Raw genomic sequence first — 232,330 nt, 5'->3', positions numbered from 1 at the left:
CACCACAGGGGAACCCGAGGAAATGCACACAGTGAAATCCAGGTTGCAGAGGCGACGTGCTCTAGCTCTTGAAGGATGAATGCTGCGAGTTCGCTGAATTGAGTCTGGAAGACTCACTAAGGCTGGTAGCCTGTACACTAGGGGAGTTTAGGAAAAGTCTAGTAAGCTGGTGTGGCTGGAGAACAGGAGGCGGGGAGGACGGATTACAGCAGCAGTGCCAGTTGTGAAGATCACTGTATCCCGTGCTGAAGAGGGGGCATCCAAAGGGCCCTTGGGACACAAGTGTGACAAAATCGGCACCTCCATCAGAAGGACCCCCCTGGACTGGACTGCGGGTGTTAGGGCTGGATTGGAGAGTCAGGGTAGTGGTCCTGAGGCTGAGGATGAGGGAAGGGGTCCAGGAAATAGTCCAGAAGCAAAGTCAACAGAAATGGTGACTAAGTTGGCTGTGAGGTGAGAGAGGAGACAAAAATCACAGAACTTTGACAGCTGAACGATTGGTGGCACCATTAGCAAAGATAAGAACTCAAAGAAAGACAGGACTATGTTGGATTCGAGGGTCAGTCCAGCTGGGCTCAGAGGGGTGGGAGGAAGGTAGGACGGAGTCCCTTGGAGACAGGAAAGCAGCCTTCGGGCGGCCCGCTCAGCACACACTGCTGAGAGGGTATTTGGAGATCAGACCGGCTTATTCCCTCCAGACCCTAACTATCCAAGACCATAAAGGATCAGAACCTCAGCCTCCCACAGGCTTCTAGAGAGCTCTGTGCCTTTAGGTATCTCCCGTTCCCAAGCTGTTGAGGTCACTCTGGATAAAGGAAACTTCTTAGAAGTCCCGAAGGTGAAAGACAGTGATTTTACACACGTGCCTGCCCTTTCAGGGATATTTACATTTCTTAAGAGACATGACTCATTTGTTGGCCTTCAGGAATGAATCTCTTGGTGGAAATATTTCATGTCCGGATAGAGCTAGAGAGATGCACATGGCTCCCCTCAAATTACACCATAAAATCCACACCTCACCTCACCTCACTTCCTCGTGATCCCAGCCACTTTACCTGGACCCACAAATGGATCCTGGTCGAGCTTCACCAAAGTTGTGCAGAAAGAAGACGGCACGGGTGTGGTCAGAGCTGGGTTTGAAGCGTGGAAGCTATTTGTGTTGTTTATTCTCCAAAATCAAAGTCAAAAATCATATTAATTACTTTTATCATGTGTCATTTGGTATTATTTCCATTCCTTTAGTAAATTTTTTTCAACCCACATCGTCATAGTTAAATTATCCATATGATACCCTATTAAACAAATTCAGCCACATCCACGTGATAGAATTCTTTAGAGTGATTAATAAGATTTTAAAAAATAAACCAGACAAGTGTGCATGATATAATAAGTGGAAAAGCACATTTTAAAAACAGTGTAGGGCTTCCCCGGTGGCGCAGTGGTTGAGAGTCCGCCTGCCGATGCAGGGGACGCGGGTTCGTGCCCCGGTCTGGGAAGATCCCACATGCCATGGAGGGGCTGGGCCCGTGAGCCATGGCCGCTGAGCCTGCGCATCCGGAGCCTGTGCTCCACAACGGGAGAGGCCACAGCAGTGAGAGGGCCCGCGTACCGCAAAAATAAATAAATAAATAAAAATAAAGTGTATACAGGATGATCCTGTTTTATTTATTTATTTAGGCCACACCGTGCGGCATGTGGGATCTTAGTTCCCCCACCGGGGACCGAACCCATGCCCCCTGCAGTGGAAGCACGGAGTTCTAACCATGGAACCGCCAGGGAAGTCCCAATCCTGTTTTGTTTTGTTTTTTAATTTTTATTTTATATTAGAGTAGAGCTGATTTACAGTGCTGTGTCCTGCTTTTGAAAAATAAATGGAAAAGAATCTTACAGTGAGTATCTCTGACAGGTTGAAGATTAAGGGGCCTTCTTTCTCATTTTTTAAAAATTAATTTTAAAAAATTAATTAAATTTATTTTTGGCTGCGTTGGGTCTTTGTTGCTGCGCACAGGCTTTCTCTAGTTGCTGTGAGAGGGGGCTACTATTCGTTACGGTGCGTAGGCTTCTCATTGCGGTGGCTTCTCTTGTTGCGGAGCATGGGCTCTAGGCGTCCAGGCTTCAGTAGTTGTGGCACGCGGGCTCAGTAGTTGTGGCACGCGGGCTCAGTAGTTGTGGCTCGCGGGCTCAGTAGTTGTGGCTCACGGGCTCTAGAGCGCAGGCTCAGTAGCTGTGGCGCACGGGCTTAGTTGCTCCGCGGCATGTGGGATCTTCCCGGACCAGGGCTCGAAACCGTGTCCCCTGTGTTGGCAGGCAGATTCTTAACCACTGCGCCACCAGGGAAGCTCCTCTTTCTCATTTTTTTGTTCTCTATTTTCTATAACATACTTGTACTTCTTTTATAATTGGGGGGGGTGTAAGGGGTGGGATGTGACTGGAACTATATATCTAACCCTGCCCTAATTTTTCCACATCTTAAGAAAAAAAACCAACACCCACAACTGGATTTAACAGCCTAATAAGAAGTTAACAAGGGCAGAATCCAGGAAGGATTATTTCCTAGGCTTTAGGTAAAAGGAAATATATTGCTCTTGAAATATCCCCAAAGCATGCCCCCTCTTCCTGGGCTTCAGAAGTAGGATGCAGCTGACTCGGTGCTGGGGTATGGTCACTGTAACTCCAGGTCCTGTTCTTTTCAACCCACGCACGCTGTACTTCTTTCCTTCTTTCTTTCTTTTTCCGGCTGTGCCACACGGCTTGCTGACCAGGGATTGAACCCACGCCCTGGGCGGTGAAAGCGCAGTCCTAAGAACTGGACCGCCACGGAATTCCCTCTATTTGCTTTTTTTTCCTTAAGAAGACTCTTCACTCCATACCATCTGAACTGCATCTTGTGTTCTGAACGACAAAACAGACCAACCTTTATCAAAGCTGGAGTCTTTCATTTCATCTATAGAATAAAAGCAGTCTGTGATTTGAAAAGCATCATGTTAATTCTGTTGTCTCTTCATCCAAGAGAAATGTGGACAAGAAGAGACTCCAGGTCTACCCTCTAGGGGGCAGTGTGTGCTGGGGCTGACCTGTCCTCCTCACCCCACCCCCGAATACCTTATGTTGAAGCCCTAATCCCCAGTACCTCAGAATGTGACTGGATCTGCAGATGTATTGAAGAGGTGATTAAGGTAAACTGAGGTCTTCAGGATGGGCCCTAATCCAATCTGCCTAGATTAGGGGTCCACCCTAATCCTCCTTATCAGAGAGATTAGGACACAGACTTCTCACAGAGGACACAGGGAGAGGATGGCCATCTGTAGGCCACGGAGAGAGGCCTCAGGAGAAACCAAACCTGCCTACACCTTGATCTTGGACTTCTAGCCTCCAGAACTGTGAGAAATAAATTTCTGTTCAAGCCACCCAGTCTGTGGTACTTTGTTATGGCAGCCTGAGCAAACTAATTCAGTGTATTTCCAGACTGACACAAAACTTTTGGTTTCTGGAGCCCAGAGGGTGAAGGTTTCTCTGTACAGTTCTCAGAATTTCTCTGAGGGTCCCAGGGGGTCTTTAGGGTCTGGATATCCAGGAGCTTCCTGGAAAAAATCAAAACGGGGGAAAGGCTTCCTCCAGTCTAATCGCGAAAAGTTTCATTTTTCAGTGACTCTGATACAAAATTTTGAAAATGAAAGTTAACAAAAGTCACATATTATGTCCTTACTGGGGAATTAAACTAACCCAGGTTCAAACAACAGCTCGGCCAATACTAATTATGACCTTGGGGACCCTTAGAGTCTGGGCCTCAGTCTCCTATCACTCATGTTTCCATCCCACGTTGACTGAACATGTGTGATGTCCTTGGCACTGTGCCAGGTAGGTAGGCACTAGGGATGAACAGAAACGTCACAGCCCGGCCCCCAAGCTACTGACATTCTGATGGGGAAGTTGGACAAGCACAACTTCCCCAGGGAATGACACCTGGTGAGAAGAGGGTTACATTTTTGGAACCCAAAGTTGAGATTTCTGTGGACCCACGTTCTCCGACAGTACATTCTGGAATGATGAAGTGTTCTTTATCCGTGCTGTCCAGTATGGTAGGCATGAGCCACATATGGCTTCTGAGACCTTGAAATGCAGCTAGCTGACTGAATTTTAATTAATAGTTCCATGTGACTAGTGGCGATGGTGTTGGAGAGCACAGCTGTCGACCATCCAAAAGGAGATGCTTGGCAGGCAGGTAGATAACACCTGCAAAGGGGCGAACTGAGGACTGTGGAGACACTAAGCATAAAGGTGTGGGCATTCCCTGGCGGTCCAGTGGTTAAGACTCGTGCTTCCACTGCAGGGGTGGGGGCTTCATCCCTGGTCGGGGAACCAAGATCCCACGTGCCACATGGCACGGCCGAAGGAACAAAAAAAAAAGCAAGCTACTGAACCAAGTATATAGTATGCTACCTTTTGTGCACAAAGAGTGGGAAATTAGAAATACGTTTTTATTTTTGCATAAAGAAATACTGGAAAGATACATTGGAAACGAAAAGTGGTCAACTCTAAGAGTACAGGGCAAGGGAAACAAGAAGGGGACAGATACGGGAGGAGGCTTTAATTGTGTAATCTTAAGAAGTGTTTTAAATAATATGAAATTATTACTGTTTAAAATCTGTATCTCTCTCTCTCTCTGACACAGAATCACAGGAGACTGACCAAAGGCAAAATCAGGACGTATTTTTAGGGACATCCTTCTATCTTACCCCGATGGAGTCTGTCCTGAGCATGCATCAGTACCCTAAAAACTGCATTTAAACCCACTCTTAAAATCTTGATCTAACTGCCAGCCCCCCTCTGCCTGTCACCCTCCTTTCGTCTCAGACCGTCCTTCCTTCCTGACCTTCCTGCCCCCAGACTATGGAAGAGAGAGAACTACTGATTATTCTTGGAGGCCTTGAAAATCACAAGGGACGGAATCTGGGTAGGTAGTGCTTAACCAGATGTTAAAACCCTGAGGCTTGAGAAGCACTATATTATACCAAAATGTGTAATAAAAGGTTGGAACAGACCAGGAAAAGTCCCACTGCCACCCTGGCCCACCAGCTCAACCGTCTACGTGGCACACTCTTATTGCACCCGGCCTCCTGGACCTCAGCCTTGCCCTGTGCAAAGGAGCTTGGGCCTGATGGACCAAAGGACCTGGCAGAGCCGGAGAAAATCATGGAGGCCCCTTTCATATTTGGAATATTTCAGAAACTTCCATTAACATCAGGGCTACTTTTCTTGTTGTTTTGCTTTGTTTGTTTTGCCTAGGCTGTCCCTTCAAGTAGGAAAGGAGAGATGGGTACAAAGTAAGGAAGGTAAGGTAGGATCAGGCCTGAGACCAGAACGCAGGGTATGTTTAGTTACCCAGTAAAGCCATGCTGTTCTTCTTTCCTCTCACCAGAGTCCCTGGAAAACCACCTTAAATTGCTTTATGAGCATTTATAAACCATTTTGCGTAATTGCATGGCTAAAAAAGTCAACCGAAATGCATTATCCCATCTTAAAACATTAATAAAAATAATATTGATATTTGCCCTTCTCCTACACCAAATGCCTAGGCATTTGGGGCCAGAGCCCACGCGTTCTGCCTGGAATTCCTCCACTTTCTACACTCCACAAATACTACTGTTCCCAGACCTTCAAGAGAGTCATGACAACAGGGTCCACTGTGAAGTCGCCTCATCTGGGTTGCAGAACCTGCGCTCATCGTGTTAATGCACTTGTAATGTGCCCCCTGGGTCAGTAGGTGGTGCCAGGGAGCCGCCCGCGGTTTCGGGAGAGCTTGCCTGAAAACCGCACTGACCGCGGCATCCCCATGCCCGCACCCCGGTTTTTGGAGAGGGAAGAGTTGTAGGACCTGTGAAGGGTACACACTGACTACAATAGCTAGGAGACCGAAGCGGGGAGAGGGGGCAAAACTAGCCCACATGCACCTGGCCAAGAAATGTGTGAGGGGCGGGGCAGAATCTAACCAGTCCTGGGCGAGCCCCCGGCGGGGATCTACGTGGGGAAGTTTAGGAGGACCAGGGGCTGGAGGCGTGGCACACGTGGCGCGAGCACACAGGCAGGAGCCACTCTGCGGAGGGGGGGCAGCTCGCAACGCCCCCAAGTTTTCTCTGTGGAGCAAGATGCAGCCTGCGGTTGGGAGGGGCGGCTTCCTCAGCGCGGCCACGCTCTCAGCCGGGGCGCGCTCCCGCCATTCCAGTCTCCCCTCTCTAGGCCCTTGGCTCCAGCCTCCAGGGGCTCCTCCCCAGGCCTCTCCAGCTACGCACGTAGCTGTCCAGGAGAGAAGCACAGACCTCGATTCAAAACACACTCGGGGGGCTTCCCTGGTGGCGCAGTGGTTGGGAGTCCGCCTGCCGATGCAGGGGACACGGATTCGTGCCCCGGTCCGGGAAGATCCCACGTGCCGCGGAGCGGCTGGGCCCGTGAGCCATGGCCGCTGAGCCTGCGCTTCCGGAGCCTGTGCTCCGCAACGGGAGAGGCCACAACAGTGAGAGGCCCGCGTGCCGCAAAAAAAAAAAAAAAAAAAAAAAAACACACTCGGGAATTCCGGGTGGCTGCCAGCATTCTTATCACTCAGGAACAGGAGATCAGGTAACTCAAAACCTCTCCATCTACAGAGGGCGCACGTTGGCAAATCACTGGCAGGAAAAGGGCCAGAACCCAGGGACTCTGAGTTGAACCGTCACTTTATTTCTGCACCCGTGCTGCTGTCTAAAGGAAGGGATATTGGGAATTCCCTGGCGGTCCAGTGATTAGGGCCCCGCACTCCCAATGCAGGGGGCATGGGTTCGATCCCTGACTGGGGAATTAACATCCCACAAGCCAAAAAAGAGAAAGAAACAGAAAGGAAGGGAATTGATTCTCATTCATTCCTTTTTCTCACCTACTAACCTTCTAATCAAAAAGAGCTTTTTGCAGTCCCGTTTAGACGTTGAAACACCACGTGCTGGTGTCTTTCGTATCAACGACCATTGATATTCCTGGCCACTGAAAAGTGTATAAAACTGTGTTGCAAATAACCTGTTTGGCCACAAAGAATCACGTGGAAGAGAAGCCAAGCCACAGAAATGAGACCGACTCCGGCTCTCGTCCTGCCCTTTGGGCTCTTCCCGCTTCCTTCCACGCCACTCGTCCATCCCCGTGACACGGAGAGCAGGAAGGCCTCAGCAAGACTTGTGAACACACTTTTCTCGACTTGTCCGTATAGGGAAGCTTTAAATGTGGTAGAGGTAAGACGTGGGGTCTCTGTCACTATCAGGTATTTAATTTGCTCTGCGGCTGAATCAGGAAGCAACACCAATGCAGCTGACCCAGGAGGCTGACCGGTGCAGGAGGCTGCCCTCTGGCACCCCTGCTCAGCCTCAGCTCCGTCACCTGCCCAGGACACTCTCAGCGTCACACACGTGGTGAGTCTACAAGTCTCCAGGACGCAGATCCCTGAGTCTGCAGACCCTGCTTACCTGGATGAAAACTTCGGTGATACCCACTTGGCTTCAAAGAACTGACTGGTTCGCTGTTGCCAAGCGATGGAATTATTGTGACAGAACATGACGGTAGGAGGCATGCGAGGGACAGGAGTCTGAAAGAAGAACGGCAACACTCATGTTTTTATATAAATCCCTTTTTATTTCTGTAGCATACAAAAGGTATAAATATGATTCATGTGAAACCGATCACCTGCACGATCAAGCAGGAAGGACGTGAAGCCGGGGTGTGTGTCTGCACCAGAGCGGGCAGGAGGAAGCAGGGCCAGATCCAGTCCCCCCTGGGCCCCCTTCCCCAGACACTGCATATTCTCCAACAGGAGACGAGTGAACAGCCTTCCATTTTCAGTGTCAGGCCAGTGGCCCCGCGCGCCTGGCGGGCACCTGATAAGTGAGGCACTTGAGGGGAAGCAGCCGTGTCAGGGCAGAGCGGGTGGGACTTACCCGTGGGGTGAGCCGCGGGTCTGCTCATCCCCCGGGTCTCTCTCCTTCCCGCTGCTATTTGATGTGGAGCAGGGATAGGAAGCAGGGACAGAAAGGAAGTCCACAGAAGGGACGGGACGAAGCGCAAGCCGCCGATGCCTGGCCCCAGGCTGGCAGACAGCTTGGCTGGCGCACGAGGCCTGGGAGGTGACCGACGCCAATGCAGAGCTCACGGTGTTCCTGGATCCTCAGGACTCGGATGCACGCGGAGGCCGGGAACTAGCAGCAGAGCCGTGTGATTTGTGGGGAGAGGCTAACAATCTGAACGACTTAGCAAAACTCTTACAATCTGTGAGGAAAAGTGACAGGACGTGATCCGCCAAGGACGAACCAGGCCTCAGGGGCTGATGACACTTAAGCCAAGAAGAGAGGCCCAAGCTCTGCCAGCCAGGCCCGGTCCTCACCTCCCTGGGCAGCGACAATGGCAAGTTCCACACACACTGTTCTCTCTCCCCTCCCACGCGGGCTACAGGTGAGTCTGCACTAACGGCTCCACAGTAACCCAGCGGGGACGCACTCCTGGGCTGAAGGTGGTGAAGGCCTCTGTCAAATCCCTCTCAGTCGTAAGCAGACTAGGCCACCTCTAGAGGTTATGCTTGCAGCCTACCCTGCGATTAAGACAAGTACGTAAATTGCTCGCATCACTGATCACAAACTGGGCCAGAGCCACTCTGAGACTGCAGCCAGCCAGCCGGCCCTAAGGGAAGGGGGACCGTGACACGGTGCCTCCCGAGCTGAGGGACAGTGGCTGGCTCTGGGGAACGGGCACCACACTCCCCCACAGAGACGGCAGAGAGGAGCGCTTCTCCCAGGGACCCCCCCACCATGGGTGAGGAATGATCGCCAACGGTAAATGACACTCTGGAAACCACCGTGGCCAAAGCAAAGACAAGGCTACGTCACAGCGGATGAGGCCGGGTGCCGCTTCAGATCCGACCTGCAGGCCTGCACTTCCTGGAGGCACCGTCCCCACTCAGGTGCTCTCACAACACGGCCGTTCTGGAAGATGGCCAAGCCCACAGGGGGCAGGGATACCCTACAGCCGGGACCGGCCTGCCGCCCACTTCCAGAAAAACTCTGCACACCTGGAGACTAAAGGTAATTCAGGGAACGTCCCTCTCTGAAAAGTTCTGCAAAAAAAGCGACCCAAGTACTGAAGTGTGAGAAGCTGCCTCTGGCTGCAAGTCTCCAAGCACGGGATTCTGACCGCTGGGCGGCGCCTTCACAGTCACCGTGAGCTCTGGACAGGCTCTCACCCGAGTCAAGCTGTGACCCCGACCAGGGCCGTGAGACCCCGAGAAGGGTGTGTGTGTACAGATACGTGTACACACACGTATGTGCATCCGTGCACGTGTACATACATACTTTCAGGGACCATTCCAAAAGGGGGGCCTGTCACTCTCCGTGTCCTGGGCAAGCGCAAGAGTGGCGGCTACGTGCTCCAGAAGCTCTGCAGAGAGAAGGCCCAGCGCCTGCTTGGCCGTCATTCACAGGCCAGCTTGCTGTCGAAGCTGGAGAGCCCGATGGCAAAGGCCTGGAGCGCGCACAGCGGGTAGCTGTAGTCCAGGGTGAACACGTCGTCGGCCACACGTCCAAACTGCATGACTATGTAGTCAGCTAGAGGCAGAGAGAGATCGGGACGTCAGGAGGTAAGGAAGACATCCTCCAAATAGGTCTCTTTAAAATGGGAAACCCTTAGAAAGATGGAAAGAGGCCTGACGGAGAGTGCCTACCGAGCACGACCAAGGCGCTACTGCGACTCCACTCGGCTCCCTGCCCGGACCAGCAGGAAAGGGCAAGTGGGGGGGCAGCGCAAGCTCGGGGGCGGGGGGGGGGCGGAAGGGCAAGGGGGGGCAGCACAAGCTCGGGGGAGCCGGAAGGGCAAGGGGGGGCAGCGCAAACTCGGGTGGGGGGCCGGAAGGGCATGAACCTTTCCTGAGGAAGGGCCTCTGCCTCTGCCCCCCGAGCAGCACCCCCAGGACTCCTCCGGTTGCCACATGAGACCTCACACGCTCCTGCCCTCAACTCAGCGGCTCAGACGGCTGACTGCAAGACTGTAGCTCTGTCTTTCCGAGGAGGTCATTTCTTCCTTAAATCATGCTCTCCTGAGTATAACTTCCTACCAATGAAGGGCAATGCTCATTTCCGAATCCTGTCAGAACACCTCTCTTCCTGGGGCTTACGGTCATTTTCGTGGACTATCTGGAAGTTCTTCACAGAGGCCTGAGTGACCCGGCCGTGGAAGTTCAGGACGTAGGACTGGGTGTCATCGTTCCAGACGGGGGACTTGTTGTGCAGCTCGATCAAGTTCTCCATGGCTTTGTCCTGCCACTTTGAAAGCAGGCTCTCGCGGTCCTGTAGGAGAGGGGTGTGTGCTGAGGACCGTCGCAAAGCGCTCACCCTCAAGGCTGCTGAGGCGGGAAGCAGAGCAGGGGCCTATTTCCTCCGTTTCAGCAAGTAAAACAGAAACAGAGCCCAAACTAAGCCGGCTTTGTTGGACTCCTATAGAAAAACTAGCGTTTCTCTTTGCAGACCCAGTGATTGCGAATCAGCCACATTAGCAACAGCACCTACCCCGAGGTCTGGAGGGCTGGCTCTCCTGAGGAAGAGTGGCCACTCTCCAGGCTGGGCTCGGGAGGAATCAACACTGTTTTCTATTCATCTTGCCTGTATCGCAGTCTTGTTGTTAGAGTCCTTTGTTGATGAAATATGCTCTTACTTACATTTCGTGGCTGAAATGGGATTCGTTCATGATTCATATTCATCCCTGGGATGATCACAGACATTTTCCTCGGGCCTTTAAATCCGAGTACATTTGTTTCCTGGAAGAGAGGGAAATAAACAGGAACTTGAAACAGAAATGAAGACGAGGCCTCATTCTTTTTTTTTTAATACCATGCATTTCCTTTCTATCGATCTACCTATCTATCTATTTATGGCTGCGTCTATCTATCTGTCTATCTATCTATCTATTTATTTATGGCTGCACTGGGCCTTCGTTGCTGCGCGTGGCTTTCTCTAGTTGCGGCGAGTGGGGGCTACTCTTTGTCGTGGTGTGCGGGCTTCTCATGGCGGTGGCTTCTCTTGTCGTGGAGCACAGGCTGTAGGCACACGGGCTTCAGTAGTTGTGGCACAAGGGCTCAGCAGTTGCGGCTCGCAGGCTCTACAGTGCAGGCTCAGTAGTTGCAGCGCATGGGCTCAGTAGTTGTGGCGCATGGGCTTAGCTGCTCCGTGGCATGTGGGATCTTCCCGGACCAGGGATCGAACCTGTGTCCCCTGCATTGGCAGGCAGATTCTTAACCACTACGCCATCAGGGAAGCACACAAGACCTCATTCTTAACGCAAGGCCCTCCTGGGCATGTAAAACGGGGACAATATGGAGAGCGCTAAACACTATTCTATTACTTCACTGTAGTTAAACAAAGAGAGACGGAGAATCAAGCCCAGGAAAATAAGACTGTTTCCTCTTTTTAAACCTAATTTGAACATTTGAATTTAAAACACTCTATAGGCTTGAAACCCTACTCTTACTCTTTAGCTTTAAGTGAAATTTCAGACAATTATGAGCAAACTGTCCAATTCTGTCATCTTCAATAAATATATATCCCCAGTGAGGACACGGCACTATATGATATAGTGAGAATTACAGTTTAAATTAAATAGGACCCGTATCTGGAGGTAAAAAATCAAATGCCCGTCAAACCAGGCAGACTATATATGAATAAAGTACATTAAATACATGGATATATGTGTATTCATATACATACACACAAAGTCACGCATAGGTAAAATATTTAATTGATTCTGAAGCTAAGAGAAAACATCTATACATTATAAAGTGTTAAGTCAAATGATTCTCAGTCACTTAGATAAAATCTCATGGGAATCAAGTGATGAGATTAATTCCAACGATGGAAAGCTGAGACTTTGGGATCAAAGTAACAACTGAGTCGGGTTAATTCCTTCTTGCTTCTTTGACTCCACAACTTCACATGCCCACTACGCGCCAGGTCCGTGTTCACGTGGAAACAGCAGTGAATGGGACTTTACGAACTGGTAGAGAAGGATGGCGCTGAAGAAGCAGTCTGGGGCACTAGAGAAAGCGCGGGGAACCAAGGGGAGCATCAAGCACATCTACTGTCGGGAGAGACCCCTCTGCTGACGCTGGCGGACAGGCAGAGGCAAGGAGGGGCAGGGCAGGCTCTCAGGTGGGGCGCAGGGACGAGAGGAGCCGCTAGAATGACGGGAACGCACAGGAAGCGTGCCCTCGGGGAGCCGGAAGGGAAAGGTGCAGTGTCCAGGCTTGATTCTGGACTCAAGGGGCAGCCTGAGAGGATTTGGAGCAGGACAAGAGCAGCACGAGCTGGAGCTGGACCACTCAGCAGCGGCTGTACAGGATGAACCAGGTCGAGAGGGCGGAAAGCAGAGACCGGCTTCCAATTTACGGTAACCGCGAGCCAACGGGTAAGGGGTAACGAAGGCCTGCGTTAACATGGCGGCATTGGGAAAAGAGAAGAGGAGATGAGTGAGGGCCAGCTGAAACAGTAAATACAGCTAAATTTGGCAATTCGTAAATAACTCGAGTATACAGAAACAAGCTTGGGAGGGGGACTGCAAGCCCAGGGCTGGGATGCCAGGAGGCTGAGGAAACGGGAGGCGGCACTCACGTAGCAGACGGCGGCCAGCTCCTGCCGCATACAGGCCTTTTCTACCAGACCCTGGGCCTTGGCCGGGCTGACACCATGGTCATAAACTGTAAACTTGGTCCCCATGAGGTTGGACCTAGAATCAAGAGAAAAAGCCACCACAATGATCTGTATTTTTCTCCCTTACAAACACAAGCTAAGAGAGGTATGGGACAGCCTCTCGGCCCACTCTCCAAAGGTCAAGGGGTCATCATCGCTTTCTCAAAGATCTAGCCTTAAAACAAGGAAGGGCCTTAGACTTTCTATTAACTTTATTTTTTTAGATGACATCGACCGGCTCATTGTAAAACCGATATGGACTGTTCTGAAACTACAGGAGTCAAACCATCAGAGGAGCAGGACAGGATACAAGGCTGCTCTCACCTGAGTTTGCCAACATAACTTTCCCCCTCACGAGATAGATCTGTTGGGTCAGTGGAGATGAGGTAGTTGGATGTTTTGCTCTTTTTCCGCTTTCTACCTGCAAGAAGAAATATCTAGAAAAGGAAAAAAATTTTCAGTAAAAAATGCACTCAAGAGAACTGCCATGTTTGTCCTACCTATTTAGTTAGCAAATATTTAGCAGCTGCCTATCATGTACCAAGCAGTCCATCTCTGGGTCTTTTTTTTTTAAAAAAACAGGTTTAATTCACTTTGACTTTTCTTGCAGAAAAACGATGTGGTGGCCACAGCTGGAGCCTGGGTCTCCCGCATGGAGACTTGGTGTGGGTCATTACAGGATGCTCAGTGAACCCGTGACAGGGACAGTCAGTGAACATGGTCTCCCTCCAGAGCTCGGGGGTGAGGCAGCCTAGGTCTTGGAGACAGCACAGAGGTGGCCTTGGCAAAGCTGCCCAGGGCAGCAGTGCAACCCCTGGCCAAGGTGCAGCATCGTCCACGCCGGCCAGCGCCAGCTTCTCGGGCACAGCGGCTGGGATGACGCCAGTGTCCAAGGGCAGGATGAGAGGCACCGGCCCAGAGCCACAGTGGCCGGTCAGCCTGCAAGGATGGTCTGGGGCTGGCCGATCCTGTTCCCCCAGTAGCCTCACCACATGAGGACTACGGAGAGCTTGGCCAGAATGATGGCCTCACGATGGCAGTGGCGATCTCCTTGAAGCACTGAACACCCAGACGAGCATCTGTCCACTGCAACCCCCAATAGCAACAAACGTCTTGACCCTGGGCCGCAGGGCAGAACGGGTTATGCTCAGGCATCATTGTCAAAACCTCATCCTTGAAGGAGGGATGCTTCCAGGGAAGAGTCAGTCATCTCGGATTCCCGGATGGATGAGCAGAAGAGAAGGGTCTCCTCCAGAGCCCTGACCAGGCGGCGCAGATGGGTGAGGGGTAGCCAATCCTTGCCCCCAGCCCTGACCCCGCGAGCTCTGTGGCCTCGGGCCCCCGAGGGGCCTCCATGCCCTATCGTAGCACCAGTGTACCTACCATTTGGGGTTCTCTGGGAGAAGACCAATCTCTGGGTCCTCATCACTTTTTCTAATCCTCATAATGCTTCTCAGAATTCACTATCAGGGTTTCCCTACTGCACAATTTTTCTAAATTCACTAGCTTGATTCTCCATGTCATTATTTACAACTTTATACCTAAAGCCTCCGGTGACTTTTTAAAAAAGCTTCATCCAGTTTCATGAGTAAGAGTCTTTCCACCTTTGGAAGAGGCAGGACCCTGGACCCTGTGCTTCCCATTCTCCCTGCAATGGCTTTCCTGATGCTTCTTGCTGCATCTTGCATGTTGTTGTTCTAAACTCCTGTGACTTCCGTGATACGAGTACTGTCGTATTTATGCATCCTTCCCAGACACTCCTAGACTTGGACAATAATAAGGAAGCAGGAGAGGGCAGTAACTAAGGGGAGGGGGCACTTTGGAATCAAACAGATACAGGTTTCAATCTGGCTCTGCCACTTCTTAGTGTGTTCGGGGGCATTCCCTAAGCTGGGATAAGAAATCCTATCTTACAGCGTTGTCATAAGGGTTGTAGGTAATAATATACATAAAGCATTTAGCACACACCTGGGAATTGTAAACACTCAGTAGACAGTGGTTGTAACAACATTAATATCTACTATCATCATCTCATTTCTAGGCTCTTTTTTTTTTTTGCGGTACGTGGGCCTCTCACTGTTGTGGCCTCTCCCGTTGCGGAGCACAGACTCCGAATGCGCAGGCTCAGCGGCCATGGCTCACGGGTCCAGCCGCTCCGCGGCATGTGGGATCCTCCCGGACCGGGGCACGAACCCGCGTCCCCTGCATCGGCAGGCGGCCTCTCAACCACTGCGCCACCAGGGAAGCCCACATTTCTAGGCTCTTAAAATCATCCACTTAGACCTGGTATTACAAAATATACATTGTTCATTAGCGAGTATTAACTGCCTCAAATTTATGTATAAAGTAAATTAGAATTTCTAGGATGAAAAACAAGACATTCCACTTGCATGTTTTCTGTTTTTCCAATTCCTCCTATTCCCTAAACCCTTCTTTCTTCCACGCTGTCATAATCAAAATCAAAATCAAAGAGCACACTGGAAACTCCCCCACCCCAGAAAAGGGATGGAGGTAAAAATAATGGCGTTCACATAGTCTCTTCCGTCTTCTTGCCTTCTGGGTAAAACTTCCTCTCCGGGGGCGGGGCGGCAGGTTCTGACTACTAGACTAGGGCCTCTCTGAGGACAGTAGTGAGGATACAGCACTCGGGAACTAGCAAGCACAGCCTAGCTCCTGTCGAACACCGGGGCTCCCCCATCCCCACCCCCCATCGTAAGGCCATCAACGACCCAGCCCGCAGCACTCTTCCCTCCATCTCAAGATCTGTCTTAAGAACCACTTCTCAGGACCTCCCTGGTGGTCCAGTGGTTGCGAATCCACCTTCCAATGCAGGGGACACAGGTTCGATCCCTGGTCGGGGAACTAAGATCCCACGTGCCTCGGGGCAACTAAGCCCAGTGCCTCAACTACTGAGCCCACACGCCACAACTAAGACCTGACACAGCCAAAAAAAAAAAAAAAAAAGACCCACTTCTCATACCTTCCGATTTTCGTCCTTTTCCAAGTGCATATAGTAGGTAGGGAAAAGCCCCCGATCCATTCCTTTTTTATCCCGAGTTATCCGACACTTCACTGTGACACCTCGAGGGGCAGGACTGTATGCGAAGCCCTCTAAATTCTCTATTTCTCCCAGCTGATTATCAGTGTGCTGGGCTGCAGTTCCGGAAGCTCCTGTATCCTGAAAGAACAGCCACATGTGAGCAGTAGGCGGCTGGGTCAGGAAACCTCATATTCTCTTTGAGAAACACTTAAAGGACAAAATAACTTACTGATTTACCCATATGTCTCAGTCTTCTGACAAGGTAGGGAAAAACTCTGAGAAGTTAAATAGGTATACGAATATTGGGAGTAATGAAGCAGCAAAGTATGAAAATGGGATACGGCTTCACAGAAGCTGGTTCAAGACACAAGAAATTAGGGAGTCGTGTACTTTAAGTGTAAATTCCAGCTTAATTCTTTGAAGCAGCCCTCATCCAGTAATGGCATTTAAATACCGGAGATGTTTAGGAAGCAGTGAAATTAGCTCAGAGGAAGAAGTTTCAGAGCTACATACTGTGGTTGGCTTCTGGCTGGATGCAGAACTGGGTCTCTCTGCCTCTGAAGAGGATGAATGAGATCTTAGTTTTTTCCCTTCTCCTTCCTCCCCATCAGTCTCCTCCTCATCAAAGTTCAAACTCCCTGAGATCCCTGGCAGAAAGGGAGAAACTGTCAAAAAGGGCCAGAGACCTTTGAACCAAATATAATTCTAACTTCCTTGCTTAAAAATTCCAAGCTGTTCTGACTTAAAACATGGCTATTTAATCCAAATTTTGACAATTCTTTCTTCATATTCTCACCTAGATCCATCCCTTGTTTTCCCTTCCTGCTCTTCCCTTCCCTAATTTATCCTCTTTTGCAAATCATATATCTGATAAACGATTAACATCCAGAATATATAACTCAACAGCAACAAAAACAAACCCAATTCAAAAATGGGGGAAGAGGGCTTCCCTGGTGGCACAGTGGTTAAGAATCCGCCTGCCAGGGCTTCCCTGGTGGCGCAGTGGTTGGGAGTCTGCCTGCCGATGCAGGGAGCACAGGTTCGTGCCCCGGTCCGGGAAGATCCCGCGTGCCGCGGAGCGGCTGGGCCCGTGAGCCGTGGCCGCTGGGCCTGCGCGTCTGGAGCCTGTGCTCCGCAACGGGAGGGGCCACAACAGTGAGAGACCCGTGTACCGCAAAAAAAAAAAAAAAGAATCCACCTGCCAATGCACGGGACACGGGTTCGAGCCCTAGTCCGGGAAGATCCCACATGCCGCGGAGCAACTAAGCCTGAGTGCCACAACTACTGAGCCTGCGCTCTAGAGCCCGCAAACCGCAACTACTGAGCCTGCGTGCCATAACTACTGAAGCCCGCACTCCGCAACAAGAGAAGCCACCACAGTGAGAAGCCTGCGCACCACAGTGAAGAGTGGGCCCCGCTCACCACAACTAGAGAAAGCCTGCGCACAGCAACGAAGACCCAACGCAGCCAAAAATAAATAAAAATAAATAATTTTTTTTTAAAAATGGGTAAAGGACTTGAACAGACATTTCTCCAAAGAAGATACATAAATGGCCAACAAGCACGTGAAAAGATGCTCAACATCACTAGTCATTAGGGAAACGCAAATCAAAATCACAGTGAGAAACCACCTGACAATCACTGGGATGATTATTATAAAAAACAAAATCCAAAAAACAGAAAATAAGTGTTGGTGAGGATGTGGAGAAACTGCTGGTGGCAAATGCAAAATTATGCAGCCACTGTAGAAAACAACATAGTGGTTCCTAAAAATATATATACAGAATTACCATATAATCCAGGAATTCCACTTCTGGGTGTATACCCAAAAGAACTGAAAGCAGAGACTCAGACAGATACTTGAACAACCAATGTTCACAGCAGCATTATTCACAGTTTTCAAAAGGTGGAAACAACCCAAATACCCACCAACTGATGAACAAACAAACTGTTGTATATACATAAATAGAATGCTGTTCAGCCTTAAAAAGGAATGCAATTCTGACACAGGCTACAACATGAATGCATCTTAAAGACGTTATGCTAAGTGAAATAAGCTAGACACAAAAAGGACAAATACCTTATGATCCTACTTTTATGAGGCCTAGAATAGTCAAATTCATGGAGACAGAAAGTATAACAGAGGTTGCCAGGAGCTGGGGGTGGGGCGGGGGATGGGGAGTTGGTGTTTGATGGGGACAGAGTCTCAGTCTGGGAAGATGAGGAAGTTCTGGAGAGGACGGTGGTGAAGGCTGCACAGCAATGTGAAAGTACCTAACGCCACTGAGCTGTGCGCCTACAAACGGTTAAGATGGTAAACGCTACGCACATTTTCCCGCAGTAGATGTCTCTATCAGTTACTTCTTTGTTTTCCTACATTTTTTTCATGGTTAGTCTTGTGAACTAATTTGAGTTGGGAATGTTTTTTTGTTTTGTTTTGTTTTGTTTTTTGCGGTATGCGGGCCTCTCACTGCTGTGGCCTCTCCCGCTGCGGAGCACAGACTCCAGACGCACAGGCTCAGCGGCCACGGCTCACGGGCCCAGCCACTCCGCGGCACGTGGGATCCTCCCGGACCAGGGCACGAACCCGTGTCCCCTGCATCGGCAGGCGGGCGCTCAACCACTGCGCCACCAGGGAAGCCCCCGAGTTGGGAATGTTTGAAGTACTACTACCTTGGACCTTTTACAGAAAACTTCAAACTATCTGATTAAAAACCATTTTTTCATTTTATCCTCACATTTATATGAGTTTGAGGAGGAGGGACTGGCAAGTCTTATTTTTTGTTTTGTCTCTTGCTTGTTTATGGGACACAGAGTGTGCTGTGTGTTATAAAAGAAGCGCGACACTCACATCTACACGTGAGAGGATGATGCTCCAGGAGAAGCATTTCTGCCCAGGAGAAAGGGGCAGAGCTACGGGCGAGACCCACCTCGTTTTTCTCTGTGGTCTGCAAGGTAAAGTCACCCCTCATACAATAGCTGGAAGAACCCCCAAGTCACACATGACAAGGAGACTGAACAAGCAGCAGTGCTGCCCACATTCATCCACCTCAGAGGAGGGACAATGACGGTCTGTTTTACATAGTTAACAAAATAAATGGTATCAAGTTTTTCTCAAGGACACCCAAGGATAAGACTAAGGCCAGTTAAAAAATTAATCTCAAGTGAAAACATATGTCCATACAAAAACTTATGCGTAACTATTTATAGCAGCATTATTCATAATAGCCAGAGTGGGAACAACCCAAATGCCCATCAACTGATAAAGGGAGGAACAAAACGTGGCTTATCCATACAACGGAACGTGATCCAACGACAGAAAAGAACGAAGCACTGACACAGGCTACAACATGGACGAACTCTAAAAACATGATGCTAAGTGAAAGCCAGGCATAAAGGGCCACACAGTGTATGACTGATTCTGTTTATATGAAACACCAGAATAGGCAAATCTGCAGAGACAGAAAGTAGACTGGCGGCTGCCCAGAGATGGGGAGTTGGAGGGAAATGGGAAGTGACTGCTAGCAGGTATGAAGTTTCTCTGGCGTCAGGCAACATTCTAAAATTGATTGCGCTGATGGCTGCAGACCTCTGTGAATATACTAACGAACCAATCAATTGTTCACTTTACATGGGTGAATTGTATGGTATGTGAATTATATCTCAATAAAGCTATTATTTTAAAAATTCTTTGGTTTGTGAAGGATATTTCTTTCTTTCTTTTTTCTTTCCTAAAACGTTAACTTTTGGGGACGGGTAGCAAAACGCATAAAACTCTAGGGATCTCACTCTCATATGGATATCTTCACTCAGTCCTACGTTTTCTTCTTCTTTTTTTAAAATTGAAGTATAGGTGATTTACAATGTTAGTACTATGCTTTCAAATGCCATATTTGTACCAAGAACTCAGTTTATGTGAATACATGTTTTAAGATGGAGATCAAGGATTTCTCCCAAACTTTTAAGACAAGCAAACTGGATCCCCACTTGAGGAACGTTATCTTCCAAACTGACACTTCTTAAGTCTTAGTCAAGAGAGCACTTAATGGCTTCTATGGTCCAGATGCAACTTGTTCAGACTCAAAAAGGCATTAACCCATCTGGTCCTGAAAGGCCAATTCTGAGAAAGAACACAGCGGTCATTTAACAGGGCAGAGTACAAGGGACAGCTTGGTATTTGCAGTAAGGGATCAAGAGCTAGACTAAGACTCTGAAAATCTAGGTCTGCCGCTGCTCAGCTCGATGACCTGGGGTAAGTAATCTAGCTTTTGGTTAAACTGAGAGCTCTCCTTGCTCTGGTTCCTCCACATCTTTCACTGTCTCTTGTTATAATAACGATAGGAAAGTAACAGAATTACCACGGCCACATTCATATTACAGACAGGGAAACTGAGGCAGAGAAAAGTTGTGCTGCTTTCCCCTTTACCAGCCAGAGGTGGCAGAGCTGAGACTCCAAACCACACTGGCTGGCCCCAGAGCTGAGCTCTGAAGCACGCCACACCCTGCCCCAGTTTCCACAAATACATCATGCTCTATACACCTGATGCCTCTGCTAACGTCATTTCTTCTGCCCAAGTTTGCCACCTAACCAACTAGCGGTGTGATCTAGAACGAATGACTTAGCCTTTCTGAGAGCCAATTTTCTTACATGTGAAAAGGAGAGGCTGACACGTGTAACCCCTCACAGTACTGTCACAAATACTGAGATAAGGTATGTCAAGTGCCTGACGAGCAAAGACATTCACAGTGTCAGTCTCCAGCCGCTCCTGGGCTGACAGCTGTCACAGGAGCACACGCACCCTCACGCCTCAGCTTAGTCGCCACCTCCTTCCATGTGGCTCTTGTCCCTCTCACTGCCCCACAGTGCAGTTGTATTTCTCCTGCTTTCTACTCTATACACCAAAATACAGCTCGAGGTCAGGCCATCAGCCAAACTATCTCATTAGCCTTCCTGCTTCCAGACTTGCCCACTCCAATTCATTCTTCATAGTGCAGAGTAATTTTTCTACAGCCCAAATCTGCTATCACTCCACCTTAAAATCCCACATAGGTTCCTGTTACTCTTCACAGGAAGTCCACACCCTAGCTCGGCCTGTAACACCCAATGTAATCGGAGCCCGCCCACCCCTCCAGCCCACGTCTCTCCAGGCCCCTTCCCACCTGTCACCTCGCGCTCTGCACTCCAGCCCTTCTGAGCTGCCGGCTCGTCTTCCCACATCACGCTCTGGCTTAGATGTCACCTCCAGATCAACTCTGGTTGGGCACCCCTCTCCACACTCCCTTGGCTATCTAGGTCCATGAAGCCTCAATTTAGGTGCACGAAGCCTCAATCAGAATAAATGCTCCATGAGGGCAGGAACCTCGTTCACAATTGCATCCTAAGTGCCTAGAACAAGGCCTGATATATAGCATATCCTCAATACATGTTTTCTAAATGAATGAATATACGAATCCATTTGAATGTACATCTATCCTGCCAGTCTGTGGTAGAACCTCCTGACTCACATATCCCAGTACCCAGCAATGCCTATGACAAAGCAGGTACCCAGCAAACATCCAGGCATTACTGGCCGTCAGTCTTCTCATCTGAAAAGGGGATGCTTAATTCCTTCTCGCTATAAAATTAGTTCTCTAAGAAGGAGAAGACTACAGAGGACCTCTGAAACGTACAGGAATATTTATGAGAATAACTCCAACTGGCAGAAAGCAGGCTCTCAGGGAAAAAGTATTATTAGTTCAAGGATATTCTGATCCAACCTGTGTTTCCACTAAGCTGGCTATTTATCTCCCCTTATCACTAGAGGAATATGAACCGTGAAACAGAGGCAGGGCAGGGTGCTGAGGGGCAACTCAAAGGAACAGGGTGGGGATGACAAAAACAAAATGTCAAAAGGAAGGAAATGGCCGTAATAGTAGCTAATGCTGCTGCTATTACACACACGCGCGCGCGCGCACGCACACACACATATTTATATATGTATTTTGGCTGCATCGCGCAGCTTGTGGGATCTTAGCTCCCCGACCAGGGATCAATCCTGGGCCCTTGGCAGTGAAAGCGCAGAGTCCTAACCACTGCACCGCCAGAGAATTCCCTGTTTTATATTTTATGTAACTAACTCACTGCCTGAAAACTGTTAGCAATGCTCACCATGTTTCTGGAGAATCTCCTGGAGATCTGGCTTGGAAGCAGGGTCCCAGGTGCCATCTCCATCAGCCCCTCCCTCAGCATCCTCCTCCACGGCAGGAGATCCTACTGAGAGGACGTGAGGTCTGGTCTCCACGTCCTGAGCATCTGGCTTCAGGAAGGCAGCGGGACCGTCAATGCCTAGGGGCCCAACAGAAAGAAGAAAGAAGAAAGCACTGTCCACTATTAGGCCGGATGGTTTTGGTGTATGTGATCTAAGAAGCACCAAACCGTTTCACTCCTCCTTCTTTAACATCCACGAGGACATCTGTTAACAGCGGAATCCATTCTATGATCTGGTGTTCATTTTATCAACACGCCCTGACTGCCACTAAAGTAAATGTACCTGATGCTGTGCTTTAGAAGCTTAAGAATGAGACTGAAAGCCAAGTAGGTCCTCCGAAGTCCATCCAGATCTCGTCCAAACCAGGAGCCGAGGGGGCTAGCTTTAGAGTTGTTTAACCTGGTTCCTCCTTTACCCCGTCGCTGACTCAGATGTCCCTCTGAGTCCGGCTACTGGAAGAATGCGTGCTCTCTACCTGCTCCTGGCTTCATGGTTAACTCTGCCAGGAGGCAACAGTCGAGCCTGGAAGCTCCTCAAGGGGGCAGTTCCGGACACTTTCATTTTGCATCTAAAACAACAGTTCCAGGACGGCTGTGAACTTTAAGGTATCCTCCACTGATCAGACCACTGCTTTTATTCCAACTCAAAGGCCCTGAATGGGATTATAAAGATAAACGAAGGTACCTGGTAACGATGCTAATATTGTCCCTTTGGTCCACCTGAGAGTCCTCCTGCCTCCCCCAGGTTTGTGAAAACCACACAGCAGCAGGCAGAGATGCTGCCTGAGTACACACCGTGCAGGATGACGCCGCTGCGCGGGGCCTGAGGCTCCACCAGCGGAGCGCGCTCCTCACTTCCCCTCGGTTTTGACCGACGTGGCCGGGCTTCTGGGTTCGGCTGCACCATGAGTGGCTCCAGGCGCTTCTTTCTCTGCTTCTTCTCCAGCAGCGCTCTCTGGGGAAAATTGTGATAGTACAGCCAGGAGAGTGATGATGAGATCTAGCTACTTCAACATATACAGTCTTTCATGGATCCTTACAAAACCTCTTGTAAATTAAATTTTCCCACTTAAGAAATGGGAAAATTGAGACACAGAGAGAGGTAAGGATTCATTCACTTCATTTAATAAATATTTACTAAACACCTATAAAAGATCTAAAATTATACAAATGTATTTCTAGCAAAGCTGAGACCATGATCTAAGTATATTAAAAAGATATAGTAATTAACATATTATGATCAAAGCACAATCAAGTTTAAAATATATGAACACATATGAATAGGAGAAAAGATGAAGGAATGGTGATTTCTCTGGGTAGTAGAATATGGATGATTATTTTTCCTTTTCCTAGTTTTCTAAATTTTCTTACTTTTGTAACTGGAAGAAAAAGATAAAACTTGTTATCAAAAAAAAAAAAAAACTTGTTATCCACCGGGTGTGGAGAAAAGGGGACCCTCCTGCACCGTTGATGGGAATGTAAATTGGTGCAGCCACTATGGAGAACAGTATGGAGGTTCCTTAAAAAATTAAAAATAGAACTACCATATGATCCTGCAATCCCACTCCTGGGCATATATTTGGAGAAAAACGTGGCTCGAAAGAATACATGCACCCCAATGTTCATTGCAGTGCTGTTTACAATAGCTAAGACATGGAAGCAACCTAAATGTCCATCGACAGATGAATGGGTAAAGAAGATGTGGTACATGTATACAGTGGAATATTACTCAGCCATAAAAGAGAATGAAATAATGCCATTTACAGCAACATGGATGGACCTGGAGATGCTCATACTAAGTGAAGTCAGAGCAAGACAAGCATCATATGATATAGCTTGTATGTGGAATCTAAAAAACAATGATACAAATGAACTTATTTACAAAACAGAAATAGACTCACAGAGAATGAACTTGTGGTTACCAAAGGGGAAGGACTGGGGTTGGGGGGAAGGATAGAATGGGAGTTTGGGATTGACATATACACACTACTCATATTTAAAATAGACAACCAACGAGGACCTACTGTATAGCACAGGGAACTCTGCTCAATATTCTGTTATAACCTAAATGGGAAAAGAATTTGAAAAAGAATAGACACATGTATATGTATAACTTAATCATTTTGCTGTACACCTTAAACTAACACAACATTATTAATTGACTATACTCCAATATAAAATTTTAAAAAACTTATTATCCTCTAAACCCCAAACTATTTTCATGTTTTTGTTTTTGTTTTTTTTGCGGTACGCGGGCCTCTCGCTGCTGTGGCCTCTCCCGTTGCGGAGCACAGGCTCTGGACGCGCAGGCTCAGCGGCCATGGCACACGGGCCTAGCCGCTCCGCGGCATGTGGGATCTTCCTGGACCAAGGCATGAACCCATGTCCCCTGCATCGGCAGGCGGACTCTCAACCACTGCGCCACCAGGGAAGCCCTATTTTCATGTTTTAATCAGCTAAAAAGCAGTACGTTTTGCTTTCTTGCTCATTTTTACATAATTAATAATCCAAACAATTAGCGCCAAGGATAAGATGGGGAAAAAATGGCAGTTGGAAAATTCCAATTAAAAAACAATCAACTCTATGGATAAAAGCGAGAAAGAAGAGTAGGGTAGCAGGAAGTCAGGAAAAAAGCATGAGAGACTATCAGAAAAAAAATCCAATGAGATGAAAAGGAAGGTACCAGCATATATACTATTTTTAAGCCTTGGCAAATAAGAGCTTATAATACATAGAAATTAGCTATGGATCTGGGACGTCTCAGAACAGGAGAGTGTCAAGCCCCAAGCTAAAAAAATTAAGCCATGATTTAAAAGCAAAGATATATAACCTACTTTACTGTTTCTCAGGCAAAAAGCCAACTGTTTACTTTTTTCATTGATACTGCTTTTAAAAAGTGCCACTAGGAAGAAGAGTTAATCTAAGGGGTGAGACGACTATTAGTAGGAAAGGAACCATTTTTTTCCAGAACTGGCCTGATGAAAGCTTGCAGATAAATTCAGAAGACAGAAGAAATATACCTATTCTTTTTTACCCAACCTTGTGCATAAGGAAAAAGACTAGGGGTGCTAAAATAATATGCCAAAGGGACTATACTGTCAGGAATGAAAAGAGAGCTTAGAGCAAGTTGGGAAAGAATAATTGGGGTTTTTGAGGTTATTTTGAGATCCATAAATTAATACGCACAGGTGGACCTTAATGTCCCAGGAACACTAAATACACAGGAGGTTATAACAAGGTTCTCCCCTGGAACTTGCTGATAAGATTCTTCTAGCAACTAAGAAGTCTGTATAATGGATAAGAAGTAAACTAACTGCCTCAAAGAGATGGTAAACATGAAGTATAAAGACCTGAGAAACTGTCGCATATTATCCATGTGGCCACAGCTATTTAGTCTCAAATAGTCTCGTAACTGTGAAACAACTGGGACTTCCCTGGGGTCCAGTGGTTAACACTCCGCTCTCCCACTGCAGGGACACAGGTTTGATCCCTGGTCCAGAAACTAGGATCCTGTATGCCGCGTGGTACGGCCAAAAAAGTGAAATAAAATAACTGTGAAACAACTGATGAAACAAGAACACGAGCTACAGCGAATCCATTTTATTAACATATGTAAAGAAAAAATCGTTGTACAGAAAAGGAGCATTCTGCTTGTGGTCTAGAAAAAAGCAGCCAAAGAGCAAGAATCTGACAGAATATGTCCATCGTGTCCGAGAAAGAGAGATACCGACTCTGGCAGACAAGCGCACCCTACCTACTGGGAAAGCTCCCTCTCTCTGAGGACAGGAAACTATCCAAGCCTTCTTCATGGTCTTGTTGAGCGAGCCCTCAGGACCATGTCCTTCTCTCTCCTCTGACTCCTTGCTTACCAATCAGCCGTCTCGCTTTCAGTCTAACTTCTTGTTCTTCCCAAGAACAGAGCATCATAAACAGTAGCAATGAATACACACTGCACGAGTACAGAATCCTCACTGTAAATGAGTAAACTGGCACCTGGCTTCATGACTGAGTGTTGTAAGTTTGACTGGTGTGCATCTGTTCCAGAGGACAATGCTGCCTGTGGTCTAGAAAAGGGGAACCAAAGCGCTAGATGTCACGTTACATCTGGGCTTGCTGACAAAACCAAGTTCTGAGACCTGCAAAGGGTAGACTAGATCTGTGGCCACAGTGATCCTATTAAGGTGTCTGGTGAAGCCCTTCTCTATCCATGTCAACGCTAGTCACACCCATTCAGATCAACAACTTAAGAAAAAACAACTCTAGATTCAAACTGTGAACCTCAGGGACACAGCTGCTATATTACTGCACTGAATACACCCTCCTATTGTCCAAGTTTGTAAATAAGAAAAAACCCCACAAAAGGGCAAACTGCCATCTTGGTAAAAACTATCACCTCACTTAGCATTCTGACCACCCCCACATAATTCGGACGGAGGAGGAGAGATGTGGTTGAGTTTCAAGGTAATGGTGTCAACTTACTTATGCTTCACCCTCCCTGAAAAGCTAAGAGCGCTTTAGATGAGGCTATGTAAACAAAGGACTCCCTACCTCTGTAAGGGGAAGGTCAGGGCAGTCAGAAAAAGAGCCAAAGGTAACAGTTTGATGCCTAAATACAATTAAAAATGTTGACTTCAGGACTTTTAAGTATCACATAAACTAAACCTTTAAATCTCCCAGCTCCCTGGAAACTGAGCAATAACTCAAAGAATCCATCTTCTCCAGAATCTGGCGGTAGGTCCTACTATCATTCCCTGAAGCAGAATACTGAATGGTAACACCAAAATAAGTGAGGAGATAAAGGAGATTATTCATCAAAGGACTATCCAATAAAATAATCAATCCCATGCAAGCCTCAAATTAACGATAGCCTGAGACTCCACTGATTCTCAATTTTCTAAGGACTCCCAGAGATAATGGGTCGGTTACTTTATGACATTCTTGGAACAGACTGCGTAACCGCAGGTACAACCACCGAGATCACAATGGTTGCCAGAGGTCTATCGGTTTGGCTAAAAATAATCAACCTTCCTGGCACACAAAGAGAGATCATGGGAGGATGAAACTAAAAGTCTAAAATTGGACTTTTTTTTTTTTTTCCTGTTGCGGAGCACAGGCCCCGGATGCGCAGGCTCAGCAGCCATTGCCCACGGGCCCAGCCGCTCCGCGGCATGTGGGATCCTCCCGGACCGGGGCACGAACCCGCGTCCCCTGCATCGGCAGGCGGACTCCCAACCAGTGCGCCACCAGGGAAGCCCAAACACAGGACTTTTTTTTTGGCCACACCAAACGGCTCTGGGGATCCTAGTTCCCTGACCAGGGGTGGAACCCGGGCCTCTGCAGTGGAAGAGCCGAGTCCTAACCCCTGGACCGCCAGGAGTCCCTGAATCAGACTTCTTCAAGTACCGATTTGACGCACTGATGGCTGCCTCCCTTCGAAGGGTACTATCCATAGATGGGGACCCAGCCCAAAGGGACTGTGCTATACTCTAATCCATTGACCGCCAGATGGCATGAACATTCTCCACCTAATGTGTATTCCTGTCTGAGTAACATCCCTGAAACAATCTGAAAATCTTTACACTCTGGAGCTAGCTAAGGTGTCACATAGCCCGAAAATATGAGTATCTAGTGACAGTAGTAAAAATAAAAGCAAAATATACTCAGTGGGAATAAATGGTGGTGGGACAACTGGATATCCACGTGCAAAAGAGTGATTTTGGACCCTGCCTCATACCACATAAAAAGATTAACTCAAAACAGATCACGGCAAGTGTAAAACTCTTAGAAGACAACACAGGAGCACGCCTCTGTAGCCTCGTTTGGGCAGTGGTTTCTTAGATGACACTCCAAGTGCAAGTGACAAAAGAGAAACAGATAAAACTTCTGGGCTGAAGAAGACACCACCAAAAAAGTAAAAAGACAACCCTCAGAATTGGAGAAAATGTCTACAAATAATATTTCTGATAAAGAGCTTGGGTCTACACTATATAAAGAACTCCTACAACTCAAAACCAGAAAGAAAGTAACCCAGTTTAAAAACGGGCAAAGGATCTGGATGGACATTTCTCCAAAGAGAACATACAGACGGCCACTAAAAATGCTCAACATCGCTAGTCATTAGGGAAATGCAAATCAAGACCATAATGAGACTCTGCTTCAGACTCACTAAGACGGCTCTAATCAAAGACAGACAATAATAAGTACTGGCAGGAAAGTGGGGGAACCGGAAGCCTTATACACTGCTGGTGGGAGTGTAAAATGGTCAGTGACTGTGGAAAACAGTCTGGCAGTCCCTTGAAATGTTCAACACAGAGTTACCATATGACCTGCAAAGCCACTCCTGTTACCCAAGGCATATTAGGTATATCTTGGTATACCTATACTTGGGTAGATCACCCAAGAGAAATGAAAACACTTCCACACAAAAACTTGTACACAGATGCTCAGAGAAGCATAATTTGCAATGTGGAAACATCCCAAATGTCCATCAACTGATGAATGGAGAAACATGGTCTGTCCACAAAACAGAATGTATTCAATAGTAAAAAGGAATGAATTCCTGATACATGCTACAACATGGGTGAGCCCTTTGCTAAGCCAAAGAAGCCAGGCACTAAAGACTGTATATTGTATGGTTCCACTTACACAAGATTTAAAAATCATTTGTACACTGTAACTGAGCATTAATAATATGTGAATTACATTTCAATAAATCTGTTCAAAAATCTGTATAGGACAAAAACAGCCATGTGTAAACTATCTGAAAGTCTAGGGTTTTTAAACATTCCATTCTAAGATGAACTATCAGAAAAACGGCATAGATATGAAGGAAGTGAATTTAACCAAATCAATAACACTGTAGTGGATGATAAAGGAACACACTGAGAGAAGGGAAATGGTCTCTGTGGAAATAAGGTAAGTAGAACTGAAGAACAGGATTCACCTTGAGTCTCTAGTACGAATGATCCAAGGCAGGGAGTGTCCTGGCCAGATATCATGTATCTCATTCTGGGCAGGTACATCCCTTTAGTAGAGGTGAATTAATTACACCATCACACAATGATATTTACAATAAAGCTCATTTTACAAACTCCACTTGCTCTGATTTCGAACTCACCAGACTCTTCTAATGGGAAACCGATGACCTGATGATTCTGGTATATGGTTCACTAGCAATTAATAAAGTAATCCCGACTTAGATTCACTGCTTATGATACTGGTTAGTATGAACCAATCCTCACGAGACTGGTTAACTCTGGTTGCTCTCAGCAAACTACTTCTCAAACTCAGACCAGTAACTCTCAACCACAGGGACATTCCCACAGCAGAATTCCCACACCGCAGGCGGGGTGGGGAGAGGGAGGGTCCCCAGCCCCTCCCAACTCCACTGACACTCACTGTCACGGATGGGAATGCCCCGTACCCCTCAGAGGTGGGGGGGTGGGGGTGGGGACTGGCATGCCCTGGACTGTGAGCCTCCCACCAAGAGGCTGCCAGCCTGGAGGCCACAGTGAGAGCTACCGAGCCCTCCTCAAGGCACCGCCATCCATCCCAGCCCTAACTCCCACACTCTAACATCCTCCCCAACAACCTGTTATTTTACCCAGTTACCAACCTGTTATTTTACCCTCGCTCCACACACGAAATAACTGGGGTTCACAGAGTCTGAGGACCTTACTTAAAATCACACAGCTAATTAAAGGCACAGCTAGAACGGGAACCAAAGTCTGCTTCTGGGCCCAGCGTTGTATTCAGTATGTGGCGCTGCCCTTCCTGCTACAGCCCGTCTGACGGTGAAGTCCCTGACCCCCTGCTCTTCCGTCCATGGCAGCATTTCAGGGCTCGCATAGGATTCTCATACACTATTTAGCAACAAAATGTATACATCAGGTCCAAAGAGATTGCTTTGAATCTTTAAAAATTCCCATAAAATTTTATGTCTTTATATTCACTGACTATCTCTGGTAAAGAACTAGCCAAGTAGAGGGAGAAAGACTTTTCACCAAATACCTTTTTTGTATTATTTGAATTCTTATTATTTTATTATTTTTTTGGCCATGCGGCAGGCGGGATCCTAGTTCCCCGACCAGGGATAGAAACTGTGCCCCCTGCAGTGGAAGCACTGAGTCCTAACCACTGGATTGCCAGGAAAGTCCTTCATATACTTTTATTAACTATGTAAAACCATAATTTAAAAATGTTTGTACTACAAAAAGGCTTACAAAATCCCCAAATCCCAAAATACCACACCACATGTAGCATTCTCACTGAAAAGAATAAAAATTACAAAATAGTTGGGCCGTCTTTTTAAAAATCCAGAAAATATGCCTATATACAAAACTCAAAAACTACACAAAATTTAAATCTTATGTCTTATTTCATTACTTGGTAGATGACCATAGATTTCATTTCATGTTAGCAAGGGATGTACCCCTGAGCCTTATAAAAATAAATCAAAGATCTAAACAAAAATCTAAAATCTTGTGGTATGTCTCCCTAAATACAGTCTACTATGCAATGGAATGTGAAAGATAAAGGCCTCATCGCAATTATTCTGCTCTTGGGCAGGGGCGGGGGGCTGACAAATCTATATCTAATCAGGATTTCCCTCGTGATCCCAGATTCATTTCTTTCCTGTGTTTATTTGTTTTTTCAGTACTAGAAAGAATTGTTTCTTTCACAGGCTCAGCAGCAGTTTTACGGAATCAGGTGCACAACCCGAGCTGGTTCCTCTGCTTAGAGGCCACATGCCCTGCGCAGGGAGATGCAGGCAGCCTCCTGCAACTGCTGAGACGTTTGTGGCCGCTTCCTACCCTGCTGTGCAACACCAGATTTGCTTAAAATGTGCCCCAGTCTCCTTAAAGGATGCCAGTAGTGGTTGTGAGGAAGCCTGCCTGTCCGTGAAGCTGCTACTGCCGGGCTCCCTGGGCCAGGACACCTGGAGGTGGGCAGGGTGAACGGTGCGCACCACCACCGGGCCTCGTCCAGAGGCGGTGAGGCTGAGGCCATGATCCAGGCCCGGGAGGCCGAGCCCAGCCAGGGAGGAGGGCAGTGGGCAGAGAAGGATGAGTGGTGCTGACCACCAAGGCGACTGCCACCACCTTGAAGCGGAGGGTCCCTGAAGACCACTGGGCCACGCTCCGTTCCAGGCGCACATGAGAAGGCCTCCCAGGTGGTGGCCTGAGAGGCGGTGGACTTGGTGACAGGCCCCACAGAGGCACCATGGACACCAAGGGCTTGGGAGGGGCCCTGGAGGCCAGATGGTCCCAGGCGCGTCCCCGTGGAGACCTCATAACTAGTTTGTAGTGATTCCACCTTTAAAGTAATTTACTACACCCCAAGTCCTGTTGCGAGGTCCAACAGCAACATTAAAAAAGCAAGACAAAACTTTGGAGGTATTTTTAGTCACCTACCACTCTAGACACTGATTGTTAATGATCCTACATCACAGCCTGGACCTACAGAATTTCCTGAATTAGAAAACATTCATATGGAAGTAATATATGTTGGGTATAGGTTTTAAACTGACTAATCATTATGATCACATAATGTAACAATACAAAACTGTTTATTTATTCCTTCCTTCATTCAAACATTTAATGAAGGATTACTATGGGCCCAGCCCTAGGCCAGGAACTTCTGATATAATGGTCATCATTAACAGAGTCAGCTCCTGTCCTCACGGAGCTTAGGCTAATGGAGGAAATGAACATAAGTCAAATCAGTGGGAAAAAAGATAATAATAATGCGTAAGTGAAAAGTGGGACCAGTGCTGTGAAGAAAAGTATTCTGTAGACAACAGAGGCTTTTAAGCAGCACAGTACCATGTTCAGATTTGCACTTTAAGATAAGGAAAAGGTCTTGTAGCTACATGAAATTACAGTGCAGAGACGTGTTTAAGGCAGCAGGATCAAATTAACTACACAGAAATACAACGTTAACATTTTCCTAATTCTTATGACAGCTGCCAAGGGATCTTCAGTGATTGTAAATCCAAGGCCAGTTTTAATGCTGATGTCCTCAAGGCATGTGGGTCTGGCCAGAGCCCGAAGTCCAGACCATCAGCTTCATGGTCAGTATAGCTGTCCATGCCTTTCAAGAGAGGAGACTCTGCTCACCTGATTATCCAGTTTCAGCTGCCGGAGCTTCATGGTCTCATCCTCAAAGGCACTGTTAAAAAAAACATGAAAAAAAAGCATGTAAAGAGAACATCCTTATAAAACCATGTCAATCCCATCTTTTCCATGTATCTAGTCCTTTGGGCTATTTGGAACCAATTAATTCTACCTTAGGGAAAGCACAGGTTTCTAGATGCTGCCCACACTGACTGCAGGAGGACATGCCATCCTTAATGCCACACATAGTCCACAGAGGACCTGAGGAGACTGAAATACCCAAAGGATAAGAAAAAGGCAGAGCACAGACCCCCATGCATGCGGGGATTTTTTTTTTTTCTCTTTAAAACCATATACTGGGGACTTGCCACAACTACTGAGCCTGAGCTCTAGAGCCCACGAGCCACAACTACTGAGGCCCGCATGCCTAGAACCCATGCTCCACAACAAGAGAAGCCACCACAATGAGAAGCCTGTGCACTGCAAGGAAGAGTAGCCCCCGCTCGCCACAACTAGAGAAAGCCCGTGTGCAGCAATGAAGACCCAATGTGACCAAAAGAAAAATAAATGAATAATCTATAAACAACAAATGCTGGAGAGGGTGTGGAGAAAAGGGAACCCTCTTGCACTGTTGGTGGGAATGTAAATTGATACAGCCACTATGGAGAACAGTATGGAGGTTCCGTAAAAAACTAAAAATAGAATTACCATATGACCCAGCAATCCGACTACCGGGTATATACCCAGAGAAAACCATAATTCAAAAAGACACATGCACCCCAATGTTCACTGCAGCACTATCTACAACAGCCAGGTCATGGAAGCAACCTAAATGCCCATCGACAGACGAATAGATAAAGAAGTTGTGGTACATATATACAGTGGAATATTAGCCATAAAAAGGAATAAAATTGAGTCATTTGTTGAGACGTGGATGGATCTAGAGACTGTCATACAGAGTGAAGTCAGAAAGAGAAAAGCAAATATCGTATATTAACGCATGTATGTGGAACCTAGAAAAATAGTACAGATGAACCGGTTTGCAGGGCAGAAGTTGAGACACAGATGTAGAGAACAAACGTATGGACACCAAGGGGGGGAAGCGGTGGGGGGGTGGGGATGGTGGTGTGCTGAATCGGGCGATTGGGATTGACATGTATACGCTGATGTGTATAAAACTGATGACTAATAAGAACCTGCAGTATAAATAAATAAATTAAATTATTTAAAAAAGATATAAGCAACAAGGATATATTGTATAGCACGGGAATTATAGCCATTATCTTGTAATAACTAATATAATATTGTAAATCAACTATACTTCAATAAAAAAGGAATATTAAAAGTTAAAAACATTTGCTAATTTGATAGGTAAATTGGCCTCTTGATTTAATTTATGGTTTTGATGACTTTAAACAATTTCTAAGTAATTTTTCATGTTTATTAATTACTTAATATAGTGAGTTTAAACAATTTTTCATATTTATTAATTACCTAATAACGTGTAGTTAAATAGGGACTACATTAAAGTCTTGCATTTTCAGAAATAATGCTGAAGGGAATTCAGCACTATCTAGCCTCAATCTTTCATTTCATAGATAAGGACTAGTAGTTAGTCCAGGGAGGTTATATGGTTTGACCAAAGGTAAGACAGAATTATCACTGATTAAAAAAAAAAAAAACTTAGCACTGTGTCTGGAATATAATGAGTTTTCAGTAGATGGTTTTTTTTTAAAAATAAATTTATTTATTTATTTATTTTTGGCTGCATTGGGTCTTTGTTGCTGTGCACTGGCTTTCTCTAGCTGCGGCGAGCAGGGGCTACTCTTCATTGTAGTGCGCAGGCTTCTCATTGCAGTGGCTTCTCTTGTTGCAGAGCACGGGCTCTAGGCACGCGGGCTTCAGTAGTTGTGGCACACGGGCTTAGTTGCTCCGTGGCATGTGGGATCTTCCCAGACCAGGGATCGAACCCATGTCCCCTGCATTGGCAGGTGGATTCTTATCCACTGCGCCACCAGGGAAGTCCCAGTGCTAAGTATTTTTAATGTATTATTTTATTTATTCCTCAAAACAGTCCTATGAATTAGGTACTATTATCTTTCACACTTTGAAGATAAAGAAACAGACCTGGAGAGCCATGCAGAAACAGACACTAATCCTGGTCCCTTCGCAAAGTCTAAATTACACCTAAAAATCAAATATATTCTACTTCTTTTTTGAAGCTAGCTCTAGGAGACAGTTAGATAGTCTATAGCATCTTACTAAGGCCACTGACTTCCTTTAGATCTAGCAAGTCATTTAACTTCCTCTTCAATAAAAGAATTAATAAAACACTATGCCAGGGAATTCCCTGGTGGTCCAGTGGTTAGGACTCCACACTTCCACTGATGGGGGGGCGGGGGGGGGCCGTGTTCGATCCCTGGTTGGGGAACTAAGATCCCGCAAGCTGCGTGGCCCAGCCAAAAACAAAACAAAACAATACAAAACTCTATGCCAGTCATCACAGTAGACTGCAAGTACGGATGAACAGACAAGATTTAATACCATCAGGAGACAGATTTACTTGACTGACGGAAGTCCACAAAAATGGAATCAAATGACTGTCTTCAACTGATAAACCAAACCCTTCTGAATGTCTTAAAGCTCTCTCTAAAGTCTTTTCTATTTCTGACAATTTCCTCATTTAAGATTTGTGACTCTTCATTCTTAGAAACAGTAAAGTATAAAACAAGGCAGAAGTGGTTCTCAATTATTTGTACTATAAACTTTTACTAGGAGTTGACTGCCAGAAAAAAACTATAAATACAAAATCTTATTTAATAAGACAAATTCCATGGCTACAAAGGGAAGAATGGCTTTCCAGCATTTGTGGTAAACACCCCAAAGCACTTTCGTTTAATGGTTAACCACCACATTCCTACATTTTAGAGGTTTTATGCATTTTAATAATGCATTGCAACGTGGAATTTGTATACGACGTCCAAGGCTCTTCCTGACTACTAACGTGTAAGCAGATTTAATAACCCCTTAGATACAGATGTGGAGGTGCATTCTGATTCTCTGACAGTCCCCTCTATTAATTCCTTTATAACCTTTACGTTTTAGAATAACAACAACATGGGCTTCCCTGGTGGCGCAGTGGTTAAGAATCCGCCAGCCAATGCAGGGGACATGGGTTCAAGCCCTGGTCCAGGAAGATCTCACATGTCACAGAGCAACTAAGCCCATGCGCCACAACTACTGAGGCTGCGCTCTAGAGCCCATGAGCCACAACTACTGAGCCCGCGTGCCACAACTACTGAAGCGTGCGTGCCTAGAGCCCATGCTCCTCAACAAGAGAAGCCACTGCAATGAGAAGCTCATGCACCGCAATGAAGAGTAGCCCCCACTTGCCACAACTAGAGAAAAGCTCACGTGCAGCAACAAAGACCCAACGCAGCCAAAAGTAAAATAAATAATAAATTTTTTTAAAAAGAATAGCAACAACAACATTGAGTGTTAAATAAATCTTCTCGTTTTTCTCCCTAATTTAAAAGAGTGACAAATAGACAAAAATATCAGATATGTTATGTTTCGCCTCGACTTTGTGGGCCCCTATCTAGATATGCTCCGGATTTACTTACTGTTTTTAATCCTCATTCACGTATTTTTAAACCAAGCTTTATGTATACAGTGATAGATTATTAGTATCCAGTGAACATTAGTATACACTTGAAAAAGTCCTACATAAAATAACTAAGACAAAAAGTAAACTCACTGTAATGGATTAGTATTTTCAACAGCTACTGCTATGAATCTGCTTTTCCTCCAACTCACTTGGTCCTCTTCACTAAACCAGAACTGTGAGACCCTCTAGAATGGAAAAAAAAAACCATTCTATCCCCACTTAAAATGCTAAAACCTCTTCAATAACTCTAAAATCTGAAACACAACTGAAGTCCTCAAACATTTCTCTTAAGACCTCTAACAGTGAAGAAAACAGGTGTGTCTTTAATGCCTTATCCTGACACCACTAATTCCTTTCATCAAGCCTGGGCAAGATGAACAGTTTACATAAACAGGGTGGTATAATCAAAGCATCTGACCGGAACAGAAGAGGCACTAAAAAGATGCTATATAACTGTTGCACTTAGATACCTCCTCTAGATCAAAAGTTACACTTTCTCTGTGCTCTAGTTTTAAATTATAACTTAGCAGAAATAATAAGATATTTTATGTACTTATAATAAATCTGAACTAGCATTTCTAGTCAGACTGGAATATGATCTTACTAAACTTGCATTTTTTCCTCTAATAGTGTCTTTCCTTCATTTGAAACGAAGTTGTTGAATAGCAAGCCTAAACAAGCCTGGTTAGTAAATCCACACAAAACAAAAAGAAGTCCTATAGAGTAAAAGAAATGAAATTACTGTTTTTCCTCCCATTTTTCTCATGGAAAATTTCCTATTTAATTGGTACAGGAAAAACCTTAAACATATATCTTTGAGGAACACAGATCTATCACACAAGTGTGGCCCATGGGAACGCCCACAGAACACCATTCTCTTGGACTACTCTCCAGTTACTGATCAGCCACAATCTAAACTGAAGATACCCACAAGGCTCTACTGCAGAATACACACAGAGAATTTTCTGAGAATGTGCTCGACCTACCCAACTTTGTTTATGGGCACCAATCTCAAAATGGATCAAAGACCAAAATGTAAGAGCTACAACTATAAAACTTAGAAGAAAACATAAGAATAAATCTTCATGGGACTTCCCTGGTGGTGCAGTGGTTAAGGACCTGCCTGCCAATGCAGGGGACACGGGTTCGAGCCCTGGTCCAGGAAGATCCCACATGCCTCAGAGCAATTAAGCCCGTGCGCCACAACTACTGAGCCTGCGCTCTAGAGCCCGCGAGCCACAACTACTGAGCCCGTGCACCTAGAGCCCGTGCAATGCAACGAAGAGAAGCCACCGCAATGAGAAGCCCGCACACCACAACAAAGAGCAGCTCCCGCTCACCTCAACTAGAGAAAGCCCGTGCACAGCAACAAAGACCCAATGCAGCCAAAAATAAATTAGTTAATTAAAAAAAAATCTTCATGACCCTGAATCTGAAAATTGATTCTTAGATGACACCAAAAGCATGTGTAACAAAAGACAGTTAAATTGGACTTCATCAAAATTTAAAACTCTGGTCATCAAAGGACATTATCAAGAAGGTGAAAAGACAACCACAAAATGGGAGAGAATATTTGCAAATCATATATCTGATAAGGGTCTAGTATTCAGAATATACAAAGAACTCTTACAACTCAACCACCAAAAGACAACCTAATTTTTAAAATGTGCAAAGGATCTGAACAGACGTTTCTCCAAAGTAGATACACAAATGGCCAATAAGCACATGAAAAGATTCCTAACAACATTAGTCATCAAGAAATGTAAATCAAAACCACAATGAGACAGGGCTTCCCTGGTAGCACAGTGGTTAAGAATCCACCTGCCAAGGCAGGGGACACGGGTTTGAGTCCTGGTCCGGGAAGATCCCACATGCCGCGGAGCAACTAAGCCTGTGCGCCACAACTACTGAGCCTGTGCTCTAGAGCCCAAGAGACACAACTACTGAGTGCCACAACTACTGAAGCCCACACACCTAGAGCCCATGCTCTGCGACAAGAGAAGCCACCGCAATGAGAAGCCCGTGCACCGCAACGAAGAGTAGCCCCTGCTCACCACAACTAGAGAAAGCCGCGCGCAGCAACAAAGACCCAACGAAGCCAAAAATAAAAAATAAATTAAAACAAAAAAACACAATGAGATACCACTTCATACCCACCAGGATGGCTATGATAAAAGACAGATAATAACAAGTGTTGGTGAGGCTATAGAGAAATCAGAATCCTCATTTACTGCTGGTGGGAATGTAAAATGGTGCAGACACTTGGGAAAACAGTCTGGCAATTCTTAAAATGTTTCAACATAAAGTTACCATATGACTCAGAAATTCTACTCCTAGGCATATAGCCAAGAGAAATGAAAAGACATATACCCACACCCAAACTTATACACATTTTTTTCTTTACAGCATATTATCCCTTTAATAGAAAGGAATTCTGAAATAGTATATGTGTTCTACATCGATTATAAAAATAATACATACCCATTTCGTAAATCTTATTAAAATTTGTAAAGAAAAAGAAACGTTTTTTCATAATTCTATCATCTTGAGATGATCACCACTACCTGCAGCAAACACCCTTCCAAATGTTTCTATAAATTTAGTTACATTTACATATTTGAAATATTTATGACTTTTGCATCTTTTTAACGTAAGATTATACCATAAGCATCTTTTTATTATTATAAAAGTATTAAAAATATTACATTAAATGGCTATATAATATTCTATCATACAGACATTTCTTAAATTTGTTTTCTTTTTTTATTGTGGTAAAAAACACATGATAAAATTTAATATCTCAACCATTTTTAAGTGTATAGTTCAGTAGTGTTAAGTATGTTTACATTGTTCTGTGTATAACAATTTTTATGGCGGCGTTATTCACAACAGCCGAAAGGCAGACAGCCCAAATGTCCATCAGCTGATGAATGGACCTGGTACATCCATCTATACAATAGAATATCATTCAGCCATAAAAAGGAATAAGTATTGAAACATGGGAGAACCATGAAAACATTATGCTAAGTGAAAGAAACCAGTCACAAAAGACCACATATTATGATTCCGTTTTTATGAAATTGGCAAATTTAGGGACAATGTAAATTAGTGATTGTTTAGGGATGGGGGATGGGAGTTGGGGGGTAATAGCTACAGGGCATGGAGTAGCTGTTTGAGATGATGAAAATGTCCTAAAATTGATTGTGGTGATGGTTGCACATCTTTGTAAATATACTAATAACCATAAGAAGTGTGTACACTTGAAATGGGTGAACCGTATGAGTTATACCATAAAGTTATTCAAAACAGAAACCGAGGATCCATACTGACTCTAAGTAAATAAATAAAGGTCACAACAAAGATCTTCCTTCCAGACTAATATCAACTAATAAATATAGAATCAATGACAGAAGTAGAATATGACCATTTTATAACCACCATTTAATAAACGACTTTTGCAAGAAACATCGATGGATGCTATAAGCACTGAGCGAAATAGGATGTTCAACACGATCTCAAGTATCTCCCCACAGAGTACATTAATTACAAAGAGGAAAAGGTAACTTTACAATGAAGAAATCTGACAGACATCGCCTTAACCAAGTGATGGGATACAGCAACTATGATATGACAGACTGATATCAGGTATCCCCTATGTGACGTACTGAGAAGAATACAATACGATGTGTGTAATATTCCTGCCAACAATGTTTAACCTAAATCTATTCAGGAGGAATCAAACCCAATGGAGGGAAATTCTGCAAGACAACTGTCAGGACTCTTCAAAAACATCAATATCAAGAGAGATCCTCCCCCGTCACAAAAGGCTGGAGAACTGTTCTAGGTTAAAGTAGAGAAAATTTAAGAGATTTCTGGAAACCAGACATAACACATAGCCCTTGAATTCTGGACCACAACATACACACAGTAAAGACTATCACTGGTGCACTGAAGATATCAGACTATGAGCTCCACATCAGGAAAGAACAGGAATGGGAAGTGTCCTGTGTGCGATAACAGCACTGTGGTCATGCAGGAGAATGCCCTTCTGGGTGGGAACAGGGTAGAAATAATGAAAGAACGGGAATAGGGCAGTAAGTATGAGGGAGCCACATTTCTCTGAGTATCCGAGTCCATAATGATATGAATGAATAAATAAATGAATGAATAAATGGGGGAGAAGGGACAGCTTTTCCTTACAGAAAGAAAAAAAAAATCCAGAGAATAAAGATAAAAAGAATGATAGAAATCAAAAATCACCATTAGGAAATACTACAGTAATAACTGCTGCAGGCAAGGACCATCAATGGATTCTAAAGCTGGTAGGTGAAAGTACGATGAGAAAGAGGATATTTGCATAGTGTCAGAATATCTTCCCAACACCACTGTAAAAGAATTATACTCCAATAAAGATGTTAAAAAAAAAGTATCTTCCCACAAGATCATTACTAATTACAATGGGAAAATAGTACCTTTATAGTGGAGAAATCTGGGAGACAGCATCTTAACTAAGTGATTAAGATTAGCATCACCAATAGCAAGGTAACAACATGATGTTCCTCCTGATATGACGCACTGAGAAGGGCACAGCATCAGGTCTGTGGGATGCTTTTTTTTTTTTTTGACAGCCGAGTGGAAGTGCAGAGTCTTAACCACTGGACCACCAGGGAAGTTCCAAGGATTCTTGCCAAAAATGCATAGTCTTGATTTAATCATGAGGAAACACCAGACAAACTCACAGTGAGCAACAGTCTACTCTTCAAAATTATCAAAGTCAATAAAGGCAAATTATGGCAGATTAAGAAACTGCAGGGGCTTCTCTGGTGGCGCAGTGGTTAAGAATCCGCCTGCCAATGCAGGGGACACTTGTTCAAGCCCTGGCCCAGGAAGATCCCGCATGCCGCGGAGCAACTAAGCCCGTGCACCACAACTACTGAGCCCACGTGCCACAACTACTGAAGCCCGCGCGCCTAGAACCCGTGCACCGCAACAAGAGAAGCCACCACAATGAGAAGCCCGCGCACCGCAACGAAGAGTAGCCCCTGCTCGCCACAACTAGAGAAAGCCCGCGCACAGCAACGAAGACCTAATGCAGACAAAAATTAATAAATTAATTTTTTAAAAAGGCAGTGTATCTACATGAAGGGCACAGGTTATCAACTGTACTTTTCTTGCAACTTTCCAGCGTATTTAATTTTTTTCAAAATAAGAAATTAGAGGAAAAAAAGAAAACAGACATTTTGCTAAATGTCTATTTCACAGTCATGTACTGAGTACACTTAAAACCCACATGTCCTTTATTCTAGCACCTAAATTACATATGCAGTATTTCTAAGGAAGGCGGATGATATGAAACAATAAAGAAATGTGCCCAAGATCAAATATGTGAGAAACTTAGAGCCTACCTTAAAACATTACTCATTCGATTGCTGGTCCACAGCTGTGCCTAACAGACCATGCTGCCAAACAATTTGAAGCATTTAGTAATGTATCAGTGACCTGCTAGATTCCACGACTATTCTACACTTTTAACATTCCTGTCAAGTTCTCTCAGCCTGCAAAAAATAAATAAATAAATATTTCTAGCTGCCAATAACAACATTCGTTGGTGCTCTACAGTCAAGGAGTGCTTCTTGCTGCATCCTACACTGTGCCAGATAATAGGGATGCTGTAACCAGCACCTAGCTGCAATCTGGACCCGGATGCGGGGAGCTGAACAGGCTTCTTCCGCGGTTCTGCAGGAAGTCAACACTAACCCTGCCAGGAGTGCAGCAGGAAAAGACTTGCCAGATGAAGGCTGTGCACAGCCCATGGCTTTCCTAACAGCAGCTTGAGTGAACACCTCCTTCGCTGACTATAATATTGCTTCACAAATGACAAATGATACTTTTCAGTCTCAGAAACTAGTTACAAGAACTTCCCTGGTGGTCCAGTAGCTGAGACTCTGCGCTCCCAATGCAGGGGGCCTGGGTTCGATCCCTGGTCAGGGAACTAGATCCCACATGACGCAACTAAAGATCCCACGTGCTGCAACTTAGACCCGGTGCAGCCAAATAAATAAATATTAAAACACTTCTAATACTCAAAAGAAAAGCAAAATTACCAAAGAAACTTACAAACCTCAGCACTTTCTAACGTCACCAACATTACTAAAGGCGTGTGGTGCCTAGAATATGGAGGACGTAAAATAAATGTCTGATGAATGAACTTTATAATTTATTTATTATTTATTTTTGGCTGCATTGGGTCTTCGTTGCTGCACGCATGCTTTCTCAAGCTGCGGCGAGCGGGGGCTACTCTGCATTGCAGTACGCGGGCTTCTCATTGTGGTGGCTTCTCCTGTTGTGGAGCACAGGCTCTAGGTGCACAGGCTTCAGTAGTTGTGGCGCACGGGCTTAGTTGCTCCATGGCATGTGAGATCCTCCTGGACCAGGGCTCAAACCCTTGTTCCCAGCACTGGCAGGCAGATTCTTAACCACTGCATCACCAGAGAAGTCCCGTGATGAATGAATTTTAAAGGTACATGAAAAACATTCCTCTTACTTATGACTTAATGAAATACTCTAATTAATCATCCCTTGATTTGACTTTGAAGTAGGTAAAAGATATTATCATCCCCATTTTATAGCTGTATGACTATGGAAAATAATTAATAAAATTTTAAAGAATAACCTGTTACCTTGCCTAATTATGAGAAATAATTTCAACAGTGGTTACTGTAAGCCTAAAATGATTTTTTTAAAGGAAAAAACTGTTACTGTTTTTTAGTTTTAAGCCTCAAATGAAACTTTCACAGATTTAATAAAACAGAACCTACACTACTGGCTGAACACATACCGTAGTCTACTATCAGAAAGGTAAATCTCTTAGAGGCACAATCAATCCAGTTGCTGGGATGATAGAGGCTTCTGCTCTGTTCTTTTGTTTTCTCATTTATTTTCCTCTGTCAGTTATGTGTTTCATTGGGACAAAGTTTCAAACTATACTGTAGTATTGGTTATATCATATAACAGACCTTTAGTCTGTTTGCTGGCCGGAAATAGTCAGTCTGAGATCATTATTCTACATGACAAAAGCTGGCAGCAATGATTTTTAAACACATTCTCAAATTTGAACTCACTGCACTGTTCATTTTTTTATCAAAATGCATTTGAGAGCCAAATGATTAATAATTGTAGCACCTCCAAGGTGGCATATCGTCCCATTACACATTCAACTATATTTTTCTAACCAGATCTCTTGCACTTGTCAATCAAAATTTATTTTATTATATACTTCTGATAAAGTTTCTGTGGCAACTCCCTATTACAATTGCCAGAAAATCTTGGACTCAACAAACAACAAGCTTTGTTTCATCTACAAAGAATGATGCTCTGTTTGCTACATAATCTTGGCTACCACTGTTCCTACTTTGATATATCAATTTGCTGTTAGCTGTTGAATACTGCTTTGACCCTTGAAGGATGTGAGGGTTAGGGGTGTCGAACTTCCTCAAGTCAAAAATCAGTCCAACATCTGAATATAACCTTACAGCCGGCCCTCTGTATCTGAGGTTCCCCATCCTAGGATTCAACTGAACAACCAACCACAGATCGTGTAGTACTGCAGTACATATTTATTGAAAAAAAATCTGCAAGTAAGTGGGCCCACTCAGTTCAAACCCATGTTGTTCAAGGGTCAACTGTATATTCTTGCCTTACCTGATCAGCTTAAACTGACTCTGATCCAAATTGCAAATAGCCCCTCAGTTTTACACTCATCTTTATCACCTGTAAATATTTACTAGGTGCCTACTGGGCACTAATTTTGTGCATACAAGGGACTGAGCAACAAGAATGGACAATTGCTCCGCTTCAAAATGGGCATTCATAATCTGTTAAAGAAAAACTTTATAACCTTTTTGGAGGGAAATTTAGCAGCCTTAACCAAAATTTAAACTCTGCATCTCCAAACATACTAAATTTACAAAATACTCGGCCAAACATACAAAGATACATTTAACAACAAAGATACATATAACAAGCATTACTGTCTGTTTTCAAAAGGAAAAAACTGAACATAATATTCATGTCTGTCAACAGGTGAGCAATTAATAAGTTACATTTATGAAAAATGATACTTTGTGGTCATTAAAAAGAATAAGGTGAATCTAAAGTACTGAGTTGTAAAGCAATCTCTGACACTTTGGTTTAAAAAATAGGCTCAGGCAGGGCTTCCCTGGTGGCGCAGTGGTTGGGAGTCCACCTGCCGATACCGGGGACGCAGGTTCGTGCCCCGGTCCGGGAAGATCCCACATGCCGCGGAGCGGCTGGGCCCGTGGGCCCGTGAGCCATGGCCACCGCTGAGCCTGCGTGCCCGGAACCTGTGCTCTGCAACCGGAGAGGCCACAACAGTGAGAGGCCCGCGTACCGAAAAAAAAGGCTCAGGCAGAGACGCGGCGTGAGGAGCCCTCAGCGACTCCAGTCCAATCTCGGCCCGGGGTACCCTGGAGGCGGGTCGAAGGCCGGCCGAGGACTCTGCCCACCGCTGGCGCGGGGAGGAGAGCGAGAACCGCCTGAGCCGGGTGTACTTTTCGTGCCCTGCGTTCCCAGGCTGGCCCTCAGCCCGCAGCGCTGAAAAGGGGGCAGGGGATCAGAGTTGGCGGGGAGATCCAGGTGAAGTAGGTTCCTCTGCAGATCCAGCGCCGTTAAACCCTGCCAACGCACACTTTTTAAAACATGAAGAAATTAAGGCTTAGGGAACTAGACAGTCACCCGCAACAAGTGGATGGATTCGAAAAGCCCAAGCTCCTTCTAGAACAGCATCCAACCAGGCCGCACATTGCAGCATGTATGCTCTATACAATTCATAACACACATGATGACACTGAAAATAAAGTGGTTGCAGATCTAGGATGTGGCTGTGGAGTGCTTAGCATCGGAACTGCAATGCTGGGAGCAGGGCTGTGTGTTGGATTTGCCATAGATGAAGATGCACTGGAAATATTTAATAGGAATGTAGAAGAGTCTGAGTTAACAAACGTTGACGTGGTTCAGTGTGATGTGTGCTCATTATCTAACAGAATGTCCAAGTCACTTGATACAGTAATTATGAATCCTCCCTTTGGGACCAAAAATAATAAAGGGACAGATATGGCCTTTCTGAAGACTGCTTTGGAAATGGCAAGAACAGCAGTATATTCTTTACACAAATCCTCACTAGAGAACATATTCAAAAGAAAGCTGCAGAACAGAAAATCAAGATAGATATTATTGCGGAGCTAAGGTATGACCTGCTGGCATCATACAAGTTTCATAAAAGAAAATCAGTGGACATTGAAGTGGACCTAATTCGGTTTTCTTTTTAAAAGCCTCCAAAGAGAGAAGCAGCTTAAAATCTAATTAAAATGAATAAAAAATATTTACTAAAAAAAAAAAAGGCTCAACAGTTTTTCAACAAACGGTCCTAGGGCAACTGGATATCCACATGCAGAAGGATGAATCTGGACCTCTACCTCACAGCATACATAAAAATTAACTCAAAATGGATCAAAGACCTAAATATAAGAGCTACAACTTTGAAACCCTTAGAACACAGGAGTAAATCTTTGTAGGCTTGGGCTAGGCACTGACTTCTTAGACACAACATCAAAAGCAAAAGGAATAAAGAGAAAAATTAACTAATTGGACTACGTGTACATCAAAATAAAAAATATTCACATGTCAAATGACACTATGAGCAATTGAAAATACGATCTATAGGTGAGATAATATTTGCAAAGCGTTAATCTGATAGGCACTTGCATCCAGAATATACATAGAACTCTTACAATTAAGTAATGAAAAGACAAATAACCCAATTAAAACTGGGCGAAGTAAATGAATAAACATTTCTCTAAAAATACAGGAGTGACCAATAAACACATGAAAAAAATGCTTCATAGGGACTTCCCTGGTGGTGCAGTGGTTAAGAATCCGCCTGACAATGCAGGGGACACGGGTTCGAGCCCTGGTCCGGGAAGATCCCACATGCCGCGGAGCCCGTGCGCAACTACTGAGCCTGCGCTCTAGAGCCCGCGAGCCACTACTGAGCCCGCCTGCCACAACTACTGCGACCCGCACGCCTAGAGCCCAAGCCCTGCAGCAGGAGAAGCCGCCGCAATGAGAAGCCCGCGCACAGCAAGGAAGACTAGCCTCCACTCGCCGCAACGAGAAAGCCTGCGCAGCCACGAAGACCCAATGCAACAAAAATAAATAAATTAATTAAAAAAAAACAAAACTTCGTATTATTCATCGTTAGGGAAACAAATCAAAACCACAATGAGATGCTATTTCACATCCACTAGGACAACAATAATGAAAAAGACAGACAATAACAAGCATTGGCGAGGATGCAGGGAAACTTGTTGGTGGTCCCATAAACTGCCGCAGCCATTCTGGAAAGCAGTCTGACAGTTCCTCAAGCTGTAAAACAGAGTCACCACATGACCCGACAGCCCTACCTGGATGTATACGCAAGAGAAGTGAGAATACATGTTCTCACAAAGACCTGGACACGAGTGGTCATACAGCAGTATTACTCGGTATAGCCAAAAAGTGGAAACAATTCAAATGCCCATCAATTAACTGAATGGATAAACAAAACGTGGCGTAGCCATACAAGAGAATATTATTCAGCAATAAAAAGGAATGAAGTACTGATATATGCAGCACATAATAACATGAATGAACCGCAGAAACATTTTGCTAAGTCACAGTCACAGAATCCAGTCACTAAATACCACGTATCATACAATTCCACTTATATGAAATGTCCAGAGGAGGCAAATCCGTAGAGGCAGAAAGTAGATTAGTGGCTGTCTTGGGCTAGGAGTAGGGGAGGGGACAAGGGAATGACTGTAAATGGGCAGGTTTCTTTGGTGGGGGGGTGTGTATGATGGGAATGTTCTAAGATTAGATTTTGGTAATAGTTGCAAAACTCTGCAAATATGCTAAGAACTACTGAATTGCATACTTAAAATGGGTGTATTTTTCAGTATGTAAATTATACCTCAATATAGCTATTAAAAGTAAGGTACAGTATATATACTGTATTTTCAGTATATAAAGATTATATTTTTCCAAGTGGGGAAAAAAAAAAAAAAAAGATGTGTGTGATGTCCACAGGCACAGAACTCCAGGATATACACAAACTGTCAACAAGTCGCCTCAAAGGTAGGGTATCAACAAAACCTTCTTTTCCAAACCAGACATTTTTGAGAGTAAAAGGGTATGAGTAATTATACATTTATAATTATAATTAGTAATTACAACAGCAGCTGTAAATCAGAAACAAGAGTAGTGAAACAGGAAAGCTTTCCATACCCCATGTTTTACTTTTGTGATCTCACAGAACCAGTCACTAGTCATCACTTCCCTCCAACGTATGGACATATAAATAGCCTTTAAAGTCTAATTTTATATCTAATAATCTATTATTGGCACACTGATGCTTATGTCGGTTTGTTCAGGCAATATTTCCATCAAAGTGCCTCTAACAGCTGAAGAGAGTAATTTCATAGGGAAAGGAGGGGAAGTATAGCCCAAAGAAACCATCTACAACACTCTATCTTTAGAACCTCAAGTTTTACCCTGAAAATTAATTTAACTTTGCATGCTACATTACATTATTACTGGCTCTATTTTAACAAAAACCCCACTTCTGTCTTATAATAATATTCATAATATGAATAAATATGACTGTCCAGGAAGAAACATCCTTATCTTGTAACTCAGCACAGGGGTCTGCAAACTACAGCCTCTGGGCCAAATTCAGCCCACTGCGTATGTCCGTATTGCCCGTAAGCTAAGAATGTTTTTTTCATTTTTAAAAGGTTAAAAAAAAAATCAGAATAATAATATTTTATGACATGCACAAGTTATATCAAATTCAATTTTACTGTCTATAGCTAAAGCCTTACTGAAACAGCCACACTCTTTCATTTACTGCACATTCCTTTATGTATTCCCTACAGCTGCTTTTACCCTAGAACAGCAAAGCTGAGTAGCTGGGACAGAGACCGTATGGCCCACAAAGTACAAAATATTTATCATTTGGTTCCTTACAGGATAGGTTTGCTGACCCCCGGCGCAGACCAAACGAAAGGGTCAAATTCCCCATTTAGGGAAGCACGGGTCTGTGGTTAGAGTGGTTTCTAACACAACTTAACCTCATCTACAAAATGAGGATAACTGAGCACTAAATCAGAAAGTTACTGTGAAGATTAAATGAGATTTAGCCCATATAAGCACTCAATAAATGCAACGACTGCTATCATATAAGATTTTTGCTCTACAACTTTTTTTGTTTTTTTAGCCACACCGCATGGCATGCAGGATCTCAGTTCCCTGACCAGGGATCCAACCCGTGTCCCCTGCTGTGAAAGCGCACAGTCTTAACCACTGCACCGCCAGGGAAGTCCCTACATGACAACTTTTTTAAGCCTACAAACAAATGTATTACCTTAATCTTGTCTTCACTGACAGGACTTTAAATAATTTCACCATGGGCTTCCCTGGTGGCGCAGTGGTTGAGAGTCCGCCTGCCGATGCAGGGGACGCGGGTTCGTGCCCTGGTCTGGGAAGATCCCACATGCCGCGGAGCGGCTGGGCCCGTGAGCCATGGCCGCTGAGCCTGCGCATCTGGAGCCTGTGCTCCGCAACGGGAGAGGCCACAACAGTGAGAGGTCCGCGTACCACAAAAAAAAAATAATAATAATAATTTCACCATGATATTACCACCTTTTTAAAACTTCTTTATAGCCTTTCTAATGCTGGAAACCTAAACATTTCTAGATTTCTCCTTGTATTAAATAAATCTTCAAAATTTTGAATTTTTATTGATATTGAAACATTAATACATTGTCACATTGCCAGGTGCAGTACAGTTCCATTTAGTAAATAACTACTGCGTGCCAGAAACTACATTAAATACTCTACATCCCATCTCATCTAATTCTCACAATAAACCTACAATCCCATTTCACAGAGGTATCACACTCAGAGCGGAAGCCATCTGCTCAAGGTCAGACAGCAGAGGAGTGGAAGAGCTAGAATTCAACCACAAGTCCCAGTGCCACCTGCCTCAGCCTGCAGACCTGCACCTCTGGACCACAAATATTCAAATGGTCAGCAGGGAGTCTGGGATTTCATTATTATGGTATTTCAGTAAGTCTCCCAAGAATCTTTTCAGTCAAAATGCCAGTTCGCTGGTACTTTCCCCCCCACACTGGTACTTTTAGGCGGCAGAATTTCGAAGCTAGTGAATGGGTTCTGAAGAAGCCCTTGGGAGTGGCTGACTACGGTATAAATACTACCGGAAAAGAGTCATCAGATTTCACTGTGTCTGAACTGATTACAGGGTCAGGTAGGGGGGTCAACAGCTATTAAAAAAGGAATTTTCTCTCAGTCAACTGACAAATAGATTCACCTTGTCCAAATCCCAAATGTCAATATAGGAGGCCACATTTTCACGTGCACTGAGACCTAAGAGCACATCTGGCTGGAACGAAACATTGCTTCTGGGAAAAGGCACATAAAGATCAATACGAACTGCCAGAAAGACTCCTTAGAAATCTAACCCCCCTCATCAGCAGAGAACGGTTAATATTCTAGGCTCAGCTGTCTTCTACTTGAACGACTGCCACAATCTGGAGCTAACTTAATTGACGCTAGAGAATGAAGATCCATTTCCGAAGAAGCCCATTTAGTAGAGACAAGCAGAGAGAAGGGAGAATTGCTTGGGGAGAGAGAGGCAATGAGAAGGAAAACTTGGCAACCGATCAGATGATTCATTTGGCCCCAGAGAATGCAGCAAGGAAAACTGCTTTACATGAAGCCCTCTCCATTTTGCATGTCCCACAGAGCAAAAGCAAAAAGCATTCTTTTAAGCGAGCCAAACAGAAAGGTTATTTAAAATGAATGACTCGATCCAGAAGTTCAAGAACCCATTTATTCTTTTTTTTTTTTTCTTTTTGGCTGGGTTGGGTCTTCGTTGCTGCGCGTGGGCTTTCTCTAGTCACGCAGCGAGTGAGGGCTACTCTTCGTTGCAGTGCGCAGGCTTCTCACGGCGGTGGCTTCTCTTGATGCAGGCTCTAGGCGTGCGGGCTCAGTAGTTGTGGCACGTGGGCTCAGTAGTTGTGGCACACGGGCTTAGTTGCTCCGCGGCATGTGGGATCTTCCCGGACCAGGGCTCAAACCCATGTCCCCTGCATTAGCAGGTGGATTTTTAACCACCGAACCACCAGGGAAGTCCCCCCATTTATTCTTTATAGATTTAAAAAAGGACATTACTCAGAATCACAGTGCACTCCACCTTTTGCTGGATTCTCCTTTCCTCAGGGGTTATAGTTTCTCTCCAGTAATGTTACTTATTTCCCTTCTCTCTTGTGTAAAGGTGAAAGTACATTTTTTTGCCTAACAACACCAAATAAATATTTCCACTCCCATTCCATTGGATGAAATTAATACTCATTTGTACTTTGCTAAAATGTCCAATTTCTTCAACTGTTTCCCCTAAAAATAATTACTAGGATGTAATCAGTATCAGTTGTAATCATTTATGTGCACAAATGGCATCCAGAAATATCTGGAACACATATTTTGATAATAATTGAGAAAAAGAAGAGCAGAGACTAGAAGTCAAAAGCCCAGTTTTACTTCTAGATTTTAGTTTTGATTACATCATTTACTTGTCTTGTAACTTAGCTATATCACACCCTTTCCGAGCCTTAATTTCCCTATCTATAAAACAAAGATAACAGGGGCCGTGCTTTCTTCAGAGTTGTGAAGCTCAAAAGAGATCATGTACATGAAAGCTCTAAGAACACTGCAAAGGATACACAAATGTAAGCCATCATTATTGATCGTTTCATCTTGACAGAGCTCCCTTTTTAAAAGCACAGCTTGCCAACTTCACTCAGTCAAAACATCTCCTTCTACTTTGCCCCTGGCTTATATGACATATCAAATTGCCGTAACAAAATTACACTGAATTTCAATTGGAAAACAAGTCAACCCTCTATAAACTTGCTTCATTCTAAAACCTAAAATCAAAGGCAAACTATATATTTATTGACATTTCTTCCAGCAAATCTAAGAAGCAATGATTTATTTTTCAGGAAGCTTGTCTGAAAAATAATTCTTGTTTTCTTCCTACAAGCCTTATTTTCTACACATTAATTATCACGGAAAAAAAAAAACCTGAAGGAACTATAGTTCACAGTCTAAAAATATATCTTGCCCATGACGAATGCAGATATCAGAGTTTAGATTATCGTATTCTACCCTAAAACTCTAAATCATCACTTTTTTTTTTTCCCCCTGGTACGCGGGCCTCTCCCTGTTGTGGCCTCTCCCATTGCGGAGCGCAGGCTCCGCGGCCACGGCTCACGGGCCCAGCCGCTCGCGGCATGTGGGATCTTCCCGCACCGGGGCACGAACACGTGTCCCCTGCATCGGCAGGCGGACTCTCAACCACTGCGCCACCAGGGAAGCCCTCAAAATCATCACGTTTTAAGAGGAGGAAAGGAAAATGAAGAGATTACTTAATATACAGAATACCTTTGGAAGATCCCCCTAAGAAACCTGCCAATGAACGAACTAAGTGACACGAAGACAATGAGAAAAGAAGACATACTTTCCACTGAATATCATTTTGTACCTTTGGACATCTGAGCTATGTGCAGTTAAAAATATGTTATTTTCTTAATTCAGTATAAATCATGGAGGGAATCTGAAGAAGCCCTATTATTCCAGAGGAGAAAACTGAAGCCAAAGAAGTAGATGAGTGCTTCAACATCGCACTGCTGGACAGTGGAAAAGCTGGGACAAGAGCTCAGGAACCCAGTGGAAGCCTCCAGCGCTTCCCCCTCGCCACAATGCCTTGTGGTAAAACAGCAAGGGCCACCTGATAAACAACTAAAGTACTAATGCAATCCCCTTCAGAACTGTGGCCTTCCAGGGGTCCTCGTGACTTCTATGATACAACGATAATCGTTAATGTTGTCACAGAAGTTCTAAAGCAAAGGGTCAGAGATGCCAATCCTCACTATCAAGACTCATAACGAGCACTAAGAGTTAATCAAGACAGCACAGCCATCGGAATGTGGGCAGTGTGTCTCTTCCCAAGCGTCAGCAGATTCCAGCTCCAGCCGGGACAGGAGCGTGGTGCGGCCTCTACTAACAGTAAGAAAGTCTGACGAGGCAGCACGGACTTAGCACAAAGAGCTGCTTCCTAGCGAACTGACTCAGAGGAAGTAAAAGCAGACCACAGGAAATTTTAGTTGGAAAGAAGCCTTAACAATTCCACTGAGAACTACTCTTGAATAGAACTAAGGATTATCAAGGCCCCTTCTAGTCCTAAAATCCTCAAACATGGAGAAGCAAGGCAGCTTCAGCTCCTCTTCTGAGTAACTCAAGCATACTTTTCCTCTTGGTAAGAAGAAATGTTAACTTCTTCTTTCAGTGGGCACAAAGGCAGGGAAAACAGCAGCATTTCCATAGGAAAGAATAAGAGAAGCCAGAAACGAAAAGTATTCCAAAAACGTCTGAGTCTGTCTGCGTGGAAAGGAAATTTATTACAGGGATTCTTCTCTCCTTCCTAGGTCTCTATGTAGCCTTCGTATTTGAAGAAATACACGCATGTTAGACGTTATTAGGCTTTTACTGTAGCTTTTGATATCTGCCAAACATACTGTAGTCACGTATTAGTTAATCTAAGTATTTCTAAGCACTGGGTAAGTCTGTCTGCCAACAATTAGTTCATCTGATGAAGCCTTTGAAAAAGAGAGAACTTGAGAGAGGATAACAAGCCTGGCCAAGACATAACCTCCAGCCATCACTGCTGTTTGTATTTCTGCAGAAAAATCACAGCATATGGACAAACCATACACTAGGACTTTCTCAGTCAACCCTGGGTCACAAGGTCACATCACGTGGAGAAGTCTCTCTCATCACATCTTCAACCCTGTATCAGGAACAGAAGGCCAGAGAGGCTCAAGTTCCAGCAACTAGCCGACCACTGTCATCTCCAGGGGAATCTACAGTACAAGCACCTAACCTCAGCCAAGGATCTGAGAGTGCCGTTTCCAATCCCATCTCCAATTTCCACTAAATATTTCAGATACAGGAAAAATGTCTGAAGTAGTGTTTGTTCATAATTTTTCTACTTTGTTGAAAATAACTCTGCCTCATGGGAAAATGGTGTCATCATTCAAAGAAGAAAAAAAAAAAAAGTCTCGGGAAACTTGAAAGTCAGATGCTGTCCTTCACACTGAAAGGTACTAACACCAAAGACTCTGTCCATGTATTTCAGCAAAAACGTCCTAAACACACAACCGGAAGCCAAAAAAGTCCGAGACATTAATTCCACTCCCTCTCGGCAACAAGTCAGTTAACCAGTGACTGAACCTACAGCGGAAGAAACACTTGGTGACTCACGCATTCCCCTTTGAGGTCCACTTTAAAATTAAAGAGCTGGTTTCTTTGGGAAGAAAAAGAGGGACAAACTTTAAAATTATCCATTGAAACTTCAGGTCCAAAAACTTAAAAACCTCTTTGCCTCCTGGTCTCAATTTCAAAGTCAATTCCATTTCTCCTTCCAAAAATCATGAGTCACACCATACATCTGGTAGCCGGGAAATTTACTGCCTTAAATTCACTCACTTAAGACTGACCGAATGCCCCACAAGTGAGCGAGCACCATCCGAATTCAACGAGGATGCTGAATTTTAACGGGATCTCCTCCTGGCGCTTCCATATTTATACCTGGAAACGCAGATTCTTCTTCTCTTGACTTCAGGGAAAAGAAAAAAAAAAAAAGCAGTAAACCAACTTCACAGAGCGCTGCTCTCACGTAAATAAAACCCGACGAAAGAGAAAAACGGGTCTTGTCCGCGTCAAGGCCACCTGGGCGACAAGCTTTAGAGTGGTTTTCAGCTGCTGACCCGCGACCAGGCGGTACCGGGCAGCAGGCGGGCGTGGGCGGCGTGTACGGGCTCGGGTCCAGGCGAAGCCGTGATTCCACCCCACCCGCCCGCATCCACGCTTCGGGATCCCGGCCGAACCTACAGGCCCGGCCCGGCCCGCGCTCACCCCTCCGGAGCACTGGCCCTGGGGCGGGATGCCGCCACCACCACGGCCGCTCCGCTGGCCCCCGGAACCACCCTGCACCCCCGGCCCAGGCGGAGCAGCCCCTGACGGACGCGTTCTGACGAGGCCGGACCCACCCCGCGGGTGCCGGCGCGACTGGACACGAGCCGGCCCTCGGCGCGGGCGGCCCCCTGCCCGCACGCCGCCCCCACTCGTCTCCCGCCGCCCAGCCTCCCGCACTCCCCTCGGCTCCCAGCCCGGACCGCTACGGCCCCCTTCAGCCTCCGCTCGTCGCCACCGCTCCTGACCTGTCCCCGCGGGGCGCCGGCCGCCAGCGCGACGCCTCCATCCCGCTGCCCCGAGAGCAGCGACCTTGTCCACACCCGCGCGGCGGCCGCTGGGGGCGCTGGGGGCTAGCCTGGCGCAGCGGCCCAGCCCCGCAACAGCACTTCGCACTGTCGCCGCCGCCCATTGGCCATCGCGCTCCCACCGCTCCGCATCCATTGGTCCGCGCGCCCGCTGCTCCCCACCGCCCCCGCGGGTGGGTTGCTAGGGGCGGTGGCGGCGCCGCGGGAGGGTTGCTACGGACGGGTTGCTGCGCGCTGGTTGCTACGCGCAGCTGGGTTGGAGGAGCCGCCCAGCCCCCAGCAACCGCCGCGCGCCCAGGCTGCCCTCACCCAGCGGTCCATACCCGGAGGCCTCCCAGGGCGCTTCATGGGGGCCGCCCCCTCCGGACCCCGAGGACTTCCCGGAACCACGCTTGATCGCCCGGCAACCCTTCCCAACCAAGTGCGTCTGCGCCCCCTCCGCTAGTCCAGCCCAAGCTTTTAGGGCGTCCCCGGACCTGTCCTGCACACCCGCCTGACGATCTTTTCCGTCTACCGCCCTCGGCAGCCTACCGGCCGTCTTCGAGCATCAGTATCCCATAAAGAGATCCGCTGTCGGATCCAGTAAATCTTGTCCCCAACTTATATGCAGCATTGCAGTCCCTACAGAACATCCCGTCAAAACTCATCGCGTGTTGACTTTGCGGCGTTCCATTTCGAGGCCAAACTTGTCCCCACACTGGTTTTGAGCCTCTAAAAGGCAGAAAATTTGGCACAAGCTAGGAGAGCCGAGCACTGCTTTCTCTGGTCAGCCTCCACTCACTGTGTGACCCCGAACACGGTTATCTGTGTTTCAAACCCCCATCTTTAAAATAATCCCTGCTTGTCTAGCTCGGGCTGGACCTGACACAGACTAGGTTCTGAAGGCTGACGGAATGGAGTTGAATGAGATGCTACTTGTATGGGTGGAAGGAAAATTGAGACATTTTGTTGACCAGGCAGTCCTTCTACATGAATTCCAATAAAAAGTAGTATTTGAAAAGATTATACATTTATTTACATACATTTTAAACAGTTACAAGAAATCGTTTTCCCACCCTATTTAATATTTACAGATTACTACAGTTGGAAACAATAATTCAAAACATAGTAACCCTAAGTAACCTATGTCCCCTTTATCTCCCTTGGTCCCACTGACTCATTAAAACAGGCTTGCTGCCCTTTCTTCTTCCAGCCCTCTCAGCAGATAAGCCAAGATTGCAGAGACAGCAGCTCAACTACAAAAAGTCACAGTTTGCTTCGAGTTTTTCCGTGCATCTGGTCACAGAGGAAGCGGTCACTGAGTCGGTACTCAGACATGTGGAATGAATTAGTTTGAATGAGGTGTTTAAAAGGATGAATAAGCAGTGGTTAAAGGGAACAATTGAGAAAGACCATTTGTAGAGGGGGCAGTACTGCTGCATTAGTGACAGAAGCAGGGTTCTCTAAAAACTTTCTGCAGCCATTTATTTATTTAGACTTTTTAAACAGTTACAAGATATTTAAAAATTTTAAACAGCTAATACAAGGAAAATACGAAGTGAACTGTTTATGACACTAAAACTGTTTATGACACAAGATATTTTAAAAAGCAAATCTGGGAATTCAATTCCCTTTTGACTCCAGCAATCAATTTCTTGAGACCACGGATGTCCGAGAAACCCAGTCAGTTTTTCACAAGGAACTGGTTTCTGCTCAGCTTCCCCCTCTCCCTGAGGTAAGTGAACAGGTGTCGCCGCCTCCTCCATGTGACCTTTATCCCGTACTTCTCCTCAGGAGTGTCTTTAACCAGAACAGGCCCGGGGTCTGGGCTCTTGGGCGTGCTTGTGTGAAGGGAGCAGCTGGGAAGGCTGTTTTCCCTCTGCACCGAGGGAATGGGCCCTCCCTGCCCTGAGGACTCTGGGCTCTGGATATCCGGTGGAATGAACACATAAGGGAAGTTCTGAAGTGCATGTGCTGACAGCTCCCCGCAGCTTTGGGGGCTGAGCATGGGAACCAAGGGCCTTCCAGAAATGTCCTTTTCTGGTTGACCGGGACAGTCCCTGATTAGGGGGATCCCAGGTCTGGCTGAACTGGCAGAAGACTGTGGACTCTCAAATGTTAGGTGTGGAAACTTGGAGCTGGTAGACTGTCGACTTGAACGCCTTGCCTGGTCTCGGCAATGACGTTTCCTGTTGACCGGGAACCAGCTTTCTGCTGTTGTATCAAACTGAGGTGATACCTAAGGATTCCAAAAGAAAAAAAAAAAAAAGTGAAGAGCACCAACTACCAAATACAAACCTAAGGAAACTGCATCCCATGACCAGAATCCCAAATGGGGGCCCATAACAGCAATGGACACAAAACAAAAGCAGCTGTCTATTTGGATAACAGTATCCAAGGGATACGGGCTTTGGGCAAGTTACTCAATCTCCCTGGCTTTCAGTTCCCTCCTGTGCAAGAACGGGGACAATGCCTCTTTTGCTTCATCATACCATACGGCTGCAACACGCTTAACTGTCTATGTTTCAACTCTGAGAGCGGGCCCAGCAGTCTTATTCACCATCGATCCCCAGCCCTAGCAGTGCACCTGGCACCAAGAAGGCACCAGTGAAGGACGAAGGGCTGAAGGAAAGAACGGGGAGTGAGATCAGGCACGGAAAGCAAATAGCAGGGGGCGTGGCACATAGTGAGGACTCGATACATGTTCACATGTTCATTCCTCCTCATCAACAGGGCTCTAACATGTATGTTTCTTCCCCAGTCTTGAAGCCAGGGCTCTGGTTCTCCCCAGCAATCGTGGGCAAAGCACACTTATTAAGCTCTCTTAGGCTTTTGTCTGGCTCTTTTGCTACACTACTTCCCTGACATGCGGTAGCTGTGTTCTCTTCCCAGGGCTTTTAAACTGTCAAAATAGAACATATGCCATTTCTGAGGATTCTTCTTCAACGTTTGGTCATTTAAACAGTAAATAGAGTACTTAGCTAAAAACTCCACGTCTCACGGGAAGCTCAGGGAACAATCTCATTTTTTACTTGTTCTGATATTTCTCTGGCTTTCTCACCCAGCTACTGGACAGTGAAACTTTTATACTGAACTCTTACAGGGGAATGTGGGGCGCGGGAAAGACTCCAATTCCAATCAACCCACGCCTCAGTCTGAACTCAGGAAAAAAGATAAACCAGAGAACATGGCTGAGGACAGACAGGAGTACACCACCTCCTTGTCCCTGCGCCCACGAGTCTCCACATGGCAGCGTGAGAAGCCTGGCAGAGGAAAAGTCAAGGCAAGAATCCCATGGCCTACCCAGGAAGTGATGGTGCTGTCGTCAACGGGCTTGCTGGTCACCTGTCTAGTGTGGGTGATAGGAAGCTGGGGAGACCCATAGCAGTGTTTGGGGCCCTCCAGTGGTTGTTGGCAGAATAGCAGCTGGGGTTTCTGGGAAATTTGGCGGCGTTTTTTCCTGGGAGGCATCAACAGGTGAGGGTAGAGCAGTTAGTAACTGCATGATGCTGGTTGTGGTCAGGTCCAGGGAGAGTCTCCACTTCCAACCCATGCCTGTGGAGAAGAAACAAAAGCTGGGAGAAAACCATCTGCTGATTCCCCAGCTCTTCCTCACACTGTGCCAGCCGATTCTGCTAGCAGCCAGCAGCCCTACCCCAAGATTATGAGGTGGTACCTACACCAGCTTCCTACACCTGCACCACCAAGGCAATACACAGTAGTTTCACACTCAACAACATTCGTTCAATGAACACTTATCGAACACGCGTTAAGCACCATGCTGGGTGTTGGGAGTTTAAAGATGAATAACCAACCACTTATCCCATGATCATTTACTGGGTGCCAAGCACTTGTAGAGACACAGACTGCCCCTGTCTTCAAAGAGCTGAGAGTCTAACAGAGGGAGACAGACAATTACAATAATGAGAGCAGTGCTCCCTTGCACTCCCCCCGGGGGGGCCTTCTGGAGAGGGTGATACCTGATCTAGGTATAGAAGGGCTAGGAAAAGCCAAAGGGTGGGGGGGGGGCGTTCCAGGCTGAGCAGCAGCACACACCAAGGCAGAGACAGGAAGGGGCACTGCGAATCCAGGCACTCAGACTCCACAGAGCTGGACACAGGCATGAAAAGACAAAAGGCAAGACCTGAGGAGCGACGTGGTGTCAGGCTCAGGGCAGAAAACCAGGCGGACCATCTGAGTTTGGACTTTGGCCTAAGTAGTCACTGAAGATTTTCCAGCGGACGGATATGATCACACTTGGATTTTTTTTTTTAACTTTTACCCCAGATAATTTCGAACATACAAAAAAATAGTTAATAATATTATGAGCTCCCACGTGCCCATCACCCAGCTACAACCATCAACCCACGACCGATCACATCCCATCCACACCCCATCCACTTCCCCTACCCCTTTATTATTTTGAAAATACTATGTTCCCAGTCATGATATCATTCCTAGTAACACAACTAACATATATAAATATACATATTTATATAATATACATTAATATATATTTCTATGTGTAAATTCCTTAAATAGTAAATATCAAATATTCAGGGTTCAAATTTTCAGTTGTCTCCTAGATGCCATACTTGGTTTTTGTTTGCTTTTGTCTTTTAGACAGGTCATCCAGGCAACAGTGTGAAAGGCGAGATCAAGTGCCCTGGAAGCAGGGGGACCAGTTGGAAGGTAACTGTGTTGCCTGAGAACCGATGAAGCCGGAACCTGGGCAGTGTCAGCAGAGGTGGGAGGCGGGAGGCAGAGGCAGGGCCAACAGGACCCACAAAGGAATAACAAGTCTGAGAGCGCGTCCAGTGGGTCTAGCCCCCAGATCAGTTTTAATAAGGGTTCTGTCAATGGGTTGGTGGGACGGAAGTTTGAGTCGAGAGGTGAATGGGTGGTGCCACCGGGCATGCTGGAGGGAGAGGCACACAGCAGGGCAGACTGGTTCCATTATACAACATGATTCCTTCATTCAGTCAACAACAGCAAAGCAACATACTCTGATTTATGTCACTGGGCAGTGGAGATACATGTAAAGAGAAATCAGGACGAAGTCTCTACCCTCAAGGAACAAATATTTTAGGGAGAACACAGGTAATGAATACATCCATTTGTTCATTCATTCATTCAGCAAATATTTACTGAGTGCCCACTGTGTTTTGGGCACTGTTACGGGTGCTAGAAATATATAGCAGATTACAAAATTAAATCCCTGACCTCATGGCGCTTACATCTAGTTGGGAAGTGATTAGAGGTACAGAGAAAAGTGAAACAGCGTAAGGGGTTGAGCTGACCCAGTGCTACTTTAGACAGGGTCGTCAGGGAAGGCCTATCTGAAAAATGATATTTGAGCAAAGACCTGAATGAAGAAAGGAGAACAAGCAGACAAGAGAAAGATGTGAGAAAGAATGTTCCAGACTGAGAGAACAGTTAAGTGCAAAGACCACAAGATGGGAATGTGTCTGACTTGTTCAAGAAGCAGTAGGGTCAGCATGGCTGAACTGGAGAGTGGTAGGAGTGAAGCCAGTTCACGTGACACAGCGTTAACACAAGGGTAAGGACTGGGCTGAATTATGCTTAGTGCAAGAGGAAGTCACCGCAGGGCTCTGGACAGGGAAGTAACACAGTCCGATTTATACTTTTCAAAGATAGCTCTAGGTGCTTTGTAGGAAAGGTGGGTTGGGAAGAGGGGGGACAGAGAAAGGAGGCAGAGAAGCGAGGGGGAAGGCTCTTGCAGGAGCCCAGCGGGGAAATGACAGTGGTAACAACCGCTCCAGGGAGAAGTGCCGAAGTTCACGCCTTGCTCAAAGTCCCCAGCCTCTTGGGGACACCACATTGTTCAGCAGTCCTACTGTGTCCTTGATCAACTCATTTTGCACAAAGGTTATCTTAAAACTTTCCCACTGTCTTAAAACTTCGGAACTCTTCTTCTCTCCAAACCAACCGCCTTACTTCCTACTTCACAAAGAACACAGGAGCCATCAAAGGAAACACTCTCATCTTCCAGAAGGCGAGCTCACAAACCTCAGTACATCTGCATCCATCCTCTTCCTTTCTGCTGTAACTAGAGGTCAGTCCCTTTTGCTACTGTGGCCTCTCCCTCTGGCTGGGCTTTGGAGCCTTCCTCACTCCACACGCCTTTCCCAGGCAATCGTCTGCTGACATGTCAATAACCACCTGGAAGTACACGAGTCAAGCGTTTCTATATTTGGCTTAGAATTCTCCACACTCAGGACCCAAATATTCCACTGCCTATGCGATAGCAACTAGATGTCTCAAATGCACCTCAAACTCAAAGCATTTACTCCCGAATTCATGCTCGTTTCCCCTGCACCCCCCTCCGTAAAAGTGATCATCTTCCAGGGCCCTTGCTCAGGGAATGGTATCATCATTCATCCAGCTATGCCACCAAAAACCTTGACATTTACCTTTTCCCTCTACCATCCAACCCAACATCAAGCCCTGTCAATCCTACCTCTTAAACATGTCTTCAAAAATACCCCTCTCTCGGGCTTCCCTGGTGGCGCAGTGGTTGAGAGTCGCCTGCCGATGCAGGGGACACGGGTTCGTGCCCCGGTCCGGGAAGATCCCACATGCCGCGTACTGGCTGGGCCCGTGAGCCATGGCCACTGAGCCTGCGCGTCCGGAGCCTGTGCTCCACAACGGGAGAGGCCACAACAGTGAGAGGCCCGCGTACGGCAAAAAAAAAAAAAAAAAAAATACCCCTCTCTCGAGGAGGGCAGTTGTGGGGAGGGTGCAAAATGGATGAAGGGAGTCAAGAGGTACAAACTTCCAGTTATGAAATAAATACGTCATGGGATGTAATGTACAGTGTGGTCACTATAGTCAATATTGTATTTCAAATTTGAAAGTTGCCAAGAGAATCTTAAAAGTTCTCATCACAAGAAAAAAAAGTTTTTTGTCACTCTGTATGGTGACAGATGGTAACTAGACTTACTGTGATCATTTTGAGGTGTAAATAGGTAATCATTATGTTGTACATCTGATACTAACATAATGTGTTATGTCAATTATACTTTGGGGAAAAAAACAGATTTGTGGGTTTTAGTGACAGTTCAGTATTAAATGTGGGATCAGAATCAGTGGCAATTTTTGAGACTTATTCAACTCAAAATTTGATAAAAGCATTCCTCCTTTGTGAAAAATAATAATCTTACCCTAGCCCTCTTTCCCTCTCTCTCCACCACCCTTCAAGTCCCAACAGTTCTGACCCAGGGGTAATGCAATAGCCTAACTGGTCTACCCTAACCTCTGGCACCCCCTGCAGGGGGACCTTTTTAAATTGCAAATCTGATCTTGACTCACACTCCTGCTTAAAATTTTTGAGTTTTGGGTAAGGACCAAACTCCTAGTGGTGGCTGAGGTCCTGTGGCTCTGGTTCCAGCTTCATCTCACACACACTCCAATGCAGGTCTCTTAGCTCAAACCCCTCAGATATTCTTCAGCCTTTGTACCGCCCACGCTTCCTCCTGCGGCTTGGCCCTGCACACCTTATTCCCTTGGCTTGGAAGGTCTCCCTCCCGTGTTTGCATAAAGGCCTCAGATCTCAGACGAAGCTTTAGTTCATCAGAAATGCCTTTCTCTCGGGACTTCCCTGGTGGCGCAGTGGTTAAGAATCCGTCTGCCAATGCAGGCGACATAGGTTCGAGCCCTGGTCCAGGAAGAGCCCACATGCCGCGGAGCAGCTATAAGCCCGTGCGCCACAACTACTGAGCCTGGCTCTAGAGACCGCAAGCCACTACTACTGAGCCCATGCGCCTAGAGCCCGCGCTCCGCAACAAGAGTAAGCCACGGCAATGAGAAGCTCCCGCACCGAACCGGAGACTCCGTAGCCCTTGCTCGCCCCAGCTAGAGAAAATGCCCCAACGCAGCCAAAGATTAATGAAACGCCTTTCTCACCTACCATAAGGCAAAATCCCCTTATTTACATACTCAAAAGTTATCCCTGAGCTCTAAGTTATCACTTCGCAGCTGTAATTCTCCACTTGATTAAATAAGCAATTCGCTGCGAATCTGTCTGAGCCCCGCTCTGCTCCCATCAGACCGTAAGCGCAGGAGAAAGACCCCGTCTTCCACTGCATCCCACCGCGGCCTGGCACATGGTAGGTGCTCAACTAAACGTGTTGACTAAGTTAGTAGATAAAGTCCTTTACTACAAAGAAAAGACTGCGGGGGGCGGGAGGAGATCAAAACTCGAAGATTCAGGGTGGAGGCGGGGTTCACCGTGTGCGAATAATTTTTCAGGAGGGAACCTGAACGAAGTCGTAACTGCGCTCCAGGAGGCCTCAGGCCGCTCGGGGGCCCGCGACGGTCGCTGGTCGGAGGTCAACGGAGGACAGTGCCCCCAGCGAGGGGGGAAGAGCCCGGGGCGGCGGGCGCAGCGCAGCCGGACGGGGTTGGCCCGGGGTCCCCACTGTCCCTGGGGTCCCCCGCGCCCCACCGCCCTCCTGCGCTCTCCCCACGAGCCGCCCGCCTCGTCCGCCTCACCCGCCGCCGAGCCGCCCGCCCGCCCGCCAGGCCCGCACGCCGCTCTGTCTGCCTCACCCGCCGCAGACCAGCCCGGCCGGCTCGCACGCTGCTCCGCCCGCCTCACCCGCCCAACGAGGCCGCCGTTCCGCCCGCCTCACCCGCCCGGCTGGGCTGCCTCGCCAGCCGTTCCGTCCGCCTCAATCGCCCGGTCGGGCTGTCTCACCTGCCCTTCCCGCCGCCGCCCCGCCCGCCTCAACAGCCAGGCAGGGCCCACCCGCCCGCCGCCGCCGCCGCCGCCGCCGCCGCCGCCGGCGTCCCGGCTGAACGCGGAGACAGGGCCGGCGCTGATTGGCCACGCCCGTCACGTGACCTCAACGCTCCGCCGGCGCCAATTTCAAACAGCGGAACAAACTGAAAGCCTCAGAGCGGGACCCCACCCCCGGCCCCGGCCCCGGCCCGGGACGCCCCCCTCCCTCCCGGGATCCCGGGATTCCCCGCCCGCAGCCGGGGTCGCTACCCGGCCTGCCGGTGGGAGCAGCGCGGAGCCGCCCGGAGCCGGCGAGTCCGGCGGTGCAAGCGAGGTGAGTGGGCGGCGTGCGAGAGGCCGGGGCCGGGAGTACGCGGAGGGCTGGCTCCGGACGGGGCTGGCGACGGTGCGCGGCGCTGCTGCATCCAGCCTCCCGGCCCTCCTCACCTCTCCCGCTGAGCGCCCCCGGCCTTCCCCCGGGAGGAGGGGCGGCCCGCTTGCTCCGGCAGACGGCGGCTGGGGTCCCTCTGAGCTTACTGCGCTGGGAGCCGAGGCCGACCTGCTCGCACACTCCCCTGAACCCCGTTGCTCTCACCTCTAGGCCTCCACTCCGCCCTTTCCCAGGACCCTCCTCCGGGTTCCGGAGACCCTCGCAGCCTAGCCCTGGTCTGGATGTGGGTGAGTCCCGGGAGCCGCTCCGGAAGCCTCCGGGCTAGAAAGTGTTGGCAGTGGTAGCAAGAGGCTGGTCAGAGTAGAAGGGAAAATTAAGCTTTAGACCAGGAAGTTATCTTTTGCGGGTGGGGAGCGAATACTAGTATCTACTGATTGATGGGTGGAGGGAGGGAGGCCGGAAGAGATAGGAGGTGGAAGTAAAACTGAGATTTGAAGGTAGAGGAAACCTAGATATACAGGAAAAGGAGGCAGAGTGGAGAGGGTCTGTGGATTCTAAGCAGATGGCAAATGTCAGGCGAGTGTGACAGTCAGTTTTAGGGAGAAGGCAGATATCCTAAAAAAGGGACAGCCCATTCCTCTGTCGCTCAGAGTACCTCTCAGTAGAATTTCACAACTTTACACAATGGTAGAGTATTCCACAGATCTGTTAAAATCAAAAAACACAACTTTTAAAAGATAAAACAGTTTTCCTTAACACTACAAAACCACCTTAGCACACTGAAGATAGCACAGTCTGTTAGTCAGAAGACAGGGATAACAGTCTTGGTTCTGGAAGAGAAATTAAGCGATACAGTCACATGCTTAGAAAGTCAAAATATGAATAAGCACATGCAAGTACTAAAATGTCACTATATAAATAGTTTGCAAACGGTAAAAGAAAAATGTATTTTTTTTTTTAAGAAAGGCAAGGATAATAGCCTGTGAAATGATGTCACCCCTTAGCGTTACCCTGGGCCTTGAGTAGAGCAGTTTCCCCCTTATCTGAGGTCTTGTGAGCTGGAAGATGATTTCTTCAGTGGTGTGACAATAATGGTACAATCTGCCTTTTTCCTCTGATTTTGTGGGCTCAGATCCTTTAATTTATAAAGTAAGTTGGTATAAAAAATATGTGGTCTATGCTAGAATGGATTATGGGATCAGAGTCTTGTCAGAATGTCCTATTCCAGCATTCCCGTCCCAATAGTCATTGCAAGGGATCTGTGTTACAGTAGGAAATAAGAGACATTTCCACATTTTTGTAGCTTCCCTATTTATTTCTGTAGCTAAACATTCTTTTTTGGCCACACCGTGTGGCATGTGGCATCTTAGTTCCCTGACCAGGGATTGCACCCTCACCCTCGGCAGTGAAAGCACCAAGTCCTAACCACTGGGCCGCCAGGGAATTCCCAAAACATTCTTAAGCTCCTAGAGCTTTGACTATGTTGACCTACAGCCAACCTAATCCCACTTTCCTCCTTTGAATTTCTTCTGTTTGCTTCAGTTTTAACTTTCGTCAGTAGAACTCATCTCCTTATTGTCTGTGGTCTTTACAGAGCCCCAAGGAGTATTCACCTGGGCCTGTGGGCTTGTGCTCCTGGTCATGTGATGAGGAAGACCCCCTCCCTAACAGAACCCCCTTCTCAGCCTAATCAACCTCTGACCTCCTGCTGCCCCCCTTGTACTTTCCAGGATCCATGCTTGTCATTCTCAATGGAGAGTGAAAGCACAGATTCATAATGAAAACCAGCCCCCGTCGGCCACTGATTCTCAAAAGACGGAAGCTGCCCCTTCCTGTTCAGAATGCCCCAGGTGACACATCAGAAGAGGAGCCTAAGAGGCCCCCTGCCCAACAAGAGCCTGCTCAACCGCAGGCCTCCAAGGAGGTGGCCGAGTCCAACCCCTGCAAGTTTCCAGCCGGGATCAAGATGATTAACCACCCGACCATGCCCAACACGCAAGTGGTGGCCGTCCCCAAGAATGCCAATGTCCAGAGCATCATCACAGCGCTGACTGCCAAAGGAAAGGAGAGTGGCAGCAGCGGGCCCAATAAATTCATCCTCGTCAGCCGCGGCGGAGCCCCCACTCGCCCTGCAGGACCCCAGCCTCAAGCCCAAGCCAGCAGTGGTCCCAAGAGGGCAGAAGTGATCACCGAGACCCTGGGACCAAAGTCTGCATCCAAGGACGTGAATCTTCCTAGACCACCTGGAGCCCTTCCCGGGCAGAGATGGGAGAACTGTGGTATGTGGCCTGTAAGGCAAAGGGCTGAGGAGCTAGCCTTCCCCCTCTGGTGGTGAGGACTGCAGTCCGCCACATTGATGCTTAGGGCACACAGGCGTCTGCCCGAACCGGGGGAAAGTCTTGCCTTTCTTCATCCTAAAACCTTGACCCGGATCCTTTGGGCACTGTCAAAGGGGTTGCAATGTAATTTAGCATTTCTACTGCCTTCTTTACATTGGAAAAGGATTTGTTTATCGTTTCTAGTTATCCCCTGCATTGACCACATAAGGAAATAGGAATCTTTCTCCATCTTAGTGAAGGAGAAAGCATGAGGAGGAAAAGTGACTTTCTTTGTTGAGATGCTCAGTCATGCTTTTATAAGGTCGCCTTGACTGAGCTCTAAGGCTCAGTGTGGCTCAGATTGAAATGCAACTTGAACCGTGCTCCTGAATTTCTCCCGAAATCCTAATGGGGCAGAGTACCCGGGAGGCCACAGTAGAGTCAGCATGTGTTCCCTGTCCCTCAGGGCAGAGGTGATCCCTAACTGCCAGCTTCACCGGGCCTGCTGGGCTCGGGATCAGGCAGCTAAGCGGCGTCTTGGGTTGTTTCCCCTGTAGCTGGCAGCGAGGCAGCCGGCTGCACGCTAGACAACAGCTTGACAAACATCCAGTGGCTTGGAAAGATGACCTCCGATGGGCTGGGCTCCTGCAGCATCAAGCAAGAGGCGGAGGAGAAGGAGAATCGTCACCTGGAGCGGAGTCAGGCTAAGGTGAACTGTCCCGTCACTCACTAGGGCAGTCAGAGCTGGTGCAGGGAATTTCTAAGAAGGGAAATCAAGCAGCCTGTGGAGTAGAATTTCCAAGTTCTGGTATTAGCACTCACTTAGTGTGATTCTATATAATTTGGAGCTCCCTTTCTACCTGGGATCTTCCCCCCCCGCACCTCCCTCGCCCCTATCTGTGAAATTTCCTTGAGGGCAGACTCCTGTGGCTCACTCTGTACCCCGTCAGCACTGGGTTTAATACTGTGCCCTTAGTAGGTATTGAGTAAGTATTCAGGAAATAATGAAGAGGTCTCAGTTTGGAAAGCCACTTGAACTTTAAAGAGGTATCCCAACAGGATGAAAGGAATACAGCATTTTTAACAAGATTGTTTTATTAGAAGATAAATTAATAGCAAATAAAATGAGTTAGTTGTGAATTTTAAATACCTCTCCAGCAATCAAAATTGATTTGACCCATTTGTGTAGCCTGGGTTTGTCCTTCATGGTTGCCCTTTGTATATACCCTTTAATCCATCATTCAACAATTTTTATTTTTTTATCTTTTTATTTTTTCCTTAAATAATTTTTATTTTTTTAACATCTTTATTGGAGTACGATTGCTTTACAATGATGTGTTAGTTTCTGCTTTATAACAAAGTGAATCAGCTATACATATACGTATATCCCCATATCTCCTCCTTCTTGCGTCTCCCTCCCTCCCACCCTCCCTATCCCACTCCTCTAGGTGGTCACAAAGCACGGAGCTGATCTCCCTGTGCTATGCGGCTGCTTCCCACTAGCTGTCTGTTTTACGTTTGGTAGTGTATATATGTCCACGCCACTCTCTCACTTCATCCCAGCTTCCCCTTCCCCCTCCCCGTGTCCTCAAGTCCATTCTCTACGTCTGCGTCTTTATTCCTGTCCTGCCCCTAGGTTCTTCAGAACCCTTTTTTTTTTTTTTTGGATTCCATATATATTTGTTAGCATACGGTATTTATTTTTCTCTTTCTGACTTACTTCACTCAACAGTTTTTAAAAGGGAAAATTTACGTGGATGTGTACATAAGTGAAAACTGAGCTGTTCACTTAGAACTTGTGTACTTTACAAAGTTATAGCTCAATTTTCTAAAATATGGATGATCAGATCTTTGCCTGCGACTTAGCCAGATGTGTGCCCTGCTGACATTTGTCTGTCCCATACCCTTGGGAATATTTCTCTTGTACAAACATTGAAAGGAGGTGGGTTTATTCATATCACATCAGGAGTAGAAATCAGACTAAGACCTAAGTCCCTCGACGCTCAGGTCTGGAAAATGGGTGTAGTTTTAACATACAGTTGATGCTTTAAGAGTCATAACATGTACCCAGACTTTCCTGAGAGGTTTCAACTGACAAAGACTGGACTTCTAATTATTATTGGGCAATATCTTCCAAAAAATGACTGATGACAGAGAAGTGGTTCTATGTTTGGAGACTGGATTAGATCACCTCTAAGATTCTTCCTAACTCTAAAATTTTATTCCATGGAATAGTGGTCTCAGATGATTTGTTTCCAGTACAATTCTATGGGATAAAATGTTTCTCTAGGGGATGTTCTTTGGGGTGGGGTGGGGCGGGGGAGGTCTTGTGAACTCTCCGTGTCATTGCCTTTTCTCTTTCCCTTTGGCTTCTCAGAGCGCTCAGGTTGAGGGGCCCCTGGGAGCATCGGCAACCTGGCCAGACTCCATGTCTGAGCGGCCACCCTACTCTTACATGGCCATGATACAATTTGCCATCAACAGTACGGAGAGGAAGCGCATGACCCTGAAAGACATCTACACTTGGATCGAGGACCACTTCCCCTATTTCAAGCACATCGCCAAGCCAGGCTGGAAGGTACCGTGTCCTGTAACAGCCACAGTCAAGGTCAGTCCGGCCCAACAGTTTGTCTACACGGAAGGGCAGTAGTCTGTGTCAGGTGCGGAGGGAGCAGTTAAGTGCCAAGGATGCTAGAACCTTCAACAACCGTATCTTTTGGATTGGGACTCGATCCTGCCGAATCCAGACAAAAGCATCACTAACAGCCCTGTAACCACTTCATCTGTCGCTACCCTGGGTTGATGGAGACTCTTCAGTACAGCACAGAGCCCACTTCTGTGCTACACTGAACAGCAGCTGGAGTGACTAAGTAGCTTTGTGAAAAGATATTAATGAAAAAAAAAATCTGTAAGCCTCACGATCCAAAGATTCACCTTCTATAAAGTCACATTTCTTCTCCAGAAGGCGGGGATCTTTTTCTCCTGCTCACGGGAACACAGATGCCTGGGAGCCATAGCTCACACGGGACTCAGAGTCACAGCGTAGGTGCCCCAACAGATGCTCTGTCCCAGGACAACGGGCTTTTGTATTGTTTTCCCCACAGCAGGACAATTAACCTCACACTCACCTCAACTGAATTCCCCAGCATCATAATTTTTTTTTTTTTTTTTTTTTTTTTTGGCCATGCCACGTGGCTTGTGGGATCTCAGTTCCCCGACCAGGGATTGAACCCGGGCCACAGTAGTGAAAGCCCAGAATCCTAACCACTAGGCCACCAGGGAGCTCCCTGGCATCATAATTTCTTCACTCGCCTCTCTGGCTACTGGTTGTCACCCACAGCCTCACTCCTCTTTCCCAGCCCCTGACAACTGTCCAGGTCTCTGCTTTATCACCACCTCAGGAATGGCCCCAGTCTCTGTCCCTACTGGGCAGACGGGTTGATGGCTCAGGTTGCCAGCTCTGCCACGCGGAGTGTCACAGGAGCTGCCAATAGGCAAGGTTACGAGGACACAAGGCCTGGGCCTGATTTCCCTGGGGGCATCGGCAGTGGTGTTTCCAGAGCCAAAGTAGCTGATGAGTGGCATCCTCTACTTTCAGAATTCCATCCGCCACAACCTCTCTCTCCACGACATGTTTGTCCGCGAGACGTCTGCCAACGGCAAGGTCTCCTTCTGGACCATCCACCCCAGTGCCAATCGCTACTTGACGCTGGACCAGGTGTTTAAGGTAAGCATCCAAATAAGGCCGGTGTTGGAGGTCATGAGATCCATCGCAAAAGGAAAGAAGTCCTCTTGGGATGAGCTCATCTGATCAGGGTAGAGTTAAAGGCCAGCCAGCCCGTAGGGGATGGTACACTTCTCTGCTAGACCAGGCCACAGAGAGGACTCTCTGATCCAAACCGGGACCTCCTGGGGCAGTGTTGCCCTGTGGCAAGAACTGCCTGGAACACTTGTTAAAATACAGCCTCCTGGGCCCCTCTCTTGGGGCTTCTGACTCAGTAGGCCTGGGATGGGCCCAGGAATATGTGTTTTTAGCAAGAATCTCAGGTGACTCTTACAGAGGAAGTCTGGGAAACCTGGTTTTTAAAAAGCCCTTCTTTAGGCCGGAGAGCAGAAACGAAGCGCCTGAATCTCTTGTCAGAAGCGACTGCTTTGGAGTTTCAGAGCGCCCACAAGGGCACCGCTAGATGCCCTCGTCCTCCCGGGAGGGACCGTTGTTGAGCGTGGCCCTCGGCGTCCATCAGGAATAGGTTTGCCCAGTCTGGTCAGCTTGACTGCACTGGTGGTAACTTCGTCTCGTTTCTCTCCCACGATGCCTGACCACCACCAGCCACTGGACCCAGGGTCTCCACAATCGCCCGAGCACTTGGAATCAGTAAGATTCTTTCCCTCCCGCTCGGGGCTCGGCCTTGCCTCCTTTCCACGCTCAGCATGGCTTCGGTGACAGGGACAAGACATTAGCAGGAAAGGGAGCCTGTGGCTGGGTGCCTGCCAGCCCTGAACGCAGAGCACCTGAGCTGCTGGGTGTTCAGGACACGTGACCTCCACCTCCTCCTGCTCCCATGGGCTCATCGCGGTGCCCCAAGCAGCGCGGCGCGTGGCAGGAGAACCCGCCATAGTCTCCCTGCAAGATGGTGACCACGGTGCATGGCATGGGCCTGGAGGGCGGCCGTCTTTGCTCTCACTTCTCTACCTGGCTTTTCTCTGCCCCTCATAGAGCTCCGTGCTTTGCATCCCGGGGGTGAGGACACCTGGATGAGGTGGTAGGACCGCCCACTGCCGTGTGTCTGTGCCACCACCTGCCCAGGGCCAGGCGGTCGGTTCGCTCCATGCCCGGTACCGGAGCAGCTGGTGGAGTCGCCTGCCTCGTCCCCCTGCGTCTCTGACCCGGTCTCTTTCTCCCCTTCTCTGCCCCAAACAGCAGCAGAAACGACCCAACCCTGAGCTCCGCCGGAACGTGGCCATCAAAACCGAACTCCCCCTGGGCGCACGTTAGTATGGGGGAGCCTGGTCCCGGGGGGCGCACCTGTAGGGAGCAGACTCGGGGGTCCCAGCCCAGGGAAGGAGAGCCAAGATCCCGTAGCCTGGAAGGGGCCTGTCGCTGGGTCCTGCTCCTGACCCCTCCCGGTCCCCCCAGGGCGGAAGATGAAGCCTCTGTTGCCGCGGGTCAGCTCGTACCTGGTGCCCATCCAGTTCCCAGTGAACCAGTCCCTGGTGCTGCAGCCCTCGGTCAAGGTGCCGCTGCCCCTGGCAGCCTCACTCATGAGCTCAGAGCTCGCCCGCCACAGCAAGCGAGTCCGCATCGCCCCCAAGGTCAGTGCCTCGGGTTCTCTCTGAGCAGAGACTCCAGTCAATTAGAGATTCTGCCAAGTGTCCCTTGAGAAGCTTATACGTCTAGTTGGTAGACAAGGCACCGATACATAGGAAAATGCAACAGCATTATAAGAGCTAAAAAGAAACCTGCCCTATGATGTAAGGGATGTTGGAAGGCCCACCCATGCCTGATGAGTTTATAAGAGTTCAGACAAGGGTGATTATAACAGATGGACTGGGACGGTTCAGGAAGTGTTCACAAGGGAAGGAGGTTTTACAAAGTAGATTTGGGCAGCAAACAGGTGTGGAGAGGGCCTTTTTTTTTCTTTTTTAAATTTTTATTTATTTATTTTTGGCTGCACTGCGCAGCCTGAGGGATCTTAGCTCCCTGACCAGGGATCGAACCCTCACCCGCTGCACTGGAAGCTGGAAGCGCGAAGACTCAACCACTGGACCGCCAGGGAGGTCCCTGGAGAGGGCTTTGTAATGGGCATGCCCTGGAGGCCCCCAGTAACAATGGTATAGTGATGGGCCAGTCTAGCTCTGGGTTTCTCAGCCTCCATACAGCTGACATTTAGGGCTGGATAATTCTTTGTTGGGGTTGGAGGGGTGCTGCCCTGTGCACTGAAGGGTGTTAGCAGCATCCCTAGTCTCTCCCCACTAGATGTCGGGGGCACCGCCTGGTGTGACAATTAAAATGTCTCCAGGTGTTGTCAGATGTCCCCTGGGGGGAGTTGCTCCTGGTTGAGCATCAGTGGTCTAGCCTCGAGGGCTGAGGACAGTGAGTTAGGACCATGCCGTGACGCAGAGAAGGATTTGCGAGCAGGAGCTGGCCTGTAACAAGTACAGGAAGGGCCCCTGTGCCCCTTTCTCTGAGATGGAAGTAGTGGGGGCTCCAGATAAAGAGCCTTGGGTTTGCTTTTGTTTTTTGTTTTTGTTTTGTTCTGTTGTTTTTGGTTTTTTGGTTTTGGGGGTTTTTTTGGCCGTACCACACAGCATGCGGGATCTTAGTTGCCGGACCAGGGATCAGACGCATGCCCCCTGCAGTGGAAGCATGGAGCCTTAACCACTAGACCGCCAGGGAAGTCCCTGTTTTTGCTTTTGTTTTTTTAATTTAAAAAATATCATTTTAGGGCTTCCTTGGTGGCGCAGTGGTTGAGAGTCCGCCTGCCGGTGCCTGGGACACGGGTTCGTGCCCCGGTCCGGGAAGATCCCACATGCTGCGGAGCAGCTGGGCCCGTGAGCCATGGCCACTGAGCCTGCGCGTCTGGAGCCTGTGCTCTGCACCAGGAGAGGCCACAACAGTGAGAGGCCCACATAACGCAAAAAATATATATATATATCATTTTAATATACATAAAAGTATACCTACCAGCATAGATAATTTTACATAAATGCATTCCTGTGATTGTAGCATGTACACTGTTTTTGTTTCAATGGAGTCTTTTACATCTCCTTTTCTTCTTTTTGCTTCCCCTCGCCTCACCTTCACCCATGTCACCCCTGCTTCCCGTGATAAGCCATGTTGACAGTTTAGCATGCTTTCTCCCATTTGTTCATGCTCTTAGTATACTCTGCATACACCGATCGCCACAGCCATGTTATACACGCACACACCACACACAGCGTTGAAAATGGGATCGTATTACACTTTTATTTTTTTTAATTTATTTTTGGCTGTGTTGGGTCTTTGCTGCTGTGTGCAGGCTTTCTCTAGTTGCGGCGAGCGGGGGCTACTCTTCATTGTGGTGCGCGGGCTTCTCATTGCAGTGGCTTCTCTTGTTGCAGAGCACGGACTCTAGGCGCGCGGGCTTCAGTAGTTGTGGCTCGCGGGCTCTAGAGCTCAGACTCAGTAGTTGTGGCTCACGGGCTTAGTTGTTCCGCGGCATGTGGGATCTTCCCGGACCAGGGCTCGAACCTGTGTCCACTGCATTGTCAGGCGGATTCTTAAACACTCTGCCACCAGGGAGGCCCTACACACACTTTCTGCCCCAGGGAAATTCTCCCAAGTCACTTGGCATCACTTTAATTTATTGTTTTTTGTTTTTTACTTTTTTGAGGGGTTTTTTTGTTTTTTAATTTTATTTTTTGGCCGTGGCAGGCAGCATGTGGGATCTCAGTTCCCCAACCAGGGATAGAACCCGTGCCCCCTGCAGTAGAAGCGCAGAGTCTCAACCACTGGACCACCAGGGAACTCCCTAATGCATTTTTTTAAATTTATTTATTTAACTTATTTATTTTTGGCTGCATTGGGTCTTTGTTGCTGCACGCGGGCTTTCTCTAGTTGTGGCGATCAGGGGCTACTCTTCGTTGCGGTGCGTGGGCTTCTCATAGTGGTGGCTTCTCTTGTTGCGGAGCTCGGGCTCTAGGTGCGTGGGCTTCAGTAGTTGTAGTACACTGGCTCAGTAGTTGTGGCTTGCAGGCTCTAGAGCGCAGGCTCAGTAGTTGTGGCGCATGGACTTAGTTGTTCCGCGGCATGTGGGATCTTCCCGGACCAGGGCTTGAACCCGTGTCCCCTGCATTGTCAGGCGGATTCTTGACCACTGCACCACCAGGGAAGCCCTGCATTGTTTTTTAATGGCTACATAATATTCCATGGTGTGGCTCTGCCGTACGTTTTCCAACCATTCCGCTTTCACGGGCACATTATGTTTCTAGGTCTTTTTGCCCTTTGGCGAACATTGCAATAAATATCTTTGCAAGTATCTTTCTTACTAGTGTTTTTATCTCTGTGGGAGAACCAGACATGAGATTGCTGAGTGAACAGTTATTTTAAAGTTTATTAAATATTGTAAGATTGGCTTCCAGAAAAATCTGTGATAATTCGCACATCCACCAACAAGACCTATGTTTGCCAGCCATGGGTGTTATCAGTCCTTTTAATATTTGCCCCCTGTGGTGTACGAAGGACAACTCCTTGTTTCATTCTATCGTCCTTTGCTTATCGGTAAGTCAGCACCTGCTCACTGCGTTTGGTCACTGGGAATTTTTCACTGTGAGACGATTATTTATGGACATGGCCCATCTTCCTATAGGGTTTTGCTAATAATTTGTGATTTCTTTGTTATTAAAATATTAACCTGTCTTTTAAGATTTTTTTTTTTTTTTTTTCTGTACGCGGGCCTCTCACCGTTGTGGCCTCTCCCGTTGCGGAGCACAGGCTCCGGACGCGCAGGCTCAGCGGCCATGGCTCACGGGCCCAGCCGCTCCGCGGCACGTGGAATCTTCCCGGACCGGGGCACAAACCCACGTCCCCTGCATCGGCAGGCGGACTCTCAACCACTGCGCCACCGGGGAAGCCCCGATTTTACATTTTTTATGGAGTCAAGTATGTCTCTCTTCTCTTTTACAGCCTCTGGGTTTCCAGTCTTGGTTAAGAAGTTCACCCCCCGCCCCTCAGACTGTACATGTAGTTTCCTAGATTCTCTTTCAGGATTTGTATGGTTTTAATTCTTCTGTTTAAGTCTTTGTATATGGTATGAAACAGCCATTTATTTTCTCTCAGATGGATACTAATTATGCCAGCACCATAGGAAACGCTCTGTCTTTTTTTTTTTTAATTTTATTATTATTTATTTAAGTTATTTATTTTTGGCTGCGTTGGGTCTTTGCTGCTGTGGGCGGGCTTTCTCTAGTTGCGGCGAGCGGGGGCTACTCTTCACTGCTGTGCGCGGGCTTCTCATTGTGGTGGCTTCTCTTGTTGCAGAGCACGGGCTTAGTTGCTCCGCAGCATGTGGGATCTTCCCGGACCAGGGCTCAAACCCGTGTCCCCTGCATTGGCAGGCGGATTCTTAACCACTGCGCCACCAGGGAAGCCCAGGAAACGCTCTGTCTCTTACCAAACTACCACCTTCATCATCTAGTCTCATGTCTAATAGTCTTGAAGACTTTAAAAAGACAAAAGAGGATCAGTACCCGCATGTCACTTGCCTTAGTCATGAACTTGTGTCCCACCTGCTGCCTGGTTGAATCTCCAGACCTGGCTTTCACCTTAACCTGCTTCCCTTGCAGGTGCTGCTCGCGGACGAGGGCGTTGCCCCTCTGCCCACGGCAGGACCAGTGAAAGAGGAGAAGCTCCTCCTTGGAGAAGGGCTGTCTCCTCTGCTTCCAGTCCAGTCCATCAAGGAGGAAGAAGTGCAGCCTGGGGAGGAAACGCCACACTTAGGGAGACCCATCAAAGTCGAGAGCCCGCCCCTGGAAGAGTGGCCCTCGCCCTGCCCATCTGTCAAGGAGGAATCGTCCCCCTCCTGGGAGGATTCGTCCCGCTCCCCCATCCCCAGGCCCAAGAAGTCCTACAGCGGGCCCAAGTCCCCAGCCCGCTGCGTCTCTGACCTGCTTGTCATCAAACGCAGGGAGAGGAGGGAGAGGAGCCGGTCTCGAAGGAAACAGCACCTCCTGCCACCCTGTCTGGACGAGCCGGAGCTGCTCTTCTCCGAGGGCCCCGGGACTTCCCGTCGAGCCACAGCAGGGTCCTCGCAGCCTGCCTCCCAGCTTGGCTCCTCCCAGGAGGAGGGCGGGCCTTTCAAGACACCCATCAAGGAGATGCTGCCCATCTCCTCCACCCCAAGCAAATCTGCCCTCCCCGTGACCCCCGAATCCTGGAGGCTCACGCCCCCGGCCAAAGCTGGGGGGCTCGATTTCAGCCCCGTACGAACCCCCCAGGGTGCCTTTGGGCCCCTGCCGGACTCGCTGGAGCTGGCGGATCTCAGCGCCACCCCGCTGAAGAGCGTCCCCCTCTTTGACTCCCCCCGAGAGCTCCTCAATTCCGAGCCCTTTGACATCACTGCTGACCCCTTCAGCGGCTGTCCCTCCTCAGATATGGAGGTCCCCAAGCCAGGCTCCTCCGAGCCGCAGGTTGCCGGCCTCTCGGCCAACCGTTCTCTAACAGAAGGCTTGGTCCTGGACACGATGAATGACAGCCTCAGCAAGATACTGCTGGACATCAGCTTCCCCGGCCTGGAGGAGGACCTGCTGGGCTCCGACGACGTCGGCTGGGCTCAGTTCATCCCCGAGCTGCGGTAGAGACAGGACCGCACCGCTCAAGCTGGCGGCTCTCCGGGCGCCCTGCGCCAGGACGGCAGGCGGGGGCCGTCTGCTCCTCCAGCCCACCTGGCCTGGTGACGCCAAGGCAGGTGTCACGCCAGAGCCGCCACTGGGCCTTCTGCAAGCCGCGAGGTGCTGGTGACCAGTCTCTGTGCCACCCACTCCCCAAGAGAATCTGATTCCTCCCTCCCTACTAGGAGCTGCGGGTAGGAACAGCAAAAACAAGGGTGAAAAGAGATGAGGAGCCCCCCCGCCCCCGACTGTTTGTGCCTGTGCCCAGCCACCCCCCACCTTCCCTGCTGCGGGCAGGGTGGCCCTTGTAAATGGTGTATATGTTCCTAATTATCCTCTAATTATAAATGTAAACCTATCTATCTCCTTAGATCATTATCTAGAGGCTGCCAGAAGGGGGTCACGATAACCACCAGGAGGTTCAGTTCGCTTCTGTTACTTGCTTTTGGTTCCTGCAGTAGGAAGGGCTGCAGTGCACAGTTCCTCCCAGGTCCCTCCCTCGAGGGTTCCTCACTGTAGGTGCCCCGATACGCGAGTCAGCCTGCCAGGATCCCTCCTACTGCCACTGCCTCCCACCTGCCCACGTTTCCAAGTCAGCTTTCCTGCAAGAAGAAATCCTGGTGAAAGGGTCTCTTATTATGGGTCAAGAGTGGGGCGGGGGCATGGAGGCACCTGGAGCAGAGTGGGTGCCCAGATGTGCCCGAGAGACGTTTCTCTGATAAGGTCCCTAATCATGCCAGAGAGACGAGTTAGGAGGCGGAGGCCGGCTGGCCTGTCTGCCTGCCTGTCTGAGCTGGCGCCGCAGCTTTACAGAGAACCCAGCTTTGCAGAGAGCCGCCCTGGGCCCCAGCTGACCGCGTGCACAGCCCCCAGCTCCAAAACACTACTGTAACTACCTACTCAATAAAGCCCAGGGGCACATGCCGGTCTGTGGCGCGCTGGTATCTGGTCCCTACGGTGTGAGGGGGGTTGGGAAGGAAAGTGGGTGACGATGAAAATGGCTGTGACAGGGAAGATGCAAGGCTTGAGGCCAACACGGAGGCCTGGAAGGAGAGTGCAAAGGGCTGTGGCCCGGTCACCTCCCTGCTCCGCCCTGGCACGTCCTCCCAACTCAGCAGTCAATTGGCAGTTTTCCCAGTGTGAGGCCTGCACAGCCAGCCTCTTTTGGGGACCTCTGAGCCTGCTGGGTCACTTAGGCCTTCCAGGGCTCCCTGAAGAAAGGCCCACTCAGGGGCACGCGCCCACCAACATTAGGGAAGGATGGGCCCAGTTACAGGCGCCTCATGACCACCTCCACCCCCAACCGGAGGCCTGGGAGCCAGCCCGCCCTGCTTTTCTGCCCCCCACCTCGAAGCAGCTCCTGTTACGAGCCCTATTCCCCACCTGCCTCACCTGAAAGGCAGCCAGGGCCCGAGGGACTGGTGAGCCCTCCCAGGGAGAGGTAAGGGTCTCCTCCCTGCGTCTCCACCCAGGAAGCATCACCATAGCAACCCCAGCAGCAAACAATGCTGGCAAGAAGGTCTTCCCTACAAAGCTGCCCCTCCTGCAGGGAAGCCCAGGAAAATGGCCAGCAACATGCAGAGATCGCCCAGGGGGCAGCGTGACCCGGCCCGCATCAGAGAACCTTTCCTGAAGGCGGTGGGCGGGGCCGCATCTCTGCAGCTGCCTTTCTGTACCACACTGGGTGAGGGGCTGTCCCCAGCCCCACCCCCCGCCTGCCCCCTGCCCGCCCTGGGGTGGGCCATGCTTTCTCCCGGGCAGCAGAGCTCCGGGCCCTCCTATGACCCTGTGAACACGAAGCTCAGGGCAGAGGAGAGGAAATGTCTGGTTATGACATCCAGACCCACCCCCGGGGTGTGCATGTAGACATGACTTAGGGGACTGGGCCCAAGCAACAGGTGAGTTTTGGGGATCAGAAAAGTCCTAGCGGCTTCCCTGGTGGCGCAGTGGTTGGGAATCCGCCTGCCGATGCAGGGGACACGGGTTCGTGCCCCAGTCCGGGAAGATCCCACATGCCGTGGAGCGGCTGGGCCCGTGAGCCATGGCCGCTGAGCCTGCGCGTCCGGAACCTGTGCTCCGCAACGGGAGAGGCCACAACAGTGAGAGGCCGGCGTACCGCAAAAAAAAAAAAAAAAGAAAAAAGAAAAGAAAAGTCCTAGTGGGAAGCAGAGGCATTTGGAGGAGCCTGGTGTCCTGAGTGGCACAGACTCGGTGCCAGCTCTGCTGCCCTCACTGTGTCGTGGGCAAGTTATTCACCCTCACGTGCCTTGCTTCTTGCATCTTTGAGATGCAACAAGAACACTTACTTGCAAGGTGTGAGGGTTAAATGAGATGAGGATAAGTATTTCGCAAAGTGTCAAGTATATATCTGCCACTGTCTATTTCACGGGGGGTGGAGGGGCGCCAGAAAGGAAAGGAACCCACAGCTGGATGCTTCCTACACGAGGGGGACGCACCAATGACAGAGCAGCGGGGGACGGGAGGGGCCGGGGCAGAAAAGCTCCAGCCCCATTCCCTGGAGAATGGTTTCCCTTCTGCACTCTGCTTGGAAGGGGCGTTTTCCCCCACACTACCTCAGGTCCAGTGTGCCTGGAGAGAAGCGCCAGACCCCAGGCAGGAACGGGGGCCCCAGGATGGGGGGATGGTGAAGGCAGGGTGAGGAGAGGGAAAATGTCAGCTGAGGAAAGAGCCTGGGAAAACACAACCTGACAGATGGACAGAGGACAGTCTATGAGGATGCGTGCAAATCATACCAAGTGGCCACGCACTCTGGGCAAGAACCGAGAAAACGTCCCGTCCCACCGCCCCCCCACTGCCCCCCGGCCACCTGGTCCTGATGAGAATCTGGGTCTGGAGGCCGCGGGCAGCTTGTCCGCTCCAGCCGAGGAGAGGCAGAGGGCTCCCAGGCTCCCTTGTCTCTCCCTAGATGGTCCACGCCCACGAGACCCTCCCGACGCCCCGCACGTGGGCTCAACGCGAGTTCGTCCTCCCCAGGGAGTCCTCGAAGCTGCCCGGCCTCACCCGGCAAGCCAACCACCAGCTGGCCCTGAAGCTGCCACCCTGCATGGAAATGAAGGCCAAGGTGCGTCATCGACTGGCCTGCCCCTGGAAGGATGCGGCCCAGCACACCTGGGGCTTCCACACGTGGCTGCATGTGGGACGTCTGCCGGCCACCTTCCCCGCCAGACCTGACAGGCCCTATGACAGCAACGTCTGGCACTGGTTGACGGATTCCAGGGCCCACCGCCACCCCCAGCAGAGCCCCCGGTGCCCCCTCCGTCCTGGATGAGTCAAAACAGCTTTCTGACCTTCATCTCCTGTACTCCTCTCTTTCTGGATGCACAGAGGAGGTACCAGGTGATTCTCAGGACAATGAAGGAGCTGAGAGAGGTGGGGAAGCTCACGCTGAGGAGTGAGGTCAGGGCATCCCTGCTCGATGCCAACGTCAATGTCCTGCCCCCGAAGAACTTCAAGAAGTAAGAGGAGCTCCCTCCTTGGGGAGCCCACCCAACCCACCCGTGCCCAGGGGACCCCTCCCTCTTTCCGATTCCTCTTTCTGACGTCTTACCGTCCCTCCTCTGGTCACCTGAAAACTCAACTCTGTCCAAATGCAGCTGGAGGGACCGGGTGGAGGCCAGGGAATGACAGGGGAGGGACTTGATTACTTAACGAAAATGTAGGGGAGACAACTGTGTATTGATACTTGATGCCTGCCAGGCCCCAGGGATACAGAGAAATGTCATTCAGTCCCTGCCCTCAAGGAGCTTCTGAAAGGCAGGTACCGACACACGTGCACAGAAAGACAGCTCTCAACACCAGCCCACGTGTGCCAAGTGCCCAAAGCGTGAGACAGACAACGGGTGTTGTGAGGACATCAATTATTAATAGAAAGAGCCGAGAGCCAGAGGCAGAAGCTTGGATTAAACTCCAGACTGTGTCACTTTGGCAAATTGCTTAGTTCTTCCAGACTCAGTTCCACGGTTGCTGAAAGATGGGTGGGGAAGGGGAAAGTGGTAAGTGCCGTGCCCACCTCACTGCGTGAAGATAAAGTGGGTGAATGGATACATAAAATCACCATACCAAACACAGACGTTATTACAGGAATTCAGAAGAGGGAGGGGTGGGTGTCATCTGGAGCACCGCCCCAGGAAGGCTTCGTGAGGCGGGCTAGAGGGGTAGAGGCTGGGAGGGGAGGAAGGCTTTGGAAGCGTCGAGAGGAGGGGTGGCTGGTGTGAGCAGAGGCAGGAGTGTGGAGGGACTCTCCCTCACTGCCCATCGTGGGCATGCACGGGTCGTCTCCACTCCGCTGCCCTCTAGGCTCTGGGCGTGGGTGGCAGGAAACAGGGAGAGGAATGCAAAGCGTGTCTCAAACTCCAATCCCATTGACAGAAGCCCCAAGGGACTGGAGTGGGAGGCTGCGGAGGTGTTTAATCTTTAAAAGAAAAAGCCAACAGTTGGTGATTTTGAGAGACGATTACTAGGACCTCGACTTCTCTCTGCTGTCTTGCAACGCTGACCACTGACAGCTACTCCGTACTAACTCTGGACACACGGACGTGGGGAAGACTCAGATCGCTGCTCAAACACCTCACAGCCAAATGGTTCTAATCACTTTACTATATTACTTAATCCTCCCACTACTCCCTGAATAGAAACTACTATTATCAACCCCCTTTTACAGATGGGGCATCTGAAACACAGAGAGGTCGAGTATCTTGCCCAAGTTTGCTCAGCCAGTAAGAGCAGAGCTGGGATTTGAACCCAGGGAGCACAGCTCCAGGGCTTCATTTTTTTTTTTTTTTTTTTTTTTTGCGGTACGCGGGCCTCTCACTGCTGTGACCTCTCCCATTGCGGAGCACAGGCTCCGGACACGCAGGCTCAGCGGCCATGGCTCACGGGCCTAGCTGCTCCACGGCATGTGGGATCTTCCCGCACCGGGGCACGAACCCATGTCCCCTGCATCGGCAGGCGGACTCCCAACCACTGCGCCACCAGGGATCCAGGGCTTCATTCTTAACCACCACACTCCACCTCCCCTCCTGTCGGACCCAGGAATCAGACAAGTTCACAGCCAACATAATGCTCTATAAAGGTAGCAGGAGAGAAATACAGTATCATCCACAGAGAGCTCAGCCCAGTGCTCGGTGCACAGGGAATATGTGTGTATGCTGGCAGAAGCAGCCAGGCCCTGGGAGTCGAACAGAACTAGGCTGGAATCTACCATCGCAAACTTGCGACACAACTTCAACATTCTTAAATTCCTTGAGCTTCACTTTCCCCAGGTGTGTATTGGAGATGTACCTGGTACCTTTCGGGGTATGGTGTCTGGCAGGGAGAAGGGGCTCAATAAATCATCTCTGTGCGAGAAGGTCCTGGTTTCGCTGGCTTGCTGCTGTAGCCCGCCCCTGGAGCAGGAATAAAGGAGGAGGTGGCATTGGAGCTGGACCTTGAAGGGCACGTGAAGTCCACCAGGTGGCAGCAAGAGAGAGAGGGGAGGCCCGCCCAGTCTTGTGGCCCCTGCGGAGCAGCTCTGGAGGGGCTTCAGATGAACCCCGTCTAGGAGATGAGACAGCACATTCTGAGCAAGAGGACCACACAAGGCTTCCAGACGCTCATGATCATGGGGAAGCAGGACATTTACCTGCAAACCCCGCCTCCCTCCAGTCCGACAGTACGTTAGAATCACCGGGCCCACTTCAGAAAAATGTTGAGGTTTGAGCCCCACCTGGGAGAGTCTCACTTGCTTGGCCTGGGGGAGACCCCAGGCACCAGTGTTTCTAAAAAGCTCCCCAGGGTGATTCTAACATGCAGCCAAGCCTGCGAACCTCTGATCAGCAAACGGGAGGATACCTGCTGGGCCAGGGCAAAGCACGTTGAACGATTTGCCAGTATTCAACCCTGTTGTACGAAAAGTGGACTTCCCAGTGTTGAACCAAATACCGCAGGTCTGCAGAAGATCGAGCCGTGAGACCGGTGTCGCAGGGCAGCAGGGCAGAGTAGGAAGGGCTCCTGGACTGCGTTTGTGGAGAAGGTGGGGCTTGGAGGACAGCTAGAATCTGGACGACCCCCTTACAGGCTGCGTGTCCGAAGGATGGAAGATTGACCCACCAGATAACATGATTTCACCAAGCCTAATGCCAAAACGCACACACAGGGTGCAGGCCGTTGGGCACAGGTCAGTATCCAGGTGGGGAGAAAGCTGGAAGGGGCCTCCACAGCCTGATGGCTGACAGCTGGTGGAAGGCAGCATCTCCTCCCCTTCCGCCCCCTCCATCATGCCTAGGTCTGTCCTTTGACCTCTGTCCTCTCCACACCCCTTCCCCCCCACCCCCCCGACAGGTACCGGCACATCTCAGCTGGTGGAAGGTGTGAGCCTGGAGGCCTCCAGCTCATGCCCAACCCACTTCCCAGTGATTTCGCCAGGAGCTGGCCCTGCCCAAACCCGCTGCCTCATTACCGGGAGAAGACGGTCAAGTTGGCCTTGCTGCCCAGGGCGCCTCTGAGTCAGGACCTGGTGAGGAGTCACCAGACCCTGCTAGTGGACCGGGTGGTCTTGCCCCTCCATTATCTCTCCAGGGCCCATCCTGGCAAAACCTTAGCGAGAAGGAGAAGACCTGGACACATCTAGAAGAGCCTCCAGATGGGTGGAGACCGCAGTGGGCATACAGACCCCCAAGCCCTTGTGTTCTCAACCAAGGTACCTTCAGCAAGAAGGCTTGGGTGGCTGAAGGGTGCGGGCTTCTGCAGAACCGAGCCTCTGCACCATCCTCCCAACTTCATCTGTACCCCAGGCTCCTGAAGATTCTACTGAAAGTCTAATTTGTTCTGTCACCCTTGGAGGACCCCTCGCGGCAGGTAGGAGCACGGGTGTGGTGGGGAGAGCAGAGGGGGATCCAGTTCCTGCAGACCTGCTGAGGAGTGGGGAGGGAGAAGGGGTGTGTGTGTGTGTGTGTGTGTGTGTGCGCGCGTGCGTGCATGAGTAGGTGTGGAGGGGGAGAGGCGCTGTAAGACATGTGGCTCTCGTAACCCATTTGGAATAAGACTGGGATTGGTCAGGATACAGGAAGCTTCTCCCTGGACAATTTGACGTCTGGACAAATCTCAGAAGCAAGTCTGCTGGGCTGCAGGTCCCACACAGGGTTTGGGGGAGCAGAGGTCAGGCCAAGGCTGTGCTGGAGGATGGAGAGTCAGGTCTGAGGAAGGCTGCCCAGGCCTCGGTGGAGGGACAGCAGCAAAGTGGAGACTCAAGGTAACGGTGGGAGCAGTCACCCCAGAGCATCATCTTGGACCTGGGCCTGTGCTGCTGCTGACCCCTCGTGCCGCAGCTTTGCACTGGGGGGTAGCGGCAGAGACACGTGGCCTCAAGTGGAGGCAGGTAAAGCGCGTGGGTCCGCAGGGTGCTGGCCGGCTGGGGCGGAGAGTGGAGGGGGAGGGGCAGCGGGGAGTGGCCAGAGAGGGAGAAGCTGCAGGTGGGGCCCACCTCACCTCCCCTGGCCCCTGGCCCACGCCATGTCGGTGACCTTCCCCATCGGGGCTTCTCTTGGCCTCTGCCCACTGCCCTCTTTGCCCACTTTCCTCAAGCTGTCAGCACCTGGGAGTCAAACACCACTGGGGCTCCAGCCCTGGCGTAACCACTAACCAGCTGTGTGCCCTTTGGGAGGGTCCTTTTTCCCCTCAAGCTCTCAGCTTCCTCCTCTGCACAGCGGGAGCCACTAGGGCAAAAATAAATGGAATAAATAAAAGAAACAAGTGACGCGCCTGCAAAGTGCCTGGCACAGCGTCGGCCCTCCGTACCTGCAGCTGTCAATCATTACCTGTAGAATAAAAGTAATAAGTGGGTGGGACACGATTCAGCCTTATGGAGGAGTGAAGCACTGACACACGCAAAAATGTGGAAGAACCTCGAAAACATGAGTGGACGACTCCAGACACAAAAGGGTGCATATCGTAGGATTGCATTTCTAGGAAAATTCCAGAGGAGGTGAATCCCTAGAGACAGAAGGTGAATCGGTGGTGGCCAGGCGCTGGGGAGGGGGATGGGGGCTGAGTGCTTCATGGGTACAGGGTTTTCTCTTGGGGCGGATGAAAATATTTTGGAGCTAGATAGAAGTGCTGCTTGCACAACATCATGAGTGAACAAGATGCCACTGGATTGTACAATTTAACATGGTAAATGCTGGACTTCCCTGGCGGTCCAGCGGTTAAGACGCCATGCTTCCAATGCAGAGGACGCGGGTTCGATCCCTGGTCGGGCAACTAAGATCCCACGTGCCACAGGGCAACTAAGCCCATGGGCCACAACTAGAGAGAAGCCTGTGCACTGCAACAAAGGACCCCACGTTGCCACAACTAAGACCCAATGTAGCCAAACATAAATAAATAAATATTTTTAAAAGGTAAAAAGATGGTAAATGTTATGTGAATTTCACCTCGATTAAAAATAATTATATAGGGCTTCCCTGGTGGCGCAGTGGTTGAGAGTCCGCCTGCCGATGCAGGGGACAAGGGTTCGTGTCCCTGTCCGGGAAGATCCCACATGCCATGGAGCGGCTGGGCCTGTGAGCCATGGCCGCTGAGCCTGCGCGTCCAGAGCCTGTGCTCCGCAACGGGAGAGGCCACAGCAGTGAGAGGCCTGCGTACCGCAAAAAAAAAAAAAAAAAAAAATTATATAAATAGGGTATGTATAGAGAATTTCCAAAATTCCTTCTAGTTCCAAATCTACAATTCCACCATGGTCCTTCTCCTGGCCGCCTCTTCCTGTGGTGGGGTGGCCCACAGCCAAGGGAGGAAGGAGAGTTTCCCAAGCTCTCCAGGGGAGGGTGGGGCTCGGGGAACGGGCGTTCTCCCTGCTCTGGATCAGGAGTGACGGTGGAAAGGAGGAGGTCCCTTGACTCTGATCCTGGCATGTCAGAGTGGGGAAGGCCTCTGGGAAACAAGCGTTTGGATGGTAAACCGAGGCCCAAGGCCGAGGCAATTTGCTCCGGGCCACAAAGCCAGGTTGTCCTTGCCCTCCTGGTACAGCCAGGGCTCCGGGGCCTGTGCTGTCATCCTGCTTCTCAGACTACTTGCCCATCATGCCTGGGTTTTGTCACCTCCAGCAAGAGAAGCCCAGGGCACACTTAGAGGGTTAATAGGAAGTTCTGGGGAGTGAGACAGAGGAGAAAGCCTCCCACTCTCTAGCCCGGAGCTGGGAGGGAGGGTAGGGGGGTGAGCTGCGCTTCCACAGACGCCTGCCATGCAGACCCAGACCTCCTCCCCCCGGCTGCTGGCCTCACGAGGGACTTCCGCCCCCGCCTCCACCCTCGGCTCTGCTCTCTGGGTGGCGGCCTCCTTCCTGCTGGCAGCACTGCCAGGGGCTCCCTTGTCCATCGCCAGCCAGAGATGCAGAAGCAGGATTCCTGGAATTCCTGAACTCCACCAGGCCATGGAGCTCTGGGGATAACAGCCTCCGTAGGTCCTCCTGGGCCTGGGGTCTTCAAGGCAACCCTCAGCCCAGCCTGCCCGCAGCCATGGGTATCACCCCTCCCCCATCTGCTCAGATATGGAGTCCTCGGAAGCCTCTGCGGGGGGCTGGGGGACCCCTGCAGCCTGGGCCCGCCTTCAGGACCTACTCTCTCACCGCAGCTTTCTCAAGCAGATCTGAGAGGGAAGCAGGGCTGGAGCCCGCTTGCCCCATGCCTCGCACCCCTCCCCAGGGCACCCCCGTGCTCTGCTGAATGACACCAGCTTCAGGACACGAATTGATCCCAGCACAGAGGTTTCAGAGCTGCTTCTGGGTCCTCCCCTCCCCTCTGCAGCCTCCCTCTCCCTTAGCCAGGCTCCGGCTGAGTGGGCAACTGAGACCAAGTCAGGTTGCTGAACCACTAGGGCCTCAGGAAGGGCTGGGGCCCATAAGGCTGGAAGCTGGGGGGCTGGGGGCCCCTGGGGGAGACGCAGAGACAGCCAATCATGACCTTCAGTCTCCATCTCACCCGCCCGACTGCAAAGCTGTCCCATCTAATTGCCATGCCTCAGAAAGCCCTGCCACTGGGGACTTCCCTGGTGGTCCAGCAGTTAAGACTCTGTGCTCCCAATGCAGGGGAGCCGGGTCTGATCCCTGGTGGGAGAACTAGATCCTGCGTGCTGCAACTAAAGGCCCGCATGCCGCAACTAAAGATCCTGCATGTCACAACCAAAGACCTGGCACAGCCAAATAAATAATATGAAAGAAAGGAAGGAAGGAAGGAAGGGGAGAAAGGAAGGAAGGAAGTCCCGCCGCTGCTCCGCGACGACAAGTCAGAGCACGATTCCCTGCCCAGGCCGCCCAGACCCACCTCTGGCCTCCCCGGGACGCACTGGCCTTTTGTTTCACCCCGCACTGACCCACCTGCTCAAGCCCTTTGCCTTGTTGCGTCTCTTCCACCGCTGAGCTTCTGCTGGTCGTGCTGTCCCCTGAGCCACATCACTTACTCTTTTCATTACACAGTATACATAATCGCTGTTGCCGGTTTATCGTTATATTTAGTGGTTCCTGTGGCTCTTCACGGAGTTGCCCATCTCATGTTAGTCTCAAGCCAACACACTGTCTGTGGGTCCCAGGGCAGAACCTCCCAAAGGCCCACCTGGAAGACACAGCTGCTGTATCCTGGCATTGTTCAAATTCCAAGGCAGGGTTTGGATGTGTGGCTTCCCCTAGGCCACCATGGTTTCCACTGGATGGTCACTGAGCACTGACATGAGACAGCATGACAGGCTTCCCGGACAACAGTCAGTAGCTTCTTTAGCAGGAGCATCACTAGAGAGTGGTGTCAGGGGTGCCCAGGGCAGGCCTGGGGCTTAGGCCAGGAGGAAAGGGAAACGGAGGTAGATGGAAGCAGGAAAGGAAGTCGCTAAACACAAGACGGGGGGAGAGAAATGCTGAGGCCAGAGGGAGGGCGAAGCAGGATCCCCGCTGGCACTCGACGTTCAGGATGTCTGGAAGCAGGTGGGCAGCTTTGCCAGAGTCCCGAGGGCACTTGCAGGATCAAGATTTGGGTGCAGGGCCCAGGGGTGGGGGTGAAGGGGGCTGGCAAATGAGTCCCATGGGTACCAGGGAAAGGGGAGGAGTAGAAAGGGGTCTGGAGTGACCACCTATGCCGTCAGCCGGATCCTGGAAAAATCAGGTGGGCGCTCACCAAGCTGGTCTAGTGTCTCAACACCTGAGTCGTTGGTGGTAATAGCGCGTTTCCTCTTGTGTGCTGGAATCCTGCTGGACAATTCAGCCAACGAACTTTGTGTATAAGAAGAGAGAGAAGGGAGCAAAAACAAGCAAACAAACAAGACCCTGCCCTTATAAAGCCTAAGACCCGGTGGGAAGATGGACAAGTCAACAATTTTAAATAGTGTGAGAAGTAAGGTAGGAGATGCCTGACCCAGGTGTACTATGAGAGCAGAGGGGAGAGGCAGCTAGGTCAGAGCCTGTGTGTGTGTATGTGTGTGTGCGCGCGTGTGCACACGCTCACGCAAGAACACTCCTGTATACGTGAATGTCAGCTCCCAGATAACAGCAGGCAGGCACCCGGGACACGCTGTGTGCTGGGCAAGGGGTTGCAAGCTCTTAATGAACCAGCCCGCCTAATCCCCCCAACACGATGAGGCCCCACGTGCTCTCCATTCTACAGACGAGTCAACTGAGGCCCCTAGAGCTCTTAACCAGCTTGCTGTTGGGCTTCTCATTCATACTTCACAGAGATTCTGCAGATGACACGTTATTTCAGTTTTACAGGTGAGAAAGTGGATTCCAAACGATTAAGCACTCCGCCCAAAGTCACCCAGCTAGTAAGTGAGCTGGGAAACGTGACCAAGCTTGTCCGAATCCAACGTCCTGCGTCTGGTCTGCTTTCATCAATAGACACAAGTGCTCCGCCGCCTTTCTGTGTCTTGGTGTTTTGTTCTGTTCTGTTTTTCGGTCACGCCACGCGGCTTACGGGATCTCCTTTCCCTGACCAGGGATTGAACCTGGGTTATGGCAGTGAAAGCCCGGAATCCTAACCACTAAGCCACTAGAGAACTCCCTGTGCCTTGGTTTTGCCACCCATGAAATAGGAGCAAAGCATCCTAGTCTCAAATGTAAAAAGTGGTCCTGGCGCAGGGCTTCCCTGGTGGCGCAGTGGTTGAGAGTCCGCCTGCCGATGCAGGGGACACGGGTTCGTGCCTCGGTCTGGGAAGATCCCACGTGCCGCGGAGCGGCTGGGCCCGTGAGCCATGGCCGCTGAGCCTGCGCATCCGGAGCCTGTGCTCCGCAACGGGAGAGGCCACAGCAGTGAGAGGCCCGCGTACCGCAAAAAAAAAAAAAAAAAAAAAAAAAGTGGTCCTAGCCTGGCAGTCTTTGGAAGGTCTACCTCTTTGGGGTGGAGGTAGGGTGAAAAATTTCAAAACTGGCCCTGGCCTTCTAGGACCCTTGCTGGAGAATTGTGGAAAACAGCTTCATTCCTGTCTTAAGCAGATCTGATAAGGCCAGAGGAGAAAGCCTGAAATAGAGCTGGCTGGCCTCACCCTCTGTGGGATCAAGGGTGCTGTTTGTCTAGCTGTGAATAACCCATTCTATGGGGAATATCCTGGGAATTTCCTTATGTGGCAGGGCTGGATGATTTCACTACATCAGATGAACTCTCCTCTCCGTCCCTAATATCAGTGACAAGAAATGGCACAATTTCACTTTCTTCTTAAAAAGAAAATGTGAAAGATATTTAAAGGCATGGAAGGTTATTACAAGGAAGGTGGGAACCAGTTCATCTCCATCTGTACTGAGGTTTGGACAAGAGGGCAGGGATTTTGAATACAGCGACAGGGGTTTAGATTAGACATAAAGAAGAACTTCCTGATGAGGTGGAGGGATGCTGGAATAGATTATGCCAGGTTCCAGGGAACAAGCTGTGAATCTATCTAGACCAGTGCTGTCCAAGAGAAGTATAATGGAGCCACACATGCAACTTTAAATTTTTTAGTTGCCATATTAAAAAAGTAAAATTAAACAGGTGATGTTAATTTTTATAATACATTTTCCCCCCAAAAAAGAAAAAGGGACTTCCCTGGTGGTCCGGTGGTTAAGAAAGACTCTGCGCCACCAATGTGGGGGGCACGGGTTCGATCCCTGGTCAGGGAGCTAAGATCCTGCATGTCACTGCCACACTGCATGGCCAAAACAAAAACAAAACAAGCAAAGAACCAAACAAAACAAAAAGCACGTTTTACTGAACCCAACAGATCCAAAATATTATCAATATAAATAATGTAATCAACATAAAAATAATTAATGAGATATTTCACGTTGCTTTTGGTATTGTTTTCAAAATCCAGTACGTATTTTACACCTATAGGACATCTCAGTTCAGACCGGCCACATTTCCACTGCTCAATAACCATGTGTGGCCAGTAGCCATGGCATCAGTCAGCACAAGCCTGGAATCACTAATGACTGACACCCCATGGCAGATATGAGATGTAGTCTGGTTTTACCTCAAGGCAGAAGGTTCTCCAGAAGACCTGAGGGCCTATGAGGGTGAAGGCCAAGAAAGCGGTATCTCCTGGAGCCCTCTCAGCCTTCCTTGTTGCTGGAAACACAAAGACCCGTCACCCTCTGACAGTTCCAAGAACCCACTAGGCAGGGCTCTGGGTTCCCTTTCAGTAGAGGAAACCCTGACCCCTCAGGTCTGTCAGATGCAGGGCTTGGTGACTTGTTAACCCCAGTGAGTTAACGCTGTCCGGGGGAGCAAGGAAAAGGGTTCCGTCCTGGGTGGATGAGTAGCTCTGTTCTCTCCACGTCTTGCTGGTGTGAATGACTGGTCATGGGGTGCGGGGGAGCCGGGCCGGACAGGGGGGATGGAGATCTACCCCGTCTGGGGTGCAGTGTGGGAACGTCAGCCCAGGCCCAGGCTAGCCCATCTTGCCCCCGTCCGCGGCATCTCCTCCAGGTACCAGCATGGCCCTCCACCTCACCTTGTTCTCATCCTGCACGATGTCATCTGTCCCCTCCCCCCACACTGCTCTCCCCTGCTCTGTCCCCCGGCACTCAGCACTACCCAACATCATAAATGGTCTAGAGTCTGCCTTTCTCTTTTGGATGTGAACTCCATGGGGGCAGAGGTTCCGTCCGACTCCCCACTGTACCCCCAGGGCCTCGCTCAGTGCCTGACACACACAGTAGGGGCTCCAAAAATATCTTTTGACTGACTGAAAGGAAAACTTGTTATAATTCAGAGGAGGACCAAAGCAGTGAGGGAGCCGTATCTCACACTTCCATTTTTTTCTCACAAAATTTCTCACTTTGGATCCATTCGCTTCAACATCGACGTGAACCGCAAGATGAAATAAACGAGAAAAGTTACAGATATTTCCCAAGTGTCTCGGAAAGGAAGACCTCCAGTCCTTCTCTTCCTAAGAATGCAGGTGGTTTAACCTTCCTGAATACCGTCCTGGGGAGTTTTCTCCCTACGTCTCACGATTAGAGCTCAGTGTAGTTATTCCTTGTGAACGAATCGGTTTGTTGAACTACACAACGGTTACGTTAGAAAACGATGAGGGGAAGGAAGAGAGGTGAGTTATTGGCAAAGACACAGACAATCCAGCCGAGGATATAAATGGGCCACAAAACATTCCCCGGCATTCTGACAAAGAAGAGGTCAGAGCTCTGTATTGCCAGAACGTTCCCCTCGCAAGAGCTCCCTGCAACTTGGGGGAAAGCACAGATTAACAAAGGAAGCAGCCAAGGAACACAAAAAGCAAGAGTCTCCTTACCCCTGAGCGTGTGGGATGATGAGACAGCAAGCGAGACAATATTAGTCTGAGTCACAGACACGGGGACCAGCTGGGCCTCTTCTGCAGTGCATTCCAGAGGATGGCATTTCCTGAGCACAGCTGGTTCCCAGGCCTTCTCAAACCCACTGGAAAAGAGGTGATGCTGTCCCCAAGCTCACCCCATCCAAACCGCAAACACCCAGGTCTCCCTTCTACACCATAGGAGCACCTGCTCTCCCCTTGGGCGCAGTCCACGTGCTGGGACACCCATCCGGGTGGTCAGCCCGGCCCGAGGCAACGTGGCTAAGTGGCCAAGAGTTGCTTCATTCTTGTTCACCGACAGCGGCACTCCTCCAGAGAGTGCATTAATAAAGGACTCTTGGAGATCTTGAAGACTTTTCAAACCTAAGGAATGGCTGGCTGAGAATAAGGTTGGAGGAGATGCCTTTTGGCATGGGGCCTGCCTGGCATCCTGGTACACAGGGCACTGGCTGATCGGGCAGCACACGTGGTTAATCCTACTGAAACAACCAGGGAACCCAGGACATGGCAGTGGGTCCTCTTCGACCTCTATCCCAGGCAAATACGCAGGTAATAGGTGTCAAGGCACAGGGGTGGAAGGGAGCTGGAATATTCCACTGAAACTGACTCTAAAGGAAGCCAGGATCAGGGGGTGCTGAGCTCGGTAAGTGGAATCACACTAGTGTTTGGTTTTCAGTCCACGTTTACCTTCTACATCGTGCTCTCGCTTCGGCATAACGGAGACCGAGCAGGACTCGGGAGACAGAACCGGAGGCTTTGATTCCTAGCTCTGCCACCCGATACCTGAATCTGGGGCGAGTTTTCTAAGTCTTGGTGTTTTCCCTTCCTGGGGCTGCTGTAAGAAAGCACCGCAACCTCGGCGGCTTAAACAAGACAAATGTGTTGTCTCACAGTTCCAGAAGCTGGAAGCCCAAGATCACGGTGAGGGCCGTGAGGCTGGATCTGTTCCAGACCTCTCTCCCGCCTGCTGGTGGTTTGCTGGTGACCTCTGACCCTCCTTGTCTTGAGAGGCACGGCCCCATCTTCAGCTTTCATGCTCACATGCTACTCTTCCTGCGTGCATCTCTCTCTGGGTCCAGATTTCCCCCTTTGATAGGGACACAGTCATGCTGGAGTAGGGCTACCCTGATGACCTCATCTTAACTTGATTATCTCTGTAAAGACCCCATCTCCAGATAAGGTCACGTTCTGAGGTCCTGGTGGTTGGGACGTTAACATATGAATTTGGGGGGAACACAACTGAACCCCTACCACTTAGCTAGTTTCCTCTTCTGTAAATGGGGATCATAATACAATTGCAGTGGTTGTAAAATGCCTCAAGAAGGCATGTGGTCCGCAGGAGGCCAGTGGATGTCTGCCTTGTCTGAATGTGCCGGCGCCTCCGAGCCTCCTGGATCAGACCGCGCCCCGGGGAGCAGGGCCCAGGTCAGGACTCACCCTGTGAGTGTCCAGCACATGTCAGCAGAACCGTGGCCAGTGCTTGCTGATGACGGTGAAGACGAAAGGCCGGAGTGAAAAATCTGATGGCAGACATGCCAGGGCTATGAAAATCTGATACCGAGTGTTGGCGAGGACATGGGGCTGAGGACCCCTGGACGCTGCTGGTGGAGTGCACGTTAGTACAAACACTTCGCAGGGCAAGTTGTGTTGAAAGGAAGAAGGTGCATACCTGATGCCCCAGCAATCCCACTCCGAGGTATACACTCTAGAGGAATGCTTACACGTGCGCCCCAGGAGATGGGTGCCAAAATGTGTACAGCAGCATTGTCTGTAAGAACAAAGCATGAAAAACAACCCGAATTTCCTAAATGTGTTGTATTCACTGGAGAAATACTACATTGCATCAAAGTGAACTAACCAGAGCTATGCGTAGCTCACGGGTGAATCTCACTAACAAAATATTGAGCAAAAAAGAGCAAATTGCAGAAGAATCTCTACAATGGGGCATGCAAGACGAAACGACACACTGCATAGAATACACACGTATGTATGTGCATAAAGAGAGGTATGAGGGAATTCTCTGGCGGTCCAGTGGTTAGGACTCTGAACTCTCACTGCTGAGGGCGCGGGGTCCATCCCTGGCTGGGGAACTGAAATCCCACAAGCCAAGCGGTGAGGCCAAAAAGAAAAAAAAAAAAAGAAAAAGATGTGAGAAATACCAGATTCAGGAGGGGATGTTAGCTGGCGGGGAGGGGCCCACAAGGAGCTTCAGTTATATTTGTAGCAGTTTTTTTTTTCTTTTCTAATGAAAAGAGAAAAAAAAAGTTATAACTTTCTGCATGCTTGAATTATAACTTTTTAAAAAGGAGCCAGGACTCAATGAGCCTTACATAAAGGAGAGGAGGAAGCTGGGGCCCCTAATTGCGGGGAGATTCAGAGCTGTTCTTAGCCAGCCCTGGAACCCAGAACCCAGTGTAAACAAGCAAAGGATGCTGAAAGGTTGAGGCCCAGGAAGGGGGGAGGCTCCTGCTGAGAGGGAGGAGAGGAGCGGGGACACTGTGATGCTGCCCCTCTCTGTTCTGAACCTAGTGTTGGCCTGTGTCCCAGCCCCGGGGCTGCGGAGAACCCCAGGTGGAGAGCACGGCGGGGCAGCCCAGGAGACACGCGCACAGAGATGCGCACCCTGCATCCCACACACGCCCCGAGCACGCGGGCTGCCACCTCTGCACACTGACACACACTCCCTCTCTAACAACCTGGCACAGACACCTTGACAGTTTACAGCACAGATACACCCACCCTCTCAGCCACACACACACACACACACACACACACACACACACACACACGCACTCCGCGGCCGCCCACTCCGGCCAGGACCCAGGAGCCTACCAGCTGCAGCCCTGCCAGCGCCCCCTCTCCTCCAGGGCTGGGTTTTTCCAGCCGGAGCCCCGCTCCCTCTACTGCAAGCTCTGGAAATTGGTGTCTGACGTCGCCGCTCCTGCACGTTATTTATTTACTTCCTCTTTTCTTCCCTCCGCTGAGGCCCTCCGGTTGGGAGAGCTGCAGACAGAAAGCTGCCGGGTGGAGGAAGCAGAGAGGACGGTGGGCAAGACCGCTCAGGAGCCCCCGGCCTGCCCGCGGGGGTCATGAGCGTCCAGCCGGACGCCCCGAGGGAGGAGGGAGATGCCGGGGACAGGGGACAGGAGGCAGAGCTGCGGGGCCGAGCCAGCAGCCGGCAGCGCCAGCACAGACAGGCCACCCGGTTCCTGCACAAGGACTCGGCCGACCTGCTCCCCCTGGACGGCCTCAAGAGGCTCGGCACCTCCAAAGACTGGGTGAGGCTGCCCTCCCCCTCCCCACCCCCGGGGGGGCCGGGGTCCCTTCTCTCCTCTGCTGGAGGGTGCAGACCCCAGCCTCCACCTGCCCCTCTCTGCCCACGGGGAGGGGAGAGGCAGCCCTGACTTGTGGGTTCACCTTGACCGTTCCTTGCTCTTCACTGGGGTGTTCCCACGGCTTGGTGGCTCTGGGGGACCCTATCTATTGCTCAGCTTCCCCAAAGAGCCCCAGGCTTGTCTTAGGGGGGCAGAGAGGAGCACTTTTTAGAGCAGAGGTTTGTGGGGCCCGGGAGCCCCCGGAGCAGTCGTTTACCACTGGGCCCGGCGGGTTCAAGGTCGCAATTCCCTCCTCTGCCTAAGCCACAGGTCCCCTCACACTGGGACTGGACCTTCGGTGCCCCCCGCCCCATCCTCGCCAGAACATCAGGGCTTCCCACGGCTTTTGCCTGGGCGTCGGGCCCCTGAGGGCCCCCTTGCTCCCTGCAGGTGCAGTGGCCCTTCCAGCCTCCTTTCCTTCCATCCCCCTGCAGCAGCGTTGCCTCCCGAGGGAACAGGGTCAGGGAGCGACACCGAGGGGTGGGTGAGTCAGGGGACAGCTGCATATACTCACTCCCCTCTGACAGAGGGAGGGGCTGAGAGAGTGGCCTTCCTCGGAGCCGGGATGCTTGGGTTCAGATCCTGGTTCTGGCACTTAGCGACTCAGCCAAGTCTCTTTATGTCTCTGAGCCTCAGTTTCTTCATGTGTTACATGAGGATAAAATTAACAGGATGTACATCACAGGGATGTAAGAGTTACATGAGCTAATACCTGTAAAGGACTTAGAAGAGTGCCTGGATAATTGGGAGCTCTGTCTAAAGGCTGTTGTCCCTCCAGCTACTCTTACTATTCCATTTAGCCTGAGAAAGTAAGATCCACAAGGTCCGGAGGAGATGCGATGGCTCTGGCCTCCGGCTCATAGAGGACGAGAGGGTTTCTGTAGAAAGGTTGCGGTGCTCTGTCCTCTCTCATCTCTTGGGCAGGGAGTCTGAGAGGAGGGACTCCTGCAACCTGAGGTGTATGGGGCCATTTCCAGGTTACTCTGGCAGCCCCCTCTCCCCGGAAACCTGGAGCCAGATGCAGCCCCTCACTGCATTTCCTGAAAGAGCCCTACCTTTCCACATTCCTCCCAGCCAAATGTTCACCCTCCAGGAGCCCGGCCCAGCAGCGCCGCAAGGGGAGAGGCGACAAGACTGAGACTTCAATTCAGAGAACCTCCTTGCAAACAGCCAGCAGAGCTGAGAAACAGATGGAGCAGGGAAGCAGGTTCTTTGGCTCTCAGTGGCTAGGAAATCACAGCCTCTGCCCTTTGCGGCCCATCCCTCATCTGTTCGGCCCTGGCGAAGAGGCTCTATTGACACTGCCGCCCCAGCCTGGCAGGTCCAGCCTTCTGCCCTCAGGACCTCCCGGACCGACATGGAGCAGTTACCTTGCATGGCTTTGGGAGTGAAGACACAGCATTCGGGGGCCTGAGCCTGCATCCCTCGTGGGACAGGTGGGAGGAGAGCTGGAAGCTACAGAGCTGCCCTTCCCAGCCGCTCCCAGAGCTCGCTGCTGCCCTTTTCCCAGAGCTAGGTCTCCTGCTGGCAGCCTGTTGGCGGGAGCGGCCTCAAGGGCCTCATTAAGCCAAGGGTAGAAAAACAATCCCAGGCTCCCAAGGAGAGAGGTCAGGTGGGGAAGCATGTGCGGAGCCTGGAGGCACACAGTCATTCTTCGGTGAGCATTTATGGAGTGCCTACTGTATGCTGAGCTGAGCCCTGTGATGCAAAGAGGAATGAGATACAGACCTGACCTCAAGGGCAGATAACAGCTTTGAGACGCGTGACAAAGGGCGCCATGGGACAGGATGCTGCCCCCGCCTGGTGTGTGGAGGGAAGAGTGGGAAGAAGTCAGACAGGGCTTCTTGGAGGAGGTGGACCCTGCGTGAATTACAGCATGCACTTGGAACCCCAGACTTAAAATAAAAGCCTCTGTCCAAATAAAGAGTAGTTCCTGAGCCAGTGGCCCAGTCTGGCCTAGAGAAGGGTGAGAAGAGGAGTTTCAGAAGGAGGGGTGTGCAGGAGCAGAGGCATGGAGGTGAAGGGCAGCCTGGTCCAGGTGGCCAGAGGGGGCGCTGGGGTCGATGAGCACAGCGGGGGTGGGGGGTGGGGGGAGATGAGGCAGTGGCCGGGTCACCTGGGCTGTTACCTCCACGTAAGCACGGTGGGGAGGGGAGGGCTCTGATGGATTTTAGGCAGGGGAGTGACAGGCTTAGTTTGACATGTCGCTTTGTGCTTCTCAAACTTTACTGTGCACACAGGTCATCTGGGCATCTTGTTAAAACAAGGTTCCAGTTCAATAGGTCACGATTCTGCACTTCTAAGGAGCTTTCTAGTGATGGTAAAGCTGCTGATCTGAGGACGGCACTTGGAGTAGCAAGAGTTTCAGAGACTCCCAGGCTTTGAGCAGGTGGATTTGAGAGACACGTCCTTATGGACTTAGGGAGGCGTCCCAGGGACTCAGGAGAGCTGTGCTGAGGTGTGAACGAAGCAGTAACAGAAAGAGAGGTGGACCGTAAATACAGGAGGCAAAGCTGGCAGAATTTAGAAGTGACTGGACGTGGCGGGGTGGCTTCAGGTGAAGGACAGTGAGGATGATGCCCAGCTTCCTAGGTTGTTTGTTTGGCCATGCCTCACAGCTTGCAGGATCTTAGATCACTGACCAGGGATGCAACCTGGGCCCCGGCAGTGACAGCACCAAGTCTTAACCACTGGACCACCAGGGAACTCCCCCAGCTTCCTAGTTTAGATTTGGACTTTTTTTTCTTTTTTGTTTGTTCTTGTTACTTTGACTTCTTTTCATCGCACCATCAACTCTGGGATCTGCATCCCACAGAAGGATGAGGTCAGAGGAAGAAAAAAAGAAAAAATGTCTCCAAGAATGTGTGTTGTAGACTTGAGACAGAATTCCCCCCCAGCATCACGCGAGTGCCTGAAATGTCCCGTCTGTCTAACCGAGGAGAGACCCTTCCCCCCTCCCCATCTCTCCATTACTGAGCAATACATTGGGGTCCTGGAAAACGGCATGATTTGATACTGGGACTAGCTCTGCTATAATGATCTGACTGCTGGGATCCTTGGGGAAGCTCTCACCCCTTCTTACTCCCAGGAGACTCAGGAGCGGGGCGGGGCTGGGGAGAACGGGCTGCGATTCGTAAAGTGAGGGAACTGAGCATCTGTACGTTTTGTGATGGAAGCAGCAACCGCACAACGTGGTCCAGAGGCGTCTGGTGGAGGGGAGCCCGAGCCGGCCTCAGGGGCAGCATCCCTTGGTGCCGGCCGCGATCCACGGCCAGGAGACCAGGAGGAAGACCAGCAAGACAGAGAGGCCAGCTCTTCTGGTCAACTGCAAGGTGAGACCCCCCCTCCCGGGCCTGCTCCCCTCACCCACTCTCCCTTCTGCCCCAGTGGTGAGGGAGGGATGGGGGAGCCCTCTCCCCAGGCTGGGCTACAGACTGGGATCCTCCATGTCCTTTGCTTCCCGCCCCTCGCCACCCCGTCTTTCCGAGGTGTACACGACTCCCTTTCCTTGAGCAAAGTATCATCTTTAAACGTGAGTGTGCTCCACAAACAAACGGTGCGCACGTGTGGATAACGCAGCCCTCCGGCGAAAGCTCACATGCTCCAGATCACAGCCTTGTCATCCCCAGAGCCAACGCCGAGCCGTTCCCTCCCTTCCGCCCATCTTTGCTCCATGCTTCCTCTGCCTGTCATCCTAGGTCCACGTTCTCCAATCCTTCCAGCCTCAGCTGTCACTGCCTCCGGGAAAGCTCCCCTGACTTTCCCGATGGAAGAGCCTTTCCTCCGGCTCAACATCTAAGGCTCTAGACTCACAACCCACAGCCTTAACACTCTCTCCCTGCACTGGTGACCCTCCAGTCCCCTGCATCCTGGGGAGCAGCCTCCCCTGCTGCCCCTTCCACGTGCCCACGCACAGCAGACCTCAGCAAACAGTGTGGAAGGAGAAAACAATGTGTTTTGCGGTATCCAAGTGCAAACCCAAACGTCTGTTTTTATCTAAAAGGAAGCGACCTTGTCTTCCTTCGCCTGCGGTGGCGAATCTGTTCCCCACATCTAATTTCCTAACGAGGTATCCCTCCTCATTCCCACCCCCGATTCCTCTAACGGGAGGCCCTCGGCACTACTGTTAACAAGCACAGGCGCAGGCCTACACTTCGGGGCGAATCCTCCCCAAAGTACGCTCTCACCGCCTGCGGCTTTACTTCCTTTCTTGATTCCGTATCTGACCCATTTCTGCTCAACTGTATGAGTCCCATAAAAAAACACCCTTAACGCACTTTTTGTGGCCGGGGGCCGCACTCAGCGGCTTGTGGGCTCTCAGTTCCCCAACCAGGGATTGAACCCATGCCCTTGGCAGTGAAAGCGTGGAGTCCTAACCACTGGACCACCAGGGAATTCCCAGCCCTTCACTCATTTCTGAAAGGGACCCATCAGGGGCTGGGAAAGGTGACAGAGCCAGTCCCAACCCTTTCTCCCCCCTACCCCCTAGGGACTCACAGCGTCCCCTCCCCTCCCCCTTTTCTCAGTGCCAGGACCAGGTTCTTCAGGTGGCCGTGGACACGGGCACCCACTACAATCAGATCTCCGCTGGATGCCTCAGCCGCCTGGGGTAAGACGGGGCCCAAAAGAATGGGTAGGGAGGGGCTTCTTTTTGGGGTGATGAGAATATTCTGAAATTACTGATGGTTGCAGAACTCTGTTGTCTACTTTATTTTTGGCTGCGTTGGGTCTTCGTTGCTGCATGCGGGCTGTCTCTAGTTGCGGCGAGCGGGGGCTTCTCTTCGTTGCGGTGCGCGGGCTTCTCATTGCGGTGGCTTCTCTTGTTGCGGAGCACGGGCTGTAGGCGTGCGGGCTTCAGTAGTTGTGGCACGTGGGCTCAGTAGCTGTGGCTTGTGGGCTCTAGAGCACAGGCTCAGTAGTTGTGGCACACGGGCTTAGTTGCTCCGCGGCGTGTGGGATCTTCCCGGTCCAGGGCTCGAACCCGTGTCCCCTGCATTGGCACGTGGATTCTTAATCACTGCACCACCAGGGAAGTCCCAGGCTGTTACTTTTTTGAAAAGAGGTGACAGGGGCTCTGGCAGAGAAGACAGGATTTAGACCCCACGTGGGTCCAGGGTGGGCTGCGAACCCAAAGCATGGCAGGGAGGGACATTAGCGGACTACCGGCATGGGGGGCTGTGGTGGCCATAAGCCTTGCTTCCCAACCACAGGTTAGGGAAGAGGGTCCTAAAAGCCCCAGCTGGGGACCTGGCGCCTGGGCCCCCAGCCCAGGTGGAGCAGCTGGAACTACAGCTGGGCCAGGCAACCGTGGCGTGCTCGGCCCAGGTGGTAGGTAAGTCCCCTCTCCGTCAGCATCCCCGCGTCTCTGCTCTTGCAGCTCTCCCTCCTGGGCGGGGCGAAGGCAGAGCCTCTCAGCTCCTGCCAGCACAGACAAGGTACCCCCAAAGATGCTCTGATTATCCCCAAGGTTCTCTGGCCTGGGGTGGTGGGGGGAGCAGAGAAGGGGCGAGTGCTGACAGGAGGACAGCAGCATTCTCAAATGGTTCCCGCAGATGTGGAGAGTCCTGAACTCTGCCTTGGGCTGCAGACTCTGCTCTCTCTCAAGGTAAGGAGGATGCTCGTGCTGACACCCACACCCAGGGCCTGACCCCGAGGGCTGGGAAAAAGAGGTAGGGGTCACGGGTGTGGAAGCATGGGCCAGGCTCCGATGAGAAGGACTTGGAGATGTGGAATTTCACCCTCGATCCTTAGAGGTTCCTTATTTTTGAAAAATATGGAGAACTGGGTCCCTCTGTGATAGTGGAGGAAACAGGGAGGAGAAAAGAGCAGGGTGCTCTGGGAAGGCGGAGGGGAACAAAGCAGCGTGGCTGGGAGAGGGGTTACCTGCCCAGGTGAGCTCATCGTCCCCCAACCCCACAGTGCTGCATTGACCTGGAGCACCGCGTGCTGCGGCTGAAAGCCCCCTTCCCTGAGCTGCCCTTCCTGCCTTTGCACCAAGAGCTGGACCAGTGACCGCTGCCCCGGATGGTCCCCAGGGGAAAGCTCCTTGCCGGAAGGGAAGAGCCATGGGGGGGATGGGGCATGACTAGAGACAGGTAGCTGGGACAGCTGGGTCTGTCCCTCTTGTCACCACCCTGGCCCCTTTCCCACTTCCCAGTCGGCCACACGGCTCTGCTCCTCAGCACCTGCCCCATCCCCCGGGAGGAGTGTTCCCTGGAGAGGGCCCGCGATCTCAGGGTTCTGGTTTCCCCGTTCTCTCTCATCAACCCCCGTCCCAAGAGCGGAGCTAAATCAGGACTGCAGAAAAGGACATCAGCAGAGCGGGGTCCTGGTTGGGCCCCTGGCACAGCACGGGGTGGCCCGAGTCCAAGGCTGCAGCCTGCTGCAGGCCCCTGCCTGCCCCGTCCACCCCGCACACCGTCGAGGCCTTGACTCCGCGTGGCTCGCCTCACAGCTAGCCCGCCCCCTCCCCGGCCCGGGCCCCTGGCCCTGCTGTGTCCACTTCTCTGATCTGCGCACAGCTGAGCGGGAGAGAAACGGTCGCCACAACAGTAGAGGAATGCCTGGCCCGCGAGGGCCGGGGGCTCCTTCATCGGCTGCCTCTTCTGGGGCTGCAAACGTCTGAAGCCAGTTATTATTTGATGCCCTGCGCAAACCTTGGGTAAACCTCTCCTATTTACTCCAAATACGTACCCTCCACCTGCTTCCTCACCCACTGGGCATGTGTGGAGAGCCCTGTGGGGAACTGCCCCCCAAGGCAGACAGGATGGTGGCGTTGCCAGGACCCAGACTTAACCTGACCAATATTCCTACTTATTTCTAGAACTATCCACTTCATTAGACCTTCTTCCCACCCCTCATCTCTGGCCTCCTGAGCTTGAGCTGGTTTTTTCTGGCATCAGTGGCTACCCAATCCCCCCGACCCGGCCCCGAGTCCAGCAAAGACACAAGGAGGCTTTGCTACCTTCCCTGTGAAGAGCCCAAACCTCAAAGGGCCAGGCCCCCGGGTGCCTTTCTGGCTGGTTTGTCTCTCATATGTTGGATTTAGGGGAGGGGAAGACAGTGGTGTAACTAACCCGACCAGGGGACTAGGACACTCGGGTCGGAGTCAAAACCCTGAGCCTGGAGTAGATTAGATCTGAGCAGAGCCAGGATCTGCCGTGAGCCCTGGCCATACCTTTCTCAGCTGAGTCCTCTGCACGCAGAGAGGAGAGGGGCTCACTGGCACAGGTGTGAGAGTGCGCTGGCCCCTCTGGCCGTGCTCCTCGACCCCTGCTCTCCCGGGCCTCTCCCTGTCCCCCTCCCTTCTGCCTCCTTTGCTTCTGCAATTGCAGACCCAGGCCCAAGGAGGCCCTCGGCTCAGTGGCTTCTCCATTTGAATAAACACCTGTTTGTCCTAGCTAGCGTCCTTCTCTGCTTCTCAGACACTGAATGATCACTCTGCCCTTGTTCCCTTACAGAAGGAAATGTGCAGGGGGACATTCCCTCGGGCTGACGCCTCTGGCTGGGGTCACTATAACTGACAGCAGGGGCTTTCCAACTCCTCTGAACACAGCTCGGCAGGAAGTGTATTCTACGTCGCACTCAGTACACACACGTGCACGGACACATACAAGTATAACAAGACAATCCTTCCCTACACGTGAGCAACATACTCCCATATTTTTTGTCCTACTTAGTCTATTCTATCTCATTTATTTAAAAAAATTGCCGACCACAACCCAACAAAGGATCGCAACCTACAATTCGAAAACCACCGATTCAGAGCACAGGAATCAAGAGAAGAAGGGATATAAACGGCCCAGGGTATCGTTCTGATCGTGGCCTGGACTGTAAACCCGCATCAGATTTTAAAATCATGAGGGTGAACAACCAATACACTGACAACCACCCTGTTTCTCACTTCCAGTGCAGTGTTCAGTTTATTACGTGAGATGTCCCTCGCTCTACTATAAAGTAGGCTTCGCGTTAGGTGACCTTGCCCAGCTAGAGGCTGATGTAAGTGTTCTGAGCACGTTTAACACAGGGTAGGCTAAGCTGTGACGTTCGGTAGGTGAGGTGTGGGAAATGCATTTTCAGTTTACAATATTTTCAACTTACGATGGATTTATGAGGGTGAAACCCATCATAAGTCAAAGATCTGCGGTTCGCCATTCGTGTAACAATCACTGACGTCAGTGACCTGGAGCCGAGCCACAGAAGATGGAACTTGGGGGTGGGTCCTCACTGCCATCGCGCCACTGGCCCCAAAGTCTGGCTGGGGAGCAGCGAGAGGTCTGTAGTCCCTCCTCACAAACAAGTCTGTTTCCCACACAACAAGAGTGGGGAGCTCTGGGGAGGGGGCAGTGCCTACCGGTGTGATGGGCGAGGCACACAAGGAAAGGGGCAGAGGAGCAACTCGTCTCCTCCTTCACCAGAAAGACCATGAGGTCTACAGTTCCCAGTCCCCCTAGGGTTGCCGCCATCCTTCCTCTATAATGTGCGCTCCCTGTCTTGCAAATACCATGGACAGCTTGCGGGGTGGGGAGGTTCAGAAGGGTCCCGTTCAGCCAAGACAGCCGGTCCAGCTAGGAGGGATCGCGGAGGCCTGGGGAGGCACACTGTGGCGGCCCATCCGGATGGTAGAGGGTTTGGTGAAGCAGGGCCCGGGCGGCGGGGAGGTCGTCAGGGTCTGCGGGCAAGAAGGGCTGGTGGGTCTGCTGGGACCTGGCCTCCCGCAGCAGCCCCGCCCCCAGGACTCCCCCACCCCCAGCTCCCGCAGCAGCCCCGCCCCCAGGACTCCCCCACCCCAGCTCCCGCAGCAGCCCCGCCCCCAGGACTCCCCCACCCCCAGCTCCCGCAGCAGCCCCGCCCCCAGGACTCCCCCACCCCCAGCTCCCGCAGCAGCCCCGCCCCCAGGACTCACCCACCCCCAGCTCCCGCAGCAGGCCGCAGAACTCCGGCTCAGCCTCTAGCACTTTGAGCAGGTTGGTGGACTCCATCCGCTCCAGCTGCACCTCCCAGTACACGTAGATCTTCTGATTGAAGGTGACGTACACGAGGCAGGGGCTGTTGCAGCCCCCTTTGCAGGCGTAGAGGCCTGGGGGAGGGGTGGCGGGGGTAGGAAAAAAAGGTCCGGGAGGTTCATGCCCGGCGCGGGCGGCATCCGTGTCAGCAGTTTCTACTCGCCCGTGGACGCCAAGCAGAAAACTAAAGGACCTCTTTCTATTTCTTCCTTGCTGGGAACTCAGTAAAGCAGGTAAAACGTAAAATATCTGGCCCATTCCAGATACGGAGAACCACAGTAACAAAGCCCAGGCAGGACAGTGTCCTAGGAGGTGACACGTGCTGGTTTCCCATCTCAGTGACAGCCCCAGGGTAACGCGGGGCGGCTTCTCCTGGGTGGTGATCCCTCTTCCCGGGTCACTGCAATGTGGCACCAGCGCGTCGTTCAAGTGTTACCATTTCAGTGACCAGAGACACCCCCAAAGGAGTTAACGCTGCTTCCCAAGGTCCCCGATTTGGAACTAAGAGAATGGAACTTGGAGAATAGTCTTCAGAGTCCTGACATGTTCAGATGGGGAGGAACTTTCCCATATCTCCACACAGCAGGCAGACAAGAACTCATCTGACTCTTTCTTTTTCTGACAACCCGCCCCCCATATCTGATCCTTTAAAATATCCAAAGATAGACACCTCACTGTCTTTTATCTCCTCTTAGTTAAGACTGTAAAGATGGCAATCTGGTGCCCACTCACACCCTCTAACGGAAGAGCTGAAGGACTCGTTTGTTTACGAAGACTTGTGTCAGGGGCTGCAGTGAGAGTGGAAGCAAGGGGGACAGGTGTGCTTAGCAAGGGGCGCAGGGCAGGGTCCCACCTGCACAGAAGGCGCGGACGTTCTCGTCCACCTGGAAGCGCACGACGGTGCGGTTGTGATCAATGATGTACGTCTGTCCATCCCAGGCACAGGCGACCACCTCCTCGTGCCCGTTGCCCTGAAAAAGGCCAGAGACAGGGATGCAGGGGTGGCCAGGAGCCGTTTTATTTTATTTTTATTTTTTCAATTTATTTATTTTTCACTGCGTTGTGTTTTTGTTGCTGCGCGCGTGCTTTTTCTCTAATTGCGGCGAGCGGGGGCTCCTCTTCATTGCGGTGCGCGGGCTTCTCATTGCGGTGGCTTCTCTTGTTGTGGAGCACAGGCTCTAGGCGCGCGGGCTTCAGTAGCTGTGGCTCGCGGGCTCTAGAGCGCAGGCTCAGTAGCTGTGGCGCATGGGCTTAGCTGCTCCACGGCACATGGGATCTTCCCAGACCAGGGCTCGAACCTGTGTCCCCGGCTTTGGCAGGCGGATTTCTAACCACTGCGCCACCAGGGAAGTCCCCAGGAGCTGTTTGAGAAAGGCTTCCTGACCGAGTGGATGAAATTACGGGAGCTGTGGACTCGGCTCCGGGTGACAAACAACTGGGAAGGCAAACCCCCTGCGTTTCTCACCGAACATGTCCCGGCACCTGGCACCAGAGGGGGCTGCTGAATGAGCCACCCCCCGAGAGTGCTCGCGACAACCCTAAGTAGTAGGCAACGTCACTCCCATTTTATATTGAGGCAGTGCCAGCTTACAGAAACAAACTCACTCACCCAAGGCCGCCCGGCCGGGAGGTGGCAGAACTGGGACTCAAAGCCGGGCCTGTCCTGACCTGACCTCAGAGCCTCACGCCTCTTCTCCTAGACCCTCAAGCAGGCACAAGGGCCGCATCAGCGCAGCCCCACCTGCCGACCCAGGGGCCACAGCTCTGGTGAACACACACTTGTGGGCGGACATCTGCAGATGGGCGAGCAACTCAGTTCTGGACCCTAAGAACAAGTTGCTTCTCTTTGGAGCCATCGGCTCTGCTGAAATGGGAGCTTCCCCAGCGGCACAGAGAACAGCGCTGAGCCCGTGGAGTGAGGGGAGCTCGGGGGCCAGGCCTGTCTAGGGAGCCTTGAGGTAAAGGCGGAGTCGGCTGAGAAGGGAGAATGGCCCCCATGGGCCTCCACTCACCGTGACGTCCAGTTTCTCGAGGGCGAAGAGCTGGTGGTCCACCTGCACCGACCACAGCAGCTTGTCCGCCTCCTCCGTGAGCTTCAGCGTCCCTGTGGGGAGAGGCGGCCGGGCTGGGGGCAGAACCCTGCGCAGACCCCGGGCACACCACTGCCCACCCTGCACGGCCCACGGCTGACCCGAGGGACTCACCATCCAGGGTGCAGAGGGCAAAGAGGCCCGAGGCGCCGCTCTTGGGGCTGCGGCCTGCGGGCACAGAGGGAGGGGCGGTAGAAGGACCGGAAGAAGGAAACGCGAAAGGCTAGGCTGTACCTCCCCTCCCCCCTGCACCCCCCGCCCCGCCCCACCTCGCTTGATGTTGCCGATGAGGTGAGTGGAGACGTTCTTGTTGTGGATGCGGCCGGACGTCTGGTGCAGCACAACGTCTCGGGCAGCGGGGGTCTCCCTGTGGTGGGGGACGGCGGCTAAGTGGGAGCCCAACAGAGCTTGGCTCTCCGGACCCGCATGGGCCCCATCTCTGTGCGAGCTTCCAGGACGTGAATCAGCTGGGAGACCTATCGCCCACCCCACCTGGGCCAGTGGGCAAGTCGAGAGAGAGGGACGGAGCTGCCAGGCTGGAATCTCAGAACCTCTTCCAGTTGCTGCGTCAGGGTCAGGATTCCCTGGGTCCCGAAATAATCTTCCTTAATGGGGCAGAGGTGCTTGTGCCGGGACCCAGCTGAAGCTGCTCCAGCCACAGACCCATCCATGGCTGTGGGCGCCCACCTCGCTGCCAGGCACCCCACCATCCACAGGCCCGCCCCCCTTACCTAGTACCCTCCTCGGGCCCCTCAGAGGCGGGAGGCGGCCCAGGGTCTGTGTTCCAGGTACACAGCAGAATCGCGTAAGCACAGCCTGGCTGAGATACCATTAGTTCAGGAAGACCCATGGGCCCTGGAGTCACCGAGAGACTGTCCACCTGCACCAGAGAATAGGGGCTTAAGGGAACTGCTGGCGAGAGAAAGGGGAAAGCCTGCAGAGGACGGGGGTGGGCAGGGGCCCTGGGACATGTCCTCAGCCTTCCAGGGCAGCAGCAGGGGTAAGTGCAGCATCCACGGGGGCTCCTGCTGGTGCCACCCTCTCCACAGGGAGCACCTGCGCTCCCGCGGCGCGGATCCCGACGCGACACACCCACCATCACATCCCTAATTCTTAGCGCAATGTTCCTTCCTGTCGGCCTGTTACTGGCCATCTCCCCTAAGACCCTGATTCGAAGTGATCTCCTCTGGGTCTCTGTCAACAAGGTGGTTTTCCCTCCTTCCCACCCTAAGCCCCAGCCCCCGCCTGTTCTCCCACAAGCCCCCCTCCAGGAGGGAGGCTCGTCCTTCTCCTGGGCTGTGGCCCCCATGCTCAGCCTCTCACCTGACCCTCCAGCATCCACTTCTTGAGTGACACCAGCTGCCCTGTCAGATGCTCGGTGCCATCACCCAGGTCCTCCCAGCGGAAAGCTCGGACTACACGGTCTGTGTAACCCACCACCAGCTCACAACAGCCATCGCCATCTGTGGATCCAGAAAATGAGACGAGTTTGGAGCCAAACCTGTCTTCGCCAGCTGCAGTCCTACAAGCACGCCCTCCTCCCCGCCCCTCTAGCACCACCGCCACTGGCACTTGTTATCAGGTTTGACCTCAGGCCCCCCTGCCGAGCTGCCACGTCACCCCTTGAGCCAGGCACCCGCTCCCCTGCCTGCTCTTGCACCCAGAGCCACACAGCTGCCTCGCAGGGCCTGTCGCTTCTTCCCCCGGGTACACGACTCGAGTGCCCTGGTGCACCCATATCCCTACCAGCACCTTTGAGACAGCCTCTGGCCCAAGTACCAGTCCCATATCCAAGCGGCTCACTCTCTTGCAACCTTGAGTTGTTGATCAGCTGTCCCCTTCTTGGCAGGGACTCCCCTGACTACTCCACTTAGAACAGCCAACTCTACCTCAACACCCTCCAGCCCCTTTCCGTGGGTGATCTCCCCCATGGCACTTACTACTTTCGAATATACTATTTAATTTTCTTACCACATTGCTAGTGTTTATTTTCTGTCCCTTCCTAGTAAAGGTCCAAGAGGGCAGTCACTTTTGTCTGTTTTATTCACTATTGCAATCCCAGTGCCTGGAACGATGCCTGGTTTATAACAGGAGCTCAGCAGCCTGGCGTTAAATGCATGACAACTGCCCAAACACTGATGAGACCCCTGGCTCCCTCGAGATCTGCTCTGTTGCCCCTTGACTCCTATTCCCTGGCTGCCTGCAAGACAGCCATGCCCACCGATGTCGCTGATCAGCATGACCTTGGTGTTGGCGGGGATGTGCTGCTTGAAGACTGGGCGCTGCTCCTCCCCGCCGAGGGTCTCGTGGTGCCCAGAAGCATCCAGGGCCTTAGTGGGCGTAAGGTCACACAAGTGAAACCAGCCCTCGGCACTCACGGCCACCACCAGGTTCTGGGAGAGACAGAGGTAGACGAGGGGGCTGGTCGTCAGAGCACAGGAGTCGGGGATGGGCCAAGGGAAACCCGCAGCACCCTGGGCTTCCTACCTTTCCTTTATTACACACATCTCCAACCCCGACGCACGTGAGCTGCAAAAGAAGAAAGAGGGGCTCAGGGGGACACGCTAAGGGTCCCCAGTGCTCCCTAACCTCTGTGAAGCACGGAGTGGGCTTCTCATCACCGTCATTCACTGAAAACTCCTGCGCACGCCCCACATCGAGAGGCCGGGCTAATCCCGTTACTGTGCTCTGGGTCCAGTTCACCAGACAGCAGTGTAAGGACCTGGGGTAGTGAAGACAACTTGGGCTTAAACAAAACAAAAACTACATCAATAGAGCCGGACTATCATACTTCTAGACGTATTCAAACGACTGCCCCCATTTTCTACTACACTTCGTACGATCAGGCCACCTCAGCAGATCCACGAAGAACTAAGGGAGTCACTGCACCACATAAGATGAAAACCAGCCCGGCTGTGTGTACGCATGACATCTGGGAAGCCTGGGGGCTTCCCTCCGATTCAAATGAACCCTTAACCAGTAGCTGGCGACCTCGGACACGCTGGGGAGCTCATGCGTGGGGCCCAGCCTCGACAGTCCCTGGGCAGGAGGGGTCCCTTCCCCCTGGAGACCCAGGGAGCTGAATACTGACCATTCCCTGGCAGGAGCAGGTGAGCCACGGCCGGCTGTCGTCGTTCTTATACACGGACAGCTTTCCACTGGTGTCTCCCACCACCAGTTCATTTAACTTCAAATGGAGAGAGAAGAGAGGGTTAGGCTGGGGTCCTGCTGAGCCACTCAAGCCCTTCTCGACTGGGCCCACTCTGCGGAAGTCACAAGACCTCAACCTGCACCTTCATCAACTTTATTAGCAAGACTTCGAGACCAACACAGTCACCGTCTCCCAGGTTCCTTATCTCCAGTTAGGGGTATGTGTGTGTTGAGGGCAGGGCAGGTTAGAGACGGGCCAATACAGAATCTGTGCTCCGTCTCAGAAAAGTCTGACATCTGAACAGCTCAATGCCCCACACGCCTGCTTTCGGCGCTTCTAATTTGTCCTTACGCATGGGACACGTTAGGAAAATGACCCCAAATACGTAACCTTTGGAGAATTTAACTTCAGAGCTCATATTTAATCAGGGGCCAAATAAAGACAACGTCAGCTCTGGGGTCCTCCCTCCCCTGGCAAGGCCTTTCGACGTTGGTGCGTCTGAGTGAACACAGTTGGCGGAGGTGCCGGAGGGGCAGCATCCCAGCTCTGGGCCTCCGGTGCCCCCTAGTGGTGGCTAAGCTCCCAGGAGGGTCTGGAGCCTCTTCGCCGTTTACATGTGGGCTCCCCATTTCCCAGTGGTTCCTCAAAGGCTGGCCGCCCTTTCAAGGGGATAACGATGATAGCCAGCTGGCTCCAAATGCCATTTCCAGAAATACTTTCATGATTCCTTCTTGGGGGGACATCTAACACCCTTTCCTGTCCTCAGAGTGAATATCAGATTCTCAAGAGATTTAATTTTAAAGGCAACAAAGACATAACAGATCAACAGTAAGAAAAAATGAGAAACAAATTGGGGTTTATTAATAATGATTTGAAGCTTACATTTATTATATTTTAATAGTTACGGCAGTTTCTGGTGGGGACACTAGATAATAGAAGCATAAAACAAGTTTATCTATTTACATCAAACCCTCTGCACCCTGGAGGACTTCTGCAGACACACAGGAGAAAGGCTGAATAGCGCAGAGCCTCCGAGCGCAGCTGCCTGAATTTGAATCCAGCCCTCTATGCCTGAATCTTTTCATCTATAAAACGAGGATCACAAGACTATCCACCTCATAAGGTTGCCGTGAGAACCGAGCTAACGGAGGGGATCATCTAGAAAGGTGACTGACAAATAGCAAGAATAACAGGGGGTTTTCAGCTTCCAGTTAAATGCCTCCAAGGCTTGGGGATCTCAGCATCTTTCACACAATTCACTCTTTTTCTATACATTCATTCAATAAATGCCACAGTCCATAGTAGGCCCTCGATAAATGTTTACTTAATGACAAATTAAAGTTTTTTTTTTAACAAAGAAAAATCAGAATGAAAGAGAATGCCCAGTCAACCCTCGAGTTTTCAGGGAAAGCTGAACAACCCGTTAGGGGCCCAAAGACAAATGCCACAGATCCACAGCTGTACAACTGCTGAGAAGGACGTCAGTTTAACAAGGGCACAGACGAAGGAATAAAACTGTAAAACAGTGTGGTGAGTGCGATGAGTGAGTAGATACAACTCAGTAGGGGACCTGGACGAGCACAGTTCCGGGGCCGCCCATCTGCTCCCCAGCACTTCCGCTCCTCTGTGGTCCCTCCTGGCTCTGGCCTCTGGAGGTTCCTCAGTGACACTAAAGAGCCCCGGCTTCAGAGTACACCTTCGGTCGGAAACGCTGCCGGAGAGAGGAAGTGCGCTCTTTCCGTGACCTGCGTCCCCCTTCTAGACACCGTCTCCCCACCGGTTCTGTGGGGTTCTCGAGGGTGGGTATTCTATCCCTGGCTTCTCCCTCTGACTCAGCAGGAAATAAATTACTCACAACTAACTTTAGGTTACTGGTTTAATGGGATGAAGTAAGTATTTTTCCTGCCCCAAATCTCCAAAGGCTGGCCTGGAGAATCAGTAACGAAATTTCTATCCACACTCCTGCAGGCTGAGTGTACCACACCCGATTAGTAGCCAACTACCTCACCTACTTGCCCTTCTTTCAATCATATTTATTAATAACAGGCAAAACCCTTCAAATTGCTTTTGAGATACATAATGACATTTGCCTTTAATAACAACCCTCATTTATTCAACAAACATTTACTGAGTGCCTACTATGTCCCAGGCACTATTCTAAGTATTGGGAATACAGCAGTGAAAAAAAGTTTTAAAAATTCCTATCCTTACAGAACTTACAGTGCTTACAACTAAGGTTTAAAAAAAGAAAGAGGTAGGGAATTCCCTGGCGGTCCAGTGGTTAGGACTCCACGCTCTCACTGCCGAGGCCCAGGTTCAATCCCTGGTCGGGGAGCTAAGATCCCACAAGCTGCACGGCACACCCACGCCTCCCCTCCCCCCCCCAAAAAAGTAGTGTGATATACCTAATATTGCAGAACTGAGTGTGCAATTCACTTAGAAAAGTACAATTCCAAAAAAAGCTGACACTGTGAAGCTAGGAAAAAGAGGCACGTGTGCCCTTTTAAACAATCAGGTAAAATAGAAAATAATGCACATCTAACGTCACTTTGTTAATGTACTATTTTAAAATGCCTCCCTTGATTGTCTCATAAAATTATACTGCTGAGCATATGAAGAAACGAGAGAGCCCAGAAAACATAACACAAATTTATGGGAATAACTTTTTCCTCCCTAGACAGGATAGAGCCAAGAGGCCTCATAAAATACTTTTTCCGTCACAGCGCAAAGGAGGCTGGGGGCGGGGTTGGGGGTGAGTGATGGGGACGTTTTAGCCCGAATTTTTTTCCCCTGGGAAGAGAGCACAGACAAGTTAGGGAGGTGAGGATGAGACGTGAGGGAGGCAGAGAAGCGACGGGGGCAGAGGGTAGGAGAGGAGAGCAACCATGTGCTTTGCATACACACCCTCGAGGACCCCACGGAAGCCTGGCGACACCAGTGGGGAGACAGTCTCTAGAAGGCGGACGCAGGTCACAGAAAGAGCGCACTTCCTTTCTCTGTCAGCTTTTCATATGAAACTGAGATTATGGAAAAAAGTGTCCCACACCATCAACGGCCACCGTTCCCTTGGATGCTTCACCCCAGAACCCTTTACATCTTGTAATCAATGGGCCTCACTACATCTCCCTATTCTTCTATCACCCTTCCCCCGCCCCACGATGAGCTACCTGCGGGCTGGGGCTTTTGAATTCCCAGGACGCAGCAGAGCCCTCGGCCCATAATCAAACGCTACCGACGACGCTAACGCGTCCTGAGCGTTAACCGAATGCCAGACACGGTTCTACCTGCTCTACCTGTATTAAGTCACTTAACCGACGGGAAAAGGAAGGGCCGCTGGGGGAGGAAAGGGACATGGACACTGAGCCAGTAAGTCAACCGAGGTGGGCCCGCCGGGCGGAGACGCCCCGGCCAAGCGCCGAGAGCAGTCCGGTGGGCCGGGCCGAGCCGGGCGGTGCGGAAGGTGCTCCCGCAGGAGCCGCACGCGCGCTCTTAGCCTACTTCCGACGCTCTGAAAGGGAAGGCGGCCCCGGAGGAGCTGGGAACTCGGCCACCACAGTTCACAGACTCCTCTTGGGAACAAGTGACTGACCAGGCAGTGCACCCGGCACGCGAGTCCCTAGAAGGACACTGGAGCAGGGTTCCGGACCAGTCCAGCCAGGATGCCGGGTACCCGAGACGCCCACACAGCCCTTCCCGATCCAGCTCTCAGCGCCATGCGTACGCGCGCAGCCCGCGAAGCCCGCACCGCCCGCCGTGCAACGCACGCCGTCCACGCCCACACCGTACGCACTCGCAGCACGCACACGCCGCCGCGGGCGGCCTCCTCCGCTCCGCCCCACCCCGCCCCAGCCCGCGGTCGCAGACTGGCTGCGTCTCTCCAGTGCGCATGCACTGACCGTGTCGTTATCGACGTCTCCGAGGCAGATGGCGTGTGGGAAGAGGCTTCCGCTGAACTCCAGGGCCACGCGCTGTACGTAGCTAACCGACCTCATCGCAGTTCCCAAGGCTCAGGGACCGGGGAGCCCCGCTAAGTGTTCCCCGAGCCCCTCCCGACGGCCGCCCGAGCGGAAACTCACCCACAGCGGGAGCTTACGTCACCCCCTGCGCCTCCAATCGCTGCCTTCCTCGCTTAACCTCAGAGAGGAGGCGGGCCTTCCGGGCGCGCCTGGCGTGGGGGCGGGGCTGAGTGACAGGGGCTCGGGCCATTCCTTTTCTCCGCAGGCTCTGCGCGCCCAGGTCCGCCGACGCTGGCCTGGCCGAGCCGTTTCCTTGGCAACAGGGCTTTCGCGGCCTTGACCTAATAACCTTGACCTTGTCCTTTGTTGCCCTGGCAGTGAAGATTCCCAGCCGTCAGACCATCCCTGAGAATCATAATAATCGTAATAACCGATGACTGTGTGGTTTCCAACAGTGTTTAAAAAAAAACTGCGTAGCTCCCCATTATGAGTCTTGAAATGAGGGTAGTGAATCGGACCAGCTTTTTAAAAACCGAAATAGAATAGAGAGTGCCGGGCTTCCCTGGTGGCGCAGTGGTTGAGAGTCCGCCTGCCGATGCAGGAGACACGGGTTCGTGCCCTGGTCCGGGAAGATCCCACATGCCGCGGGGTGGCTGGGCCCGTGAGCCATGGCCGCTGAGCCTGCGCGTCCGGAGCCTGTGCTCCGCAACGGGAGAGGCCACAGCAGTGAGAGGCCCACGTACCGCAAAAAAAAAAAAAAAAAAGAGAGAGAGAAAATGCCAAGTAATCTCGAGTAGTTAAGGTAAGTATTATTTTTGTGAAACCTTTGTTTCAATTGTATATATTTATACGTGTATATACCGGCTTATCAAAAAAATTTTTTTTTGTCCCACGGTGGGTGTGCTCTGTGGGTAAAAGTTTGAAACTCACTTGTAAAGCACATTGCACAATTATTGTTTCATGTAAATAGTGCAACCACCCTGTGACCTTGTCTCCTTATTCCAGTTTTTTGGATGAATAAACGGGTTCAGCAAGATAAAGCAACAAGGCAGAAAGTGATAGAGGTGGGGCTCAGACCATAATTGTTCGAGCCAAAACCCCACGTCCTTTCTGTCATTGACTGCCAGAGTTCCTAGCAAAGTCCTCAGGCTAGAAATCGGGGTCGCTGGGATTCTAGGTCTGCTCTGCCCCCCCACCCCCGGCACAAAGCTCTTGCTTCCCTCCCTCGGGGTCACCCCTCCGTAGCGTAAATGGGACATCACCATCAAGGCTGGCCTCGGGGAAACCTTCCATGTTGAATCCAGTGCAGCCTTTCCTTGAGCCTCATCAATCAGGATATCAAAAGTATTATTTGTGAGATTCTACAGGTGTTCGGTATATTTTTAGGTTTAGGTTTGCAGGCCCAGACTGATCTACACGTTGGTCTTTCAGGAGTCAACATTGTAAAAATAAGGACATCTACCTCACCTGGGGATGTTGGATCAGGGCTGGCCTCCTTTCTACATCTGAACATAGTGGGAGAAGGCCCTGGAGGGCAGGACCTTTTTGTCTGGGGCCGGGGAGGGGACCGTGATTTCTAGCCTGAGGACTTTGCTAGGAACTCTGGCAGTCAATGACAGAAAGGATGTGGGGTTTTGGCTCGAACAATTCCGGTCTGAGTCCCACCTCCATCATTTTCTGCCTTGTTGCTTTATCTTGCTGAACCCGTTTATTCATCCAAAAAACTGGAATAAGGAGACAAGGTCACAGGGTGGTTGCACTAATTACATGAAATAATATACGTGCAACATGCTTTACAAGTGATAGCTGGGGAGGGGATGGCCACGAGAGCCACAGCACCCCTACCCCTAGAGATCCTGTGGCTCTCATGGCCAGATAAGATGAGAACAGGAAGCAGTAGGTCAGAACGGCAAAGAGGAGATAGTCTGGACAGACGCTGGGGACTGTAGGTACCCTTAGGTTTCTGTTTCTTGTGGTGTATTGTGGGGCTGGCCAGGTCCATTCTGAGGCTCTGGGTCACATGTGTGTACCTGGTGCTTTAAATCCATCTGCTTACGGAGGAGTTGCATGCTGCTTTGTACCGCACTACCACATCTCTGTTCTCTCATCCTGGCTCAAACCCTAAGCTTCATACTAGGGTTAAGGGGTGGAAAAACAATCAATTTAAAAACGTTTCCCTCTAATAAGTGTAAACTTACTTAGTTCTGAATTGTTTCTTTTCACTGTATGTATGACTCCATTGTTTTCTCTTTTCCCAGCCCTGTGAATGAAATAGTAAAATAAAATAATTAATAATCCAGGACAAAATAGATGAGGATCACCTTGCTCCTGTCTCCCAGGGCCCTGGCCTGCCCCAGCTCTCTGAAATGGGACCCTGACCCGGCGCCCACCGTGCCTTGGTTTATCCTCCTCGTAACTTGGGCTTCTTGTTCTTGGCCTTCCTGTGCCAGGGTGCCTGTTTTTGTTTGCTCTGTGTTTGTCATTTCATGAAGGTCATGTCATTATGATTGCAACTTGGATACAGTGCCTTTTGGCCTTTGTCAAGAGGGCCAAACAAAGGTAGAAAGGAAGGAAAGCTAGGTCTCCGAGAAACATGGCGAGAATCAAGCCTCCTTGCCCCATGCCTCTCCCCGCTGCGCCAGTTACTTTAACTGCAGTGAGTGTTACGGTCCCAGTGAGTGGAACACAGGCCCAGGCATGGCAGTGCCACGCAGACAGAGCCCTGGCTCCGCAAGGAGACCCCTGTTGTTGGCCCTTTTTAGTGAGATGGTTGGCGGGTCTCCAGCGGCACTACTTAGAGCTCGTCTCATTTAGGCCGAGCGCTCTCTCAGCGTGGATTTTGGCTTCCTCCCCAGCACTGCCTAACCAGGCCGGCTTCCTGGTTAGGTGACTTGGATGCGGTGTCTGTGTGGGCGTAGCCGAACAATAGCTTCAGTGGAAACGTGCGAATGGCAGGGGAAGGGGAGGTGTCTTAAGCAGAGAGCGTTTCTAGGGAGGTTCTTCGTCCCCCTCTTTCTGCACGAGTAGACAGGGTGGGCCTGTGCAGGGTGTCGGCCTAGGGTGCCCGGGGGGGGAGGAGACAGGACCTTGAAATGAATCTCTTTCTGCATGTGAGGCCCAGAGCCGCTCACCATCCTGAGGGTGGGGCCAGAGCTTCCAGTGGGTTCAGAGTAAGACTCCCACGAGTGTGGTTCACAGTGCACCTTACCGTGCTGAAGGTTCTAGAGGTCGCGAGGCGCAGAAAGCTGTCCTCACACTTGCCTGACCCAGCCGTTAGGCAGAACAGCAGTGTGGGCCCTGCCCTGAGCGAGATGGTCATTCAGAGCCCACTGCACTTGCGTGGCGTTTCCCCCGCCCGCCCCCATCAGAACCCGTCAGAGCTGTTGCCTGTTCAGGACTCTACTGGCCATTAACTGAAGCATGGACAGTCGTTCTTGTCACCGAAGCCCAAACATCAGGACATGGGCTTGAAACGTGAAGGGCAGGTGAAAATGTTTCAGGAGCGGCTAGAGGTGGTGCTTGTGCAACATTGTAACCGGACTAAAGGCCACGGAATTGTTCGCTTTAAGTGGTTAAAACCATGTGAATTTCACCTCAATAAAAAAATAATACAAACGTAACCATTTTATGTGTGAGGCACTTCTAACGGTGGAACCGGAGACTGGAGATCTGAAGGGAACGTGCTTGTCTTCGGTTGGGGGACAGGGTATGGCTGGTCCTCTCTTCTAGTCAAGGAACTCTCAGTTCACTAAGGCACTGCTTTTTCTTGATCATTCGTCCCTAGAACCACTTTGTGAATCTTTCACGTTCTCACTTTGCCCCCCAAAGTGGTATACTGAGCGTTCATTACGTGCTAAATAAGGTTTCGTTGTGTTTTACAATTAAGGATAGCGGGTGCATCCGAGTTATCCGAGGTTGGCAAGCAGCTGGGGAACTGCAGCCGTAAAGTCAGCAATAACGATTTCCAGAAAGAGGACAAGAATGACTTCTCACACTTGCATTGGCTTTTTTTCAGCACTGCCCTAAGCCCACTGTCCTTTCAACCTAAGGGTTACAAAGCTTTGAGGAGTGCTGGTTTGGGACCGGGAAGGTTGGTCTTTAAGACAATAGGAATAAGGCATCGAAGGTTCCACTGTTTCTCTATTTCCAAGCAATAGTTTCCTAAAAAGGGACTACCTGTTACTAGTCCTGGCTAAAATATCTTCCACGTGTTATTTCTCCAACTGAAATGAGATTCACAGTTCACCCTGTCACTCAGACTGGTGTGGCTGGTGGAGTCCAGTGCACCGATGCTGGGACGGCAGGCTGGCCCAGGCCCGCGGGGTGTGACCTGCAGCCCAAACGGGCTGGGAAGGCGCAGTCAGCGCTTAAGCGGTCGGAGGGATTCGACTGGGACGCAGCACACGGTGACCCGCAGGGGCGCACACGGGAATGCGGGGGAGCCTTTCACAGGACAGGCGGACGGGGTCGGGGCACGTGGGGATGCTGGGAAAGGGCTGCTGGAACGGGGACTGCAAATACCCGGGAGATAAAAATCTATAGAACTTGACGTTTGGACCGGCACTAGGACAAGATAAACCCCATTTAAGATCTTCCACAGACCACGTGGTAGTCTGCAGGAACAGCTCAGTTCTGGTTGCCACTGGTTCTCTTTACTCCACACATTCTCTGCATATGGAAAGATTTAAGTGTTGGTGAGGAGGGTGTGACTGACTGGGAAATAGACTTGCACCCGACCCAGAGCAGAGTGGAGTAGGTAGTGCATTTATTTTTAACCTTAAAGACTTCTGGCCACTGTACTGAAACTTTTTTTTTTTTTTAATGACTATGTTGAAGTCCTAACTCTTAATTTTTGCTGTATTGTGTCTTCGTTTCTGTGCGAGGGCTTTCTCTAGTTGTGGCAAGCGGGGGCCACTCTGCATCGCGGCGTACGGGCCTCTCACTATCGCGGCCTCTCTTGTTGTGGAGCACAGGCTCCAGACGCGCAGGCTCAGTAGTTGTGGCTCACGGGCCTAGTTGCTCTGCGGCACGTGGGATCCTCCCAGACCAGGGCTCGAACCCGTGTCCCCTGCATTAGCAGGCAGATTCTCAACCACTGCGCCACCAGGGAAGCCCAGAAGACAGTTTTAATGGTACATAAACCAAGGCTTGTCCAGTTTCCAGGGTTCTACAGATGTGCAGTTATGGTTTGGGTTTTTTTTTCCCCCCCCCCCGCTATGTTTCAAATTCTTGGAATCCTACAGAAGCATCCAGAGGTGGAGGGAATCTCAGGCATGCCTTTTGTCTGTCTCCATTTTTGCACATGAGCAAAGAGGCTCAACTTGCCCTAAGGTCACATGAACCTCAGGGCAGTTTGGATTTGTTCAAGAGATCATCTCACATTCCAGGCAGATCATCTTTCCATTTAAGTTCTGACCCTTGGTTTCCTCATCTGTAATATGGGGCAATACCTTTTCTGTACGATAGTTACAAGATTAAGTTAATCTGTGTGAGGCTGGGCTTACATCAAAAGTGCTTAGGGAGGGTTCGCTATTATCACGGGCTGCAGGGGCAAGTCTAATCCTGAAATACCAAAGAGACCCAGACACAAACCCTAAGCCCAGGGCTATGATGTGAACCCAGCAGAGAGCAAGCAGTGGCACTGGGAGAAAAGAACACCCAAATTTTAGTTCTGGCTCTAGCACCAGCCATGCTGTACGACTTGAACTTTTTCACAGAAATTCATCTTCCACAGTGAAAGTATAGAGAAATTTCTTCTGGAAGGAACTGTACAGGCATGTGGTGGGCAGGCTAACCATATCACCGAGCAGAAAGGACTAGACAGCCCCCACAGACAAGGGAGAAGGGCACAGACACAGGCTCTGGCCTGCAGTCAAGACCATCCAAGGCTCAGCGTGATTCACTCACGCCCCTTGGCTTCTCTCCCAGGGCCCCAGAATGCTATAGAAGCCAGGGGTCAAAGCGCGGTGAGGAAAAAGCATAAGCTTGTCCCCATTAAGGCCAAGGAGCAAGCTGGACAGTGGGCCTGAGGGGCTGCTGGTGCTGCCGGGCTTGATGACTGTTCTTCTCTCTTCCCTTGTGTAAAGCGCGACAGGCGTGGGTCACACCAGGGGTTTCACTTCGTTAGGAAACCAAGACAGCTTGAACTTTCCACTGGATCAGTCAGGCAGAAGTAGACAAATCTAACCTCAAAGCAAACTCAGTCACTTGGTCCCAATGTAGTTTAGATGTTTATATATTTTCCTCTTCCCAAGTGTTAGGGAAGAAAAACCAGAGCTACTAAAAACCTGCCAGGCTGCTGGGGGTGGAGTGTGGGAGACCCACGGGCAGGCTTTGAGCGCAGGCCCCACTACAGCCCGTGTGGTGCGCAGGAGGCCCTGCTCGGGGTGGGCGACTCTCTTAGTTTTGCCCCTGGTGTAGCCGCCCACGCCCCCCACTCCGAGGCCAAACACAAAGGGCTGCCCAACACCCAGGTTTTATTGTTTCCACTTTATTGCTCAAGCACAGGACTTGAGGCGAGCCTGTACCTTCAGCAAGTGCAGGGAAGAGGCTGAGGGGGTGGGACACGCCTGGCTGAGGAGGGACACTGACGGGAGGGGGCACAGGGGTGGTCACGACACCAGAAGGCAGCATCAGCCACACCACCTGGGGCGAGGAAAGGAGAGAGGTAACGGGCACAGCAGTGCTTCCCATGCCCCTAGCACCCACGTCCGCGAGGAGGAACTGGGGGGGAAGGGGCTGTCCAGGGGTCCCCCCTCCACCCCGCCTTCTCATCAGATCTCACATCCCTACCGCATGCCCCCTTCTACCACCTGAAAGACGGACAGAGAAGACAGAGGAAGCAAAATAAATAACGTTCTCGTGAGTGTGCGTGTGGAGGGACATTCGTTCACGTGGAATGGGGGAAGGGAAGGGGGTGACATCACCTAAAATGACCCCCCCGACCTCAATCCCCCAGCCTGCTCCTTTCCCCCTTCCCCCAAAGCCACCATCGAACCCGATAGAAAAATAAAGGTCTAATTCACTCAAAGTTCTTCAGTTTTTACAAAACTAACAAGGTGGAGTAGGGTAGGGAGGAGGGGGCAGGCAGCTGGGAGCAGGGCTGGGCGGGGCTAAGCTTCCGCCTCCACCTGAGGCTGGCCCCCTGCCACATCGTTCTTCTGCTCGTCCTTCATCTCCGTGTCAGCGGGCTGGTTTCCCGCAGCCGTGGCCTTGGCCTGCGAGAAGGGAGAGGGGGAAGGGGGTGAATTCCAGTTCTCATTTGCCCCCTGACGGTAAAGGTGACTCTTACCCACATCCCCACTCTCACCTGCCTGCACCCAAGTGATCAGCTAGCACACACTGACACCAGGTGTCGTCTGTACCCAGAAATACTCGTGCCCAAGTTAATAAAAAAATACTAACTGCTAACAGAATTATAGGAACACAGCAATTCCCTTTCCATGTACGACTTAAAGATACCCCTGCTCATGTACAAAATTAATGAATTCACTTTATGGCAACACTGTATAAAACTCTATTTGTCCATGGCAGCTACTGCCATATGTCCCTACTGAACACTTAAATACAGATAGTTCAAAACAATTTAAGTATAAAATACACATTGGATTTTGAAGGCTTAATCTGAAAAAAATGCAATTAAAAAAACTACACGTTGCAATATTTAGATACCTTGGGTGAATTAAATATTAAAATTAATTTCACCTTTTTTTTTAAAACACAGCTATCAGAAAATTTAAAATTCCAAATACAATTTGCATTATATTTCTATTAGTGCAGGTTTAGAACACTGGGAGACTAAGAACTAGGGACCTGGGTGAGGAAGATACGGTGCATCCACACAGTGGAAGACTACGTGAGCCTAAGAACGAACGTGAAGCTCTTTCACACGTTGATGTAAAATAAGCTTCCAGGTATGAAGAAAGCACGATGCACAAAGCAGTAGGCAGAGCCCGCTGCCTGTCGCCAGGGATCACTGTCTGTCCCGCCAGCACACTGGGTGGGGGAGGGAGCCTTTCCATTACACCTTCTGTGCAGTTTGAATTTAACCATGTACGTGCGTTACCTATTTAAACCTCAGTTTCTGAAACCTGAGTTTTAAACAGGCAGAGAACGTAGGCTGGAAAGAGCAGCCAACTCCTGACACAGGGGGCCAGACGGGGTGGGGGTGGGGGGGGAACCCGGGCTGCTGCTCCAGGCTTCCAGGGTCGGCACAGATAGGCACAGGCCCAAAGGGCCCGCCCGGGCTGTGCTGGGGACGAAGGGATGCCTCTGTCCCTCTCCCCCCTAACCGCTCCCGTCCCCACCCTCACCTTGCTCTCCTCCCCAGCCAGCCTCTCAAACATGTTGGCGTAGAGCTTCTTCTCCCGTTCGAGCTGCTTGCGGATCCGCTGCTGGCAGACAGCCAGCTGGGCCTTGGCGGCTTTATTGCTGGGGTAGAGCTGCAGGAGCTTCTGGAAATCAGCCCGTGCCAAGTCAAAGTCGTTCACCGCCAGGTGGGCCTCTCCCCGGCGGAAAAGGCCCTTCTCGTTGTTGCTGTCCAGTTCCAGGGCCTGAGACACAGGGAGCACGCAGCAGCAAGACCTCAGATCCTGCAGCTTCTCTGGCCAGCACTGGGTTCCCGAGGCAGCCCTCAGCAGGATGAGGCCCCACCCCAGGAAGAACGAGCCTTGGGCACCACACGGAAAGGACCAAGGTCTAGGAAGGCACCTCATTTAGTCCAAGAGGCAGACAGGGAAGACAGGTCTTTAGATGAAAGAGAAGAACCTGTGACATTTCCATGCTCTTTTTTTTTTTTTTTGGCCGTGCCATGTGGCTTAGTTCCCCGATCAGGGATGGAACCTGTGCCCCCTGCAGTGGAAGCACAGTCTTAACCACTGGACCGCCAGGGAAGTCCATCTCTTTAGACTAAAGTGGGTGCATAGGAGGGAGAGGCAAAGAGCCGGGGAGGAGGGAACACGGAGCCAGTTCTTCCATCCAGTGTTTCTGCCCACTGCTGCGCCACTGCCTCCGACCACTAAGGCCAAACCACTTGCTTCCCACAGCCCTGCCTCTGGGCCCAGCACCTGAGAGCCCCACGGCTCCGTCCTGCTACCTCTGCCCTAGTCACTGCGGGCAAGTTCCAGACACGCCGGCAGCTCGCCCAAGCCTGCCCGTGAACACTGCCCTCGCTCTCTCACCTTAGTGCAGTTCTCAATGGCAGCTGAGAAGGCTTGCAGCTTCAGGTGACACATGGCCAGGTTGAGGTGGGAGGCCAGCCGAAGGGCCTGCGCCTTCTGTGCGTCCTCGTTGGAGAAACTCGACTCGAATTCCAGCCAGGACACGATCTTCTTGTACTGCAGCAAAGCTTGCTTGTACTTGCCTTCCTGGAATGGGAGGGAGGCTCAGGCACCCGGCACAGCTTCGGTGGCCCCAAGCTGTCGTACCCTGTGGACACCGGTGGCCCACAGGCACGAGAAAGTCCCGCCCCGCCCAACCCCTACCGCCGGCTTGACCAGGCAGCTCGGATCCACTTGGTGACAGCTGCAGGTGCCAACCTGTCCGCTCCTCGGGAGCGTGCTCAGGGCCACGCGGCAGGCTCACCTTGAAGTACATGGTGCCCCGCTCCTTCACTATAGTGCTCTGCTCCAGCTTCTCCTCTGAACTCATCTCCCAGGACTCCTTGGCCTGCCGTACCCCAAGGGAGAAACGAAGTTGTCAGCCACCCCAGGGAGTCACGTCCAGGGTGGGACCTGACTTCAGGGTAGGGAAGACCTTGAACAAACTCACCTTCTCAAAACTCTTGAGCTGTACTTCATACTTCAGCTCAGCATTTGGTGGGATCTGGAACTTTTCCTTCCCAACATTGCCAAAAGCATAGCTGTGGGGCAGGAAAACGCTAGGTCATCTCAGCAGCACTTAACCTGCTCCACACTGAAAGGGCTTCCTGTTTCCTGCAAAGTACCTCCTCATCGCTTCGGTCTTGGTTCAGATGTTTCCTGCTTGGCAAAACCTTCCCTGACCCCTTCACACAATTCCTTGGGCTCTCACTTAGCATGTTACAAATCTTTCTAATAATTCACATTACACACGGGCACGATTACTAATTTAAATGGTAGCCCACAGAGCAATGAGTCACTAGAAGGTGGCAACAGTGTCTCTGAATAACTAAGGATTTTCAGCACTGTGTCCGGCACACAGTAGGTGCGTTTCAATAAATACAGTTAATGACTGAATGAACAGAAGATGAAAATCTTGATGTCACTAGAAAAGGGAAGCTGTAGCAGCATGACTGAAAACATCAGGTTTGGATTCAAGGAGATCGTGATGGCGTGCGTGCAGGGTGCCCAGAGCACAGTGACCGCACGCAGGGGAGGCGTACAAAGGGCCGGTTACACAACTCAGTGTGGACGAGTAGATCTGACCTTGGTCCACCCACCTGTTCTACAGACTGCCACACCTGGGCCAAAGTGTACCTCACCTGGGCTTGAGATACACGATGGAATGTTCTCCTTTTTCCATGCGCTGAATGGCTTTCTCCAGCCCACAAGGCAGATCCACGCTCTCCCCCTCGCCGACCTCAAAGCGGAGCTCCCGGCGGTCAAAGATCTGGTCCTTGTAGTACCCTTCCAGCGCAACTGGCGTGAAAGCAGGCAGGAGACTGAGGAAGGATGCCGCCACAGCCGCCCCCATTGCCTCGTCACTTCCTGCTCCCCAAACGCCCTTCGGCGTTCTCAGACGTGCAGGAGTGTCAAGAGGATGTGGTTCAGCCCCTCGCTTCACAGAGAAGGGTACTACAAGGACAGGCGACCCGGGGCGTGCACACCAGAACCCGACCGAAACCCCACCCTGCCCCGCCTCACCCTCCACGAGGGCGCCATCGTTGGGCTTGGCGTGGCCTTCCCCCCGAGCCCGGATTCTCCTGATGATTCCGCCGTCTTCTTCGTCCGTCAGGTCCTCTCCCTTGAACTCAAACAACTCCACCTGTGGGACAAGGTGCAAGGGGTCACAGCTCCTCTCTCGCTCGGAAGAGTCCCTAGTAAATACCAGAGCAGGTCTGACCGCGAGGGCAGCGACAGCGGGAGTGGCCCAAGTGGCAGTTCTGCGAGGTTCCCGGGAGCTGCCCTGGCTCGGCTTGGGCAGACGCGGGCAGGCCACAGGGCTTCACTTCGCCTCAGGAGATCACTCTGTGCGCTCGCTACTCCGCTAACAGTGTGTTCTCCAGACAGCCCCAACCCAGCTACCGGACAAGCTCGGCCCGACGGGCGTCAGCAGCCACCCAACACCTCTCACCAGCCTTCCCAATGTTCTCCCGGCATCCACTCGGTAGGGCCCAACCATCTTCAAGTCTGAACACTGTCAAGTTCCAGCTCCTCAGCAAAGGTTTTCCTCCCCGCCCCCGACCCACGCAGCGCATCTCTCCCTCCTATCATCTCCGGAGCTCCATTCTCTGCTGTCAGTCACCACACTATGTAGATAATGACCTCCTGATTCCTCTCAGTTAGGACCCATCGCCTCTGGGCACCGCCCCAGAGATAAACAGGCCTCAAGCCCTCACCCTGCTGCTTCAAGTCTGAAAAGGGGTGTGTGGCTACCCCTTCCCACCTGAACCCTCATCACTGACCCTGAACCTGAACCCTCATCACTGACCACTTTCTGGCAGCAGCAGGTTACATGCATGGCAAAGCTAGCCGCTCTCTCCATTCCGCCCCTTCCCCCGAGGGCAGGCCCTCAGCCTTCGCTACACTGTCTCCGAGAGGCAGGAAGCTCTGGAGGGCAGCCAGGCCCTGGGCTGAGACAAGGCTGGCTCTTTGCCTTGCTCTCTGTGGCCACTCACCTCGAACACAAGCGTGGCGTTGGGAGGGATCTTGGGAGGGCTGCCCGCCGAACCGTAGGCGTATTCTGGCTTGCAGGTGATGTGGCACACTTCCCCCACCTTCATGGTCGCTACAGCAATATCCCAAGCCTTGATGACCTCCCCTGTAGGTACAGAAAACAAACAGATCGGGACTTCTCTGGTGGCGTAGTGGTTAAGAATCCGCCTGCCAATGCAGGGGACACGGGTTCGAGCCCTGGTCCAGGAAGATCCCACATGTCGCGGAGCAACTAAGCCCGTGTACCACAATTACTGAGCCCGCGCTCTAGAGCCCACGAGACACAACTACTGAGCCCACGTGCCACAACTACTGAAGCCTATGCTTTGCAACAAGAGAAGCCACCACAACGAGAAGCACACGCACCACAACGAAGAGTAGCCCCCGCTCTCCCCAACTAGAGAAAGCCCGCGCGCAGCAACAAAATCCCAACACAGTGAAAAATAAATAAATAAATTTATTTAAAAAAAAAAAAAAAAAAAAAAAGGAAGAAAGAAAAGAAAACAAACAGGTTCTCCTTGGCAGGGATCTGACTCTGAGTTCAAACAGTGGCCTCAGAGACTTACTGTCCCATGCCCAAGGGGAAGCTGGATACTCTTTAGAAATGGGACCAGGAAGGTAGAAAACCTGCTTGCAGACCACTTTAAAAAAAAAACCCACTCAACTCTGGAACAAAGGGGTTCAAGAAAACAAGGCAATCCATCCTCGAAGAGGAAGCAAGGCGTTCAGAGGTGATCAGGGGAATGAGAGATAAAAATCAATACAGTTCCAGGACCTCCCTGGTGGCGCAGTGGTTAAGACTCGGCGCTCCCAATTCAGGGGGCCTGGGTTCGATCCCTGGTCCTCGAACTAGATCCCACATGCATGTCGCAACTAAGAGTTCGCATGCCACAACTGAGGAGCCGGTGAGCTGCAACTAAGGAGCCTGCCTGCCACAACCAAGATCTGACGCAACAAGGAAATAAATAAAAATTTTAAAAAATCAACATAGTTTCAGGACAGTGGAAACAAAAAAAAAGAAAAAATTAAGATTGTAACAAACCCTTCCTTTTTGAACTCCTGAGAATACTGTTTCTGCTTGTGACAGCTCACACACCCCGATCCCACCAGCCCGCTAACCATGCCCACCTTTCCCCAGGTCGAAGGAGAATCTGTCCTTGCGGTCCAGGCTGGAGTCAAACTTGGTGCCATCTATCAGCCAGCCCGTGTAGTGGACAGAGACTCGGTCCCCGATCATGGGCATCTCCGTGCCTGTGCCCTCTCGCTTGATGACCTGGAGGAAGGGGAGAAGGTGAGCACCTGGGGATGGACGCAGAGGCACCACGACTACCCGCACGCCTCTGACCAGAACGTAAACAGACTCTTCTGCCTCCTTGTAAGTAACTCGACGAGCCCGTCATCAAATGACTGCTGTGGAGCTTGGTTAGAACCAACTGACCTCCCTGTCTTCCACTATGATGTGACTTGGTGTGAAACACTGGAGACAAAACAACACCTGAGTTCAAGTTTTTGCCGTATGCTCTTGTACAAGTCACTTTCACTCTCCAGACCTTATTTGTAAAGTAGTAATCATAATCCCTATCAGAGTGGTTACAGGACTAAACCGGTGAAGGACTGAATAATTATCAGCAACAAAGGGAAAAGTATTTATGCTACGTTTCTTCATTCTTTCTAAACATCAGTCATCAGCTCAGGATCTAGTTTAGAGAGAAAAGAGGAATATGAATAACGAAAAGAACAGGAGCAGTCCGAGAGAGGTAAAAGCAATCAGCAGGTCACAGGTGAGCCTGGGCGCGCAACCAGGCCCCCTAAGCTCTGACTTGGGAATTGAGCATTCGTGACTGGCAGGCTACTGAAGTCCTTGGTTTCAGGTCTAGAGCATTTCCCAGGAACTTCTAAGACTCTTGCTTCTCTTCTTTACCATTTATAAAATTTGGTGGCTCTGTGGGCTCCCTGGTACGTGTGTGGTCACCCTCTAAGGGAAAGCTTCCACGATGGAATGGATGTGGACTTAAATAGCAATAGAAAAGGAAAGGGGAAGGAATGGAGAATCAAAGAGAAAGAGTCTCCCGGGAAGCCGCGTCCCCACTGGGAGAGCAGCCAGGTGCGTTCTGCACCAGCTAAGAGCGCCCCGAGGTCTCGAGCTCGCCCAGGGCACACGCGCACGTGGGGCTGAGCAGTGGGAAGCCAGGAGGGGAGACGCTGGGTGAGGACTCGGCACGAATCCGGCCTAGGATTTCGCTATCCTGGACAGCGCAGAAGCAGCTCCGAACCGCGTCCGGCTGTCCTGACGTGGGTCAAGATGCCCCGCTGCCTGGGTCCCAGACCCCTCCCCTGGCTCCTTGGGCGGTAACACGGTTTCGGGCGCCCAAGCAAAGCACCTCCTCCCAGCCCCGCACCCCGCGCTCAGGAAGGCCCCGGGAGCGGGGGGTGAACTACAGGTCCCGGCATGCAGCGGGGCGGGGGGGAGGGGGACAGCATGGCCGAGCGGGTGACCTAGCCGGGTCCCAGCCTTTAGAAAAGGGGTGACGAGAAGGCGGAGGGCGCCGGGTCCGCGCGCCAAGTTGCACAAAGGCCGGCAGACCAGGAAATAACTCCTGGGACCCGCTTCGCGTTCTGGCTAATGTTTAACTGCCAGGGTCGGCGAGCTCCGCACCCCCGAGGCGCAGGCGGCCGGGGGGGCTCCCCGGCGGCGGTGGCGGCGGCGGCAGGGAAGGAGCCGGCCGCGAGGTCCCGGGTCGCAGAGAGGGGTGGTGCACGCCGCCCGGCCCCCCGCAGCTCACGCGCCCGCCCCCCCGGCGCGCCCCTCCCCGCGCACGCGGCGGCCGGAGCAGGCGCTGCGCTCCCGGGCCTGGGGGACTGGGGAGCACTCAGCCCAGACCTCCTCCTTCTGAGCGTGTGGCCGCCCTCCCGCCCCGAACCGGTGGCCCGACCAGCAAGGCGGTGCGCCCGGCCACGGCTGCACGCCGCGGTCAACGGCCGGCCGGGAGGCTGCAGAGGCGGCCGTCCGAGCCCCGAGCCCCGGCCGGCTACTGGAGCGCGGCGGCGACGGGCTCTCGGCGCCCCCCGCCGCCCCGGGGCGCCCCCGCCCCTTACCTTAAGCACTCCCTCATCCTGCTTGGGACTGATGTCCACCCCCTCGAGGGGCAGCGGCGCCGACTGCGCTCCGCTCTCTGCAGCCTTCGTCTCCTCTGCGGTCATCGTGCCGTTCCTCGGGCAGCGGGCGCCGGTCAGTGCGCGGCTGTGCGGGCGGCCGGCCGGGGCTCGCGCACCTCTGCTCCGGCGCGGGCGGGCGCAGGAGGTGGGTCGTGGGCGGCCGGGGGAGCGATTGGTCCCCACCGCCGCGGAGGGAGGGGCTGGGAGGAGCCGGGCGGCCGCGAAGGACGGGGGGGGAGAACTTTCTAGAGACGGCGGCCGGTTCGGGCTCTGGCGCTCAGGGCGCTCCTGCGAAAGGTGGTTTCTGGTTCGTTCCTCCCGCCGGCCGCCTGGCCCCGCCCCGGTCCTGGGACCCTCGGACTCCCGGGCCAGCCCTCGCTCCCGCGGCGCTCTCTCCCGGCCTCCCCGCCCCCGTCCCCCCGGTCTAACCGGATTCTTCCAGATCCTTCTCGATCCTCCGCAGCGTCCGACGCCGCGCCGCCGGACGTGGGCGCCGCGCGTGCGTCTCCCCGGCCCGAGACGCGGGCAGCCGGCCTCCCCGCCTGGCTGGACGCGCGAGCTGAACGCAGAGCGAGCGGAGAGCGTTACCCGGGCGCGCAGGGCTGGGGAGGCGACCGGGTGTCCCCGGAGCGGGGCCGGCGTGCGCCTGGGGTCGGCGAAGTGCTGCGAGCTGCCCGTTTGCAGGAAATGGCCCGCGTGGTAAAGGGGCCTTCCCCGACAGTAATAAAACTGAAAACCTAAAAACTGTTTCAGCTCACGAAGGAAGCCATTCCACCTTACTGAAAGCCCATGGGAAGAAATATTTTCTTAATACTGGGTTCCAGGTGATTCTGGACTTCCTGTGGCAAGCGCGTCTGCGCGGTGGGCCAACGCACCGCAGCGCCTAGATACCCAAACAATAGCCTTTTGACAAAAAGGTCCGTGTAGGGAGGGTCTTGATTTTGCTTTAGCGCTTAACCCCATCATGGCATAGCTCCTGAGGCGTGGTATCAAATAGTTACCGGCTGCATGAATTTGTATTCCAATAATAATAGAAACTTTGTTTGGAGCCCTCGCTCTGTGCTTGGCGCCGTGCTGTGTGCTATGCAAACTGTCCTGTTTAGGTAGGCAACCAAAAGGGCTATTGCAGATGAAATTTTAATACCATAACGTAACTGGGAATTTCATCGTAGTCTTTTCTGTTGGAACTCGGCTGGAAAGGGATGCAGGAGAAAACTGTTTCTTCCAGTGATTTACAGCAAATGTGTTTACCCTTGACTAAGTCTCGTTGGCTGACTGGGGATACCCTCAGAGGACATGGGGGGTTGACTCACTAGAGGCTGTCTATTTCTTTTCTACACTGTCCTTAGTAGGGTGAGAAGTAACAGTGCCAAGGCCTTCCAAAACGCCAGGGGACAGGGATGGTGGGTAAGGTGCTGGCTTGTTGCCTTGGCACTTACGTTGCTGTTGGCTCCTGCACCTGCGTTTGGCTGATCTGTGTGTGTGTGCTGGTTTCTTTTGATGCGGGGCCACTGGGTATTATCTGACAGAACAAGTTGGGATAGGAAAGGAAAGTTCCCTTTGGAGTAATGCTTTTCTGCGTCTTTTTCTGCGTTGGAAGCAAACAGTGTAGGTATATCTTTCAGTCTGTCAGCACATATTAATTGAGCCCTGAAGATGTGCCTGCTTTTGCACGAACACATGCTGACAGTAGAAAGAGCATATGCTTCAGAGTAAGCAAGGAATTGGGTCGCCCACATGGTAACCGGTTTGGGGCAGGTTATGGGGATGGTAACATCTATCAATGAGGGTAGTTGTGATGGTTACAAAGAGGGAATGTATGTCAGGTATCTAGGCCAGTGCCCACCTTCAAACGGGTGGTTAGTAAATAATGGTCATTATTCTAATGCGATGAGTGTGTATGGTGAGATAGGGACAAAGTGCTAAGAATACAGAGGTCTGTAAGAGGGGAAAACCCTGTGGAGGGGAAAGGGGAAGGACCAGAGGGAAAGGTTTCCAGGGAGGAAGTGCTGTGCTCATTCAGTCAATGAGTGGTTGAGGGGCTGGGAGATGGAAGGGGGTGGGGAGGGGGCAGTAGGCACTGGGTTCTTGGATCCTAGAGCAGGACCTTATTGTTTCTAGAATTTTTTTCTAGTTATTTACATTATATTTTTCAGATTGTAAAACTTACAGTCAATGTAGAAAGTATACACAGGTGTTTTGTTCTTTCCCTCCTCTTCCTCCTGCCTTTCCCAGCCCGTTTAAATTAGTATTCCCATTAAAGATGTTTAACAATGTACAATAAGCCCCCTACATACCAACGAGTTCCGTTCTGAGAGCACATTTGTAAGTCCAGTTTGTTCGTAAGTCCAACAAAGTTAGCCTAGGTACCCAACTAACACAATCGGCTCTATAGTGCTGTACTGTGATCGGTTTATAATACTTTTCACACAAGTAATACATAAAAAACAAACACAAAAAAATAAAACATGTTTAATCTTGCGGTACAGTACCTTGAAAAGTACAGTAGTCCAGCACGACAGCTGGCACACGGGCTGGCACCGAGTGAACAGGCAGGAAGAGTTACTGACTGGAGGAGGGAGAGGAGGTGGGAGATAGAGCTGAAGGGTCGCCAGCAACAGGAGACGAGGAAGCTGTAGTGTCACTCCTGGCTGGCTGACAGATTGAAGGCTCGTGTGTAGGGGCCTTACTGTAATTCTTTTCAGTGGTACCATCAGTCATCCACAATCCTCCCGGAGCTCCCCCTTTGCTAGAGGAAGACAGCACCCCCCCATCATCCACCTTACTCTGTAGATGACCCGTGCTGTGGTTAGTTTTGTTACTGCCAGAATGAGCCTGCGGGAACTCACGTGGTACATCTCCCTAACGCCAGGCCCATCCCTCAGACACAAAGACCCTTTTTTTTATTTTTGGCTGTATTGGGTCTCTGTTGCTGCACGTGGGCTTTCTCTAGTTGCGGTGAGCAGGGACTACTTTTCGTTGTGGTGCACAGGCTTCTCATTGCTGTGGCTTCTCTTGTTGCAGCACGCAGGCTCAGTAGTTGTGGCTCGCGGGCTCTAGAGCGCAGGCTCAGTAGGTGTGGCGCATGGGCTTAGTTGTCCCAAGGCACATGGGATCTTCCTGGACCAGGGATCGAACCCATGTACCCTGCATTGGCAGGCGGATTCTTAACTTCTGTGCCACCAGGGACGTTCCCAGGACCCTTGGTTTTAAACCCCTTGTTTTTAAAGGTGCTGTTTTGACCTTCTTAGACTGACAATCTTCTTAAACATTAAAATATGTAATACTCAAATAATTCAAGAGAATGTGAGATGACTATGTATGTGTGTATATACATGCACATACACGTGTTATGTAACATCGCAGCATAATGAACTTTGGGAATATACCACCCAACCTAAGAATTAGAACATCACCAATATGATGGGTGTAAAAATGTAATACCAGAAATGTTAAGGACACTCATCATTTCTTGCTACTTTTGGTGTCTGTGGACTGAGAAAACAAACGATACTACTGACCAAAACAGCTACTACACGTTTCATAAAACATTTATTTACTTATTTATTTTAGAGATTACAGCTCCATTTTCATGCATTTGAAAAACGGTAGACTGCTATGTGGGGTCTGCACATAGTGGAGACCTGAAGCTTCATCACTGAACACACCATGGGTCACTGGGTGAGTTTTCCTCACCTCTGAGATGAGAATCATGATAGTGTGTATGTCACAGGATTAAATGATAAATTATTATGTGTGAAGTACTTAACGCAGTGCATGGCACATAGCAAGCAGATGAGCGGTAATGAGTGTGTGTGCCGTGTTTTATTTGTTCAGCCTGTTGATTGCTGGAGTATGGAAATGGAAGCCCCCACAGTTCCCAGCGCTCAGGTTGCAAGCTACTGAGTGGTCTGGACAGGGGGTTGAGCCATTGTTTCCAGAGTAGTGCTTCTTCCTGATGTTAAATCACATCTGTATTTTTTTCTCTTTAACACTCAATGATGAACCTGACTATCTAATATACTAGCTTTGATATTTTGTCATTCCAGCAAGTCTGGGAGCCTTGTGAAGGTAAAGACTTGGTCTTAATATTTCCTTGGGCTCCACTGTTATCTGAGCTCCATGGGGTGAGGAGGTTGGGATATTTGGTGGTTGTCCTGCTGAAAGAAAGTCGTTTTTCCCTTCTTTTAAAAAATAAAGTCTAATTTCCTGCTTCAGACTAATATATATTTTTGTTTTGCTCCTCGGGGCAATAAAAAGTAGCCCCAGTCTTCATCCTTCTGCGTTTGTGGATGAACTGAAATTTGGATTTGGCCTCATTCATGGGAGGGTCCAGTAGCCAATTGCCTATTTCAGCATTGTTTTCAGCCTCCCCAAACTTGTGTGTGATCAAAGATCACTTGTTTGTCCAGGTCATCATATCTAATTAGCATAACTAGAACTAGGATTGCCTTTTGGGAAAAATCTTGCCCTGCATCCTCAGTTGAGAGCAAATGTGTATTTAATACGGTAAATAAATCGTGCTCTGCAGTGACCTCAGGAACAACCCAGCAGCTCTTACTACTGAGACATTAAGAAATTATTGTTCCTTCAGTATAATATCAAACTTCTGTTAAGTGGCCTGCTAATATTTGTAAACGATTAAATTATAATAATAATTTTAAAAACTTGTATGAAAGTTCAGATTTACTCTTGTATCCCAGAAGTCCCTTCTGAGTTGGTAACATCAAGCTTTAGTCAAATATTGACTTTAATATTTACCGTTTCAGCATTTAGCCAAAACGTGTACTCAGAGCACCTCTGAGTTTACCCCTTCCCATGGGCCCTGCAGGTGGGTTGTTCGGCAGCCCTTCTCTCCAGATCAGCCTCCTCCAGGGGAACTATTCTGGTATTTCCTTGGGCTGACTGCCTCAGCTTTAATTTCCTCCTGCGTTTCTGGAAGCCCTAGCCAGGGGTGGGAGTACTCATCCAGGTTCCTGCACAGACCAGACAGAGAGAGTCTCACACACCTTCGTGGAGGGGTAAGGGGTGTCTATTTTTCTTAAAGGGACTCTGGATTTGCCACGGGCTTCACTGATCAAGCACTTGACCTCCCAAGTATCCTCTTCCTTTCCCGTGGAGAACAGCCCTCAGCCCCTGTCCTCAGGATTTGCGCCCACCGATGCTTGCCGCCATTACTTCCTATAAGTGGCCAGTTGGTGCAAAGCTGTTTATTGAGTGGGTCGGGAGGCTTTGAGCCACGGAGTGGGTGGCGGCTGCTGGGGCCATAGGGCATGGGCCGACGTGCTTTGGCCGCAGGCTCTCGGTCCCTTGGGGTCCTGGGGCCGAGAGTCGGGAGCGCACCCGCGCTGGGCACTGAACTCAGGACTGTAGGGCAGTACTGCACTTTCCCTCGGTGACAGCCCTCCCTGTGGCTTCGGATTTGTTCCCATAGCAGGTGCTGAGTTGACTGGGCAAGGCCGCCTGCGCGCTGGCGAGGGTCGCCGGGCTCGGGCTCAGGCCCGGGCTGTGGGCGCAGCTGCCCCGAACTTCTGCCCCAGGGACGCGGCCGCAGGCGGCTCTCGGCCCTGGACGGAGGGACGGGGGACTCAGGGACGGAGGGACTCAGGGACGGAGCTCGGTCTCATCAGCCGGAGCGGGGCCTGCGCCTGAGGCTTCTCTGGGGGCTCGGGGCTGGGTCGCCGAGGGCCTTGTGCGCGCCCCGGCCTCCGTGCCCACTGGTGCCCTCTGGGGGCCCCGGAGCGGCTGCCTGGCACGCGAGAGGGGCTCAGTAGACTCGGGAAGAGGACAATTCCGGAAGGACAGTGGCCCGCCCAAGGCCCCGCCCCGGCGAGGTGGCCAGCGAGGCCCGCTGCCCGGCGGCCGGTCTTCGGAGGACTCGTGTGACTAGATCAACCGCCCCGAGCGCAGGACACCTTCCCGGCCGGCGGGGAGAGCGCGCGCCCGCGGGGGACGCGCAGCCAGGCGCACGCCCGGTTCTCGGCAGCAGGGCCTGCTTTTCCGCCCAACTCTTTGCACCTTAGTTTTTGCTTGTACCTGTGTCATTGGGATAATATCAGCGGCCGGCTCTTTGGGAGCTTTTATACGTACTGCTCTCGGTCTTCACCCCGCCTCCCCTCCCACCCCTCCCCGCTTCTCGCCTCCTCCGCCCCCTGGAATCCGGCGTATGGGCACGTGACCTGATGTTTGAACCGCGATTTTGGTTAAGACCGAGCTTGATCAAACGTACCGGGTTCATTTTTATCTAAGAAGAAGAGACATATTTATTGAGCACCTGCGAGGGCGCCTGGTCAGCCCGAGGGACTGTGGGTGCGTCGTCTGTGAGGCTGTCGTAGCGCCTTATGGCATAGACACGGAGAAGTGAGAGCAAAGGAGAGACTGCGGCTGTCGGTCTGCTTCAGAGTGCAGGGCGGTCGGGTGTGTGGCGGGGAAAGTGTTCTGGGAAGGCCTCACAGAGACCCAGAGCTTGAGGAAGCTCTTGAAAATGGATAATATCTTGTTTATTTTTTAAAAAGATATAACATCACGAGTGAAATAATGTCACTTGCAGTAACATGGATGGACCTAGAGATTATCATACTAAGTGAGGTAAGTCAGACAGAGACAAATATATGATATCACATATGTGGAATCTAAAAAAATGATACAGATTAACTTATCTACAAAATAGAAATAAACTCATAGACATGCAAAACAAATTTAAGGTTACCAAAGGGGAAAGGGGGTGGGAGGGATAAATTAAGAGTTTGGGATTAACAGCTACACACTACTATACATAAAATAGATAACCAAAAAGAACCTATTGTATAGCACAGGGAACTATCCTCAATATCGTGTAATAACCTATAATGGAAAAGAATCGGAAAAAGAATATATATATATATATATATATATATATATATACACATCTAACAAATCACTTTGCTGTACCCCTGAAACTAATACAACATGGTAAATCACCTATACTCCAGTAAAAACATTTTTTAAATAAAAAATTTAAAAAGATACAACAGGGGCTTCCCTGGTGGCGCAGTGGTTGAGAGTCCGCCTGCCGATGCAGGGGACACGGGTTCGTGCCCCGGTCCGGAAAGATCCCACATGCCGCGGAGCAGCTGGGCCCGTGAGCCATGGTCGCTGAGCCTGCGCGTCCGGAGCCTGTGCTCCGCAACGCGAGAGGCCACAGCGGTGAGAGGCCCGCGTACCGCAAAAAAAAAAAAAAAAAAAAGATATAACAATAAATGTATAACTTGATAAAGTTTTACATAGGTATGTACCCCCCTAACTACCAGATCAAGAAACAGAACTCGTCAGCACCCCAACAGGCTCCTGCATGGCCCCTCCCAGGCAGTAACCATCCCCAAGAGTAACTGCTATTCTGACCTCTCCCAATAGATTAGTTTTGTCTGTTTTTGAACATCATTCAGAAGGAATCATGCAGTATATACTTTCTGTGACCGGCTTCTTTCATTCCACATGACGTCTGTGAAATTCATCCACTGTCTTGCATGTAGGAGTAGTTCATTACCTTCCCTTGCTATATAATAATACTCGATTGTGTGAATATACCACAGTCTCCTTGTCCATTCTATTGATGATATTGGGCTTGTTTCCCGTTTTGGGCTATTACGAATAAAGCTTCTTATGCACATTCTTGTACATGACTTTCGGTGGACATAAATGCTCATTTCAGTTTGGTATATACCTAATAAATGGAACTGCTGGGTCACAGGGTTTTAGCTTTAGCAGATACTGCCAGTTTTCCAGAATCAGGGTGTCAAGTTACACTCCCACCAAGAATGTATGAGTTCCAAGTTGCTGGACATTCTTACCAAAACATGGTATTGTCAGTACTTTAAATTTTATCCCTTCAGGGGGATGTAGTGCTATGTAATTTATATTTGTTGATAGTTAACACATTTTCATATACTTATTGGCTATCTGGATATAGCCTCATTTGTGAAGTACTTACTCAAATCTTTTGGCCTATTAAAAAATTGTATTGTCTATCTTTTTGTTATTAATTTGTGGAATCTCTTTATATATTATAGATAAGATTTGCTTTGACAGATACATTGCAATAATCTTCTGGTCTGTGGCATGGCTTTTCACTCACATAATGGTATATTTTTTTAATGTTTTTTTAAATTGAAGTATAGTTGATTTACAATATTGTGTTAATCACTGCTGTATAGCAGAGTGATTCAGTTATGCATATATGTACATTCTTTTTCATATTCTTTTCCATTCACATAATGGTATTGCTTGATGAACATTTTAATTTTAATGGAGTTCAATTTATTAATCTATTTTTTATGGTTAGAGATTTTCTTTAATAGACTTTATTTTTTAGAGCCGTTTTAGGTTCAAAGCAAAACTGAGCAGAGGCACAGAGATTTCCCACATACTCCCTGCCCCCGCGCATGCATAGATCGCCCCCCACGCCATTAACAACATCCCTCATCAGAGTGGTACAATGTGACAATCGATGAATCTACTTCCACACATCAACGGCACCCAAGGTCCATAGTTTATATTAGGGTTCACTGTTGGTGTGGTACTTTCTGTGAATTTGTACAAATTTATAATGATGTGTATCTATCATTATAGTATCATGCAGAGTAGTTTTACTGTCCTAAAAATCCTCTGTGTTCTGCCTATTCATCCCTCTCCTCCCCGCTAACCCTGGGAAACCCCTGATCTTTTTACTGTCTATAGTTTTGCCTTTTCCAGAATGTCATGTAGCTGGACTCATACAGTACGTAGCCTTTTCAGACTGGCTTCTTTCACTTAGTAATACGCATTTAAGGTTCCTTCTTGTTTTCTCATGGCTTGATAGCTCATTTCTTTTTAGTGCTAAGTAATATTACGTTGTCTGGGTGTACCACAGTTTATACATCCACTATGGAACATTTTGGTTGCTTCCAAGTTCGGAAATTATGAATAAAGCTGTTTTAAACGGCTGTGTGCAGGTTTTCGTGTGGACATAGTTTTTGACTCCTTTGGGTAAATACCAGGGAGTATAACTGCTGGATTGTATGATGAGTATATGTTTAGTTTTGTAAGAAACTGCCGAACTGTCTTGCAAAGTGTTCGTTTTGCATTTCCACCAGCAACAAATAGGAAATCTCCTTCCTGTTGTTCCACATCCTCGTCAGCATTTGGTGTTGTCAGTGTTCTGGATTTTGGCCATTCTAATGGGTGCGTAGTGGTATCTCATTGCTGTGTTCATTTGGTTTTCCCTGATGACATATGATGTGGAGCATCTTTTCATATGCTTATTTGTCACCTGTGTATCTTCTCGGTGAGGTGTCAAGATCTTTTTTTAAAATATATTTATTTATTTATTTATTTTGGCCTCACTGGGTCTTAGTTGCGGCATGCATGTGGGACCTAGTTCCCCGACCAGGGATTGAACCCCGGCTCCCTGCATTGGGAGCACGGAGTCTTACTCACTGGACCCCCAGGGAAGTCCCAAGGTGTCAAGATCTTTGTCCCATTTTTTTGATGAGATTGTTTTTTTACTGTTCTGTCTTTTTAAAAAATAAATTTATTTATTTATGTTTATAAATTTTTTTTTTTTTTTTTTTGCGGTACGCGGGCCTCTCACTGTTGTGGCCTCTCCCGTTGCAGAGCACAGGCTCTGGACGTGCAGGCTCAGCGGCCATGGCTCATGGGCCCAGCCGCTCCGCGGCATGTGGGATCTTCCCGGACCGGGGCACGAACCCGTGTCCCCTGCATCGGCAGGCAGACTCTCAACCACTGCACCACCAGGGAAGCCCCTATGTTTATAAATTTATTTATTTTATTTTATTTTTTTTGGCTGTGTTGGGTCTTCGTTGCTGCGCACGGGCCTTCCCTAGCTGTGGAGAGCAGGGGCTACTCTTCATTGCAGTGCACGGGCTTTTCATTGTGGTGGCTTCTCTTGTTGCGGAGCTCGGGCTGTAGGTGTGTAGGCTTCAGTAGTTGTGGCGCACGGGCTCGGTAGTTGTGGCACATGGGCTTATTTGCACCACAGCGTGTGGGATCTTCCCAGACCAGGGATTGAACCCGTGTCCCCTGCATTGGCAGGCAGATTCTCAACCACTGCGCCACCAGGGAAGTCCCTACTGTTGGATCTTAAGTGTTCTTTGTATATTTTGGATAACAGTCCTTTATCTGATGTGTCTTTTGCAAATATTTTCCCCCAGTCTTTGGCTTATCTTTTTACTTTCTTGACACTGTCGCTTGTAGAGCAGACTTTTTTTTTAAAGTCTTTATTGAATTTGTTACAATATTGCTTCTGTTTTTTACGTTTTGGTGTTTTGGCGGTGAGGCATGTACCGAGGCATGTAGGATCTTAGCTCCCTGACCAGGGATCAAACGCACACCCCCTGAATTGGAAGGTGAAGTCCTAACCACTAGACCACCAGGGAAGTCTCCGACATCTTTAATTTTAATGAAGTCTAGTTTATCAATCCATTTTTTCATGGATTGTGCCTTTGGTGTTGTATCTAAAATATCATTGCCAAATTCAAGTTCATCTAGATTTTCTCCTATGTTATCTTCTAGGAGTTTTATAGTTCGGGATTTTACATTTAGGTCTGTGATCTATTTTGAGTTAATTTTTGTGAAAAGTGTAAGATCTGTCTAGATTCATGTTTTTGCATGTGGATGTCCAGTAGTTCCAGCACCATTTGTTGAAAAGAGTAGCTTAGCTCCACTGTATTCTTTGTCAAAAATCAGTTGACTAAAAAAAAAAAAAAAAAAAAAATCAGTTGGCTCTATTTATGTGGGTCTATTTCTGGCCTCTCTTTTCTGTTCCAATGATGTATTTTTCTATTCTGTTGTCTTGATTACTGCCACTTTATACTAAGTCTTAAAGTCAGGTAGTGTTAATCCTCCAGCTTTGTTCTCCTTCAATATTGTGTTGGCTATTCTGGGTCTTCTGCCTCTTCAGATAAACTTTAGAAGTTTGTCAATATCAACAAAATAACTTGCTGGGATTTTGATTGGGATTGTATTGAATCTATACACCAAGTTTGGAAGAACTCACATCTTGACACTTTTGAGTCTTCATATCCATGAACGTGAAATATCTCTCCGTTTATTTAGTTCTTTGATTTCCTCCGTCAAAGTTCTGTAGTTTTCCTCATATAGATCCTTGTACATATTTTGTTAGATCTATACCTAAGTATTTCATTTTGCTTTTGGATTTTCTACATAGGTGATCATGTCATCTGTGAACAAAGAGTTTTATTTCTTTCTTCTCAGTCTTGGGTTAGTGATTTTACATGTGTGTCTTGTTTAAAAAAATCTTTGCTTATTCCATGGTCATGAAGATATTCTCTTTTTTGTTTTTACTTTTCAAAATGGACGCTTTTTTTACTTTCACATTTAGGTCTATGATCCATCTCAGATTAAAATTTACATATAGAGCGAGGATTGAGGTTTATTTTTTTTCGTACGGATGTACATTGACCCAGTACCATTTATTGAAAGACTATCCTTTCCCCACTGAACTGTGGTGGCTCCTTTGTCGTCTATCATGTGTGACCATATATTTATGCCTGTTGTGGACTCTTTTTTTTTAATGTTTTTAAAAAATTTTTATTTAATTTTTTTGGCTGCGTTGGGTCTTCCTTGCTGCGTGCGGGCTTTCTCTAGTTGCGGAGAGCGGGGGCTACTCTTTATTGTAGTGTGCGGGCTTCTCATTGCAGTGGCTTCTCTTATTGTGGAGCACGGTCTCTAGGTGTGCGGGCTTCAGTAGTTGTGGCACGTGGGCTCAGTAGTTGTGGCACATGGGCTTAGATGCTCTGCGGCATTTGGGATCTTCCCGGACCAGGGATCAAACCTGTGTCCCCTGCATTGACAGGTGGATTCTTAACCACTGCACCATCAGGGAAGCCCCTGTTGTGGACTCTTCTGTTCCATTGGTCTGTTAATTATCCTTGTGCCAATAACTTGGCATCTTCGTTGCTGTAGCTTTAAAATAAGTTTTGAAATCCAGTTTTGTCCTTCTGTTTCAAGATTGCCTTGACTCTTCTAGGTTCTTTGATTTTCTGTATACATTTTAGAATCACCTTGTAAATGTCGTTAAAGAAATCTAGGATTCTGACTGGGATTCCATTGAATTTACACATCAAATTAGGGAGATTTGACATCTCAAAATATGGAGACTTCCAGTCCATGAACATGATCTGTTCTTCCATTTTTATTGGTATTCTTTCATTTTTTTCCACCATGTTTTATGTTTTATATTTTTCAGTGTAGAGGCCTTGTGCATCTTTTATTAGATTCATTCCTAGGTATTTTTTAGTTTGGGTGCTCTTTTTTTTTTTTTCTATACTGCAGGTACTTATTAGTCATCAATTTTATACACATCAGTGTATACATGTCAATCCCAATCGCCCGATTCAGCACACCACCATCCCTACCCCACCACGGTTTTCCCCGCTTGGTATCCATACATTTGTTCTCTACATCTGTGTCTCAGTTTGGGTGCTCTTATAAATGCTATTTTTGAAAGTTTATTTTCTCACTGCTTATTGCCAGCATATAGAATGCACTTGATTTATTTGTTTTTATTTATTTTAATTGTGGTAAAATATACATAACATAAAATTTATCATTTTAACCATTTTTAGGTGTATAATTCAGGGGTACTAAGTACATTCAAGTTGTTGTACAAACATTCAATGGATTTCTTTTTGGTAACAGCCTTACTGAGATAGAATTCAGACACCATATAATTCACCCATTTAAAGTGTAGAATTCAGGGAATTCCCTGGTGGTCCAGTGGTTAGGACTCAGCCCTTTCACTGCTAAGGTCTGGGTTCAATCTCTGGTCGGGGAACTAAGATCCTGCAAGCCACACAGTGCAGACAAAAGTGTACAATTCAGTGGCTTTTCGTATATTCACAGAACTGTGCAACCACCACTACAATCCACTGTAGAACATCTTCGTCACCCCGTAAAGAAATCTTGTACTTTTTAGCTGTCATCTCCCAACCACCCTCAGCGCCCAGCCCTTGGCGACCACAAATCCACTTTCTGCCCATCTATCCCCCACCCCACGTTTTTAGACTTAATTTTTATTGGAGTCTAGTTGATTTACAACGTTGTGTTAGTTTCAGGTGTGCAGCAAAGTGAATCAGTGATACATGTACATAGATCTGCTCTTTTTTAGATTCTTTTCCCATGTAGGTCATTACAGAGTACTGAGTAGAGCTCCCTGTGCTGGACAGTAGGTTTACCCCCTTCTTAGCTCACAGGTATTTAAGAGTTTGAAAGAATGGCTAGAGCTTCATCTCTAGGCATGAGTAAAGCTTTCAGAATTCCTGCAGACATCTTACCTGCTCCTGGACTTCCATTGGTCTTTTAGACACTAGTATTGTTTTGTTTATCTGCCTGCTTTTTAGCTCTTTTTCTTTCTTCTGTTCTGTTTCTTACTCATGAAAGAAAGAGGTGTATATGTGACACCCGCCACTCTCCCTCTCAGGGCCTCAAGGCGAACAAAGCTGCTTCTCCTGTTGGTGGCTTCTTCCAGCCCCATCGCATGTCCTTCTCTGTGGTGTGCCTTTCCCTGGGTCATTCAGCTGCTGCCTGAAAACACCTACCTTTCCCCATTTCTAGTCTCCAATTTTTCTTTCTCTCACGCAAGTGATTTTTAAAACCAGCACTACTGCCGTATAATTTACTGTGCTAAGCCCACCGCTTTTAAGCGGATAGCTCAATGAGTTTTGACAAACGCCCGTAGCCATGCAACCACGACAACAATCAGGATGTAGAACATTTCCTAAATGTATCCCCCAGAGTTCACTTACGCACCTTCACAGTTAATCCCTAGCAACCCTCCTCCCTGGGCCCTGGCACCCACTAATCCGTCTCTTTTTATAGTTTTCCCTTTTCTAGGATGTCATGTGAAAGAATTACACGGGATGTCTCTTCTGTGTCTGGCTTCTTTCACTTAGCATAATGCTTCTGAGTTGTACCCACGTTGTGGTGTGTATGTTGTTGTATGCATTGGTAATTTGCTCTTTGTTTATTACTGAATAGTGTTACGTTGTGTGGATGTACCACAGTTTGATGATCTATTCACCAGGTGAGGTTTTGGGTTGTTTCCAGTTTGTGGCTACTAGGAACAAAGCTGCTAGAACATTCTTGTACAAATCTTTTTTTGGAGATATGTTTTCATATTGTGTGTATACCTAGGAGCAGGACTGCTAGGTCACATGGTAATTATATGTTTGACTTCATCAAGAACTGCTAAGGTGTTTTCTAAGTTGGTTGTACCCTTTTGTACTTCCACCAGCAAGGGATGAGAGTTCCATTTGCCCTGCATCCCTACCAACACTGACTGGTCTTTTAACCATTCTAGGGGTTATGCAGTAAAATATCATTGTGGTTTTATTTTTTTTTTTAATTAATTAATTAATTTTTTTTTTTTTGCGGGACTCGGGCCTCTCACTGCTGTGGCCTCTCCCGTCACGGAGCACAGGCTCCGGACGCGCAGGCCCAGCGGCCATGGCTCACGGGCGCAGCCACTCCGCGGCATGTGGGATCTTCCCGGACCGGGGCACGAACCCGTGTCCCCTGCATCGGCAGGCGGACTCCCAACCACTGAGCCACCAGGGAAACCCCCTAACTTAATTTTTAATTGAAGTCTAGTTGATTTACAGTGTTGTGCTAGTCTCTGCTATACACCACAGTGACTCAGTTATACACGTATATTCTTTTTTTAATATTTTTTTCCATTCTGGTTTATCACAGGATATTGACTATAGTTCCCTGTGCTATACAGTAGGGCCTTGTTGTTTATCCATCCTGCATATAATAGTTTACGTCTGCTCATCCCAAACTCCCAGTCCTTCCCTCCCTCACCCCCCTCCCCCTTGGCAACCACAAGTCTGATCTCTATGTCTGTGAGTCTGTTTCTGTTTCATAGATAGGTTCATTTGTGCCATATTTTAGTTTTCACATATGAGTGATATCATGTTATTTGTCTTTCTCTTTCTGACTTACTTCCCTTAGTACGATAATCTCCAGCTGCATCCATGTTGCTGCAAATGGCCTTATTTCATTCTTTTTATGGCTGAGTAGCATTCCATTGTATATATGTATGACCTTTTCTTTATCCATTCTTTTTTTAAAAATTTTTATTGAAGTATAGTCGCTTTACAATGTTGTGTTAGTTTCTACTGTACAGCAAAGTGAATCAGCTGTACGTATACATATATCCCCTCTTTTTCGGATTTCCTTCCCATTTAGGTCACCACAGAGCACTGAGTAGAGTTCCCTGTGCTCTACAGTAGGTTCTCATTAGTTATCTATTTTATACATAGTGTCAATAGTGTATATAGGTCAATCCCAATCTCACACCCCCCCCTTCCGTCTTGGTGTCCATGTTTGTTCTCTACATCTGTGTCTCCATTTCTGCTTTGTAAATAAGATCATCTATACCAATTTTTTCAGATTCCACATATATGCATTAAAATACCATATTTGTTTTTCTCTTTCTGACTTACTTCACTCTGTACGACAGTCTCTAGGTCCATCCACGTCTCTACAAATGACCCAGTTTCATTCCTTTTTATGGCTGAGTAGTATTCCATTGTATATATGCACCACATCTTCTTTATCCGTTCATCTGCCGATGGACATTTAGGTTGTTTCCATGTCTTGGCTATTGTGAATAGTGCTGCTATGAACATAAGGATGCATGTAGCTTTTTGAATTACAATTTTGTCTGGGTATATGCCCATGAGTGGGATTGCTGGGTCATATGGTAGCTCTATTTTTAGTTTTCTGAGGAACCTCCATACTGTTTTCCATAGTGGCTGCACCAACTAACATTCCCTCCAACAGTGCAGGAGGGTTCCATTTTCTCCACACCCTCTCCAGCATTTGTTATTTGTAGACTTTTTTTTTTTTTTAGACTTTTTGATGATGGCCATTCTGACTGGTGATAGGTGGTACCTCATTGTGGTTTTGATTTGCATTTCTCTAATAATTAGTGATGTTGAGCATCTTTTCATGTGCCTACTGGCCATCTGTATGTCTTCTCTGGAGAAATGTCTATTAAGATCTTCTGCCCGTTTTTTGATTGGGTTGGTTTTGTTGTTGTTGTTGAGCTGTATGAGCTGTTTGTATATTTTGGAGATTAAGCTCATGTCAGTCACATCATTTGCAAATATTTTTTTCCATTCCGTTGGTTGTCTTTTCTTTTGTGTGTGTGTGTGGTTTCCTTTGTTGCGCAAAAGCTTGTAAGTTTGATTAGGTCCCATTTGTTTATTTTTGTTTTTATTTCTATTGCCTTGGGAGACTGACCGAAGAACACATTGGTACGATTTATGGCAGAGAATCTTTTGCCTATGCTTTCTTCTAGGAGTTTTATGGTGTCCTGTCTTATGTTTAAGTCTGTAAGCCATTTGGGTTTATTTCTGTGCATGGTGTGAGGGTGTGTTGTAACTTCATTGATTTACAGACAGCCGTCCAGCTTCCCAGCAGCAGTTGTTGAAGAGACGGACCTCCTGTTGAGGCACTGCCCCGGTTCTGCACCCTGGCTTGCACGGACATGGGGACAGTAGGAGCCCACAGGTGTCCCACCAACACGTCAGCCCAATTTGTCTCTTTAGACAGCTCAGCAGCACCCCCAGTCTCCAACTCATTTTTCTGCCTCCCCTTCCTCCTTTTTTTCGGGCGGCGGGCGGGGGGAGGGGAGGGAAGGTGTCTGTGGTCCAGACAATGCCTGTCATTGCCAGGAGAGGGCAGCAGTCACCTCCCCTTCCCACAGGTGCACCCTCAGCTCGATTTAGGATTGCGTCACTTTTCCAATGGCCACTGAGTGCCCACTAGGTGCCAGGCTCTGCGCTGGGCGCTGGGGATGCCAAGCTGACTCCCCTCTCTGGAGGAATCCGTGGTGTAAAAGAGTGAGTCAGCCACAGAAACACAGAAGTGCCGAACAGTGGGGTGAGGCGCTCAGGCAGAAGGCTCCCCCGGGAACTCCAGACTCCCAAGGAGGGGTGGGGAGAGAAGGGGCCCCAGGAGAAGCCTCATAGGAGAAGATGCTTGAATGGAGTGTTGCAAGAGGATAGTTTTTTTGCAGGGTACACGGCCAGGAAGGGATCCCAGGAAGCGGAACTGAAACCTCAGGACTCAGATGGGATTTCAACCCATGGGCCGGGACTCCAACCCAGCCAAGACTCAGACTGGGACTTGAATCCACTGTCTTTTAATTTAAGTCGCATACCTGGTCTCAGGACTTAACGAAGCTCAGGTTCTCACGGCAGAAAGAATTCAGTGAGGGACAAAGTGGTAGGTAAGAAGTGGATTTATTTAGAGAGATACACATTTCATAGACAGAGTGTGGGCCACCTCAGAAGGCAAGAGACCCTGAAGTATGGGGTGGTTCGTTTTTATGGGCTGGGTAATTTCATAGGCTAACGAGTGGGAGGATTATTTCAACTATTTTGGGGAAGGGGCGGGGATTTCCAGGAATTGGGCCACCGCCCACTTTTTGGCCGTTTTTGGTCGGCCTCAGAAGTGTCATGGTGCTGGCGCGCATGTCGTTTAGTTGCCAATGTGTTACAATGCGCGTATAATGAGGCTCAAGGGCCCCTGGAAGTCTAATCTTCCGCCATCTTGGGCCTAATCGGTTCTAACCGGTTTATGTTGTAACCCCAATGGCTGTGTCATTCTTTTAAAGGTTGCGCCCTGCCCCCTTCCCTCGTGTTTCAGAACCAGGTGAACCTGACCCTATATGGCCAGCTTAGCTCGAACAGAGGGTGCTGGGGAGGGTCAGGAAGACTTGGAAACTGGGACCATGAAGGGGTCCCCGGCTGCCGTGCCGAGGATCCTGGGCCAGAGTCCTGGTGGAAACAGGAAGCCATCACAGGGGTTTAACCAGGAAAGTAACACAATCAGATAAGCACTTTTTTAAAAAGTCCACTCTTGGGGGCTTCCCTGGTGGCGCAGTGGTTGAGAGTCCGCCTGCCGATGCAGGAGACGCGGGTTCGTGGCCCGGTCCGGGAAGATCCCACATGCCGCAGAGCGGCTGGGCCCGTGAGTCATGGCCGCTGAGCCTGCGCGTCCGGAGCCTGTGCTCCACAACAGGAGAGGCCCGCATACCGCAAAAAAAAAAAAAAAAAAAGTCCACTCTTGGGACTTCCCTGGTGGCCCAGTGGTTAAGACTCCACGCTAAAAAAAAAAAAAAAAGGAGATAAAAGCGCCTGTGAGGAAGGGTTGAGGATGGAGAGAAGTTGGCATAGTGGGGAGGCCTTCCAAAGCCCTGGTGGAGGGTTTGAGAGGGGTGGAGGTGGAGGGGTAGGTCAGGGAGAGGAGGCACAGAGCAGGGAGACCACTCATTCATTCATTCTTTCCATTTAATGAATATGGACTGAGAACCTGCTCCAGGCCAGCAGTACAGCAGTGACCAAGATGGGCAAGCCTCCTGAGCTCAGGGGACTTAACTTTTTTTTTGGCCTTGCTGCCAAGCTTCCGGGATCTTAGTTCCCTGACCAGGGATTGAACCCGGGTCCACGGCAGTGAAAGCACCGAGTCCTAACCACTGGATCTCCAGGGAAGTCCCTGGGACTTAACATTTTAGTGGGAGGAGACATACAGTAAACAAATACGATCATTTCAGACAGCGATAAGTGCTACGCAGAAGGGAAAACAGAAGAATGTAATAGATTGTCGGGGACCAGGGTAAACCTCTCAAGAGGTGACATTGACATGTGAGCTGACCGGGAGGTGAGCACCCCGCTCGGGAGAGGACACGGTCAGAGCAAAGGCAAGAGGGTGTGGGGAAGTGTGGATGCCTGGAGGGTGGCGAGCAAGGACAGTGGCTGGGGGCCAGATGGATTCACCGCTCACAAGGTAAGGCAGGGACTCAGTCCACCAAGCCTCCAGTGGGTGGACGGACCCTCAGGCCTGGAGGGGCTGTACGTCTGGAGGAGCCTTCTTAGTCTTTGACAGGTGAGGCTTGGATTTCTGGAAGGAGCTGGAGCTGGTCTGTGTCTGGATCGGTCGGTCACTGAGGCTCTGGGAAGAGGCTCCAAACTCCAGGACAGCAGTTGGTAAACTACAGCCCAGAAGGCCGAGTCCTGTATTCTGAGAACACAGCCGAGCTGCTTCATTTATGTATTGTCAGTGGTTGCATTATCAAGATGGACAGTTGCAACAGAGACCACGTGGCCTGCAAAGTCTGAAACGTTTCCTCTCTCTGTGGAAAAGGTTTGGGAAGCCCTGCTCTACGCTGTGGCAGGCAGTTTTCTGGGACGTGGTTCAGGCCTGGCCTGGTCTGTATGTGCTGAGAAGGTAAGGCTGTGCTCCGAAGCCGCATCTCCAAAAGCTAACGTCCATCTCAGGTGCTGGAACTCTGCTTGGTCACGTGTGTGTAGTAGCGCACCATGACCGTGGACTTGTGGTTCCAGTGGTCATGTGAGTGTCTCTTAGCTTTCCTTGATCTACAGCTTTCTGCTTTCATCTATCTTTTTTTTCTTCCTCGCAATTTATTTATTGAAGAAACTGGGCTGTTTCCCCATACGTTGGGCTTTGCTAATGATATCCTGAAGTTTCACACGTGCCTCTGTTCTCTACTAATTTACTGTAAATTAGCAGCTTGATCTAAAGGCTTAATGGGCTTTAGGTTAGATGGGGAGGGGGCAACAAAGATTATGCTAGATTCTTCCAACAGGAGGTAAGTAATGTCTGGGCTGGCCTTTAGTGTGTGTGTGATGTTAGTAGCTGTTAATTAATTATGGATTGAAAAATGGTATTATTACTGTATCATTCCTTCTTCATTTACTAGTTGGCATACTTCTCTAAAGAGATACTGCCCCTTATATAAGCTATTTTGTTACCCTGTGGTACAATTATATAGAAAAGGCTGGATAATTGCTTGATTTGTTCTTTTTATTTACCATTTTTCAAATGAAGAGTTGTTTCATATCCTTCAATGGCAACCAGTTTTTCTTTTTTTTTGGCTGCATTGGGTCTTCGTTGCTGCGCACAGGCTTTCTCCAGTTGCACTGAGCGGGGGCTACTCTTCCTTGCGGTGAGCGGGCTTCTTATTGTAGTGCCTTCTCTTTTTGTGGAGCACGGGCTCTAGGCGCGCGGGTTGTGTAGTTGTGGCGCACAGGCTTAGTTGCTCTGCGGCATGTGGGATCTTCCCAGACCGGGGCTCGAACCCGTGTCCCCTGCATTGGCAGACGGATTCTTAACCACTGCGCCGCCAGGGAAGTCCCCAACCACTTTTTTTTTTTTAACATCCTTATTGGAGTATAATTGCTTTACAGTGTTGTGTTAGTTTCTGCTGTATAACAGAGTGAATCAGCTATACCTATACATATATCCCCTCCCTCTTGGAATCTTGGTGTGGGTTTTGCTTTTTTGGTTTTTTTTGAATTTAGTGTGAAATTTATGAAGGCACTATTAGTATCAGTAAAATTATATAAATCGTATTTAATTTAGTTCTGGCCCCCAAGTCTTCGTCTTTTTCTTCTTCTTCTCCTCCTCTTCCTTCATCTTCTTTTTCTTTCTTTCTTTCTTTTTTTTTTTTCTTGGTATAGGTTAAATTTAACTCCTTTCCAGGCTTGGAAATGAGCTGAACCCACTTAGGGCAAGCATCCTGAAATCCTCCCTTCCCATCATATTCCTGAGAGACTGGTGATGTGTTCTTGCCTAATGAAAGTGAATCCATAGTTTGGCATTGGTACTGCTACTTCTTCTCTGCTACTTTGTTCTTATATGTGATTTGTTTTAAAACCGTTTTGCATTATTAGACATTATTTGCAATTATAAAGATAAAAAGAAACATTTCAAGTATTAGCTTATTTGACCTCTTTGAAATGATCACATTTTCTTCCTCCAAATTCTTTTGGATCCACAGCCGCATTTCATATTGTTTCTACCCTATCCTGGCTGACTGTTCCTTTTCAATCTCACTTATGAAGTCCTCTGGCTCTGCTTCTGGTTTACTCATTTTAAAAATAAATTATTTATTTTTGGTATAGGTACTATTTCCATATATTGCTGACCTTGGAGGGTCTCCTGGGGCAGTGTGGGGGGGCAGCTGTGGTTCTCTCTGGGGTCATAAAAGCTGGTGGCAGACATATCGGGGAGTATTCATCTGAGTAAACTCTTCCTGCTGGTCTTGGAGGGTCCCCTGGGGAGGCGGAGGGCGGCCAAGCCTCTCTCTGGGGTCACTAAAGCTGGTGTCAGAAATCTCAGGCAGTGTTCACCCACCCGAACTCCTGTTGCAGGCAAACATCCTGCTTGGGCACTTAGCACCCTGGGTGTGGTTTAAATTGCTTTTCTTTTTTTATGCAGACCTTGTGATCTGCTAACATTTTTATATATTGTTGCTGGACTTAGTTTTCTATTTTTAGAAAAGATTTTCACATCTATAGTCAGAAAGATTGGCCTTAATTTTCCTTTCTTGTACAATCTTTTTTAAGCTTCAGTATTAAGATTATGCTAATCTCATAAAATGGGTTGAGGAATGTTCTTTTTTTATTTAATGGAAGAATTTGTGTATAATTGGCATTATGTTTTCTTTAAATGTTTAGTAGAAATTATTGATGAGGGACTTCCCTGGATGTCCAGTGGCTAGGACTCTGCTCTTCCACTGCAGGGGGCTCGGGTTTGATTCCTGGTCGGGGAACTAAGATCCCGCATGCTGTGTGGTGTGGCCAAAAAAAAAAAAAAGATCAATATTTATTGAGTTCTTACTATATGCCAGGCACTGTTCTATATATATTGTCTCATGTAATGCTCCTAACGACCCTGTGAGGTAGCTTCTACTACTGCTGCTTCAAGTACAGCGATAATCATTATACAGGCGAGTAATAATAAGGCAAGTCTTCAGTGAAGATAAACCAGAATATCTAAATAAATAAACAATCTGTGCTGGTAGTAAACTGAGCCCAGACTAAATCAACTTTCCATTTTTTTGTTTTCTGTTTTTCCTATCACTATTAACCAAGACTATGGGTATAGGTAACTGTAGTTTATAGTGAGCAGTTTTTCATAATCTTTTTTTTTTCTGGCTTAAATCACTTTTTTAAAAAAATTGGAGTATAATTGCTTTACGACGTGGTGTTAGCGTCTACTGTACAATGAAGTGAATCAGCTATACGTATACCTATATCCCCTCCCTCTTGGACCTCCCTCCCCATCCCACCCATCTAGGTTGTCACAGAGCACGGAGCAGAGCTTCCTCTGCCTTATAGCGTGCTCTCACTAGATACCTATTTTACGCCTGGTAGCGTATGTATGTCAATCCTCATCGCCCAGTTCGTCCCACCCTCCCCTTCCCAGCCCTGTGTCAGAGTGAAGTAAGCCAGAAAGAGATTTTCATAATCTTACGGACGAGCACTGCACCCCCCTCACCACACCCCGGCCCCCAACTCTCTCTCCAGCTCTCCCGCATAGAAGGCACTTTATGATCTCAAGGGGAAAGATGTGATCCAAAGGGCAGGATGAGATCTTGAAAGTTGATACCTAATAGGATATATCTTGTCTCTTTTGGTTCTCATGTTAATTTTTATTATGCTTATTTTGCATATGCAGAAATAGAGTCTCCAGGAGGTAAGTGAATCGCCTAAGGATAATTTTTTAGGGAGGGCAATTTATCCTTAGGGCAAGTCTGAATCAGGAGCTTATACCTTGCAGAGATATTTATAGTTATGGTAGGTTCCTCAGAGCCCGCCGAAAGGGACATGAAATGTGATGTCTCAGGAAAGAACGTTATGGAGGCACTCCAAGTTGCTGGTCAGGTGAGGACACCTCAGACATCTTCCTGGCTTCCAGCCGGGTAGGACCACCTCCATGGAGGTAGCTGGTTGGGCGCGTTCCCATTGTGCCAGGAGGGAGGGAAGAATTTCCGGTCAGCAGAGCACTACGTGGTGCCGTCCATTCACAGCTCCAGGTCTGGCTCCCATGTCCCTAATCTGAGCCGTTCCTTCCCCCCCGCACCCCCAGTCCAGCTTCAGTCCTCTCCCTAGATTCACTGCACCTCTTCCCTTCTCTACCAGGGATCGTTTTTCTCTGTATTAGCTCCATTCTTCAACTTTCTTTCCTTCTCGAGCCCCCTCTCTCCTATAGTTGTCAGCAGACAATATCTTACAAACCCTCAAGTTGCTGGAAGTCAAAATCCTAAGTGACAAGATGGCACCTCCATTATGCCAGAAGGTGACAGCCATCAGTGGTGACGAGCTCGTGCCTCTGGGTTGGGAGCTGTGGGGAAAGAAAGGACCCCAGCCCTGGAGTTCCTCTTTGGTGGATGATGACGTCTGATAGCTAGGTGGGACCTGGGATATGAGTATCTCAAGTTTCTAAACAGTTTGCTAGAGCTCATGTCTTGTACCCTGAGCATCTCTCAGGAGCTGTGATGTAGGCAGAGTTGAAGATACAGGAATGAAGTGAAGGGGTGAGGCGGGAGGAATGAGATGGAAAGCGGGCAAGGATTTGGGGTATTGGCCCTCAGAGTTTACCTGGTCCTCAGACTGTGTCCAAACCCTCCTCCTGGGATGTTTTAGGCAGTCACCTTCGTCAACTTTGTTGTTGCAACTCAACGAATTGTCTCGATCTATTTACGAATCCACCCACCTGTCTGCTAGTGCACCTTTAGACTAAACATTCATGACATCCACCTACCTATCCACATGCTTTTGTACTTGCTTTTCTGACACTGGGTTAATCTGGTGTCTTGTTTTCTTGGTTAACTGCCTACCTAGGAGGTGTCTTTCTTCCAGTTTCCCGGCCTTCCTTGGCATGCCTGACTTCTGATCAAGACCCCTGATCTACCAGGGACTTTGCAAAGTGGCTTCTACAACCTACCCACCTTCCTGAAGGTTCACTTACTGCTGCAGGGGAAGCTCTGTACCCTGGAAACCCTAATCCCCGTTCCCACCCCAGCACACAATGCAGTGACTTTGCACACTTCTTGTCTGCCTGTCCTCTTGCACGCTCTAGGAGGCTCTTGCCCACCATCGTTTGAAGGTGTATGTTGGATGGGGTGGTAGGATGAGGTAGGTGAATTCTTGCCCTCTGGATAGAAGAGAATCACTTACTGACCAAAGCTGGTTCTCAGAAGCTGGGGGGCTCATCTTGGGCATTAGCCTTGGAATAGTCAGTCTTTCTTTTTCCGCAAGCCAGAGGGAGACCTGGAGGGGATGTGTACTTCAGTCCTAATGGCGCTGGGGTCCCAGTCTCCAGGAATGGTCATTGTCAAGCTGTGGGACAGATTGCATCTGCACGACCTGCCCCCAAGGAGCCTCCTGGTCGCCGTGGGGAAACTGAGCCTCGGCCAGGGTGAGTGGGAGAAGAGGACGGGGCAGCAGGGGGCGCTGTGTGGACTCTGGACTAGCTCCATCCTCCCAGCTCTCACAGGACATCTCCACTAAGTTCAGTCGTGGGCGTGTTTGGGGGAGGGGGGCAAACCAGGATCCCTGTGGGCTGATGGGAACCCAGGAGACCAGGAATGGCTCAGTAGGGCATATTAGGGCATGGGAGACTGTGAGGCTGGGGAGAAGACTTGGAAACAGAGATGGAGAGAGAAGGCAGAATAAAAGCCCCCTATTCAACAGTGGTGGGGAGGGCTTCCCTGGTTGCGCAGTGGTTGAGAGTCCGCCTGCCGATGCAGGGGACGCCGGTTCATGCCCCGGTCTGGGAAGATCCCACATGCCGCGGAGCGGCTGGGTCCCTGAGACATGGCCGCTGAGCCTGTGCGTCCGGAGCCTGTGCTCCGCAACGGGAGACTCCACAACAGTGAGAGGCCCGCGTACCGCAAAAAAAAAAAAAAGAGTGGTGGGGAGGGCCTAGGAGCAAGCAAGGAGTGCTGTGCTTCAGGGAACCTGCAGAACCTGTAGCTTCAGGCAGACCTTCCCACCGTTACTAAGAAGCACTTCTGAATCCCCAGGGATGTTTCTCAAATACTCAGTAACAAATTTACTCTCTTTACAGCTATGCTGCTACCAAAAACCCAAAACCCCAAAGCAAAACCCCAAAACCAAAAAACAAACAAAAAATGAGAAAACCCTATACCAAGACATATCATAATCAAATTTCTCAAAACCAGTGAAAAAGAGGAAATATTAAATGCAGCAAGTAAAAACCAAACCAAACAACAGCAAAAACATGTTTCATACAGAGGAATAAAAATAAGGATTATAATTAGCAGTTTTCTCATCAGAAGCAGTGCAAGTGACAAGACAATGGAATGACACCTTCAAAATATTGAAAGAAAAACAGTTATCTTCTAGAATTATATTTCCCAGTGGGAATATCCTTAGTGATTTTTTTTTTTTTGGCCACACCATGTGGCTTGCAGGATCTTAGTTCCCCGATCAGGGATCGAGCCTGGGCCCTCAGCAGTGAAAGCGCCAAGTCTTAACCACTGGACTGCCAGGGAATTCCCAGGAATATCTTTCAAAAATGAATTGAAAATAGAAATGTTTTCGCACACACAAAAATTGAAAGAATTCATCACCAGTAGAACCCACATAATAAGAAATATTAAAGGACGTCTTTTAGGCAGAAGAAAAATGAGACCAGATAGAAATATGAATTTATACAAAAGAAAGAGAACTGGAAATGGTAACTATGTAGGTGAATATATTTTTCTTATTTAAAAAATCTCTTTAAAAAATAACTGGCTAGGGGCTTCCCTGGTGGCGCAGTGGTTGAGAATCCACCTGCCGATGCAGGGGACACGGGTTCGTGCCCCGGTCCGGGAAGATCCCACATGCCGCGGAGCGGCTGGGCCGGTGACCCATGGCCGCTGGGCCTGAGCGTCCGGAGCCTGTGCTCCGCAACGGTAGAGGCCACAATGGTGAGAGGCCCGCGTGCCGCAAAACAAAAACAAAAAACTGGCTAAACAAATTCTAACAATGTAGTGTGGAGTTTATAACATGTAGAAATAAAATGTATGACAAAAATAGTACATGGTGTAGTGTAAGTACACTTATACTTGCTGTACATAAAGTATTATAATATTACAGTTGCCTGGGATAAGTTAAAGATGTTTTCATAATAATGTGTGTTGGTGTGGCTCTCTTTGGGTCCATCATATTTGGGAGTCTCTGGGCCTCCTGTACCTGGATGTCCGTTTCCTTCCCTAGGTTAGGGACGTCTTCAGCCATTATTTCTTCAACTAACATTTCTGCTCTTTCTCTCTCTCTCCTCCATCTGTGACCCCAATAGTGTGAATCTTATTCCACTTAGAGGTCCCTTATGTTGTCTTCATTTTTTTAAATTCTTTTTTCTCTTTGCTGCTCTGTCTAGGTGAGTTCCATTGCTTTATCTTCCAGCTTGCTGATCCGTTCTACTTCATCCAGTCTGCTGTTGAACCCCTCTCATGTATTTTGCTGTTCAGTTATTGTATGCTTCAGCTCTGTGATTCCTGTTTGGTACTTTCTTATGTTTTCTATCTCTGTTGACGTTCTCACTATGTTCAATCATTCCTCTGAGTTTGTTGAGTATCTTTATGACCATTACTTTGAATTCTTCATTAGATAGATTGCTTACCTCTGTATCACTAAGGACTTTTTCTGAGGTTTTGTCTTGTTCTTTGGTTTGGAACATATTTCTCTGTTTACTCATTTTGCTTGATTCTCTGTGTTTGTTTCTATGTATTAGGGGTTGCAGCTACCTCTCTGTCTTAAAGGAGTGGACTTGTGTATGTGGTGACCCTTTTTGTTCAACTCAGCCCTCTCTCTTTGTTGTCTCTCGAACCTTTGTGATTATCCAAACCACCTGATTTATTATACACCCCTATTCTTGACGGTGTGCCAAGATCTGTCAGTAATCCAAGGGGAATCTCACTTAGCACCTAGTTTCAGGCTTCTTGGATGCCAGGAGATCTAGAGGTGTTCCGTGGGCGACAGTTGCAAAAATAGTATATAAGCTTCTTTCCAGGAGGTCTTGTTGAGCTGTAGCAAGGCCAAGGGATTGTGTAAGGATGGCGTCTCTCTGCTTATGTTCCCTGGGATTGACTCCTTAGCCTCTAGATGTGTGAGAAATATGAAGCCTGTCCCTCAGGCTAAGCTCCAGGCTAAGTAAATCTTTTTTTCACAGGAAGACTTTTTCACAGGAAGACTGGGCTTGTGTTTTAGTCTGCTGTCTGTGCAGTGCCCTGGGAGTGGAGGCCTGGCATGAACTGTCTTTCTAATTGTTACAGTCCCATGAAGCTCAGGAATGCCAGCCCTCTTGGCCACCAAGCCAGGTGATCAAAGGACCTCCCCTGTGTGGATTGCACATGCCCACTGGCTTTAGCAAGGTAGCTGCAGGGTGTAACGGGTGAGGCACACTCGTTGGCTTCAGCAAGGCAGCAGGAAGATGACTTCTGCAGGTGCCCGGGGGCTTCAGCAGGGCAGCAGGATAGGGCTGCAAACACTCACCCTGCCTCGCCCCGCATCTCAGAAAGGTGGGGGAGGGTGCGGTGTCCGAGCTCACATGCCTGGGCCAGCAGGTAGGTTGAGGGGGCAGTAATGGCTCTGTTTCCAGGGAGCATTTTGACTGTCTGTCCAGCCAGTGTTTGTAGATTAGCAAATGAATCTCCTTCACACATGGTCTAGATGCTTTTTAAACTGTCCTTTTTGCTGGGTTTTGGGACAAGGGAGGACCTTTAGGAGGGGTATCTTAGTTTCCAACAGCACTTTGGGTCCTTTGGACATTGGCCTTGTTGGTTTTCTAAGCCAGACATTTTGGGGGCTCTTCTCTCTGGTGCAGATCCCAGAGGTTGTGGTGCCTGATGTGGGGAACCAACCTCTTGCTCCTTCAGGAGAAGCACCTCTCTGGTGAGATCCCTCTCCATTGTGTGTCCCTGTGTCAGGAATGGGTTTTTTTGTGGGACTGTGTCTCTGCCTCTCCTACCTGTCTCAATGTGGCCTTTTTAAGCCTTTGTTGTGGAGAGCAGTTCATCTAGTTTTCACAGGGAAATGATCCATGTGTAGCTGTAGGTTTGGTGTGTCTGTGGGAGGAAATGAGTTCAGGATCCACCTATGCCATCATCTTGGACTCTCACGTTAAAGATATTTACTATCTTTAGCAACCTACAGCAGCCACTAAAATAACAAAGAGTTATAGCTAACAAGCCAACAAAGGCTATAACAGAATTATAAAAAATATCCAGTGAATTCAAAAGAAGGCAGAAAGAGAAGGAAAGGGGAACAAAGAATTGGTACCAATAGAAAACAAATAGCAAGATGATAGATTTAAGCCTAACCATACATAATCACATTAGATATAAATGGTTTAAATACCACAATTAAAAACCAGAGATTGTCAGATGGATAAAAAAGCAGGGGCTTCCCTGGTGGTGTAGTGGTTGAGAGTCTGCCCGCCGATGCAGGGGACACGGGTTCATGTCCTGGTCTGGGAAGATCCCACATGCTGCGGAGCGGCTGGGCCCGTGAGCCGTGGCCGCTGAGCCTGCGTGTCCGGAGCCTGTGCTCCGCAACGGGAGAGGCCACAACAGTGAGAGGCCCGCATACCGCAAAAAAAAAAAAAAAAGCAAGACCCACCTATATACTACCTACAGAAAATACACTTCAAAGATAAAGATACAAATAGGTTACAAATGAAAAGGTTAAAAAAAAAAAAAAGGATATACCATGTTAACTCTTTCAACAAAATGACTGTTTTGGCTATATTAATATCAGACAAAGTAGATTTCAGAGCAAAGAATATCATCAAGTATAAAGAATGTTATTTTATAATGGTAAAGTGGTCAATGCGTTAAGAGCACATGACAATGTTTATGTACCTAATAACAGAGCTTCAAAATATATAAAGCAAAAATCAATAGAACTATAAGGAGAAAGAGACAAATCCATAATCACAATCAGAGATTTCGGCGCCCCTCTTTCAATTATTGATAGAACAAGTAGATGATCAGTAAGATTTGAACATATCAAACAACTTGACATAACAGGCATACAAATCAGAAAAGAAGTATAATTACTGTCTTTATTCACAGGCAACATGATCGTCTATGTAAAATATGAAATACTTAGGAACAAATCTGAAGAGAAGATAGGAAACTCGTGTACACTGGTGACTACCAATCATTGCTGAGATAAATTAAAGAACACCTAAATAAATGGAAACACATGTAGTATTCATGGATCGGAAGATTCAATATTGATAAGATATCAGTTCTTCCCAAGTTGATCTATAGATTCAATGCAATCCTGATCAAAATTCCAGCAGGATTTTTTTTAAATATAGGAATTAACAAGCTGATTCTAGAATTCATATGGAAATGGAAATGCAAAAGACCCAACATACCCAAAACAGTTTAGAAAAAGAAGAAAGACATAAAACTACAACAATGAAGGCAGTGTGATATTGGCATCAAGAAAGACAAATGGATCAATGGAACTGAATAGAGAATCCAGAAATAGATGTAGCTACACATGTACTGTCAACTGATTTTTGGCAAAGGTGAAAAGACAGTTCTTTGGAGAAAGGTTAGTCTCTTTCAACAAATTGTGCTGGAACATTTGGATGTCTATACATGAAAGGATGCACTTCAATCCATACCTCACACCATGTACAAAAATTAACTCAAAATGAATCATACTTAAATGTAAACCCTAAAACTATCAAAGTTCTACTAGTGGCAGGGCAGGAATAAAGACGCAGACATAGAGAACGGACCTGAGGACACGGGGAGGAGGAAGGGGAAGCTGGGACGAAGTGAGAGAGTAGCATTGACATATATGCACTACCATATGTAAAATGGATGGCTAGTGGGAAGCAGCTGCATAGCACAGGGAGATCAGCTTTGTGATGACCTAGAAGGGTGGGGTAGGGAGGGTGGGAGGGAAGCTCAAGAGGGAGGGGATATGGGGATATATGTATATATATATTTATATGCACAGTTATTATCCTGTTGCAGGAGGATCTCAAACCAGTGAGCAGGAAGGCTGAGTGTTTGCGCTGGGAGGGCTTTCCCGAGACCTTGAGGTCATATAAAATGGAGAGGGGGAGGGGGCTGGGGATGAGGAGAGGGGTAAGGCACCCTTACAAAGCCAGCTGTGGCCTCAGACCACTGCCCGTCCATTACATTCAGGCTCTTCAAAGCCTGAGATCGGCTTGCAAAGCAGACAGGTGGCTTCTACCTATTTTCAGAGCCTTTTCTGTGGGCAGCACTGTGGTGTCCTGTGGATACATGGAGCTCTCTCTGAAAGATACTAACTCTGCCCTCTGAGAAGGCAGTTTGCTTGGGGAGTGAGGACCCCGAATAGCACATCTGGAGTGGAGTCTGAGAAACCATATTTTTATAATTAAAAAAATTTTTTATTTATTTATTTTATTTATTTATTTTTGGCTGCATTGGGTCTTCATTGCTGTGCGCAGGCTTTCTCTAGTTGCGGCGAGTGGGGGCTACTCTTCATGGCAGTGCACGGGCTTCTCACTGCGGTGGCTTCTCTTGTTGCGGAGCACTGGCTCTAGGCGTGTGGGCTCAGTAGTTGTGGCACGGGGCTCAATAGTTGTGGTCCAGGCTCTGACGGGCTCAGTAGTTGTGGCACACGGGCTCAGTAGTTGTGGCTCGCAGGCTCAGTAGTTGTGGGACGTGGGTTCTAGAGCACAGGCTCAGTAGTTGTGGCACGTGGGCTTAGTTGCTCCGTGGCATGTGGGATCTTCCCGGACCAGGGCTCAAACCCGTGTCCCCTGCATCGGCAGGCGGATTCTTAATTTCTGCACCACCAGGGTAGCCCAAGGAGACAGTTTTGACCTTAGCAGATACAATGTTTCCTGTCCTTTATCTCCCTAGGGGATTGTTGGCTGTCAGCATATACATTTGTCAATAAAACTTAGTTTCTCATCCTAAGACAAACAGCTTCCATCCTAATTTCTGGGGACTGGGGATAAACCCAAGTGACAGGAACAACTCTGGAAGTGTGTCCTTCGACCTTCAGGTAGTTTCATGTGACAACAGGGAGGACTCGGTGGGGGGGAGGGGCGGGAGGGGGCAGACCCACGGCACCTGGCATTCAGTCTTTCTTTTCTGTGTCCTCAAGTCGGGTGAGACCCGTGGGCCTGATGCGCTTGCCTGAGTCTGTTGAGATTGCAGGTCAGAGCTGTGGAGTGTACACGGTGCAGCAGCAGAAACTCCAGCCCTACCGCTCCCTCAAGGAAGTAGGGGACTTCTGTTGGGATAACTTGGGGTCCATTCTAATTTAGTTTCAGAAAAACATTCTAAAACTTGGGTCTGAATCCTTGCTGCACATAATGTCTCCCACCATCTGGTTCTTTCGTGCTACATGAAAGTGCCTTGCTTCCGTTCCCTGTGGCTGGTTTCTCATCTACCAAATGGCCTTTATGATAACTTCTGTGGTATTGCTGTCCCCCAACACCCATTCTCCCCCTCCTCCTATTTTATTTATTTATCTTTTGGCCACATGACGAGGGGTCGAACCCGTGCACCCTGCAGTGGAAGCGCAGAGCCCTAACCACTGAACCTCCAGGGAAGTCCCAGCCCCTCTTACTTTTTTTAACTGTGCATTTGGATGCCAAGAGCAAAGGCGATGTTTCCCATCCTCCCCGCAGCTGGCGTGGCCACGTGACCATGTTCGGACCAAGTGGGCGTAAGGGAAGGTGGCCTGTCTGACTTTCTAAGAAGTGCTCTAGTAGGACAGGTGCACCCACTTTGTCCTGCCTGGCTTCCTGGTGCCTAGAATGTGGACATGGTGCTGGAACTAAGCAGGTCCTGGACTGTCAGGAGGAAGTGGCATATTGATGACGGCTGAGCAAAAAGATGGAAAGAACCCAAGTCAGTTATAGTAGCAGAGCTGCTCACCAGCTTGGATAACCTTCCTTCAGACTCTGTCTGTTGGGGGAAGGCGGGTAGAGGTAAAATTTTATCTATTTTAACCAATGTTATTTGAGTTTTCTGACACAGGCAAACCCAAACCTGATGGATTTACTTAGTCTTTCAACATTGCTGCAGGATAAAAGAGATAATGAACATAAAAGTGCTGAGCAGGGACTTCCCTGCTGGAGCAGTAGTTAATAATCCACCTGCCAATGCAGGGGTCACGGGTTCAAGCCCTGGTCGGGGAAGATCCCACATGCCGCGGAGCAACTAAGCCTGTGCGCCACAACCACTGAGCCTGCGCTCTAGAGCCCCCGAGCCACACTACTGAAGCCCATGTGCCTAGAGCCCGTGCTCCGCAACAAGAGAAGCCACCGCAATGAGAAGCCCGCGCACCGCAACAAAGAGTAGCCCCCACTTGCTGCAACTAGAGAAAGCCTGCACGCGGCAACGAAGACCCAATGCAGCCAAAAATAAATATAAATAAATATAAAAAAATTTTTTTAATTGTGGTAAAATTCACACAACATACAATTTACCATATTAGCCATTTTTAAGTGTACAGTTGAGTAGCATTAAGTACATTTGTGTAGTTGTGGAAACAACCTCCAGAACTCTCTTCCTTTTACAAAACTAAAACTCTATACCCATCAAAAAACAGCTCCCGGGCTTCTCTGGTGGCGCAGTGGTTGAGAATCTGCCTGCCAATGCAGGGGACACGGGTTCGAGCCCTGGTCTGGGAAGATCCCACATGCTGCGGAGCAACTAGGCCCGTGAGCCACAACTACTGAGCCTGCGCATCTGGAGCCTGTGCTCCGCAACAAGAGAGGCCGCGACAGTGAGAGACCCGCGCACCGCGATGAAGAGTGGCCCCCTCTTGCCGCAACTAGAGAAAGCCCTCTCACAGAAATGAAGACCCAACACAGCCAAAAATAAATAAATAAATAAATAAATTTTAAAAAAATAAATAAATTAAAAAAACTAGAACAAGAACAGCTCCCAGTTTCCCCCTTGAATCAGGCCCTGGCAACCACCATTCTACTTTCTGTCTATGAATCTAAGTAACTCATATAATTGGAATCATACTTGAGACAGGCTTATTTCACCTAACATAATGTGATGGTTATTTTTATGGTGCCCAAATATTTGGCCAAACGTTAATCAGGATACTTCTGTGAAGGTGTTTTTTAGATGAGGTCGACATTTACACCAGTGGACTTTGAGTAGAGCAGATTACTCTCCGTAACGTGGGTGAGCCTCTTCTAATCAGGGGAAGGCCTTAACAGAGCAAAGACTGATATCCCCAGGGCAAGAAGAGATTCTGCCAGTAGATAACCTTTGTACTTGAACTGCCATTGTTCTGTGAGTCTCCAGGGTGCCAGCTCTGGTGCCAGTCTCCTTCAGATTTTGGACTTACCAAGCTTCCATAATTGTATGAGCCAATTCCTTAAAATAAATATCTCTATAGATACATCCTGTTGGTTCTGTTTCTTTGGAGAACCCTGACTAATACATATAATGCCTTCAAGGTTCATCTGTGTTGTAGCATGTGTCAGAATTTCCCTCTATTTTAAGGCTGAATAATATTCCACCGCATGGAGATACCACATTTTGTTTACCCATTCATTTGTTGATGGACACTTGGGTGGCTTCCACCTTTTGGCTACTGCAAATAATGTGGCTATGGACATGGGTGTACAAATATCTGTTTGAGTCCCTGCTTTCACTTCTTTTGGGTATATACCTGGAAGTAGAATTGCTGGATATGGTAATTCTATTTTTAATTTTTTGAGGAAGTGCCATACTGTTTCCATAGTGGCTGTACCAATGTACTTTTCCACCAACAGTGCAGAAGAGTTTCCTTTTCTCCACAGACTTGCCAACACTTGTTGTTTTCTGTTTTTTTAATAGCATCCATCCTAATGGGTGTGAAATGGTTTCTCACTGTGGTTTTGATTTGCATTTCCCTAATGATTAATGATGTTGAGCATCTTTTCATGTGTTTGTTGACCATTTGTATATCTTTCTTGGAGAAATACCTATTCAGGTCTTTTCCCCATTTTTAAATTGGGTTGTCTTCTTTTTTGTTGATCGGTTGTAGAAGTACTTTATATATACTAGATATTAGCCTTTTGTCAGATACATGCTGTGCAAATATTTTCTCCTATTCTGTAGATTGTCTTTTCACTCTGTTGATTGTGTCTTTTGATGCACAGAAGTTTTAAATTTTGTTGTAGTCCAACTTATTTTTACTTTTGCTGCCTTTGTGTTTGGTATCATCCAAGAAATCATTGCCAAATCCAATGTCGTGAAGTTTTTCCCTTATTTTTCCTTCTAAGACTTTTATAGTTTAGCTGTTAAGTTTAAATCATTTTGAGTTAATTTTTATGTGTGGTGTATGGTAAGGGTCCAACTTCATTCTTTTGCATGTGCATGCTGCCTGTTTTTTTTTCTTTTTTTTAACTATTCACTCCTTCAGAAATATTACTACTTATTATAGCTTTAGGGGTGATCAAATCCATATATCCAGCTCCTACTTCTGTCTGAACTCTAGTCGCCCATTTTCAAACACCACTGAATACCTCATTGAGACAGTGAAATTGGGGCACTTGAAAATTAAGTTTGACAAATTAGTTCAACCTATTATGTGAGGAAACAGACTGTATCTCACACCCACTAGAATGTGGCTTAATGAGCAAAATTAATCTAGCTAGATATATACTGAACATAGTTATCAAAGAAACTAGGATTCAGAGAAACAAGTATGATTAGGGTGCATCTTGCACTATTCCAGGGAGAGGCACATGGGGTCTGAGAATGGGAGCAAGCTGGTCTCTAGAAAAGTGTTTTCTCTTATAGGACAGGCACAGTTCATGGGACTTGCCCAGTGCGTAGGTAATGCATCTCACTCAAATTCATATGTTTTCCTTTTTTTGACTTAATGGTCACCAAGCAATCTTCCAGTTCACATTGGCTTCCCAAATAGGAAGAGAAAAATTAGCTTATGCTCACCGGAAATGACTCCTTTATAAATAAATCCTTTATAAATGAATTAGCGTGAATGTAAATTTTGTGATCCTGCATTTGTAATGAGCCTGATACTTTCTGAGCTTACTAATTCAGCTTCGGGACTGACGCTCAGTTAATATTTATTGAATGAATGAATGCCAAGGCCAGGCTATACCCTGGAATAAGATGCCTTTGAGAGGTCCTGGTCCTGCCTGTACATGGATGACCCCCTCCCTCCCCCCCCCGACACAAACAAACACACTACGGTGTGCCCCATCAAACTGCATAACTTTAAATATCTCAGAAACTGAATATTCGTGCTCCTCCTCAAAATATCACTCCTGGCCTCCTTATTTCTGCTCTTCCAATTGCCAAAGGCCAAAATGTAAAAGTTTACACAGTCAGAACCCAACTTTACTTTTATTTTATTAGATTTTATTTATTTATTGTTAGGTTTATATCACAGCTATTTCTAAAGGGGATCTAAGGAAATATAATAAAAGCATAGAGACACTAAAACTAAACCCAATCAATATTAGTAATAGTTTGGGGGGGAGGGATAAATTAGGAGATTGGGATTAACATAAACACACTACTATATATAAAACAGATCATCAACAAGGACCTACTGTATAGCACAGGGAACCCTACTTAATACTCTGTAGTAACCTAAATGGGAAAAGAATCTGAAAAATAATAGATATATGTATATGTATAACTGAATCGCTTTGCTGTACCCCTGAAACTAACACATTGTAAATCAACTATACTCCAATATAAAATAAAAATCAAACAAACCAAAATATTAGTAATAGCTAACCTTCGTTGAGCTTTTATAATGTGACATGCATGGTGCTGAGCCCTTTATGTTACCCAGATGATCTCGTTTCTTTCACAAGAATCCTATAAGGTGGGTCCTGTTATTATCTCCATTTCCTAAGTGAGAAAACTGAGACTCAGAGAGTTAAAACAACCTGACAAGGCCACCCAGCTGGTTAATAGTGGAGTCGGGATCTGAATCCAGGTGGTCTGATTTTACTAGGGCCTGTACTTAAAATTAGCAAGAAGCAATGAGAACAGAAAAAAAGAAAGTATCAAAAAATGCTTTCCACTGAAATGCTAAAACAATGCACAACATGTAGCTGAGATTACTAGCAGCAAAGGCAAAGAGGAATACATAATGGGTTTAAAGAGCTCTCACGGCCAAGTTATAGAAAGCATATTCGTACATAAGTAGAAAAACTTTTCTCCCTGGCCTTGAGTTCTGAGAGGAGTTTGTTAAGAAGGTGTTTGAGTTCATTCAATGAATGCCATTAGCAAGAAATGCAGAGGTGGTCCACATGGGGCAAACTTCTGATTTTACCTTTGGGACAAAGCCCAAGGCCTTAAGTTAGGAGCATCGTTCTCTAAATAAACCCTTGGGGTGAGGATGAGGGGAGGATAGAGGGACATAGTCTGGGTTTACATCCTGGTTTAACCGCATCCATCACCCATTCCTATCGCTACTCTAGAGGTCCAAGTCCCTGTTGCATTGTCTGGTTTACTGCATAACCTGACTTGTTCACTTGCTTCTGGTCTCTCCCGGGCCAACATTCTTCACACTGCTTCTGGCTTGTTATTTCCAAGGCATTGATTTTGCAATTTCACTCGTCTGTTCCAAAGCCATTTCAGTGATGTGCAAATTGCTTATAAGATAAAGTCTAAACGTATTAGCTTACTGTTTAAAGTCTTCTACATCCAGACCCCAAGTCTTATCACCTTCTATTCCTCTAATGGTGCATCTTAAATTAGGGATTTCATACCCTAGGAGTGTGTGTGTGTGGACAGCGGGGAGGAGGAACTCTGAAGAAATAGACCCAAGTCCAATGCATCTTCTTGAAGTGTCAAGTTTACCAGATGACAATTACTTTTTTTTTTTTGGCGGTTCGCCGGCCTCTCATTCCTGTGGCCTCTCCCGTTGCGGAGCACAGGCTCCGGACGCGCAGGCTCAGCGGCCATGGCTCACGGGCCCAGCCGCTCCGCGGCATGTGGGATCTTCCCGGACCGGGGCACGAACCCGTGTCCCCTGCATCGGCAGGTGGACTCTCAACCACTGCGCCACCAGGGAAGCCCGACAATTACTTTAAAACAGCTTTTTAAATGCTAAAACAAACAGTGGTTGTATAGTAAATGCAACATTTACATGAACTTAAAACTGAGGCATCAGAGACCTTTTCAGGATTTTGGTGGGCCACCTTCCAAGACCCTGAAGGGCGTTAGTTCTTTGCCCTTTTCAAACTACCCCAGTCACCGACAGTTGGAAGTACTGCCAAAAATACCGACTCTGGAACCATCCTTTTGTGAATTCCCACCCCCAAGTTTTTACACAGCTTGTAACACTGGCTCCTTTCCTGGAAGGCCTTTCCTTTAATAAAGCCCCAGAAACTGTCCAGAATGTTTCTTGATCCTGCTGGGAAGTCACACCAATTACCAAGGTCATTCCCAGGGAGCACTTAGCATAAAATGCCCCCAGTTGTGATTTCATAGACCCATCCTGTGATATTGTGATAATAATTATATTTTTGGTCTTAGTCCCCGATCCTAGCAGAGCTCCTAAAACCCTAGAAACTTCCTAAGTGAGGAAAGCGATAGAGGTGTCTCTTGTTACGTTAATGATGTGATTATTGGAAAGCCCCTAGGTAACCAGCCTAAGGATGGGGGCTGGTTGCCAGGGGAACCAACTGAGTGATTGGAGGGGAGAAGGGCTGGAGACTGAATTCAGTCACCAATGACTGATGATTGAATCAACCTTTGCCTATGTAATGAAGCCTCCATTAAATACGCGGAAGGGTGAGGTTTGGAGAGCTTCCGGGTTGGTGGGCACGCGGAGGTGCGGGGGAGTGGAAGCTCTGTGCCCCTTGCCACACCCTTGTCCTGTGCATCTCTTCATCCTGCTGCTCCTGAGTTATATCCTTTTACATAAACTGGTGATCTAGTAAGTAAAATGCTTTCCTCAGTTCTGTCGACTGAAGAAACAAAGGGCAATGTGAGAGTTGTGCGTTAAGTTTTATTGGGGGAAAATGAGGACTATGGCCTGGGAAACAGCATTTCGGATAGCTCTGAGGAACTGCTCCAGAGAGGTGCGGGGTGGGGGTGGGGGGAAGGTGAGTGTTCTGTATGATTTTAGTGAAGGGGGGACGTGCAGTCAAGCACACATGTTGGCAGAGCCTGGCTGCTAGTCAGGAGGAGGCGATGTCCCCGTTGATGACTTCAGTGCTTTTCTGGATATGAGGAGATGCAAGAATTGGGCTCATAAAATCTTCTCCTGAAAATTTCTATCTAAAGACCTGTTCTGCCAGTTTTTCCCAGAGCACAGAGGGCCTCATTCCTGACCTCTGCCCTGAACTCCTTTCAGGGGGCGTTGAAGGTCAGTGGCTGCAGCGGCTGGGGATTTAATCCTCGTAGAGGTAGAGGGCAAGGGCCAATTGGTAGCTGGCAATTCCGTCAGCTACTCTAGCAAATTAATCAAACCCAAGGAGGAGGTCGTGGGAACCTCTTGACTTACAGCCAGTAGGTGAGCAGCACAGGTGACAACCTAGTGACTGGTGTCTCACGTCGCAGTCATGTGGGACTGAGCTCCTAACGTGTGGGATCCCAGTTACCTCCAGATAGATAGTGTCAGAATTGGGCTACTGGGTGGTGTTGGAAAACACACACTGGATACGCCTTCAGAAAAGCTCACAGGGATCATGCAGTGCTATCCCCTGCTGGACAAAGGAGAACCCACGTCCAGGGAGGTGAAGGTGATGTGCTTTGACACCGACCAGGTGTGCTCCTCCAAGCAGGGCTGGCGCCCAGGAGCAACAATCCTAAACTTGGCTTCCAGAGTGCTTTCCCTCACCTGGTCTCAACCCTGCAGAGGTGGGCAGGGCAGGTACTGTCCATTCTAGAGGTAAAATAACCAATATATTAAGGTCTGACAGGAGCGAGGACTATTAACCAGACCGAACTCCACACAGCAAAGTCAATTTCCTGACACTGAGCTGTGGTGAAAGAAAGGACAGCGTTTACTGCAGGGCCAAGAGAGGAGCACAGCGGCTCAGGCTCACAAGACCTGAACTCCCCATGGCTTTCAGGGAAGTGTTTTTAAAGGCAACCTTTGGGGTGAGCGCTTCTCATTGGTCAGTGGTGAGGTAGCGGGGTGGTGTTTCAGGAATCCTAACCGGCAACCTTCTGGTTCCTAACCGTCTGGAGTCCACATGCTTGTGCTCAGCGTGTAGTCACCATCCTCCACCTGGGGGAGGTGTCTTAGTTTCTGCAGAAAAACTCAAAGATAAGTGTCAGATTGTTAGGTATATGCCTTGAGTAGGCATATACATAAGAGTTTATCCCTGAACTATTGTTGTTACTTCTCTTGGTTAACTGCTTTCCTTTGTTTCTGCATTGCCTCATTTCCCTCATTAGTAACTACCTGTGCCGTCCCTTGGAACTTAGGGAACCGTCGGAAGCTAAAGTCTTTTTCTTTTTTTTTTAAAGAAATTCTAATTTCTTTTTAAAAATTTATTTATTTATTTTTGGCTGCGTTGGGTCTTCGTTGCTGTGCGCGGGCTTTCTCTAGTTGCGGGGAGCGGGGGCTACTCTTTGTTGCGGTGCGCGGGCTTTTCATTGCGGTGGCTTCTCGTTGTGGAGCACGGGCTGTCGGCACACGGGCTTCAGTAGTTGAGGCTCGCGGGTTCTAGAGCGCAGGCTCAGTAGCTGTGGTGCAGGAGCTTAGTTGCTCCGCGGCATGTGGGATTTTCCCGGACCAGGGCTCGAACCCATGTCCCCTGCATCGGCAGGCAGATTCTTGACCACTGCGCCACCAGGGAAGCCCCTAAAGTCTTTTTCTACGAACAAGAAACGGAGGACATAGGGGGGCTTTTGGGCGGGAGGGCCCTGCTCAGTTCCAATTCCCCCATTTTTCTTTTTGTTGATACTTCTCAATCCTGAGGGGAACAGGCACGGAATAAGAAAGGGAATAAAGTTTTGGACAGAGAGGTTAATCATAAACTGAGCAGAGGAAACTGGTTTTACAGGGGCTCAGTTTCAGGACCAGAATACAGGCTTCCTGAGTCAGCTACAGCACCTGGCCCCTCAGGTGTTTGATAAACACGGCCAACTGAAGTCAAGCGACTGCTGAGCTCCCAGGATTATGGGCGCCAGCTAGCGGAGGCGCGAACATTCCACAGCTGGCGCGCGGTAGGGGTAGGAAGAACACCCTGTCGCGACCACAGCCTCCGACGGCCCCTCCCTCCCGCGAGCCAGCCGCGCAAGCGCAGTGACGCAAAAGGGGAGGTCCAGCCCCAGCAAGACACGGAGTGCGCACGCGCAGCGAAAAGGGCTGTGCAACGCAGGTCGGTCTTCCGGGTAATGCAGACCGAGGCCTGGACGAGCCCGCCGCGCAAGCGCAGTGGCACAACAGGCGATCGGCCCCCGCCGAGCCCCGGAGTGCGCACGCGCACTGGCGCGGGGCGTGCATCGCGACGGGCTTTTCGTGGGGGACGCCGACACCGGCGACCCGGGGTTTCAGGTTCAGTGGCGTACGCTCGGACTCCTCGCTGGCCTGGTCTCGGCGGAGCAGCCCTCCCGCCGAGGAAGGTGAGCGCGGTGCCGAGGACGCGGAGCAAAAGGAGAAAGGGCAGACTCCGGGAGAAATGCAAGGGGGCGGGCCGGGCCGGCGGCGGGAAAACGTCCCCGAGCTGGGGCGGGCTTGACATGTGATTGACAGGCCAGACACCAATCCAAGGGCTGGGGAGGCCGCGGGGCGGGACCTGGCCGCGAGCCGCCGGCCGCGGGGCGGATCCGCCGGCCGTGCGAAGCGTGAGTTCTTTACGTTGTAGTACCTGCTGGTCCCTGCAGCGCTACCGAATGTTCCGTTACCTGTCCCCCGCAGGTGAGGAAACAGGCTCAGGGATGTGGACTTTAGCACGGATACAGCCGGGATCCCACATTGTGCAGTCTGACCCCAGAGCCCTCCTGCCGCTCGGGGGACCAAGGTGGAGCAGGAGGAGTGCGATGGCTGGAATGGACCAGCGTGTGGGAGGCAGTGCCGTGGAAAGTGGAGAGAAATGTTAGCCCAGTGTGAGAGCTCTGCGGGCGGAGCTGGGAGGGGGACAGAAGCAAGATGCGAATATGGGGCTGGGGCCAGCTCCGGATTCCCAGCATGTGCGCTGGAGCCGGGTCGTTACCCAGGTGTGTGGCGTTAAAGCACTTTAGGAGGGGGACAGTAGGATGGTACCTGGACATGGATGTCTCATCGGCTCAGGCTGCCATAACAAAACGCCATAGACTGGGTGGCTTAAACAATAGAAACTTCTCTCTCCCAGGTCTAGAGGCTGGGAATTCAAGGCCACAGTCCTTATAAGAGTTTAGGACCCCACTCTTAGGACTTCATTTAACCCTGATTACCTCCTTCATTTCATGTTAATTACTCCCTAAAAGCTCTCTCTGCAGATACAGCCTCACATTGGGGGTAAGGGCTTTAACGCATGAATTTGGAGGCGGGGCGGGGGGGGGGGGACACGATTCAGTCTGTAGCAATAGTTTGTACCCAGGCAAATAAGTGATCATCGAAGACTGAAGAAAATGAGCACTTTCAGGACTAACGTGCCCCTGAGATGCTCTCACGTATCTTAGCCCACTTAATGAGCATGAGATTTGCCTTCACATTGGTGGGGAGTTCTAGGGAGAACTTGGGTGGGAGCTCGTGTCCACGCAGCCAGCCTGAAGAGGTCGGGAAAAGTTCCACCAAACATCCTTAATAGCACTTAGTATATCCATTATTCATGGATTTAGCTAAACCCTTCTTTTAACTTATGGTTTAGCTTGTGCTGCTCCTGGAATAATGAGATCCGTAATTACCACCCACGGAGAAGTGGAATAATAATTACTTTTGTTCTGTATTGTTTCGTGTTGTCATTCTAAAGTTTGGTAACTGAGTCTTTCCACCCTACTTACCCTGGTGGGAGGAAGATCAGAAATCTACAGCTTGGAGGCAGATGTGCTTTCAAATCTTGGATTCAAGCCCTTGCTGAGTGACTGTGGGCAAGTCACTTAACCTTTCTGAGGTTTAGTTATTTCAGCTGTAAAACAGAGCTAATAAAAATCCTGGCCACATAGGGTTGTGAGGTTATATGGAAGCAGTTTGAAACCATTAAAGAACTGGCCCTCGGCCTAAATATTTCAGTCATAGACTTCCTCTCCCCACCCTTCTGAGGAGCAGAAACCCGCCCCACGGCTCCCACCTCAAGCTGGCCATTCATCAAATTGTTCCTAAATGCCTGCTGAGTGCCAAAGCACCTGTTCTGAATGCTGGGGGTAGGGAAGAACAAGACAGACAAGGTTCCTCCTTTTACGCTATTCATATTCTAGTGGGGGAGGACAGTAAATAAGTTCGCACAGTGCTAAGACCTATGAACAAAAGAAAGAGTACTTCAGATCAATGAGATAAAAAAGTGACTTAAGCCGAGTGGTGTGTGTGCATACAGGGAGAGGCCTCTCTGAGGAGCTGAGCTGAGTCCTAAACGTTGAGGACTCCAAGCAGGCGGGGACGCCAGGTGCGAGGCCCAGGCTGATTGGATCAGGGTGGGGCCCTCACCCACCCTCACCAGCCGTCTCTAGGCTGCCCAGTGATCTGTCTTACAAGGAGAGGAGGGACGGGTCAGATTTTTCTCTTGGGATTTAGAACTACGAAACAAGGAAAGACTTCGCTTGGCAGTGGGAGCTGAAGCCAGAGATCGAGGGGGCTGCAGGCAGAGGTGGCGTGCAGGCTGACTTTGGGGTAAAGCAGAAGCTGCCAAGCGAGCAGAGGAAGCCGGGCAGGCTCCACCTGGCCCGCGATGACGGAGCAGGAGAATGGGAATCCGCGGGGCATCCGCGGGTGTTTACCGTTGGTGGGCTTCCTTGGATCCATCTTGAAACCTGAACCACTTTGCAGTTCTAGTCTGCAGGAAGTCCCACCTTGTCTGTGGCTTCTGCTCTTGGTTTTTCCAGGTGATCTGTATTCTCAGTCTCTCAATATGTATCTTTTCAGTAAATCTCCCTTTTATTTATGCTAGTTCTCTTTTGCAGACACATGAGTTGGACTCAAACAGAGCCATGTGGACCTGGGTTTGGATCCCTGGGTTTCCTTTCTGAGCTGAGTCTTTGAAGAGTTACTTAATTTCTGTAAGCGTCAGGATCCAAAGACCATCTGCTTACAGTGTTGTACAGATTAAACGAGACAACAGAAGTGGAAGGGCCTGCGGAGCGTTTAACACAGGGCAGGTGCTCAGAGTTTGTTAGGGCCGTTCTCCTTTCCCTTCACGTTTTACTGGGTTTCCGATTACACACTTCCCTCTTGGATTGAATTGTCCTGGTTTTAAGTCATCCTTCTTATCGTTCTCTCTCCATCTCGGTCCTCATTTTAACTGCCCCTAAACTCTTAACTGGAAGAACATCACGCAACTCCCTTCTCTGATCAATGAATTGACGTGGTCACTGGTCTTCCTGAGGCCAGTTATGTAGCAAAGGCATAAATGGGATTTAGATTTATTCATATTTGTACTGAGGCGAGCTGGGCCTGCTTAAATAGCTCAGAGCAGTGACTTCCAAAGACAGAGTGGGGCCCGGATGGAAGATGGTGACTAAAGGAAGAAGGGGTGTGTCAAAGCTGTCTCAGAGAGATCAGGGTCAGAAGAGGAGGAAAAACGTGGAATAAATGTGGAGCAGAGATGTTTTTCTTAGACCTGGGCCTGCAGGGGCAGAGAAGTGCCGAGGCCTCAGCTCTGGGAAGCCCTTCCAGCCAGGGCTCAGCCGCCGTGCAGAGGGCCCTCCAGGCTGGGGCCCCAGGGAAGGCTCTTAGGGGGCGGCTCTGGTTTGTACTGGAAGTGGCGGCTGGGATGAATTAGATGCAAATGGAAGATGCCTGTTGGGTAGGGATGGGTGTGTGACATGCAGAAAGAGCACCTCGGGTTTCTCCGCCTGTGGGTCACGACCTCTTAGGTCTTCACAGCAGGGGCAGGAGAAGCAGTTTTGTCCTGCGATGTTGGGAGACATGGCTGGGAGATGTGGGAGAAGAGAAATTAATGACTGCAGAAGTAATTATGGGCTCTCCAAAAGAAATCTCCAGGCCCTTAGAAAGGTGTGCACGCGGGCGGAACGGCAGGGGTTTCCGTCAGGGCTTCCTGGGCCGCGTCCCCCTATATCCTGTTGTGATGGACGTTCCTGGATGGACAGCGACCGTGGCCAGGCCTCATGGGGAGGCACGTGAGGGAAGGAGCATGGCCTCTGCTTGCAAAACATGTCCCTCCTGGGGAGGAAGTCCGTGACTAGTGTTGAGGCCCCTCCTAGGAACCGTTCAGGATCTCGGGCCAGTACTGCCTGGCCCATCAGGGAGCTACTAGATTTTCTTTTTACCCCCCAGGACCATGGCTGACAAAACGGAGGAGGCTGGTGGCGTCCACTTCCCTTTTCCCTTCACACCCTATGCCATCCAGAAAGACTTCATGGCAGCGCTGTACCAGGTGTTGGAGGCTGGCAAGATTGGGATATTTGAGAGTCCAACCGGCACCGTAAGTATTTGGGGCCTGAAGAGGGTCTAGGGAGACGCTGACGACAGGGCAGAGCCAGCGTGCTTGTCTGCATGTGCAGAGAGTCGTGGTTTGAGGTTGAGCAAAGTCGTACTTTCTGAGTACTGTCCGTTTCTGTCTATTAAGCCGTTAAACACAGGCCCGGGGTCTGAGAAAAATTAGGCTAAAGGCAAATGAGAATTTTAATGGCCATGGAAACCACGACCGTAGCACTGAAACCTTCCGGATTTTTCTGGGCGCATGACCGCTTTGATGCTGAGAAACGTGGAAATTACTCTGGCTTATCCACAGATCCGACATATTGGTTTACTCTCCAGGAACCGGGTTACTGAGGGCCGGAGGGGTCCAGTCCAGAGCCCCTCAGTTTTCCTTCCTGGCCTGGGAGGAGGGGGTTTGTTAGAGGTTGGCCGCAGAGGACTGTTAGGTTCCTACTTCTCTCTTGCCCTTTATTACCTTCTAGAGCAAGTGCCGCGTGAGAGCGAGCTGCCTGTGTGGGTGTTGCTGTGACCTCCTGGAGGACGAGGACCTTGAGGTCCTCTCCTCTGTGTCCCTGTCATCTGCGGGGAGCTTGGCACTGTCGGCCTCGGGGCTCTTAAGCTGTGTGTGTGTAATGAATGAACGAAGGAAAGTGACTTATTCCTTCTCATCCACTGACGGGAGTGTGTCACTCTCTCCTGGGATGACACGATCTCCTGGGGCAGGAAGAGGGTGGACGGGCCGCTCTTGTTCCGTTTTGTTTCTTCAGATACAGCGAGTGGGAGAGGCTCCGTTCCGCCAGTTCACACAACGTGGGTCATGAAGATACTGTGCAGAGTGAGGGTTTTTTGTATTTTTGTTTTTTTTTTGGTTGCGTTGGGTCTTTGTTGCTGCGCGCGGGCTTTTCTCTAGTTGTGGCGAGCGGGGGCTACTCTTCATTGTGGTGCGCGGGCTTCCTATTGCGGTGGCTTCTCTTGTTGTGGATCACAGGCTCTAGGCGCGTGGGATTCAGTAGTTGTGGCTCACAGGCTCAAGAGCGCAGGCTCAGTAGTTGTGGCGCACGGGCTTAGTTGCTCCACAGCATGTGGGATCTTCTCGGACCAGGGCTCGAACCCGTGTCCCCTGCCTTGGCAGACGAATTCGTAAGCATTGCGCCACCAGGGAAGCCCGAGGGGTTTTTCAAGTAGCATCTTTCTACCAGCATCCGACCTTGCATTTACACCCCGTGCACCTGGGGACTTCCCTGGTGGTCCACTCTGTGCTTGCACTGCACGGGCTGTGGGTTCGATCTCTGCCTGGGGAACTAAGATCCCGCGTGCTGTGCAGTGCAGCCGGAAACAAATAAATAAACCCAGTGCATGGGACTTCTTCCCTCCTGACCCACCCCACCGAAAGACTGGTTAGGGTCAGGAGCGACTTCCTGTAATTAGATCTGAGGAGGTCAGGTCCCCATCCGACCATCTGCCACATCTGACATTGTTAAGCATCTCATCTTCCTCTCTTTAAAGTCATGTGAAACACTGACTCAAAGAACAGTGCCTATCATTTAAAAAGTCACATTTATCAAACGTCGTTCCTTGGGCAGGTGCCTTTAAGTCTTTTAACTGTTTCTTAAGAAATATACTTGGGGGCTTCCCTGGTGGCCCAGTGGTTGAGAGCCTGCCTGCCGATGCAGGGGACATGGGTTCGTGCCCCGGTCCAGGAAGATCCCACATGCCGTGGAGCGGCTGGGCCCGTGAGCCATGGCCGCTGAGCCTGCGCGTCCGGAGCCTGTGCTCCGCAACGGGAGAGGCCACAACAGTGAGAGGCCCGCGTACTGCAAAAAAAAAAATAAAAGAATAAAAGAAATACACTTAGATATAATATGTTGAAATTACAAGCTTATGCCGCTGTTTCTCGCTTTATTGATTTTAGTCATTGGGACCTTCTTGTGATAGATAAGATGGAGCTTCCTTCCTGGTGTAGTTATATATTTTTAGTCTCTTTTTTTCTTGAATAATCTTTTGTCTCTTTTTTAAGAGTCGATAGTTGTCTTTTAAAGGTTTGTGTAGTTTTTAAGGTACTTATGCCTGTTCCGCTCACAGCATCCAGTGGTCTCTCAGTATCACACTTCATCATAAAATTATTACCTTCGTCTGCCCGGGCTGCCATCACAAAACACCACAGATGGAGTGGGCAAAATGGCGGGAATTTATCGTCTCACAGTCTGGAGGCCGGAGGTCCCGAATGAGGTGTCAGCAGGGCTGTCCAGGCCCCCTCCTCCGCGTGTGGACGGCGGGCTTCTCCACGGCTCTGCCCATCGTCTGCCTTCCTTGCCTTTGTGTCCACATTTCCCCTTTTTACAAGGGTACCGGTCTTATTGGGTCAGGGCCACCCTCCTCTTAACTCAGTACATCTGCTATGACCCTATTTTCAAGTAGGGTCCCATTCCGAGACACTGGGGGTTAGGACTTGAACATGTGAATTTGGGGGGGACACAATTCACCCCATATCAAGGACCTACGGGGAGAATTCTGGTCTTTAAACCAACAGTTGTGCTCCCCAGAGCAACTGGCTTGCTTTAACATTTCCTGACACTGGGACTCATGGGGCTGATCACCTTCTGTCCGCACATTGGCTGCATCTCCCCACCAGCAAGTCGTATCCGGGATTCCAGGCTGTGCGTTTTTTTGGCTTTATTTTCTGGGCTGTTGATTCAGTTTCTCCCATTCTTCTAATTATGATGACCTGCAGTACTTATATGCAACTTGATAAGCCACTTTCATTCTTTGAGGACCAGTGAGCCATATAATTAAAGAATTTCACTTTTATTTCTCCCTTTTTCCTATTTTTTTCCCCCAGCCATTCTCTTGCCAGTCCCCTTCTTTTTCCTTCCTTTCCGAGGCTGGTCTTAGAGCACCCTCTGATATTTAAAGTCAGACTTCCCTCGAAGCCTTTATTAAAACGGGAAAGGTGGGCTTCCCTGGTGGTGCAGTGGTTAAGAATCCGTCTGCCAAGGCAGGGGACACAGGTTCGAGCCCTGGTCTGGGAGGATTCCACATGCCGCGGAGCAACTAAGCCCGTGCGCCGTAACTACTGAGCCTGCGCTCTAGAGCCAGTGAGCCACAACTACTGAGCCCGCGTGCCACAACTACTGAAGCCTGCGCGCCTAGAGCCAGTGCTCCGCAACAAGAGAAGCCACTGCAATGAGAAGCCCGCGCACCGCAACGAAGAGTAGCCCCTGCTCGCCACAACTAGAGAAAACCCGTGCACAGCAACAAAGACCCAACACAGCCAAAAATAAATAAAATAAAATAAATTTTTTAAAAAAGCTTTAAAAAAACAAAACGGGAAAGGTCATTAGGGAAGCTTCGTTTCTCATCCTCTATTTCTGAGAACGTTTTTCTTCCCGTAGGGAAAATCCTTAAGTCTCATTTGTGGGGCCCTCTCCTGGCTCCGTGACTTTGAACAGAAAAAACAGGAAGAGGAGAAGCGTCTCCTTGAGGCCGGAGCCGACCCCTTAAACGATGGGAAGGACCAGGCCCCGTGTCCCCCACCCTCCTGCCAGCAGAGCCCAGGCTCCCCGAGGGGCACTGGAGAGCCCGACTGGGTCACTCAGTTTGTGCAGAAGAAAGAAGAAAGGGACCTGGTGGACCGACTAAAGGTGAGATCGGGTTACGAGAGGTGGGGTGATCCGGAAACGGGGCCTCCGGGAGGATTTTGGGTGGATCCCGAAGCAGGACAGCTCATGTCCTCGTGGTGCCTCTCAGCCCCCCGGCCACCGCCCTGGTGGATGGTGCTGCGCCCTCGCTGTCAGTAGAAAGCTGATGTCACCAGGCCTTCCCTAGGTTGGCGGTTCCCATTCTTTCCCAGGAAAGGAACCGCACCGTTGCCATTGGCCACAGGCTTCCCTGGCTGCAGACTCGCTTACGGGCTGCACTGGATGGAAAGCGTGGGGCTTCGGGAGGGAGGCGCACACTTCCCGCAGCAGTGAGCTCGACAGCTTGGCCGACAGGAGGCTGGCAGGGCAGGGAGGTGCATGGGGGCCGGGGGAGGCTGGGGCTTCCTGCAGGGGTCTCCTTTCTGGCCCCCTCCCCTCTAGGAGGGGCAGGTCAGGAGGAAGAAGCGAGAGGAGCGCCTTCGGCAGATCCGTCACAATGCTTCGCTCAAGTTCGCAGCCAAGCGCATGGTGAGTGGCAGCCCGTGTCAGGGTGGCGTCCCCCTGCATGGGGCCTCACGGTGCAGCTGATCCGGGCGAGCGCCGGGACCTCAAGCCCCTCCCAGTGCCCTCTGGCTACGTGCTCCTCGCCCGGTAGCAGGGCAGCCTGCACTGAGGGACTCCTCCTGGGGCCTTGACACCCGTCGGGTGAGGCCCGTGTCGATGGCGTGTGTGTCGCTGCCCTTGGCCTGGCCCCCAGAGGCTGCCTCGCCAGGGGGTGGGGCTCTGGCGCTGAGGTTTCTTTCTCTTTCCCCACTGGCCACGCTCCTCCGCAGAGACAGGAAGATGAAGAAACTGAGCGTCTCCTCCGCCTGAGCAGGGAGATGCTGGCAGCAGGCACGGGGCCCGAGCAGCTGGCCTGGGGGGAGGATGAGCTGGTCCTCGCCGAGTACGAGAGTGACGAGGAGAAAGTCTCAGCCAGCGGGTGAGAGCGCGTCCCCTGCATCCCCTGCCCTGGGGTGGCTGAGCGGGGCTCCTTCCTCTCGGGCCTGGCTTCTTAGTCACTTGTGGGGCAGCGACGGGGCGGAAACCCGGCTGCCTGCCCTCTTCCCCTGGCGAGGCCCCTCCTCGGGGCACAAAGGATGACAACAGGGGCCCTTTCTCTGCCAGCTCAGGCAGGTGTCACCTCCCTACCCTCTGTGGTATTCTTGTCTCCACTCTGCACCCAGGACACCGAGCCCAGCAGGACGCTGTGCCTTGGCCGAGGCCACCAGCCAGCGATTTGAACCTCCGCTGGCCCGGCTCTAAGTCTCAGGCTCTTAATACCAAACTGGGCCGTGTGAGGCTTGTGATGTAAGCCCTCGAGGTGTCCTCAGCCCATGTTTTTCTTTTCACCTAAGGCTTGGCTTGGTCTAGGTTCATAGGTTTCTAGTTTGTGAGCTGTAACTTACTGGGTGAACTAGAAACGCTGAAGGTAACACCTGGGCCGTTTCTAGGACACGCCGTCCCCGTGAAATCCTCCCCGTCATTCGTGCTTTAATTTCACAAATGCCCCTTGAGCCTCTGCTGTCGGCGTGGTGCGTCCTGCCTCAGTGTTGGTGGCAGCTGACTGACGAGGGTGATGGTTGCTGAGGGCTGCGGGGGCCACGGCAGGTTCTTGAAATACGGCGACAGTGATGTTTGCCCCATCGATTGACTCCCCCTCTTACAAACAGTTTCTCTGTAGTAGCGACGCTGTTTGACTGCATTTTACCTACAGTAGAGTTTCTTTCAAAATTGGAGTCAGTCCTCTCACACCCTGCTGCTGCTTTGTCAACTAAGTTTATGTAATTTTCTGAATCCTTTGTTGCCATCTCAAGAGTCTTCACAGCATCCTGACCAGGATTAGATTCCATCTCAAGAAACCGCTTTCTTTGTTCATCCATAAGACGCAGCTGCTCATCCATTAAAGTTCGTCATGGGATTGCAGCAGTTCAGTCCCATCTGCAGGCTCCACTTCTAATTCTAGTTCTCTTGCTGTTTTCACCACATCTGCAGTGACTTCCTCCACTGAAGTCTTGAACCCCTCAAAGTCATCCATGAGGGCTGGAATCAGTTTCTTCCAAACTCGTGTTCATGTTGATATTTTGACCGCTTCCTATGAATCACACATGTTCTTAATAACATCTAGAATGGTGAATCCTTTCCAGAAGGTTTTCAATTGACTTTGCCCAGGTCCATCTGTAGCTAAAGGCTTACAAACGTATATCTGAAATAATAAGACTTGAAAGTCAAAGTTACTCCTTGAACCGTGGGCTGCAGAATGGATGTTGTGTTAGCAGGCATGAGACCAGCATTCATCTCACTGTCCGTCTCCATCAGAGCTCTTGGGTGACCAGGTGTGTCATCAGTGAGTATTAATATTTTGAAAGCAACCTTTTTTTCCAGAGCAGTAGGTCTCAACAGTGGGCTTAAAATATTCCATAAACTGTGTCATAAGCAGATGTGCTATTATCCAGGCTTTGCTGTTTCATTTGCAGAGCACAGGTGGGGTAGATTTAGCATAATTCTTCAGGGCTCTAGGATTTTCGGACGGTAAATGAGCGTTGGCTTCAACTTAAAGTCACCAGCTGCATTAACCCCAACGAGAGAGTCAGCCTGTCCTTTGAAGCTTTGAAAGCCAGGCAGTGACTTCTCCTCTCTATGAAAGTCATAGATGGCATCTTCTTCCAATATAAGGCTGTTTCGTCTACACTGAAAATCCGTCGTTTGGTGTAGCCACTTCAGCTACATCCTCCGGGTAACTTGCTGCAGCTTCTACCTCAGCGCTCGCTGCTTCACTCTGCACTTTAGTGTTATGCGGGCGGCTTCTTTCCTGAAACCTCATGAGTCACCCTCTGCTAGCTTCAGACTTTTCTTCTGCAGCTCCCTCACCTCTCTCAGCCTTCATAGAAGTAAAGAGCGTTAGGGCCTTTCTGTGGATTAGGCTTTGATTACAGGGATGTTGTGGCTGGTTTGATCTTCTATCCAGACCACTCAGACTTTCTCCATATCAGCAATAACACCGTTTTACTTACTATTCCTGTGTTCACTGGGGCAGCGCTTTTAATTTCCTTCAAGAACTTTTCCTTTGCACTCACAGCTTGGCTAACTCTTTGGCGTAAGAAGCCAAGCTTTTGGCCTGTCAGCTTTCAATATGCCTTCCTCACTAAGCTTAATTCATTTCTAGCTTTTTTTTTTGTGGTCTCTCCCGCCGCGGAGCACAGGCTCCGGACGTGCAGGCCCAGCGGCCATGGCCCACGGGCCCAGCCGCTCCGCGGCATGTGGAATCCTCCCGGACCGGGGCACGAACCTGTGTCCCCTGCATCGGCAGGCGGACTCTCAACCACTGCGCCACCAGGGAAGCCCCATTTCTAACTTTTGATTTAAAGTGAGAGACATGTGACCCTTCCTATCACTTCAACACTTAGAGGCCATTGTAGGGTTATTAACTGGCCCAATTTCAAGACTGTGTCTCAGGGAATGAGGAGAGCCAAGGAGAGGGAGAGAGATGGGGGAATGGCTGGTCAGTGGAGCAGTCAGAACACACACAGCGTTTAACAGTTATGTTTGTCATCTTGTATGGGCGGGGTTCGGGGCACCCAAGACAGTTACAATAGTAACGTCAAGGGTCACTGATCACAGATCACCATAACAAATATAATAATAATGAAAGTTTGAAATATTGCGAGAATAAGCAAAATGTGACCCAGAGACACTAAGTGAGCAAATGCTGTTGGAAAAATGGCGCCGATAGACGTGCTTGATGCAGGGTTGCCACCACAGACTTCCAATTTGTAAAAAAAAAAAAAGCAGTAAAGCAATGAGCAATAAAATGAGGCCTGCCTATACTGGACGTGTAATATGCCTAAGTGATGATTCAATATACGTATATGTTGTGAAATGATTACCACCGTAAGGTTTAACACGTCCATCACCTCACATACTTAACATTCTTTTGTGTGGTGAGAACGTTTGGGATCTGCTCCCTTAGCAGCTTTCAGGTTTACAATACAGTATTATTAACCATACTCACCATGCATTACATGCCCAGGATTTGTACATCTTATAATGAAGTTTGTACCCTTTGACCACCTTCACCCATTTCTCCACCCTCCCCCTCTGAGCCCCTAGCAAATCACCAGTCTACTTTGTTTCTATGAATTTGGTTTTTTTAGATTCCGTACATGAGATCGTACAGAATTTGTCTTTCTCTGACACAGTTCACTTAGCATGCCCTCAAGGTTCATACATATTATTGCAAGTGGCAGGATTTCCTTCTTTTTTTAGTGGCTGAATAATATTCCATTTTGTGTGTGTGTGTGTGTGTGTGTATGTAAAACACACTGTATTTTCTTTACCCATTCATCTGTCAAGGGACACTTAGGTTGCTTCCATGTCTTGGTTTTCTAAATAACATTGCAGTGAATGTGAGGATTCAGATATCTCTTTGAGATAGTGACTCCATTTCCATTGTATAAATACCCAGAAGTGGGATTGCTGGATCATATGGTACTTTTATGTTTTGAGGAGCCTCCATACTGTTTTCCATAGTGACTATACCGATTTACATTCCCACCAACAGTGCACTAAGGTTTCCCTTTTTCTCTAGCTCCTCACTAGCATTTATCTTGTCTTTCTGATCATAGCCATTCTAACAAGTGTGAGGTAGTATCTCACTGTGGTTTTGATTTGCATTTCCCTGACGATTAGTGATGCTGAGCACCTTTTCATGTACCTATACCTGTTTGCTATTTGTATGTTTCTTTGGAAAAATGCCTATTCAGTTCCCCTGCCCATTTTTAAATTGGATTATGTGTGGCTTTTGGTGTTTTTTTTGCTATTGAGTTGTACAAGTTCCTTACATATTTTGGATATTATCCCCTTATCAGCTATATGGTTTTCAAATATTTTCTCCCATTCCATAGGTCGCCTTTTCATTTTGTTAATGGTTTCTTTTGTTCAGAAACTTTTTAGTTTGAAGTAGTCCCACTTATTTATTTTTGCTTTGTTGCTTGTACTTTTGGTGTTGTACCCAAAAAACCATTGCCAACACCAATGTCAAGGAGCTTTTTCCCTATGTTTTCTTCTAGGAGTTTTATGGTTTCAGGTTTCTTACATTTAAGTCTTTAATCAATTTTGAGTTAATTTGTGAGTGGTGTAAGATAGGTGTCTAGTTTCATTCTTTTTCATATGAATATCCAGTTTTCCCAGCACCATTTGTTGAAGAGACTGTCTTTTCTCCATTGGGTATTCTTGGCCCCCCTTTTCAAATTAGTTGACTGTATACACAGGTGTTTATTTCTGGGCCCTCAATTCTGTTCTGTTGGTCTATGTGTCTGCTTTTATGCCAGTACTGTACTGTTTTGATTACTATAGTTTTGTAATATAGTTTGGTATCAGGAAGTGTTGATACCTCCAGCTTTGATCTTCTTTCTCAAGATTGCTTTGGCTATCTTTCCTGGTTCTGTATGATTTTTAGGATTGTTTTCTCTATTTCTGTAAAAAAAATGCCATTGGAATCTTGGTGGCGGTTGAGTTGAATCTATAGATTCCTTTGGGTAGTATGGGCATTTTAGTAGCATTAATTCTTCTGATTCATAAACGGGCTATCTTTCCATTTGTTTGTGTCTTCATCAATTTCTTTTATCAAAATCTTGTAGTTTTCAGCATACAGATTTTTCAGCTCCTTGGATGAAGTTATTCTTAAGTATTTTATTTTTTTTAATGCCATTGTAAATGAGATTGTTTTCTTTATTTCTTTTTCAGATAGTTTGTTGTTATTCTATAGAAATGCAACTGACTTTTGTATGTTGATTTTTGAATCCTGCAACTTTACTGAATTTGTTTATTAGTTCTAACAGTTTTTTGGTCAAATCTTTAGGGTTTTCTACATATAAAATCATGTTATCTTGAAACAGACAATTTTACTTCTTCCTTTCCAAATTGGATGCATTTTATTTCTTTTTCTTGCCTGATTGCTCTGGCTAGGACTTTAGTACTATGTAGAGGATGAGTGATAAGAATGGGCACCCTTGTCCCTGATCTTAGAGGAAAAGCATTCAGCCTTTTACGAGTGTGATGTTAGCTGCGGGCTTGTCACATATGGCCTCATTGTGTTAAGGTATGTTCCTTCTCTTCAATTTGTTGAGAATATTTATCATGAGAGGATGTTGAATTTTGTCAGATGCTTTTTCTGCATCTGTTGAGATGATCATATGATTTTCTGTCTTTCATTTCGTTAATGTGATGTATCACATTTATTGATTTGCTTATGTTGAAACATCCTTGCGTCCCAGGGATAGATCCTCCTTGATCGTGAAATATGATCTTTTTAACGTGCTGTTGAATTTGATGTGCTTTGGTTGAGAATTTTTACATCTATATTCAGCAGGGATACTGTCCTGTAGTTTTCTTTTCTTCTGGTACCCTTATCGACTTTGCTATCAGAGTAACGCTGGCCTCATGAAATGAGTTTGGGAATATTCCCTGCTCTTCGGTTTTCTGGAAGCATTTGAGAAGGATTGGCATTATTTCTTTAATTTTTTTTTTTTGTGTGTGTTACGTGGGCCTCTCACTGCCATAGCCTCTCCTGTTGCAGAGCACAGGCTCCGGACGCGCAGGCTCAGCGGCCATGGCCCATGGGCCCAGCCGCTCCGCGGCACGTAGGATCTTCCCGGACCTGGGCACGAACCCATGTCCCCCTGCATCGGCAGGCAGACTCCCAACCACTGCGCCACCAGGGAAGCCCTTCTTTAATTATTTGGTAGAATTCACCGGTGAAACCATTTGGTCCTGGGCTTTTCCATGTTGGTGCTCAGAGTCCTGCCCTGAGGCACCGGTTCCAGGGCCTGAATTAGAACTAACACTTGTGATCCCGCCCAGGGCTGAGATGCCAACTGCTCTACGCGTCCCCCATCTCTCTCTGGCGGGGGACAGGAGCAGCCAGTGCCCTGTGGCCTTTCCTGCTCTTCTGCTCCTCCCCAGGGGACGGGGTAAAAAACTTTAGTGGAGTTTGCGAATATTCAAGGAAAAAGTACTCGCTAGGGTCCAGGCCAGGGCCGCCAGTCCTGCAGCTTGGCTTCTGACGCCCTGGGTTCGGGGGACAGCAGCCTCCGAGGACACACCCACCTGGTTCTGAACACAAGATATTCTTCACTCCCTCCTGCACGCAGCCCCTCATGGGGTCCTGCCGACTTTGTCCCCACGTGGCATGTGATTTAAACCCCAGCCTTTCACACAGAGCTGCCTGAACAATCCTCTGTTGGCCGGAGGCCAACCCTGTTGATAACTCCTCTGAGAGCCCTAGACAACGCACATTTCTGCCTTTAAAAATTGAATTTCCAGCTGAATAAAAACAAAACATGGACTTTTTCCATGCTGTGTGTTTTTTCCTCTCTCAGAGTAGACGTGGATGAGGAGGACCTGGAGGAAGAACATGTAACTAAGGTGAGACACCAGGTCCTGGGTCTCCTGTGACTGACCTGGGTCCAGGGAGGAGGTGGGAGCCCCCGAGTCTCCAGGTGCTTGGCAGGGGGGCTGGGTCCCCGGGAGACGCCTGCGCCCCAGGGCGTCGAGGGGCAGCCTTTCCACTGGGGGTGGCAGGAGGTGGGGGACGGGTGCTCTGCCCCTGGCTCTCAGTGGCTCGTCCCCTGTCCTCTGGTCTGAATTTGCATTTGCCTGGGGTGCTGGGAGCTGTGTGTGGTTCTGACGCTGCTTAGGCTTCGTGTGTGTGGGACTTCGGGTTTTCTCTGTTGACATTAGATACCCCCCCACCCCCCTTTTCCTCTCTTCCTCCCCGGCTCTCCTAAATCTTGGAGGGGCGCACAGAGAGGTGAGCTCAGCCTCTTCCTGCTTCGCCCCCCAAGCCCTGGGAGGTGCATGGGGACCCGCCCGCCCCGCTTCCCCCTACGCCCCGGACTCTCGGAGTCCTCCCTGTGTCAAGAGCCACCACTGAGGAGAAACTCCCTTTCCTGAGATGACCGAGCCTCCCAGAGGGGCAGGAGCAGGGGCCCAGCATGACCCAGGAGAGGGGGACACCCTGGCCTGAGGGCTCGCAGAGGTCTGCCCGGGGGCGGTCGCCTTCCTTAGGTCTGTGTCCGGGGTGCCCTCTCCATTCCCTCGGCCTCTCAGGCCCCAGCCCTCCTTGCTGTGCCGAGAACGTTTGGGGTTGACAGTCTGCCCTGAACCCTGCTACCCCGAGCAGATTTACTACTGCAGTCGGACGCACTCGCAGCTGGCCCAGTTCGTGCACGAGGTGCAGAAGAGCCCCTTCGGCAAGGACACTCGGCTTGTCTCCCTGGGCTCTCGGCAGGTGAGCGCAGGCGGGGGCCGGGGCGGGCGAGCAGGGTGGGACCGGCCCCTGTGCCTTGCTGGTCCTTGGAAGGAAGGACCTGCTCCTGGAAGGCGGGCAGTCCCGGTGGCTTGCTCTGTGTCGCTTAGCCAGCCCCGTGTCCTTTACCCTCTCCTCTGTCTTGTAGAATCTTTGTGTCAATGAAGATGTGAGAAAGCTAGGTTCTGTGCAGCTCATCAACGACCGCTGTGTGGAGCTGCAGAGAAGCAAACACGGTAGCCTCCAGCGCCCCGAGGCTGTAGGGAGGGCCTCTGGGACCGTGTGCAGCCCTGGGACGAGCGGAAGCAGCCCTGGGACGGGGGAAACGGCGGGAACGAGGGCAGAGCAGACCGGGCTTCCTTCCTAAAGAGCCTCACGTGGGGAAAAAGGTCTTTTTGCTTTTTAGTCCGGATCTAGTCCAGTACCCTGGCTAGGAGGCGATATCATAGGCCTCTTCTAGAGAAGACGAGGTAAAATGCCAGGAGTCCGTAAGCAGCAGTTCCGGAAGGGTTTAGCGGCCCCGCCCCGTGGTGCAGACCCCTTCTGGCCCCGCGGTCAGAACCTCAGCTGAGGTTCTTTCTGCCTTTGCCCCTGTGCCTGCGCCCCTCAGAGAAGAAGAGCGTCGTCGAGGAGGAGAAGCCCGGGCGGAGGAGGAGGCTGGAGCCGCGGGCCACCTGCCCCTTCTACAGCCATGAGCAGCTGCAGCTCCTCCGGGACGAGGTCCTGTTGGAGGTGAAGGACATCGAGCAGCTGGCGGCCCTGGGGAAGGAGGCTCGGGCCTGTCCCTACTACGGGAGCCGGCTCGCCATTCCAGCAGCCCAGGTGAAGACCCCGGAGGCTGGGCGGTGGCTCTCGCTCTGAGCAGGGCCCAGGAGGGAGTTCTCACTCCTCTTTTGGTTCAGGAGGGTGTCACTGGCCGTGGTTGTCTGCCCGACACACCGCCCACTGAGGACACGTCACCCACTCTCTCCTGGTACATAGGGTTGGAGGAGGCCCCAGGTGCCTAGGTGGCTCTGGGCTGCAGGGACAGTTGGCGTCCTGGGGGATGGCACATTAGCGCCAGGGCAGAAACTAGAGTGCCGTGGGGAGCTACGGGACGTAAAGGTCTTTCCAGGTGCCCTTTGGGTGCGTGGTCGTCCCACCTCGCGCACCTGCCTGCAGCACAGGTGGAGACCCTTCCCTAGACTTGCTGTATGGAGTCAAAAATGGTATCATTGTTATTTGGTGGTATGATTTAACTGTTTTCTTTCTACTCCCTTAATTTAAATGACTTTTGGAAATAATGTATCATTTATGGAGAATTTCATATAATCAAGAGAAGATTTCCATAGATTTTTAAAGATGCGGGGAACTGTGTTAGTAACAACATTACCTGGCAGTTAGACGCTTGTCAGTGTGCTGCCCGGAACTGAGTGTGAGGGTCACCGAGAAACTGGGGAGCCCACCCAGCCTCACGGTGGTCTCAGCCCTCCTGGGGTCTGGACACACTTGGGTGCCAGTATAGTGAGGTATCCTGAAACTCTTATGATCTCGACTTTTTAAGGCACTTTGCACGTCGTTTTTGTTTATAGTAGCCCACTGAAATAGCTAAGGCAGGTATTATTCATATTCTACACGTGAGGACCCCCGGGGCCCAGAAGGGTTAAGTGATTGATCTGTTTTCTCACAGCACATGAGTAGCGGAGCCAGTGTTAAAACCTGGGCCTTAAGTTTCCAGTTTTTTGGATTTTCACTTTATCGGTATCCTTTTAACTGGAAAATCGTCATAACAACACGGCACCTAAGAAATTGACAGAGTGCTTTTATTTTTGCTACCCCGCCTCCCCCCGCCCTTAACCCTCATTTGAGATAGACTTCCTCAAGCCCGTTTTGCAGACGAGGAAACCGAGGCTCAGAAAGGTTGACTGTCCCAGAGTCAGACAGCTGGGAAGTGGCAGCTCCAGGGCCAGAGCCCAGGGCTGCTTTCTGGGCCCCAGTGCTGTCACAGCGTGTTGAGGGACCTTGGTGCGTTGGGGGCGCAGAAGGGGCTCTGCAGCAGGGGCTCCAGGCCCCTCCGCCCTTGGTCCACTCGGAAGTGCAGTCGGCTCCAGTTTTATCTGTTCTGTAGCTGACGTTCCACATAAGACTTTCCTGGGAAGGTTCTCCAGCTCAAAGCACAGTAAGCTGCTCTAGCTTTCTCTCCTGAGTGCCCGCCTACGCGTGTTCCGGGGGCTGGGCCCGCCCACTGTGGGAGGGGTCCTGCTCCCACCTCAGGCCGCCTCTCCCCCTCCAGCTGGTGGTGCTGCCCTACCAGATACTGCTGCACGCGGCCGCCCGGCAGGCGGCGGGGATCCGGCTGCAGGGCCAGGTCGTGGTCATCGACGAGGCCCACAACCTGATCGACACCATCACCAGCATCCACAGCGTGGAGGTCAGCGGTTCCCAGGTGGGTCGGCCTCTGCCTTCCCAGGCCAGGGCCTGCCGCGGGGGGCAGCGGGCACGCTGAGCCGAGGCCGGGGCTCCCCAGCGTGACTTAGGACGGGACCCAGCCCAGGCAGTGGGCACTTCGCTTGCTTCTCCCCAGCCTGTGTCGCCCAGAGTCCTCCAGGCCAGGGTGCTGCTAACTAGGTCTCTGTGACCCGGATGGTGGGATGAGAAGCAGGGGTCCTTGTGCAGCTGGTTGTTACTGTTGATACTGCTTTGAGGGATGCTCAAGGTTTCTGAAAGCCGCTGTTCATTGCCCATTATGTGCCCTGCACCACGTGGGGTGCCTCTAATCTTCACGCTGACTCTGCATCGGGCTGGTGGCTGTTTTAAGTAGAGACTCGGAGGCTGAGAGAGGGTTAAGCGCTGCCCCTGAGGTCAGCCTGGGATTTGACCAGCGGTTTCTGACCCTGAAGCCCACGTGACACCCACCCCCCGGACTGCCCAGTGCCAGCTGGCCTGGACGGAGCCGTGATGGTTGCCTGGAACCGGCTCTCCCAGCAGACAGCACGTCTTTCCCACCCCAGGAAGCACTAGCAGGGACGTTCGTTGTCTGCGAGTCATCGTCTTCCCCTTTCCCTGACCCTCGGCGGGTGCCGCTGCACCAGCGCCCCTTCACCTCGACTGCCCCCCACGTGTCCTGGGCTGGCGTTGTCCAGGCATCGTCGAGGGCACCTCTGGCACGGCCCCAGGCTGCTGGTCTAGGGCCTGCTCTGCCATCACATCGCTCTCTGTTCTCCCCCCAGCTCTGCCAGGCCCACTCCCAGCTGCTCCAGTACACCGAACGATATGGGTGAGACGTTGCCCCCCGAGGGGTTGGGAAGGCCCCGCTCAGCCTCGGCACCCCAAAGCCAGCCTGCGAGAGGAGGCACCGGGGTAGCATCTGGCCGGGCCCAGCATGATGGGGGCCAGCTTGCTTTCGCCTCCTGTTCGTTAGGCGTGCACCCCAGGAGGCCGTGCAGGCCCTGGGCCACAGTGAGCCGCCCTTCTGGGAGAGCGTGTGTAGCTCGTGACCCAGTTGGGAAGACAGCAGACAGGAGGGCCTCAGCTCAGGCACCGGGAGGGGAAGTCGGGGTCCTCCCGCCGATGTCCACTGGCTTCTCCCCAGGAAGCGCTTGAAGGCCAAGAACCTGATGTACATCAAGCAGATCCTGTATGTGCTGGAGAAGTTCGTGACTGTGCTGGGCGGTAAGGAGCATCCCCGCCCTGTGGCCAGCTGCTGAGCCTGCTGGGCTCCGTCCCCCGGATGCCAGTCAGGACCCCTGGGGTTTCTGTCTCTCAGGAATCGCCTTGGCCATTGACTTAGAAAATTCTTATTTGTCCGGCCTTAGACCTTTGTTTAGAGCCCTGGTTGATTTGCCCCTGTTCTGAGTCCTTTTTATTTTGCCAGGCCCGACCCCACAGGTGGCAGTAATAATAATATATTGTGATATAAATGTGTGTATGACACTACGTCACAGTGATGGGACTCAGGACTCGGGTGCTCCTGTGAGGAAAGCAGTGCAGGCACGGTAACCCTCAGGCCAGTAAACTGAAGCCCGGAGCAGAGGTGACCGGCCTGTGGTTTGTGAGCCCGGTGAGAGGGACTGGAGTCTTCTGGCTCCGGGGCCCACACTTCTTGGCGTCATTCGGAGCCACACGACTTCCCTCTGGCAGTTCCTATGCGAGCTTTTATAGAAGCTGAAGGGCAGAAAGGCAGCAGGGCTTTTCGGGGGGATCTGTCTCATGTTGATGCTCTTCACTGGGTCTCTGCCGTGCAGCCTGGGCGTCTCCTGCTGGCGCCCGTGTGGAGTGGGGTGTCCCTGTCCCCGCCTCCTCGGAGGATGTGGGAAAGGATGACATCGCCAGGCTCGGGCTGCGTGTGCAACACGTGGGTCAGACCTTGAGGCCCCCCGGGCCGCCCTGCCCCCTTCGTGGGGCCTTTGGGTGCTGTAAATGGCAGAAGACCCCTTCAGATAGGAGCGTTCTTACTCGATAACTACAGAGCGGAGGGGGAAGATGGGGGCCAGAGGCCCACCGTCCTGACCTGTTTGATTCTCTTTTGTAGGGAACGTTAAGCAAAGCCCCAATACCCAGAGCCTGTCTCAGGCAGGTAAGAGCAGGTGGGAGCCGTTTCTGAGCTGCCCTCTGGGGCGCGGAGGCCACGGTCCTCAGAGCGAGGGCTTCAGGGCCCTTCGCTTGTTTGCCCTTAGGGACGGAGCTGAAGACCGTCAGCGACTTCCTCTTTCAGAGCCAGATCGACAACATCAACCTGTTCAAGGTTGGTTTTCACCTTTGTGTGGCATCCAGGTTCCTTTTCTGCCCGCCCCCCGTGGGCGGAACAGCGTTAAGACGGTGGAAGGAATAGAAAGTAAATTCTTTCTGTCCTTGAGCAGCCTCGAGGTCCGAGGGTCTGTAGAGTTACTGTACCTGACCCTCACACACAGCTCATGTCGCAGGAGGGCGGAGTCTTCAGCCTGGGGCGGAGGGTCACGGGGAGCCGTGCCTTCCTCTCTGTGTAATAAGCGGACGCTCGCAGGTGCCTCCCCTCCACCTGTCTTCGGGCACAGTCTTCCCGGGCGCTGGGCAGAGCACGAATGACTTTGCGATCCAGCTGTCGGGCTAGGTGCCTGAGAATGCGGCTAGGGTGCTTGGCCTGGGTTGGGCCCAGCCTCAACCTTTGCTCCCTCCAGATGGGGCACAGGCTCTGTCGCCTGACAGACCACCTTAGTGAGTCTGGTTTGCTGACGACACAGAGCACCGTGTCCAAGGCAGCGCGTGGGTCCCGTGACTCCAAGGGAGGGGCACCACGTCATTCAGGCTCCCCAGCTCAGGAGGACAGCACGCCGCACACACGAGGGGGCTGGTGGTGCTCGGTGGAGCCCAGGGCGACCCGGCTGTGTGGGCTCGAGGCCCCGCTCCCCCTTCCCCTTCACACCAGCTGCCCCCTGGCCTGGTCGCTGCCATCCCCCGCCAGGCGGGCGGCAGGCCGAATGGCCTTGGACTCCTTTCCCCCTCGCCTCGCATCCACACGCTGCCAGGCCCTGACCCCGTGCTCTCATCCCACAGCTGCTGCCCCAGAGCAGGCGGTTGCCCTCCTCACTCCTTTCTGGTCTCTGGTCCTGTTCTCTGCCTCGTGTCTCCTTTACAGACTACAGTCCGGTGACGTTTTTTCTTTTTTCTCTTTGACCACACCACGCAACTTGCAGGGTCTTTAGTTCCCCGACCAGGAATCAAACCTGCACCCTCGACAGCGAAAGCGCAGGGTCCTAACCACTGGACCACCAGGGAGTTCCCCAGTGAATCTTTTTTTTTAAACATCTTTATTGGAGTATAATTGCTTTACAGTGGTGTGTTCGTTTCTGCTATACGTAACACATATCTCCATATCCCCTCCGTATCCCACCCCTCCCCTTTAGGTGGTCACAGAGCACTGAGCTGATCTCCCTGTGCTATGTGGCTGCTTCCCGCTAGCTATCTGTTTTACACTTGGTAGTATATATAAATCCATGTCACTCTCTCACTTCATGCCAGCTTACCCTTCCCCCACTGTGTCCTCAGGTGTGTTCTCTACGTCTGTGTGCATCTTTATTCCTGCCCAGCCCCTAGGTTCATCAGTACCGTTATTTATTTAAATTTATTTATTTATTTTTTGGCTGTGTTGGGTCTTCATGGCTGCACGCAGGCTTTCTCTAGTTGCAGCAAGTGTGGGCTACTCTTTGTTGCGGTGCACAGGCTCCTTGTTGCGGTGGCTTCTCTCCTTGCAGAGCACGGGCTCTAGGCGCGCGGGCTTCGGTAGTTGTGGCTCATGGGCTCTAGGGCACAGGCTCGGTAGTTGTGGCTCATGGGCTCTAGGGCACAGGCTCAGTAGTTGTGGCGCACAGGCTTAGTTGCTCCACAGCATGTGGGATCTTCCTGGACCAGGGCTTGAACCCATGTCCCCTGCATTGGCAGGTGGATTCTTAACCACTGCGCCACCAGGGAAGTCCCAGTACCATTTTTTTAAAATTCCATATATATGTGTTAGCATGTGGTATTGTTTTTCTCTTTGTGACTTACTTCAGTCTGTATGACAGACTCTACGTCCATCCACCTCACTACACATATAACACAATTTCGTTTCTTTTTATGGCTGAGTAATATTCCATTGTGTATATGTGCCACATCTTCTTCATCCATTCATCTGTCGATGGGCACTTAGGTTGCTTCCATGTCCTGGCTATAGTAGATAGAGCTGCAAGGAACATTGTGGTACATGACTCTTTCTGAATTATGGTTTTCTCATCCCCAGTGAATCTTAATGGAAGATGGCCCCTTTTCAGAGATCTTCAGGGGCTCCACACCCCTCATCTTGCACACTGTGCTCACAACCAAGCTCCTCCACATGCCCCTGACCTAGCCCAGCTCTCCCTTTTTTTTTTTTGCGGTACGCGGGCCTCTCACTGTTGTGGCCTCTCCTGCCGCGGAGCACAGGCTCCGGACGCGCAGGCTCAGCGGCCATGGCTCACGGGCCCAGCCGCTCCGCGGCATGCGGGATCCTCCCAGACCGGGGCACGAACCTGCGTCCCCTGCATCGGCAGGCGGACTCTCAACCACTGCGCCACCAGGGAAGCCCCAGCTCTCCCTTTTGTGTTGTGCTTTTGCTCATAGGATTTTTAAAAAACTACCTCTTAATCCTCAAAGTCCAGCTTTGCTGTCATGGTGCAGGAGAGCAGAGGGGACGTGGCCATCACCAAGCACCTTTAGAGAGGAGAGGCTGTGCCGTGCTGCCGAGTCCCTTCTGTGGCAGGGCACCGTGTGCGCATATGCGTGTGTGCGCGCACGCGCACGCAGCGGGGGGACAGTGGCAGAGGGGAGGCCTCAGGCAGGAGGGTGATGCGACCACAAGAGGCGCTTTGGGCACCTGGGGGGTGGCGTGGGCCTGCTCCTGTCGTTTGGAAGGTGGTTTTCTCCAGCTGGATGTGTTTTCCTGGCGCCTCTGGCTGGGTTTGCTTTCGCAGGTGAAGCGCTACTGTGAAAAGAGCATGGTCAGCAGAAAGGTACGTGTCCCTTTGCGCGGGCCCCCGTCGCTGTCCTCCATGTGTCTCTTTCCTGGCCTGCCGAACCTCCAAACGCCCTGTCTCCGTGCTCACCGTGCGGCAGCTCGCTGGGGGCGGGGAGGGGCCCGTCCGGCTCCCTCTCACAACCACTGCTCTCATCCCTGTCCCAGCTCTTCGGCTTCACAGAGAGGTACGGGGCGGTCCTGGCGCCCTCCAGGGAGCAGCCCAAACTGTCCGGGTTCCAGCACTTCCTGCAGAGCCTGCAGCCGGGGGTGACTGCGGGTGAGTCAGAGGGGGAGCCTGGGCAAGCGTTGGCCTTCCTCACGCATGGTCTTCCCGGAGGATGGCTTTAGCCCAGGTGCAGGGAGCCCCCTACTGTCCGGGCTCCCAGACCCTCCTCCTTCCTCTGCTCTGTGCAGCTCCTGCAGCCCCCGCGGAGGAGGGGGAGGACAAGGCACCGCGGCCCGCTTCCCCGCTGATGCACATCGAAGGCTTCCTCGCAGCCCTCACCACTGCCAACCAGGATGGCAGGGTCATCCTGAGCCGTCAAGGTAACCCCGGGAGGAGCCAGCCTGGACCCAGGCTGCTTTACTTCCATCTGGTACGCCACCAGCTTGGGACGCAGAAATGGGTGAAAACTGGCCACCTGTGACCCACGCCAGTAGTCGAGGGGGTGAGGAGGGATGAAGAGGTGCTGGGCTGCTGGCTGGTCTCGGGCGAGGTTGCCAGAGACTCCGCGTAGCCCAGTGTGAAGGTCAGGTGGGCTTTGTTGGAGTCGTGGCTCTATCACCTATGAGCTGCATGACTTGGACCAGTTTCTCCCTAAATCTCAGTTCTTCATGTGAAAAGGGAGACAATCCTGCCATCTACCTCAGGGTTGTCCTGGAGATGAGATGGGTCTAATTTAAAGAGAAAGTTGTATCTCTTATGGCTTCTACATGGACCCGACTGGACATCCCCTTTGTCTCAGGCAGATGGAGGTCTCTGTTGGGCCTGCACCTGCCCTTCTCCATGTAGCTGTCTTTCTCTTTCTTTAGGCAGCCTCAGTCAGAGCAGCCTCAAATTCCTGCTCCTGAATCCAGCCGTGCACTTTGCCCAGGTGGTAAAGGAATGCCGGGCGGTGGTCCTTGCAGGGGGCACCATGCAACCGGTAAGGACACGGTCCAGCCTCTCGCGCCCAGCTGCTGGGATGGGGAGGATGTAGCATCAGGCCTCTTCCCATCCTGAGTCCCCCAACCAGAAGGGGGTTAGCTTGAGCCAGCCAGGCAGTGTCCACCAGGTGGCGTTGCTGTTCTGTCTCGTGGCTGGGTCTGGGGTGGGGTGGGCACTGCCCTGCCCTGGTGTTTCTGTAGCCACTTCTCCAGAGAAAGCCATTCTGGAGCTTCAGACCCAGAATGGAGTGCTTTTCCATTCCTGTACCCACCATAGATACAACCTTCTCTTCCTTTTATAAATTTAAGTTTTAGTATACATATTTAGGAAACATATTTTCATTATAGGGAGCAGAGACAAGCAAAAACAGGAAATAGATAATTCCACCAACAAAAGATTCGTTTTGGTGTATATCGTTACAGTAGTCTTTGTAGTCATAGTTTTTACAAATACACATACATATTTTAAAAAAAAAAACAAAAATGGTATCTCCACACGCTGCTGTTATAATTTGCTTTTCTCACTCAGCAGCAGAGCACCTTCAGCATTTTTCCTTGTCAGCGAATATGCATTTATCCTGCCCAGCTCTGGCTGCACTTTATCCCGTTATGTGAATCTATCACATACGACCACCCTTCTTTTGTCAGGTATCTAGGCGATTTGCAGCTCCTCTGTTTTAAACGGTAGAGTGGGAGATACAATTGCATCTCTGCACAGCGGTCACTTCCTTAGGATGTGTCTTAGAACCAAGACTTACTGGCTGAAAGGCAAAGGCTCTTCAACCTCCTCAAGCCGTCAGCTCCCAACCTCAGCTTCCTGTTAGAGTCACCCCTGTAGCTGTATTATTTTTCCATTTTTCTTTCTTGTGTATAGAAGTAGACTTTTATTCACTGGTGTATTAGAATCATTTATAGTTGCTGTTTTTTGTTGCTGTTGTTTTTAAATTATTTTTGGCTGCGCTGGGTCTTCGTTGCTGCACGCGGGCTTTTTCTAGTTGTGGTGAGCGGGGGCTACTCTTCATTGCAGTGCGCAGTCTTCTCATTGCGGTGGCTTCTCTTGTTGCGGAGCACGGGCTCTAGGCACGTGGGCTCAGAAGTTGTGGCTTGTGGGCTCAGTAGTTGTGGCGCACAGGTGCTGTAGTTGTGGCACACGGGCTTAGTTGCTCCGTGGCATGTGGGATGTTCCTGGACCAGGGCTCGAACCCGTGTCCCCTGCACTGGCAGGTGGATTCTTAACCACTGCGCCACCAGGGAAGTCCATAGTCGCTGTTTTTGACGCTCAGATTTTCTGAGACTTGGCCTGTGGGAACCCCTCATGCTGCTCTGGTCCCTTTGACATGGCCCCCTTAGTCTTGGGAGGCTTCCCTGCTTTCAGCACAAAAAAATGTCCTGGGCTCACCTTAACACTTTCCTTGCCCCAGACCTGGAATCATTCATTTGTCCAGGGTGCCCTGGTTTCTTCAAAGGGGGATTGGTACTTAGAAACCAACATCTGGGAGCTAGGGCGTTCATAGTGCTCCTGGGTCATCACCGTTTATAGGCCATTTCAGGGGACAGACCTAGGGAATAGTTTTCAGACGTTATGAGTCCACAGTGACATTTCTGTATCAAAATCACTCAGTCATTTTACTTGACCTTACGTAGTATCTGTTACGCTGCAGTTTGATTTCTTATCACATTAACATAATTACTTATTTGCTCTATCTCGAATATACTTAAAATAGTTTCAAAATTATACCAGTATTCTGGGACTTCCCTGGCGGTCCAGTGGTTAAGACTCTGCACTCTCAGTGCAGGGGGAACAGGTTCGATCCCTGGTCGGGGAGCTAGGATCCCACATGCCGTGCCCCCCCCCCAAAAAAAATTATACCAGTATTCTAACAAGAAACTACTGATTGAATTCAATTACATGCATTTATTTTTTGCCTTTAAAGTACCCCACTAAGGATATGTGGTCATTAGTGATACAAAGTCACCTGAAGTCAAGCTTTTCTCTGTGTGGCTATATTCTGAGTTTGATAGGGAGGTAGGCTTTCAGTTTTTGTTTTCAATTTTAGTTTGCCTTTTTACTTTATGTTCTTAAAAATGTCCACATCTGTATGGTTCAGAAGTCGAAACTTTTGAACAAGTTTTGCTATACCATATAGCAAGACGTATTCAGTCTCACCTCTGTCCCTCTTCAAACCGTTCCCCATTCCCAAAGGTAATCATTTTTATTAGCTACTGGTCTATTCCTCCAGTGTTTCATTCTAATTTTTTTTGCAAAGATGAGCAAATTTTTTTTCCTTTTTATTTTATTTATTTATTTATTTTTGCGGTACACGGGCTTCTCACCGTTGTGGCCTCTCCCGTTGCGGAGCACAGGCTCCGGACGCGCAGGCTCAGCGGCCATGGCTCACGGGCCCAGCCGCTCCGCGGCATGTGGGATCCTCCCGGACCGGGGCACGAACCCGCGTCCCCTGCATCGGCAGGCTGACTCCCAACCACTGCGCCACCGGGGAAGCCCTCCCTTTCCTTTCTTACATTAAAGGGAGCTCAGTCAGCTTTAACTTCCCAGCATGCTCTGGCGATCACACGTTAGCAGTGCACAGGGTGGTCTGCGTTCCTTCTGTTAGCTGCAGGGTCGTCTGCTGGGGGAGATAGGGTAGCTCCTTCGGCCAGTCTCTCTTGAAATGCAGAATGTTACGGATAGCCTCACAAGGACTGTCCTTGCGCATATGTTTGGTTTGTGGAGCTGTACTTCAGGGGAGATGCCTAGATAGGGGATTGTGGGTTAAAAAGTAAAAATATGTCTACTTTGTTAAATAGTGTCAAATTCCCCTTCCACAGGAGTTGTGCTATCCTGTGGCCCACAGGCAACATAGAAGAATGCCTGGTTCTCCAGAGAGCAGTCAGACTTTGGGATTTTTGCCAGTTTGATAGGTGAAAACCCGGAGCTCTTTAAAAATACAAATGCATATGTCTTCCCACTAGAGATTCTTATTCAGTAGTTTGGGCTGGGCCCTGACCATATATATGCGTTTTAAATTCCGAGTGGTGATTTTGTTGCATAGCCAGGGTTTGGAACCACTGTTTCAAATTGCTGGATTCCTCTTGCTGTTCCCACAAGTGGTTTAAATGAGGCTGCCAGCACTGGGTATCATTATTTATTTTTTTTCTTTTAACGAATCTGTTACCAGCCTTTCTTTTTGCCTCTTTTTTCTGTTCTTACGTACTCGTCGCCTTCTGGCCCAGGCCTCTGGGAGATGACAGAGCTGGCTTTGTGGTCTGCAGGTGTCCGACTTCCGGGAGCAGCTGCTGGCGTGTGCCGGGGTGGAAGCTGAGCGCGTGGTGGAGTTCTCCTGTGGTGAGGACCCATGCCCAGGGTTTCGGGGCTGGGCCTCGTGTCAGTGTTCAGCCGTGTGCTGTTATCAGGCCCGGGGGCTGAGGCCACAAGAGGGCAGCTTCCTCGTGAGCTCCCCATCTCCGGGCTCTCCTGCTCTGCGTCCCCTGTGTCTGCACGGAAAGGCCTGGGCATCGCTGAGTCGGTCCCGTGTGGAAACGGGGTGGGGGGCGGGGGCTGTGAATTGCTCTTCCTAGTCTGGAAGACAGGGTCGGGGGAAGCTCTTCCTGGACTCTGCCTTGCGGGACAGTCGACTCCAGTTCAGCCTCACTGGGTCTCGCCAGGTCACGTGATCCCTGCAGACAACATCCTGCCCCTCGTCATCTGCAGCGGGCCCTCCAACCAGCAGCTGGAATTCACGTACCAGAAGAGAGAGCTGCCTCAGATGGTCCGTACCAGGCAGCCTGCCTTCCCACGGCCTTTGCGGGGGCAGGAGGTAGACTTAGGGCTGGGGGCACCCTGCCCAGGGCCGAGCATTCAGGCGCTGGGCTCTCCCATCACAGCTGGCACAGGGTGGGCAGGATCTAGAAGTTTACCACGGAAGGTCTGAGCCATCTCCAGCCTCATGCCTTCGGTTGCTGAGGACGTGTTCTTTAAATGAAGCTCACGAGCAGGCTGCTCAGCGCCTTTGGTTCTCTTGCCGTCCGGCTTTGTGGGCTCCGCCTGGGCAGGAATGCGGGTGTTGGGAGCACACCTCTAGTGGCATGCCTGGGGTTTTCAGTGCCTGATTTGTCACAGACGGGGCTTAATCCCCTTTAGGATGTTGGGAGTTGGAGAACAGTGGACTGAGTGGCATCCCACAGTGGGTTTTAGCTCTGGTGTGCCAGCACGGTGGTGTGTCACAGATGCTACCAGGCACCAGAAGCATCATCGGGTGTGTGGTAGGGAGGGTGGCACATTCCGCCCCGGGGAGCCACCTGGCCGTGCTCCCCCGCAGTCACCCGTGGGTTGCTGTACTTGGCTTTGAGCCTTTTTGGGGGGCTTCAGGAATGGCTCTGTGGCGGGTTCCTTGTCTTCCCTCCCTAGATGGATGAGACGGGTCGCATCCTCTGTAACCTGTGCAACGTGGTGCCGGGAGGGGTGGTCTGTTTCTTCCCCTCCTATGCGTACCAACGCCAGGTCCACACCCACTGGGACAAGAGTGGCCTGCTGGCCCGCCTGGCTGTCAGGAAGAAGGTGAGTGGCTGCTCCGCTGGACTTCCCACTCGAGAGGACGCTGGCACCCAGAGCTCCTCCTTGGATTTCTTGTGTGCAGGGGCTTCCGCTAGTTCCTCACCCCCGCTTCCAATCCCTGATAACCATCCAGGGGATCTCCCCAAGGGCCCTGGCCCTGTGGGCTTCTCCAGTCCCCAGTCTGGAAAACATAAGGCCAAGAGCCACCCAAGACCCAGGCATTCTGAAACCCTTTTCTGGGAGACATTATGTTTACCTTCAGATATTTCAGGAGCCCCAGAGAGTGAACCAGGTGGAGCAGGTGCTGCTGGAGTATTCCAGGTGCATTCAGGTAAGAGGTGTGGTTCTGAGGCCTTGGGTCCAAAGGGCACGTGGCGCTGGCAGCTGAAAGTACCGTGGCTGGCATCCACGCCCTGGCTCTGCAGCTCTGGGCTGGGTGTTTCCTGCAGCACTGTGGCCAGGCAGGGGGCATGGTGACAGGGGCCCTGATGTTCTCCGTGGTCGGAGGGAAGATGAGTGAAGGCATCAACTTCTCTGACAACCTTGGCCGGTAAGGGGTGGGCTTCCCATCTCCCGTGGCTCTGACACCCACCCATCTGGCGCCTTCGGAGTCCACACCCAGGCTGACTGCTCAGGCCCGTCACCCACGAGGCGCATGGATGCAACAACTCTGGACTTGGCCCTTTGGGGCCAGGTGGAAAATCAGGCAGCCCCTAACTTGATCAGGCCTCAGTTCCTTGGTCTAGACCGGATATCTCCGCTGAGAAAACCCTCTCCAGGTGGTAGGGACGAGGGGAGGGAGAGGCGGAAGGAAGTGGAGTGGAGGTGTGGGTGAGGACGGGCCCCTTGTCCTGGGCACCGCCCAGCTGCCGTGACTCGTGTGTGCCTCCGCCCTAGGTGTGTGGTCATGGTGGGCATGCCCTTCCCCAGCATCAGGTCTGCAGAGCTGCAGGAGAAGATGGCTTACCTGGACCAGACCCTCGTGAGTACCGCCAGTGCCTCGGAGGACGAAGGGAGGGGGCACCCCACGGCTGTGACTCCCCCTTGCCCTGGGACGCGTGTGTCCCGTTTGCTCCAGAGCGACAGTACGCCCCTCCACAGCCCCTGAGCTTCTCCATGCCATCACCTATCATGCCGGCTGCTGTGCCCACGAGGCCCACGGGTCCCGCTCCAGAGCCCGGCTGTGTCACTGTCACCGAGAACACTAGGAGGAGGCAAGAGTCCGCTCTGACGGGTCACCTCCTTTGCCCTTTCCAGCCCCGAGCCCCAGGCCAGGTGCCCCCTGGGAAGGTGTTGGTGGAGAACCTGTGTATGAAGGCCGTCAACCAATCCATAGGTGAGCCTGGGCTGACGCTGCTGGCGAGATGGATGGCTGGAGAGTGAGGCGACAGGAAGGAGGGATTTCACCTGCCATCTCTCCAGCCCGAGCGCTGAGCAAGGGGAAGGGGACACAGTAGAAACGCACTGTGGGGGGAGGCAGGTTTAACTCAGACCCCCAACCTCTGTCCCCATCCAGGCAGGGCCATCAGGCACCAGAAGGATTTTGCCAGCATCGTGCTCCTGGACCAGCGGTACGCCCGCCCTCCTATCCTGGCAAAGCTGCCAGCCTGGATCCGGGACCGCGTGCAGGTCAAAGCCACCTTTGGCCCTGCCTTTGCTGCTCTGCGGAAGGTCAGTCCTGCCTTTCTCTCTCGTCCCCAGAACCTCCCACCCCCCAGCCCCACCCCGCCCCGCCCCCAGCCGGTGTCTCCCTGTCTTTCCCTCTCTCCACAGTTTCATAGAGAGAAGTCTGGCTCTTCCTGACAGATGGCTGCACCACTGCCTGGTCACCAGGCCCTCCTTTCACCCCGCCCACTAGAAATGTTGTCTTGGGCCTGGTCTGCAGTGATCCTGCCTAAGAAGTTGTGAAGCCCAGGTGGCGAGCGCGGTAGCCCCCTTTCGGAATCAGTGGGCTGCCGGGACCTAGGAATAGGTGGAGAAGCCAACAGGAGAAAATGAGGCTGATCCTGAAGGAACAGTGCCCCGCCATTCCTGGGCCTGTCCCAGGGCAGTTGCTCTCCCTGGAATTGAGCCTGTCTTCCACTCGGCACGGCCCGGAGTCCAGCTCCCTGACCTGATTCCCGGCCGGCCTTTGTGAGCGACTGTGGAGGCCACAGCATCTCCGCCCTTGCTTGCTTCTCAGTATCCACATTCTTAGAGGTGAGGTGGGGCAGGCCCGCCCTCCCTCTCATTTCTCACTAAAAGTAGCTGTTCTAGGCCTTTCACCCTCTCTTGGGGCTTCTGCTCACCCTAACCACCTTCTTGCTCTGAGTTGCTAAGAACTGCTCCCCACTCCCGCCCGCTGGCCGCAGGTCTTCCTGCACGCCTGCTCCCGGCCCTGCAGCAGGATCAGCTTCCCGGCTCGGCTCGGCTCCAGGTCCTCCCAGGCAGGGGCCCCTCCCTCCCTCCCTCCCTCCCTCCCCCCCCACCAGCACCAGCACTGGAGCCCACGCGGAGACTCCTCTTCGCCTGACATCAGCAATTATGCTGAGGGCCATCAGGCTCTCAGCGAGGCTATTTTTAGCGACCCCGTGTCTGTCACTGAGACATATTTTCCTGCGTGGAAATGTCCCTCCCTCCGCTGGCCCCTGCTGACCGCACCTCTCCCTGCCCCCGCTACCTGAGACCCGGCCTGGAGGGACATCACCTGCGTTTTGTGCAGCTGTGGTCTCTTAATTAAGAGGGTGCTGTTGGTTTATGCTCGGTTCTGGCGTCATACTTCTTTATTGACTCACGTACTGTTTCGCCGCAAAGCGTCTCTAGGGAAAAGGCACGCACGCCAGCCGAGAGGCTGGGTGAGGCACAGGCAGAGCGCGGCCCCTGAAGCAGCTCCAGGCAACAGAGCTGGCCGGTCCTCTGTGACCCCCTTCCCTCCCGGGAGGCTGTCCATGATGAAGTCGGGGGCTTGGGGAAGGCGGAGCGAGCGAGCCCCTAGGATTCCCAGTCATCCTCGTCCTCCTCTCCCGGGGCTGGCTGCAGGGGAGGCAGGGGCGGGATGGAGTCCGACATTCGGGCAAAGGCCCCTCCCGGCCCCTCGCTGGCCCCCGGCCCAGGTCCTTTCCCGGAGATACCTGGGAGGGCAAAGGTGGAAAGTGAGGGGGGCTGGTTTGGGGCACCAGTCCACCCGGGCTCTAGAGACTTGAAACAGTGAGAAAAAAGGATGTGGACGACCTCAGCCAGGGAGGCAGCTGGCGTCCTGCTTCCTACCTTTGCGCCTCATGGCCAGCTTGTTGAAGAGATCTGACATCAGGTCTCCACCTTGGCTGGTGGCTCTCACTGCAACAGGAAAGCCATGGGGAGAAGATGAAGGGGCTGGGGTGGACCAGATCCAGCCTGCCTAACACCCTGAGGGCTCTATCAGTGTCCTCTGTGCTGTCAACGCACCCAGCCCCTCTGCAGCCACGAGGCCGCCACGGCTCACACCCGGCCCCTCCGCGGCCATGTGTCACCACAGCTCTTGGAGCTCTGGTCAGTGCTCATAAGAACACAGGTAACCTCTGAGTAACAACAGTCACAGCTACCCTGTGACACAAGGGCACAGACGAGCGGCCTCGCTGGACAGATGAGGAATCTGGCCCAGAGAAATTAGGCAATTTGCTTGGGGTCACAGTGCAAAGCTCAGAAGCAGAGCTGGGACTCAAAACTCAGGACTGGACTCCCAGGGCATTGCTGCTTTAGGCCCAGGTGTGGTATTTATGTCAGCCATGGGGATTCACAGCTGACGTAATCCAGAGTCTCAGAGGCCTAGAGAAGCAGGACTTAGCCAGGTCTCCGTCCCTAAAAACATCCCAGGTCCCTGCCCGTTTCCTGGACAACTGGCAGAGTCTAAGAAGGCTCTTGCAGTTTGAGTGGCAGAGGCTCTGTCCCCTACGGGCGTAGAGAGGACAGCTCCACCGAGCAGGCTCCAGGAGCAGGAAGGAGCCCTCCCGCGCGGGTCTGGCCGCACCTTGCTTCTGCTCCTTCTGCTTCTTCTTCTCCAGCTTGCGCTCCTTGACGCTGCGCAGCTTGGCCTTGCCGATGCCCCCGGCCTGGCGGATGGACTCCAGCAGAGTGGCCCGGCCACCGGAGGGGTCAACCACTTCCTTGGGCGCTCCCTGGACTGGGGTGGGAAGGGTGCAAGGAAGAGAGGCTGCTCAGGCAGGGCCTGGCCGTGCAGCCCAGAGGCGGCCCTGGGCGGTGTCTGAGGAAGGGCTCTTCCTCGGCGAGGTGGCAGTGGTGAGGCAGCGCCTCGGGAGACTCGGGGCCTGGACGCTGCCTGCATCTGCCTGGGCTCGGCCGGTCCCTCTCCAGCCCCACCTGCTTTAGGTGCCACGCTGCACAGGTGGACCCTGGGAATCACCAGTGTGTTGAGTGTCTGAACTTAACACAGGAGCCAACAGGGGATTTCTGTGCCACTTCTGGGTGCTGGAGATGGACTGGGAGATACAGGAGTAAAACCGAAACCCTACAGCTTAAGGGCCACGTGGATACTTTGTTGCTGTAGTTTTCCATGTCTATTAGTTGCCCCCTTTTCCCCGTTGGTTTAAGGGGGAATGGGGGGCCCATGGCTCCCCCTGTCCAGGCTCCACAGACATGGTTTGAAACTGCTGTTATGAACCCAGTAGAACAAGAGTTTGCAATTGGAACTACTCTGAAAATCTAGCATTTATGACCACTTAACTAAGCTACAGAAAATCCTTCAGGGATCCAGAAATGAGGGGCACCCTCAGAGAAAGCAGACGCCCCTCCCTGCCCCGCGTGCCCTATGCCGCTGCTACCTGAAGGAGATGCGCCACCGCTGTCATCCTCCCTGGCTGGCTGTCCCAGCGGGGCCACGGTCTGGGCTGGGGGCGGAGGTGGGAGAGCGCTGACCAGCAGGGCCGGAGCTGGTGGTGGTGGCGGCGGCGGCGGGGGTACTGCCAGCACCCCATCTTCTAGGTGGGAAAAGCGTGAGAAGGTGCCTGCGCAAGAAAGTGGCCAAGCAGGGGTGCTCCCGCCCAAGTCCGTTCCCAGCTCTCGGCTCACCGGGCTTGAAAGGCTCAGCCACCTCCGTGTGGAAGGCAGGCAGCTCTGGAATGGTGCCAGGGGCCGACGGGGCAATGCCGGGGCCTAGATCTGCACTGTACATGAGGTCGTCAGCCACGCCCGGCAGGTCAGGCAGGTAGGACGGCACATCGATCTCAGGCACTTGGCCCAGATCGGGCACGTAGAAGTAGTTCTCTGGGACCTGTGGGACCGGGGGATGTGGCGGGCCTCGGGCAGCCAGCGGCCTCGCGCGTCCCCGCCACAGCCGGCCGGGGTGAGGGGCTCAGCAGATCCCTGGCCAAGACCACACGGCAGGACCACGTCCCCTCCCCCACCCAAGCATCATCCCTCTCTACCTGCTGCTCCAGCTGTTCTCTCTTGCTGATGGACAGTGGGGCATCGAACAGCTTCTCCTCCGTCTCCGCGCCCAGCATCACATGGGTCTTTGTTACGGCACCAGCCAGGGGGTCCAGGAAGACATACTTTTTGTACCTACAGAGGAGGGGTGGAGGTCAGGAGGTCAGGCGATCCAGCATCTGTTCTAGGCCCGTGGTCTGGACCACCTTTCCTACCTTATCGGGGCCACCATTAGTTTGTACCACGGCCTCCCAGGCCTTACCAGGCAAAACCAACTGGTCAGGAGCCTCGTGGCTCCCGCGTTGCAGACTTCTGCGGCACCCAAGTCTGGTGCCCCTGGCCCCCCCCAAGCCAGGCCAACCCCCCACACACACCCCCCGCCCCGCCCTTACAGGTTCTCCGTGGTGTTGAAGAGCAGCAAGGAGCTGACAGAGCTGATGTTGCTGGGGAGACCCCCCAGCCCCTCCTCGGCTTCATCTTCAGGCTCTGGCTTGGTGCTCACACACACGGGGAAGTATTTCAGCTTCTCCTGCGGTGGGGTGACGGGAAATGACCGAGGGATGGTGGGTTTCAGCACCAGGCCAGAGTGACCTCCCCCACTGCAGTCAGAGTCCTCGGGGGACAGAACCCTGGGGTGGGCCTCAGTTCCTCCCCAGTGCCCAGGTCACCCCCGTCAGACCTGCAGGGCCTGCTCGTCCAGGGGACGGTGCTTGCTCTGGACCCTGTGGCGGGCACGTCTCTGCAGGCCAGGGTCCTGGGCCCCCGTGAAGATGGAGCTGTACTCCTGCAGGCGCTCCGGGGCAGGGTACTTGGCACTGGAGAACACCTGTGTACACGGGGAGTCTGAGCACTTCCTCAGGGGGCCTGAGAAGCTCCAGACAGGCTGGGCAGGAGGAAAGCTTGCCGTGTGGCTGAAGCAGGGAGCTGGCAGCCTCAGAGGCATGGGGAGAGGGGAGGGAAGGGGACTTCTGGGACTGCCGACCAGCCAGAGGGACAGGGCCACACACGCTACCTTGATGGCTTTCTTGCTGCCCTTGATCTTCTCAATCTTGGCCTGGGCCAAGGAGACCCTCTCCCCAATGGCCTGCAGCTGGCTCCGGCTGAGCTCTACTCGCTGGGAGATCCTGCCACCGGAAGAAAAAGTCACAGGGGCTGAAGGCTGCTCCCCAAGCCCCTGCAGCCTCCTGCACCCCTTCTGCTTTTAACAGCAAACCTGCGAAGCCAGGGGCTCGGGTAAGGGCTCTTGCCTAAATTTTTGTTTGTGTTTGCGTGTGTTTGTTTTGGCAGTGCTCCAAAACAAGGCATGCGGGATCTTAGTTCCCCGACCAGGGATCGAACCCGCATTCCCTGCAGTGGGACCGCGGAGTCCTAACCACTGGACTGCCACGGAGGTCCTCGGGTAAGGACTCTTAAAACACAGCAATACCTGCTGTCAGGCCCGATCTTAGAACTGCCCAGGTGACCTCTACCAGGACCATCCAACCTGAAGCATCTAGGAACAGACTGTATTAAGTTCCTTGGAGCTCTGGGTAGGGATGGGCAATCACCTTGGCCCCAAGTTGGCACCTGTACGTGCCACCTGAAGGGACGTGGTTCCTGCCTGCCGGGGTTCTCAGCCTCAGGCCCAGGTGAGCAGAGGCAGAATCGTCATGACTTACGTGGAGGAAACCAGAGCTCAGCTGAGTGACAGGCAAGACTGGGCCTGAATTCAAGTCCTGGAGCTGTCCACAAGGAACTGCCCGGCACATAAGAGGCAGCTTTTGGTAAATCCAAGTCCCCACCGTGGTTCTCATGGTTGTGGTCGGGCTGCCGAGGGGCTGCCACTGCCCCCTCCCCGGATTACGGCGCCCTGCTACACTCCCTGAACATGCCACACACCGCCTTGTCACGTGGCCTCTGCCGTCTCCTCGGATACCCACACGGCTGGTCCCTCACTTCACTGAGCCCCTCGCCAAAGCCTCCCCGACCACGGAACCTAAAGCTGCACCTGTCACTTTCCAACCCCCAGCCAGTTCTTCCATTACACAGAGCCACCTGTCACCACACGTCTCCTGTGCACTCCTAGGCTAAGGGCTTTGTTCCCCGCTGTGTTCCCAGAGCCTGGAACAGTGCCTGGCACCTGCAGGGGTCCCTCTGCAGTTACTGAATGGCTAACACCATGTGCCCCAAAGAGAAACGCACACGAGCCTCACTTGCGTTATTCAGCAACACGAGGTACTTCTCACTGCACGGGGACTCCGGCTCCCCTGCCAGGGCGTCCTGCCCCTGAGTGCTCCCCTACCTCCAGGGACACCTGCCCGTGGCGACCGTGTTCCACATCCACAGCGGTGGTCACATCTCCACGTTCACCGGGCAGGAGTGAGCACACAGCGAGGCACGAGAGACGAGGCAGAGTTGCAAGCTCAGCTCCCGGGGAACGGCCAGAGGACACAGTGAGTGGATGGCCGAGGAGTGCCGCGGTCCCTGGGGTCAGAGACCACGCGGCCAGGGAACTCTAGGATTCCTTTAACGGGTTGAAGTGAACAGTCAAGACTCTGGCCCAACCTTCTTAAACCACCCCCACCAACTTTAGAATGTTTTCGCCCCCAGAGAACACACCTGATGGGCCAGCTTCACAACCCAGGGGTCTCCACCCCTGATGAAATCTCCTTGGTTACTCCTGGCCCCTCGTGTGCAAGGGCTTGGGGATGCAGGGGCTGGCCTACGAGCAGGGACCCAAACCAGCTTAGTTTTCCTTGACAGGCTGGTCTGAGTGGGGCAGCAAGGCAGACAGAACAAGAGGCACGGTTTCCTTCCGGGAGAGACGCAGAACCAGCACCCTGTCCGAGCCCCAGCTTTCCGGCAGGGAGATCGGTCTCCCTGCTTGCACACAGGCCAGTTCCTGTGGCTCCAGGCTCAGCCCTACGCTGCCCGGGGCTGAAGCAACCGCACAGTTATGTAACCGCTCCACTCAAAGGTGCCACGGAGGGTGGGAGTGACGTCGGAACTAGAGCCAGACACAGCCGGCTCTGTCTGGGTCTTCCATCTGATTTCTCCAAGTTACAAACATCAAGCTTAACAATGGATCCTGGCAAATTTCCAGAATGGGTTATTAAATAGAGGGTCGTAAGCAATTTGAAATGGAAGAGGCGGGTCCCCGGGGCCAGCACGGTTCTAAATTCATAGCATTTCTTTTTTGACAAGGTTATTAGACTGGCGTATCAAGGGGAAAACCTTAACACACAGTGCAGCTTGAGTCAGCAAGGATTCTGACGGCTTCTCACAAAATCCCGTGGACAAGGTGGAGCTATGGGGGCTGGAGGAGAGCACATTTAGGAAAAATCAGAGCCAGAGAACAACAGCGCCCCAAAGGCATGGCTTAAGAATGGACTGATCTCAGCCCTGCACGAAGGTCTCTGGCAGGGCGCCGCACTCTCATGCGACTCTTGATTAGTAAGCTGGGGGCATCAAATGGGGAGGCCCCCAAACGGTCTGCACGACGGGATCCAGACTCACGGGATCCTGAAAGGCCAGGAGGCCAGAAAAGATGAAACTGATAAGGAATGAATGTGAAGCTCAGCATTCGGGTTTAAAAGGTCAAGGGCACAAACACAGAGGACGGAGGTTTAGCAGGAGGTTTCGGTTACCTATGAGCTGAAAGCACGTTAAGCAGCTTGGAAGGGAAGTGAGGTCTCAGAGCACACAGCTCCTGAGATCTTCCCACCTTCTTTCAATAAATAGGGAACGTCCACTCTCCTGGAGGCACTACAGAGAAAACAGAGCTCATCTACGCCAGACGCCCACCTCGTCCACAGCCGTGTCCCCTTCAAACTGGTTCCACATGTTAAGAGGACTCTGAAGTCCCTTCTAGACCACAGGGTCTGTCTGATTCACAGCTGCATCTCTAGCACCTGGGACAATGCCTGACATGTAACATCCTGGCTGAATACAAAATGACAAGCTAACGAACAACCAGAGGAGGGTGATGAGGCGGGTCATGGTGGGAAGATAACTGAAGGATGTTCTGGCTGAAGATGAGATGACTTCGAGAATATGAAAATCCCCTTCAGATATCAGAAAGATCACAAGTGCTGTCAGGCGGAAAAGCGATTAGACTTTCTGTCACCCCAGAGAGTGAGCTGCATTACAGCCGGTGGGAGGAGTTACATGGAAACAGACCTCTCAGTTCTGCATAAGGAGAACTTTCTTGTAAACAGCTGCATGGCTTTGCAAAGCAATCAGATTCCAGCTGGATGCCCACCTGTCAGGGATAATCCAGGGGAGATTCCTGTGTGGGACAGGGGGAATGGAGGATGGGATTTCCAGGGTTCTTTTCTTATCCAAGAGCCTAGGACGGCTAAGTAACACCTTGCTTGTTGACAAAGTCCCCAGGCAGCCCAATCTCAGGCCAAGGGTGAGAAGGAGGTTTCAATCTGTGCGTCACCTCTACCGCCTGGCAGGCAGTGTTAGGATGGCCTGCTGGGCCACACGGGGCCTGGGACCAAGAGCCAGGAGTGATTAGCAACACCCACCACAAGCGGGGCTGGTGGCAAGAGGGCGACTTGTTTGCCGCTCCTTATCTAGAGCCCCTGGCTTGGTGGCTGGCTTCAGGCAGGTCAGTTTCCAGGCTCATCACTGGAGCCACGTCCCTATAGCATGTCACCAGGACACCAGCAGGGAAGGAACTGGCTCAGTCAGTCTGCTGAGAGCCTGGGACAGAGATGCATCAGATAACACATATCTGCTCTCAAGGAGATAAACAACTACAATGTCCCAAAGACCTGGGGACAGCAGCAGTGTGGCCTTCAGCCAGTCACTTAACTGATCTATGTCTCACCTTCTTCAGCTGAAAAACAGGAATTGTAACTTCTACATCGTGGAATTGCTGTAAAGGTCAAAGTGAGAGACTGGATGTCTCATGAGCTGTACAAGCCGACATGTCCCAAGAACTTGGTCAACATTTACCTTTACCACCCACAGACTAGGAGGGGTGAGGGGCTCAAGGCAGTGAAAAAAGTTCCAGATGAGGAAACAGCACTCTGCAAGGGAGCACCACCAGAGAGTGGAGCACAGAGGGCTCTTCTGGCTGGGGCCTGGGGTGTGAGGTGGTCAAGGTCAATGACACACCTAGGGGGCCAGGACAGTGCCTGGGCTCCGTGTCCCCACCACCTCCAAAGCTGACCCCCATGGCCGTATGGGAGGGTTTCCTAGGAAGCCGCAGGCCCCTGGCCCCTGCAGGGCTGCCACACCCTCCAGTCAGCTGCTGTGACAGGGCCACTCCCCTGGCCCTAACTGCTGCTGCTTCTCCCCTCGCCAGCCCTACCGCCGCACCCCCAGCCGGTGCCCTGAACAGCTCTTGCTTCCCCTTGTCTTCTCCACTCACTGGGGTAATTAAGAATGATCTGCTAATCGTGCAGGCTGCTGATTGAGGCCTCCTAACCTTGGAAGGCACAGGTGCGGATCAGCAGGGAGAAGGGGGAGCGGGGAGAAGGGAGGCAGGGCCCAAGAAGAGGAAGCAGGAAGTGAGGAGGAAGAGTGGGGAGGTGAAAAGGGAGGAAGGGGGGAAGAGGGGAGAAGGGAGGAGGAAAGGAAGAGGAGAGGAAGGGAAGGAGCCTTGCAAAGGCCAAGTGGCCGGGCTGGGGCCGACGGGGAGGGCAAGCCCACACACAGTCCCAGTCTGCCCTGCCCCCACTGCTGCCCCTCTGCCCTCATGGAAGTCCTGTGCAGCAGGGGACATCTCTGGGCGGGTACCCTGGGGCTGGCTTCTCCCAGGTGATGATGGGCAGGTGAGGGCAGGTCTGCTAGGCAGGAGGACAAGCCAGGGAGGGGCTGCAAGGAGCCGGAGGAAGGAGCCAGCTGGGGACACCGACCTTCCACACGCTCACCTGCCTGGGGGCACAGGCTCCGGGTGGGGCTGAGGGGCTGGGCCTGCGCCTGAGCTCGGGGGAGAGGCGGGGGAGCAGAGACATCAAGCATTTCTTCTCCACCCGCTGCCTCTCCTTTGCGAGAGGAGCACATTCAAGGGGCGAGGTTCCAAGCTGGGGTCACATCCCTCAGCAAAAGCCCGTGAGAACAGAGGAGCCCCTGCTGCAGAATGGGGGGCGGGGCTTGGCACTGTCCACTCCCTGTCGTCCCCGACCCCTCCTCCCCTTCATCCTGTTCCCAATCCGTCATCTGGTCCTGTCGTTATTCCATTTGCAGTGTCTCCTATCCGCCTCCCTACCTGCAGCCCCCCCCCCCGCCCCCGCCCCCCGACTGCAGCCTCTCCCTGCCCACAGCACGGCTCCCCTGGGACGGCTGCCTGATGAACCTTCCCCAAACACTTCTGTCCCATCACTTCCGGCTCAAGAACCTATCCGGGCTCCCAAAACCCTGGGCTCAAGCTCAAAGCCCCATCCAGCTGGGCGAAACCCCACGGCCCTGACTCACATGTCCCAGCTCTCCCCTCAGCCACATCCTCTTGCCCGCTCCTTCCACCAGGGACCGTCCCCAGCGTTGCAGCGGGAGGAGGGCTCCCAAGGGCACAGACACACGGAGGGCTGACTTTCAGCCCCGTCCTGCAGCAAAGGAGTGGACCGTTGGGACAGGCGGCACTCAGGTACTCAGGGCCCCGCGGCCCGGGGCGCACCGCCCTCCAGTCAGGCCTCAAGCCTTTGGCACTCATTTCCGGGCCCCAGCGGAGGGCCCTCAGGCGGCGTTCCCCACCCGGCCTCGCCAGAACCCTTCCGCGTGGCCCCATTCGCACCCCTCCTTCAGGAGGCCTTCCCTGACCTGGGGGAGCAGGCGCTGGTTTTCCTCTCTAGCATCTGCTCCCTCCTCGTTCCGTAACAGCCTGCTTCCTATGGGGGCGCCATCGCTCCCACAGGCTCGGTCCCGCACTTTGGGTGGGGCTAAACCCAGGGCCTGGGGGTAAGGCATGTGACCGAGGTCTGAGCCAGCTGCTGTGTCACCCTCCCCGCCAGCCCGGCCCCAGCCACTGGCTCTGGGATGGCCATGAGAACCAGGCCAGGCCAGTGGGAGGGCGGGACTTCCGAGGGAACTGCTGCAGAAGAAGACATTCTTTCCTGCTGGACCTGAGCCTGAGTATGAACCCTGGGCCCACTGGTTACCTTGCAAGAGCGAGGCCTGTCTGGGAATGGGGCCAACCCAGAAGTAGCGAGCAGGGATGGGATGAGAGCAAAACCAGGCCCTGATGACAGCATTTAGCCCTGCAGCTCCAAAGGCTGCTCTATGCACGGGTTACTTCTGCTTATTGGTCTGGGGAGTCTGACTGATAAATGTGCTGCCAGTTCTTGTCTCTCTCGCCTCTAGGCCCCTAGGAGCTCACACAGTTCATGCTACGCGGCTCAGAATCAGCTCAGATGGCTGTTTTCCCATCCTAGACGACGACGTCCCTGAGGACGGGAACCCCATGCCACACACCATTAGTATCCCTCTGACCTGAATGCTGGGCACGTGGTGGGGGGTCAATGGGGGGACCTGGAACCCAGCGGTGAGGGAAGCGTGGATGCAGGTACCAGGCTCCTGGGAGCATCCTACCATCCCTGGGCCATGCTGAGCCTATGTTCAACCAACTCGCCACTCCCTCCCCACGAGATGGCCTTCCTGCCCTCTGCTCACCCCATCCAGGGTCAGAGGAACGTGAAAATGTCCACTGGTGCCAAACACCAGGAAGGGAAAGGAAAGTATGCTAAAAATCCAATGCTCCCCTTACAGAAAGGCAAGCACGCAGTCACAATCTTGGTGAGGAAACACAAATATTTCTGATGGATTGTTTCTAGCATCCGTTTCAATCACGAGGTATGGGGTGGCCATAATCTGGGACCAATGGCTCTTAAAGGCCTGTGTCCTCTGGCTTACGTGTTCCTTGGGCATATTTAGCACAAAAATTAGCACAGAAGGGGCACCTAACACTTCCTATAACTACTGATAGCAGGTTAACGGAGGGCCAGAATAGGCAGCAAATGAGCAGAGATGATGTCACCAGATAAGAGGAAGGAACATGTCCTGAATGCTTACTATATGCTGGCACTTCAATTCCTTGGCATGTTCCAATTCATTTCATCTTAACAGTCCTCTGAGGAAGGTACCATTATTACTGCCAGTTTATGGACGGGAACACTGAGACTTAGCGAGGTTAAGTAATTTGCCCGAGGTTACAGAGCAAGCAAATGGGGAGGCCAGACTGGAGCCCAGGAAGTCTGCTCCAGAGTCAACCCCCTTAACTACTTCGGGGCACCGCCCTTGGGTACATTTACATCCGGGATAGGTGTGAGGCAGGCAGGTGCATTAGTGGGCAGCCCAGAGGCAAAAGAGTCAGGTGGATCTAATGTTTGGACTGTGTCCAGCTACAGACAATGACTCCATTGTCTGCCCCCATTGGGGAAGGCTTCTGGGAAGAGGTGGAATTCCAGTTGGTGGGGGAGGAGACTGCATGCTGCAGCGTCGGGGTTCCTGGTCTGGGGTACAAGCAGGGGACGGTGTGGGAGACCTGACCAGCAGAGGGACCTGAGTCAGGCAGTCAAATACTCCAGCCTTCAGGGGGCACGGTGTGGGCACCCAGGAAGGAGAAGCTCTATGCCCCTCTCAGCTTGCTCATGGCCAGAGAAAGATAGGACCCGTACAGGACAAAGGGCTGAATGAGTGAATACACTCAGGTCAGCGGTGGCACACAGTTAATGTGATGCAAATATTAGTTGTTACAAAAATATTAAAAATAGGTTTTGCCACAATTTTAATTAACTAACATGCAATTAATCAATTAGAGTCTGTCTCTGCTGCTGGAGTATATCCTCTGGCTGGGTAGAGATGCTGCCTTAGTCGTTGCTGTAACTAAAGAGAGTAGCACAGAGCCCTGCACACAAGAAGTGTTGGGCGAATATTCGCTGACTGTGGGAATAAGCGAAGGAACAGGGCCCCCCAGTGGGGGGAAGAGCATGAGCTGGGAGAGCTGTACCACCACTGGGTGGATGCACAAGGAACCCAGGGGCTAAGAGGGACAGGAGGTAGTGAGCTCTTACGATAAAATTCGAAGCTGGGCACCCAGCTTGGCCCCTTGGGCACAAGAAAGCCAGCTGGGTCCCCCTCAGGACCAAGAATCACCAAAAGGGGTGCTCTGAGAGGGTGCATTCTGGGATTGGAGAGATGACTGCCCAGGGCGGGGAGCAGCCCCCGATCAGGTGAGGGTGGCAGCAGCACCCACCTGCTGAAGATGTCTCCGGAGACCTTCTGTAGGTGCTGCAGGGCATCTGCCACCTGCTGGATGGCCTCCTCTCGCCGCAGGTCTGGCTGTATGAGGGGCACCGCGTAGGTCTGATCGGCCAACGGACTCTGAGTCCCCGTGGGGGTCATGGTGCCTGGGGGTGGGAACTGAGCATCAGGACTACCCGCACACCCACCTGCCACGGGGCGAGGTGATGGGCGCACAGCCCCCCGCCCAGCAGTCTGCACGGGGTGGGGCGGAGGGACACAGCACTGGGTGGGAGGCTGGGCGCTCACAGGAGCTGGTGTTCTGCTGAAGCTTGTTGGGTGAACGAGGGAGGGAAGTTGCTAAGGGCCAGAGACTGACATGAAGCATTCAGAGGAGGTGCAATGCTGACTGGCTGCCGGGAGGCACTTGGAACCCCGCTAGGCACCCCTTCCCCACCTCATCTCACTTTAGCCTCCAAAGCCTGGATGAACAAGAAAGAAACCCTGGCTGCAGAGTGAAAAAGAGGGAAGGGTTTGGGGGGAAAGTTGCCTGTGTCAACTCCCAAACGGTACCCGGGTCTGGGAAAGCACAGACAATGTGGACTCGAGCGTCCTGCTCCCGGGACAGGACAGGCAGTGGCTGGAGACTCCAGGGTTAAGGATGTCCGGGCTCTGCTCTCCCAGGCCAGAGCTAAGGGGGGCCAGGAGGAAGGAGGGGCACATGGGGGCAGGGGACAGGAAGGAAAAACACTCCTTGGAACTGCAAGAGGGGGGCAGTCAGTCTATTTATACTGGGTTTAATTAACTCCGCTCCCTGGTGCCACCAAAGCAGCAATCACACTGCAGACGGCACTGATTTGATTGGCGAGAGGTATCGGGCAGAATATTAAGGCACCAAGCCCCTATAAATAGGCCTAATCGCAGCCCCTCGGTGGAAGAGTGAGGAAGACACTAAGCAGGCCTGGCACTGTGCCCCAGACCTGCTCTTCTAGGCACTACGCTGGGGTCCCTGGTTGCAACAGAGGTGTGGGTGGGGTTGGGTAAGTGTGGCATGGAGGGTTTAGGAGGCTTCATTTGAGTTTCAAGTGCTGTGTGACCTGGGGTAAGTTGTTTGCCTTCTCTGAATCTCTGATTCTTTCCATTTCTCATCCTACAGACTGAGAATGGCACTGCCCTCTGAGAAGTGGTTATTCTCAATGTTTCATGCCAATCTCCTCAGCAAGCTGGAGCTTATCCTCTGTTGGCCTCCCCTGCCCTTCCTTCCACCCAACTTGTTCTTGCCTACCCTTCCTAGGCCAGCACTTCTCCTGGTCCGAGATGACCATTCTGCTCTCCAAGTTTTTCTCCAGCAGTGAGCTCCTCAGCTTCCTAGACCTGAACCTGCAGAGAATCCTCATCAGGGCCCAGGAGTAACTCACCTCCCCACTTCTCTTCCCACCTATCAAATGACCAAAGTGGAGCCAGCTGATGCCAAACCACCTGAGGAACCTGACCCTCTGGGAACTCGCATGCCTTTCAAAAATCCCACCCCCATCTCTCTTTGCATTTACACGGATGCAAATCTGCCTGGAGTCCTAACTTAGCTCTGTACCTCAGGGAGTAAAAGGCAGAAAGAAGGTACTTTCTGGGCTCATCTTGTGATGTATTCCTCGTGTGCCCATGCACGACGGGGTAGAACAGGCACAAAGCTCCTAAGCAAGGAAGGAGCAGGTCTGTTCAGGAATTAAGAAACGCTACAGCTTCGTTTAGCACTTTACTCATTCTGTCTGCTGACAAATGCTCATCGACTGTCAGGTGCTGGCCATGATCACAACAAAGATGAAGAGGACGCTATACTAGCTGTGAAGACAGCCTGGAAAACAATTAAACAGCAGGTGATAAGTGCTCTAATCCAGCCATGAATCCAGTGCTAGGGGACACTGAGGAAGGAGTGAGTGATAAACCCCTTCTGGGGTCAGGGGAGTCAGGAATAGCAGAAGCTGTACCTCCCTGCCAGACCCAGGGAGACAGGGCAGGGCGAGCACCCCAGGCAGAAAGGACAATTGAACAAAGGTGTGTAGGGGAAGGGCAAGTGGTTTGGGCAATGAGGATGAAACCATCCTTGGCTAAGTAGCAAAAAAAAAAAGAGGCCAGACCGCGAAAAACACTGAATACCACGGCAAGGAGTGTGGACTCGAGCCTGCAGGCTCGGAATGAAAACCTCAGACCTGTCGTCCAATACAGGAGCCACTGGCTACGTGGGCTATCGAGCACCTGAAATGTAGTCTACGTGTAAAATATACACCAAATTTCAAACTTCCTAGTAAAAAAGGAATGTAAAGTATCTCATTAAGATTTTAAATATTGATTACATGTTGAAATGACCATATTTTAAATACAGTGGGCTAAATAAAACACATCACTAAGTTAATTTCGCCGTTTCCTTTTACTTTTAAAGTCACGTATGTGGCTCGCATAATATTTCTATGGGACGCCTCTACCTTAGAGAATCTGGTAAAAACTGTGGATTCCCCCAGAAAAATGAACATAGAGCAAACCCGCTCTCACAATGCTGTTGATAAATTTCGAAGTGCTCGGGATCCCTCCCGCGACCCACGCCCGACACCCAGCTCGGAGGCAGGCAACGGGGACCCAAGCAGGGTTAAAGCGGTGGGGGGTCATCCAGGGGCCGGGAGGGGTGGCCGCAAACGGAGGGTCTGAGCATCCACTGCAGCTCGTTCCAAGAGCCGGGCCCTCCCCGCGAACCGACAGGGGCGGGGGGCGCCGACCCTCCTACTGAGGCCCAGGCCGGCCCCGCGGGTCGGCCAGCCAGCCGGCGGCCGAGGCGGAAGTCACCGGGCCCGGGCCTCCCGCCTCGGCTCCCGGCCCGGCGGCGTCCCCCGGAACCGCTCCCGCCTCCTTCCGTCCCCTCCGCGACCGGCCCCACCCCCGCCCCGCGTGTCCCGGCCAGGCCCGCGCCCTCACCTGCGCGACGCCCGCCGCTTCCGCTCCGCCGGCCGGGCCCCGCCGCCGCCCGCTCCGCCTCCCCGGCGCTCCCGGCCCCGAGCTCTGGCCCCGCCTCCAGCCGCCAGTTCCGCTCGCTCGGCGCCGCGGCTCAGGGGCCCTAGCCGCCCGCGCCTCGATCCCTCAGGCCTCAGCTCGCCGCCAGCCCCTCAGCGGCTCCTCGCCCCGCCACCGAGCACGACCCCGGCGCCCTCTGCCCCTTCTCCCCGCGCAGCCCCGCCCCCCCGCGCAGCCCCGCCCCCCCCCGCGCAGCCCCGCCCTCCCCGCGCAGCCCCGCCCCTCCTCGCGCAGCCCCTCCCCTCCCTCCGCGCCCCCTCCACCCACAGGCTCGGAGGCGTACTTGACTGACTGCCCCTTCTCTTTCAGCCCGGATTTTCTGGGATTGGGATCTGCGGGCCGAGCTCCCCGCAGAGTCCGCCCGGTGCCCGCCCCGCCTTAAAAAGTATAAATAAATGCCGGGCACAGAAGGACAAAAGCTGTACGAGTCCACGCTGTGCGAGGTGTTCAGAGCCGTCAGATCCAAACAGAGCCAGAACGGCGGTTACGGAGGGGGCGTTATTGTTTAGCGGGTACAGAGCTCGTGACGGTTTTCTCCTGGACCGCACTTTAGTCGGGCTCCTTTGAATCCTCTTTCAACTAGGCCTCCACTTGCGTCGCCCAGTTTTAGCGAGAATCCTGTTACTCATTTTAGCCAGAACCTCCCCCCCCGACCCCGCCCTCTTATCTGACCAAATGCCTCCCTCCCCCGTCCCCAGGTGACGTCCCATCCCTCACCTGCCTGCCTGCAGCAAGAATCCTAGCCAAGAATTACCCAACCCTCTTAGTAATTTTCTATCCCCCCCAATCCGGCTTCTTGGCTAAAAGTCCCCACTTGTCCACGCTGTATTTGGAATTGACCCCTGTTCTGTACTGACCTCTCTTTTCCCTTGTTGCAAAGTCCTGAATAAAATCTGCTTTCACCCCTTTAATGACTGTGCGGCTCTGGTTTTCTTTGACCTGTCAGTTTGTGATGATGACAAAGTCCTGGAGATTGGTAGCGGTGGTGGTTGCACCACGATGTGAATGTACGTAATGCCACTGAACTGTATATTTAGAAGTGGTCAAAATGGTAAATTTTATGTTACGTTTTTGTTACGCCAAGAAAAAAAAAGCTCAATGGTTTTTAAAAAGACTTTTAAAAAGTTAAATATGTAAAGCAAGAATCTGTCCAGAGACCCTGTGATAGTACTTTGTGAGGCCCACTGGCCTGCCTCAAAACTCTTGGCCCCTCTCTTTTAGGGTTGCCAGATAAAAATACAGGACACCAAGGTCATTTGAATTTCAGATGAAAAAAAACAAATTTTTTTCTATTTTTTTTTAGTATAAGTATGTCCCAAACGAAGTATGGGACACATTTACACTAAAAAAATCATTCCTCGTTTATTTGAAATTCAGAATTAAGTGTTTATATTTTTATTTGCTAAATCTGGCAACCCTACTCTCTTCCCAATACTCTCCGAATTTTGTCCTCCTTCCCTGCCCCGCCTCTCGCGTCCGTCCCTGGGAGAGAGTTAGGTTGAATTGTCTATTTTCATGAGAACACCCCCAATGACTTGCAGGCTGTAGCACATGGTTCCCACCAATGATGGGTAAGAGATGGGTTTGCACATGTATTATAGACTGAATGTGTCCCCCCCGCCCCAAACTAATACGTTAACACCCTAACCCCCAGTGTGACGGTATTTGGGCCAGGGCCTTTGGGAGGTAATTAGGGTTAGATGAAGTCATGAGGGTGGGGTGCCCACGATGGGATTACAGCCCTTATGAGAAGGGCTACTCTCTTTCCACTACTAAGGACACAGGGAAAAGGCAGCCATCACAAACCAGGAAGAGAGCTCTCTCCAGGAACCAAATCAGCCGGCACCTTAATCTTGGACTTTCCAGCCTCCAGAACCGTGAAAAATAAATTTATGCTGTTTAAGCCACTCTATGGTATTTCGTTTCTGACTAATACGACCTGCAAGCTCATTTCCCCCTCACTCCACCTGAGCAATGACTAAGCAGCTTAAGGTGTCTGGACAGGAAGCTCGGAGGCTTGGGGCTCCGCCCCTCGTCCTCTGTGCGACCTTGGGCAAGTCATCCGATGGGGCCTCAGCTGCCCCATTTATAAACTGCAGTTAAGAGTGCTGGCCCTGCCTCCTTTAGAGAGCTGCAGGTAAAGGGCTCTAAGTGCTCTGTGATCTGTAAAGTGTGCTCGAACACAAAAGGCTCCAGGATGTCTGTCTGTACATAGACACGTGCCCACATGCCCCACATCACACATCCAACCTGGCTGTGTTTTCTCACAAAAGTGCGGCAAGACAGCACCCCCAGTGCAGAGCAGCCAGTTCACCCTCCAGACCGTTCACCCACACTTCATCAAAGATCTCTACCAAATCTGCTGGTGAAAGGCTCATCCCAGACTTAATTTTAAAGATTTCCTGGGACTTCCCTGGTGGTGCAGTGGATAAGACTCTGCACTCCCAATGCAGGGGACCCGGGTTCCATCCCTGGTCAGGGAACTAGATCCCACAAGCATGCCGCAACTAAGAGTTCTCATGCCACAACTAAGGAGCCCACCTGCTGCAACTAAGGAGCTGGTGAGCCGCAACTAAGGAGCCCGCCTGCTGCAACTAAGACCCAGTGCAACCTAATTAATTAATTAATTAAAAAAATAATAAATATTTCCTAGGAGCTGGACTGCAAAGACATTTAACCTCAGCCACTCGAGCTACAGAGGGAACCTTTGACCTCAGTCTGGATAAAGAAAAGCTAAGTGTCATCTTAACATGTGGACACTGGGGCCCCACCTGCCTCTGCTAGCCCAGCATGCGATGCTATTTATATGAAACATCCAGAAAAGGAAAATCCACAGAGAATGCAGATTGGTGGTTTCCAAGAGCTGAGGGAAAGGGATAATGCGAAATGACTGCTTCACGGGTATAAGATTTAATTTTTAAATTTTTGGCCACACTGCACAGCATGCGGGGATCTTAGTTCCCTGATCAGCGATCGAACCCGTGCCCCATGCAGTGGAAGCACAAGGTCTTAACCACTGGACCGCCAGGGAAGTCCCGGCTATAAGGTTTTCTTTGGAGGGTGATGAAAGGTTTTGGAGCTACACAGAAAGAGCGGCTGCACGACACTGTGAATGCACCAAATGCCACTGAATTGTTCACTTTAAAACAGTTCTATGTGGCTTTGACCTCACTGTACAAAACAAAACAGAAGGACGATGCTGGGGCATAAGAAGCGCTAAGTACTAGTTGTGATTATCCTGCATTCCCCGACCCCACCCACGCGAGGGCAGAGCCTGCGTCTTGTACTTCTGCACTCTCCTTGGTGTGGAGCTTGCACTGGAAGGCGCAGGGAGGCCACTGGCCGAGGACCTCTTCTGTGTGTCCCCTAGGGATTCCTTTTTTTTTCTTCAGAAGAAGGATGAGGAAGCCACACATTGTCCCTTGTCACTGTTCTCTCAGCACACGTTTATTGAGTGCTTGCTCTGTGTCTTCAGACAAGTCAGAGAAACAGCCCCTTGAGTGCATGACGGCCAGCGTGTGATGGAGTTTTGAGAGCAGCAGAGTGGGAGCACAGGCGCTGGGGAGCAGGGGCAGGGGCCCACACGTTCACTTAGGAGCGTGTTCAAGTGTGCCAAACAGGAACTTCACCGCAGGGCTCTAAGCCTTAGGAGTTTCATTTTCCATATATGGACCACACCGTCTTTATCCAGTCCTCTGTTGATGGACGCTTAGGTGGCTTCCATGTCCTGGCTCTTGTAAATAGTGCTGCAAGGAACATTGGGGTGCATGTATCTTTTTGAATTATGGCTTTCTCCGTGTATATGGAATATTACTCAGCCATAAAAAGGAATGAAATTGTGCCATTTGCAGAGCTGTGGATGGACTTAGAGACTGTCATACAGAGTGAAGTAAGTTAGAAAGAGAAAAATATCATATAATATTGCTCATATGTGGAATCTAGAAAAATGGTACAGATGAACTTATTTGCAAAGCAGAAATAGAGACACAGATGTAGAGAACAAACTTATGGATACCAAGGGGGGAAGCAGGGGTAGGACGAATTGGGAGATTGGGATTGACATATATACACTACTATGTATAAAATAACTAATGAGGACCTACTGTATAGCACAGAGAACTCTACTCAGTGCTCTGTGGTGACCTAAATGGGAAGGAAATCCAGAAAAGAGGGGATATATGTATACATATAACTGATTCACTTTGCTGTACAGTAGAAACTAACACAACATTGTAAAGCAACTATACTCCAATAAAAAGTAATTTTAAAAATTAAAAAAAAAAAAAGAAGTTTCATTTTCCACGTTACAAGAGAACTGGAGGTAAGCGGAACGGGGCTGATCCGTGGTGGCTTTAGGAACCTAGACTCTTCTTTCTACTGTGCCTTAGCACGTGGCTTTCATCCTTATGCTTGTAATATGTGTGCTCCATTCTGTACACTGCATCTGACTTCCAGGTGGGAAGAAAGGAAGGACAAAGCAAAATGGTAAAATGCAGATGTGGGCCCAATCTACTTTTTTTTTTTTTTTTGCGGTACGAGGGCCTCTCACTGTTGTGGCCTCTCCCGTTGCGGAGCACAGGCTCTGGACGCGCAGGCTCAGCGGCCATGGCCCACGGGCCCAGCCGCTCCATGGCATGTGGGATCTTCCCGGACCAGGGCACAAACCCGTGTCCCCTGCATCGGCAGGCGGACTCTCAACCGCTGCGCCACCAGGGAAGCCCCCAATCTACTTCTTTTTAGGAAAGATTCCTTAACAATCTCCATCCAGCAACTTCTTCTTACATCTTATTGGCCAGGACTGGACCACGTGACTGCAGCCAGGTACAGAGGAGTCTTGGGACGTGAGTATTTGTAACTGGGGATACTACTTCCCTGAACAAAATAGGGATTCTATTAGGAAGGAGAGGATAGAAGGAGGGTAGTCAACTGTGCAGTGTCTGCTGGAGACACCCAACCTTTGTTCAAGTTTGCTCAGAGAAGGATTTCTGAAGGATGCAATGCCAGAGATGAAGCTTAAAGGATGAGCAGGAGTTACCCCAGGGAAGGAGGGTGGGGTTATAGGCATTCCATGAACACAAGACAGCAGGAGTCTATTCATTAAGGTAAGGCTAGCTGCTGCAACAAACTGAAAACAGTTCCATCACTTCTCACTAATGGAACACCCAAGTCCATGGACGGCTTTCCTTCACGCTTTAACTCAGGTACCTGAGTTCTTTCCATCTATGGCTCTGCCGCCTTCACCATGGGGCTTCTGGGGTTGGGAAGGGAAAGAACATGAAGAGCATGTGGGAGTTTTGATGCAACAGCCCTGGCAGCAGCATGGATTACTCTTGTGCCTCTTCCACTGGCAAGACCTTGTTCAAATGGCCACATCTAAGTGCAGGGGAGGCTGGGAAATACAGTCTATGTATAGATGAGCCAGTTTCTGCTACAGTGATCAGGAGGTGAGAAAATGTGCAGCTGGTGTGGAGTGGGACGTGACACAAGACCATAAGCAGTTCGGTGTCGCTGAAGTTCAAGGCAGAGGGGAGGTGGGGATGAGATTAGAGAAGTAGTAGGAACCAGATCACAATACCGGGTACCGTTTCTGGAGCTCCTGCTCTGTGCCGGGCAATGCACCTAGTACTTTACATCTATAGTCTCAGTTATGATAGGGTGTCTGACCTGTGGAGAAGAGGTGGGAGATCTCCTGTGTATATTTGCTTTGTATAACAATCCTATTTCCTAACGAGTATATAGAGTTTCACTGTGTGCAAAGCACATGTATGCATACGATATTTATAAGAATTTGGTGAGGAAAGTAGTCCCGTCATTCCTATGTACATTGGGGGGAAAATGAGGCTTTGAGAGGTTTAAGAACTTGTCCCAAGTTCAACCAGGTCCACCTGTTAATAAACATTCTCACTCATTCTATTATATCACCTCCCAAAGAGGGTCTCATGTGTCGTAGTAGGGAGTTGGGGCTTGAGCCTGAAGTCTAATGGCCGATGGGCTCCGAAGAAGCCATCCCTTTCTGATGCTAAAATTGGACTCCTTCAGATTTGCTCAGACTTACCTGTCGTCGGTGGCATCAGCGGGGGCAGGGAGGGCGCGGGGGGGCAGGAAGGACTCGTGAAACGAGGAACTCGTCCTTCCTGGGGCAGCACCTGGCTCTGCCAGCTGAGGAAGTTCTCCGTTTTCAGAGGGAAGGGGGCCGGGAGAGTCCGTGCCTCCCTGAGTCCAAAATGACCCACCTGCGGACCTTACGGCTCTCCTGCCACCCCCAATCCCAGCCTCCTGTGCAGCCTCGAAGGACCAGGGCTGGGAACAGAGGGTGGGGCGCAGGCAGGGCCAACAGTAACACAGTACTTTCAGAGGACCACAAACGTATTTTCATTAAAATCAGAAGAAAAGTGACCTTCAGATGGAAGAAGATATTTTAATATATAATATTAATATAGTCATCTGTGTACCAACATAGAAAATACGATTTTTAATATTTTTTATGGAGTAAGGTCTCCGCGAAGGCAAAAGGACCCACCTAGTCTATGAAAGTTGTCATGAGGTTGGGGGGGGTGTGTGTGCGTGTGTGTGTGTGTGTGTGTGTGTGTGTTTCAAGGCAGAGACTGAGGGCCTAGGGCTTCGGGCTCTGACTCTCCAGCTCGTAGCCTGGCAGGCTGCCTGCCTCTTCCTGCTAAACTCCACACGCCAGGACGTGCTCTAAGGAACCTGGAACCCACAGTCTGGTGCTCACCACCCTGCGTGGATCTGCATTTCAGGAGCCGCACCCCCTTCCTGGCACGGTGTCCACCGCTCTGAAATCCCACCGTGTGGGAGCTGGACACAGGGCAGCAGGACTAATCCTTGAAATAACTCAGGGAGGATTATCCCAGCCTCTCAGCAGCAGCGAGGCCGGGTTGGTTCCCAGGGAGGGGGAGGCCAGAGCAGGGGGGCTGCCCACAGTGGGAAGACGGGGAAAGGTGAATGCCCAGCAGAGAGGCTTCCAGACTGGACCAGGCAAGAGGGGGTCCTAAGGGGCGGGGCTAAATCTCAGAGGTGGGATTATGCAAATCAATTCCAGCCAGAGATCTGAAGCTTGAAAAAACCCAGACTGGGGGAAAGAATTTAATTTATAAAAATTTAAAAGTATGAAATATAAAATAATCCCTTAAGGTGCTTATTTCACAACCAAATCATTCCAACACAATGAACCATATGTAAAATGTACCTCCCCCCAGCCCCTCACCTACACCCCGAGGAGCCCCTCTTCTCTCCACCATCCTACCACCCAGGCTTGGGTGCTTTTCCCGTCCTCCTTTCCGTCTCACTGACCCAGCAAATTCTGAAAGTCCCACCTCCTCCAGGGGGTGACTGGAGGACAAGGCCCGATTTCCTGGGTCCCCAATCTGTGGGGGGGACATGTCTCCAGATCCTGAATTTGCCTATGCAAATTGGCTTTCTGATATGCTGATGTCTATACATGGAGGCTTAATCTTGGTAGGAGGACCAGGTAGGTGAAAGTGTGCCAGGGGAGCAGGGACGCATATGAGTCATGAGTGGCTCCCACAGGCTGGGGTGTGGGTAGGAAGGGGAGCCCCTTTTGAATGGAGATGTGCGCACAGAGGGTCTGGGTAAGTCCGGGTGACTGGAGAGAGCCCGAAGTGGGTGCTGGACCTGGGGCCCAGACAGCAGAGGCTTACACTCTGGTAGCCGCTAGTCACAAGTGAGTGTCCGAGCACTGGAAATGCAGCTTGTGTGTGCAACTGAGGAACCGAACTGCTAATGTGCTTAATTTTCACTAAAAATTTAGAAGTTGTTACTCTCTCCATTTAGTTATTGGAAAACGTAAGTATTGGTGAGGTAAGTTGAGTATGTGAACTTACTTTTCAATGTGAACGTTGTGAAATCTGAACACAGGCCACATATAGCCAATAAAAATTTAGCATCCAAACTGAAATGTGGTGTAGGTTTAAAACTACGCAGTACATCTCCAGGACTTAGTACAAAAAAAATTTATTTTTCAAGGATCTCAGTAATTTTGTACATGATTACATGTTGAAATGATAATATTTTAGATACAAGTTAAATAAATATATTATTGAAATTAATTTCACTTTTTAAAAACTTGTTTAAGTTTAAAAAAAGTTTTTTTATTGGAGTCTAGTTGATTTACAATATTGTGTTAGTTTCAGGTGTACAGCAAAGTGAATCAGTTATACATATATCCACTCTTTTAGATTCTTTTCCCATAGAGGCCAAAAAATATGGAACGCTTCACAAATCTGCATGGCCTCCTTGTGCAGGGGTCACGCTAATCTTCTCTGTATCGTTCCAATTTTAGTATATGTGCTGCCGAAGCAAGCACTTTTTTTTTACTTAAAAAAATATGGTTACTAGAAATTTAAAAATCATGCACGTTGCGCACATTGTATTTCTGTTGGACAACTCTTCTCTAGAGGGAAAAGCTAAGAGAGACCTAACTGGCTTCAGGTGGCAAGGCAGCGTGGAAGGCTCTCTGGGGCAGGGCCAAAGGTAGCTTGATGCCGGGGTGGAGGTTGGGGGTAGGAGGGGAGTGGGGGCTGGAAGAAGGCAGAGACAACTCGACCTGGCAATGTTGAGAATGTGTTTCATGGGGCCGGCCGTGTCTGCTGTGTGTATCATAAGGCTCAGGTGTCTCTGCACCCCTCCGTACCCTCTGTGCCCTTCTCCCCCATCTTCCTTAGGTGCTGGCAGAGCGGGTCTCACCTCCAGCGGTATAACCATCACTGGACCGGAAGCTTCTCCAGCACACAGATCGTGTCTTATTTCTCTTTGTAGTTTCAGTCTCAACATCATGTATAAAGAAACTTAGCAAGTTTTGCCGACAGAGGGACTGGCAGTCCAAATGCTGTTTGCTTTAGTGGGCTGACACGTGTGTGTTGGGACAGGCCCCCTGAGGGGCAGGATGTGAAGGGGAGCAGCTACAGCCTGCTGGGGGAGGGGAGTCCTCATCCCCTCATCCCTGGGGAAGTGCAGGGGGTGTCCCTCGGAAATGGACAGGAGCCTTGTCTGTGTCAGTTCCCGCAGCATTGTCTGTGTCAATCCTGGGTCTCACGAAGACGCAACGCAGCCAAAAGCGAAATAAATAAATAATTAAAACAAACCAAAACAACACCTAAGCAGGGGACACCCAACATTGGCTCAGTGAATTTCAGAACCTCTATGGACCAGCGATTCCTCTGTACCTCTCCTGTTACCCTCCCCTGTTACTTTTTGAGCAGAAATGTCTGTAGCTGTTGTCCTGCCGTGGTGTGCTGTGTGTGGGCAGGCAGATAACTTGCATCTTTAGTTGTACAGACCAGGTAAGAGGAATACCTAAAGGAAACTCACCTACACCTAAACCCGATTTAGATGAGATGCTGGACCCTGAGCTTTAGGGTGTCTTGGGAGGGAAGTGAATGTATTTTGGACATGAGTCACTGAGGGACAGAGGACAGCGTGGACAGACTCTAAGGTGACCCGCATGATCCCACCTCCTGGTACTCACACCATTGTATAACCCCCCCGCCCTAGGGTGTGGGCAGGGCCCGTGCCTTGCTTCTAATCAATAAAGCACAGCAAAGATGACAGTATATATGTGATTATGTATCCAGAGTATGTAACATCCATGATCGTTACACTGGTCTTGCTAGAGCACTGACTCCCTTGCTGGCTTTGAAGAAGGAGGCTGCCATGTTGCGAGCTGCCATATGGAGAGGGCCATACAGCAAGCAGCTGGAAGACACGTCCAGCTGATGTCCAGCAAGAACTGAGGCCTTCCGTCCAGCAGTCGGCAAGGATATGAAGGCTGCCCCTCGATAAGGACCCAGCCCTGGCCCACAGCTTGACTGCCGTCTTACGGAGGACCCAGTTAAGCTGTGCCCACACTCCCGATCTTCAGAAACCATGAGCTGATGTGTGTTGTCTGAAGCTGCTAAGTTTCCGATCATTTGTTCCTAGCAGAAGAGAACGGACACCGTCTACCAGCCGTCCTCAGTCTGAGCCTCACCTGCACCTCTCTGACCTCATCTCCAGCCACTGTGCCCCTGGCTCACTCCACACTAGCCACAGGGCCCACTTGCTGATCTCCAAACCACCAGGCAAGCATCTGTCTCCCAGCCGTGGCATTTGCTGTTCCCTGTTCCTGGAACGCTCTTCCTGCACTTGAAAGCAGGACTCACTCCCTTGCCCCCTTCAGATTATGGCTAAAGTTTTGCCATCACAGTGAGGCCTTCCATGGGCACCCTTTTAAAAATTGCAACTCACCGCTACCCCAACTCCCATACTCCCTACCCCTCTTTCTTCTTTATTTTTCTCCAATTCTTTTTAAAAATCATTTTTGCTTGGTTTTTGGTTTGTTTTTTACTGTTGCGTCCCCAGATCATAGGAGCTGCTCATCAAATACTAGCAGAGAAGCTAAATGAACCAGGGAGATTGGTGGAGGCTGCAGTAAGGATAAGGTTAAAGTTAAGATAACAGAGGAAGAGACGGAGGCTGGAGGGCATTTTCTGGCTGTCAGATGTCTGCAGACTCCAACTTCGGACATGCTTTTCCCGGAAACACTCCTCATTATATAAAATATGATCCTGGGAAGTCCCTGGCGGTCCAGTGGTTAGGACTCCGCACTCTCATTGCCGAGGGCTGAGATTCCATCCCTGGTCGGCGGAACTAAGGTCGCACAAGCAGTGCAGCGGCGCAGCGCGGCCAAAGAAAATAGGATCCTGCAGGTGGGGAATGGACTGCATAAAATAGCTCTATGAGGATACATCGAATTACTCCAGGTATGTGACGAGGCTGACATAACGTTACCCCTGGTAAGTGGTCTGTAGTGAAGGAGGTGCCCCTCGTCAGACCCTCGTTATGCTCGTGAGACACCCAGATTCTCACGTGACCCAGGAACTTAATCCGGGTCACTCAGGTATTTCATTCCAGATCTAGGAATCAGAAAGGAGGTCTCCGGACTCACCGTCCGCAGCTGGAGAAAGTGTCTCACGGGAAGTTTCCCTAGGAGCCCGGTCCCCTGGAGTAGGAAGCGGCAGCTGTAGGTCCAAATCCAGCTCTGCCACCAAAGTGCCCCATATCCTGGGGCATATGCTCCAGCTGGGAGAGGCGCTGAATGCGGCCACTTTCTGACCAGGCAGAGATGAGGGAGCTGCTGTTTGCCAGGTGCTTGGGGCCCCGGGTCGACACACAGAAGGGAGGCCCACCACGGAGAAGCAGGCCCCCCTGCAGCTGGAGATTTTCCGCCGCAGCAGATCTCACCGTGGCTCTCTGGGTGTCTGACAGGCCCAAGCAGAGCCCCCAACCCTGGCCTGTCATCTTGCGAGGGCTCCCTTGGGTACTGTGGGGAGGGGGGCTGGTGGAGGGAATATGGCAGGTTTAGGGCAGAGCCAGCGCAGCGATCCCAGACCCTCGGGGGTCGGTGATGGGCAAGAAGCGTCACTTCATATGCAGAGGACAGCACACGGTTTTCAGATCCGGGCCCAGTCCTCAAGGCCACTGCCTTTCTTCCTCAAAGAATAGGGGTTGGGGTGCTTCTCCTTGCTTGGTGACCACGCTCAGCCATGGGCCCAGGCCTGGTTGATGGCTCTGGGTTCAAGCCCCAGCTTTCCTCCTTAGTACTGTGTGATCTTAGGGAAGGCACTTCACTTCTCTGAGCCTCGTTTTTCTCACATGCAAGATGGGGGTAATGACACCTGTTGCCTGTAGGTAAGATTAGCAGCCACCCACCCTGCCACACACATTCTCTTTTCTTCTCACTCTATCCTTTTCACTTAGTGAATCTTATCTATACTCATGGCTTCAGTTTAGAAATTGTGGGTTGTTTTTTTTTTAAGGTTTAAGGTCTATGCAGTAAAATTCACGATTTCCGTGTACAGCTCTGAGAGTTTTGACATGCGTATAGCTGTGTGACCACCATCACAATCAAGGTACAGAGCAGTCCCACCGCTCCCGCAAAGCCCGTGCCCTCACCCCCACCTCCTGCAGTCAGTTGTCCCCCCCCCCCCCCCCGCTCTGTGCTCCAGGCTGCACTGATCTGATTTCCATCACTAACGATTACTTTTGGGGCTTCCCTGGTGGCGTAGTGGTTGAGAGTCTGCCTGCCGATGCAGGGGACACGGGTTCGCGCCCTGGTCTGGGAAGATCCCACATGCCGCGGAGGGGCTGCGCCCATGATCCATGGCCGCTGAGCCTGCACGTTCGGAGCCTGTGCTCCGCAACGGGAGAGGCCACAACAGCGAGAGGCCCGCATACCGCAAAAAAAAAAAAAAAAAAAGATTATTTTCGCCTGTTCTTTCCATCACTAACGATTACTGGCATGTCATGCAAATTGAATTACGCATATGTAGTCTTTTATATCTGATTTCTTTCCCTAAGTGTAATACTTCTGAGATTCATCCATTTCGTTACACGTAGCTGTAGTTTGTTTCTTTTTGTTGACAGGTAGTATTTCATTGCGTGGATTCCATTGCACGGATTCCAGTTGCGTGGATACCCACAATTTGTTCATCCACTCACAACTGAAGCACATTTGGTTTGTTTCATTTTGGGGGTGTTGTGAATAATGCTGCAGTGAACATTACTTGCAGGTCTTTGTGTGGACAAGTGTTTTTATTTCCGCAGGACAAATATCTAGAAGTGCAATTGCCAGGTTGTACACTAAGAATATGTTTAACTTTTGAAGAAACTCCCTGTTTTCCAAAGTGGTTGTACAATTTCCCACGTCCACCGTAATGGGTGAAAGTTCTGGTTGCTCCACATCCTGGCCAGCGTTTAATTTTGTCAGCCTTAAAAAATTTTTGCCATTTAGTGAAATGGTATCTCATTACGGTTTTAATTTTGCATTGCTTTAATGACTAATGATGTTGAGCTCTTTTTATGTACATACTGGCCATTTGGAGAATTTGTGAGCTGCCTATTCCAGCCCTTTGCATGGCTGTAGTTTTTATTAGCTGTTCTCCAGACCTTACTTCTGGGTCCTGGATGAAGATGCCAGTGGCATTCTTGATACCCTGCTGGGACGCCTCAAAGGGAACTTAACTGAACATAAAGGTAAACTCATAACCTTCCCCCTCACCTGTCCTCCATTCTCCAACCTCGCGCTCCATCGCCGATACACGTCTTAGTAGATGACCTCACCGCCCACACAGCAGCACAGCCCAGAAGCCTAGGAGTCATGCCCCGTACCCACTCTCCTCTTTTCTCCCCGCCTCCGTCCACGCCATCACTTTTCCTCCTCCCTGCCTCTTAAATCCATTCAATCCTCTCTCCCCACTGTAGCCTAAGCCACCATCCTCCCTCCCCTGGATTATTGCAATAGCCTCCTTTCTAACGAGTTTTTCTCCCTTCAGGCTGTTCTAACATTTGTCGATGAAAATTCAATTATAAAGTTAAGAAGAAAAAAAGGGAATTTTATTCGAGCCAAACTGAGGCTTATTACTATTATCATTTTGGTCGCACTGCACAGCTTGTGGGATCTTAGTTCCTCGACCAGGGATTGAAGCCAGGCCACAGCAGTGAAAGTGCCAAGTCCTAACTAGTGGACCACCAGGAAATTCCCCAAAAGGAGAATTATAACCTGGGAAGCAGATTCTCATAAAGATCTGAGAACTGCTCCGCCTGTTAGAAGTGGAAGGCACGTCATGCACGTTTTCGGGATAAAGGCTGTATATCAAAATGACACACTGATGTTCTACATAAAGCGCACCAAGGATACACAGTCCAGGTAAGTGCATACAAAGCGAGCAGCAAGTCGCCATGACCCCCTGCAGAGCTGGGAAAGAACGTTCTTCTTTTAAGAAGTTACATTGCTAGCATCAGAAGAAAGAAAAAAAATTGATCTCCACAGCTAAGAAGGCGCTCCCATCTTTGAAAAGTTTTGATTAATGTGTAATGCAGGTGCACACTGCACATGAGGGAAGGAGAGAGAAGGCCCAAACAAACCCACAGAGAGAATTTTATGTTTAATTTTTTCTTGTCCTGCCTTAAAATATAATTTTTTTTTTTTTTTTTGGCCGCGCCGCATGGCATGTGGGATCTTAGTTCCCTGACCAGGGATCGAACCTGTACCCTCTTCAGTGGAAGCACGGAATCCTAACCACTGGTCCGCCAGGGTTTTATTTCATCACACGGTAACAGTGCAAGAACTTTTCAAAAACAGCTTTGAGGGTTTCCCCAGTGGCGCAGTGGTTAAGAATCCGCCTGCCAATGCAGGGGACAAGGGTTCGAGCCCTGGGCCGGGAAGATCCCACATGCCACAGAGCAACTAAGCCTGTGCGCCACAACTACCGAGCCTGCGCTCTAGAGCCCGTGTGCCACAGCTACTGAAGCCCGTGTGCCTAGAGCCCGTGCTCCACAACAAGAGAAGCCACTGCAATGAGAAGCCCGCGCACCGCAACAAAGAGTAGCCCCCGCTTGCAGCAACTAGAGAAAGCCCGCGCACAGCAACGAGGACCCAACGCAGCCAAAAATAAACAAATAAATAAATAAATTTATTTAAAAAACCCAAAACAAAACAGATTTGATCCCATTTACTCTCCTATTTAAATACTTTGTGTGTGTGGGCGGGGGGGGGGGGAGGAATTCTATTTAGATTTTTTGTTTGTTTTTTAATTTTTATTTTTTGGCCATGCCATGCCGCCTGCAGAATCTCAGTTCCCTGGCCAGGGATCAAACTCGCCCTCCATGCAGTGGAAGCTCGGAGTCTTAACCACTGGACTGCCAGGGAAGTCCCCTATTTAGATTCTTAATGGCTTTCCATAACTTCTAGGAGAAAGATCAATTCCTAATGGGATTTATAAGACTGGGCCATGTTCCAGCCAGGTGGCTTTCTTTTCCTGGGATGCCAGGCTCTCTCCTGCCTCAGGGCCTTTGCACATGCTGTCCCCTCTGTCTGGAACAGTCATTCCTTGTTCTTTGCTTCACTAACACCTGCTTATTCTTCACATTTCTGTTCACACATCACTTCCTCAGGGAAGTCTCCCCTGACCCCAAGGCTAGTTTAGGTCCTGCTACTACATGCCCTGAGGGAACCCTATAATATTTTTACTTAGCACTGATCAGCTTATAATGATGTATTTCTAGGATCATTAGGTTAACCTATGTTTCTCTCACTAGACTAGTAGGCTCTATGAGGACAGAGACTGTATTTTGTAGATCCCGTGTCCCTGGTACCTCACCCCAGGGCCGCTATGTAATGTGTGGGCCCCATGTAAAATGAAAATGCAGGGCCCTGTTCAAGAAGTAGGAAAAAGTGTCATTAAAGGTAGTAAAATATACAGCTTTTTCTTTTCTTCCGTGTTCTCTTTCTCTCTCGACTTGTCATAGTATTTAAAAAAAAAATTGTTTTTAATCGTAGTTGCCTTACAGTGTTGGGTTAGTTTCTGGTGTATAACAAAGTGATTCAGTTATATATATCTAATGGAAAAGAATCTTAAAAAGAATATATCTATATGTATCTAGATATATTCTTTCAAGATTCTTTTCCATTAGAGTTTATTTTAAAAAATATTTTATTGAAGTATAGTTTGTCATAGTACTTTTATTTGCTCTTTCATGTTATCCTAAGTTAAAAGGTTAAAAAATAAATTCAAATTATCGTCACGAATTTTCATTCATCTTTACACTGTTTTTGCAAATTTTAAATGGAAATATGAGGCTTTAGCTGCTGTGTGGAATCACCAAAGTCACACAGTTCACGGCGGGTTCACGTGTATGTATTTCATTCTTACGGGAGCAATGGACGTGCTGCATGAATGAACTCGGACGTTTCTCTATCCCTCCTGACATGCGCCATTCCACCCCAACACTCTGCCTCGGGTCACTGATGACTCAGGCAGGGCTGCAAGGAAAGGGAGCTGGCGGCTGCTCTGTCTTTTCCTTTCCTTCCGTGTAACCATTTTTAGCCTAAGCGTTGGTTAATAGGGACATAACATTAGTAGCAAAGGATGTGATAAGGTTCCTTGGTCATTTGTGTCTCTTCGAATGTCACTGCCTTCTTTCTGCGCACAGAGCCAGCTCTGCGTTGGATGGATGGTGTGGCCTCTCCAGCCTTTGGGCGCCCCACCCGTCAGTCGTGGACCTGACAGCCCTCCCCCCTATGCTGATTTGAGTCTCCCTGCACTGACCCCACGGTGTGTGTCCCCTGGAGCTCCCTGCTCATGGGGTGTCGAGAAGGCTGCACGGGAGTGGGCTGAAGGGACAGGACACACTCGCATGACTCATCTCCTGTCCGTGTGCGCACTCCCCTGCACTGGGCTTCCCTGACAACCTTACAAAACAACAACGTCAAGGTAAAATGATTAACGATTTCAAGATGTTGACAGCAGAGCATTAAACCAAATGCAGGGTCCTTCTGAGCATAGGACCCTGTGTCATTTCACAGGTCACATGCTCATGAAGGTGACCCTTCAGAACATACATAGTAGACACTCAAAAAACGTGTTAAATGAATGAGTGAGGGGTGACACTTGATATAAGAGAAGCAGTTCATTTGGTTTTGATAAAAACTAAAGACCTCCCTCCTCTATCACCTTGGAGATGCAACATAAATGTCAGAGGGGCGCCCCTGCCTGGAATTGCCTGTTTGGGGAGAGACGCTTCCTCTCATGTTTTGGAGTAAGAGTGAGAGAGGAGGGGAAAGGGGGCGGAGAAAGGCTGATGGGTCTCCAGACTCGCCTGTCAATTAATCACTGCATTTTGCACGTACAGCATGTAACACCTTGTAGCCTGTGCTCTTAAGACCTGGCCTCTGTGTGAATTAAGCTTCACAGCTCACTGCCTTCACACACCTCCTCCCCACCTTTCAGCCTCCACCCTTACTCCAAGAGGCCCAAAGTTGCTACTTCATCTGCACAGGACCTCTGGGAGCCGGCCTGGAAATGGGGAGTAGAGCAGCTCAGCCAAGGTTAGACCTGCTGGCTGCTGGGTCATGCTGATTCCTTGTCTCTGGCTTTGACTTGGGTCCACAGCTCGGCTCGTGCAGAAAGATATTTGAGAATTGCAAAGGCCAGGAGACAGGAGACCTCAGCTCAAGATCTGGCTTTGTTCTACAGCACTCCATCGTGGGACCCTTCTCTAGGTCTCTGTCAAATGAGAAAATGAACTAGATAAGTGGTCTACAAGCAGTGTTCCCAGAAGCTCCAATGTCTCAATAATTACACTGGTTGGAGGAAGGGAGAGTCTCCCCACCTTCAGTCATTGATCATCATCACCACCACCATCGTCACCACCATCACCACCATCATCAACACCACCATCACCACCATCACCACCATCACCATCACCATCAACACCATCATCACCACCATCAACACCACCGTCACCACCATCAACACCACCACCATCACCACCACCACCACCACCATCATCACCATCATCACCACCACCGTCACCACCATCACCACCACCGTCACCACCATCAACACCACCACCATCACCACCACCATCACCATCACCACCATCACCACCACCATCATCACCATCATCACCACCACCGTCACCACCACCGTCACCACCATATCATCACCATCACCACCACCATGGCAGACACTCACTGCTCCAGGGGTTATCTTAAGGCTTTAGATGCAGTAACTCACTTAGTAGTCACAATATTCCTATAAGATGGGTTTTAACCATTACGCCCATCTTCAGATGAGGAAGCTGAGGAGCTGAACAGTTAAGTGACTCACTCCG

At 50.5% G+C, this 232,330-nt stretch overlaps 9 protein-coding genes, 1 non-coding gene and 2 pseudogenes across 43 annotated transcripts; 5 read left to right on the top strand and 7 right to left on the bottom strand.

Moving 5' to 3' along the window:
• Positions 1-6,665: 6,665 nt before the first annotated feature.
• TULP3 (TUB like protein 3) lies at positions 6,666-54,401 on the bottom strand. Of its 4 annotated transcripts, XM_089920142.1 has the most exons (12): positions 54,223-54,310; positions 53,489-53,618; positions 32,143-32,194; positions 22,820-22,979; positions 21,926-22,102; positions 16,291-16,424; positions 15,718-15,915; positions 13,062-13,174; positions 12,660-12,774; positions 10,715-10,813; positions 10,175-10,346; positions 6,667-9,608 (listed from the first exon to the last, which is right to left on the bottom strand). In XM_089920142.1, exons 3-12 carry the CDS (start codon positions 32,173-32,175, stop codon positions 9,475-9,477), a joined length of 1,335 nt encoding a protein of 444 aa, XP_089776268.1. In that variant the 5' UTR covers positions 32,176-32,194; positions 53,489-53,618; positions 54,223-54,310; the 3' UTR covers positions 6,667-9,474. The 4 variants fall into 4 exon arrangements, with proteins under 4 accessions (XP_022433017.2, XP_089776268.1, XP_089776269.1 ...); XM_022577309.2 differs by lacking the exon at positions 53,489-53,618 and having other exon boundaries at positions 6,666-9,608; positions 54,223-54,355; XM_089920143.1 differs by lacking the exons at positions 53,489-53,618; positions 54,223-54,310 and adding an exon at positions 24,049-24,088 and having other exon boundaries at positions 6,668-9,608; positions 32,143-32,160.
• On the bottom strand, positions 13,182-15,709 carry LOC111176627 (small ribosomal subunit protein uS5 pseudogene; annotated as a pseudogene).
• On the top strand, positions 43,901-45,224 carry LOC111176628 (rRNA N(6)-adenosine-methyltransferase METTL5 pseudogene; annotated as a pseudogene).
• A 1,222-nt stretch (positions 54,402-55,623) lies between the features above and the next one.
• RHNO1 (RAD9-HUS1-RAD1 interacting nuclear orphan 1) lies at positions 55,624-63,690 on the bottom strand. 9 transcript variants are annotated; one of them, XM_030761833.2, is made up of 4 exons: positions 62,981-63,048; positions 60,292-60,444; positions 57,565-57,816; positions 55,624-56,500 (listed from the first exon to the last, which is right to left on the bottom strand). In XM_030761833.2, exons 3-4 carry the CDS (start codon positions 57,730-57,732, stop codon positions 55,946-55,948), a joined length of 723 nt encoding a protein of 240 aa, XP_030617693.1. In that variant the 5' UTR covers positions 57,733-57,816; positions 60,292-60,444; positions 62,981-63,048; the 3' UTR covers positions 55,624-55,945. The 9 variants fall into 9 exon arrangements, with proteins under 9 accessions (XP_030617693.1, XP_089776273.1, XP_089776276.1 ...); XM_089920147.1 differs by lacking the exon at positions 62,981-63,048 and adding an exon at positions 62,512-62,609; XM_089920150.1 differs by lacking the exons at positions 60,292-60,444; positions 62,981-63,048 and adding an exon at positions 63,600-63,690.
• On the top strand, positions 62,805-76,990 carry FOXM1 (forkhead box M1). Of its 3 annotated transcripts, none has more exons than XM_089920139.1 (10): positions 62,805-63,338; positions 63,606-63,682; positions 65,126-65,674; positions 66,271-66,422; positions 68,091-68,321; positions 69,312-69,440; positions 70,044-70,088; positions 70,635-70,704; positions 70,851-71,026; positions 75,038-76,990. In XM_089920139.1, exons 3-10 carry the CDS (start codon positions 65,173-65,175, stop codon positions 76,046-76,048), a joined length of 2,316 nt encoding a protein of 771 aa, XP_089776265.1. In that variant the 5' UTR covers positions 62,805-63,338; positions 63,606-63,682; positions 65,126-65,172; the 3' UTR covers positions 76,049-76,990. The 3 variants fall into 3 exon arrangements, with proteins under 3 accessions (XP_089776265.1, XP_089776266.1, XP_022433011.1); XM_022577303.3 differs by having other exon boundaries at positions 62,810-63,338; positions 68,091-68,291; XM_089920140.1 differs by lacking the exon at positions 63,606-63,682.
• Positions 76,991-77,644: 654 nt separating this feature from the next.
• TEX52 (testis expressed 52) lies at positions 77,645-82,786 on the top strand. Its single transcript, XM_022577082.2, is given in 4 exon segments — positions 77,645-77,716; positions 79,008-79,323; positions 79,326-79,557; positions 82,421-82,786. Coding segments are annotated over 4 exon segments (909 nt in total). The 3' UTR covers positions 82,710-82,786.
• A 10,966-nt stretch (positions 82,787-93,752) lies between these two features.
• NRIP2 (nuclear receptor interacting protein 2) lies at positions 93,753-102,190 on the top strand. Of its 3 annotated transcripts, none has more exons than XM_022577301.3 (6): positions 93,753-94,155; positions 97,431-97,583; positions 98,778-98,860; positions 99,462-99,583; positions 99,804-99,856; positions 100,171-102,190. In XM_022577301.3, the coding sequence occupies exons 1-6, from the start codon at positions 93,967-93,969 to the stop codon at positions 100,261-100,263; spliced, it is 693 nt and encodes a 230-aa protein (XP_022433009.1). In that variant the 5' UTR covers positions 93,753-93,966; the 3' UTR covers positions 100,264-102,190. The 3 variants fall into 3 exon arrangements, with proteins under 3 accessions (XP_022433009.1, XP_089776264.1, XP_089776263.1); XM_089920138.1 differs by having other exon boundaries at positions 99,462-99,612; positions 99,752-99,856; XM_089920137.1 differs by having other exon boundaries at positions 99,462-100,256.
• ITFG2 (integrin alpha FG-GAP repeat containing 2) lies at positions 102,144-112,611 on the bottom strand. Of its 4 annotated transcripts, none has more exons than XM_022577296.3 (12): positions 112,394-112,609; positions 108,438-108,533; positions 107,834-107,875; positions 107,568-107,739; positions 106,670-106,809; positions 106,078-106,226; positions 105,616-105,713; positions 105,461-105,514; positions 105,269-105,360; positions 104,110-104,227; positions 103,161-103,330; positions 102,144-102,922 (listed from the first exon to the last, which is right to left on the bottom strand). In XM_022577296.3, exons 1-12 carry the CDS (start codon positions 112,487-112,489, stop codon positions 102,797-102,799), a joined length of 1,353 nt encoding a protein of 450 aa, XP_022433004.1. In that variant the 5' UTR covers positions 112,490-112,609; the 3' UTR covers positions 102,144-102,796. The 4 variants fall into 4 exon arrangements, with proteins under 4 accessions (XP_022433004.1, XP_022433005.1, XP_089776261.1 ...); XM_022577297.3 differs by having other exon boundaries at positions 103,157-103,330; positions 112,394-112,608; XM_089920135.1 differs by lacking the exons at positions 102,144-102,922; positions 103,161-103,330 and adding an exon at positions 103,337-103,656.
• Positions 112,612-118,927: 6,316 nt separating this feature from the next.
• Positions 118,928-127,844, bottom strand: FKBP4 (FKBP prolyl isomerase 4). Of its 2 annotated transcripts, XM_022577295.3 has the most exons (10): positions 127,402-127,842; positions 125,434-125,578; positions 124,269-124,411; positions 123,295-123,415; positions 122,913-123,069; positions 122,222-122,312; positions 122,036-122,119; positions 121,633-121,818; positions 120,766-121,005; positions 118,928-119,670 (listed from the first exon to the last, which is right to left on the bottom strand). In XM_022577295.3, the coding sequence occupies exons 1-10, from the start codon at positions 127,504-127,506 to the stop codon at positions 119,566-119,568; spliced, it is 1,377 nt and encodes a 458-aa protein (XP_022433003.1). In that variant the 5' UTR covers positions 127,507-127,842; the 3' UTR covers positions 118,928-119,565. The 2 variants fall into 2 exon arrangements, with proteins under 2 accessions (XP_022433003.1, XP_089776260.1); XM_089920134.1 differs by lacking the exon at positions 120,766-121,005 and having other exon boundaries at positions 127,402-127,844.
• Positions 127,845-167,782: 39,938 nt separating this feature from the next.
• Positions 167,783-199,748, top strand: DDX11 (DEAD/H-box helicase 11). Of its 2 annotated transcripts, XM_022577281.3 has the most exons (27): positions 167,783-167,890; positions 171,696-171,843; positions 175,232-175,480; positions 175,919-176,005; positions 176,311-176,459; positions 182,896-182,941; positions 183,699-183,806; positions 183,973-184,060; positions 184,435-184,646; positions 186,097-186,249; positions 187,034-187,080; positions 187,396-187,475; positions 188,335-188,379; positions 188,480-188,547; positions 191,267-191,305; positions 191,476-191,587; positions 191,725-191,856; positions 192,343-192,455; positions 195,730-195,802; positions 196,123-196,226; positions 196,865-197,014; positions 197,274-197,342; positions 197,461-197,561; positions 197,909-197,993; positions 198,269-198,347; positions 198,528-198,682; positions 198,785-199,748. In XM_022577281.3, exons 2-27 carry the CDS (start codon positions 171,700-171,702, stop codon positions 198,812-198,814), a joined length of 2,718 nt encoding a protein of 905 aa, XP_022432989.1. In that variant the 5' UTR covers positions 167,783-167,890; positions 171,696-171,699; the 3' UTR covers positions 198,815-199,748. The 2 variants fall into 2 exon arrangements, with proteins under 2 accessions (XP_022432989.1, XP_089776249.1); XM_089920123.1 differs by lacking the exons at positions 167,783-167,890; positions 197,461-197,561.
• Positions 189,902-214,741, bottom strand: WASHC1 (WASH complex subunit 1). 14 transcript variants are annotated; one of them, XM_089920125.1, is made up of 14 exons: positions 212,865-212,973; positions 211,593-211,746; positions 203,424-203,535; positions 203,091-203,237; positions 202,804-202,940; positions 202,411-202,546; positions 202,055-202,256; positions 201,808-201,963; positions 200,997-201,149; positions 200,258-200,326; positions 199,698-200,121; positions 198,317-198,441; positions 196,375-198,215; positions 189,902-196,187 (listed from the first exon to the last, which is right to left on the bottom strand). In XM_089920125.1, the coding sequence occupies exons 1-11, from the start codon at positions 212,902-212,904 to the stop codon at positions 199,982-199,984; spliced, it is 1,446 nt and encodes a 481-aa protein (XP_089776251.1). In that variant the 5' UTR covers positions 212,905-212,973; the 3' UTR covers positions 189,902-196,187; positions 196,375-198,215; positions 198,317-198,441; positions 199,698-199,981. The 14 variants fall into 14 exon arrangements, with proteins under 14 accessions (XP_089776251.1, XP_089776250.1, XP_089776253.1 ...); XM_089920124.1 differs by having other exon boundaries at positions 189,902-197,000; positions 197,268-198,215; XM_089920127.1 differs by having other exon boundaries at positions 189,902-196,860; positions 197,268-198,215.
• Positions 214,742-222,876: 8,135 nt separating this feature from the next.
• LOC115802878 (U6 spliceosomal RNA) lies at positions 222,877-222,983 on the bottom strand. Its single transcript, XR_004023457.1, has one exon. It is a non-coding gene; the product is annotated as a U6 spliceosomal RNA (small nuclear RNA).
• Positions 222,984-232,330: the final 9,347 nt, after the last annotated feature.

This window comes from Delphinapterus leucas, chromosome 11 (assembly GCF_059928025.1).
Source record: "Delphinapterus leucas isolate spDelLeu-1000000601 "Yukka" chromosome 11, BTC_Dleu_Yukka2, whole genome shotgun sequence".
In the NCBI taxonomy this organism is placed as follows: Eukaryota; Metazoa; Chordata; class Mammalia; order Artiodactyla; family Monodontidae; genus Delphinapterus; species Delphinapterus leucas.
This window is presented reverse-complemented; position numbering and strand designations above follow the sequence as displayed.

Coding starts and splice junctions, on each gene's coding strand:
- TULP3 (XM_089920141.1), bottom strand. CDS start 54,386: ATGGGCGGCGGCGACAGTGCGAAGTGCTGTTGCGGGGCTGGGCCGCTG. Junction 32,195..54,222: donor CCGGCGCCCCGCGGGGACAG/GTCAGGAGCGGT, acceptor TTTTTTTAACAG/TGCCTTTGAGGATGAGACCA. Junction 22,103..22,819: donor CAGCGGCGTCATCCTGCACG/GTGTGTACTCAG, acceptor TTGGGCCCCTAG/GCATTGACGGTCCCGCTGCC.
- RHNO1 (XM_089920150.1), bottom strand. CDS start 57,732: ATGCCTCCCAGGAAAAAACGCCGCCAAATTTCCCAGAAACCCCAGCTG. Junction 56,501..57,564: donor ACAGCACCATCACTTCCTGG/GTAGGCCATGGG, acceptor TGGAATCCTTAG/GTATCACCTCAGTTTGATAC.
- FOXM1 (XM_089920140.1), top strand. CDS start 65,173: ATGAAAACCAGCCCCCGTCGGCCACTGATTCTCAAAAGACGGAAGCTG. Junction 68,322..69,311: donor CTGTAACAGCCACAGTCAAG/GTCAGTCCGGCC, acceptor CTCTACTTTCAG/AATTCCATCCGCCACAACCT. Junction 70,705..70,850: donor CGAACTCCCCCTGGGCGCAC/GTTAGTATGGGG, acceptor CGGTCCCCCCAG/GGCGGAAGATGAAGCCTCTG.
- NRIP2 (XM_089920137.1), top strand. CDS start 93,967: ATGAGCGTCCAGCCGGACGCCCCGAGGGAGGAGGGAGATGCCGGGGAC. Junction 94,156..97,430: donor TCGGCACCTCCAAAGACTGG/GTGAGGCTGCCC, acceptor TGATGGAAGCAG/CAACCGCACAACGTGGTCCA. Junction 98,861..99,461: donor GGATGCCTCAGCCGCCTGGG/GTAAGACGGGGC, acceptor TCCCAACCACAG/GTTAGGGAAGAGGGTCCTAA.
- ITFG2 (XM_022577296.3), bottom strand. CDS start 112,489: ATGAGGTCGGTTAGCTACGTACAGCGCGTGGCCCTGGAGTTCAGCGGA. Junction 107,876..108,437: donor CCTGCTCCTGCCAGGGAATG/GTCAGTATTCAG, acceptor CTTCTTTTGCAG/CTCACGTGCGTCGGGGTTGG. Junction 105,515..105,615: donor CATCGGCAACATCAAGCGAG/GTGGGGCGGGGC, acceptor CTGTGCCCGCAG/GCCGCAGCCCCAAGAGCGGC.
- FKBP4 (XM_022577295.3), bottom strand. CDS start 127,506: ATGACCGCAGAGGAGACGAAGGCTGCAGAGAGCGGAGCGCAGTCGGCG. Junction 123,416..124,268: donor ACGCCACGCTTGTGTTCGAG/GTGAGTGGCCAC, acceptor CTTGTCCCACAG/GTGGAGTTGTTTGAGTTCAA. Junction 123,070..123,294: donor CGATGGCGCCCTCGTGGAGG/GTGAGGCGGGGC, acceptor CTTTCACGCCAG/TTGCGCTGGAAGGGTACTAC.
- DDX11 (XM_022577281.3), top strand. CDS start 171,700: ATGGCTGACAAAACGGAGGAGGCTGGTGGCGTCCACTTCCCTTTTCCC. Junction 196,227..196,864: donor AGAGAGAGCTGCCTCAGATG/GTCCGTACCAGG, acceptor TTCCCTCCCTAG/ATGGATGAGACGGGTCGCAT. Junction 197,015..197,273: donor GCCTGGCTGTCAGGAAGAAG/GTGAGTGGCTGC, acceptor GTTTACCTTCAG/ATATTTCAGGAGCCCCAGAG.
- WASHC1 (XM_022577291.3), bottom strand. CDS start 212,904: ATGGTCATCTCGGACCAGGAGAAGTGCTGGCCTAGGAAGG. Junction 211,747..212,864: donor GAAGTGCTGGCCTAGGAAGG/GTAGGCAAGAAC, acceptor TCCCACCCCCAG/GCACCATGACCCCCACGGGG. Junction 201,964..202,054: donor GGCTGAGCCTTTCAAGCCCG/GTGAGCCGAGAG, acceptor TTTCCCACCTAG/AAGATGGGGTGCTGGCAGTA.